Genomic DNA, 260,683 nt, shown 5'->3' with positions numbered 1-260,683 from the left:
TGTTTGAATGAAATATTAGGCAGGCTTTATTTTTTATGTCGTGAAAAGAAGTCTGTAGGCACTTTTTTTTTTTTTCCTTCTTTCTTCTCTGAACATACCTGAGATACCTGGGGGCTTCACCGATATCGTAGGCAAACAACTGTTTGACTCAAGTGCGCTCTGTAGCTGATGAGTGAGGGGTTTCTGTTTGTGTCCCAGATGCTCAGCTTTTCGGGGCTGAGCTGAAAGGCTCATGAAGAAATATTCAAAGACCTGGTAATGGCTGAGAGTTTCCTTCTCACTTTCCTTCCAGAGAGAGAGGGATACCCACCCTTCCTGCCATTAGCCTCTTCCAGTTTCTCAAGGGCAGTAGGCCATAGGTAGTGATATTTCTTAAAAAAACTAACCCACAAGCCCAACGCTACCGATAACACCATGTGGGGAGTTGAGCAGCAGTGCTGACGTAAGGAGTTACGAAGGTGCAGCTGCTTGTGGGACTGGCAACCAGATCAGGGAATTAAACTGGCTTTAAAAGGCGGGGGGTGGTGGGGAGAAAAGGGGGGGCTCTTTGTTTTGAAGCTAGATCAGTTCCCTGATCTGGCTCACGTCGCAGCTGGGTGGTGCACTGCGGCACTGGGGAGGAAGCAAAAGGCTGGGAACGGGATGGGAGACGTGAGGGAACTCCTGCTGCTTGTATCGCTGCTTACAGTAATATCTGTAAGATGGTGTCTACGTTTGAGAATTACTATGGTTCTGAGTCTGCTCTTAAGAAAAACTATGGTTTTTGGGACCTACATCTGCCAGTAAGCTTCATCACAGCTTCTCCTGTGGAGAAGATCATTTTTAACACCATTTTACAGATGTGGCAGCAAAGGTTAACTGACTTTTTCAGAAGGGATTTGCTTTAGGAACAAAGGTAAAATGTGAAAGTTGTGAGTTCCCTGTCCATGTGGTCTCTGTTGGTGGCTTTCCTGTACCATCTTGTGGCCAGAGTCTGTGCTGTGGCGGATCTGGAGCAGTGGTCAACAGCGCTTGGCCAGGAAGAAGTTGACCTAAGTGGAACCACTCACATTTTGTGATTTTCTTTGCAAAGAAACCCCCTCAGAGATTTTGAGGTTTGTCAACAAAGATCACCACCACCCAGCCCCGGTCAGTAGTAAGAGAAACACTAGTTCATCTGTGTGCCTTTTAGCAAAACACGAAGAAACCGGTTCAGATTGGTTTTAAGGTAACCTTCAAAATAATATTCAGTAAACTTACCTTCTGACAGAAGTCCTCATGTGGCTTCTGTTTTAGCTAGAAGGATTTTCTCCACTATGAAGATCTTTCAATGTACTTCCTTTCCCTCTGATGCCATGGAGCTATGGCGATGAAGAAGACTTTTTAAGCTGCTTGAACGCTTTTATTTAATGAACTTGAGTAAAAGATTAAGTTGTGCTTCTTCTAGTCTGAGCATGATCAGAAACACTGCATGGCGGTATGTTACGTTTGGAAAGCTTATGCTGCATCTTAGCATGAGCTGCAAATCTTTTGAAGACAGATTTAGTTATTTTCTCCAGTTGCGAAAAATATTCAAAATTTCATTTAAATTCCATTAGACCTATGTTGCTGTTTTCAGGAGGTAACAGCTGATTAGGTTCTCAGTTACTTTTCTTTCAATTCCTGGAAGGAAATCTATTCTGTGGCTTACGTGGTAAAGTGACGGAAGAGTTTAAGTGCATATAGACAAAGCTGTCCCTGTTGAGGAAAAAGTAAGGTTAAAGGAATATTATGAAAAAGTGAAAGGTGAAATGCTTTTTCAGCATGTGGGCTGCACAGGACACAGTAAATCTACCCGAAAAATGGTCTCATGTGTGAGATTCTTTCAAAGGTAGATCTCGTTCCTTTAGAGACTCATGCTTGCGGCAGATTTATGCTACCTGAGTGGTACGCCTGGAGGATGAGATGTATTAAATGCTAGCAGAGCAGAAGGAAAAAAACTTGTCAAAATTTGTGGTTTATTAAAATGGTGCCAGCATTTGATCAGAGCCAGCTATAATAGACTTGTAATGGATTCTCTGAACTGAGTTTACGGGAAAGTTTTGTTTTTCTATTAAAAAGTAGAACAGGATGAACTTTTCAGCCTAGGAGGTAAAGAGCTGGTTTCCATGGGCCTAACTCTGTCAGCAAAACAAATGTGTGTTAAGAAAGAACAGGCAAACTCCTAAGACACGGAATTAGCAGAGGTGTTTTCTCACAGCAAAAGCCAGACGACTGAAATCAGAAACTTTCTGGTCTTCTAAGTCCCCTCTTAGACATTGAACTAGACATCTGATTTGGAAGATAGGAAAAGGGGAGATAAGAACTTCTATGGTACTTATTCGTATCTGCAAACCCAATTTTGAAACCTCTATGAAAAGTGGTTTTTTTGCAGGGGAGAAAGAATCGTCAATTATAAAATGAAAGTCGGAGCAAGAGCTCTAAGACCTTTTCCCATATGTCACACAGCGAAAGCTGTCCACTCCCCATACCCAGATAGCTGCATGGGTCTCCGTAAGTGTGCTGCAGTATAAAGTGACATATCATTTTTACCTAAGGATTGTGAATCATGTTCCATTTGTAAAAGGTCTTAGGCCCCATTGAGACTTATTTAAAAAAAACCCAAACCACACTTCTCAACTTTATATTTACTTAGCAGAGGCAGTTTTATGGCAGATTTGTTGGAGAGGTTTGTCTGAAATCTGATTCTATTCTTACCCAAGTCACAGTCCAACCTTCAAGAAGAACAAGTTTTGAATGCTCACAATTTTTTATTTATCGTAGGGCAGTAATACCCAGGTTCCTCTGCGAAGGATCCCAGAACCCTGTTGTGCTAGGCGTAGTAGAAAACAGAGTGTAAGGAAAAAGTCCTCACCAAGGCATTGAAGCAGTGCATGGCTCTCCAGAGACTGAGCATGGCTTTCCTGTATTGTAGTCACTTCTCCTTGAAAAACAAATAACAATGTGCCTTAAGATCTTATCCTTCAAGGGCTCCTGTTTACTTGCAATCACACGTTGGCAGAAGAGTGTTGAACACAGCCTGCCCTGGAGAACCTTGTTTCTTATTGCTGCTGAGTAAAGTTCAGGGGAAACCCTTAATGAGAACAAGCATTCCTGTTTCTTTGTTTGGAAAACCATTATCCCTCTTTTGTATTTTGTGCTTGCCTAGAAGTACTTGTGTGATTGAAGTGGTTTGTTGTGTTAGATTGATAGTTCAGATGTGGGATTGCTGTATCCAGCTGCATCAGAATTGCTGCCTCCAGCTTCCATGGACAAGAAAATCTACGTGGGCTCACTGCTGCTCTACCTTCTTGCTGAGGGAGAGATATTAGTGGGAACACTAAGGATTAGCAGTTGTATGAATAAAGGTATCTACAAGATGACTATTGTGACATGAACCTGCCTTTTCCAGATGAACACACTGGTGTTTCATGGTCAGTCTATGATGAGGAGTGAACTGTTAGGAAAACGGAATTTCTGGGAATTGCAACATTTGCAAACCTTGTGTTGTTCCAAATCAGAATGAAAAGACAAAGCTTCCCATTGAATGAAAACTCCAGGGATGGGAGAAAGTTGATTTGTGACCATGGAAGCACTTCACACCTTTGTATTCAGTCTAACATGCTGATAATGCAAACATTGACAGTAACATTTTGTAAGGTGAAGAAAAATAAATTCAGTTAATTGGAATCACGTTGCTTTACTTGGACATTTTTACTTCTACCCATTTCAGATTTTCACCCATGTCACAACACCAAAAGAACAACCACGCCCAATTCACATCAGGAGTTCTTTTCATTGAGAGGACATGATGTAGAGGGTGACTTTTCCAAAAGTAAGACTCATCCCTTATGTGCTGGATGGGTTGTCCGTGCAATTTCCCCAAGCACGGGAAAATAAACTGCAGCATCTGTGGTAGCAGGGAACTGTGCTTGTGCTTCACCCTGGAAGTTTAAAACGAGTATAACTGTCCTTTTCCAGGTGCTTTGGGAAAGAGAACTTGGGAATGAGAACAGGGAGAAGCTCAGCAGAGCTTTATTTCAATATCTCTCACATTGTTTCCCAGTATAAGGATACCTGCGGTTTATAAAGTTCTTGAGCTGGAGGTAATCTCCAGTTTGTTGTGTCTTGTTATTACTGCATCTTTCTCTGGTGACTCTTCCTATTGGTTTGTTAAGGTATCGTTTTGGCATCTTAAATGCTTTGTATTGATTAGTTCCATAATTCAGTTTTGTTGAGTGAAATAGTAATTATTGGGTTAAACTTGAGGCCTGATATTCTTGGATCTCCCTTAGGTGTTTCATTTCAGAGCTGCAGCTAAACATTTCCCTTCACCTGTTTCATGCCAGTCATGATTTTACAGGCCTCAGTTTCCTTACTGATTTTTTTCATGGGATGAAGAGTCCTGATCAATTTAAATGCTTTTCACGTAGAAACGGCGTCATATTGCAAATTTGTCCTCTTTGCACTTTTTCTAGTTCTGTTATATTCTTTCTGAGAACAGAATTGTAGGTAGTATCAAAGGTATTGTTGCATGACTAATTCTGATGTGGGCAAGACTTTCTTTTCGATTTTCTCTTCTTAGTAGTGATTAATGTTCTTTGTGCCTGTTAGATACGATTGCTTAGGGAGCTATTGCTGCCAGAGAAGGAACCAAAATAAGTCCAATACCTCTCTTCTCTAATGAACTTTCTAATGATAATACCATGCTGGAGACCATTACTTTGTGTACCTAGAGAAGGGTTTTTTCACATTTATTTTTCTCAGTATTGAATTTAACCTGCTATTTCGCTTCCCAGTTACTGGCTATATTCCAATTCTTCCACAGCTTGAAGTTTGATAACACAATGATATGACAAAGCTTGCTGGTGATGTTGAATGTTGGATAAGTCGGTGTTGTAAAGGTGAGTGCCCCCTGTAAAGATATCCAAAAGACTCTTCTGTGAAGGCCATTTTAATGCCAGTCAAATTAATTTCAGTGTTGGTATGTGCAAGTGATGAACAAAGCTGACACTAGCTTAAAAAAAAAGATGCGTTCTGAGCTATCCATGAGTATTTGGGAATGAGACCTTGTGATTATATTAGAGGGTGAAAAAGTCACTCTGATACAGTCGAAAAACCAAATCAAATGTTAAGAATTAGCATGGGAGGAGGAAAATTAAATAGAGTATGGACATTTGCTGTTGTATAAATTCAAAGTGTGCCCATACCCTGCCTGCTGTGCACAGTTCAGCTATCCCTGTCCCCCACCTCGAAAAGAGCTATAACAGATCTAATTTTAGAGATTTGGATAGACTAGAAAGCTGGGCAATTGCCAACCGCATGAAATTTGGCAGGAGCAAGTGCTGAATTATTTTCCACCTGGGATGGGGTAATCCTGGTTATATGTACGAATTGGGGGACAAGAGGCTGGAGAGCAGCACAATGGAAAGATCTGGGGCTTTGGGTTGATGGCAAGTTGAGTACGAGTCCACAGTGTGCCCTGGCAACCAAAAGGGCCAACCATGTCCTGGGGTGCATCAAGCACAGCATAGCTGGCTAGTCAAAGGAGGTGACTGTCCCACTCTACACTGCACTGGTGTGGCCCCACCTTGAGTACTGTGTGCAGATTTGGGCACCTCAATACAAGAAGGACATCAGACTATTGGAGTGTGTCCAGAGGAGAGTGACCAAGATGGTGAAAGGCCTCAAGGGCAAGACTTAGGATAAGCTGCTGAAATCACTTAGCTTGTTCACCTTGGAGAAGAGAAGGCTGAGGGGTGACCTCATTGTAGCCTACAGCTTCCTCAAGGCAGGCAGCAGAGGAGGAGGTGCTGACCTCCTCTCTCTGGGGAACCAGCAATAGGACACGAGGAAATGGAATGAAGCTGCTTCAGGGGAAGTTCAGAATGTACATCAGCAAAAGGTTCTTCACTGAGAAGGTGATCGGTCACTGGAATAGGCTCCCCAGGGAAGTGGTCATGGCATCAAGCCTGTCAGAGTTCAAGGAGTGTCTGGATGAACCTTTTAATCATACAGTTTAGTTTTAGGCGGTCCTGTGAGGAGTAGGGAGTTGGGCTTGGTGATCCTTATGGGTCATTTTCAACTTGACATATTCTATCATTCTATGATTCTAGTTCAAAGGAGGGCAAAGGTGATCAAAAGATATGGAATGGCTTCTATAAGAGGAACGACTGAATCAGCTTTTCTTCCTGGGAAAGATATAACTGAAAGGGAATACAGCAAAGATACGTGAATTCATGGATGATATGAAGACGGGTAATAGAAAAAGGCTGTTCTTATATAGGAAGAGGCAGTTAATTTGGGACTATCCAATGAGGCTTACAGGAAATAGGTGGTGCACAGAAGGATGCTTTTTTTTTTTCATACATAGATACATTCATACATAGCAGTTAAGCTATGGAACTCCTACTAGAAAATACCAGGTGATAGAACAAGTTCATTTATCACAATTCCACTAAGGTCAGGGAATACTAAGAGGAAGCTACTGCTTTACTTCTTTACCAACCACCTGTGCAGTGGGATGCTCTGCACCTTCATGAAGCTCATGTATGACACTGAATTGGAGAAAGCAGTCAATCTGCTGGAGAGCAGGTAGTATCGTTCCTCCAGCTTAGCAAGTTCCTTATGAATGGCAAACAAAAACCTTGTGGACTTCAATAAAGGTAAATGCAAAATCCTGCACCTGGGATGTCATAACCCCATGAACCAGTGCAGGCTGGGATACATAGCTGAGAAGACTAAGAGGGGCCTCTAATTCCTGTTTTCTACCACCTAATGGGTAGTTATCAGAGAAGAAGTATGCAAATAAACCTACCCTGCATCTGTGTTTCACAAGATTTGTCATGCCTTTCTGCCTCCTGTGCCTTACCCAGGTTGGCTTTAGAGAGGTGGAGTTGTTCTGAGCAGGCAGAGCAGCTGGGGCAGATGTGAGGGCCTGCACTGAGGACTGGGGGCAAGCGGTATGCCCTGTGGGCTGGGGCGCCTTGGGGGAGGAAGGTTGGGGATGGGGTGGAGTGTGAAAGTAGGGGAAAAGGTGGAATTCATGGGAAGAAAGAGAAATTAGGGAAGGCTGGGGGAAAAGATGGAGAAGGTTGGGTGTTCTGAATTGAAACGATGAGGAGAAATTGTTAGACACTGAGAGTTGGGGGGGTTGCAAAATGAGTTTCGAGGCAGAAGGGCTTGGGAGATAAGTCACAGCTGGGAAAAAGCAGATAAGAAGAGAGAGGCAGGGGATGATCATGCTGTGCTACACAGGATTTGGAGGGAGAATGGGCAGATATTACCGTGGTGCCTCCCTGCTGCCTTTAACCAGCTCTGATCTAGAGACAGAAATTTGCAGAGACCTGGCCTTCCTCTCCCAGCAGCAAGGGTTTCGTTTCCTGTACATTCTCTTTTTGTCACTCAAAAGTATAAAATGTAAAGTTTAATTTCCAGATGAGAAGTTAACAATAATTTTGCTGGCTATCTATTTTTAAATCAACACCTCAACAAACCATAGGAATGTCATGGATCCCCCAAACTCATCTCCTCCTCTACAGTTTTTCTCCTCCTTTTCCAGCGTGAAACAGGGAAGTATCCGCACACGTCTGTCCCAGTGTGCAGACTCAGCTGCCAGTTGCACTGTCCCGCTCCCACATTGCACTGTCTCCTTCGCTCAAATCCATTTCCAAATTTAGCCAGATGAAGAAATAAATTATAGACAAAGACCATTCCCGGCTTGGCCGGCAGATGGCAATTACTGCTCTTCAAGAGATCCGTAGGCGGCCTTTAAAGAGTACAGAAACAGGAGTTTGCAGTAGAAGAGTCTCCATAATATTATATTGTGTGTAAAAACACCTCTGGAAATTGAGTTCAGCTTCCCTGTCATCTACATCTACTAACAGATCAGATATTGGAGCTTCTCAGTCTGTGAAATAAGTACTGTTATACGTTAAGGAGAAAAGCACTTAATGCTGTTCTGACTTGTTCACCCAGCACTTAACTCTCTGTTATGCTGGTGTAACATATGGTACAGGAGCTTTTTGTCCCTTTTTAATGGTATTGTAAAATCTATGTTGTTTCTGGGGTGCTTCCTGTCACATCAAAGGGTCCGATCAACGTGGGGAGTTGAAGTTAAAGAAAAATTTAATGTGTGTGTGTGTTTCCTATTGTTGTCACAGATGTAGGGGAAATGAGGTGTTTAATTTCAGAAAGAAAAAAAAAAAGCAGAGCATGCAAGTAAGGATAATATATGTCATAAATGGCAAACTTCTGGAACAGGTTAGCAGAGAAAGCTGCTGCAGGAAAATAATGTAAACTCGGGTTAGGTTCTTTGCTGAATAAGGAGAATGTTTCAGGGATGATGTAAAAAGACAGCGAGACAGCAAGTTGAAACTATGGTTAATGGACAAATATACCGACATTATCCTTTTCCTTGCCTGAATTCCTCTTCCATTTTCACAGTGAAATGGCTCTGTACAGCTGACTGCAATGGGGTGTTTAAGGAATGCTGTGAGCTTCTATGGCTCAGGAGTGGTAACTCACTGTGGGGAGGAGAAAGGGTTAAGAAGGAGGTCCAATGTTTCTTAAATCATTCTGGTGACCTTTTTACATCGAGACACATAAATAGGGTACAAAACAAGGAAGCTTTGCATGGCTTAAAGTTTAGTTGCCCTGATGTGAGACTGAGGATTGAAGGCAGCAAACAAGGAAAATGGGTGGGAAGAGGAACCCAGGTCCTGCCAAAAAGGCTGGTTTACTTTAAACACTTAATATTTCAGACTGACTGAAATACTATGTTTTACTTTCCAGTCATGCTGATACGATCAAACTATAATGAGAGAATGAATTCCTAGACTGAGAGTGTGATTAACAGTTTTTAACTCAAGGTCCGTTCCCAAGCTACTGCAGACAGATGAGAAGCATACGATGTCTGCCCTTGCATTTCTATCGTTAGTGGCCAGTGCTCTGTGAAACCCTGAATTAGAAGCCCTCTCATTGTCAAAAAAGAAAGTGCTTCCTTGAGTTAGACAGAGTCTGTAGCACCAGAAACAAGCCAGTCCAAGCGGAAGTCTGGAGGGGCTGTCTGGCCTTGGGCTTCAAAGGAAGCCCAGGATTTGCTGGTGGGTGAATAGTTTAAGCAGGCCGCAGGGACTATGTTCAAAAGTTTGTTTAAAAACAAACAAACCCGTAACTCTTACATGTTCACGGGTAAGAAATTCCTGTACTAAGCCTGTGCCCCTTGCTTTAGCACCAACACTTGTTTCTGAAAACTGTTGTTAGGAAACCATGTTGTTGGGAAACAGCAAGGTAGACTCAGAAGGAATTTATCCAAGTAATTCAGAGGGTTGGTTTGGGGGTAAGAGACAGAAGAGTCTCATGGTGGTGAGAATGGGATCTGTACCTGGCAATTTTCTCGAGAAATACAATCAGGAACACTGGGCCTGTGTGTGCCAGCAAGTCTTTGAAACTCAAGAAGTTGAGGTTGGACACAATCACAACAAATCGATGTCTAACCAGAGAACAGAAGTCAAGCTGCCTGTAACAACTGGTGCTTCCAGTTCATACCTCATACATATATTGCTCCCCAAAATAGCTTGACATCTCATCTTTATAAGAAGCACACATCTTGCCTAGAAAAAATCAGAAGCCTAGCTGTCTCACATTGCTCCTGCATACCAGGAAAAGCAAAATGAGAAAAAAATTAGCAGAGAGATCCCCTTGTAGGTTACCCTGAAGTAACAGTGCTACTCGAAAGCTGAAGTCAGACTCAAGGTTGGGGTTTTATGTTTGTGTCTTTAATTCCTGGCTACGATCTGATTCATTGCACAACCAGAAAACTGCTTTTCTCAACTGATAGCCTTGCAAAGTCATACTGGAAACAGAAAATAGTGTGTACTTTGGCTGAGTTATTACCAGCCATAAAGATCTGGCAACTGCAGCTTGCGTAACAATTTCACTAATTATATTTAAATTGGAGTGAATCAACCCTTCTAACACTGAATAAAGAACAACTTTATTTTTCCCAAGGAGAAAAGCAGATAGGAGGCTGGCTGTATTCAGGTGAGAAGGTTTTTAATAAGTGTTTCCACACAAAGATTTAATACCACTTTAACTATACCCATTCGTTAGGCTGGTGCAAGTTATTACACTGCGTAAAGTCAAAGAATATCTGAAGTTAAAGCTCTGTAGTTACTCCACAATGTTTCATCTGTGAACTGAAGTTAAAGCTCTGTAGCTATTCCACAACAGTTCCTATGAGACCAGTCTTATATCGGAATAATTTTTTTCCTTCTTGTTCAACTTTTTGCACATGTCCATGATACATTAAAACAATTCATGAAAAAATAAACCCTCTTCTATATGCGGATATACATCAGTATGTACAAGAATGGGCCAGTAGTCCTTTAGCTTCTGCTTTTCTACTGGCCGGTGGCAGTACCTCAGGTGTCCTGCAGAAGTACAATTAGCAAAATGCTTTAAGATCAAAGGAACTACAGAATTACAATGTCTGGGAACAAAGTGGGTCATAAAAGGTCAGAAAACATTATTTCTGTAAAAATAAGGGTCCCGGTTTATTTTTAAGATCACCTCCTTACGTCAGTGGTGACTTAGTGAGAGTACTAGGCATGTTTGTCTGGTGACATAGAAATTTGAGATGACTTAATGATTAACAATGCTGTTCTCCATAGCAAATTTACCTCAAATTGCAGAATTGTACATAATTTACTCCACAGTTTTCATGCCCGGTCAGTAGCAGTATAGGTCTTATTAACTGTGAAATCCTGTTAGTACACATCAGTATCCTGCAGTAAATTCCAGCAAAGTGAATTTTGAAACTATAATACTGCTGCTTGCGTATGGTTATACATCAGATTCCTACGTGTTTAGGAATCATTCATGTGGTTTAAGTGGTTTGGGTTTATATCGTCTTATTGCTTATCTGGCCCAATTTGAGCACAGGATCTTTCCCTTAAAGGGTGGTACTCTGAGTACTGTATTATTCAAACAGTTGGCAGCTTCTTAAAGGTTTAGAGGATGCTGCTTGGAGAGCTTAGAAGAGTTGAAGGCTTCTAGTAAAATATGTTAGGTGGAGTGTTATTTAATTTTAAATATTACTGGCTCAGGGAGAATTAACTCTTAAATAAGATGACCTTGATTTCACCCTGGTGAGAGAAGGAAGGAAGACTCACCTTCTTCTTTGAAGTGTTTGTAACTAAAATATAAAACACAGACAGCCACCTAGAGAGGTATATATTTTGTATATGGAATAATTCTGCCTGAAAACTGCATCTGTTGTGTCACATGCTGCTGTAATGCAGAATCTTGTCATAGTCTTTCTTTTAAATAATTGGGAGGATCATCATGATATTAAAGCAAATTCATTATTAATTTTATCCATCCTGGGGAATGCAAACTAGGTTTCCCAGAGAGGAATCTTAGCCTGTTTTTGCATCCCTTGAGTTACCAGAGCTGCTGTTTCAGAGGGAGTGCCATTAGCACTTGGGAGCTACTGAATCTGGACAGTACACTTTTGGCTTTCGAGTAAATGCTGCACTATGAATGACCAGCTCTTCAGTAACCTGGTAGCCCTGGTGAGTGAGGCTTATGAGGGATAGCACATCGTCTTTCTCAACCTAAGCAATACGGGAGGCAATAGTAGTTAAATTCAGGATTCCCTTATGAAACTGACTTATGTGAATATATGCTATACTATAGACCCTTTTTTTCTGTATTAATTTATTTTATTTATGTATCTAAAGCAAAGTTTATCCCTTTTATCTGGTAGGGATGGGTTTTTACTGGAGTATAAATTGAAAGTGTAGGGCCTGTGTGTGTGCTTACTTTTGAGCACATGGTATATTTTCACTTAGCCACTAAATAAATATATATTTAGAGGAAGGGCATTGATATGGGAATCATTTAACTTAAAAAAAATCCCTCTCAATTCAAGGATTAACTTAGTTCTGCTTTAGAGAGAGAGGAGATATTTAATGGTACTAACAAGAATTGTTATGTTTATTTCACAAAATACAGTTATTGCAAACTAAATGAATAATTTCCGTATGCCTTTTTTTGAAATCTGTTTTACCCATATGACCAGATATGGGCTGAATTGTGGGTTAAATAATCTATCTTCTGGAGAAAACTGAATGAGAGAGAGTATGTAAATTTTGTTCTGAACCGATCTGCAACAGGCTGCGTTTTTTGCTGTGGGACACCCAACTTCAGATTCGGCATTTGAGATAATAAATTAAGAAATAGATGTAGACCTAGCATAATAATTAAAAAAAAAAAAAGGAAGAAAGATTGCCTTTCTGTTACTCTTTCATATATTAAAGCAACTGTTTGTGAGTAGAAAAGTAGAATGAAAAGAAGCTCTTCTGTGCCAGCTCCAAGGTAATATGTTGTATGAAGTAGTTTATCATATGTTTAGTATGTCCTATATAGTTTAAGTATTTCAAAACAAGTAGGTACAACCTGAAAATATTCCTTAATATATTTATTATCCTTATACTACTCTCAAAATATCAGATTTTTTTTTAATGTTTGTATTTCTCAGCACAAATCTGTTCAACTTGCAAAGGCAAGTAGGCTTTCTACATGGAAGACTTACTTTGCTAACAGTTTTCATATGCCTTAATATTTGAATTGACTCGCTTAGATACACAGTTTTGCTTATCTAGTAAGTAAAATGCTGACAGTGTTGTAAATCATATCTTGAAATGGGGCCACTAACACCTGCTAACCCTTGTTATAGCCTTTAATACAGAAGCACTTTTAAAGGGACAAAAAGAAAATGGTGATAAACAAAGTTAATTTAAACTGAATAGAAATTAGAATTCTTAAAAAGCAAGCAAGCAAGATTAGTGTCACTTCTATTCCTGGTGGTTTGTTGCTGAGGTAGTATCGGCAGAGATAGTAGCTCTTTGCTTTTCGGACTTTTCGCGACCTGAAAAGTCAATTGAGTAGCAACTGAGCAGGCAACCAAAATCTGCCTTTAGACAACAACCGGACTGGGTTTATTTGATGAAACATTTGCTTCTCTGATGCTCCGAACTTTTGTTGAAAACAAAATTGAGTTCTTGAGATTGCAAAGGTGCTCTGGAAGATATTACATCTATGTAAACAAAGGGAGGAACTTTGAGGTGCTTAGATCCTATGGTAATGGGTGCAATATAAAATACTTGATTTGGATAGTGGTATCAAACCAAGCCTGAAAACAGCCTAAAAGAGTGGCTCGAAGCAGTTCCTGCTCATTTGAAAAAGTTAACTTTGAAGCTGAAAGAGAACGTTGCCAACAGAGTTAGTTATTTCACTGCCAGGAAAGAGGCGAATGATCACTCTAGGACAATGTATTTTTCATGCTTCCTCATTTAGCAATGGGATCAAAACAAATCTCATGTTTGGTGTCTGAATAAAAATTATCTTAAGATGTTCTTCAATCCAAGGGTGGGATTAATTTAACCAAATTTTAGGTGCCGAGAGTTCTCATATCTACATCTAAGCTACTCATCTGGGCTCTTTTAATATCACTCATCTCATCATAAATATTAATGTTTCAAGTGATTTGTCCCCTGGAATTCCCTATTCCCTTCTACCAACACCATGCAGATGACCAGCTCTGACCAGATGTTCACAGCAGAGACAGCGAGAAGGTAGGCTAGAGGAATCCTACACCAAAGTCTGCCATCAAAACCTTAGCTTTGTGCAACTGGAGGTTTGCAGGGGGCAGAGGGCTTTTACAGTTAATAACTATCACTTTGTTTCACTTGCCTACCTTTAATAATAGTAGTTACATGTTAACTGTGTCCCAGATAACAGCCTGGCGAGTTCCACGTACTCTTCATTGAATAAAAAACTAAAACCAATTTTAATTTGTAAAGGAGACAGACCTGAGCCATAACCCCTGCTTTAGGTGAACCTAAAACAGGAAAATGTTAAGTCTGGAACTGTTGTTTTAAATAAACATAGAAGTGGGAATCGGACCTATTGCTTACCCTCAGCTTTATCAGTTAGACATTTAGGCTACTCTCTTTCCCTCTCTCATTCTGCTCGCTCTTTCTCTTTCAAATGGACAAAAAAGAAAATTCTCTAGCTATTGGTGAGGTAGGAGGGAAACTATATTTTGACAAATAATAGCACTTTAGGAAACTTTTAGTGTAGGTATTATGAAACGCTAAAACTAAGGATAGACACTCACAATGGTCCCCACAGTAAACAAGTAAAATCTGTGCTTTTTATCTTTGAAAATCTGACTCATGTGCTTCGGCAGTGAGATGCAGCCCCTGTACTTCACACTGCTCAGCTGGAGCCCAGTCTGAAACATCAGTAGAACATCCTGTCTGGCTGCGAGATGCATAAACACTGCTTACTGAATGGGATTTAATCTAATGTTGATCTTCACGCAGTTGGTGATACCATATGTTTTTGTGTCTTAATGGTTATCCTGTTTATCTCATCTTTCTGACTTAAGGCCAAATCCTTCTGTTGAATAGGTGCATTATTAATACTAGCTGAAAATTAAACAACAAAAAGGCTTAATCGTTAGGAGCGTGCATTAGTCTAAGTGGTCACATAATTTTGTGTTAGGCTCATGTTCCCTTTGTATAGTGCCTTCCTGCCTTGGGTTTGCCTCTGTCATGCTGCTTGTTGCAAATTTGTGATGAAGTTAGCCATTTAACTGAATAACATTTTTTTCCTGGATGATGTAGGCATACCCTTTTCACTGATTACTGTATAAATTCTAATCAGATCAACAGAATGAAGGAAGAATTAGACTCTCTGAACATGTACTCTTCAGGCTTGCCATCCTGTTCGATTTACCTTTGCAGAATACTACATAATTTTGAAATGCTCCACAAATAAAATGATTTATTGAAAAAGCTGCCTTGGCCTCTCACTAATGGCATATGTCAATTATATAGGTAATTTTTTTTTAAGTAGTCGGCAGTTGAAACATTCCTTATGCTCAAAGAAAACGCCGTATGTGAGAGCCGATGAAGTATTGTTTTCAATAGCTTGTGAGAACGGGGGTGAATGTTTAATGGGGAGCTGGCCAGGATTTCAGATAGGGTTGCAGGAGATATAATTTCCCAGCCTGTGGCTTTTAAGAGTCCACAAATGACAGGGCAAATTCCTCCTTTGGCACTGACATTTTATATAATGATCCTAGAATAGGCATAACCTAAGTACCACCAGAGCAAATCTCTGTCACGAGCATTGTGTCTTTTGGGGCGCAGTTGCTGCTTGTTTGTTTCATCTGCTGTAAGGTACTAATAAACCATGTAAAATAAGTAAATCACTACCAACAGGAACAAATCTGAGACAAAACCAAGGTGTTTCTCACATCATGTTTCTCAGCTTATCCATTGTCCGTTGATTTTTTCACTTTCCTCTCTCTTTTGATGTTGGTTTTATGGTTTTTTTTTCCTTTCTTGTAACAACAATTTAGCTGAAGTCGATACAGCTTCCTGTATACAAGTCTGTAACCGCTTTATTTTCACTGTTTTTATGGCAATTGTCTCATGCCCGTCTTTCTTCTTTTTACCCTTCTTTTTAAACTATTTTTCTTGTGACCATGCATCAAATAACAAAGCCACAAGGGTGGCTTTCCTTTTACATATCTTTCCAGAGTTAGTTTTTTTAAAATGTCAAATAGTCTTTTTTTTTTTTTAATTCTTTGATATCAAGAATTTAAAAGGCAATGCTTTTATTGTGAATTACTGGGGTTATAAAAACTTTAGAAATCAAACTGAAGTCAAACATGCCCATATTCTGTTTGCAAAGTACATTATCTATGGAAGGTGGGGATTGAAAATTATCTGACTGTGAAGAGTGAGCCTTTATTGTTCTTGTTCTTGGGAACTGCTGGGGAAGTAGATCTCAAGAGAGCTCTGTCAAAAGGGAAGAGACTTAGTTCTTGACAGGAGCAGAGTGTACCAAAGAGCAGAGAGGTACAAAGTTTCCCTAAATATATGCTTAAGGTGTCTAGAAAGAGCCTGTGCAGGAAGGCCCCATATGCCCTGATTTTTTGATAATATAACCCCCCACCTCTTTTTTTTTTTAAGTTTAGATAAATAGCAATAGGGCAATAGGATACAGAATACTGAAGGAACATGCAGAATGGTTATAGCCATCAAATTTATTAAAAATTGTATGTGCTGGAGAGTCAGATTTTGTGACTCTCCATTCCCAACAATGTGAGGAGAAAGGGAAAATAGTTATTTCATACTAATCAGGGGAAAAGAAACACTTAACAACTGGAAAAACTGGAAAATAGAATCTATTTTTAAAAAATGTCCAGAAGTTGCACACAATATGTTCACAATTTTTTTTTAAAACCACATCCTTTATCGTAAAAAAGACGGGGGGAGGTCATTGACAGTGTTTATGGGGAACAGGGAGATGAAACTGCAGTACATAAATATTGTACTGAAAAACATGCGGAGAAGGAATTGGTCTTGTGCTTAAGTGAACCCTGTCCAAAACAGAACAAACATATGGTTCTTCCCTCAAGCTGATTTGACTATCTGTCATACAGTTCACAGCCCCCCATACAGGAAGGCAGTCAAAGTAATCTGAGGAGTCAAGCTAAGAGCCAGAAACACATGTAAGCGCTTGCAGAACCGGGACCCTTGTGATCAGTCATATTAAGGTCCAATCTTGGATTTTGCCCTTGTTTATTCTAGTACAACAGAAAGTTTAATTAAGTTAATCATTGCTGGCAGATGTAATGAAGATTGAATCTGGTTCCAGAAAAGGTTCGCTCTGTCATAACTGTTAAAAAATGTTATATTGTGGTGGGCAAAGCTTGATCTATTTTAAGAAAGCTCAATAGATTTGGACAAAAGGCCTCCGGACAAAGACTTGCTGGAGATCATGAAGTGTTAACTTTTGCATGTCAAATAGCTTACGAAATATTCTGAGCATATTTAAGCTTATGATAGGCTTGGGGTTTTTCATAAGTGTTAAAACTTGTTCCTTGGGGGGAACAGATGTGTTTTTCAATGGTCGTCCAAAAGTTCTCTCTTTGCTTTGACAATTATTATGTATTTCATGCAGCTAGATTGTGTTTTCATATGGGCTTTTATTTTTTCTAGCGCTGTTGTTATGTGTATGTGTAATGCTTTTATCTTTAACTTAGATAGGCATGGTTAACAAGGCAAAGGGAGCACACAGCAAGATTACTGCATCTATAAAATGCACTTCGTTATCATCATAAATGTATTTGTAAACTTTTTGTTTTAGTTAGCTTATAAAACAAATTGGAGGACACTAAACATGCAAAATTAAAAATCCAAAGGTCAATTAATTCCAAAAGCCAGGCATTCTTAAAGCTAACCCCCATTCAACATGCATTATTACACAGGCTTTCATTACATTGTTACATGGTTTTCTTTCTTTAGTTACTACTTTTCACGTGAAGAGTGACTGAGTAATTTCTGCTGAACAAGGGACGGTCTTAAGAATCTGTGCTTTGTTTTGGACTAAGTTTTGTTTCCCCCTGTGGCCACTGGTAGGTAGGCGGGAGAAGGTGATTCAGGGTCAAAAAAGGAGGAAGAGGCTTTAACAGGCAGGCACGGGAGTTGGATGGTGTGACAAATATAGCAGTAGCAGCCCAGGCTCTGACAGAGGAAATGGGGATGGTGAACAAATGCAAGAGGCTGCTTTGAGCCCCTCCAGGTCTCGTGGGGAAGGCTGAAGTATCCAGATTTAAACTGCTGATGTTCTTTTAAGATGCTCCTCTTCCTCATCAGGCCCAAACTTCTTAAAGTGTAAGTAGCTGCCAAACCCATAAACAGATGTGCGGTTGAGAGTTTGGAAGAAGGATCACGGGTCAAAAAGCTTGTCACTTAACACTCATGACCTCAGCTTTCCCTATCGTCTCACTTTGCTGGCTGTGGGGAGGAAAGGTCAAGAGTTGATGGCCCTGTGCAAGTGGGAAACACTTCATGAGGTGTGCGAGTACAGTATTTTCTTTTCCTTTGTAAAAAAAGAAAAAAAAAACCCCAAACCCCAATAACATAGAGAGAAGGCAACCGGGGAGAAACTGTTGTGCCAGGGTGACCCCCGGCAGGGTGCTGAGGGTGGCCGGGGGGCGCCGGAGATCTGTCCCGGCGGGCTGCTCCCGGAGGGCGGCAGACGTCCCCAGGGCCCCGGAGCGGGGCGGTTTGGGGCGGTTTTTCTGTACTCGCTTGTCGCTCGCATACCGCCGGGGAGGGGGCTTCAGGGACTTCAGGGCTTCAGGAGGGGCCTCAGGGGACTCCCCTGAGGTCACGGCTACCCCGACGGGCAGCGGGACACCGCTGGGCGTAACGGCGCTGCCTCACGGGGAGCTAACTCGGGGCTCTGGGAGCGGGGCCGCGGGCTTGTTTAACGGCTCTCCCCACCGCGGGCAGCGCGCGGTACCTGTGTGTGGAGGCTCGAGGCGCCCGCCTCCCGCCCAGCGCCGGCCGCTCACGCCGACTCCCAGCCTCCCACCGCCCCGCTTCCCTCCCCTCTCTTCCCCGAGCAGCGGCGGCGGCGGCCAGGGGCCGGGACACGATCACTTATCGCCGCCGGCGACACGCCACGGCCCGGCCCGGCCCCGCCCCGCCCCCTCGGCTACCGCGGCGGGGAGCGGAGGGCGGGGGGGGGGGAGTGGAGGGTGGAGAGGAGCGTGGCTTCGCGTGGCTTCACCTCCCCCCCCTCCCCCCCGCCTCCCTTCCCTCAGCCAATCGGCGCGAGGGAAAGCCCTCGTGCCGCTGACGCCCCCACGGGAGCCCCCCTTTTAAAATAAAGCGGCGGCGGCAGGTCACCCTTCGGGCGCGCGGCGCGGCGCGGCGGGAAGCGGGGGTGAGCGCGCGTCTGTGGGGCGGCCTCGCTCGCGGACAGGCAGACGCAGAGCCGCAGGATGCCCGTAGCTCCCGCGGCGAGGGGCTGAGGCGGGTGGGGGCCGAGAGGTCGCGGCGAGGAGGAGGAAGGCGGGAGAGGCGCGGGGAGGGTCTCGCGCCCGCGGCGCGGCTGAGGATGGCGCCGGTGAGCGAGCAGCTGGCGCCGCAGGGCGCGGGGGGCCCCGCCGCCGCCGCCCCCCTCAACGGCCCGGCGGTGGAGGAGCAGCCGCGGCGGGAGAACGGCGGCGAGTGGTGCCCGGGGAACGGCAGCCCTGCCGCGGCCAGCGGCGAGAGCGGGGCCCAGCCCGGGGCGGCGAGGGAGGCCGGCGGGAGCGCGGCGTGCCCCGGGAGCGCGGGGCCCGAGCCCCCCGAGGGCGGCTGGGGCTGGGTGGTGATGCTGGCCGCCATGTGGTGCAACGGCGCCGTCTTCGGCATCCAGAACTCGTGCGGGGTCCTCTTCGTCTCCATGCTCCAGCTCTTCGGTGGCGGCGCCGCGGACGAGCAGCTGGCGTTCAAAACAGGTGAGGGGCGGCGAGGGAAGGGGCCGGGTTGGCTCCCGGGCCTTCCCCGCCCCCAGCCCGGGCGGAGAGGGTGTCCCGGCCGGGAGCTCTCAGTGCCGGCGGTGCAGCCGCTCGGACTGTGGGTGTCCGCGCCCCGCGGGGCTGTCGGGGCCGGCCCGCGGCGTGGCCGGGCAGCCTCTCCGCCCGCGGGCAGCGAGACTCCTCGGGGCGGGCGGGGATCCGGGCCGGCGGGGGGAGGGGGCCTCGGAAACGCCGGCCTTATCGAGGCGAAGAGAAGCCTCTCGCTCCTCCGTGCGCTGCCAGCCGTGCCCCGGAGGCAGGGCTCGGGGCTGCAGGCTCCTGGGACGTCGCGGGAGAAGCTGCGGGGAGAGAAGCAGGTGTGCTCTGGTTCCTTCCTCAGCGGTGTTTGCAGGCATCTGTCATCGTGCATTGTGGGAAACATGCGTGCTCTTGGTCCCAGCATGTGTGGCTCTCTGGCCCCTGTTAGCCTAACGGTCAGGCTAAATGACTGATTAACAGTGGGGTATAGTGGCACTGAAAATAGGTCAAGAATGGGCTTAACAGTTACAAAAACCGGCATTTTGATGAGTAGGTTTACTGTTGTAGCCGACATCCTATCCCAGTAGAGTTAACAACGTTTAAGCTCTGAAGAGGTAACAGTACTATCACAATCAAATTTCCCTTCTGCTTTTACTAGTCTAAATCATTCTAGGCAATCTAAGTATCAATTAAGTCACAGGCTTCTATTTTACTTCATGTAAGTTCTCTTTGAAAAGTGTCTTGTGCTTTGACTTTGTAAGTGGAGGAAATGCAGGTTTTGGCTCTCATAATAATAACAACAAATTCATAATTATAAAAGTTTATTATAGTAAATAAAGTTGGCTTATTTGAAAGGTAGCTTATGTCTTAAAATGAAATATTAAAAAACCCAAAACATTCTTTTATGTTTTTATTCCTTACTCAGAAAAGGTGTTCTAGCTATGTAGCCCTGCAGAGGTATAAGCCTTCTAAGAAACTTTCTCAGTTACAGATCTTTAGAAGAGTTTTGAAATTTATGGCTTCCTTAATAGCAGGATAAGTGGGTCTAAAGTTGTGATGTAGGAGATGAAGCTAATTTCCTCCACTGATTTAATAACAATATTTTTGTCTTAAGTAGAAAACCAGGGCAGGTGTTTAGACTGAAGAAAGCTGTGGTGGCGTGTTAAGAGATGCTCTCCAGCGTTTGATCTATTTGTGGGGATGTACAAGGCACATTGCTCAGTGGCCTGGAGCTAGAAGGACAGGAAGCTGTTTGTCCACACATCAGGTGTGGCAGCGCATGCTTCACAGAAGGGAAATGCATATCCAGAGGTAGGTGCCCAGGCTCCTTAGCCTGTACAGGAGAAGAATGAGATTGTTCAGAGGAGGTGCTGTCAGTGTTTGCATTCTGACCTGGGAGCCACTGGCCAGTCAGAAATGGCAGGAACACGAGTGGTTGATACTCTGTATGCTCATGGTACACAGGTGTAACTGCTAGTAACAATCTCGCAAAAGAGTTGTCTTGTAGTTGAAAAAAAAAAGACTTTTAGGTAATAGTACAGTAGTCAAAATAACCAACAAGAGGACTGAAATTATTATCTCTTACTTTCCAGAAGAGCAATTGCACCACTGGTGTCTGAGGTTGCAGTGTGCTCCACCCATGTTTTTGAAAATTTGCCCAACTGCAGAAAAGTGTGGGGGGAAAAGTGGAACTTGGCTTTAGAGCCTAGTTGTTTTGTATCCTGCTTAGAAGAGAAGGAAGAGTTCTGAGTCCTGGATGCAGCCAGCACCTCCTGGATCACTTTTTCTCTCTTATTAAAAAAATAAGGCTACAGCTGCCTTTTGATTTGCTCTGTCAGATGTGCTTTTGTTTGGTTGATGCAGAGGACACTAATTTTGCTTTTTTACATCCAAATGGGTTTAAGTTGGGGGAAATAAGGCAGCTAGCTCATGCTATCTAGATGTCTTGTGCACATGTGAGGGAGGAGGACTGCAAATACAAAAGTGCCTCCTGTAAACAGCAGATAAAAAGGTGTCCTTCCTATTAATACCTGAAAGTACCCTAATGAGTCTGGGCACCATAAGGGGTAGGCAGCAGCTGTCAAATAGGACTTTTTCCTTGATGTTGAACTTCATCGCCTAGAAATTGTTTGCCTGCTATTTTTATCTTGTTGAAGGTAGGACCAAGAGTACACTGAACTATACTGATTCTGGTACAATATTTAGGTTGCCATAAAGGGGAGCTGTGATCAGAAATGGCAAACTGCACTTAGTGTAGCTCTTACTGAGCACTGATGGATTAGCTGGCATGCTGTGGAAAGAAAAAGAATGAGTAATGGGATAAAGCCAGTATGATTTTAGTGTTAGAGAGAACCCTAGTCTGATCATTGCCGTGGTATTGATTATAATACTTAATCTAGTTAGTCCCTTGTGTTCAGACTAATTGTGACTCAAAACTTGCAGTGGAAACCAAATTTGAGTCAGGCTTAATGGATTTGAAAACTGATTTGTAATGGAAGCTTTCTTGCTGTGTAGTTATGCTTTGGAGTACTAAGTTTAATATTCTAATCCTTCTGAAAAATATTACTGCTTTAAGATCTGAAATGCTGATTTTTGAGAGCCATGAGTATTCCAGATAATCTCTCCTGGGATCCCAGGTTTCTGTGGAATCTTGCAGTTGATCCAGGGTACTGTAGATTTCAACTTTTTAACTACAACATTATTTAGCTGTTGCCAGAGATTTTTGTGTGCCTGCTCTTTTGGGAGTAGCCAGTAGTTGTCTCTTCCCTGGTGCTTTCCTCTAAAAGAAGAATTAGGTAGACTATAGTACATGCTATTTTTGTTATTTCTCAATAACTTTGTAATCTCTTAATAATGGATGCCTATCTCTATGTAAGACAAAACTGGAGGGAATTAAGTAATCATAGTATGTGCTACTTTCGTTACTTTTAGTAGATGGATGGATATTTATCAGTATGAAAGGCAAAATGGGAGGATTGTTGTGAAGAAGTAACTCTGCCTTGCAGATAAGGAGATAAGGAGTAGAAGGACCTAAAAGAACAGGCAAGGCAGTGAGGCTTTCTCCAGAATGCAGCATCAGCACTGGATAAACAAGATGAATAACTATGATTAACTGTTGCAGGGATTAGGAGTGCTAATGGAAAACTTGTGTTGTGGGTTACAGAGGGTTCACAAATTTCTTCAAGGGGCATCTGATTATAATTAATATTTTTAATAAATTTTGACTATAACTAGTACACAATATTGCAGTATTCATATTAGTAAAAAGCTTGTTTCTTTGCTTATGTAGAACACTACATAAGCATTTCCATTGTTTCCTTGTACAGCTATTTTTTTGTCCAAAAGCTAGTTGATGCGTAACTACAGAAGACAAAAAGCCCCCAGTGTGACTATAACATTACTAGAAAGATGTGCCTGAAGTGTCAGGAAACTACTCTATTCATTGCTTATAGCTCATGGTGTTTCAGGAACAGATTGGGTGGAAAAACAAAATGGCAATGAAATATGGGAGGCTCTTAGTCCTTGGAAATCAGGCAGACCTAGTGGGCCTCTAGCATTCAAATGCATCTGTAGTCTGATAGTCCTTGGAGGGAAATGATCTAGCTTGAGGCTGGTTCGGATTCTGGCAGGAAGAGCCTTTGGGTCCTCTCCCTGTGGATGTTGGCAGAGGGATGTGGAGCACCAAGCCAGCTCCTGTGTTATCTTTGTTAGAGATCTGGCATGTGAGTGAGCCCCATCTAGTCCTGTGTTGTGCTCTCTTGATAGATCCCTCTGCCTTAAAAAAGTAGATAAAAATACTAGTTCTACTAGTTTAATGACTCCTTTTCTTATGATTTACAATGCTGGTTCTGTAGTGCCACTGGGTTATGTTTGCTCATCTTCACTTGTACAAATAACCCTGCACAGTGAATATATACTGTTGTTACTGTTCTGTATCCTCATGTTTGTTCTGTGTTAGCAAGTGTTATTAGAAGACAGTGCATCAGCTGGCCTGAACTGGTCATCCATATGCTTGCATGTATCTACCTTGGCTTGACTTTGTAAGGTGCAGTCTTTGATGTATCTAGTTATCAGAATGATTGGTGATTCATTGAGCTGGCTTAACACCATCTTGAAGCTGGATTGCTGTGGGTCCAATAGGTCAGGGAGAATTCTGCCTTTGCTGTTGTATTCAGGCCATAACTCAGATACTGTGAAAGTGATGTTGGATGACTAGAGATCTGCAAGTGCTGAGAGCAAGTGAACCATGACCATATATGGTAACTTAATTTTGCTGAGCAGGGCTGGCTTTTTAATTTAACAGGACAGTTTGAAGTTGAGTTTTTCTTTTACTCTTTCCATGAATCCCTTTATCTTACTGAGCTTTGCTTCAGAGATGAAAAACACCATCAGTGGTGGTGTTTTCATTCAAGACCTTGCTCCATAATTCTCCTTCACAACCACAGTTTCATCTCTAATTCTATGGGATGTGGTTCCCAGAAATTGGGAAGCTTGGCAAGCTGGAACTGCCACATGGCTTACAAGGGAGCAGTTGACTTCTTTTTCTCTCTATTTTTGAGAAGAAATGAACCAAATTTGGAACACAGAAGTTATCAGAGCACACAACTCTTGTGAGGTACAAGAAAGCACACTACTATGTACCAGTTTGGTCAATAAAGATTACATTGCAATGAAGGATGTAGTTACAAAAAAACTTGGACTGATGGATCCATTGGTGCTGCTGTAGTCTGCCTTCCTTCCCATGTTTGTGTGGCTATTGAAACCAGTGCAGGGAACCAGCAACTGGAGCAGATTGTCTGAAAACTAACCTGATGTAAAAGTAACGATTTGTTTTATTCAGCTGCAGTACTTTTTTGACTTGGCTTTGCTGTTATAAATATCTATGTAAATGAAGGCTCTGGAGTAGTTGAAATTATTGCTGGGTTAAATTGGAAAGTTGAAGACAGTTTCTTTAGTATGCTGTCTCTTTAGGACAGAATAGTTAATACCACTGCTGTTTATGCATACACACATGTACATGTATCTTTATGCCTCCAGCTCTGGAGCATTTCTCTTGTACTCTTGACAACTAGTTTGCAGACTGATTAGTCTTGTGCTTGCTAGTTAGGTTGGGCTTTTTGTGTTTTATCTTGTGTTGGATTTCACAGTGGTTAGATCTTTTTCTGTTCCAACTACAGATTTAACTTGCAATAAGTTGCTTAATTAGGGAGAATAATCTTCCTAGCATGCCTGAAAGCTAGTTACCAGGTTATTTTTGTGTGCTTCTTTAGGGGCAGTACTTTAATTCCACAGGGATGAAACATCCCTATACAGTTCTAAAGATGGCTGGCTGCTGCCACCGCTCTGCATTAAATGTGTGTGCCTCAAGTTACGAGCTTTTGCATGCTGCCTTTCAGAGAAAACTGTATCCTCTAGGTGGGTTTGGTTGAAGGAGATTTTTTAAATACTAAGTTTTTACTGTACTGAAAAGTGAAAAGTTGGATGAAAGCAAAATGCTATGAATGTCCTGCAGAGTAATTTGCTGTTAGTGTAACCTTGTCAGCAAAGAAGTTCTCTTAAAGCTGTTACATTGTTACAATGCTAAAAAGCTAAATGTAGTCAGTACCTGCCTGTAGCTATGCTAATCTAGTTACATGCACCAAAGTAATGAAAGAGCTCTTAAAAATGAGGTTAAAATAGTTTAAAACACCTTCAGAAAATTAAGTGAAAATGTTAATGAAACTTAATTTTCTTGCATTTTTCCTGTGAATTAAAAAAAAGCCTTGCTCTTCAGGTAGTGTTAAACTGTTTCCCGGTCTCATCTGTAAATGGCAAATTCTAAAGGGTGTATGTAAAGTCTTTTTACTGAGTGCTTTCATTTCTAATTGTGGTTAGGCTGTTCTGCAGATGGATGAAGGCTCAAACTTGGTTTGACTTCCAAGTAGCAGAAGAAACTTTTTTTGTCCTTCATTTTGAAGATGCTTTATGTAGATGTCTTGCTGGTCTGTCAACTGCCATTTTGCTTTTAGACAAAGTGGCCTGGGACTGGTGTGTGTGTGTGTACATGTATATTCTCATGCATGTGTCTCCTTATGTCTTTTCCTTGGATAAATCTTTCAAGTCTTAACAGTTTTGTTCCGTGTGGAACATTTCTCATACTCTGGTATTTCTTTGTCATCCTCTCTGATGCTTCCGTAATACGGAGAAGGTACTGTGTGCTATATTCCAAATGAGGCTCTGCTGTTTTATGGTATGACATGATGTACTGTGATGATATTGTGCAACCTAATTTGCATTATTTACATAACCTAATGTTTTTCGTGCTATTTTTATTAATATCTGCATTCAGTGGAGTTTATCTGACTTGAAGTTTTCCAGTGTGCATTGCTCCTTACTCTTTAGCTTTTGTTTTACTTGATCCCTGTAGTCCATTCACTGTTGTCTTATTCATCAATTTTGGCTACCATTCTTTGAGGTTCCTCAAATTCCTTCCTGACTTTTGAGTTAGCCTAAATAACTGCTGTCTAAAGAGGAAGTTAGCAGATTGTATATGTTTATTAATAGACCCTCTTCTTGGGCTTAGCAAGATGTACCAATATTTAGTGCTGTTTGCCTATTCATAAAGATGATTTCATCTTAACTTAGACTGCTTTGCCTCCAGATGCTTTAAATTTCCTGATAATACTGTCTTTTTTTCTCATCATTTGATTTCTCTAGGCTCTTGAGCTGTGTTGTTAAAGGCCAACTTGAAGCTTAAGTGTTATTAGTATCTCTTCCTTTTTTCAGCTACTAGTCCTGCAGGAGGAAAGGTAGTGGACTGTTCTCACTGGTATAGCATAATTTGTCTATTTACTCTTTCAGCTAGTTTGAGTTAATTCAGGAATTACATATAACAAAATAGTTAAGGTTGTAGCCTCTCTGCTTGGAGCAACGTCTACTAGAGTAGGCTGCTGAGGACCTTGCCCAGTTGGGTTTTCTCCATCTCCAAGGATGGAGACCCCACAGCCCTTGTGGGTGACCTGTGCCAGTGTTCAACCACCCTCACAGTAAAAGACTTTTACACTTAAATGGTATTTCCTGTATTTCCATTTGGCCCCATTGCTTCTTGTCCTTTTCCCTGAATACCACTGAGAAGCATTTTGCTCATTTTTTTTTTTTACTTCCTCTCCTTGGGTATTTATGCACACTTACAAAATTCTCCCCTGAGCCTTTTCTTCTTAAGCCTAACCAACCAGACCATTCTAAGCTTCTCATATTATATCGGATGCTCCAATTCCGTGATCATCTTTGCAGCCCTTTGCTGGATTCTCAGTAATAAGCAGACTACCTGCTCCTCCTTCAGCATAGTTGAGGGTCCAGACTATTGAAGCTCCAGAGTCTCAGAGAAGATAAAGTCAATCGTTCTTAGCATCATCAGTGCTGTGCAGTGTGTGGGAATGACCACTTTTCCTTCACTTGGTAACATACATACCTGCTCAGACGCACCCTCCCTCAGGAGCACAATCTGGGTCAGCACCTATGGTGTGACAGGGACAGCTGCTCCACTGGTTCCTGGGGACTGTGCCCTGTGGCACCACCACTGCTCAGCAAGTGTTTGGTGTTCCGAGAAGAGCTGCTGGTGCTCTTTGGTATGCCCTGCTGTTGGCAAACTGCTATGTCTAGCTGCTTGTGCTGTGCTCTCGTAGCTGTGTTCTCGGCCAGCCCCTTTCATAATGTGAGCGTTCAGTAGTCACAAGAAATTTAGTATTTAATGTTTTCTAAACTTTATGTAGATATCATTCTCTATTTGAAGAGCTATATGCAGGTAATCTTAACTGAGGAACTGAGTGGCAGTTCAGGTTTAGCTTAGAATTGTTATATTCTTGGAAACTATCCTAATAGGTATTTTAAATACCACATTTCTAGATTTATGGATTAGTTTAATACTTACACCAATTCCCAAATATTTTAAAAGCATTTTATAAGTCACATGACAGCACCTTTACTTCACTAAATGCTAAGAAAACTTTGTAATTGGAACTTTTGACATTTTCCAACATTTCACTTTTAAATGAAACGTGTTTTTAAAAAAATCTTCAGTTTAGTTTTCAGAAATACCTATATAAATCTTAGTCTCGATTTTTAGGACAAGTTTTTCCAAATCTTTACATAATGTAACATCATAGGGAACTGTTTGTTGGACTGAATTAGGAACAAAAACTTAATAGAATCCTACACCTCAAAGATCATGATTTGAAATGAGAGGAATATTCATAAATCTAACTTACACTACTGTGTTGCTAAGGAAAATAAGAATTTTAAATAAACATTGACCTATAATGCTTAACAAGTAATTACCCAGTTAGAAATTGCTTCTGCTACAAGGAAGGGGTTGTAGTGTTTACTTGCATCCAAGCTAATGTAGCACTGATAATATAATACCCATTGTGGCAAAAGAAATAATATAAGCTCCTTCATATACCTTCCACAATTTTTCTTAATCTTTTGCTTTTTGAACACACAGAGTTAATACAGCTGTAGTCTACTGCAGTTTAACCTTCCACAAATATGTACAGAAAGAAGAATTCTGAGAAAACATTCCCTTGTGATCTTACATTATCTATTACTTCCAGAAATCTAATTTACTACAATAATAGCCACTCTGTTTTATATCTTGCCATTAATTTTACTGGGTAGGAATGACTTGATCTATTAGCCAAGTTAGAGTAGCAGCCCTTTAGCAAGGATAGGACCAATTTAAAAATCATCAGTGTTAGTTCCCACACACAGGAAGGGATTACTGGGATGTTGAGCCCAGCCTCTCACTGTTATCAGCAGCATGTCTGCAATCCCGTGGAACATGGTCTCCTTTAGGTGGTAGGGTTGTATTTGGACTGCAAGTCTTTGGTTATGTATCTTCTGTGGTGTACTGTGTTCAGTAGAGCTGTACTTTATATGTTCAAGGTATCTCAGAACAGTTTTCTTTTCTGCATTTAAGAACTATATATATGAGAAATAAGTAATTTAAACCATGTTAGCTATTAATTTAATTCCCTTAATCTCTGTCATTCTCTTGAAAATGACAGTAAGGATTGCCTTCTGGCTCATGATCTGGGTTTTGTAACCTGGGTGAGGTTACAAATAGAAAATGCATTGGATAAGTACACAGGAAACTTCCTAGTTTATTGTAATGAAATACATTGATACCAGGGTTGACAGATATTTAAAATACATAATAATTTTAACTTTTTTTGAATGCTGTAACTCTGAGCAAGGATAAAACACTCCGGTAGTATGTCCAAAATGTGATCTTTAAGCTTTCTGCTTCTGCAGTCTAGAAGGAAGGAACAGTCCGTTGTTTTGGAACAAAACACAGCTTTGATAACTGCAGATTCATTATATGACCAGGAACAGCATTTTTGTGTACAAGGTAAGAAAGTGGCTCTTTTTTTGTGGGGGGGTGGGGCAGTCTAAACTACAACACCAAAAAATGATTCTTCTAATTAGAGAAGTCTTAGTTTGGGCTCTTACTGCATTGCATTGAATGCTTAAGGGCCAAATAATTTAAGACAAAAAGAGAATGTTAGTATTAATTAAAAAGTGATCCTTAGTGAATGCTGAGATGGGCCTTATCTTTGGAGGCGTTTGTGCTGTCCCTGGTATTGGCACTCCAGAACCCCTTGTCCTTGGACTAACTATTGTGATGGTCCTGCTTACTTCCTATATCCAGGCACATACTATCCACATGTCTCTTAAGAAACTGCTTAATTTGCTCTAGACTAGAGTCTGGATGGCAGCTTAGCAGTATACAGAATGAACAGCTGATGAGCATGGACACTGGTATAAAACAGAAGCCAATTTGGTTTGCCCAAGGAGGCCTGTACCTCCTATCAAAAGAACCAGAAGTACTGAGTGTTTTTGGGCCACACAGTCAGGGCTTACTTGGACAGTAACCTGATCCTGTGTTATAATTAAACATGCTGGAGAACATGCTGGGATTGAAATTATCTCAATGGGTTACATAGGTTAGACTGAAAGCCTACTTACTGTCAGTTTGCTCTTTAGCATGTACTATAGTAATTTTAGAGTGGTTTGAACTGGCTGATGACATCAGCTGCTTTAATGCTGCTTATTTTTTTGAGGGAAGGTGTGCTAATGGTGCTTTACCTAAAGATGCTATTAACCTCAAAGCATGTGAAAATGAAATTGAAAACCTGGGCTATAGTGCATATTTTGGATGTGTCAGTGGTATGTGTTATGGTTCAGAGTAACAACCTTGTCAAGGAAGTTGATGTAGTGTTGCTAGATAACTTTTTTCAAACCTTGAGTGTACAATTTATGACTTCTGGGTTCTCCTTCAATTAATTGGGAAAAACACTGCCTGCAGCCCCTTGAGTTCATTGGTTTAAGTTGCCGTGTGTGTGACAAAACCAAAGGTATAAATTTCAAAGAAAGGCTTTATGGTTTTGGCACACAAGAGCGAATTTGCCCTTCATTCTTTATACATTCAAGTCATTTCCTACCTTTGAAATATTTATGTAGCTTAGGTTCTTCAAAACCCAGCTTTGGAATATAAAGTTGAAAGAAATTAGAACTCTCAACTATAAATTTCTGACACTGCTTGGTGCAGGCAGTGGTCTAGAAAATTAAATCAACACTAGGAAGTTTTCTGGAAGCTTAAATAAAATGTGCAACCATGAGATGTATTTTCTAATCCTATCACAGTAACCCTATTTTTACAAATTGAAGCATGGAGCATTAACAGCTTTTTACACCTCTGTACACATCAAAGTATTTTGTTCATAGTGCAGCAGTTTAATGGACATTTAGTTTCATGCAGTGAGATCACTGACCCTTGAAGGTGTGTTTGGGAGGACAGAACTGGGTAGCTGAAGTGGGAAGGCTGGAGTAGAAGTGCACAAAACCAGTATGGACAACGTTGGTCTTGTATGCACAGTCAGAAGTTTAGTCAGCATGACCCAGCTCTGGTGTTCTGGATTTTTTTATTGCCTTTTCTAATATTAGGCAAAAAAATAGTCTGTTGCATGCACTTCATGCTACCTCAGAGTTGTAAAACTGATTTGCCTATGTAAATACTATCAAGAAAAGTGATGAAATGCTTTTGTAAACTTCTAATTTCTAGTCGTGTTAATCCTGAAATTAACATTGTTCAGTGCATTTGTTTTTCAGACAGTGTTAGTTTTGTACATGTGGTATAATACATTTAATTTACTATTAATGTATTGTATGATACAAGTTCAGTATGATACATCAAGGATTTTGACAAATCAACTGTATAATGTATTAATAAATTTTTTAGCTGAGCATGTATTTCAGCAACTGGTCAAAATATTTAAGTATTTTGTAAATCTAACTGTATATATTAAGAAAAATTGTATTGGGAAAACACAGGTAGGGACAGGCAGATACCCTACAAACTCCTGTGCTGCTTGTTTTTTGGGGTATGGTCATGGCTGTGTCTGAGCAACTGGGATTTCTTTCGTGTTTTATGAGGTATCCCACCTACCAGTCTCCCAGGTGCATATTTTCCTGATCAGGGTAGGTAAGTGTGGTGCTATAAACAGTAAATTTGAAAGCCAGGTGAAAAATTGTCATGCCTTTAAGACTGTTTACAACTGGACCTATGTGGTTGTTCTGGAGTTTCAAACAAAAAGGATGTAGATTCTCAATGTGAGAGCATTCCTCTAGGTTTCAAATTAAGCATCAGAATGAAAAGGATTAAAAACTTAATTTCAAGACAAAAATTTCAAGTTTTACATTGCTTTCTGAAGGTGATAAATCTTAGCATTTCTCACACCTTTTTATTTAAGCACTGTGAATTCTGTGGAAACTTTAGGTGATAGTTCTTTGGGATGGGAACACAGCTTGAAGTTGCTGGTCAGTGTTTACTGGGCAGAAGATGTTGGTACTACAAACAGTGTTCTTAGAATGGAAAGGCTTTTATTGTTTTTATTAAGGCCTTACTTGAAAAACAAGGTTAGAGCTCTGCTATTTCTTGAGCTTTTGCAGATCTCTGTAGGGAGCTACATGAACTGTTCTGTAATTTCTCTTCAAGATATGTATTTCTGTTTTTCTAGAAGAGAACAATTTCTGTGGCTGAGGTACCACAGCTTGGGCATAGTGGCTTAACACAAAAGAAAAACACTGACTGTGTTTTAAAACTAAAATCTGAAATAGAGGAGGCCCCATGGCCTTTAACAGATAATTAAGAGTGGTCATATTTAATGGCTTAGAAATGGCTAGTAACAATAATGTGAACAAAGTGACTAGCTTGTGAATTCCTGGCTTGTGTGATTGTAGCTGATTGGTAGATCTACTGGATCTTCTCAGAAATTGAATAAACAGTGCTTTTTTTCCCTTTTAAGACATTAAATGCTAGATTTTGTCCAAACAGTTTTTAGCACTGTTTCCTGTGTTATAAACCAGTGATGATTCTGATCAAATACATTATTAATACACTCAAGAATCAGTCCTGATAATATTTCCTGTTCTGGAGCATGATACATCTTTGACTTTTGCTCTGCACCCTGCTTAATAGATATGTATAAAATCAACAGCATGTTATTTATATGACCCATATGACATAAATAAAAGCCCATAAACCCTTCAACCAGAGGAAGGGGAGAGGTTGCCCTCTAACAGCATTATATCATGTATATGTCTGATCTGTTTCCTAACAGGTTGTAGACCCTCACTGCCTACTCTTTGCAGGGCCCTCAGTTTTGCAAGCTCTGTCTTTTCTTAATTTTAAATTTCCTGATAGAAGTATCATGGAGGCCATAAACTAATTCTTTCTCTCAGGCTCCCCATGCCATTTCCCCTGGCTTTGTGCACAACTTGGAGCTTGGGACTGTGATCAATTAACTTTAAGGTAATCTTGCTTCTAAGTGTGAAACTGCATAATTAAAATCCTTCATCTTCTTGAATAAGTGCCTGTAGCGGCCAACCTTTTAGTGAAGTGTTGAGTGTAGCTTTGTATAACACAAAGACATTGAGGAATGGGATTAAGGGTTTGATTGGGGGAACGCATGGATGTTTAGTAGGAATTTAAGATGTAGTTAGATCTTTATGCAAAGATAGTTGAAATGAGGGGAGTTTGGGGCTACTGTAAATCCGGAGGAAGAAGGCGGAGCCTCCACCAATTGTTAGGGCTGGTGAAGAAGAGATCAAGGGTAAACTCAATCTCCTTATTTTAAAGGTAGATAGGACATGTCTTGTTAAGCCACCCTGTAGTAAGAATGCTGCATCCACACAGATTTATTTATTTATTATTTATACAAGCTCTTATCTTCCAAATTGACTTGTACTGCTTCTGACTACAGCTATGCTTTGTTGGCATTATAATTTCTTTTAGCAGCTACTTTTTTCTTTAGTTGCTCTCATTTTTTAAAGTCATTTCATAACTGTAAAGCCTTTTTCTATGTGAAATTGGTTTAGTCTAGACAGGCACAGGTGCTTTGAAATTCCATAAGCAATGAATTTGAGTTTAGTAAAACAAGGATATGACAAATATTTTGTGATAGGAAAGAGTACCATAGGATTTTAGAGCTAGTCTGTTCGTACACTTGTCTCCAATTTAAGGAGTATCAGTCTGGAAGTATTACAGTTGCATTTTTGCCCTCAGTAGTTATTTCTGGCATGTGCTAAAATCAAATAGGTAAACTATATATAGTTGTTCCCTTCCTTGCCTTTCTTTTTCCTGTTTTTATCTGGGTCACTATGGGACTGTTGAAGCAAAGGTGATGCATGGAGAGTTTTGTTGTGTTCTGAAAGGTGTCCTATGTACTGAGGTGCAATGCAGCCCTCCTAAATGGCAGTGGTGCCAATCATTCGGCGATGCTTGGCATCACAATGGACCAGTAATGTGCATTCTTGCTTTTATTGGTGTTCATTTACCTTGCTCTGCCTGCCTATTTTGCTGTACTGGAATGTTGGGTGACACAGGCGTTTTCAGCCAGTGATGTGAAATATGCAAGAACGATGTCACACCAGGAGAGAATTGGCAAGGTATGGGATTCAACTTGCAGATTATAGTTGATGGAGATCTGGTCCATGCATTCAGTGGCATCTGGAGAGTTACTCAGGTGGGCAGATGCAGGCTTCGACTTTAGGGTGGATTGAAACTCTGCAGTTTACCCTAGCTGTGCTGACGTGATCTCCACTGATTCTAGTGGGAGCTTTGACTCCCAGACATCTACACTTGGGTGCCTTAACATGGAAGTTGAATCCAACTCAGGTGTCCTGTGTTGACCCTGAGTGTTTAATTCTTTTTGTTGGTGGGCACAACAAAAAGTACTGTCATACACTTGTGAGTATGTGCTACATCTCTACTGTCTTCGCTCTGACTAAGTGTCCACTCTGACATGCACACCTGGTGCCTGCTTGTTAGAGATCACATTTACAAATCCAATTAGTTGGATCTTTAGGGATTTTGTTGTCAAAGTTATCTTCCCTTTTGAAGGTATATCAGAGCCTGATAAGATGGGTACAGAAAACAATGCCTCATAGAACTGTATGATCCTCTGATGTATGTTGCTACTAATTTAGCTGTAATCGCTGAACTGTCTTCAACCTCTAATTGCTCTAGAACTTAGCTCATGTGAATATGGAAAACAGGCTGATACCTAGTTTCTGTAGCCAAGAATTTTGTTATTATGTTCCTCAAAGGTAAAAGTAAATTCCTCTTGTAGTTGGAATGTTTAAATTTGTTTATATAGTTCCCAACAGTTAGACTGTAATTGTAGGTGCTGCATTATCTTCAGCCATTTACAAATATGAGGCAGTCACAGGCAGCTTTTCCAGGCATGATTGTGGCCAGTGGTTTGTTGATGTGCAAGTTTAATCTATGCAGAAGAGAAAAATCCATGTGAATACATCAAGAAAGATGAAGTAGTTTACCAGAAAACATTTGTAGACTTCTAAAGCATGTTCTCAGAGGGAAGATATAGCTGCTCAGTGTGATTTTTTTTCTTTTTCTTCCCCTCCATAACCTTTCTGTTTCCAGTTTTGATCTTGGCAGGATTACAGAGCCTCTGGCATACATAGAGGCCAGACAGTGCCAGTCAGTTAAGTCCCATCTCCGGGAGAGGGAATTCATGCTGAGCCCTACATTTGGTAGGAGCTGGAAACTGAAAATTGCTTCCCCTCTGAAGCAGTGTGTTATGGCAGGGCATAATGCTTTGCCAAAGTATCTGGGAGATGCCAGTTGGTACCTGCCAGTCAACTATTTTTTTTAATTTTAAAGTGTTGGCTGGGCTAACGTGTTATTTGAGACTTTTGGTCATGTGTTAATTATATCTTATGAAGATGACCAAATACTTTTAAATGAAGTTTGGAGGTTTTTTAGGAGGAAACTAAGTAAACTAGCTGGCTAGGATTTAGCTGGATATAAGCAAATAGAAATGGAAACATTCTGGTAATGTTTTCTTACTCTAAGGGAAACACTTAAGAAAACATTGCAGTAAATACATCCTGAAAGCATACAGCTATTACCTGGAATTTGTAGATACTTCTGGGTTGCGTTGGTATTACAAGTTAGAACAACAATTGAAAACCAGAATCTGAAAGCCTAAACATTATGTATGCTGATGTCTTGATGTAAAATGTCCTGATTATTCATATTGATACTAGCTTTTACATCTGCTGAATATACATTATATATTGCAATGTTTCTCTCGTTTTTATCATTTATTTAACTTGAGCATTTTACTTTTCCTGTAATGCTTTCAGTTTCTCTGAAAATAGACCAGTTGCTATGAAAACAGACTGCTGGAATAGCATGCTGCCTGGTTTTGGCTTAAACAGGTGTAGGCAACCAGTGACACTCCCAAGGTTCTGCATGCAAATGAAGGGCCACTTTGTTCTTTTCTTGACATTTATTTTCTGTATATAGGCAGCATCTGGAAAGGTCAGTGCTGCCCTATTAGAAAATGGCTTGAAGGGTATTTTAGGTTTTTAACTCTGAAATTGTTCCATCTTCCCCTTAAGAATGTTATCTAGACAATTAATCTCAAGATTTTGTTTTGTTGTTGATCTTCAGCAGCAAGATGTAAGGTCTCTGACTTCCTGTATGTATCAGCTCTCAATACTGATGCAAATTGCCACTATGAAGCACTGGCTTGTACAGTTTCTGTAGCCGAGTTGTTTGCAACTGTTTGCTTTTCTGAGCTCTCAAACCAGAGAAGAAATGCAGGAAAATGGAATTACTCCTTTGTTATTTTACTAGTTTTACTATTATGACATTTACTTCTGCATTCCTCATATTAAATGAGGTAAAATGCTCTCCATTTTCAATCAGAGAGGGAAAGGTAAAAGTAACACTTAATCCAATTAATGTATTTTCCTTGTCTGATTCATTGTGATGACTTTGAGCATCTGGTAGTAACTGAGCATGAGCTGCTTAAAGTCACAGAAACCCAATCCCCATTATTTCTGCTCATTGAAGGGAATAAATGAATTACCAGACACTAATCTTTGGATAATTGCTTGCTGAGCAGGAGATCTTGGCTCCTAAAGAAATTAGTTTTGTAAGTTAATAGAACTGTCAGAACTAGTGAACTATTTAAAAAGGTTAACCACAAATGAACAGAAGCTGAGCTTTCAGTTTTTAATTCATAACAATTGCGGTTGAACCTTGCAGGATACATAGAATGTGGAGATAGCTATCTTTCCCCTTATGATTTTTAGTATAACTTGTCAACCAAAGTTTAAGCTGGAGACTGAAATTTATGTCAATATTTCTGGCAGTACAGTGTTTTTTCCAGTTTCCACGGTATATGTGGAATAAGAAACAGTATGTATTGTGGTTTTGAATGACCAAACCATTTTGGGTTTGAAGTAAGTCTTTCTCATTTTGGGTTGGTCTTCTAATGTGGATATAGAGGAAGGTGTATGCTTTTTAGCTCTGGACAGTCTACCTTGTGGCATTACATCATACATGTAACTTTTCCCATTCTCCTTTATTTGACATAACTTAGGCAGGTTAGCTTTCAAAATCCATTTAGTTCTTGGTAACTGGGTGGACTTGTGACTTATGCCATTAGGGTATTAGTATTTTAAAGTCATGGTCCTTGTCACTGGTGGTCATCACTCTTTGCCTTTGGAGAGCAGCCTGAAAGAAGGTGTTAGGGGTCATTATCATAGCTCCTACTCAGTAGCCGTTGGCCACCCTTAACTGCTTTGACCTCACTGAAGTCTTCCTTTGTCTAGGAGCAGACTTCCTCCCACACACGTACACTTGGACACTTTCAGGGTCCCAAAATAATTAGATAAGCAAGCCTCAAATCCACCTGAAAATGTACTCTATGAGAATACAGTGCCTGTTTACTTGTATTTGCAGGATAACTAAGGAGTACTTCAAATGGTTCCTGGATCTTTCTGACCTGATGGGTATTTTCTGTTTCTGTAGATCATTGCTATGAGCAGTTTATGCCCTTTTTTGGGGGGGGTGGGTGGGGTGGTGCCTATCAAAATTCTTGCCTTTGTCAAATTCCTGTTCTGCACCTGGTCTTTACAAATTCCAGGAATCCATCTCATTCTCTTACACTGTATATTACAATGTTTATTACGTTGCATCTTTGATCAAAATTCCACAGGGATTCTGGCAAAGGGATAACAATACCCTGGTTAACTCAGATTAAATACTCTGAAAGTAATTGTTCCATGCAGTATATTTCTGCCTGTCAATGAGAACTGAACTTCTTTCCTGTAAGACAGTCTTTTCATTGTGGAATCTCTGCTTGAAATTTCCTCAATTTAAAGTAGACTTTATTTAATGTCCTTCCATTTATTTTAATTACTGTCAAAATCTGAGGATATAGCAGACTTGTCATATAAGGAAACTTATTAATATTCTTTAAGGACAAAGTGATCTCTAAGTCAAGAATGACTTATATTTAAGAATGACTTATATTTAGAGCTGTCACAGAATTTCATGTTAATACTGCTGTAAATTTGTTCTCAGAGTGCTGTTCTAAATGACAGGGAAAAAATATAGTGAATCATCACAGGTGTCTGGTTAAATTTGTGTATCAAGAAGCCAGCTGCTTCTATACCCCTAAGGACTACGGCGACATCATTCACAATCTTAAATACATTTTAGTTACAGATGTATTGTTAGTGCTGGAGGAAGGCGTAGCTGTTCTTTTGAAACCACCTTTACTTAGACCTGGCCGTAGTCAGACTCTCAGTTGAGTGGATTGGTTTTACAGCTTTTTTAGGACGCTAAGAAGGGTGTGTGTGTATATGCATATTTCTCTCCAGAGACTTTATAGCAAGCACTTGTAGTCCCCCCACCCTGGGAGGAAAGGGTGTTGGGGGCTCCATGTAACTCCCAAAGGCTACTGAGAATGCTGGCAGGAGGAGAGTGGGCTTGGAGCACTCCTCAACAGTCAGTGGTCAGACATCCAACACAGGCACGGTTGGTAACAGTAGGGGTGTGAAAGGTATGTGGTGTCACAGATACTTGCTGCAAATACATAATGTTTTATTCTTAACACACAAACAGAAAATGGCATCTCCTTTTGCACACAGGAACTTCTGTATCTGAATGCACACATACATAGTATATACAAAGTATAGTATATACAAAGTATAAAAGCAGGATAAAACACAGCCTGCCATTTTCAGATTTGTTTCTGCTGACACAGCTCCAGTGTTTAAAACCTGTACTCAGTGGAAATATGTTCATTAGGGGAAAGAAGTCAATATTACATATATTGGTCATTATAGATTTGAATTTTGATAGTAACATTGATTTTTGAATAAATTTATTTTTTACTCTACTTATTCGAATAGGCTGATAAAAAAATGCAGAGGTATGTGATTTCAAACTTCTGGGTCTCCTGTACCATGCACATGCAGTTGTCATGTGCAAGCCAGAAAATGGCTTATTCTTGGCATTTTTCAGTCGTTACAGGTGTTGCACTGTGTGCAGCTTAGCAGAAACAGAGCAAATTGGAACTGAGTTACTTTTTTCCCCCCAAATGTTGTCCCTGAGTTTAAGTACTTTAATTAGTGTTTTGCTTTCCTGGACTACTGCTAATAGAAACTTGATTTGGTATTTCCTGATGTCTTTTTAGTGCTAATTTGGAGTTCATTAGAATTGTTTTATACCTTTCCTGACCACTTGAAAGTTGGATCTAAACCCAGATGGCTCAACTTTTGAGTTTTACAAAGGAGTTAGTGTATGCAAAAGAATCTATACATATATATATATAATTTAAGCATTTGGCATTTAATAATTTTGCAGTTAAAATGCTTGTGTGGTAGACAGAGCATTTGTTCAGTATCGTAGTATAAATGTAGACGTAGTATAAATGTAGACATAGGTCCTGAAACTGTAAATTGTGATATAAACCAGCTACTTACATTGTCAGATTGCACAAAGGTTTCCAAATGAGACTGCAAATGTGATGTGCAGTATAAATGACTGCTATTCTTGCTGATGCTTGGCTTCGCTTTCCAAGTTCTTGTTCTAGCTAGTAAGGTAAAGTTTTATTGGGTCCACATACTCTTTGATGCACAGTTTGTTTTGGTTTGTCTTTACTATGCTTTTCTTAACTTTACAGTGGTGTATCTGATGTATGTTTTGTTTTGGCTATTAACATGTCCTAAATTTTTTCCTGCATAGCTTTAGGGATAAGGAATTCCTTTAAATTTAAATAAAAATCTTTATATAGCTGTTAATGTTGTTAATAAATCAACGCTGATTCTAGAACTGTCCTGAATTACTGTGCAAGACAGAAGTGAGATTCCTTAGAGGTTCCATTCACGTACTCTCAGGCTTCCAAGTCCTTAGCTGTCAAAATGCTTGAGACAAAATTTGTTCTCATCCAGACTAACTTTTGAATGCAAACTGAGAACATGACATCAGAAGCAGCAGTCATAGGTTTTTTGGACATAAACGGTTGCATACATCCCTGACCATGTGATTTACAGCTTTTAAAATGAGATTTGAATTGTGACTTATGAGCGGTTAAACTGTGTCAATGTGCTCAGTGGCATGACCATGAGAAAACAATTCTGGTGTCAAACCTGATCATAAAACTCTTTGAACAATTGAGGTATTTTTGAACTAGTGTCTTTAGTGGCATAACTCTTCCAAAGAGAATCAGGACCTGCTGACAGAAATATGTAAATCAAGTCTAATTTTCTGGCAGAAATCTGATAAAAATTGATGTTCTATTTATAGTTATCAGCTTGAGCCACTTGGGAAGAAACCTCTAGGGTAAACTAAGAAATGTTTCATTTAACTGTTTTGGTTTTTTGGTATTTCAGTTGTATCTTATTTGTATTTGGTAGCTATGGAGAAGAGAATCTCATTGCACAAAAACATTCCAAAACCTCAATTAATAATGCTGTGCTTACATGGACCATCCTGTTATTTGCAAGAAAGATCTATGACCTTTCAAGTGTTCTGGCAGTAGATTTTAGAGGAAATAGCCCCGCTTGCGAAACTTCTAGTTATGGTGTCTGTATTCACAGAATCATAGAATAATTAAGGCTGATAGGATCTCTGGAGACCATCTTGTTCAACCCTCTGTTCAGAGCAAGTTCAATCAGATCAGATTACTTGGGTCCAGCTGAGTTTGTATAGAGAGCCTACTATTACTCTGAGAAACACCCCAATGTTTGACTACCTTCATCGTGAAAAATCCCATGTTCCATTTTGTCATCTGCCTCTTGGGCTAGAGCTGTGCACATTTGAGCAGTGTGGTTCTGTATTCTCTGTCTTTTAGGTAGTTGTAGACAGCAATAAGATCTGCACTGCTCCTGCCTCCTAAGCCTTTTTTTAAGGCTGAACAACCCAATTCTTAGTCTTTCCTCCTATATTAGGTGCCCCAGCCCTCAGTTGCCTTGGTGGCCTTCTCCTGCACTCTCAAATATGTCAGTATCTGTCTCTGGGGAGCAGAAAACTCCCCACAACTCCAGACACAACCTTATGAAAATTGAATGCCCGTGTCCCTCAGCCTGCTGGCAATGCTCCCACTAATGCAACCTGGAATGCTGTCAGTTTGTTGCTGAAGGGGCGCACTGCTGTCTCAGCTTCAGCTTGTTTGTGAGTTCTCCCATGTACCCTTCTGCAAATCTGCTTTTCAATTGCTTATGATTGACCTGCAGCCTGTGTTGCTTTTTTTTTTCATCCCAGGTGCAGGACTTTACATCTGCCTCTGAATTCATTCTGGTTTTTGTTGGCCCATTTCTCAGCATGTTGAGGTCCTCGCACATAGCAGCCCTGCCCTTCAGCATATCAATCACTCCTTCCAATGTGATATTATCAAGACTTGGTGCATGTGAAGTCTTAGTGGAAAATTACATTTTCTGTGGGATAGCCTTTCTTTTCAGCCATATTATCTCTTGTAAAACAAGCTGTATGGCTCTAAGGCTTAATAAGACTGTAACACTACATATTTCATGACTGTATCATGCATGAACAAATACAATTACATAAAAAAAGGTCACACTTCAAATTGATCTAAGCCAGTGTTCTGTATCCAGTACTAGTAACTGGTGCTTACAAAGCTTAAAAAATAGTCCTTCCTGCCATATACCTGCTTCCCTTTGGCCAGTCAGTGGTTTTTGGACTTGGAAAGACAGAGAAGGCTACACTCAATCAATTGCTTTTTTTCAAAGTCACAATACCTGTGGACTTCAGAACACTCAGTTGTAGAGGATGTGCAGTTGAATGTATTTTCTTAGCATAATTCACACTTCCATGTGTCCTAAATGTGCTTTCTGATAACTTTGGGTGTCCCATCCCATTTTTATGTTTTACAAGAATTAAAAAAAGTCACCCTTTTAAATCATCCATATATATTCTACCTAAAAACAAACAAAACACCCCCCAACCCAAATGAACCCTCAAACCCAGCCAAACAAAAACCAACCCTTCAGCTGCAGTTATTTGAGTTCTGTTTTAAGATGAGGCATTTTGTCTCTTCAGCCCTTCTCCCTTTTCCAGGTGACTTGTGAATATTGCCAAACAGCAAGGGGGCTCAACATGGATTCTTTCTGGATGTTGCTGGTAACTGTTCTCTGTATGCTAATTTGACCTCTTGTTTCTTTTAGCCAGTTTATTCATACCTCGGGGACTTTTCCTCTCATCCAATGGAATATTTGTTTTTCTAAGAATCTTTTGTGATGGATGAACCCTTTGAAAGCTGTAAGAAGTTCTAAGCAATTAACATTAGACTTATTTTGAATGGCATGTTACTTTTAGCATATCTAGACAATTCAACAAGTGATTCTATCTAAACAGTGTTTTAAAAAAATATTTTTTTTTCAAAAGATGTTTAATCACATGATTCATGATTGCTTAATGAAGATAAGCATTTAAAGATGCTTTTAGATGTATTAAAGCTCATGATATTCAGCCACTTTGAAGAGGCCTGGCATCAGAGGAGATGACCTCCTCAATACGGTGAAGAAATGCTTCTGTTTTGTTTTATTGCTTTCTAGAATAAAATTTAGATTAGGGAGAAGAGAATCCTTAAAGTATTGTAAAAGAATAAGAGAACTTTTACTTTTTCATGTAAGCTTTATTCTAGTTTCTTTACAAAATGCAGAAAACAAATATAATTTTTCAAATAATTTACTGGAGTGCCTTTGTTCTTTCAGAGGATTATTTTTTAAAACAATTTCTAGTTGTACCGCTGCCATACGAAAGTGCTGGTGGTGTTTTGGTTTTGTTCCCCCTCGAGAACAAAAAGCTTTTTTCCTATCCTCATCTTTTGGGTTTTTTTAGTAATCCTTTTGTTGTGTCTGGCTATATTAAAGCTAGGAAAAGGATAAGTGTTCTTCATGAAGCTCCTACAACCCTGCACCTGAAGGATATTTAGTTCTGACTGTCAGAAAAAACCATTATTTATGGTCACTAATATTGAAGTGTATAGTGTCATCTATTTGCCTTGGCAGGATTATGTGAAAATATTATTTGACTGGGGATGAGGGGAAAGGGAGAAGGATACTCTCATGTCTTCCTTGCAGGCTTTTTGAGAGCAGGAATGACCCTGGTTGCAAGTAGCCATCTTGAGTATGAGTAACTGTAATGAATTTGTCCTCTGTCTTCCAAGGGGCTATCCTGAGTTGCATCTACCAAAGGAAGATGATAATACTCATAAACATTGCTGTTTTGAGTCTTTTTATTTTCAGACTTCTGTAATTTCTCATAGGAAGTCTGTAATATTCTTAAGAGTAAACTGGTTGTAGAACTACCAGAATCCTTTGTTTTCATTATTGGACATGATAGTAAGTGGTTTTTAAAAACTGAGTCACTTCAGAGCTCTTGAAAGTAAAAGCATTGCCTTAAGCTAAGCATGGTGTTGGCAGGAGCTGTGCAAACTTCTTTTAGTAGCGTTTGCCAAAGAACCTCATTCTTGACCTGAAATATCCCTGCTGTTTCCAGCTGTGAGCTTCATGAACAAACACTATGAATTTTGACAAGCTGATCATTATTCATGCAGAATAATTTATTAGATCAGATTCTTGTCCTAATTAGTTTCCCTTTGTTTTTTTAACAAGCTTTACTTTGCTTTTGTTTTCACTTGTTTTTCTTAACAAGTCTTACTTTTTGCCAATTTTATTGGGTTGAGTAGGTAATCCTAAGAAATGAATGAAGGATGCAAGTGACACGATGTTGCATTGTCTGCCTTAAATGGAAAGTGCCATGTGTAAGTTACTGTCTCAGAAAGTATTAAAAAACAGCAGCATTGTATTGGTGTATGGAATTGTCTAAATTGGTCTTTAAATTGTGAGGTCATAAGCCAGGAATACCTAGGGAGAGAATTAATTAAATTGGAGCTTTAAGAGTGTTGATTTTGGAGTGGTTTGGCATTTAAATTGCTGTATCAGGTTTTTTCCACAATAAACTAGTGTTATATGCTATTTAGGAAAGCAGGGATTTCTTCTGCAACCAAATCTTCATCCCAGTCAAATGGTGGGAAATGTTGAGTCAGGTATAAAATAATCTGTACTAAGTCCTTAATGCCTGGATTATATGTGGATGGATGTTACGGACTCTTTCCTTTGCTATAGTATGATTTTTTTTTTCCCCTCTTACCTGTCCCATTCATCCCCCTCCATTTGCATGATGAATAACATAGCAAAGTTCATTGTGAGCCCTTAGAGGATGGGGAGGTGATTTTTAATTAAAACAAACCAAACATCTCCCCCATTTTCACACAGTTATGCAGTCATACTCATATACTCATGAGCACGGAGACACATGTATCAAAGTAGTCTGTCAAGCAACCAGTCCACCAAGATGAATGTATCAAGGTGGTCTTGCTAGAAATCCTCCCAATGAAATGAGTGATGGGAGATTCCTGCTATCAGATACTCATGCCTTCTGGGTGGTTCTTAGGTCAGCAGCTGTGTGCTTGCTGCATTTAGATGTCACTTTTGTACCCTATAGGAGCTGACAGCGGTGAGGATCTCTTTGTCCTATTCCACCTCTGAGTCATTAGGATTTACTTGGTCTTTTGTCTCCCTATCTAGGCTGTTTTACAGTTTCAATCGTGTTTTATCTTCCCACCTTTATCTCTTAATGACTAAGTATAGTTTGCTTCTTGTTTTAGGGTAAATGTAATCCTTGTTTTACTGACTTGGGCATTTTGAGGAGCTGATATGTGGTTGTAGTGTGATCTTTGATCTGCTTATCTAGGTGTCATCAACACATGCTGTTGCTAAAGGCCTTCTGCCATTCTTTCTGGTGTTTCCACACCAAGGCATTCCTAGTCATTGTCCAGTTAATGTTTCCCTTGCAAAATGTCTCTACATTTGTACAAAAAGGGGAGAACACCTGCCTCTGTTTCATGCTAGCAGCTCTTAATCTGTTACTACCCCTTAAAATACAAAAAAATGTCGATCAGACCTATTGTCCAAATTGTCATTAAAATTATAACTTTTTGTTTATTAATGTTACTTTAGCTACTCATTCTTGTATGGGGCTCCAGTCTGCTAGAATATTTTTGTTCCTATCCTGTCATCCAAGAAATCTCTCTAGCCTTCCTTTCCTCCTTTTTCTTGCTTTTCTACCTTGCTGGTGCTAGAGGAAATGTAGGACTGTGCTGTTACACCAGCTCTAGCTGTTGGGGCTTATCAGCTTAATCCTTTCCTTGTTCTTGGTTTTGCAGGCTCCTAGCTTGTTCATACATGCAGGTTTACCCATCCTCAAATCCTATTAACCTGCTCAATACTCTGCAATTTCTGTTTCTTAGGCTCCTGATCCTTTTCCTCTCATGCCCTGAGTATCCATTCTTTCCACAGTGAACCTTCTCTTGTTTTCATCAAAGAAACTCTCTGAAGAGCAACCACCTTCTTCTGGAGATGGATTCCTAGAGGACTGGTGGGGTAGTTGTTACCTGTTGCTACAGCCTGAGAGAAGTGAGGCTGCTGCAGCTTTGTGTCCCCAGTACTGTCTAACCTGTAGTGAGGCTGAAAATGTGTTTCTGGTAGGCACACTCACACGGTGCATGTGCACACCACACATATATGCATACGTGGCTAGCCACAAAGATGAACTGACAGACACTCACAAGGGACACTCAGTGAACAAAGCACTACTGGCCCCATCCTGGTCCCCTCCTGCTGAGCAGAATGGAGGACTGCTAGTGACAATACATGTGTGTGTATATCTATAATACATGATTGCCATTGCAAACATGTATATCCTTCAGGTGCTGGGCTCAGACACTCCAATATGCACACAGAGGGAAAGTCCCTTGCTCAGGAAAGGAATTTAGCAAGAAAAGACAGGACAGGCTGCACTGATCAGGTGCAGAGCATGACCAGACAACTGCACTGACCAGCTAACTGTTTACATGTGACTAACCCTATTTATCCTCTTATCCCTTTTATTTTCCCACACTTGCTTTTCCCAGGATCACCTAAATTCCTCCCTGGTTCCTCCCCTGAACATCCCATAATAAGTTCTGTGCGATCCTGAAATGCTTTTCCCCAGCATGCCCCAATGTGTCCCATGCCACAAGGCAGTAACCCCCCTCTGTCCCAGAAGCACCCTGGCATTGACTCACCCTGCTGGGTGCCACACCTGGACAGGGGGCTGAGGCCCTCCTGGGACAGCCCAGGGAGGGCAGGGCAGGGTGGCCCCTCCTCTGAGCCTGCAGCTTGGTTTCTCACCTGCCTTTGCCCCTGTGTTCCTCTGAGCATAGAGAGAGGAGGGGCTGCTGCTATCTGGACTGACGGCTCATGCTCTGGGCCTGAGAGGAGCAAGGGCAGGATGTTATTTGGGCTCCCCTTCTTGCCATTGCCTCTCTGTTCCCCTTTGTGGGTGTGCAGATCTTTTATTGTATAACCTAATGCTGTGCAAATGAAGCTTGATCAGATATAGTCTGATACCTGTTAAGGTCAGTAGTGATGCCTGCAGCAGGCCTTTGACCAAGCTCAATGGTCATGAGTAATGGAACTCAAAGACTTTGTTCAGGATCTTGCATGCAACACATGTAATAGCAATTTTCCTTGTTTTTCTTCTGAGAGAAGAAAATGCCTTTTCTGGATTTTTTTTTCTCAGGAGTTGTGATTTTTTGTCCGTGGAAATAGCCTTATGTCTTAAGCTTCTTATATTGTTATAAGAGCTAGAAGCTTTTTTATTTTCTAGACAACCAAAAGTCCCTGTATGTGTAATATGGCTGTTTTCTGTGAAGTGTGGATATACATTTTAGTAGTAGTGTTAGTATTACAATTATTATTCACATATTATCTAGTAACAGTTACTGTTTATGATGTAATAGCATTTTTGTTAGGTTTAATATTATTTTTAGCCTTTCTCTTCTTTCCCCTTAAAATTAGAAATAGGGAATAATAGCTCACTTATTCATTTGGATTTAAGATCTGACTGCAAAGATGGCAAATTGTTGGGGTCACTGCTCTCAGAATAGCATTAAACACGGTTGTGGAAGAGCTAGTAGTCAAGCTATTTGGTGCTTAAATTGCAAGCTGATAAAATAAAAACACATTTAAAATGCTGATTGATCCTTCATAAAGACTTGAGTGCTTTTCTTTTTTGATAACAACTGTTATTCTATAATGTGCTATTACACAATATATACGCTAGCTCTTGCCATTGGCACAACAAAAATGGCGGAGTCTCTGCAGGAAAGTGTTACAGATTTGTGCAGCCTAAGACTATTGCAGTTGCTAGGCAGAGTGGTGAATTTAGACTTCTTTTCAAGAAACATAAAGCTTCTAGTGAATGATTAAGGACTGAGGTATTGAAATTCTAAGGTCTTCCAACCTTCATCAGATATTTGAAGGAGATGACTGGTTCCAGCAGTTTTCTTGACTAAATACTACAATTTCTCTTAAAAGAAGAAAAGACTTTCAAACCTTAAGGAAGTAATAAACAGTGTTTTAATCTGGGACTTCAGAGAAAAATATTATACTAGATAGTGTATGCCTGTGTCTGTTTGCTCATGGTGGGTACAAAGAATCTTTTTAATACAGCCATCCAGAACCTTGAAGAGCTAAAGGCATTGGTGAAAAATGGGGGAGGAAATAAACCAGCAGTATGATTGGCTCAGCGTTTTGTGCTGTTGTAGAAACTTATTTTATAAAAAAGGGCTTTGGACTTCTGATTTTGCAGAATGCAGCAAAATATTCAGTCAAACCATTGATTTTGTTTTTAAGATAATGGGATCTTTATCAAGCAAAACCAGTCTGTCTTTAAAAGAATATTCAGAGACCTCTATCTAACTGCATTTCAATGTTTGCTTTTTTGGGAGCGGGTATCATAGTTTTGGTAAAGGATCACTAATAAGTGGACGCAAAATAGAAGAATAAGTAATATAGTAGGAATATTATTGGAATAGGAAGACGTTTTTCTGGAACTAGACAACAAATTTGTTCCAAATATCATTGTTTATATATGCTTTGTATTTTCTATATGTGATATATATGCTTTACTACTCCATTATCTTTTTTACTAGATTTTACCTATATAAAACTGGAAAAAATTAAATTTCTTTAACAGTATTCTCAGTAGTTTGAGAACTGATTGGATGTCTTAAGCATAACAAAATAATTTTTGCAGGGTAATACTGTATGATAAAGGAGGCCACCTGTAATGCTAAAGAGTACCTATGTGTGACAAATAGGGCACAAATTTTATTCTGCAACAGCTCAAGTAAATAGAATTTTAGCTCAAAATAAATATTGTAGTTTTAAAATGATAAAACAATGCTCAAGTAGCCCAATTACTCGCCCATTTGTTTGTATCTTAAAATGAAATTACTGTATTTTGCTGTGGAGGTACCTGGTGCTGAGCGTGAAATATGGAAGTTGTGTGAAAATGGCCATGAAGTGAGTTTAAATTGTTTTTTTTTTAATAAACTCAGTAAAATATTTCAGCTGTAGAACATGAATTTAAAAGAAATATGGTGCTCCTTTAAAGTAGTTTTGAGGAAGTGTTTGCTTTCATGTTTGACTCAGTAGCAAAAAAACCCAGAAACTAGTGGCTGGGAGAGGGTGCCTGTGATTCAACAGCTCAATAGGGAGCTTTCTGTTTAAAAATTTTTTGTGCTTTACTAACTGTAAAAATAATCTAAATTATAACTGTTACCAGTGGTAAATATTTGCAGTGTCTAGACTAGTCAAAATCCTGTTGGTATTATGAATAAAAACATGTATAACCTCATGCTTTTGATTTTTCACAAACTGGATATTAGACTAGGTGGGACAGATGTGAACTCCAAATCTGCTAAGTACTTCAAGCTGTAGTTCATAAGTCCTGTATCCGTCAGTCTGATTTATCGCAGTTTTTATTTCAATATGTGAAATATTACATATGCAGCAAGTCACATTCATGAGGGTATGTCAGCCTTACATCTAAGATAAAATTACTTTGTGTGTGCAAAGTAGTAATTTGTTCAGGTTTTCTAGATGCGTGGCAACCTGGGCATTTGGATTGCTAGAAATCAGATAGATGAGGTAACTACCTGAGTAGCTGGGTACTAAACTTGCCCCAGGAAGTGATATTGGCAGACTTAAAAATTTTGGGTGGAGATGAGGCAGAAGAACAAGGTCAAGAGGTACAGTGGCTGGTTAACTTAGTTACAAGGGTTACACAGTACACAAGCTGAGTCATGAGCGCATGTAACTGATATAAAGGGCACATGCTGACACAGAGAATTACCCTGTCAGATATGCTTTTTTTACATTTGCTCTTATCAAGCTTTCCATGCAAATGATTTTCTCTTCCTACTAATCCTCTGAAAGGGACAACATTTTATTCCAATTTTCTGCGTAAAAACTTAGAGTACCCCTGTTATTTTACGATGTTTTTGGTATTTGAAGGGAAGAGAATGGGAGAGATGGGTGAAACAAAATGTGCTGCATGTACATCCCCTTTTTTCCTCAGACTGTGAAAACAACATTTAATTCTTAGTCTCACTTAAAAATAGCCCAGTTTTGGACTTATGTTTCCATTTGGCAGTGTATTTGTGATGAAATTGGTAAGTTTGTATGTAAATATTGGGGGGAAAGTATTCTTTATGAAAGATAGGCAAACTGAGCTTCTTGTTTGTCACCTCACTTTACCTTAAGATTGCTTCTTTTAAAGTCACATGTAGCTTTCTGCATAACTTATAGCACAAAATAATATTAGTGTTGCAAAGACAGAATTTTGTGGCATAGTCCAATGTTTGTACTTGTAATACTAAATGCAGGCACATGCCTCTGACCACTTGTCTGTTTTTCGGATTGAAACATTCTATTTCAAAATAGACATTTTTATTTCTGTATAAATGCAGATCCTTCCCCTCTGAAGCAGATACTAGTTCAACAATCAGACTGTAGCATGAGAAATATTTACCTGTTACAGCAGGTAATGCATAAAGCATTTCTTCATGGTAATTAGGCTGTCCCTTGCTGAAAATGGGGAGTTGTTTGCCTAGAAAGCCCAAAATGTGATGCTCTTGATGACTGTTTTGGGGTGGATAGTGTGGAATGGTAGTTTGTAACATTAGATCTTTTAGGTAACAGTTGAGCCTTCAGGATATGGATTTAAGACCTAAATTAAGTTTGATTATTCTGTATGGACCTACAGAACGTAAGGGGAATATACCTTGATGTAATCAGAGAATACATGCTGTTGTCTGTCCTGAGGATGCTGACAAAGTTACTGAGATGTGATGGGGTCTTTTAGCCAGTTCTAATGGATTCAGAAGGTTCTTTTCATGTGAAAAGTTAAGGTTAGTTTGTGAGGTGCTTGATGGCAAACTATGCTCCTGAACTTCAAAAAGTGTATCAAACTGACATGTGAGGTCAGATTTATTTATCTTGTCTGTCTTTATCTTCATGGTCTCACAAGAACCGATGCTGTAGAAATAAAATGTATGCTGGTGCCATTTAAAAGGCAACCTTTATTTGCAGGTCTTGCCCCAATCTAAGTGAGGTGTGGGAAAGGAAGAATAGAAGCTCCATTAAGAACTTTGGAATTTGAGTTTTGAGGTCTAATCTATGCTATCGCTCTAAAACACAAGACTATTGCAGGACATGATTGGTTGCGGATACATTTGGAATATGTGTGTAACTGCTCATTGTGAGAGCAGTTAGGATTAAACCTTTCTGGCAAATCAGGCTGTCATCTTTCAAGTTAGTACTTTCTTACACAGAATGTTACTGATCCTAACACAAAACAAATGATCTTTGGTATTCAACTGTCTGGTATTAAAAAAAGAATGAAGAAACCAGGGCTAATTTGGAGGGAGGGGTAAGGGAGGGAAAGATAAAAATGTGCCTGGAAATCAGTTATGGAATTCTTTTTTTTAACCATTAGTTAAAAATGTTGATTACGTTGTGCTTTGAAAGCCATCTCAGTCAGTAGAAAACATTTTCGTATTGCGTCTAAAAGGAAAAACAAGTGGTTACGGCATTTCTTATCGATTTGTTCCTTGTTTATTCTTCCTACCACAGCATTTTCAGACTATAAGTGTCAAGGGTCAAGCTCAGTTTGCCATGAAATCCAAATGCACGTGTTTTTCTGTTAATGATTGACTTCAGCCTTCTTTTAAAGGTTCCTGGAGGCTTAATACTTATCTCTACCAGCAATATTTTGCCTAACAGTGCACTTCTTACTTTCTGAGCTGTTGTTTTAGCTTTTACTAACTTAAGCATTTGTTTGTTTTCCTCTAACTTTTTAAACTATGTAGAACTGTAGTCCATCTAGTAGTAAGTTGTTTGCATATAAGAATGTTTCTGTCAACTGTTTCAGGTGCCTATTTTGTGACTTATAGTTTGAAGACAATGTTATGATCTATTTCCCGTAATACTTGCTTTGGAATCACCATTACAATCTGTTTTGTTTTGTTAAAGGGGGAACCCACAAGCAAAAAAGCCCCAAAACTCTGCCTAAGCTTGTGTTGTTATAGTAAGTGTGAACAAGATGATAGTTAAGTAATCAGCTAGTTGCAGTGAAACCCATTTTTCTGACTCTTCTGTTTTCCTGCTGCTTATGCTCACAAGGACTTTATCTCAGTATAAATTCACATCTTATGTTGTCATTACTTAAGAAGGCAGGGGGTGAAACTAGTCTTGTCCTGTTTGTGTAAATCGCAAGCTTGGGAGGGTCACTGTACTAAGGATATACGTAAATCTCTTCTGGAACTTGGTTTCTCATCTGTCCCACATCATGTCAGAGAACACTTATGATGTATAAAGCCTTGGAAGAAATCAGTGTATGTTCTGACTTGATATAATCTTTGGTTTTGTTTCTTATTCCTACTGAGTTTTTTTTCTGTTAATTCTGTTAATTTTACAACATATTGGCAAGTTCATGCTTCAATCCTGCTGCATCAAGATAAAATGGCACATACAAACCCAAAGTAGTATTTTGAACTGTCACAACATGTATACTGAAAAGATGCCATGCATAAGCACAGGAAAACTTACAGCTATTTGTAAAATCTGAGATCAATCTTCTCAATCAGAATAAACTGTCTGATGATGACTTAATGTCTGCCGAAAACAGATTATGCTTTCATTCTTGTGATATGGAAACAGGGTGTCTTCAAAGATCTTTTTATTGGGATCCAGTGGGTCATATATAGTTCTTGGTTTCAGGCTCATTATAGCTACTAGTAACTTTCAGTAATAAAGTTATTGAATAAAAGACTTGTTCCTTAGCGACAATTAAAAAAAGAGAGTGTGTGTGAAAAACAGTGTCTTGTGTTCCTGTTGGATATTTCCGCTAGTCCCCGGTTCATAAATCTTTGTGTATTGGCTGTGATCTCTGAGTGTGTTGTAGAAAACTGATTAGATACTTTATAGGCAATTTGGATTCTTAAAACTTGTTCAAGATATCTCTTTTGGACACTAAAGCTGGTATTTCCTTGCGCTAAATTCTTTGCCCAAAATATTTTAGAATTTTTATTTATATTGGCATTTAATTTTTTTGGTGGATAGTATTGCTTTAAGGGAGAGCCTAGCTTAGACATCTGCAAACTATATACCTGAAAATAAGCAAACTGAAAGCTGTAGTCATGTAACATGAGTTCAGAGTATAGGATACTTTCTGTAGCAGCATTATGTAATAAATTTATTTTTAGTCCTTTCTCTAATGGGATCAGCAGATCTCTTTTCAATAGAACATGCAGTGCACTTTTTTGACAGTAGAAATTCTAAATGTGTCAATACATACATTTCAAGATCCGCTTCCCTTTTCTACGGACATAGTGTTCTGTGACCTGTGGGTTGCTCAGTAATGGGAACAGCTATGTAGAAATTCAGTTGGTCTCCCTTTTGTAGCCAAAACTAATGAAATTCCATAGAATTAATGAGAAGCTATTAAGCAGTCTCTGAAACAATTTTCACAGGTGTGTGTAAGCAAAGCATGTAGTATAAGGCATTTCATGTCATCTTTGGGTAGTGATAGGTTGGATAAAAATAGGGTTGGCAATTTCCAGGAGGCTGACCTAAAGAGGCTGTCTGTGGACATGGGAGGATATTCTGATACTTGCTGGGTCGAATGGTCTGTTGCTCTGTTGGCTACCTAATGTCTGTTGAACAATTCCCTCTTTTTGGAAATTACTAGCTTTTCCCTGGAGAAAGAGAAAATTGATAATGGATAAAAGAGGATGCAGCCAGATGGCCTTAGGCAAAGGGTAACCCTGTGCATCTGGGCACAGGCAACAAGAATAAAATAATATTGCTGGGAAAAGTGCATCAGTAGGTGGGACATACAGTAGTTCTGAGCAATGAAGCTTAATCTATAATGCTAACAACAGGTTTCATGAGGTCTACTTGTACGGATCTATTTGGCTTAGAATTCAAGGATACCCTCAACCCCTCCTCATTTCCTAAGGGAAGGAAAAAAAGGGTTTTATTTTAATCTTATGGCTTAGTTCTATTTTTCCTTACCTGAAGGAGGTTTTACATCTTCCTAAGATTCATAAACAAGGGATTGGCAGTTGGCCTAATATTACCAACCTGGTTTTTTTTCCTGAAGAACTGCTAACGTTTACCATGATCTTCAGAATCCCATTTTTCAAGAAGCAGGGGTTTAGAACAATATTCTTCTGTATATTAGTTTATTATAATAACTTGAGCTGGGAAGAGACTCTGGTTATCTGGTCTGACACCCTTCACTCAAAGCAGGGCCAAGTTAAAAATACATGTAACTTCTGAGTTACATCAGGTTGTTCACGGCCTTGCCCAGTCAAGTTTTTAATATATCCAAGGATGGAAATTCCACAGCTTTCTTGCACCACATATTCTGGCGTTTGACTACCTTCACAGTGAAAAATTGTTTCATAACATCCAATCAGAATATTTGTTATTGTAGCTTCAGGTTTTTTGTCCTGTCACTGTGCACCACTGAAAAGAGACTAACTCTATATTCTGTAATAATCACCTGTTAGATATCTGGAGGCACTAATTAGATTCTTTTTGAGCTGCTGGTCTTCTCATCTGCAGGCTGATCAAATTCAAACTTTGTAGCCTGTCCTCATACGCGACCATGTTGGTAGCTGACTGTTCAGCTTGCTGAGTTCTTGTGTTGCTAAACTGCTAATATGGCAGGTTAAGTTCAGTGTACATATGTGTCTCATGGGGAGAAATATAATCTAAATACAGGCTGAAAAAAAGGCCTCTACATCAGTCATTACTATTAGTGGGAAAATAAGATCATGGATATTCTTCCAAACATCTTTACTCTGATGCAGTTGCAATATTTAACAAAAAAAGGTAATTAGGAGATAGAGAATGAAAAAAGCTATGCTAGCACAGAAACTTATTGCTTATCCCATATTAAATACTGTATGCAGTTCTGACTACCCTGTCTCAGAAACAATATAATACAATTAGACTCAATATAAAGAGGGGAGAGGGAAAAGTATATCTTTTCTACTTTGTCTTTGTATAAAAGATGCTTCATTTGGGAGAAGACACTTGTATGAACAGATCTGATAAAGGCATATAAAATCATAAGCTGCAAGAGGAAGTTTAGCAGGGATGATTTAGTTCATATTTCTTACAGCAGAGGAATTAAAGTATAAGCAGGTTCAAAGCAAGGGGAGTTTATTTTTTAATGTAGTGCTGGTGCCTGAGCATGTTCTGTAACTGATTACAACAAAATGCAGTGAAGCCAAAGTAATATTGATGTAACTAAATGTTCTTGAAAAATGGTTAGAATCAGCTTTCAGCTTAGGAGGTTTCTAAGCTGCTTATTGCTGGATGTTGGGAGGACATAGCCAGGGGAAAAAGTATCACAGGATGCTAACTAGCTAGATTTTTCAGATGTTTTGCCTAAGTATTTTGTGGTGGTCAAACAGGATACTGGACTAAAGCAGTCTTTGATGTACACAGTACTGCAATTCTTTTGTCCTTAAAAATAAATGCCATGTAAATGTGATTTTGCAGGCAAGGAATTATTAATACTAGCTGGAGACAAGTAAACTATCTCCAGAAATAACTATGAACAACCACTTCGGTTTAATCCAAAACAGGATCTCTCAAATTCCTGAGTTACACTTATAATCTTCACATGGAAGGCAATCATCTGCTTTGCCAAAGATAATATCCTTGTATGTAAATGGCCATAATAGAAGTGGAGGTCCTTCACACAGTCCATAGTTGAGTTATGGAGTAGTTTGCTGGAAGATGTTATGGATGCTGAAAATGTAAAAGTGTTCCAGGAGAGGATGGCAGCTCATGGAAGAGAAATCGCCAGAATATTGATAAATGCACGGGGGGTGGGGGTGGGGTGTGTCTGTGAAGAGTATTTTCTGAATTTGTTTAGTAGGGAAAAAACCAAAACTGGCTTAGGAGGTCCCTCAGCTGTAGTGTTTTGAGACTGGGGGGGAGAGTACATACAGGTTTCCTTATTCTTGCATAAATCATAACTAATAACTTAATGGATGCACGAAGATTTTCATATTGTAAATATTGCCTGTCCCCTTTCTCCAAGTATTTTTATAATACCAGTAAAGCCCTCCTAAATATTAAAGTTGAGCTTTCAGAAGTTACTAAATGCCACTATTGAAGCAGTTATATTAACTCTGCATTATGATTTTATTGAAATAGGCTGCTTTTGCACAAACTTTTTCAGTGTGAGACAATGAAACATTGTTAAACATCTGCCATTAATCTAACTTGTCCTATATTGTTGACTTTATACAATCATCTTAGAAATATACTTTGTAGAGTGCTTTCTGAAAAACAAGAATTTTACACGCTTTCAGTATGAGAAGTATTATTTCTGTCTTATAAACATTGACTTCGAAGCAGTTTGTCTCTGATTATGTACTTTCTGCTCATTATGAGTTAGCGCAAGAACTTCTCATTATCCAGCATCATTATAGTTTGTACTTCAAAGTATTAGCAGTGTCATATGGCCTGAACTACTGTACTGGTTACATAATGAGATGGTGAGAGGACTGACTTTTAGGAAGGATGTCTGACACCTACCAGAAGTACTGGTTTAGTGGATGGTTGGCCAGTCTATTTCGCAAGTGCTTAAAAACAGTGTAGCTATAGGTCTTTGCACATGAGAATCTGTTCTAGTAAATGTTAGAAAATTTACTCTCATTTTCCACAGTATGTGCTTCTGTCTTAGTATGTGTAGTGCCAAATGGCATTATTCTGCAAGCTATCTAGTGAACTGTAATTTTACTGCTACCTTGGTTTGCTGCATGAGCTACAGAAACACACATATCTGATTTTTTAATGTTGGAAAACAATATTTTTGAGTTGATTTTGAATCCTCAATTTAAATTCTTCTCTTAATTTGTCTTCCAGACAGTAGCTTTCTGTTCCCTGTCTCAACCAGAAAAAAAACCCAGGGGAAGATATTACAAAAACTCTTGAAGTTCCTTAAAGAATTAAGGGTGTTATTACTGTTTAACCACCAACCTGAAAGACACTTGTGAGGATAAAACTGCTGAAAAATTCTTCTGTGCATTACAATAAGAAATCTTTTGTAAGGAAGAATGCTATGGATTGAGTAGCTATTGTTTAAATTTATGCATGATAAATCATTCCAATGCAATATGGTATTAATGCTTTCTTTTCTGTTGTCTAAGTCCTAGTGCTTGAGTTTAAAGAATGAATTAAAACATTTAACTGCTAGGTTCATAGTTTGGTAGATAAATATGTTTTATGTAATCTAGGTGTGACAATAGGAATGATTTTGTGAATGCTCAGATATTAGATACTATATTTATAGCTGAAGATAACAGACATTATTTAAAATGAGGCTGACTTAAACTGATGGTAAAACAGCAGCATATTTGTGGAGTATGTGGTAAGTTTAATTGCTATAAACTTTTGAACAGAGAAATAACTAAAATATGAGAACTTATACTCAAATTATAGCTGAACTATGTTATTTGTAGTGAACTGATAGGAACATGTAGCTGTGACTTTCCATTTTAGAATAACTTCAGTTACAAAAACTGGGTTTTCTGTAATCTATTGTGTTTCAGTGGCAAAGAAACAGACTTCTCAGTATTGATGCTACCAATATGTTCTCTGGTCTAGTATCTTCAGGGTAACTTCTGTTACATCTTCTAGGGAAGCTTGGGAAATGGCTATCATATGTTTTTGAGGAGCTAATTCTTAAACCTTTCTTAAGGCACTGGAAGTTAATTCTTCTATCAAAATCAAAATGTTTTGTGTATGAATATGAATGCAATTATATGTAGCAATTAGGTGCATAGCACTTAATTCCCTAGTAGCTGAATTAGCAGCCCTGGCATATAGCCAGCTTGTGGCCAGGAAGGCAGCCAATAGCCTGGGGGAGAAATTTTTAATTAATGGGTAATAATGGCTCTAGAGAGCTCTCATTCTGGCAAGCTGCATCTGTAATGTTACTTATTTGGGACAGTTGTAATTGCTATTTACACATTTTTAGGTACAAGTAATTGTACCTTTTTCATACTGAGTGGGAAAAGCGTAAATGCTTGAAAACTTGAGGGAAGTGAAATTGAAAATTACTTGGATCTATTGAATATATTTTATAGCCATCAATTTCTTAATAGGATCAAGATATTGCAGGAAGAATTATTTGTCTTAAAGAAACTAACTACACATGTACTGTTTCATATCTTAATTCTATTTGGTGCTAGGTTTCTTCATAAAGGACAAAGTAAACTTTCTTGAAGTATGTGTATGTGTGAAGTTTAACTTCAATAACATTCTTTTCATTAAATATAGAGCCGTTCATATAAGCCATGCTAACAACATATCTTTAAGTTACATTTCTGTAGGATCTAAGAGCCTTGTATTAACTTAAAGTTGTAATTTAAATGGCTCCAATTTCCATTAAGTAGGTAGGTGGTAAAGCATGGGCTGGCACTTCTGCAGTTTAATTGCAGTGCTGTTTTGAAATGCCTTCAGATAAGGCCATTGTCCTTTTAACTATCTGTTGTGTCAAAAATCAGTGGGAACCTTTCTTCTCTTCTAGGCTTTGCCTGTCACTGCTGTAACAAGAAGAGAGAACCAAGTGATAATAAAGGGATATTTCTCTCATTAGTACCTGGAAGCATAAAGAGACAAAGTCAGCATGTTGTTAACTGAATGTAATTTGAGTTGAATGTTTTCACTTCAGGCTTTTATATTCCAATTACTTTATTAGCTCTATAAGCCACTAAAAAGTACTGTAAACAACTTGATTTCACTAAGGAAAAGGCTAATTGAATCATAGCCTGTGCTAACTGGAAATTAGGACTGCTGGCCTTGTATCTATGGCTCTGAAATTATTTAGTCTGTAACTTTATGCAAGCTACTTATACTCTGTTTCAGGTGCCCAGTTTCTTTACCTGTTTGTCTCCATGAATGAGGGGTATATACCCGTCCATGTGAGATTGCATTCTCATAACCAGTAATCTCGGGGCTTGTGCCACAGTTGCCTTTGTGTCTTCTCATACCTAGGCAGGAAGGCTGGCAGGAGGTTCAGCCATTCCTTGGCACCTTCATAACGTCATGAATCTCATGACAGTGTCTTGTAATGTCCACTTCTCAAGATTTATCTGCCTTTTCTCTTGGCCTTGCAGATACCCCAGGTGTCACAGGTACACAGTGATTCTTAGTGCTGCTCTGCAAGTTATGCAGAGATGCTGAGGACAGTTCATGGTGTAGAGCTACCATTTATTTGGGGTGGGTGACAGTAAGCCATGGACACTCTATCTCCTAGTGTTCCCAGTTTCCTTTGAACAGTAGAACTACAGGCTCTCTACAGCTCACGCTGGGAAAGATAAGTAAGAAGATGAGGAGTATTGTAGAAGTTGGACTTCTTAAAAGCTATGTCACTGGCTGGTCTTCAGGCTGTATGAGAGCACTTACTCTCTCTGACTCCTGCTTACAAATTGTAGTTGGCATAATGTTGTCTTGCAACATCAGGAGCCATCTGGGCTGCAAAATGGGACAGATCTCTAAATCATCTCTTGCCATGCCCAAGGTACATTTGAGCCTTCCTTGGCTGCAGAGGAAGATGAAGTACAGACCTTTCATAAATATTTGGTCTTTGCCTTTCAGTCCATGTCACAAGGGCCTTGCTCTTCCTAGACTTTTGTGCTCTCCCTTCATGTAGCTCGTGTTTCTGCTACAGAGGTGCAAGGCCGGCAAGGCTGTCTTGTCTTGGATAGTCATACCTAGGGAATGCAGGAAATACCCATAAAAGTACTTCACTCTTCAGATTGTGCCTTGAAACTCCATTATATTTATCACATGCTCAGAAAACCTCAGTAACATCCCCCCTGCCTCAAACAGTTAGGTCATGGTTCATTGAGATCATTGTTTGCCTAAAATAAAGGTTTTATTTCTTGTACTCTCATTTCTGTTTTTCTCTAGCCATCTGTTCTCTTTTGTCTTTCATTTACATTGTAAACTCTTTGAAGAAACAGGATTTTTGTTTGCTGCTTTGTCTTGCTCTGTTTTCTTTAGTGCCTTGCACAATGGGGTCTTCATCAATGTGTAGGGCTCATCTGGGCTTTAACAACAGTACTTCTAAGTATGGGTATCAACAGATATACTTGCAAATATTTATTAGGTTTCTTGGTTATATTTTGTACCAGAAAATTTTATTTGCCTTTATCACTGAATCACAATTGTTTATCTAACCGTGTCTTTAGGAAAGACATTCTAAACAAAACTCCAGTTACACAGATTTAAATCCATTCTGGGTTGAAAGAGTTCTTTTGTCTTCCATAGAATTCAAAAGAAGTTAAAATACTTTTTCCAGTGCATCTTGCATGAGCAGCTTTTTCCACTACCCATTTAGATCTCTTTTTTCCCCCCCCAATAGATAGGGATATTTACCTACCTGAATATATTTGTTGTAACTATTGTGCTACAGTGGCTTGATTTACCTTTATGCCCTGAGAGAACTGTTGGGTGTAACATCAGTAACACATGTTTGAAAGAATGATTAGATGATAGCAGGTAAATGATAATGATGTGCTTCTGAATACCTGTATGAAGTGAAGCAGAAAGTTGACTTTTAACTTAGAATGAATCAAATTCTCTTCTACCTAAGTTATTTGAAGATATATTTTTGGTACACTTGGAATAAAAAAAACCACGCTTGTTGCTGAAACTTCAGTGTACTCATCTGAACTGATCTTAATGATCTAAAGACTCATTTATAAACAAAGTACAGTTTTAACAATGTCTGTAAAGCAGGAGCAGTATAAGATGCAGTGACTGTTTCCCATCATATATGGAAATGGTTGTACTAGCTAAAGTTCTTTTAGTTTAAAATCATATTCCTAATGTGTATGTTACAGTATAAAAGCCTATTGTTGTTCATTTACTCATTAATATCCAGTATGATATAGATCTGTGTAATTAAGTTAAATTAATTTTTTTCATCAAACATAGCTGTTTAAAGTTAGTCTAGAAGTAAACCAAGTGAAATGGGCTAATTGATGTCAGAATGGATATGGAGCCTCAAAGGTATCTTTAATGGCCTAGCCATCAGCTTGAATGCTAGGTTAGTTACAAAAAAAGATGTAAAAGTAATAACTTCTGTGGCTAATTTGCATTTCTTGAGCCTATAATGTCTATATTAGTTCATTATGTAAATTGGTCAGGCTTTTAATACCATATAAGGAAATATATTTTAAAATGTATTTAAATATTTTAAAAATAATTACCCAATTGTTACCCAACTTTTAAGTTATTATGTTGCTGAACTAAAACAAATACTAGCTGAAAGCTTAAATCACTTGGTCTTCTAAAATGCTGTTTGTCTTCTATTTTGCAGCATGGGTGAACTCTCTCTCTATGGGGATGGTCTTCTTCTGTTCTCCAATAGTCAGCATATTCACAGACCTGTTTGGCTGTCGGAAAGTAGCTGTTATTGGAGCTGCAGTAGGGTTTGCTGGACTCCTTTCAAGTTCTTTTGTAAGGTAAAAAAAAAATATTTTCTTTACATTCAAAGGATCAGCATCATCTCTGCAGTGTAAAATTGATAAAATACTATCAACAGAATATGAAGGAGTAAGCAATGCTACTTTATATTATCTGTTAGAGTAGAAACTTCATTTTACTTGTTTTTGGTTATGTCTTTAACTATGGCTTGTGAAAACTCCAAGTGGTACTTTCAACTTCAAAAGTAAGTTTAAAAATAGTACATAACCTCGTAACAGCATTCCCTATTTAACAGGAACCACTATGTACCACTGTATCAACAGCAAGACTAATGCTATAAGATCAACAGCATTGTCCTGGATAAACTTGTATGTTTCCTTGATGTATGCTGTGTTTTAGCAGGTAGATAAGCATTGTTTGTCTTCCACCCATACCACCCTGTCCCCTCAATTTGCTTTCGAAACATGGTTTTGATGTTGATAAACATGCAGTAGAGCAGGAAGGTGTTGATGTTCTACTAAAATTTGATGTTTTTCTTCTATTCTTACTGGTCCAATTGCCAAACATAGAGATAACAAAAAAACTTTGATATAATGACAATACTTAGGGCTTATTGGCTGTATTAAGAAAATCTCAGTCCTTTTTTGTGTTATTGAGAACTTGAACAGTAGTTGAGTGTTTGGTTTTTCCCTCCAGCCTACGCTTCACTTTGTATATTTCTGTAACTTCTGCAGAATAAACCCTAAGAAGTTCAAGAGTGGCTGATTGGTTGGATGTGTCCAGTAGAAGATGAGGAAACAGGAAACTTACTCATTCTAGTCATCAGCAGAAATTGGTTAGTGAAGATAGGGTAAGAAGTAGCAGGAGAAAAAGCCACAGTTACCTCTAGCCCTCAGTCTGCTTTTTTCCCCTACCCCTAGCAGAATAAGTACAGGAACAATCAAAAGCAGGATTCAGAAGTTTCCTATGTAAATGGAAATGTATCCATGCAGACAGGCTTGTGAAAATGTGTTTTCTATGCCTGTACTCTGAACCAGATAGGTGTGAGCTGGCTGTGATCTGAATGGATTAATATCCATGCTGTGTGGCACTATGCCTGAGTTAATATGTCTAGTTTGAGCATATGTCCCCTAATGTGAAAACATATCCACAAATTTACAGGAAGAGAAGACCAGTAGTTCTGTCTTGGGTATTGAAACTAGTGTTTATATTTATTCTTGGAATAATTTATATTTATGGGAAAAAGAAACCTTTGTTTTCTTGTTACATGGTTAATCCAAGTGCAAATATTTTGTTTCATTTTATTAAAGCAAACAAACAAAAAACCCACTTCCTGATTGTTTTAAAAGGCTTGTTACCACAGGTGAGGTAAAAACTAAAAGAATGCGTCTTGAAAAAGTCTTTCTTCCTCCCTGCTTCTCAGTAGTGTGTTAAGTGATGAATGCTAAAACAGTCTCATTATTACAAATTAACCTCATAATAAAGGAAAGTTTTCCTCCTTTGAACAAAATGCTGTCATCCTTGTGTTTTCCTGATATCCAATGGAACAAAGGCAAAGGGCATGCAAAAGGAAATTATTTTGTAAAGGTTTAAAAAATATTTTAGCTTATTTAAATTGTTTTAGAACTTGAGGAGCACTTTCAGAGGAGAGGTGAATTCTTGTTAAAGTACATGCCGTGTTAATGTGCATTCTTGGTGTTTCACTGTTACTTACATCAAAATGATTTATGCCTATGATGTTATCAGTTAGTTGAGGGAGTGTAGTTCAGATACAGAAGTCAATGTTCTAAGAGTAAAATATTGTACAGTAGACAAACGTAAATACGATTTACTGCTGTTGATACACACTGATTTCTTAACATAAAATTTATCTCTTAAAGCTGAGATGTAGGAGTATTTGTAGAGCAGGAAAATACTATGTATGTCATGCTGCAAGCTTTGAATGAATCTACAGACAGTAGTTCTCTGTCCTTACTGTGTTACGTTCCTACTCTCATTTTATAACTTATATTGTTTTACATCGATAAAGGTAATTGGTCCCCCCCTTATGTTGTTTCTGCTGGTTTACCTTGTGTATAATTAGCTTTAGAAATTGATAGTTTATGTTAGAAAGGAAAAATATTATGCTACACAAATATTTTTTCACAATAATACACAAACCCAGAGTTCCTGCTGTCAGACCTTTGTTAGTAAAATATTTTTTAAGAATTTCTGTAATTGTATGGGAAGCTGGTGGGGTATTTTGGTATAGAGGGATTCTGGCAGATAACATTCCATGATCAAAAGCACTACATAAAGCATTCATACCCCTTAAAAAACAAAATTAATATGTTGAGTTAATATATTGGCTAATAGGTTAAATGGTTTTCTATACCTGCTTTAAGAGTGGGTGTTAGCTGATAGAAAAGAGCCCTTGGTTCATTGAAAACGTAGTTATAAAAAAATTAAATCATCACGTGGCACCTCAAATCTTACATAAAAACATTTCTCACACATTGCCTGCTTCATCCAAATGTAAAAAATATTTGCTTTGACTTATTAATACTATAATACTAGTTTAATTATACTAACACTGTTACTCCATACTGCTAACTTTCTTGCACAAATACCTTTTAAGGTCACATGTCTGCCTGTGATCTAATACAATGGCTCTGCTTCATTTCAGTTGTATAGTAGATGGTAATGGTGGAGAACCTTGCAATGAAGATACGCCTTAGTATGAGCTGAAATGTTTCATGCTTTATTAACTCTTTTCCTATTTCTTTCTCAGCATATCTAATATCTGGATAAAACCACTGAATTTAGAATATTTAATAAAAAGGGGATTATTTGTGTAAAAAAATTCATACCTGAAGTCTATAATTTGCTGATGTTTTATATTACTGAAACAATAATACACTGAAACAATATTTTTTAGTTTTCATTATTAATGAAGTTTACTACTTTTTGCTATTGCATGTTCATACCAAACTATGTAAATACTTGATTTTTCTGGGTTCATGAGGAGTGTTCGGTATTATGTTTGAACTGCTAGCACAGTGAAGAAATGTGTAACTTTCTTTGGAAAAGAAAAAAAAACAAAACCCAGCAATGGTAGAACTTATATTTGGCTAATTCACCCTGACAATGATTTTAAACTCTTTAGTCAGACTATTCGGTGTAATTATACTTAAATATAGTTTTGCTTTTTATACCTGTTCAGCAAAGTCAATGAAATTTTCAGTCAAAGAAAATAGAATAATTGCTGAATTAAGCTGGTGCAGTGTATCTCAACTAAAAGTACATACAAATTCATAACTCTGTAAATATGTCCATTCATTGAAAAATTGTCTTGCATATGGTAGGTGAATGTGAGCATAGTGTTGTACAAAACACTAATGATTTTTTCTTTTCGTACAGCACCATTGAACCTCTATATTTCACCTATGGAATCTTATTTGCCTGTGGCTGCTCATTTGCATACCAGCCATCCTTGGTCATTCTCGGGCACTATTTCAAGAAACGCCTTGGACTAGTGAATGGCATTGTCACTGCAGGGAGCAGCTTGTTCACTGTGTCACTGCCCTTCCTCTTGAGAGTTTTGATTGATTCCGTTGGCCTATACAACACCCTGCGGGTCCTGTGCATCCTTTTGTTTGTTCTGTTCCTGGCTGGCTTTACATACAAACCCCTTGTTTCCAACACCAAAGACAAGGAGGGAGGAAAGAAGGGAAAGTTCAGATTTCCTCCTGAAAAAAAGATTTGCAATTTCTCAGTTTTCAAAGTTCTCAGTTACCGAATCTGGGCTTTTGGGATCCCAGCTGCACTTTTTGGATATTTTGTGCCTTATGTTCACTTGGTAAGTGCATGTTTCTTCCTACCTATGATATATTTAAAACTACAGCTATTTCCTTTTGTTTAATGGACTAAGAAAATGACTGGTGAGAGGAAGAAATATTTAAAGTGCAAGTTGTTTGGGGAAAAACATTAAATCGATTTTGATGTTGTCTCATTAAGAAGGCTGTAATCAAACTATTAGTTCAGACAGTTAGTTTTAGTTCCTTGTTCTCAATCTAAGGTTTAAAACACTTTAACCATGAAAAGAGACACTTAAAGTATTCCGTACCATTCCAAAGAGTATTCTTTTATTTTGGTACTCAGCTGCATATATTGCCAATGATACTTGTGCATTTCAGGAGAAAAATGGAAGGAGTAAATAACAGAAAACGGGTAAAACTTCTAATTTTTGTTCCTTTAAATTGAAGTATGTTTGTTAAAATATGTATTTTTTTATTGACCAATTTCCAGGTTTATTAAAGGCAAAGTGCTTGGAATCTTCTGTCTCTCAAACTTTAGCTTTGCAGTTTACCACTAGAGCTCTAGTATAACTGATCCTGTAATCTGGTGCTTCTAGCTGCCAGTTCAGCTGGTTTTTATTGATGTCTACAGTAACTGATAGAGCTTTAGCTTCTGATGATGGGGAAGCTGTCAATCAGCCATTTCTTATACATGTACTAAAGTTAATTTTTCTCGTTATCAGATTTTTTTTCTGTAGTGCGCTGTTAATCTAAGAAATATTGATGCAACTGCAAGATGCATTACACGAAATGTATCTGGCTGGCACTCATTGCACTACTTAAACGATGAATTGTTTTTGAATGATTTCCCGGTGGTGCTGTCTAAACTGAAGTGATGCAAACAAAAAGGCTTAAAAGGGAAAAGGGGTGGGGATGGGGGAGGGGAAGCCCACAACCTGCAAAGGAATGCTCTACTTAGACCATTACACATCCTCATATTCAAAAGTATTTGAAAAAGAGCATGGACTAGTAGAACTAGTACCCACTATGACAACAGAAGTATCATATTAATTTTTTTCATCTATGATAACACAGTAAGATTAATGATAATAAACATCTTAAATTTTGTCAAAAATCTTCAACTCCTTAAATGCCCATGGGTTTGTATGTAATATAACAAGTGGTGTCACTGCTTTCTGGTAATACATTGGTTAGATTACTGACTCTGCATCAGATATTTATTTTAAAAGGTGGGGGCTGGTTTGTTTTTGAGCAGCCATAAACTGACTTTTGTTCATGGCTAGTTCTTGTTACTTAGTTTTAATTGTGTGGAACTTACTCTATATCACTTAAACTATTTCAAAGGACTCTACAATCGGATGACTAAGATATTGTGACATCTTATGCTATTTCCTCATAAGTTTTGTAGAGATGTTTTGAAATAAAACTGTTCAGATGAGTAGAAGGGAAGTGTTATGGAGAAAGCTATTGCATAGATTGTAAATGATCATTAACACTTTCGGAAAACTGAAGAACAAGGCTGTGCTATATAAGCAGCCACATAGAACCTCTGAAATACATTTATTTAACAAAAAGCTTGTCATTTTTTTACCAAGATGCCTGTACGAGTGCCTCATATTTCTAGATTGGATAAAAGATGCTGATTGACTTGTAGAGGACAAAACCCTTTATCTTTTTTATATAATATAATTTTTCTTTCATAATATGCTCTCACTCTTGTTGAATGCTTTTTTCCTGCTGCACCAGATTGGCGCAAATTCTGGCAACCAGTTGCAAAATGCATCTCCAGTACAGGAAAACACTAGATCAAGGCTGTTTCTAATATAGTTTTTGATAACACTATAAAACTATTCCAAAGCACAATTAGAATCTAACGTTTTAAAGATTACTTCAAAATTATACTGAGAATTAAATGCCAGGTGTGTCTTGCTTAGTGTTTCAGAGGAACAGTGAAACTTAATTATTTATAACATAAAACCTTCAATGGTAGTCAGTTTACTTTGTATGCTACTTTTAAGCTTCACCAGCTCTTAGGAACTCTCCGCTGGTAAGTTTTGTTATCAAAACCTGATCCTGAAACCCATAAGCTTGTGTTTTAATTTACTTGTCTCTAAATATTCAATTTTACTGCATAATTCTCTGGCTCTCCTGTAAACCAGAGAGGAAAATTTTCTTAAACTATGTATAGTAAGCTCCTACTACTTGTAAATAAAACTGTTCTAAACAAGATGCTTAGCTTGCTTTCTTTGCTTTGCAGATAGCATTACTAAATAGAAAATAGCGTGATTCTTTTTTTCCTTTAATCTTTTAAAACACTGGTTATTTTTGATTCAGATTTCTAGTGAAAACTTAATTCAGGTACCTTTTCAGTATACACAAAGAATCCATGAAGGACTGAGGTACTACTTGTGTTATGTACCCAACACTCTTGTCCATACTCAGAAATATTTAAAGCCTAACCTAACTTTGATCAGTGAGTATGATAAGGACAGTAAGAAACAGTATGAATGCAATAAAATTTCATGTTTTTATACTGATAAACTATGTAGGTACCATCAATGTCAGATTTCTGTTTGCTTATGTATATGGTCCATTAGGTACTATGTAAGTGCTCACTGATCTTTCAGGAAGCTTGACATACAGAGAGTTCAATAAAATAATCCCTAGCTTTACTGATGTTGAAATGGAAAATTAAAACTTTAATTTCATAAACAGCAGTATTTCCACTTCCAGAATAAATAAGACTTTTTTTATCCAGTACTGAAGGTGACATGATCAGGATGAAAAGAGTTTAATACCTGCAGGTCATATAATTAAGCTTATTTTATAATTTTGTATGTGATTATCAAGGTGGATGTTATGTCAGTAGCAGAAATCTTTGACAGAAAGCAGGAGTTTGAATCACTGTTGGAGGATGTAGTCGTAGGGCTAACGATAAACTTGCTTGGGGCTTAAAGAATGAAGTGTTCTCACAGTGAAACGTACCACTTCTGTAATTATTTCTACATAAACTTCATCAAGAATTTAGGTCTGCTTTTAGAACTAAGCAAACACTCATCCCTCTAACTCAAATTTAATAACTTTTAGAAGGTTTTTTTTTAATTGAAAGAGATATTTTTAGGAAAAAGTGAAGAACCATAGCATTTATTGCTGGTGGGCAGTGATGTATGCTGGGGATACTATTTAAAACCTTAGGAAGTCTCTGTGGCTCTATATTTGAGAAAGCTAATAGATCTGTGTTTATGAAAGGACAGAATGGATTCTGCCCTTCAACACAGATACCTCAACTCCACTAGATATTTCTAGACTCTTTTATCCTAGTTTTGTCTGCTTTTGATTAAAAAACCCCACATTTTATGTACTTCCAGAAGTACATAAAAGTAAATATTTCAAGGTAAGTCAAAGGCTATAAGAAAGAATAACTTTGGTACATCTACCAAACTACATACCTCTTTCCTCAGCTTTTGAAAATGAAAGTTACTATTCCCTTGTTTACTGCATTTTCAAAATTATAGCAATACTGGAAAAGGGATCTGATACTTGGACAAGTGACAACTTTTGTTATGCTAAAACTCTTGAAATTTTCCCACTGTTATGGTTGGCCAACAGCCGGACTGCTCAAATGGGATGCTGGTTGCAAGTGCCCTAAGAAAAACGACTTCCACATGGAGTCTCATGTCTACAACTCTTCCCTTAGCCCTCACACTCATTTCTGTCATTACCCAGTCCCATTTTTCCCCACCTGGAAAGGCAGTTTCTGCCAGTGTTGGGTGCTCTTGACTAGGAAAACACAGGTGCTACAGGCCCTATGGTTAGGGTCGTGTGTCACCACTTGGGTCCATGGTAACTGGAGGCTGCAGACTTGGGATGCTCTACTCACTGCACATCAGCCGCTGTCTGCCAGCTTGGCACAGCAGAGGAGCTGCTAAGGTCCCAGGGAGGGTCTCTGAGTGCTTCTGAGGCCAGCCCCGATTTCTGTCTCTTGTGTTTTCTGAAGTATATTGGAAAAGAGGATGCATGTTGTGAAACTTTTAGTAAGAAAGAAATTAAAGCTCTTTTTGGGCTTTGGAGTAATAGAATTAGCCAGGTCAGGTCTTAGCAATTTCAACCAGCTGCACCATGTTTGCTAGATAAAGTAAAAGCTCTTAAAACCAGAGAAAATAACCTGCTCATGAACTAGGCTTTAACTAAAATTAAACAAATAAACAAAATTAATTATACGGCATGCTAGATAAGATTCCTATAAAGGAGCTGGCAAGAATTACCAGTCCCTGACTGGCAGATATCAGTTGTATGCAAAATGAGTGTCATATTCTTCTTGGCCCTTGTAGGGGAGAATGAAAAAGGGAGAGCTTTTCTTATCCCAGTTTAATTGGAGTCAAATTCCACCAGTAGGTGTTCCGTTCCATGTGATTTCTGGGGAGTTGGCTTGGGAGAAATACTGTAAATAGGTTTTGACTTAATTTTGCTGTATAGTCTTAGCATTAATTCAGATTGAATAGCAAATTGATAAGTCATAGGATTCCTAAATCCAACGGTTGTATTCCTCTCAATTTTAAATCTGTCTAAACTGTAGTGATTGACTGTTTTCTTTTGATATGTCTCTAAAATAGGTTATTGACTAAATAAAAAAATAGCGTAGTCCATTCAGGTTTAAATTGTGAATCCACAACAGAAATATGTCAGATTAATGCAAAACACTTTCAAAGTCATTTTTAATAAAGACTATTTGACAAGGAAATGATTAAGTATATTTGAATATTAAGTGTATTTGAAAGTATACTTAGTCTCTGTGCCACTTCTTGTCCTGTGCTTGTTCTGCTAATAAACAGAACTTCTGCTTTTCAGGAATCAGTTTAATGTTAAATTAAGCTTTTAGTGCTGTCTTAGAACACTATATGGTAAAGTCTTGCCCTTTAAAAAAAATTATATACTTAATCAGGATCATATATGCCTAATTCTTTTGAGCTTGTTAGGTCAATTCTGTTAACATGTGTCCTTATATCAGATTTTAGATAGCTTAAAAGACATGCTGTTGCTTTTTGTGCTTCATTTAGCAGGGTGAAAAGAAATATTGCTTAAAATGGATGTTGTCACTGCTTACTCTTTTCTAATAGGTGACTAAGGTCACTCCTAAGGTTCCACAGTAATTTGTCTTGGGACATGGTTTGGTTTAGCAGTTACTTTCAATAAATGCCTCTTGTTAATGATAGGTCCTGTCTTATAGCATTTGGCACCTTGCAGGATGAAAAACTGAACAACTGAATAGTTAAACAAAATGTTGCAAATATTTATTACATGTTTTACTTTGAAGAAAGCAACTGGATGGTAGACAATGCAATAAAAATGTGTCTTGATAAAGTTTACCTTTCTACATCTAAATCTCTTTTTATAAAGAAAATACATATTCTTAAAGAATGGCTAGATCTATCTGAAAACTAATCTTATTGTTTAAATATGGTTATAGGCCTGTATATAAAGTTACCCATTAATAAGCAATGTGAAAGTTACCATAACACTGACTATACTCTTAAAACTTCGGAATAGCTCAGGAAAAACACACTTCAATATTTCTTACCCTGCTTTACTGTCTGTTTCTTAATTTACTGTGTAAATCTGACTTTTCGTTTTGATGCTTATCCATGTGCATATTCCATGATGGGTACATACTTGCACATGTAGAGATTTTTGGTTGCAGTAGCTATGTGGAGTGTGTTCTGTGTCTGAGTGCTTCATGTTTAAGATATGAAAAAAATGGTGTGTGCCTGGCCATTTTTTCCAACAACTTCCTTGGGCGAATCTGCCTTGGGAGACCGATTTAAATACTAGATTTATTCTCCTCCATAGATACTGAAGATTTGGTGTCTCATTTCTGCTCTATATCTGCATGTGCCAGGAATAGGTTTAGCCAGACCTCCAAGGAGCAGGGATATGAGACTGCAGACTTAATGCTTGATAAAAATAGGCAGATACTGCCTCAGATTTTAGAAACTGCCACTGAGAAACAAAGCATCACCTTGGACTGTGCTCTAAGATTTTCATCAGCTGTATTGGACAAGAAAATGCATCTCACAATGAAAAGTAAAGAGGCTTCCAAGCAGCTGGCCAGCTAAAAGGTATTCCAAAAAGAGCAGCCCCAGGACCATTGTTGGGTACAGACTCCCAGGCTCTGCTGGCATCTTAATTGAAAATGAGATTTGCTGGCTATGCTGGTAAACTGTCTTTTTAGTTTTTTGGGGAAACTTTGTAACAATGAAGTGAGGGTTCAGCCTTTAAATAAGCTTGGCTGCCAGCAGTGGACACTAGTTGTTTTTCCCTAGGAAACAAAAATATACCCTAGTGTGTATGCCCTCTGTGGTGCTGTGCTTTGCTGTACAAAACTGGGGAATATACTATGTTTGGGAGAGTTCAGAGGAGATTCCTTGCTTCCCATGATATTACATGTTGCGTGAAGGTAAGCAGTTTAGCCGCTTTCTCTTTTTATAGACCTTAGGTATGGCTGGGAAGATGTGCTAGTGATGAGAAGCATTCTTACCAGGCCAGTAATCCCCTGCTCTGCTCAGTCCATGAAGAGCTGTGACAGATTGAATACCTTGCTGTGTTATCCTTTGGAGACCACTTGGCCTGCTTGAAGTATTTGAGCCAGCATTACCCAGTGTGCCTAGTCATCTTGGGCTCTCTTTCATCTGGACTATCCTTCCAGTTCAGTTTTTTCCTATTCATTACCTCCCATGGTCTTTCAGCTGTCCTTCCAATGGTGTCTTTTACAATAAGAAGTTTCCTGGGAAACAGGAAATTACTAACTTCCATCTCCAAAGAAAGAATAGGTTTGGGGAAATCTGTTCACCTGCAAACTGAAGTTAAATGTAATTGAGGCTGGTTCCTATGTCTGAACTTTCAGAAATCAACATTTCTATTACATTACCACATGTGTGAAGTTCCTTAGCATATGTTAGGTCAAAGCCATTAACAATACCAGAGCCCTTGGCATTTGAATTATTGACAGCTTTGAGGTTTTTAACCCAGGTCTTTGAGGTAGCAGACTAAGACAGATCTTCTCTATAGAAAATATTTAGTGGTGAAATACCTGATCAAGGAGCTCAACAGTAACTTAAGTCAAACCTTTTCCCTTGGCATAATGAAGGTTATGGTGGCCTCTGTGGCTTCCGCGTTTGCAAGGGTGTACCTCTCTTGGAGTAAGTTCTAGAGCCTGTTCAGGCTTGCAGATCAAAGCACAACAGTGAAAATGTATGTTGTGCCACATGCCAGGCTACATCTGTGATAACATATGGGCTGTTGAAGGTTGGCCTGTTCTACAGGTAGGTATTTCTTATATATATGCTTCTGCCTTATTGAAATTCTAGAATGGTGTAGTAAGTGCCTGAGGGACCTTCTTTTGACACCCAGGGCAACTAGTTCACTGGGGGAAGCTCACTGGCTTTAGTGACAGATAAAGTACCCTCAAAATGTAAAATGTCTTTCAGAACTCATGAATCTGTTCTCTAGACAATCTCTGGGATTAAAGATAGCTATGGGCAATACTGCTATTGTATTTTCTGTTATCAGAGAGAAAGGTCATGGTCCTTCTGTTGTATAGGGAAGCTTTAAAACAATGTATTTCAGATATATCTTATCAGAACAGATGATGGGTGCTTCAAGACTAAATCATTTAGGCAGTCTGCTTCTCAGATGGAAGCTAAAATGTGTTCAAAATCTTGACCATCCTAACAAGGCACACCTTTTTACTTCTGGAAGGGGCATGGAGATAGTTAATCTCTGTAAAGTACTTTTAGTCGGGACTTTTTAATGCATATAAACAAACTAATTTTCTAGGCTGCATCACAAAAACACACAGCTTGGATAAATACTAGTCTGTTCTCTGTGTGGCTTAGTCTGTCTCCAGATCTTCTGTGTTTGCTACTTTGAAGTTGCAGGGTCTAGTGCTGTGCCTACATAGTCTGTCCTTGGACAAAAAGATAGAGCTGTCTACTGGTCTGTACTTCCTATCTCTTGCTGGAACATCCATGAGAAGTTGTAACTTTTTTCAATTTCGAAACAACATAGTGAACAGGACTTGCTGATATGATGCACATTTTTGTTGCCAGATTTGATTCCACCCCTTTCCCCTCTGTAGTGCAAGATCCTTGCCTTCATGTGACTTAACTATTCTATAACTGCTTTATCACCTTGGACTGCTGCCTTAAATTAAACCAGGATGATTTGTCCTTCAGCTCTGTTCTTTACCAGCCAGCTATTTTGACTTGTCTCCACACAATTCTCACTGTGTATCAGTGATATGCCTTGTTTTTGTTAATAAGAGGTCAGATTCTGCTGTGCAAATTCAATGTTCGCACCTTTGGCCCCTAGAATATGAGCCATTAAAAACTGTCTTCCTGTGTAAACAACTTGGAGAAATGAAGAGCTGAGCTCTCATGAGTTCTTCTGTATCCACAGTTTTTCTAGGAACTTGTTTGAAATTCTTGCTTTGTACTTTGAAAACTGCATTCACTTGTGTATACTCAGTTTCTGAAAGGCCTTATTCAGGACAAAACAGTCTATATTAGGCCCATTCAGAAAAATAGCTGTTTTTTACTTGTTAACTGCATCTTCCCCAAGCAAAACCTTTGGGTCATTACGAATTATTATACTGGAAAATATGAAGGTTATAGAAACCACTGAAAAATCTTCAAGCAGATCTGAGCTGCTGTATCTGGACAAGCTATAGGATAGTCAGGATGAACCTCACTGCAGCAGTCAACGTTCTGCCCAACAAGCCCCTAGTCATGATCTATACCATTGCTTACAAATACCTTTGTAACTCTTCAAGCCCTGCATACTGATGTTGTTCCCTAAATGTTGTCAGGTGTGACATCTCTAGATTGAGACCTCATTTGAGAAACCAGTGTTTCAGCTGCTGACATTGTGAGAGTGGTTTTCTCCACATAGATGGTGGCAGTTGCTTTGTGTTCTCTGCAGTGGGACATGCATCTGCTCAAGGATCCATAGCAGAAAGGACTTACATAACTTGCAATAAGTGAAGCTCTTCAGGTCGTGCATTTTGTGTGCACAGTCCTAATCCTGCATGTCTCTCCTTCCTTGAAGTCCTATGCCCCTGGATTCCACAGTGGAGACAAATGGAAGCACAGATATAAATGCTGTCCTTCTATATCTGAGTGCAAAGCATGATAAAAAGTATGATGTATACTGCATGGACTCTAGTAACCAAAAATCTCTAAACTTAAACATATAAAACACATGCATATCCACAGTAAAATGCATACACATAGGACATCTTGAAGAAATTAAGTTCTTATAAGGTAAGTACTGTCTCTGTTCTGTGAACCACTTGTATTATGTCATAAACTTGCTACTTTCAAAATGTTGTGTAAAATAATGTTTAACCTCTGATTGGTATGTCTGGATTTTTTTTACTCAAACTGGAAAAAATATCAGCTTCCATCACTACATTCACTTACTTTTATGGTCTTCTGTTCAAGAAACCTGTTCATTTCTTCTGATCTCCTACATCAGTCATTTGTCTACTACATCTTATTTCTCAGAATCTGCTGTTAACCTGTGCTGTAATGATAGGATAGTATCTTTTGAATTATGTCCAGTACTAACAGATAACTGTGTGTCAAACATTTCTCTATACTGTAGATAATCTAAAAAGTTAAAACTGTAGGTATAGCTGTCAGTTTTAGCACTATTACCTTTCTCATCCACTTAATCTACCATATTTCTGTCTTCAACAGAAGACTAACAAGGCTCTGGCTTTTGTAAAGGTCCAATGTAATTGTTAAGCAGATATCTCTGAGACACCAAATCTTCAGTGGCTCCCCATGCTTTACTTGCTTTTCTAATCTTTGCATTTATCTCCCTTCAGATCTCAACATCTGCTGCAGTTTGACTGCCCAGGTTAGTGAAATTTTCCCCCTTTATCCACTCCTGTAATTATCCTGTGCACCCACTTCTTTCCTGGTATTCCTCAATGTTGATCTGGCAGTATTTAAGCTTAGCCAGATTGTCCACATTTGACCTTGCGGGTGGTGGTGGTGGTGGGAAAAGAAATATTTCCTACTTCATACTTGTAACTGCTATGAAAGCACATTTCAGCTGTTTTCCAAAAAAGTACTGGAGAAGAATAAAAATTATCAGTGCAGAAAGAACAGAAACTAGAAAGAACACAACAAATGTTTTCTCGGTTTTTTTAGAAGCAAAAGTAAATGCAAGTTTAAAAAAAATATTTTAGGTAGCAGGTATACTCAGGTACAAGCTACACAGTGATGTTGAAGGATAAGAGCAAAGCAGTCCCTCAGGTCTATGCAATACTAGCAGTTTGAAAGGCCTGAATTACATTATGATTTCCTTTGTGTCAGTCTCTAACAGCACACTAGCTAATGTAATCTTGCACAATACAAACTATTCTAACAGCAAACAGAGCATATAATTTGAAGCCAGATTAAACTGTAATTTTTTTGTGGGGCTGTTTTTGTGTTGAGATATTTCTTGGAGTTTGGGAAGCGCTATTTTAATAGTAAACTCGGCATCCTGTCTTTGGATGCTCAAAGCATCTTGACCTGAACTAAACTCTTCAAGCTCCACAAGTGCCCAGAAGCCTGAGATCACAGTTGACATTTTTTCCTGCTGTCCTCATACAGAGTAAGAAAACTAATTGCCAAAATTGTGAAGAACCTTCCTTCACTCGTACACAGACCAGGTTTTTTTGTGTCCAGTTTCTACTGCAAGAAGAGCTGCATAGAAAAACCCTCTTTGCTTTTTAAATCCTGTTCAGTCTTGTGATTTTTCTTTCCCTGTATTCTGAATTTTCCTTTTGAGGAAATCCTGGAACCTACCTCTTTCCATTTGATTGCTAGTAGTTGTCAAGCTGTTGAGATATTTTTGTGGTTCTGTTCTGACAATTGAGTTAAAATTTGTCATCTCTGAGCAGAATATTTCCTAGGAAAAGGGAGAGGTCACTTTGGATTGCTCCAGCCAGGAAAGTAAAACTGAACATAAATGTGTATCCTCAGTAAGGGCTATCTCTCTGTATGAGGAGGAGAGACTATCATTATAATTTGTTTTAAATGAAAATATGACTACTTGATTCAGTTTCTCTGGGCCCTGATCTGGTAGATATTTGCCTGTGTATTTGGACTTCCATCTAGAATTGAGACTCTTGTGAGAGCTTTCGTCTCTTTCCCGGTGGAAAGAGATGGGCGCTTCACTCTGTGAAGTGAAAGCTGAGGTGATTAGGACCATGTCGACAAGTAGATCTCTAATATTGAAATGTTGTGGACGCCCTCAGAATTACGTGGCAGTTGAATAAAGGTTTGAGAATCTGTTCTGATTTTACTCACTTAAGTCCTGCGGTTTAAGGAGTCTAGTCCTGAGAGACTTGATAAAAGTAGCACAAATTCTTTAAGGCAAGCCAGCCTCTCTTGGAAGATGACAGTAGTGTTGTATTGTGTTGGTGGATGAACAAATCACGATTTTTACTAACCAGCTTAACTCCAAGTTAGTTGCTTATTGTGTTGTTCTTCAAGTTAGGTGAGAAATACAATCTTTATGTTCATAAATTTTAGAAGGGGCTACTGTAATAAGCTGCTTCTTTTCACACAGATGAGTTGTCCAATCTTGTCTAGTAATCTTATTCCTAATTCTACTGGTGAGTTGAAAAATTTATTCCAGGTAACATCATTGTTTTCCAGGTAACATAATCATCATTTGTGAAATGGAAACCCATCCTTTTGTAAGAGTTTTTTGTTCCTGGCTAATTACTTTCACTGATGCAAATAAACACTTATTTTCATTCTGATCTTAGTCCAACTTCCAGCGTTTCTTCTTGCCTTTGTCACCTTCCTGTATGAATAGTTACAGAACATGAGCTCTCTCCTGATAAATTTTTCAGTATGGTAGATTCCAGAGACCTGGAATCAGTCTTGTAGAGATGTCTTTCAAAATGTTTTTCAAGCTGAGGGGTACTCACCTCACTTAAAGACCTTTAGTTTGACTGACTAGTCCTTAGGGTCCAAAGAATAAGAAGCTTTTCCAGAGAGCAATCTGGAGCATCAGGATCAGGCTTCTGAATGGCCTCTCAGAGAATTGGGTTTTTTTTGGGGGGTGTGTGGTTTGGTTTTTCTTTAATCAGTTAGGAAGACTAACTAGCTAAGGCAGACATCATAAGTTCAGCAGTGAGAAGACATCCTTTTGTCCTATGTAAATGCTGTAGCTAACACAATATTCTAATAAAGGTCTGTCTTGTTATATTATACTGGTGTTAGCACTTCCCTTTTTTTCTACTTCATTTAATTGGTTAATACACAGTTAGTCCCACTTGTCCTCCCATATAGTCAACTGCAAGCTTACCTTCAGCTTTGAACTGAATTGTCAGAAGCTAAATATACGCTTTTGATAAAATCTATGTAATATTTCCAGCAATGTCTAATTTAAGCAAAAACAAGGAAGGAAACTGGATATTTAACTGAAGTAACTATAACTACTAACAGTTCTTAGTTACGCAAACAAAAGTGATATTTTTTTTCTTTGCACTTATTCCTGTACAAATAGCATACATTGTTACATTTCTCTTCTCAGTATTCTTTTATGATTTTTATTTTTGAGCTGGGCTAATGAAGTTTGACCTTATTTGTTTGGGAGTCAAAGTCAAGGCATTATCATCACTGGACAGAATAGTTCAATAGATGTACTTTTTTTAAAGTTGAGGAAGACTAAACTGGATGTGTAGTCACAGACTTATATTAAAATTTTATTTAAGTATGCTGAATAAAAAATAATCCATACTATAAGCTTTTAATTTAATATTGTAAAGAGGATGAATTGACTACCTTAGGTTTTAGTTGCTTCACTTCTATTAGCTGCTTTGAGAATCCATCTTAAATTGTGTTTACAACAATTAGCCGAAGTGTTTTTTAATAAGTCCTGTGCATACAATGTTAATCATCAGTGGTTAGTGAAGTATTTTCTTGTTACTTTGGGTATTTGTATAGGTTATCTTAATCCATTGTTTTGATATTCCATAATTTCTTAATCATAGCACACCATATAATGTGCTCAATTTTAATTACATAAGTTATAATCCGATAACATTTTATCGCGTTAGTAAACGTCACAATGATTTGAAAAGAATTACTTATATTGCACTTCTAAAATTTAAAAAATTGCTTCCTTCAGTCATAAGGTTACTCTTAATCAAATGTGCAGCAGAATTTTACCAAGCTAGAGCTAAAAAAGAGTTTTCAAGTTATAACACTAAGTACATATTTGTGACTATACTAAGGCGTCCATGAAATTGCTTCATGAATCCTAGAAAAATAAGGCTAGAGGTATCCTAGTACTTAATAAAATTTACCCAGTTTTCTGAGTACAGACTTACTTTAGTAAAGGAACTTTTAAAATATTTTCTTGTTTTTTTTAGTCTTTTCCCTAAGTCATGCTTATCAAATTTCTGCTTATTGCCAGATCTTTCTTTTAGATTCTGTACACATGGTCCATGTCTTTAGAAATGAGTAATGACCAAAACAGGACATAGTAATTCAGCTGAGGCCTTACTGGTACTGAGCGGTATGTAAAGGTCACATCGTGTCATGAATCTGTATGTTCTATTACTTTTACAATATGATGACATTATTAGAACATGCTGAAGTTTAATCTGCTCAACCTTCAGCTCCCTTTCGAAAGAGCTGTTCCCAGATCATTCTTCCATCTTGTATTCATGCATCTTATTTTTACCTCATGTAGTGTTTTTAATATTGTTTACCTCATAATGTTTTTATGGAAACTAATCATATTTATTTCACGCTATTGACTGAGATGCCAGGTCACTGAGATAATTTTGAACTCCAGCCTTTTTTACAGTGCCTGCAATATTAATCATTTGATGTAATTTGCAAATTTAATAAATATATTCTCTATTTCATGATCCATATCATTAATGAAAATGTTAAATAGTATAGATTTGGGCAGGTTTTCACAGAGCCTTCTTTGGCATATTCAATTTTATAATGAATCACTAATTAAAAATTGCATTTCCAAACACTTGAACATCCATTTCTATGGTTGTTCTATTTAAGTCATGTATTCCAAACTGGCTCCTACAAATTCTTACGTTTGAGAGAATTCTGAAATGCTGGCCAAGGTCAACATTTGTTATGTCTGTCCTTCCCCCTGTTGTCAGGGCTTGCTACCTACTGTGTTAGAGAAAAATTAGTGGTTGTTTTTATCACAAATCTATGTTGATCCTTAGCTTATGATGTTACCTGTTAGATGTTTATGAATAGTTCTGGTTTTGTTAGCTTTTCTGCTGTTCTGGAAATTCAAATTAATGTGATTGACCTGTAACCCTCTAGGACTTGCTGATGGTAGCTGATTTTGGGTATAGTGGTTAGTTGAGTTCTGACAGTAAGATAGGCCCAGGAAATACTGCTTTAGGACCACAAGGGATGGGTAGAACTAAGACAGTTAAGTTGTGGGTTGCAGTCACAAATAAGAATTTAAAATGCTTAAAAAGCGTAAGTTATTTTACAATCTAACTCTCAGTCCTCATGTGTTTGTAATTCTTCAGTTCTTAAATATCCCTGGCTTTATTCCTCATCCTTGTTCTCAGTCACTGTGTTTCCCCAGGCACATGCGTGCCTTACCTGTCTTACTGCTGCCACCCAAGCCACACCAATCCACCAGTATACTTGTACCCACTTGTTTATGCTGCCTCTTGTGGCTTTAATGGGATCCAATCTATCTTGGCATCTCCAGGAGCTACTAGTGAAGGATAGGACCTGGAAATATCCTGAGATGAAGTGGAGTGGAAGAGGGAAAGAGCAGAAGTCGTGGTCTGTCTGTGCTGCAGCGTAGGGGTTGTCCCCCATGCTTCAGGCTATTCTTGGTCCTCAGCATGCTTTCCAGCACCATTCCCTGAACACCTCTCAGGCCTGCCGACTGGCATTCACTCTCTCATGACCCGAGAGCTTGTTTAATTGCTCTAAAAATTATCATTTGTGACTCTTAGAAAAACTGTTTATTGGTGAACAACCGTTGTCTTGATTTGTACAATTTAATTTTTCTGCTGTTGGTTGCCTATTTTGATCTCTGGGTTCATACTCATCCTCTACACGCTGTTAAAGATTACATTAACAGCGCTGAGATTCTTTTTATTAATTTATTTATTTAGGGCAAATTTCTTCAGGACTAGTTATTCTGAGGGGAAAAGCCAAACAAACAACTTTAACGCTGTAATTGTCAACCTGTATTTCTTAATCTTATCTGAATTCTTAATCTTTATGTTAAATAGGCTTACCAGTTAAACTGAACATAACAGTTAATAGGTTTACTTAAGAAATTCAGATCATACATGTTCTGAATCTTCATGATGTATGGATTATTCTGTTGAATCTGCTTTGTTTAGTGGAATAATAGAAAATTTTCTGATTGCCATGCAAAAATTACCTTGTTTATTTAATTCTCTCCTTGTTCATTATGTAGATTAAATTGACCAGAGATAGAAAGAGGAAGTATCGCTGTTGTGGCAAGTATGTAAACAGGAATTATCTTGAAGATGTATATATGCATATTTTTGTCATGTGAAGACCACTTCTATAAAATGCTACTGTGTCCATCTCAGGATGATGGCACTCCCTTAAAAATGGATGTGCATTAGGCATTAGTAATACTATTATGTCTCTTTACTGAAACAATGTTCTTCCTGTTGATGTTCAGGAGTCAGGAGTTGCTGTTTTTTATGCTAGGTTTTGGCTCATCAGTTAAAATTTCTTTGGAGTCTGGACCAGAAATGCATTTGTACTACATGATCTTCCCTGTGCCTAGTATCGTACAGTTCTCTGGCAACAAAGTTTCTTTCTCTGATCCTGCCCCCCTCCTTGTTTTTGTGGTGAGTCCTTATGTTAGAGAATAAAGAGTGATTTGTCCAGAGTTACTTTATGCTGTTTTTCAGCACATCCTGAAACTTTCAACCTTCCAGGACAATTCATTGTTAAGTTCTTAATATATTTTTATCTAAGGCAACAGTTAATATTTTTCTCTAGGACCTTGAAGGTGTCAGCTTGTTCAGGCATGTGGTTGACTTGTTCACTGAAGGAAGGCTGCTGTGTGATGGCACTAACAGCACAGAAAGATCTGTACATTGTTGTGGCTGCTGTTTTTTTCAGATGTGTGTGAAATAAACATAACTTCTTAGTTTCCTGAAATCTTTGAAGATTTAATTGTAGTCTTGAAGATGAGCACCAGTATACTTTTTCTACATATACCCACTCCATTTGTGTTCTGTCAGTTGCTAATACCCTTACTTGGACATGCACTTAGCTTATTTTTGTCTTTTGCCTTTCTTGCGCTTATGGATTGGAAAAAAAAATTTGGGGTGATGGAATGGCAAGGCTGTGATGTCTTCTAATAATACTGAATGGGTATTTGAAGGCCATGGTAGTAATTATCAAATCAATAGATTAGGGAGGTATTGCTGTGCCTAGATTGATGGCTAAGTCTCATACATTATACAAGTCTAGAATTATTTTGAGTGCCTGGATCTAAAATTGTTGCATGGCTAAGAGGGTGAATTAGTACTGAAAAAAAATTATTAAAGCAGTTCTGGAGATTACAAGTGCTTGTGCCTCATGGCAGATTCCATACCGTGAGCCCTATGATTGATTCAGTCTCTGATCATAGTTTTTGCCCATAATGTTATGCTTTAGACTCATCTGACACTGTGTGCAAAGCTTAATCTTCATACTTACAGGCATGGCTTGCCACTTTGCATTTCAAGGAAGCACAGTTTTGCCTGGTTTTCTATAGAACTTGTGTATTTCTGGAAAGCATGTATGAAAAGTTTGTGTAGGCTATCCTTTTCCTGTCTGGGAAAGAAAAATCAAAAGAACTCCCCTCAGCTCTTTCAGAAAACTGTTAATTTGGAGCAGATAGGAATAGTCTCTCCAATTTACAAATGGTACCAGCAGTACTCTGTAAATATTTCCCTTTTTTCATTCAGAACCAGTGTAAGGATAGTTTCAGCATCAGGACTTGAAGAAAATGCTGGGTTTTATGTGCTGGAACTTTTCTAGGTTATATATTGCTGTTGGCCATCTTTTTAGGTGAGAAAGATTGCATTGCATTTAGCCTACTAAAGCTTTACTTGATTGGGAATTCCCAAAATGGAATATACACAGGAGGAAAGCAGTTGACAGAAAGAATTAGTTCTTACTAGTTCATTACCACTTTATTCAGGTTCTTTGTGCTTGGAAAAAGGAACTGGAGCTATGCTTAGATTGCTCTCTCTATCTTTGATTCAGTACATGAATGTAGCAGAAATGTGTGTGCATTGAATGGAAGATCTTGCAAAATCTGAGTCTTGGTTGGATGGAGAGAGGTTAGCCAAGACAGTATATCGGAAAGCATTCCAGCCACTACCAAGTGGCTAATCTTTCTTCTAGTCTCATCCTAACAGTAATGAGAACGTGGACAATGAGGTCTGTGTCTGCATGCATTACCCTGGTAATAGACAGCAAGGGTATCAGTTAAAATGCTGGTGCCAGGGATGCATTCAATTATATCGTCCACTGCCTATGTCTTGATTTGGAAAATTGGATTGTACAAAGAACTTATTTTAAGAAGCTGTGCTAGTCTGGAAAATCTTGTACTGGCTGGCTTAGGCAAAATTACAGGCCTTCTCTACATTTGGAAAAATCAGGCCTGCAATTCAGCATGCACACAGCTCTAATGAAAGTGAAGAGCTAGCTATGTCAATGAGAACAGGCAAAACCCACAGGGAAATGCTTTGGTCTTCAGTGTGTCTGCTGTGTGCCTGGGTCCCCATTTGACTGCTGTAGATAATGCCTGAAGAGTCATATAATTAGCCTGTAGAGTTCTGCAGTGACAGAAGAGTTAATGCATGAGATGCTGCCTGAGAAGGTTCGCAAGTAATTGCCCATCGTGGGATTTGAGTAGTTCTATCCGTTAAAAATCTGTGGAAATCTGAATTTCATTTAAGCTACTTCATCATAAATAAATGTATTTAACCTATAGTTACAAGAAATGTCTCTAAGACCATAATGAGTTAGCACTTACAGTACTGAATCCTGAATTGCTGTATTTTCAGATAGTCAGTTAATAATACTGCTGTTATGTACAGCTAGCTTAGTGACTACATCACTGAAGATTGAATATGCTGCTAAAGATCCAGAGGGTCAGCTCTGAGATCAGACCCAGCTGCTCGGGGCTTGGTGCACTCTGGTCTGGAAAACCTCCAAGGAAGGAGACTGAACAAGCTCTCTGGGCAGCCTGTGCCACTACCTGCTGCCCTCCTGGGCAAGAAGTTTCTTCTTACATCTAGTTGGAAGTTCTCTTTAAGGTTATGATGTGCTTAAGAGGAGTGAAAGCTTAAAAAAAAGAAAGAAAAAAACCCCAACAAAACAAAAACCCCAAAACCCCAACCCAAAAACCCCAACCCACAAAAAACCCCAAACCCCAATCTAACTTAGATTTTTGAGCATGAGATGAGTAATGGTTATTTTCCTACTTAAGTAGTTCATTGAATACAATTTTTCCCCACTGATCTAAGAGGACAGCAATTTTCCCTTGGGAGTACTGCTTTGAGAAATCCAGTTACTCTGCAGATGCAGGGTTAATAGTTATCTAGATGTAGAGCTTTTCAAGAGGTAAAATAAAGCCTCTGGGGGGCGGATGAACTGGGTGTGCTAATTAAACAAGCTAGAGGCTGCAGAAACATGGAAGTGGAACAGGTGACAAGAATGGCAAAGTACCTTGGCTCCTCTTGCTGGCTGGGCCAGCAGGTGTTGACAGGCACATAAAGGTAGGGGTGGGAAAACTGTCAGCTTTTCCTCTTCTCACCTTTGACAGAAACGGAATAAATAGAACAACTTATCTTTTATGTTTAAATATCATAACAGAAAAAAGTTTCATCGGATCCTGTTCCAAAATGGGTCCTAAAAAGCAGAGGAAAAAAACACCAAAAACCCAACTGAAAAATAGAAAGAGCAAGCATCTGTCTTCAATTGAAGGTAGAAGTTATTCTTTAAAAAAAAAAAGCAAAACCACTAACCCTTATTTCCTTTCTGACAACATCAATTATATTGGACAAATTAATATTAGATTTAGTAGACTTTCTGTGACATGTAAACAAAACTCAACTGATTTTATACTCAAGAAAATCACCATTGCTCAGCAAATCTTATTTATGTTGGGGAAAAAGACTCTGCTTGTGTATTAATGCTCTGGCCAGGAAAGAATCTTGACTGTTTTGCTTGAAGTATTTACTACAACTGAACTTTTCCATTTTATACATAGGAGAATAAGGGTTCTCTAGTTTGAAGTGATATATCATAAACCCAAATCAATAACAAAAATCGGCGTACTGCTTTTGCTATCCAGGTCTGCCAGCCTCTGGTCACCCTATCTCAAAAGTTTTTACTACAACTTTCCTTAAAATCAGTTTCTTTCCTTGGCTTCTTCACACCTCTGTGTCTTTAGAGTTTCTTGTTTGGAACTAGTTATATATACACAGAGAATGCAGGACTATGCAAATGATTTCTTCATCTTCTAATGCCCACTTTGGCATACTTGGTATTGCCAAGTGTGTTTCAAAAAGTGATTGTGCAAAAAATCTTTCTTATGGGTAATTTCTGGTCTTTATGGCTGATTTTAAAACTCCCACAAACAAAAACATCTGTGGAACCAGACAGGATATATGTATTAAAAAAAATAAAATCCAAATCCATCAAGCCAGTCTTATTACTTTCTGTTTTTAAAGTTACTTGAAAGGTTAGAATTACTGATGGTGGTAGTTCATCACACTGCAGCTGATGTTCTAGGGTTGGGACCATTGGTCAGCTGCTCTAGTTCTTTAGGTTCAAGTGGCTGATAAACCATTCTTCTGGTTTGCCTTATTCATTGCTGCTGTAGCTGCACTGTCTCCTGGAAGTGCTTGCTGTTGTGTTTGGCACTGCAGGTGGTTCCTGCTCCTCTTCCTCCTTGCCCCTGGATGCCATGGTGATCACGGATGTCAGGATGAGGCAGTTGGGAGGGCCCCTCTTACTCGCACTGTCTGGCCTCCAACTCTCTGCCCCTCTGCTTCTTGCTCCCGCCCTGAGCTATGTTATAAGTTGTGTAGCTTGTGTCTCTGTCTCAATGCACAGAACTGCGGTGATACTCGTTAATCATTCAGTACCTTCAGACCTGAGAGCGTGCCCGGCCAGTGAAGTAACCCTTCCCTGAAGAAGCCCTTGTGGATTCTGCGTTATGTTAAATCTATGACATGTGGTTGGGGAGAACATTTATAGGTTCTCTTCAATTTTCTTGGTATTAGATGCAGCCTTGTTGTTTTCTTGAATTAGGAACTTAATTGTGAATAAAGCAATAACATGTTTCAGATGGTTTTTATTGCATTGCACTTAATACTAATAAGCCAGTGCAAAACTTACTCTACTTTTGCAGATTTTGAGAGTTAGCCGACCATTTATGGCCATATTTGTAAGTCTGAGACTCACAGATTACTTTTTAACTCAAGTTTTCTAAGGTTTATACTCCTTTTAATTCTAAAGCCAGTTTCTTTTCTCAACCCTCTTTTTAAACAGATGAAGCATGTAAAAGACAGATTTGGTGACAGCGTGCCAGAAGAAGTGCTTCTGTTGTGTCTGGGCATTACTTCAGGAGTTGGCAGATTGATCTTCGGCAGAGTAGCAGATTATATTCCTGGTGCAAAAAAAGTTTATTTACAGGTATGTCTTCATGCTGTTCTGAAGGAATATACAAACAATATTCTGAAGGCTTTGGTTGCAGATACAGTTAAGTAAGCACAATTAACTGATTGGAGATTAAAATTTGAGACATTTTAAAACTCTAGGAAACTCAGTGTATGACTCTTGATACTAGGAGCCTTTGGGGCCAAGTTCATGAATCTCTGATTTTTATTCTCTCCTTAATGGAAAGGAAACATGTTTACAACCTGCTGGCTGCTTTCAGCTGGGAATGAAATAAATTACTAATCATTAGCATGTGAGTGTGAGTGAGAAATCATTTGAGGATTCTCTAGATTCTGCTTTCCCTGTTTTATCCTATGATTTTATAATGGTTGCAGAAAGATCGATGTGTTGTTTCCCCCCCCCCCCCGGATGGACAGGAACGTCTGTTAAGGATTTTGGATCTCTTCTTGATCTTTGATAGGTGATAACTGGGTGTCAAGTGCGTTCTGTGCATAGTGCACACTGGTAAAGCCATGGGACTATAAGAAGTGCTTAGTTGATGAGATTTTGCTGAATGAAGGAGGTTACTTGCAGAAAGAGTCACTGCTTCCAGAAATGCTGAAGCTTGGGGATGAAGGACGGTGAAAGAGTCACTGCTTCCAGAAATGCTGAAGCTTGGGGATGAAGGACGGTATACACTTTTCTCCCTCCACACTTATAATTTATATTCTTTTTTTTTTTTCTTTTTAAAGAAAGTAGTGGTGTTAATGTAGGTTTTCAGAAAAGCTTTAGTTAATAGCTTGCCTGTTACCAACCACTGGGTGGTCTTGTTGTTTTACAATGAACGACAAGGGAGACATCTAATGGCTATTATCTGTACTACATTATTGAAAACAATTCTTAGGAAAGAACCATCTTTCTGAAGATGGAGTACTTGTTGCCATAGTTACACAAATTCAGATTCCCTGATGAGAGACTAGGGCTGTATCTCATTCATTTGCAGTGATTTAATACCTATTGTTACACTTCCATGAAACGACAACATTAAGATAAAAAGTGAAAAGGCAACATTGAGATGTTACCCATGATTTACAAAGCACAGATATCAAGCTTACAGTAAAACAACAAGCCTTTTTATTCTTTTCCTTGAATAGCTAGAACTGAAAACCATGGACTTTTGTTTAGGGCATGACCTAGGATGTTTCTGAGTACAGTTGGTTTCACCTCATTTTAAGCAGGAAAACCACATTCACTTTTGCTAAGCCAAGCCCCAGCATCTTCAGCTCTCCTGTGTCAAATGAACATTTCTGAGGGAAGGTGAATATTCACCTCAACTATTATTCTGGGCTGTCCAATGGTTCATACTATCTTCTTATCTATACAAAAATTATTTGAGTTAGTTTTGACTAATGCAAATCTTTTTTCTCTTAGAGCTTTACTGTCTCATAGTTGAACAACTCACAAGAGTTAAGCCTTCATCTCTCTGTTTCTGCATTCTTCTTTATGGCGTTTCTTTTTGCAGGAGTTTGCTTTATAAATTCTATATTTAGCAACAGAATGATGGATTCTATCTCTTCTGGATACAAAGATATCTGGTCAATGATATCTTTTTTAGAGTTTGTTTACAGATAACCACTTAGATACAAATATTATTTGAAATTAGTTTATATTTTCTGTATCAATACACAGAATAGAGAATTTCTTCACCTCTATCCTTAAGTTCTTATAAGAAGCCTCGTTCTTCAGTGTTTTTATCTCTATAAAAACTTCAGATGCTTCACAGCAGTTTTTCTTTAGTATGCTAAAAAAGTACATTATCTAAAAAATTGTTAATGCTGTTCTGAAAACTCAGTTTCATCTAGCTGTCTGCTTAAAGCCTCTTCCTGATGCATTATTTGATGTCACTTATCTGTCAGATTGTCTAGTAATTTTTAAGTGACCTTGTTTTAGTTTAATGGTCTACAAGTGACCAATGCATAATGCACGTCTTGTTTGGAAAATGTGTTCGTGCAGTTCGGTGGGATGTTGTTTCCTATGCAGACATATGGATGGTGCATAAGCAAAACTCCTACCTTCGATGTTCTTCTTCATTCCGCTTCATTTTGTGGAAAGACAGAGTTTTATTCTTTTAATTTATATTACAAACAAACAACAATAATAATCTTAATCTAAGATTATAATAAAATCTTTGTAAGTATGCATGGCTACAGGAATACAGCAAAATGCCGTTATGTGGAAAAATTGAAATGAGTCTTTCAAATACCACCTCTGAATATAAGCACCCTGAAGTAATCACTCACAATACTGATGCTTTTACTTAAATTACAACAGTGAGGAGTCTAATTATAGTGTTTCAGCTATATTAAATTTTTTATATTTTCATGGCTTTCATTTGTGAGAAGAGCAGAGAGTAACTTTTCAAAAAATGTCGGTGCATGAGAAATGACTTCAACTATTCTGCAGTGATTAGGTAATGACAAATGTGTGTTGAAAACTTGTGAAATGGGTAGTGGAATTTCTTTGATTGCATGTCATGATGGTTATATATGTTGGGTTTATCTTAGTATGTAACTTCTGATGGTGGTAATCCATGGAGACTGATTTTATTTATTTTAAAGTAAATATAGGCAGACAATTTAATTCACTACAAATGCAAGAAAACTCACTTGTTCCCTTTGTCTCTGCTGATTTGATGCAATGCCTTTGTATTTTTCTTCCTTGGTTGTGTTTAGGTGGCCTCATTCTTCTTTATCGGCCTGATGTCTATGATGATTCCACTGTGCCATGCCTTTGGCAGTCTCATTGCTGTCTGTCTCTTCATGGGCCTGTTTGATGGGTGCTTCATTTGCATTATGGCTCCTATTGCCTTTGAGCTTGTTGGGGCTCAGGATGTCTCCCAGGCCATAGGATTTCTACTAGGACTCATGTCAATACCTATGACAGTTGGTCCACCCATTGCAGGTAAGTATAGACGTGGTCTGTTGCTTTAAATATGTTTCTATGGTTGCATGACTTCTTGGTCTATTTTCAGTTCCTACATCATATGCAGCACACTTACACTGGAAGTTTTCTCGCTACATGCTCCAAAACACATGGTGAATACATCATGGGTTATTAATTCACTGTACTCTCTAAAGTTTGCTTCAGTCATTAAGTTATGCAGAGGTAAAACATTCCTCAAAAGGAAGACAGGTTTCCACTTGGATCAAGGACCTGACATTTTCCATGCTGTTGAGGTGACAGCCTATAGGTTGACTGTGTTACAGAGGACTCCAAATTAGAATCTGAAAATTAATTTGACTCTGACTTGCTTATGCAAAAGCAATTGCGAGGATAAAAACTTCAGTCACTTTAATTGCTTCTTGTAAGTAGGAACGTTGGGGGTGTTTTCATTCTTTGATGGGAGACTGTTTGACAAAGTACACGTTTTAAAGACAAAAAAATGGAAGTACTTCGGGAGGTGGAAATACTTTACGCTGTAATCTTTACCACTGATGATTTTTCAATCAGAATTTACCTGACGGTCTTGTGAGTGCTACTGAAAGATACTTAGTAAGATGTTACTGAACTATGCAGCATTATAAATAACAAAATCTTAAAGCTACAACAGCATAGACTAGGTGCTTCCTGATTTGGATATACCATCACAGCTATTAATACTTAAACTGAATTTTATTAATGGGAAGTGTTTTGAGAGAGGAAGTAGAGTGAATTGTTGGAAACCACACTTTCTAATAAGAGGCTACCAGGAATGCAATATGTAGAGTATACCTAGAATCAGATTAAGAGGCACCTTGAAGAAAGGCAGCTGTTGCCAAAAGAGAGAGAATTTCCTCAGATCATAGCAAGATTCAAGTGCTGGAGAAGCTGAAATGACCAACTTTCAAATAGGAAATATGGTATGTGGTTTTACTCATGGGTGGTAATTAAGCAGTCGAATGGTGACATACTGAGTTATTCGTGAGTCTTTAAATCAACTCTGGAATACATTTCTACCTATATATATCTATATTTGGCCACCAGGTAGCCAGATTAGTGGTTATAATAATCTGTGCCAATGTCCTAGTTTCAGCTAGGATAGCGTTGCCTTCCTAGTAGTGGGTGTAGTGCTGTGTTTTGGGTTTAGCATGAGAGTAATGTTGGTAACACACTGTTTCAGTTGCTGTCGAGCAGTGCTTATACTAAATCAAGGGCTTTCCAGCTTCCCACGCTGTGCCAGCGAGGAGGTGCACAAGAAGCCGGGAGGGGGCACAGCCAGGACAGCTGACCCAAACTGGCCACAGGGATATTACATACCATGTGATGTCATACTCAGTATATAAACTAGGGGGGAGTTGGCCGGGAGGCAGTGATCTCTGCTTGGGGACGGGATTGGGCATCAGTCAGTGGGTGGTGGATAGTTAAACCACAACAGTCAGCTTTCAAGTTTCTGAATCCAAACCAAAAATATGGGTTTTTGTAGATTCCTGAGGTCCTGTTTATTTATCAGTGATAACATTCTGTCTTTCCAGGTTTGCTGTATGATCACCTCGGCACCTATGATGTCGCATTCTACCTGGCTGGTGTTCCTCCCATTGTTGGTGGAGTTATATTATGTTTCATCCCCTGGGTCCATGAACGGCAGAAATTAAAAGAAAGAGCGCAACCTGTTGATGGAGAAACTACTGAGAAAATGCTGGAAAATGAACGCACTTTGGTGTCGGACACTACAGAAAAGTCAGTCAAAGAAATGGAATCTGGTTTTTGATACTTTTCCTGTACCAGCCTGACCTTCCTCAACCGAAGCTAAATTTGTACTTCTTGACTGAAGATACTACATGATACTGAAGAAGCTTTGAACTATTGCTCAAATTTCAGAACTGCTATATGAATCTTTTATACCATTAAACTTTTGTCTGATGAGTCAGAGTTTGATTTCAAGCCACGTTTTCAAAGTATTTGAAGTTTTGTAGCATTGGTGTGTAGGTGCGTAGCGATTCTGTGTGAAGAGAATATTTTTCTAATTCATCAGAACCAGTTTCTGGAAGTGTGACAGCTGGTTTTGGTTCACTGACCCAGGACTCTTCAAGAACTCTTATGGCCCATCCAACGCAGGCACACCCGTGGGTGTCTATACTGGAAAATGTAGTAGCTCTTATGACTTGATTTGGTTTTTGAAGTTTCTCATGCTGTTTTAGTCTTCTATAATTCTGCGTCAGGAACGTGAATATGCATCTTTTTGAGTACCTTAACTCTTGCTGAAATAATTTTGCATTAGAAAGCTAAATTATTAAACATCTGTTTTATTTTCTCTAAATACCCAGCCTGCTCGGTTTGCTTAAACACCCAACTAGTTTTGCATTCACCTTTTCACAGTAGCCCAAACAAAGTACACGAAGGATGAAATTTTTCATGGACCCAGGTTTTGAATATGCACAAACTAAGCTCCGAGTGCAAACACATTCAGAAGTAAAGCTGCTGAATGATAATTTTTTTATTTGGTGAAGGCAATACTATTAATGTATACGTGTATAGTTTTTTCGGCTAAACCTCAGAGTAGCTGGTAGTTTTGAGATTGTACTGACAGTAATACTTTGGAGAGGTATTGTGAATTAGACTAAATTTCACATTATTCTGTTGTACTTGTTAGGTTTGTTCTTTAGTCTTAAAAACAAGACAGCTTTAAAGGATACATTCCAAGTGCAATAATAAGTTGTTTTTAATGTGGAAATATGCACGAGCTATTACAATGACATTCGACTATTAAAGATTTTTGCACTAAGTGACCATGCAGGTGGTTTATAGGTCTGTATGGCTGTGTTCAATTGGGTGTAGGGAATAGCTCCATATTTTATTCAAATATAAAGAAATGTCTTTGCATGTCCCACTTCTTGCTTAAAATGCTGAACAAGTGGCCCTATGACTTCTGTGTTCTTAGGCATTATGCGCTGTTTGTCAAGTAGGTATTACTGAAAACCTTTCTCTGAAAAATATGTGAAAGTATAATCCTTAGAGATGAAAACACTGCTTTTCAGTTTATCATAAAACACTTCCAAGTACATTTTTTATTTGTGGGTATGGGTCAGCAATGCAATGGAATACTTAATAATTCTTTACTTCAGGTCCTTTCAATACCAATTTTTGTTTTCTTGTTTAGAAGCGTCATAGCAAAGAGTAAACTAAATGTGATCTGAAGACAAAATGCACATTGAAGTGGATTTACTTAATTAGTAACAATACCTGTTTTTACATAAACTGTGGAGGCATACCACTTCAAAATTATAACCTTTATTCTTTTCTATTTTTATTATTTTTTTCTCCAGAGTTACAGTAAATTGCTCAAAGCCCATGTGCATTTGTGATATAAAGCATTATATTGGCAATACTATTACATAGAAAGTTTGCATCTATCAACTCAGTCCTTTAAATATAATCATGCAAAGCATCCTAATTATTGGAGACCAAAGCTCATACCTTTTTTATGCTGCAGAATTTCAATCCTGCTGTACACGAGCAAGGTTTAAAAGAATTGAATCTTAAAATGTTAGAGGTGGAAGAAAAAAACAAACCCAGACTCATCTGTAAGACAGAGGCCATTCAGGATCACAAGGACTTGTGCTTCTGCACTTCATAAGTACTTCTAAAATTGTCATGAAAGCATTCGTAGTATTGCTAATTAAAATGACTGCAAAATGCTGCATTCATTACAAAAACATTGTTAACGGCTTATGCTGTTCTCGTCTGGAGTATTTCTGTAGAACAGGTTGTTCAGTATTATCTTTTATGTGGGCAACGCAAAAGGTGTTAAGTGTGATAAAAGCCTCATTTCCTATTGCTTTGTTATGAAAAATTAATATCCATCACAGATCTTGCACTTCATGTGCTCTAGCTTTGAGCTTTTAACCAAAAACAAGGCTGCTTTTTAGCACTGTGCAATTTGAAATCATTGTGACCAGACATCTTGATGTAATTGTGGCATCTTCTGGACTTGCTGCTTTCTATCTGTATCAATTATCTGGGAGAGAATACAAAATAAGTTTTAAAAATGATACAGAAATAGTATAACAATAGTATGGATTAACTATTGCCAGACCCTTTAAAAATGTATCTGCACATAAAAATCCAAACTCTTGTATTTGAGTAACTAAAACTGTAAATTATGCTCACAAATATGAAGGACAATGTTAAAAAACCCACAAACCCCCGAGACTCCAGGAAGAGGGGTATGGTGAGTGTATAAGTGGAGTGATTACTGTGCTAAGAACAGCTGTTGAACGGGACGGCAGGCAAGAGGGAAGCAGACTTAGGGGTTAGGAAGCTACAGTGCCTTGATGTTGGAACAATGAACCTATGTCTGCTGCCAGTGCTTGTTTTACAACAATGCTCAAATTGGAAAGGCTTCAGGAAAAAAATGACTTTTTAGAAAAGGTTAAAAAAAGTAAATTAATGCATGAGACTCCTGTTAGCGCCTTGACTGCTAGCTTGTGTCTATGGCGGAAATGTCCAATAGAAAATGCTCTGTATTGGAGAAAAGCATAAGCAGATTGTGTCCTAAGGCTAGATAAGATGTAGTTAAGATGAAAAATGAAGTTCAGGTTGTCACCGCTGAGGCAGGCTAAACCCTGAGAAACGGACTTCGGCAGATACTGGATTCTGTATGCCCTGAGGCTTTAAAAGTGAGGTTAGCTGTCTCCCTTTAAAAAACAGCCCCAAACAATAAAAACAACCCCAAAACAAAAAACCACAAACCAAAACACAAAAAGCTCAATGCAAATAGCAACTCTTCAACACATTTATGAAAAAAGGATTGAATAATGTAGAAATTATTGCTATTCTGAAAACTAGGAGAGAAAATCACCAAGTAGTCTATGTTGGCTGAGTAAATGTACATAAATTTTTGTAACAAAATTTAATTTTAGGTGTGAAAACCTGTTCATGGGAAACCTGCTGAACCCATATCTTGAAGACCTAATTCATGCCAGATTTAATCTTGTTGGGGGTAGATTAAAATTAAAATACTAGCTTGGTTCAAGGAAACCTTTAAATCATTCAGATGTGTCCCTCCCCCTAGAAGAGTTCATAGCGTACCTGTCAGACTTTGCTCTCCCATCCTATCAACAGAGTAATTTTTTCCACTAAATGTTCTCAGGGTAAGCCTCAGAAGAAACTGGGTAGGAACAGCTTCACTTAAAATGACTATGAAATTTCCAGTCCTACTTGATGCTGTAATTTACTACACCAGATCTTGAAACCAAGACTGATTTTGAGCAAGGGGTTGGTTTTATGTATGGCTGGTACTTACTACTTTTCAGTAGGTATGAAATCCTCATAAATCTTAATATACCTGTTCAAAGAGTCTGAAATAATGAAAACCCTTCAGGTTCTTATTTACATATAAGCTATGCAACAATATACCATGTATAATTAATAAAAAGTATTGTTGGATTTTTTTTGGCTACGTGTTAAAGGACCTGCCCAAGTCTCAAACCAAGACTCAAGATTAACATACTCTTAGTTAGAATTACTTTCATCCAGATCTTTGTCTGTTCAGCATTAACATTTAAAATTAATTTCAAGTTTTACTTTCAGCCACCGTTTATGGACATTCCTAAAGGGCTTACTGGAGTCAAGGACAGCACAGCCATTCTGCGGCCATCTTTCAGGGTATATTCAGTACCAGATGAGGTAGACAACTGACCGTTTTTTCTCCTTTGGCTCTTCACGTATGATGTCTGGGCATATATATTTACCCCTTCTCTTTGGAGACGCTGGATTGGCAAAGCTGATGCACCCCACATTGCACACAGAGAGTACTTTTCAGCTTTCCTTTTTCAAACTTCTTCCCTGTGTTAAGCCTTTGAATAGCCATTGCCTGATGGGTGGCTAGGCAAGGTTGTGTCAAGTGGGAGATGGGAGGGTGGATCAACTCCCAAGAGCCCTGGACGTAGTTCTCACACATACTAGGTGAAAGCTTTGATCACATGCTTATTGTGTAAAAAAACGGACACAGGCATTTCAAAGCAAAAATGCCCTGCTTGTTTTTTTTGTATGGGCTAGTATGTGCCAAAGGGAGGGGAGATGCTTCCTTGCAGCCCCAAAGGAAGTGTCTAAGGATGGCAGCGTTGGTTCCTGTCCTTAGGATCATCCTTATGGGTTAGCTTGGGCAGCGGGGTTCTCGCGGTGCTGGCCTGGGGCAGCTGCTGCTTTGCCGCTCGCTGGCTGGAAGCCCCTGGGGCGGAGGGGCTCGGCCCTCCTCTGAGCAGGGACCAGAGGTGCGGCCTTGCTCTGGGCCAAATCCCCTCCAGGGAGCCACAGGCGTTACAGAAGCTCACTTTTAGGCATTTTACTTATGTTGAAACTGACCCTCCAATACTAAAAGAGTGCGTGTGTACATATGTATAAAAATACAATGTATTTTGACCAGGGCGTGCACTGGAGTGTGGGAGGCAGCTGAGGAAGAAGGAATTACCTTTGTGTGTCTCACTGTTGACAAGCGCAGCACCGTTACAGTTCCAGCCAGCCAGTTTCTAGTCAGTAAACTTTGGCATATTTTCAGTATGCCTTTTAGTCTTATATATATACACACATAGTATCAACATTTTTAGTGTTTCGGAACTGCGTATGCTAAGAGTAGAGTGATTTTATACTAAAATGTTCGCTAATATTAATAACACTAACATGTTTAAGTACCTTTTTAGACATCATCTTTTGTATGTTGTTTTTGATACTAAAGGACATATGTTTTTGCTAGCCTTAAGTCCATTCTTTAAAGTTCTGCTTCGTTAGAAGGGTAAGAAATGAATGTCTGATGTTTTTCATGGTGCTAAAGTAACTGTGATCAGTCTCAAATTATTCAGAATAAAGACGGTAGTTCTCAAGCGCCCCATTCGTTACTGCATGCATCATTTTTAGCCTTGTTCTCCAGTAAAACTTGTTCTCTTTAAAAAGTAATTGTGTTATATTCTGGTAATTATTGAATCTCATGTGCAGACTTCAAGTCTTTACAGCTTTTATTACCACCGTGTTGTGACTGGAATGTCCCCATTACTTTTGCTCCTAAATTAATGTACGGTGAAACCCGTTTCATTCCGATGGCACCGACGATCCGTTTTGACCAATGGTTTGTAAACCTAAACTACTGCCTTCCAGAGCTGCGTGCTTCTGCAGACTTCATCTACTCTATTTTCCAGTCTGGGGTTTAGCATCAAACTGACAGAACAGTTGCATCCACAAAAGGCAGAAGTAAAATTGAGGAAAGGAGGGGAAACTGTCGGCATAAACTTCAGTAGCATTTTAAAAGAATTCTGTATGATTTGCTTTATGAGCTGCCAGTGTAATTCAGTGGACCTTTGATCATTTACTGGCCTATGGCCAATTTCACCTTGACTTACCTTGGCAGTATGAAGCGTTTCCTCAGTGACAGCTTCAGTAAATCCCAGGGTTCATTCACTTTTCCTTTCTAGTAGGGCCAAATCTTTATTTTGCTTTCATGAACGTAACCGATGATAAGGAGGAAACATTCCCATTCCACTGGGGATTATTCTGTAGACCGCTTGTGTTTTGGGCATCTTTTTCAAATTTTAATTTGAAACCTTTATAAGAGCCTGAGTGCTGTTGCCATTTGTGCCCTCTCAAGGTACAAAACCTCTCTGTAAGTGTGTTAAAAAAAAAAAAAAAAGAGAAGCCTTCAGAATATATTTCCGATACTTTTGTACCTTTTTCAGGAAGCTATTTTTATACTGGTATTTATCATGAAAGCTAATTAACAAGGCAAAATACTAACATCTAGAAATGCTATTTGACTTGTATATGAATTTCAGAAAGTACTGTTGTTTTCTGCTTGAAATTATTTTATTTGAAATACTCCCTACCACCTATGGACCTATGAACAGAAGCTCAGCAGCGTGCTGCAGCTATCTGATAGCAAGACTTCGCACTTGCTGCAAAGATATTAAAGTGGCTATGAACAATCAGATATAAATGTTATCTTGCACAGTTATTTGTTGTAGCTACATTTTCTTTTTTTCTTTTTTTTTTTTTAAATGCGTACCTATATTCCCTCAGGTTACCCTGAAGTGGAGCTGTACCTGCAATGTGCTAACCAGTGCCAGGAGAAACAGGGTGAGGTGGCTGCAATCTACATACAGCGGCTGTTATATTCTGGCATGTATTTCTGGTCCGAACAACTCGGAAAACAAAACAAGTTTAAAAAAAAAATCCAACTTGGCATTGCCCTTGAGTTGCTTGTCAGGCTTAAAAATAACAAGTACTCAGAAAGGTAAACCTTTCTTACAGTGAGTAGCGTTCTCCGTGCTGAACAGCAATAATGAAACGAAACACTTTGAAAAGCCTGTGAGCTACTTTTGGCAAGTGGTAGAAATTTATATAACAGTGTTTCAATATAAGCTAAGAGGAGCCCCAACAACTCTGTGTATCTTGGCAGGCTTTATAAGCATGATGTGATGCGTGCAATGTAGAAGACCGAGACCTTGTATGCTAAGTTGTCTGAAAGGTCCGGCACAGTTTAAGTTATGAGATAACAAAGGTTGGGAGAGGATAAAAAATAAAAACCCCAAAGCACCTGCTGCCTGCCTCATCCAGGGGCTACAAGGGACGCAGTGGGAGCAAACTGACTAAACGTTAGGGAGATTCTGTCAAGAAATATAAAAAATGACTTGGAAAAAAATCAGCTGCAGTTTTCACTGCGTGCTGCTCATACCATCCATGCAAAGAGAAACTAAGCCAAGCTTTGATGAAGCGGTGCTGCAGCGGAGCGTGCAAGCTGAGGGCGGGCAAGTGCGAGCGCTGGGGCTTCCCCGGGCTCCCTTGTCACGCTGGGCACCAGGGCTGGCTTAGGGCTGGCCTAGGCCAGGCTTTGCCATGCCGGCTTGACTTCGTTTCCCTTGAGGATGGGCTTTAGCCCTCCTCAGGCTCCCTTTTCCGACCTTACTTCTGTGAGGTAGGCTACCTATTTTAAAAAAGTATTACTTGTAAAAGGGGATCCTAAATAACTGGAATTCTTTAGATACGTTTCAAAACTGGGTTGTTACAGTTTGGTTCAGTGAGGCCTACCCGTAAACATCCCCCCACCCCCACTTCTGGTTTTGTAAGGGCGCTTCAAATTCGTCGGCTCCCCGACGTGACGAAAGCAGCACGCCATAAGCCGCTGGCTGCTGGCAGTGCGCGAGCCCGGCGGCTCAGCTGCCCTGTTAACACCCGCCCTAACCACCCGCCGCAAAACTGGTCAAACGGCCACCCCAAAGGTAAGAGCGGGGCCGCGAGGGGCGGGGCCGCCGCCGCCTTCCCCGCCGCGGGGAGGGGCGGGGCCGGCGCGGCGCGGAGCACGCCGGGAGCTGTAGTCGCCGCCGCGGGCCGCCGTGCGCGGGGGCGGGGCGGGCGGTCCCGCGGGCCGCAGCGGCCGTGGGTGCCGCGCCGCGGGGCAGGGAGCCATGGCCGGCGCCGGGCGCAAGAAGCACGTCCGGTTCGCCTCCCCGGGGGAGGCGGCGGCGGGAGCAGCGACGGCGGGGACGCGCCTCCCCGCCGCCTCATACGCGGAGGTGGCCCCGGCCGGCGGCGGTGTCCGGCGGGGCGTGCGGGGCGCGGAGGGAGCGGCGCTGCGGTGGTGCATCTCCGGGGCGCTGTGCGCGGCCTTCCTGGGGCTGGTGAGCGGCGGGGGCGGCGGGGCGGGCGGCTCACGGCACCTGCGGCCCCTTTCCCCCCTTCCCCTCCCGCAGCTGCCCGGCCCGGCCCGGCGGGGGCGAAGGGGGGGGCGGGCGCGAGGTCCCCCCTCCCCCCCCCCGCCCCCCAACACCCCCTCCTTTGCAATGCCTTGCAGGGAATGAGCATCGCGGTGCTGGGACCCACCTTCCAAAACCTGGCAGCCAACGTCCGCAAGAACGTCAGCGACATCTATTACATCTTCGTGGGCCGGTCGCTGGGCTACCTGGGCGGGTCGGTGCTCGGGGGGGTGCTCTTCGACTGGATGAACGCCCACCTCCTTCTGGGTGAGTGCCGGGGGTGCGGGGGGCTCCCCCAGGGACACCCACCCCCCCCACCCTCCGTGTTCCATCATATCCCGCCACCTCACTTCGCCTCACGCGCCCCGCCGGGGCGACGCCTCGTGCTGGCGGCATGGCGGCGCGGAAGCGGGGGCCTGGGGCACGCGGCGCTGCTCCCCGCCCTGCGCCGCCCTCCGGCTGCGCCGCGCGCTGCCACCCTAGTGCGCTCGCTGTCGCGACAGCCCGCCTCGGCCACCTTCTGACACCGCGGGCGGGCGTTGCAGCCGCGGGGCGTAACGTCCGGGCGGTTGGGCTCACTGGGCACGGAAGCAGCGGCGGTTGGGTTTGAACTGACCAAACCTGTTTGAAGTGACCAAAAGGTGCCTTTGGTTCAGGCAAAAAAAAGTACAAGAGGTTTTTTTTTGTTTTTCCTTTGTATCGAGCAGTGCGCTTAGCGTAGATCCTCTTGGAACGTACGGGCTTCGATAACGTCACCATATGAAACAGAACAGCGGAAGCTGTGTTTTGGCTTTCATTTGCGCCCAGGGGAAACCCCCAGCAGCCATGCTGAGGGTGCGCTTCTGTGGGGAGAGCGTCGTAAAACCTCCCCCTTCCTAAAGCTGCGCAGAAGCGATCGTCTTCGTGTGCCGGGCAAAAGTACTGAGATTTTGACTGGAGGGCCTCAATCGAATCAGAACTTACTGAAAGTGGAAAAACACTAAATACCACCTGTGAGGGTGGAAGCTGGCTGCTCGGTTGCTGCCTAGCTAGGAAAATGTTTATAGGAACCACGGTTTATGATCTTAACAGTTTTCTGGGCACATGGAAACTCTCTGCTGTAGGAGCACAGGACTGGCTTCGTCCTGGCAGAGCGGGGCTGCTGGGCTGTCACGTCACCGAGGGCCACGCTCAGCATCCAGAAACGAGGTGCTCCTCTCAAGGACCCGTTAGTGTCTCATTCAGGTGGAGTTTCTTGGAGCGCACCCAAAACAGTGGAAGCCCTGTCTTTTTTTTGTGTTTTCTTTCAAGCGCAGCAGCAGCAGTACCTGCTGTGAGTTGGGGACTAAAGCAGATCCTGGGGCTCACTCTTTTCCTTCCCCTTCCCGTACTTTTACCTGGGGAGATTCAAACAGAGCTGTGCCTCCCCTGAGGTCTGTGCTGTAGTCACAGGGGCAGTTTAGAAGATCCATTTTCCATTGCTAGTGTTTGAACTAAGTCTCTTCTTATCCCCTTGCGTGCTTGTCTCCTGCTGTCGGGAGTAGTCATGTCACACGACGTCTGTCTGTCTCTTCTCTCTTTTTCCCCCTCTCTTCATCTTCCTGATGAGTTCTTCTTACTTCTCTTCTTCTAAGATGTCTTTATTTGGTCTCCTCCCTATTCTTTATTCCTCTCACCCAGGATGCCTGTACGGTGGGTTTCCTTTAGCCTCCTTGTACATCTGACAAGGTCGGAGCTGTCCGTGTCTGACATTTGAGACCTCACCTTCCATAATGGAATTAATACACCCGTGGAAGTGAGCGTTACCTTGAAATAGTTTAGTATTTGCTTCTTTTCCTGAAGTACCAGATGAGATAGCTGTCTGTCAACAATGCTTGGAAAATGATTCATCTCCTAATCCTTTCCAATTTGGTAGTGCTTATGGCAAGAGCACAACTTGAACTTCTGAACCTTCTCTCGTTTCTATCACCTGAAGGCTGCCTGTAGGAGATTTTGGTTCGTGTAGTTGTACCTTCTATCTTTCAACTGCTGAAACTCTGCAACTGTACCAAGTTAAAACGAAGACATGATCTGGCTTTGTCAGGGAGGCTTTTAAGTATCAGTCTTCAGGGGAAGAGCTGAAACGGACAACTGAGAGCTTGTCGAGAAGTTACTTTTCAGCTCTGAGTGGGGCATCTGAGAAGCTGTACGTCGTACACCCCAGCTTTGGCTTTTTCTCTGTGCAGCTCAGCGTGCTGGCCTTCAAAAATGTTTTGAGGCGTGTATTCCAGGTAACTTGCGAGGACTCTAGGGTTCTGGATATTTATGTTTTCATTTGTTGTTGTTTTTATTTGGAATTAACCTAAGTTCTTAATTACCTCAGTCCCCATTGATCCTTAAGCATCTGCCCCACCGCTGATCAAGCACTGATTTGAAAAATAATAGAGACGTCTTAACTGGTACAGGCTTTCTAAAAACCCGACGCTGTACATTCAAGATATTAATAGCAGATTATTTTATTATGAAGGTGATTATATGCTTAGAACTTAACTGCTGAACTTCCTCCTAGATGGTAATAAAAATAATTTCCTTCTGCTAAAAAAGACTTTTTTTGAAATGGCATGTTGTAAGCGGGGTTAATAAGAGCCAAACTAATACAGTTAATAAATTGCTGCTAGATTTATGATGAGAAGTTTTGCAGTTCAGTCTCTTTAAGACTCCAGAAATCCCTTGGAACACATGCCTCATGTGAGAACAGAACATACATGAAAGAGCTTTTTTGATACGGAGGTTGCTCGTTGGCCGAGGTGCAATCACTTTATAGGATTTTAAGAGTTTAGTGATTTGGGTTCTTTTAAAATGGAGCCAAATGTAATGCTCGGTAGTTCTCAGAGGGAAAACTGCGTACTGTTGAAAAACACGTTTTACTTTTTCCCTGGCAAAGTAACCTTTCCAGACCAGGAGTTTGCAGCAGATACTGGAAGAGCGCTTCTAAATCAAAAGTTTGCAGAAGAAGCCTTCGTGGTGTTCCAGCAGCAGATGCTACTCCCTTTGCAAACAAAGCTTTAGCGAAACAGGTTTTTTCCCGCAGTGTTTATATTCCGACGAGTATGTTCCTTTTTTCCAAGTGAAAAATGGTTCTGTTGAACATTCTAGCTGCTTCTGCTAACCATGAATTGAGGTAGTTAGGTTACATCGCCTGTTAGGATTGCCTGTAACTGTAATAATGATGAATGTATTTGTATTTCTTGGTCTTCTGGATGTTTTGTAGTTTAAATGGAAACTGCAGTATATGGTGTTTTTTGTTTTGTTTTTAACCTTTCCAGCATTATCCATGTTTGGAACAACGGTTGGTCTTTATGGGATACCCTGGTGTAAGAAATCCCTGCTGTTAACTGTCTTGATGTCAGTTATTGGAGCGTCCATGGGAATTCTAGACACAGGTAAGGGGCCGCGGGGTCTGATAGTTTCTTCACTGAACTCGTCGGAAACTTCAAGCTCACCAAAACTGTTGCTGGTATTTCATTTGACGCATCTTGAATTGAAAGAGGGGAGCTGTTCTGCCTGGCCGGGATTCTTGGATTATTCTGGTCCTGAGACTCCCAGGGTTGTGCCTCTGTAGCAGGCCTTCCTTCAGGCCCCTGTGGAGCTGGGTAGTTCTTGCTTCCTGGAGAACATAAATATGCGTTTCAGTGGGCAATTACCAGGTGTAAAGAAAGTGCCACGTGCTCTGTAAGCAGCGTTTTGTGTAGAAAATTACTTACCTACAGGAAGCTAGTCGGCTTGCAGTTCATTAGCATTAGTTGGAGCTAAGTTAGTCCTGAGCAAGACCTGGTGTTTGAGAGATTGATTCTCGCAGTTGCCATGTTGGAGAGTTGGCCACCTAAAGCCGGCCAGGTGGTGTTCGGGGACTCGCGGCAGGCATTTACTGGTATAGCTCACTTACCTACAGCACTGTGTTGTCCATCTCCCTGGATTAAGGGATATTTGCTGCCCTTGGCCAGCTTCGCTTAGGTGTCTGGGAATACAGATCTATTCTGTACACCAAACTGTAAGCCTGTGGCACGTGCATACTGCAAACGGCCTGGAAAAAAACCCCACTTTTGCTGGAAATCTGTTGAAAACCAGTTCCTTAGTAGAGGCTCCTTATTGGCGGAAGATGTACCGATGTAGTTGCAGAACAAATTTCTACAGGTGTGGTTGGAAAGGTCAGTTATAGCAGAGGTATGAAAAAGAAACTCCCACAGAAATTAGTTCATTGGACATGGCCTAGAAAGGACGCGTTAAGAGGGAGCTGGCTGTAGCAGGCAGCTCGGAGCAGGAGGTGAGGCCACGGCAAGAGGCCTAAGCGCACTTAGAGGTGGGCGGGTAACGCTGGCATACGTGCAGAGGGGGATCAGGAAACAACCAGAAACACGTCAGCTGTGGAGCATTCTGGCATTGCTGTAGAAGGTGGCGGTGAAGCCGCAACAGGCGGCCACTCACCTGGCACCTCTCCAGTGGTGTGCCAGCAGTGTGCCGACTTCCCTGCCTTACCGAGGGAGCCTGCGGCTATTTACCAGCCAGCAGGGTACCACTGGATCCGGTCAACCAGAGTCAGGCAGGCTTATTTCTGAGAAGGAGCTGGCTAATGAATTAGCCTTGCTATCCAAACAGCTCTGGAAGCATCCCGGCCAGGGCCTGGTGTCGGTGGCGTGGCTGGTAGGCAACACAGAGGAGCGACGTGATGGCTGCACGTGTGAACTGCCCGCCCGAATTCTGCAGAGCTCGAGGGAGCTCTGTGAACACTGAAGAGAGCGCGATGCAGGATCCGGTAGTGAAAAAGATGGTTTTGCGTGGCACGGGTTATGCTAAACAACCTGAGCGCAGAGGTGCATTTGTTGCCTCTGGTAGGATCATTATACATGGCTCTTGGTTTAAAAATTCTTCATATGGGAAAATCCTGTTGGCTTATTGTAAAAATGCTGTCAGCGGGTGGGTGTGCAGCTTGGAAGTCAGCTTTTGGAGGCAGGGAGACTTACCAGCAGGAGAAACTAAGAGCAAGGCAGTAGAGTGTGACCGAATTAATTTGGAAGAGTATTAGTGCTGCGTGACAAGGGTTGCTGTACTGTAGCACTGGAATTTAGTTACTGTTCTTATTTTCTGGCATTCTTCTTGGGGACTGCTTAAAAACGGCTCTCTGAGATCTTATTTTCTAGCATTATTGTTGATCCGAGGGTGTCGTAGCTTGGTCTCTGCAGTGGTATTATTGTAAACCTTTCCGCTTGTGGAAAGTCATTTGGACGCAGTTGGGGTCGTCCCAGCCCATCAAAAGCAAGCGATTCTTGATGTTTCCTGGGATGTTGTTTAATGAGGCCTCTGATTCTTAGCGTCCTTTATTGTTGCTTTTAAACAGAAATGAGAAGCAGTTAAATTTGCTCTTTTGAAAAAAAGGCTGAAAAATGCTGCAAATTGTCAAGCGGGGTAATTAAGTACAGCCATTGTTGCCGGATTAAGCCGGTGTGTGGCTCTTGGTTTTGACTGCTGTGAATACCCTCCTAAAGCTCAAGTAATCACGTGGGTTTAAGGTGCTTACAGGCAGAATTTCAGTGAACTGCAATTCTGCACATTGTATTTGCTAAACCTGGTATTACTGCAAATTGAGTTAATAATACAGGCTGCGGTTTGGTTTGGTTTGTCTGAATCCTCCTCTCTCCGGTCTGCAGGTGGCAATGTTCTGGCACTGAATACCTGGGGAGCAGAGGCTGGGCCACACATGCAGGCTTTACACTTCAGTTTTGCTGTCGGTGCGTTTGTGGCTCCGATCCTGGCTAAAATGGCCTTGGGCGGCTCCGAATCTAAAGACCTTCCCCTAGCTGAAAAGGCAAACCAGTCTGTCCCGAGGCCTGTGCCAACAGCATCAGCTGCATCAGCTGCGTCAGCACTGAAACACCATCTTGGTGCAGATTTTTTGTGGTCCTATGTTGTCATAGGGACCTATCTTCTGTTTGTTTCTTTCTTCTTTTTTATTTTGTATTCAAAGGGCAGCTCGGCTCGAGACAAATCAAAGGCTTCTTTGCAGAAATGCATGTTTGCCAAACACCATTATGCCCTTATTTTTCTCCTGTTCATCTTCTTCTTCTGCTATGTGGGAGCAGAGGTCACCTACGGCTCTTACCTATTTACTTACGCAAAGGTCTTTGCCGAGATGAAAGAAAACGAAGCAGCCGCTTTGAATTCTGTCTTCTGGGGCGCGTTTGCCGCTTGCAGAGGAGTGGCAATATTTTGTGCTGCTTGCTTGTACCCTGGCACCATGATCCTGCTGAGTATCACAGGCTCTGCCATCTCCTCTTTGTGCTTGGCCTTCTTTGCGAGGTACCCGGCCCTGCTGTGGGTGGGAACCGCCATGTACGGAGCGTCCTTGGCCACCATCTTTCCCAGCGGCATTTCCTGGATAGAACAGTACACGGTCGTGCAAGGAAAGTCGGCTTCTCTCTTTGTGATCGGTGCCGCGCTGGGCGAGATGTGCGTTCCTGCCGTGGTGGGGTATCTTCAAGGAAGGTTCCACCACGTTCCCGTGGTTATGTACACCGCCTTGGTGACTTCTGCCATGACAGTTCTGCTCTTCCCTCTGATGTACAAATTGGCCAACTCGGCCGGTGAGAGCGACCTGAAAGAAATGGGTGAGAGCGAGGACCGGAAAGCTTTGTTGTCAAACTCGGGGCTTCATGAGGATGAAGAGGACGAGGAGGATGCGGAAGACTGGAATGAAGCAGACTTTGAGGTAATAGAAATGAACGACACGCTGAGAAACTCTGTGATAGAGACCTCCCGTAAGATACCTGGGGGCTCTCCTGCCAAGGGCTCTCTTCAGCCCCGGCTGGACGATGTATCGCGCGATTCTGCAGTGGTTGCTGGTGGGTCCCCTGGGAGAAAAAATGTGAATGTTGACCGGGAGAAGAATGATTGAAGTAAAAAGCTGACTTTTTTTTTAAAAAAAAGGGAAATGCAATTGACTTGTGGAAGTAGTTTGAGAATGCCTTTATAGTGGTGCAGAGCTCAGCGTGTCTATTTCTGTGTTTGTCCGGCCTTTCTCCTCTTCCATATGCAGGCTGCAGCGATCTCTCTCTCGGAGTGGGAGAGTCCACTGCGGTGTGACTGGGGTAACGTGAGAAAATGTATAAACTATACCAAAAAATGTTAAAACATAAGAGATGTTTTATAAATGTGAGGCATGCTTTGAAGTGATACGTACTGTAATAAGAACCAACTGGGGAAGAAGGGGACTGCTCAGCCCGCTCAGTTTTTTGGGGGTGGGCAGAGGGTGCAGTTCCGAGGCGCTCGGTCACAGAATGTTTCCATTGAGAGAGGAGAGAAATCTGTTATCAGTGATGCTGAGCTGCTTATCTCGTGAAAGAAGAATGTTTCCACTGCACTGGAAGTTTGCGTGTGACAGAAACCAGATGATCAAGTCAAATTTCACGTGATGCCCAGTGGCTGTGGATCAGATAGCCTGGTGGCAAGCTATACAATTTTCTGGTTCTGTCACTAAGACAAGAAAAAAAAAATTAAACTTTTAGGAGTGGAACCACAGCTTTGGGCGATTTAAGAGTGGTGTATGGGAAGGGGGACAAAATGGGTCATGTTAATCTGCTCTAATGCTTGACTCTGATCTACTAGTTAAACAGTGGTGGCAAAACTAAATAGTCTGAAGTACTTGTGATTGTACTCGTGAGTTTGATTGTTGCACTACCGCGGAAATCAAGAAATGTATGAAGAAGATGATAAAATGATATGTAAACAGATTACTTAATCTATGGTATTGACGTAGGGCTGGGGTATTTTTAAGCCAGTCATTTAAATTAAGGTTGTAGCAACTTTTCTGGCTTCCTGTGCCAAGACTCGAACACGGCGATGTGTTAAAATGAAAACTGGAGCACGAGAGGGACTTTCGGATGCGCCTGCCCTTTCAGGCTGTGCTGTGCGCTCACTTGCCCCGTGCCCGTTGGGTTGGTGCCATTTGGGCTCTGTTTCTTTGGGCGATGACTTCCAGGCAGGCTCTTCCTAGCAGAGCAGCAGTGGTTTGTGTTTGTAGGTTCATTGCTAAGCACGAAGACCCTGGAGGGAGCAGTTGTGCCAGTGAGCCCTCCCCAGTAAGAGCAAAAAAAAGGAGCAGCAGCTAATGGCAGAAATCTGACTCTGAGACAGAAGTCTTGCAGTTTGTCTACTTGAAACTCCAAATTCATAGGTTAAGTGGGTTTTTTTTTTTTATGGCTGTGTGATCAGAATGTGCTCGTGTTTGGGTTCTCTCTTTTTTTTTTACTTTGCACTGAGTATTTTTCTTCCTAAGACGTTTAATTTACTAACAAAGGAGCTCTAGCTGTAGCATAGCACAGACCCTTAGATGTACAATGTATTTCAGGTCTATTTTTGTTCCCTCTCTCGTCCTCTGCGTGTGCAACCTACAACCATGTGGCTTTTTCTTCTGAGACGTTAGTAAGAAGCAGGAACCAACTTGTAGTGAAAATGCATAATTTTTTTGCACCTTGCATGGTGGAGGGCCTCCCTCTGCTGGCAGCACTTAAATGCTGTTGTGTTTTTGCCTGCTTCCTTTTTCTTCCCTTGTGTGCACGCACCCTTCTGTGGCATCTTTTCCAGTGCAATGCATGAACCTGCCCTTTAAAATATGGCCTTGTTTCACTTGCTACACAAGGGATGCTCATCTTTGCTTAAAGTAAGGGCAAATGCTTTTAAATGCCAGGCCATGTTCTAGGTACATGTGACAGCATTTGTTCAACAGGAGTAAGTCTGTAAAGCAGTGTGTTTAGTGTTGTATGGTAACAGTGGAGGTGGTGGCTTAAATGAATGCAGCTGAAGCCTGCGTTACTGCAACTTGCCTTTTCCTCCTGCATGCTGCAGTAACGGCTTTGGGTGTGCAGAAATTTGGGGGTGTCAGCTGCCACTAAGGAGAAATCCCACTGGTGGGTGGGGAGAGAGGAATGATAACTGCTGCTGCTCAGCTTTTGGGGAAGTCCCTGCCCCACCCCAGGAGGTCACAGGGTTCCTTTGGCAGAAACTGGGTTTGGTGCAGGAGAAATGACAAAAGATTTGGAAATGGTTCTGTGGCAGCCCTGGCCGCAACTGCAGCCCATCGGCTTTACCTTGCATCAACAGCGATTTAAACGTTTCCCTGTACCTGAGGTCATGCTGCCACAAGAAAATTAGTTTAAGAAACACACCTGGCAACAGGAAGATTTTAAACAATCCCCAAGTTATATGCCAATTTTTGGAATGAAATTCCAAATTGGAATGTCCTGCACACAAGATTGTTCTCAGGGATAGTTTACACATCTTGCATAATCAAGTACTAAAAAACCCAGAAAATGAAATGAAAGCCACATCGGGAAATGTGCTGTAACTGCTTTGAGCCTTAGCTACTTATTGCTCATATATACACAGTTAGTTGTGTTTCTGACCACTGTCTTCTCAACAAATGTAAAAATACTGTGCTTTTTTTAACTGGCTGTATTAATTCCTGCATGAGTTCCTTGAATTCATCCCCCTTTTTCCCCTTAGAGCAGGGGCCCCGAGTTGTAGGAATGCAGCAACAGCCTGGACTGCCACAGTAAGAGCAGCCTTTTACAGGAGGTGGAGAATGCAAAAAGCAGCGGCAGGACAACAGAGCAGGACTCCCACAGTTACCTTGAGCAGTACCATGGCAAACCACGGCCGACTGATACGTAGAGGCCTCCGCCTGGCCAACGTCTAACTTTTGAGTCATCCTAGTGAGCACATAGAGCCTTCAGTGGTGTAGCTCTGGCCTCAAACTTGAAATGAAATAGGCTTCCAGAACTTGTTCTCCTTATCTCCCAACTGCATGCTTCTAATAGCAGTGGCTGCCCTTGAATAAAAATGAAACGTTTAAAGCAATTTAAGGTTAAAGCAGATCTAGGACATTTCCACAATGAATCCAGCTCACGGCAGTTTCAGACTTCTTGGTGTTCAAGGCTGTAGCTTTCCTAGTTGTTGGATTTTGCTGTTCTGCTAGGCTTGGTTTTTTAGACAATGAATGTTAAGTTTTTACGTGTTTAAATTTCCTTCCAAAGTAAATTGCTTCCTGGCATACACAGTTAAAAGTGAGGATCTATTTATAGTGCCTTTTAAGTTACAGGTCCTCCAGAAAGCTTCAACACTTACATGTTATGGGTTGGAACTACTTGGAGTAAGCTGTATTGCTTTACCATTGCCTTGCTTATGCTAGAAAAGTCATTGCTGTATGGAGGACAAGGCCTGTGGTCCATGGATTAGATATCTGAATTTATTAATAATCATATTTTTGTCTGTAAAGCCAGGACTGAGGTGAAGATGAGCACTTACCCATTTACTCCAGGGTTAAAGGCAACCTCTTGCACTTAAGCATCATTTAAATATATTTATTTGCCCAATGCTGGATGGTGCCACAAGCACCAACACCTTAGTCCTGGCCTTTGCACCTTTATTCTGTCAGTGACCAATGCTGGAACGCAAGAGTAGGTGAAGGTTGGTGCCTTGACCTTTTTTTTTTCTTAGTTACTTTGCATAAAAGCGCATCACAATCTGAGGATGTTCTATTATAGATTTAGTAAGTTTTTATTCTGCTTGGTGTGGGTTTACATTGTACTGTATAATGTGAAATTTAATTGACTTGTATCTTGAATGTAATAAATCCTGAACTGGAAAAGGCACTCAGGTTCCTTGATGTAAATAAAATTTTGTTCTATTTTTCAAAGCTACTCTGGACTTCTAAATTTACAACTTACTCCTGTTTTGAGTAATGGAAAACTGGAGACATTTCTCTTCTGGTTTGGGGGAGGCCTCCAAGAATTGAATCCGAGGTTTGAGATCCCAAAGCTGAAGCTGGAAAGAGGGTTGTGGATTCTAAACTTTTATTGGAGCCGCCTTGCTGCATTACTGTTTGTGCGCCAAAGGAGGGAAACAAAGGTGTCTGCAACCGAGAGTAAATATAAAAAAGAGAAAAACCCACAATTTTTACCATATCATTTTATTCAACTTTAATATGGTTTCCATTATTAACTTCTAAAACAAAATGATTTCCAGTTTAGAAAACAATGCACTGACCACATAATTCCTTTTCCATTTTATACAGTTATACAAATATTCTAAATACACATTTTGTCAAGATGGTGGCAAATAAGATTTAACTGTACAGTACGTAAGGAAAGAAAATATTTTAAGCATATTTAGAAGCAATAGAAATGTCTATACAAAACAAGCAAAAATGGAATAAAATTTTATATTTAAAGTATTGCAACAGTCCCACAGGTTTGTAACAAAAATGTCTTTGCACAGTTCCTCACAATGCCCCATTAATAGCTAAAGCAAGACAGCAATTTTTAGAAAATAATGTTTCAAAATGCTACACATGGTACTACTGCTTGCACAGTCTGATCAAAATAACAATCTACTTGGAATCAAGCAAAACTTAGGAGGAGATATACCAACCAACTTTAAAATTATCTGTATAAAAGTCATTGCACGTTATTTTACTCAGTTGTTTGAAAAGTAAAAAAGTGTATTTACAAAATATTTCGCAGACAAAATTATAAAGTGAATGGATAATATATAAGTAACACGTCTTGATACTGACAGTTCAAGAACACACACTAATGGTTTTATCGTTTCGCGAGGTTTTCAGTGCTCCTTCCTCCAGGAAGTAAACTTGACTTCTACTTTGAAATGGATTTACAAGATGTCACACATAGCTATTTCAACATCAGCATTATAAAACAGTATGTTAGAAACATGAAAGAAAGAAGAAATTTGTACATCTTAAAAAGTGAGCTATTCATAGATCAACAAATGTAGTTTGTTTTTTTTTAATTTAGTTAGGATAAGCGTTCATTATTCTTCAGATAATAAACCCAACACTTAAAATGGAAATCCTGGACTAGATGAGAATTGAAAAAGCACCATGCACAATAGTCTTAGTGTGGTAAACACTGAAGAAAAAAAAAATAGCACCTGGAATCCTGTAACACAGATCACTTAAAACTGGTCAAGTAGCTGGCGAAGATACGGTGCCTTGGACAGTTCTCTGCTTACTCTGGAGAGCTTGAAAAGTACGGGACAGTTGAGGGAAACGCACTGGATCTGTCGATCAGAGCAGCCTGTGCAGTTCTTGCAGATCTAGATTCCAAGTTAAAAAAGCAAACCAGATTATTTTGGGCTTAACACAAGCAAGGCATCAATCACTTGGGACTACCAAGTCCTCAACACTGTATCCGCGGAACAGGCACAGCGCTGCCAGCACCAAGCTCTTCCCCAGCACAGAGGCACCCCAAGCAGCTCCATTCCCTGCGGCAGCCCCTCACTGCCGGTGCCGGGCCAGCAGGCATCACCCACCCGCAGCTGGGCAGAGATCAACAGCTTGGCTGTACAGCTTGGGTTTCAATCCTGCTAATTAAGTTCTAATTGTATGTTGTGATGCTTGGAAAAGTAAGGCAAATGAGTGGATTTAAGTGGGGCAGTGTGTTACATTCATGATAAACTTACCCTGTATAAAAGTTTCCTAGTGAAAAAAGCCAAAACTGTTACTCTACGGTTGTTCTCTATGCAGGAAAGGGGCTTAATAAACTACTCCTGTTTCAGGATAAGCTTCAAGTAGAGCTTAACTTTCCAAGTTAATCAATCCCACAATAGAAATACACAGGGCACGCAGGTTCCACTGCTCTCCTTGTTCATGGAACTACTCCTTAATGTAGTTAACGCTGCTTGAAAGTACTTTTAACATGAGATGCCTGATGGAATAAAATAGCGGCAGGCACAGTTTTTCCAAAGGTAGCTGAAAACTAAAGGCCCCTGCTTTGCTATTTTACTTTTAATCCTTTCCAGTATCTGCCACCTCCAATGGTTTTTCCAAAAACTCAGAAATCTGCTTCCAACCACACTTGTTTTGTAACATCCAAACGTTACACAATGTCACCCTGCCGTTCGCATAGTTTGAAGAACAAATCAAAATCATATCCTTTGCTTTTAAAATGAGTTATTTTCCTTCCTTCCATGTTAAAATTATTTGGGCACAAGTGACCCTCTCTGTCAGACCTGTATCTGCACTGAATCCCTGCAGAGCAGAAACTCAAAACGACAGTAGCTGGCGAGGAACGGCCCCACGCGGTGCCTCAGAGGATCCAGTCCTCTGACCTGCAACCGTGACCAAAAGGAACAGGATTTGAATGGTTTGTTCCAGGTTTGTAACCACTAGAACCACCTCAGAAATGAGTCTGCCCTTGTTCTTTTGAAAGAGGCTGTGGCTGGTTTGAACGCAAGGCACCAGACGAAATGGTACTTGAGACACTTTCTAAGTTCAGTTTGTGTAGAGGGGAGAAATCGATGGCCTTGATCGAAGGCACGTGATTTTACAATGTGTTTTAAAATAACATACGATTCAGTGTTATATCAGTTTTCTGCTGACTCTGGCATGTTTATAACCCAGGAGGGCCTAGAATTCAAGCTGTGCAGGATACATACATCTTCATATTAAAGTAAGACAGATGCTTTTCCAGAAAGGTTGAGTCATCAAACACTGACTAGAACAGGATCCCAGGCCTTGCTGACCTGCTGCATGTTGCAGGGACAAGGGAATGTTTGGATCAAACCCACTGATCCTTCTGTGGGGCTGGACGAATCCGCCAAGTTCTGATTTATCCCAGAACAAAAGCCATGTAAAAGGTTCAGAGTACTGCAGGAAAACTGCAGAACACGCACCACCTTCCTTTACTGCCATTTACAACGCACATCAGGCCGAATATTACAAAATCCAGCAAGAAATGGAAGTCCACACCTTAGTAATGCAGTATTTATGAGTAGTGAATTATAATGGTTTTCTAGCAACAGAGCCCCACGGGAACCTATCAAATCAATGCCTAGACTACAGGAACATTTATATCCCTGCAGTTCAGACAAGTCTTTAAAATGGTTCATGTGCTAGCTCTAAAAATCAATTTTAACAAAAATATTTATTATACGACAGTATGAAAATTAGGTGAGGACATGCATATGTTTCTGCAAGGGGAGGATTGTGCTCTGCTGTAACATATTCGCGAGCACAGTCAGCTACTCTCTTAATTGACTTCTAGCTCAAGGGAAGGGAAAAAAAAAAAGAAACCAGCTTGGAAAATTCCTATGGAGAGGAAAGGTAACAAGAAAACCACTGAGCTAAAACACGTCCATGTTATACATATAAGTAAATAAATTTTCTGGGACAAATATTTTTGTTACCAGAACATCACTGGTTATTTTAATGCAAAAAAGGTGAATCTTTCATACTTTCACAACTCTCCATCACTGTCATTAAAAAAGGCCCCTCCAAACCATGTAAGACACACACAAAAGAAAAAAAAAAAAAGGAGAAAAGCACCTTCTGTTCTAATCCCTCCCTTTGTCTTCAGTTTTACACAAAGCTAAGGAGAGTAACAGCTGCTACGCTGCCTTCAACAGCAACAGGAAAAGCAAACAAGCTGTAACGCGTTTAACACCCAGACTGTACTTCCCATTTCTGTTGTGGGCATTCAGTAACGTGCTGCTTTGAAATTTCAGCCCTTGTCTTTGGCTGACAGACATCTGACAATGCTTTAATCGTACCTTGACCAGCTGTTCTTGCTTACGCTCCAACTCTCGGATTTCTTGGTTGAGAATCACTGCCACATGCTGTGGCTGGCTTCTGCATTTATTACAGATCCCATACTGGGTCAGTTCGTCACACACGGGACAGTGTAAGGTCGTGAAATACTGGGAGATTGTGCCTTTGCGTCCTTCTAGCTCACTGCGGGCAGTCGAGGCAGCTTTCTGAATCTGTTAAAAAAAAAGATAATGAAATTTAAAGAAAGCAGCTCACCTTACTCTAGATTATATAGCCTATTTTTTTTTTTTGGAGGAGTATGAAAGTGCAACACAGCCTGCAGGGTGTGGGTTCATACACAAATTATTAACGTGGATCGCATCACTCTGAAGAGCGTAGCCCTTGCCCTGAAGTGATACAATGAACAGAACCCACCCACACTTACTTCACAGGAATCTCACCAGAAAAGAGGCAACATTACCAAAGAAATCCTCAGTCACATGCTAAATTCCTGATCTCATCTCAAACTCTGCCTCCTGCAGTTGCTCCTTTGCAGGTGCTGATCTGCTTCACATCCAAAGGTGCCCTGGCTGGAGCCCCAGCAGCTGCTTTCCAAATCCTGCCTCCCCTCGAGCTTCGGTGCCGGTGCAGTCCTGGCCACAGAGCTGCCACCGTCCTTTGGGCTGTGGCTCCAGGTCATGCTCCGATTATCCCTGGACAAAGCTCTACCACTGCCCCCTCGCCCAGGGAAGCTGGTTCTCTGTGCTTGTTTCTTGTGCTGCATGGCTTATGCTCTGTGCTGTCCTCCACCCTCCTGCTTCAAACACCCAGCTGCTCTGCTCCCTGTGACCTCCTTGGCGCTCCCCAGCCTTGCAGAAAGACAGGGCTCTTTTTGCCTTTTTAGAGCAGCTTGTTGGAGATACTTAAAGTGAATGACACAGCGTCAAGGGAAAGGTAGAGGAAAGAAGCAGAACTGAAGTCAATCAAGACTATATTAAAAACCTGCAGTGGGAAACATGATGTGCTACTATGCTGCTGACATCTACACCAAGCAGAGTAACAAAACTACACAGACACAGATGCACTGTCTTTCACCATCCCTTTTGTCGGGGGAATCACCAACTAAAATCCAGCTATCTAACACTTCTCTCCCTGCATCCCAATGATTTCTTTAAGTTTTAGGGAAGTCAGGTTTGGGTATAATTAGTTTCAGGTTTCTGGTGATAAAGATTTTTTAAAAAGTGTTCCTGCTGCTGGGGCACTACCACATTTTCTATAAAGAGGAAAGACCTTCATAACATCTTGGAAAAACAGGAGTTCCAACATTTACTATAGAGAGATTTAAAAGGCGGTACAGCCAAATAGGTGCATATACAGGTACTCCTAAAAATATAATTATGGCAAAATAGCCTTTTAAACCAGAAAACAGCAGATGACAGTGTGATCAACCCTGCACAGAAGGGCTGGCTGAAAAAACTGATTTACTAAGTGAAAAGAAACCACACAGAAGGACCAAGAATCAGGTCTTGGTTTGGGCATCAAACACTGTCTTGTAAATAACCTTTGCTGTTGCCTCATGTGAGCTTCCTCCCATTAAAAATCATGATAAAACCAGACAGTATACAGATGCACTGCGTTTGCAATCTGTTTTCAAACACTTACCCGTGGCAACTCATGGTACCAGCTGAAGACATCTATGCCAATAAGTGAGAACACCCTAGCCAGCGGGGGCAGAATTTGTTTGGTAATATAGTAGGTAGCGTTCAGCCTCAGGTTGGGATCCTGCAGGACTTCAATGGGCCGCCTCACCAGCTGTATCAGGGGCAGTCCGGGCATGCCGTACACGATGACGTAGGGCACTCGCTCCCCAACTCGTGGTTCAGAGCGACGGTCGTAGGCGAGCATTCTCCTGTTTAAAAATAGCCTTTATAATGCATCCAGGGACAAATCTGTAGTTCTTTCATTTGCTTGTAAACTTCTCCCATCTGATTACATTAGCATCTCTCCAGACGACTGAGGTAAGTGTCTATTTTAAAGCACAGAACCAAGTTGTTTCATTTTTGATTTGTCTCATGATCAGGTCCAAATTTTAGACCTTGGAACATGAGCCCTAAAGATACGTCCTGTTTCAGGTCACCTGGATTTGCATGCAGGTCGCTTTCTAGCTACCCCTTCTTTAAAGAAATATTTTAATAAAGAGCATCCAGGGGACTAGAAAGAGCTCAAGTACCCAGAAAGCAAAGGACAATTCAATTTGAAGCAGGTATCAATCCAGGACTTGAGTTTTATTTTATTTTAAAAGCATGGCTTAATTTGAAGACTTTTTATATTAAACAAGGTGGCAAAATGTGACAGCTCACATTATCTATTACTGATAAACAATATCAACAGGATGAAATATTAACTTTAAAGTAAGGTACTTCTAAAAACATGAAAAATTATGAATGGTAACGTATTTCACAGCACTGAGAGACATCACTACTACAATTTTTAACATGGCTAATATCTCTAAGTGATGGGCAATCTTGGAGAGTCAAGCCCTTGTACAAAACCCAAAGCATAGTAACAGCAGTGAACACACCATTACAGCGTCCCAACAAGAGACTTGACTCTTCAACAGGTGCGGCTCTTCCCAGGACCCTGACATGGCTTTCTAGGATTATCTGATGCCTGATCTCTCTTCACATACAGAAGAAAGTCAGAGCCAACTGCTACAACAGTACCCGAAGGAGCCATCTCACTGCTACCCCTAACTTGGCAGTACAAAGGTCAAGAGAAAAAATACCTACGATTAACACTACTTAATCTCATTACCTGGTGATTTCCAGGGCTGGTACACAGGATCCAGGTTTGTAAGCTGAGCTCCCTCTGTACTCTTTTGCAAAGATGAAGTCTTGCATGCTGGCTTTTCCTTCCAGTAGCTTCATGCATTGATTCTGAACATACTGTTTGATCTGACTTATATCCCGTGTTTCAAATAGCAGCTTGATAGAACACTCAAGTATCTTTACAACCAAAGGAGAAAGGTGAGAGAAACATATGTTTAAATAAAAAATAATTAAGTCTAAATAACTCAGTAAATTCTATGGAAATAATACCCTGCTTTGAAAAAGTATCAGTTGTCATATTAGCATTCTAATTTGCAACAGGTTGCATTGTCTTCCACTCAACAGACATTCATAAACACCTCACTGGACAACTTTTTCTTCAGCTTGACACATCTTTCATGACATTATCTGGCAGCCAAGAGGGCCAACCGTGCCCTGGGGTGCATCAAGCCCTGCATTGCAGCCGGTCGAGGGAGGCGATTGTCCCGCCCTGCTCTGCGCTGGTGCGGCCTCACCTTGAGTGCTGTGTGCAGTTTTGGGCGCCACAGAACATTAAGGATATAAAGCTACTAGAGAGTGTCCAGAGGAGGGCCACGAAGTTGGTGAAGGGTTTAGAGGGGGAGCTGGTATGAGGAGTGGCTGAAGTCACTTGGTTTGTTCAGCCTGGAGAAGAGGAGGCTGAGGGCAGACCTCATCAGGGTCTGCAGCTGCCTCACAGGGGGAAGAGGAGGGGCAGGCGCTGATCTCTCCTCTCTGGTGACCAATGACAGGACCGGAGGGAATGGCAGGAAGACGTGCCAGGGAAGGTTTAGGCTGGATATTAGGAAAAGGTTCTTCACCCAGAGGGAGGTGGAGCACTGGAACAGGCTCCCCAGGGAGGCAGTCACGGCACCGAGCCTGACCCTGTTCAAGAAGCACTTGGACAATGCCCTCAGAGACATGGTGTGAATTTGGGGTTGTCCCGTGCAGGGCCAGGAGTTGGACTTGATGAGCCTCATGGGTCCCTTCCAGCTCTACGATATGATTCTATGATCATCCATACTCCAGCACTGTTTCAACAATTACAGAGGTTTTCCAGAGTAGGAGAAATGTTTTTTTCCCCCCTGTCATCTAAAATATTTTGCCATGACTTTCTGACCACCTCAGCAAGCAAAAGAATTGGGATTAAAAAGAAAAAGGGAAATAAATCCTCCTAAGTGGTTGCCCTTCTTACTCACATAAATTTGTTCTGACTTGATTAAGAACAGGAGCCTTTTCTTTTTAACCCCCCAATAGACAGCTTAAAATAAACAGGCAAGAAAGTTTATTTTAAATTAATTCTTAGCTGAACTAGATTTATGTAAGCGATCTATTCAGCAGACACATCAGTATGCCTCACTCACCCTGGACTAATACTTACTTCCAAGTTGAAGTGAACTGGATCAAGAATGGTTTTCCGAAGAACTTAAATGGGGCTGAGGGCTTTTTACTGTGTTTTTAGGGGCTGAAAGACACTAGTTAAGATGCAAAGTGGAAGTCCTTCTAGTGCTGTGCAAGACCTTCAATTTACTTTTCAAATGGCTCGTACCAGAAAAACAGTGAAGTCTCAGACAACGCACAAGGACTAGAAACTCATAGAAAGGACAAATATACAGTGAAATAACAGAATACTACAATTTCATTCAGGAAGAAATGCATGAGTATTTTACCTTGGAAACAGCAGGACAGGAGTCCCTTCGGACTGTCTCTATGCCTTTTGCGTCAAATACTGGGTCCTTCTGGTCCAGTGTTTCATACATGTAACCCACGTACCTCTTTTTAGTTTGCAGGACACATGGCAAGTAGACCTGGAATGTTTAAAAAGAAGATAGGCCAATCTGGCATGTGTTGGGAACATAAGGTGGCTCTGAACATAGAGCGTTTCCTAAGGAATACTTTGCTTTGGTGGTGGGTTTTTTTTTGTTGTTGTTGTTTTTAATCATTAAAACCAATAAACTAGATCAAAGGACTGTTAAAGGATGGCTGAGGAAGTTGGGATTCAGTGGTGTTCTATTCTTAAATCACTTTATATTTCATCTAGCTGTAAAGGCTAAGCAACCTGAAGCTCAGAAGAAGAGTGACACAGTATAATTTGTTTCAAGTACCCTTACTTTTCTGGATTGCATCTGTCAGCATTTTTAATGTAACTGTATTATCTCTTTCTTAAAAGGACAACTTCATTTTAACATCAGAGAAGAAAAATTTCCCAGCAAAAGTAGTGGCTTTGAACTTCCTATTTTTCTAATTACGAGGTGCCTAAAATCAGTTAGTATCTTGACTTGGGGAAAGAATGCTTTTTAAACGCTACTCTTGGAGAACGGTTTCCTCATGAATGGATTTTTAGGGTCATAGTCTCTTTTGCTTGTTTTTTCGAATCTCTTGTTTCATTCTTGATCGTGTCAGTATTCCTTGACCAGTTTGAAAAGAACGAAGGGGGAACAATTTCTTCCCAGTATTACTAGGATAACCTCACATCTTCCTGGCTCTCATGGAAGAGGGAGCAGCGAGTTTAGGTTGCCTCAGGTTGAAGAAGGTCCTGCACGTAGACATCCCACTTTGTGAACAGATGCTCCAGCTTTGGAGCATTTTCCTCTTCCCGTGCTAGGAAGCTACTCCAGAACTAGAGTACTCAATATTTTGACCTACGGGTGAATAAGGGCACTGGAAGTGAAGCACTCAGACATCTTCTCAAGTATATCCTTGCACCCAGTATTTTTTCGTGGCTAATTACTCCTTCAGCTTAATGACACAGAAATGCCTCAAGGTGGGAAGAGTGCCTGTACATTAGTCAGTGAGGAAAAGTTGCTGTGCCTTCCACAGGTATCCCAACTCTTCTTGCTATTATTTTTCTACTGTTTTTTCTGTGAAAAACGGTCATTTGCTTACAAGTTCTGATTGAACCTGTTGAGTCAGGTATGTGCTTTGAAAATACGTAGAGCACCTGAACTGATTACTAATGACTTTCCAATGATAACCTTCCACCAAAATGAGTATCACACTGCCTTGCTCTTCTACAAAGAGCTTATTGCCATTAATACTTCTTCCCCAAAGGCTACTGAATGGATTTTTATAATTCTTTTGTTTTATATGGGTCACTCATATCCTGAAGTGTGCTAAGGTTGGCTGAAGAATAAATATCAGGCTTGTTATTAATGCACTGGAATCACTTTAAGGGATGGCGTACATTTGCTCTACCAAGTTGCATACATTGGTTTGATTGTATGTGTATAATATAAAACCGAGGGAGACACTTCCAAAAATTGATGAGACAGGAATTTCAAATTGCCTGACGCTGCCAGCGCAGCAGGCCACCAGGCATCCTGATGGGAAAGCAGGAATACTTATTTTTGTTGTTCATGCTGCAGCTCTTCTCTGACAAAGTCCCTGAGGCATTAAGGAGCTTGCAATATACCCGCAGAAACAGTAGAACACACGACTGTTGTATATCCTTAAGCTACATTAGTGTCCAGAAAGATCTTTTATCTTCTTTTCTTTTTTTTAAAGGTTAACAATGTTTTCACCTGACACACTTGGAGCAAAATATTTTCCTTTTACCTTTTCAAACTTCAGTTTAACAGGTTTGGGGTTTGTTGCTGTTACAGCTTCAGCAATTTCTTGACCAATCTTAAAAGACTGCTCCTTTGTGGCTCCTTTCAAGAGTACAAACATGCTAAGAGAAATCAGACATAGGAAATAAGCACAAATCTGTTCAACATAGTTCCTGAAACTTATAAGCTAGGCAGGGATGTTGTTATCAATTCTGTTCCCTTCCTTCAGCTAGAAAAGCCAAAAACCTGAGAAGCTTCAGGTTCATATTGAGATCTGGAGTGCCAAAGGCATGATAAGCGCTGTGACTCTCTGGTAAGGTATGAACTGTGACTGCTCCCAGGCACTGAAAAACTTTAGTTCCCAGGAAAGAACTGTAAATAGCTCTGGGTGTGCCCTTTATTTCCACTACGGGCAGCAATAAGATTTTACTTCCTTTCTCCAAAAATTTTTTTTGTGAAGCTACTCTGAATTTAGTATCTCTGACATTTCAAGTCTTTCACCAAACCTGGCTGAAATCAGTCAGTGGATTCACAAGTTATTAAGGAAGGACAGCCAGACAAGCTTTGTTTCTCATGGCTGAAAAATTATCCAAGGCTGGCACCAGAGATGGATACGCCTAGAGCATGGCTATTATTTAGATGAAAGACTGACTGGGAAATGGGAGGTATTCTTATGATGTATTTCAGTCAGTCTAATCATATCTTTGCATGCTCTAATGGCTGCTTCTGAACTGTATCCACATTTGTAGCTTAAAAGAGTGCCTTTCCTCTAAGTATCAACATGCAAAGCCTACTACATTATAAATACTCTGTTTTCCAAAATAAAAATGCATCAGGAACAGGCACAAAAATACTCATTCAGTAAATGAACTATTAATTCGCACCTGAAATTTTTTTTCCCCTCTTTCTGTTCTACTAATATTCAAAAGAAAGGAGACCCTCAAAGTGTGTTCTAAGAGTCCTAAAAGAAACTCCAAGAAAATAAATATTATTTAGTTTGCATATTCTGCAAGACAGTAAGCAACATCCCAAAGAGGGTCCACGTACTCTTTCCAGTACCATAAATTCCCCTTCCTGAGACCAAAGAAAAACACATCTATGGAGAACTACTAGGATTTTAGAACATTGTAAGTAGCAGACCACTAATTACCTGTCAGTATCACCATACACAACGTGAGCACCCCATTTTTTTGTATCGTTCACCAGTTTTATAGCACGCTCCAATGTTTCTCTGGCTTTGTGGACGATGCTGTCCCCAACCTGCAAAGTTAAATTGAAAATCTTTTCTTTATTCTGCTGCTAAACCGAATATTAGCTCTTGGTAAACACATCCTAACTTTGCTTCATGTGTCTATGAAAATTACTATATTGAGACAATATATTTCATGCTTTAAATGCATGTAATAAATAAAAAGGTTGCTTATATTACATCAAAATACCAAGAATTAAATGAAGAACAATAAAAAATTTATTAAGCATTATAATAAAGGAAAATTTGGTTTAAACTTCTTTAAAAGTATTAAAAGTGTAAGGAGCAAGACAAGATCACTTAGGATCATTTTCTCCAGTTATTGGATTCTGATGGTTCTTCCTTTTATGAAAACTGTGAAAGAGCTACAATGTTTTATTTTATTTCCACTATTAGAACAGTAATCTAATCTACCTTTGGAGACAGTTCTACAGAAACGCCAACTCCAGATGCTCTTTTATGGGAATAAGAAAAAGATGACTTTTTTTTTTTTTAAAGGATCACAAATAAAATCCCAAGTTGCTTATTTTCAGTACTACAAATAAAACCCACTTTTACGAAGGCATTCAGATTAAATATGCTTCAAATAATAATAATAGTTTTTCTGCATTTTTATCTACGACCCTTACCTCAGAGCATGGCATTCTTCCAGAAAAATTAGCAGCAGTATAACCAAATGTAAAATTAGCTATATATTTAAGACCCAACTGACGAGCTTCCAGCATTCGAGTTATAGCCTTGTCATGCTTATAAGCCTTCATTGACTGTTTCACCATTATCCTAGTCTTCAAGATTTCTTCTAGCATTCTTGGCAGCACACCCTTTCTTACTGAAGGCTGCCATGAAGGGAACAAAGAAAAAAATTATGTTAAAAAGCCCAACCTAAACAGTTAGGAGTAAAAGCAAAATCCAGAACTGCTAGATAATCACTGTTACGAGACAAATTAATTAGCAAGATGCCCTAGGCACCAACAGTTTGGCTCTTCCCACAAACATTACAAGCAACGTAGAATACAGGCAAAGCTCTTAAGGGCAGGGTAAATAGCTTTTTGTTCTTTGTTTTCATCAGCCTTGCTAATGCAATGTTTAGATAACCTTATTAACTAAAATGGGACTTGAATATTTAACTGTTAATTCTCAAAATGCTAAATGCTAAAGGAATATTATATTTTAAAAATTCTGCAAATATTCTTTAAGTTTTTGTTTTACATTAAATATATGTATGCTGGTGATTGGCTAATTATTTGTATGAGCTCCAGGCCATATTTATTAATTTGTTACAAATCAGCCAGCAGTACACATACCATTAAATGAGAACAATAGAAAGCAAGTCAGGGATTTTCATCTCCCAAACCACGACTCTTTTTCTAGGAAAGCATTCTGCTATACAGGCAGGCAGAAGAGTGAAGTGTTACACACAGATAATTACTGTTTGATCCCCAACTGTACAAGTAAAATACAGTTTAATTATAGATGAAATAAGCCTTCAGTATAAATGAAAGCATAAAGATGACATTTTATTTCCTGAACTGCCAGAAGTTCAGCACTCTGACAAATATCAAAAAACACTGGGAAATGAGAGACTGAACCTTCCCCCTTCTGTCTGCTCTTAATGCAGCAAAATACAAACTACAATATCAACTTGATCTTAAGCTAGTCAGCCGAGAGGAAGCGAAAATGCCTGTCACAGAGCTCTAATACCATTACCTTAACAAAAGCTACTCCACTGGGTGACACTGTGATATCATGCCTAATCTGGTAAAGTAAGTCAGGAGGTACTCTGAGAGATGTACAGCCAAATTTGAATGCATCATATCTAATAAAGAGAAAAATTAAATATGAAGACAATTAATTCACTTACAGCCCAATCAAGCAAAAGCATCAACTCACATTAAAATGCTGATAATGCCAGCAAGGATAGAATCGCAACTGTAATCTCAAGTATAAACAAACATACCGTCGTTTAAAATTTCTTACCTACATGCAAAAGAGACTGGGAATAAAAGTAGTAATAAATGGCTAAATTCCAACACACGTGTAATTTATCAATTCTGTTCTGCATTAATGCATTATATTCAAACGCTGAATTAGTGGAGGCACGTACTCATACTATAATCCCCTATGGAAACCATGCATTTTTACCATGTAACATATTGCACGTATTTTCTTCCTACAAATCCAGAATTTCAGACCAGAAACTTGAACACCTAATGGTGACATGCAGCAAGCACCTTCCCATTCTTTCAAATGTTGTTTTATAGAGGTAATTATAATGAGCAATGATTTTTTTCCCCAATTAATAGAATTAATGTTAAGCTCTGTTAAGTATCTTTTCATTTTGAATAGTTAAGACCAGAGTAAACTACAACTGTTAGAAAGAGAACAATAACGATTTATTAACATAGAGCGGAATAATACTAGTCCAGTTCTGAGAATAGGTAGTGGATTTATGTAACATTTTAACTTATTCTGAAGCGATATTAAAAGCTAGCATCACCACAATAATGGAACAGGTGTACACACATGCACATAGAGATATCGTTTTGCGTTTTTTTTTTTTTTTCTTTTTTAAGCAGAACTGAGCCCAAGTCTGTATTTAATTAAAAATACATATCAATGTGAGTATCTGTGTGTGTACACACATGCTCACCCCCCACACGGTAGATCTTTATAATCTCTATTGTGTAACAGAAAATGGTACTATTCATACATGCCCATTGTTTTCAATGACAACCAAGGGTTTTCAGTACCTTAGAAAAGATGCTAAATTCTCTACAGAATCAAAGTTTGTGAGAAGAGAGTAACAACTTACTTTCCTAAGTTTTCAACGTGTCCCAGGCAGGTTGAAAAACAGTAGTTGTATGCTATCACAATGGAAGGATATAATGACTGGAAATCTAATACAAGAACAGCATTGCTGTAGAAGCGGGATTCTGGTTCCATTATTAAGGGAACACATTGCAGGGCTTTCATTTGAGCTCGCTGCTGGATACTGGGTGTCACAGGAATATAATTCATTGGCTTTGCAACACGCAGCATCATAGACTCCACACGATACTGCAAAACAGTTTGGATGTAATCATTATAATTGCAATTTTTAAAAATGCAGAATAAACATAGGTGTATTAAAACTGTGGAAATATGCACTTATATTTCCTGAATTTGAAGTACAGACAACTGGTTTTCCAAAATAAATAGCCATATTCTTACTTTTAATGTGTGTTTTCTATCACATATAGCGGAACTTTTCCATGTGTTTCCTCATCATTTAGCCCTAATCATTAAAAATCAAGTACTTATCTACGGAAAAAATATGCGGATGGCCATGCTACAGTCAGTGTTAAACTGTTTTTGTTAAGACTTGCAGGACTTTGAAGAAAACAAAGTATAATATGCAGTTGATGACCATTTCCATAGGAACCTGAAGACTGATTTTATTTCAACACTTGGGAAAACAGAGAAATGACATGCAAGTCATATAAGTTGATAATTGTGTCTCCAAGCTTTTGACCATCAGAAGTAAAACTAGAATGTACTTGACAGCAAGAGAACCAAGGGAAGAATCTACGTCAGCCCATTTCAAAATGCTGCTTTGCACTGGGTATCATGCTTTCTCCCTGATGATGCCACAAGAAGTACAGGAAGCATAAAATAACAAAAAGTTTCAGAACTTTCAAGACATCACAATGTCATATATCGAGATAGAAACATGAGAAAAAAACAGTCGTATTTATTAAGGTATTATTCAATGCTTTAGTAAGCTTAAAAATCACTAATAGCCAGGTATTCACTGTGTTCATTCACAATAAAAAACGAAATAGCTGAAAATTATATACATGGGTGTCAAAGGACTGAAAACCCCAAAATATCAAAGAACAATCCTCTATAATCCTAAGATCCTGTGCTTTGTAAGCAATAAAATCACTATTCGAAAGCTCTTTGCCTGACGCACTACATAGTCAATGATTGTAGTGACCAGGTTAGGTATAATTTCTTTAACTTTGACATTATAAATGAACTTACAGAACGAACAGTTTTATTGAGACCCTGCCACCTTACAAATAGATTGGGGTTTGAAAGTGTAGTTTTGCAGCAGCATAAGGGGCTGCTGCCTTGCACTAATTTGTGTCTAGCGATGAGCTCAGATGTGTAATGAGGGGGTCAGGGACTGGGAAGAGCTAGGGGTTTGGTGTGTCCATCCCCCCACCCCCCAGTTTTCAGCAAGTTCTTCAATCATCTGACTAATCATCTATGACCATCTCCTGTTAGATTTGTTTACTCTACTATGGAATATTCAAGATAGCTTAATAAAAAGAAAAAATAACCTTTAAAAAAGGTCTTGTAAAACTTAGAGATACACAAATATATGGAAAAAAAATCTGAAATCTGTTCTTAGTACTGTTCCATTTTAACATCTTTTTCAGCTAAGGAGAAAAGGAATATCTTCATAAAAGGTAGTGATGATTCTTCAGAGTGAAAAAAATTATTTGAGGTGACTGGGAATTGTTGCAACTGCCATTTTCGTGATCTAGAAAGTTTAAATGGAAACAAAACATACATGCACAGGAGGAAAGAGAAAAGAACAGTCAGGATAGAAAATGCAGCATGTTTCTGTTGCTCACTCCCACTCACAGCCACTTGAGAAAATGACAGGCAGAACAGTCTTTGCAGGCTGCAATCATGACAGTTTAAGCATATCTACATTGGCAGTATGCCAGTTCCACCCTTCCTGTCCCTGACTGTACATTCCTCTTCCCTTGCCCCAACACTGGTACTTTTCTGATAACATGGTAAACCATACCGGGAGATGTCAGTGCCCGTGTGCGCCTCCCGCCTACCCCCCCCCCCCCCCCCCCCAAAAAAACCCAAACAACAACAAACCCCAAACCAAACCAAACCCAAAAACAGAGGGCAAGTACCAGCAAGACCAAAAAGAACCTGCACTGACACAGGCAACTGCAGTCAAAGGAAAAAAGGTAGCAATGTTTTTAAATTGGGTTGAATCGTTAAGGGACTGCAGCTTCAGACACTGGTTTCTGGCTGGCTTAAGACAATGCTGCTCTGCTTTGGACATTGTCTTTTTGTCCACGGAAACTGGCAAAATATCAATCCTGCTCAGCTCAGCTTCACGTCCATTAAAAGAGACAGCAAAAAGATGGTAAGAAAGAAGAATTATGGTAGGAAAGAATAGGACAGCAGAAGGGCAGACACGTGAGTGAGAGTAGATGCTCTTGTTTCAGGTGCTGTTCAGGGCCTCATGTGAAGCCATGAACAGAGTCTAGTTAGTCTAGTCACTCAGAACCTGGGCAAGGAAAGCCTTTGGTATTACTGGAGACTGCTGAGGTCTCAAAGAAAGAGAAGTGTCTGTCCAGTTCCCTTTCCCTCTGATGCTACTATCAAAATAAAGAGAACACAGACATCTCACATGACACACCTACTTAATAAAGACAGAGCCCTTGTCTTACCAACAAATCTTACCCAGAGGTTTCTTCACAGGAAATATCACTTAGAACATATTTGATGCAGCTTTGTCTGCCCTGGAAGAAAATCACCTCATCTTTCTATAACATGCTCAATTTTATTTCTTAATATTTTAAAAAGCATTCATTTTCAGACCAAAGTGTGAAAAATATCAACTCAAAGGGAAAACTTAGTGCTCCCAGTCAGTAGAAGAGACTCACTGGCATGATTACATTTGGGGCACTGTATTTTTAACAGCTGTTTTTAGTGTCTGAGACAAACCATTCAATCATTACTGCTTTTGGATTGCCTTTCTTTACGTTTTGATTTCATGTTATGCAAAAGTCTTCTGTGACCTTATGAAAATACATATACTGACTGGAAAGATATTGAACTACTAAAACATTTCATAAAGACTATTTTGCTTTTGTGAAGTGTAAGGAAAACTAAATCTTACCTGGGAGCCTCTTGTTAATACATGTAAGAACTGAATGCCAAAAAGTCTCGCCATTTCACTCGTTCTGTCAATCAAATCCAGTTTGTCTAACAACTGCAGATTCCCACGGACCCGGCTGACATAATGATCAACCATTTTCCATCTGTGAAAGTGAACACCTCATTACAAACAATCAGGAGAGTGCTGCCCCTTCTACCAAGAAGAACATATTTTGATGATAGCTTGTTACAAACCAGCAAATAAAGCTTTCCCTAGGACATTTTCACACCGCTTTTTCAAAAATGTAGTGCACAAAACCATTCATTTATATATTCTAAAGATATACACAGATTATATTACAGCAAACTACTGTTAAGGCATATCTCAGTGACATACTATATCCTGTTTTCCTTACTGCCCTATAGGATTACTAAAACAGAAACTCAAATTTCTCTTCAACTGTTTACCATCTTCATGGTTTTTTTAACCAAGTGGACTTTTGTGGAAAAATCCTTCTGTATTTACAATACCTATCTCAGTTGAATATAAAATTTTAATTTCAACACTAAACCAAGTTTCCGCCTAGCTGAGAAGTATTTAACTTTTACAAAAATTATATGTATGTCATAAATGACATTCAGATCCATACTCAGTTTTATGAATTGTTCATATGACAATACCAAATCACTCCAAGGAAGAGTGAAGCCCAGTGTGATACGTGTCATATAAAGGTATTTTTAAGCAGCTATAGTTACTGTCTTAACATTTTGCACACCGTTTTGTACTATTTTTAAGTCTAGCTTGGTTGACATACACTGTGAAGTAAACCAGAAACCTGACAGTTCATTAAAAGTCCATCTGATTAATAGTATATACAAAACTTACAGAACTTCAAAATAGTGCACCTATTCAGATATGTGGAAATCGTAACTAAAAATTTGTTTTGTTTTTGCGTAAACAGAAAAATACACAAAGGTGAAATGTTGAGGGTATAACTACACAATGGAACACAGCAGAACAGCAGAGTAAATAAGCTCATGTTGCTGCATATAGACTGTTCTAGTACCTGAGCTAAACTGATTATTTCTTCCTATGCTGACTTTAGCTTATACCTATCCAATGATAAGAACCTGGCCTTATAATAACAAAATGGATTAACAGATCATTCATTACCTGTAGACATCTGCCTTATTATCAAACCAATCAGACAGAACTCGGAAAGTAAATAAAGGAAAACGTTGATGAAGAACATGAAAGCCCACATTTTCAAAAGTGTAATTCGTTAGATTCACCTAGGAAGACAGAGAGGATGTGTTACCATGCATGATGTCTTTCAAAGTCAAAGAAATCTCTACTTTTTAAAAACAGTAACAAATAAATTTATTCACTTTCTATTTGTATTCTTTGTTAGAAAGGTAAAGATTTCTACTTGGAAGTCCCTAACTATTTAGAAGTCAGGAACGAATATCCCTCATCAATTGAAAAGAATACGCAGAATTAAGTAGGTCGCAAAGATCAGGTCTGAATTCGGTCAGAACAAGATTTGCAAAGACTGAACCATTTCAGTATTAAATGTAAGGTCATAAACAACAAAACAATGAGTAATTCTGACAGCTTAAAATAAGTTCAAGTATTTAGTTTAGTAAAAGCACCATATGAGACAAATCGCTAAAACAGGTAAGTTGTTCTCAAAACCCACAAAGAGTGGAAACAGAATACCATAAAGAAACATCACTGAAAGATAAGGGCTTCAGTATTTTACATTTTAGTGAGATGCAAAATCCATTCTCAAAGTAGCAAACTGCTCTACTTGAAAAGGTGTACAAAGAACAAAAAGTTACGTAAGTTACATGAAATTTTCAACCTAGTCAACAATAATTGAAAAAACCCAGTAAGTCAAATACATTAACCTTGTAAAAACTTTACCTCATTTCTCATCATTCTCCAAATATTTAAGATAATTCGCCCAACAATATGTATTTCACTCATTGTTTCTGATCCATATTCATCCAGCTCAGCTGCAAATCTGTTCTCCTTCTTTTCGTCTAAAGACATTAAAAGAGAATATATTTAGACAAGTTACAGAACAGTCAAGACCAGATCAAGCTATCCCCTCTTCCAATTTGAGCTCTCTAGAAAAGTAAGAATTCATAAAGACTGTTACCAATTGCATGAGGTTATTTATTTACCAGTCTTCTACATGATCTCTAAAGAAAACTCCCCTAGGTTTTTCTGCCCTTACACATCCCTCTGAAGATAACTCTTACTTTGGTTTAGTTGAAATGGTGTCCGTGACAATATATTCTCCATAGCGAATATATTGGTTAAGCAATGCTGAATGTTACCTGAGAGCTAGCTGCATGGCACGGTAATGCACAAAAATAATAAAAAAAGTAATTTCTGCCCTAAAGAGTTTATAACTCAAGGCTTTACTTGCCATAATCTTATACAGTTGGAACCAGGTCATGGGAGAGAAAACTCCGTGCTTTTCATACAGTAAAAGCAAACCCACAGCAGTGGGAGCAGCAGAGATGAGTTCTCGATAGCACAAATGCAAAGAGAAGGAAATAGGAAGAAACAAATGCAGAGGCAGAAGTAGCACTCTGTATCCTTCTGTAAGAGAGCGGTGACTACAGTACAGGAAAGATATCCTCTTTTGCCATCCTTGGGTTTTTTTTTCATGCTTTGAAATACTACAACACAAGAGAAGACAGCCTATTTGGTAAATGTTTCTTGAAACTGTCTTTTTTTCAGTCAAGCTAAGGCTACTGATTTTGTATTCTTTCCTGAGTTTACGCAGATGGTTTTAAAAATGTACAATACAGGTTAAAATTCAATATGAAAGCACACTGTATTATTTGATCCTCCAATCTTGTTCCTTCTTACTATAATGGAAGAGAAAGAACTTTTGAGGCATTTTTGCCAGAATTCTAAATCCATACCCATTTTTAAACTGTTGTCTGTGTACTCTGCTGCTACTCATTTATCAGATACCCCTACTAATAAAAAGCAGAAAATTTTGGACAGTATGTACAGAAATCTGGATACACAATGCTTTGCAATAATGATCAGAACTGAGCAATTACTTCCTCAGAGAGCCATGAAGCACGTTTACCCTTGAAGACAGAAGTAAAAATTGCCTGAAATTCTGCAGAACTGCTGTGAAACAAGATAATACAGACTAACTTCGTATGTTGATCTTTCAAATGTATATTGCATCAATCAAAATATGGTTAAGAAGAAAACCTATTTGTCATTTACTGACCTTATCAATAGATCATAGAGCCTTGACAAAATTTAGCAGACCTTCCATACGCTCTATCAAAATCACACTATCTTTTCAACCTCCTTATCGTTTCAGATTTTTAAGGAGGAAAAATAGCAATTTCTCTTTTCATGTTTGGATGGAAAAGAAAAGCCCCACAAGCAGCAACATTTTTCCTTCTGCTTTTCTTAATTTCTACAGGCTGGATCTCCTGTGAAAGTGAGGAGCTTGCATTTCCCCCCTCACCCTCTTTTTTTTTTAATTGGAAGCAGAAACTATCAGTTAGTTCTGCTTTCTGCAGTGTCATCCTAGTTCTCCTTTGACTTGTTTAGGAGATTCCCTGTGTTTCTTAAGTTTGCTTCACATCTTGCTGGTAAAGATGGGCAACGAAGTATACTGCAGTCACAAAAGAGACCCACTACCCTAACGAACAAGAGACTCTGCATGCGATGAGCATCGCAAAATTACAAAAACCTGCAGTGCTCTACAACTGGGGTGGGGAATATACCACCAGAACCACGTGACCCTCTTTAGAAACAAAGTTGTTAAGAAGCAGAACTGGACATTATTCCTATCTTTCTAGTGTGTGAGATGAAATAAAAGGAAGTCTCCTCTCATCCTCTGTTACCCACACCCTAACTTTGAACTGTGATGCAAAGGAGGAAACAGGAGGCCACAGTGCACACACAAAATGCCACTACGCACAGGCACAGTACTCACTTCTCTTGTGGTGTGTCCTAATGACTTATGAATAGTTCACTTGTAAATGGCAGAGGCAGCACCAGACTCAGCCAATAAAGCAAAACCAGAGAGAAGTCCAGCTTTCTTTTTGTTAAGTTGAAATCACAGGAAAGGGAAGGAAAAGTACCTTCCATCTTTATTTCAATAGGAGGAAAGAGGAGCATACTGCTTGAAGGAGCACTTCCTGTTCTGAAAATACAGCATGTGAAGAAGGGAGGGAAATATGAAGCATAGGGGTTGGAAAAGCAAGAGGAACATAGATGGGGTCAAAACCATGGACAAGGAGGCCACAAAGCAACAGAGAACACAACACTTGTACGTTTGTGGTCATGCATGCAAGCCCACACTTATGGCATGACATTTTTGGGAGGAGCTCATTAGTGCGAACATCTTATCTTTCTCCTGCAGTTCAGTCAAAAAAGAATAATTACTTACCTTGCAATAACACTAGTTCTCAGAAACATTTTAAGTGTTATGTATTCCACTTCTGGGTGTGCAATCTATCACCTGGCACAAGAACATCTGTATTACGAATACCAGTGCTGTGGAAATCGTGCCTGTCCTGCATGCCTACCCTAATTTTATGTCCAAAGATGTTAAGGGCTACAACCCTCGTTTCCTTCACTGGAACTGAACCCATGTTGGTGGGATATCATAGCTGTAGGGAAGGAAGCCCGACTGTGAAATACAGAAGGACATCACCATTAAGAACCATACAGTTCCCAGAGGAGTAACCTTCCTTCTTTGAGGAACTCTACACATGTATCTCAATTCCAGCAACTTGAACCATAGCTTATGTCATGAAGACGGGTACTACCGAGAGCTTTCCTAATGTAACTGTTGATTCTGCATAAACTACCGTGCAGACATAGCTGATGTGCAAGACAAGAGGTGTGACTCAGCCTTTGAGAACAAAAGCAGAGACACATTAGTTACCTGTCTCAAACTGACGACATTGTTCAGCCATACTTCTACAGCAGAGCAGTAAACCTTTGGGATCTTTGGAGATTGTAACACTTACCATTCCTCTTAAAGACATTGCAAATCTTGAAGTGTAAGGGGTTAAAAGTTTTTCTGAACATCCTTCAGTACCTCTGAAGACTGTATCCAGAAGCATTATTATTGCAATCAGCGTATAATTTCAATTTGAGTCATCAGATGAATTTAACAACAAGGTTCATGCAATCGATTATTCCTAAAGAACAATTTCAGACCTTTGGGCTGAAGAAGGAAACTTGTGACTTTTGATGGCCAATTCATATTTAAACTGTCATTTTTTCCTGTTTTCATATATGAAGTATTTAAAAATTCACCGAGGACCAGTTGCCAACAACTTTCAACTGAAGATGCAAATTTGTTCTTATGTTTTCTTGTCTTTGGGAGGTCTCTATAACTCAGACCTTTTCTAAACAGGTCACAGGTTATGAAAAGCACCAAAAGATTCTGAAGGCATCAGAAGAGTACACAAATATTCAAACCTCAAGGAAGGAGCGTGTGAACACAGCTCTTCTAAAACCTCATGTTCTCCTGGCTGGGCACACTGGGTGCCAACATAAAAGATGCTATTGCTGTACTGGGTAAGCCCAAAGATGCAGCTAGTGCAGTAGTGTGTTCTATCAAGTACCCAAAAGCAGATGCTTCAAGAGCAGGGGAAGCAGCGATTGATAATGTCTCTAGAACTCTCCTATCTTATAACCTTTTGCAGCTTCCTGTGCCAGACATTATTTTCACATATATAATAGTTGCCAATGGATTTTTCTTCCAAGAATTGATCTCCTCTTAAATCAACATACTCTTTAAGCATTTGTACTACCTTGTGGCAAGGAACTCAGCAGTTCAAAAACCCAGGGGTGAAAATCGACCCCTATTCTGTAGCTGCTATTCGCTAGCTTCATTTGATGATTTCTGGTTCTCGCACTGGAAAAGACCATGAACAACCAAATCCATATTTCCCTTTATATCCTTCAAGATTTCATAGTTTTTTACCTTCCTTACCCAGTTTTGCCTCTTCTGGAATCCTAACTTACTGAATTACTAGGCACATTTGGATTACCCTTCTCATCTTTACCAATTCTCCTATATCCATTTTGATGGGGGAAAGTTTATGAAGAGGCTAGAACAGCAGTATCTGAGGTGCAAGCACACTACAGATTTTTACATTTACATTAATTATTTTATAGTTTCCTTGCTCTGTAATTCCTAACATTTCATTTGCTTTTTCAACCATTACAGAGTAACAGGATCAAGTTTTTAATAGGGCAATCGCAAAAAAGCACTTCTTATTTCATGGCTATTTAGTCTCTGTACAGATCTTTGGCAAGAGTCCTGACAAAAGCAGCTTTTTCAATCATTTTGATTTTTAAAATCGTATCTCCCTCATCCACATCTTCTCAATGACTGCAAAGACCTACAACAAATTTTTTGAGACAGTTTTTAATTTTACAAAGTCATCTTGACTCTTCGCAGGTGCAACACAGTTATTTAGCTGTTCACTAAGTGCATGCTTCAGAACGATAGCTTCTATTGATTGGCTAAGTATAGGCACTCTCCTGGATAACTTTCCCCAGGTTTTCAAGAAAAAACCCAAACCGATCTTCTTCTGACTGTTGGAGGAAAGCATCAGCACTTGGGCCAGTAAAATTTGTCCACAGTACAAGAATGGCTATTGAAAGTAAGGATCTTATTACAGAGCTACTGACCAGCACTGCTCAGGAACATCTTTATGCCCTCGTATCCCAGCCAGAGAAACCACGAATAATGATTATGACAGGTACCCTGAATGACATCTACATATGACTGAAGCCAAGGAGAAGCGAGAGAAGGTTTGGTAGCAGAAGAACCTCCAGTAACTGAAAACTTAACGCACACAACTACTGAAAATGAGTCTAGGTTCATGGATACAAGACACACCCAGAAGTGGAATACACAAGGAATTAAAAAATTCAGAGAACACTGAAAACCAGAATCTCATTAGTATTTCAGATCTTTTTTGGTGTATGGTTATACCTATAACAACACAATAGCAACAATGAAAAAAAAGGTCCATCTGAAGAAATACTCAGCATTTATTTTTTAAAATTTATTAATAATCTCTGTTCCAATAGTTTCTATTGGAACTGAACTGAAACCCTATAAAATAACTTACCTGGCACACGAGAAATCATCTGGCATAAATCAACATTTAATGCAGCAGCCCTCTGTAAGAGATAACCCCAGGAATGCATCTGGACTTCATAGCCTAACAAAATGTCTGGGTCATATCTAAAGAGGGGGGTGAAAAGGAAAGTGAGCTTCATATTATTTAAGAAAATATTTTCTATGAACAGAGTATAAACAGGATTTCATTCAAATCACGTTGAGTTTAAAAAAGAAGCAGCCACAATGGGTTTCTATGAAGGCAGCATCTGGACGAGGAGACAATATTTAAAACAATCTTTTAGGATTTTCAGCAACATTCAACAGAAAAATAGTTATTCTAAAAATTTTTCATTTGGGAATATTTTTTTACATACTTCTATTATTTCAGTCTTTACAAATAAAGAACAAAATCTAGGTCTAATCAGGTTTTATCAGTGGAATCAGGCTGTATTGAGCATAAATGGAAACCTAGCTACCAGCACAAGACAGATGTGCCATGAAATATTGTCCTGTCCTCAAGTTTGTTGTACTATTTTCCTTTATGAAATCTAACAGAATTTGCTATTAGACTACTTGAATGTTTTGCAAATAACAATGTGTCATGCATATGAGATATAGAGAGATATATATTATGTAGCATATAAACTTATAATAATCAGAGGACACTTCTCATCCTAAATGGTGAAAGTTGGGAAAGTTACAATTTGCAGTTAAGTGAGAGCGGTCAAAACTGACACGTGGAGAAAAGAGACCATATCTACCATCTCCACTTAAATACCTCTTCCTTTAACCTTCTTTCTATAAGATACACAAGAAAAAAATTTGGTTTATGCTGTATCTCATGCCAGGTGGAAAATTTGAGTGGCTCAGGTGTGACAAAAAGGAAAGTCAGAATTGTCTTCTGACACAGTCACTTCTAGTTAGGCTCAGAGAAAAGCTGACTAGACAGAAGGACAAACAAGGTGGCTTCAAAGTCAAAGCACAGGTAGGAGTTAGCTTGGAGGAGCCTGTATCACCTACCTTTTGAGTAGGCACTATTAAAACCAGAAGTCATGATCTGGTCACTTGCTGAAGAGACTAAGAATGATTTTCTTGGGCTGGGCAGAATGAGACTGGCCAAAGTAACATCAGATATCTGTTATTTTTATAGTGTTATTTATTTTCTGTTTTTTTAAAAGAGAAGCTTCACTGGGAAGAATAGCTGCTTCTTTCAATGCAGCTCAGGCAAGGGGTTTTGAGTTCCAGCAGGCAGCATTCAATACAACTGAATGACAAAAGGGCAGCTGTCAGGAAATAGAGGACTGGGCAACAGGCTGAGGGTCCTGTACCACCATCTATGCCTAACCCCACAACAGGATGCAGGCTTGTAGACCTTACTTTATGGGAGAAGTAGGCAGGGGCCTTGGCTTATGAAGAGGATCTCCGTACTTTTTGCATCCTTAAACACAAAGAATGCCAACACTTCCTGACTGTTGGATGTAGGAGAATACCCCTTCCCTAAATCCTAAGTTAAAGTTGCATCACAGACATTACAAATGAAGCTTCAGACTTCATCGTGAAAGCATCTTCTTTCCTTGTGCATCCCAGCCAGAGGCAGATGACAACTCATTTTCAAGTAACTAACTACTCTGAGAACAGCTCCAGAAAAGAGCTTCTCCACACTTCTGCCACGGACACTCACTTTCGGTGAAAAATAAAGGGAAAAGTATTTGAATCTTCCTACTCAGCATGGCTATCTCAATTTGGGCTTTTGCACCAGCCAGCAGGAGCTGCAAAAATCCCTTTTACCACCTACTTCTCCTGTGAAGGAATGGTTTGGATACAATTTTTGGCTAAAGCAGAAGATTCTAAAGTAAGCTTTATTTTCTAGCATTCTAGAGAAAGTAGAAGAACTAGCACTTTGTATTTGGGGGGTATTTTGCCATCTGCTGTTAATGCCAAATGAATGATTATTTGGTTTTGGAGACAGGAAATTATCAGCAGTGGAAGCAGTAAATTTACTAATTTTGGAAGCCTATTCTACCAGCAGTACAAACCCAGAGCCTACTTGGAACAATCTATGGACAAAGGAATGAAGCTAGCCTGCAGTTCCCTCCAGCAGCAGAATCAGTGTCAAAAAGGAGTTATGACCCCTTGCTGCTCTGCACAACATACAATTGCCAACTGAGGCTCCAAAATTATGAATAGCTCCATCTATGCTTTGAAATAAAGAGGAATTATGGAATGGTTTATACAATCATGGAAGTGTAAAAAATACGTTAAAAATTTAACATATTTTCACATTAATACTTGCAGCTAAACTATCCTGGTCCTAGCATACTTCAAAACACTACTGATTATTTAAAATTAAGGAAGTAGTAATTTATGCTCATATTTGAAAACTGGTTTCACATAATTCAAAATGGAAAATACGTGTAGATGTTATGCAGGGCAAGACGTTATGCAGATGGGTTCCGTGACAGATGCAAACACGAATGAGAAGCTTCTGAAGAACTGCTATGTGGTACATAAAACAGTATTCATTATGCCAGCAATTGCTTGTTTTGAACAGAAACAAGCATACAGTTTGGAAGCAGCAAGTTGCCATAACTATGTGAGCAGCTACCACCTGTGATGAAGGACAGTTGCTTTGGGTTTTTCCTTGCCCAGGTAGTGTATTACCTCCCTCACTTCCTACTTAACCAAATTTCAGTGGGCTATTACATCACTACTGCAAATACCCCCATTTGCATTGCAGCTGAATACATTTCATCAATTCTTCAGCTAATCTTACTATTCTCTTTTAAGCTAATGAATAAAATGACCTCTGTAAACCATCTGTATATAATCTCAAGAATTGTCTCTCTAGTATCCTGCAGATAGGAAGATGTTTTATATGACAAGACATAAAACCACCTTGACTTATGTTTTCAGATACATGCATTTTCATATATAAATAAATAATATCTAAAAATATTATATGTTTTAATGGATTTTTATTTAAATTCACATGTAGATTGGAAAGTTTATTACTCTAAAGATTAGAAAAAAACTCAGTATGCTAGTTTTGAACTCAAGTCTTGCTTGTACAGGCCATTAGGGATTGGCTATAATGGCACATTACTGAGTCACAGGGTATCACTTTACAGTGCATTACTTACTCTACTTTTCCTATCCAACTAGACACTGCACATACTTTAAGGGGAGGGTCTCATTTAAATTAATTTTGGCATCTCAAGTTTTCTAAGCTGGTCTCTCTATTGTCACACACTGGGCCTCTTTGTGTGAACTATTCCTTGTATTTTAGCCACCTCCTGCAGAATGAGATCCTGTTCTTTCCATTTAACATACATAGTGATGACAGTAGCTACTTAGACATTGACAATGAAATATATATGTCTAAGTTTCAGTCAGATGACTCTCATACAAAGCTATCTACATGGAAAAATCAAGGCAGAGTAGCTAGTAAATGGTGAATTCAAACCCTACTATAAATTCCCTGTAAACACAGTCCCTTAGTCTCAGTTTCCCATATTGAAAACTTGGATCCAGGCGGTATGCTTCTGAAAGCATGAGAAGTGATAAACATACTACCAACAATTGAGTGGTGCAGATACGGCAGTAAATTACACAAATTTGATTTGTATGTATATCTGTATGCATTCACAATGTATATGCACAAACGACTGTAATTAGTATTAACAAATTTGTGGATGCTTAGGTATTGCCTCAACTTTACAATAAAAATAATTTTTGGTTAAGTGTATGTCTGTATTATCTCTGAAGAAAAAACACAGTTATATTAAATTCAAGTAGAACTCTTTTCTACTGAACAACACTTGGGACCCCAAACTCCTACACTACAGTATGCATAAGGTCTACCTTACACAACAGGTTTAACAGACCTATCAGATTTCTTGCACCTAACACGAGGTGCTGCTGTTTCTTGCTACTTATTTCCTTGCTGATCAACTCCATTCTCCATTTATGCAGCAGAATTGCCCTCTCCTGCAGCCCAGTCCCACGTACCAGCTGTACCGATGGACCAGTGTGTCATTTGTTGAGACCTCCTGTGGTGTTCTTTTTGCTATTAGAGAAGAAGAGATGCCTGGAGCTAAAAGAGGACATTATTCCAAATGGGAAAATGAACAGGTAAACCCAAGGTTTAGCTGATGTGAGCTCAAAAGTCTGTCTCTCTCTCGCTTACTCTCTCCCCTTTTCATGTGGTAACACAGAGACGACAGGCTGTGAGCTAAGGAGAGGACAAGCTTTAAATTTTTCATCCTCCCTTCTCACAGTTTTTACAGTATACTATCCAGTTGGTCTTCATCATCAGTTTAAGCTGTTTTATTAAAAGAAATTGTAATGAAACCAGCTTTTACACCTGCAAGAAACTAGGAAGTCATAATACTGATATTTGAAAGCTGCTCCCTAGGACTAACACGACAGGAATAAGAGGTGTGCCTGCCAACACAGTGCTCTTTTGTTAAAAGGATGGGCACTGATACTGCTTTGCATGCTGTAGCCAGTCTCTCTGCAAGGATGAAAAGCAGCATTTATACTGGCAGGATTTAAGGACGACAGCATTAGCATTCAACTCATACATGCTGCAGAGAGAAGAAATGCGATTATTTTCCTTTCTAGCTAAGTCGTATGTACTGTTATGCCATCTCTTCCTCTTTCTCATTCGACAATTTCATGAATGAACACTAAAGCTCCCAGTTACGCCTTCCCTTCTGTCATGTGTCTGGTTTTCCTGACTGCTATTTTTCTTCCAGCTAAAATTAAGAGAAAAAAAGGGGGGAAAAAATTAGGCCAGACCTATGATACAGACAGAAGCAGTAACTGTGCATGGCAGCAGAATACTTGGTGACTCAAATACATAACTCCAATCTCTGAAAACATTTTTCCAGTTTGCTTTGGACAATAAAAATCCATCAAGTTGATACAGGACATTAAAGATTTCTACAGGAAAATGCCACAGAAGATGATACTGGCCTGGGAAAAGAACGTTAGATTAACACATCTCTATTTTAAAAAGAAAACATTGCTAGAGCATTTATGGAAGAATACATCATACCTATACAAAAGATTAACGTCATACTTTACAAGAAAAACTACAGAACATCTTTAAACGTTAACAACTGATTAATTTACAGATGTTTTATCCCCAAATTTTTAAAGAAAAATCCTACAACTTTATACTCTGTTTTTGTACTTTTATCAGAAACTACTTCCATTGGGACAAAGAGCTGTGGGTGGCTGGTGAGTCTCAAGTAGCAGTGAATCTACTACTTTCAAGTCTGCCTGTTTCCACATCCTCCGCACATCACAGAGACAGGGACTGTGCATTCCCACACAAATTACCCAATTTTTGCTCCTCTCATGGCTGCGGGACCAGCTCTTTTCTGCTATCTGGTAGTATCTGCATTCACATAAGAGTGACACAATTTGCCTGAAAACTGTAGGAGAGGCCCAGACATTTAATTTCTCTTTCATGGGAATCCACTGCTCCATCAGGCTTGGATATCTCTAGTTCTCCAGTGTTTTTCAAATCTCCAAGACAAACATTCTTGTAGTGTTCCCTTCCTCCTCCTCAAACAGCCGGCTTTCCTGTGTTTTGTACTGACTGGTTTATGAAGCTATGTCAATGTGTTTACTCTTTTTTTTTATGCCTTTAGGTTGAGATAGAGAGGTGGCCCTGTTTTTCTTTTTCAAGCAGACATTCTTCCAATTTTCCTCCCAAATCATTGCAGCTGACACCTTACGATAAAGAGAGAGTCTATTCAAGAAGGCTGTTCAGGCAGCATGACAGAATCCTTTAGGACAGCAATACAGATACAGGCTCCATCTCAAGAAAAAAGTTTAATTTCCGCTATGACAACTCCAAAGAGCCTACAACTTGACTCTCTGTGCTTGTAGATTATCCACACTGGCTGCACAGGATGGGAAGGAGGTTGTTTCTCAGTTGCTTTATGCCAGTTTTGAGCTGAAGTTTTATTTTTTTGTTTACAGCCAGAGGACAGATTACCAAGGAAAGGAGAATTGGACCTATGTAGGTGAAGCTTCCTCTGAAATTCTGAGACAGCTGTCAGGGTACCAAGAGCCACTTCAATTATGCTTTTCTTTGTTGCAAATCCATGTTGTTTATTCTTCCCTGCCTCCTCCAAACTCACATCTATGGCTCTTCCCTTCAAACTGTTTCCTGCCTCTCAACCCTCAAGCAGCTCAGTATTTCAGTACCTTTTAAAGAGAATTCTCAAATTCCCTTTACAATGATGTGTTGTCCTTTAGCTATCTCTATGTAGATTTTGATACTCACACTTGTAAGTACTCCCATTCCACAGCTGAATCACTCTCACTAATAATCTCCTAGAAATAAAGGTGCTTATTCCCCTCAATATTTGGGCAAATCTGCTAGTTTTCAGCTTAGATGAAACCACAAATCACAATTCTAGGCAAACAACCAGGTCTTCTTCTGGTCTACAGACCTCAAGATGACTTATCTTCATTTGCCAACTGCTTCGAGTTAATCAGAGACATCTACTGATTTCACAGAAGAACATTTAACCTGGTATTCACTTTATGGATGCCCAGTGGAAACATACATTACTCCTACTGTGCTCATTCAAATCTAGCACATGCTGAACAACTTCACTGTGAAGGTATAACTGAATCCAACTTCAGCTCATCAATTCCAGTGAACTTTCTGGAGCAATACTTATCTTCAGTGAAGATGAACCAGAGCAACTTTAGCTCTGCTATAAAAAGTTAGATTTGAGAAACACTCTTCAGTGACAAAAAGCTAGTGGTGCAGCCCAAGAATAAAACAACAGCAAGTATTAAAATCTCACTAATTCATCACTCTCTGCTTCAGCACATGTGTCCCTCAATATCAACCAGGACATTATAAAGACTATTTGTGTAGATACTCTAGGTCATTTGTTCTAAGACAAAACACTTGCAGATTTATCATGGAAAAAGAGACTGATGAGCTAAGAGTATTGCAGGAAGTGATACATTTCCCAGGAATCACTTTTCCTTCATCTGTATGCTGGGAACAGTGCTCAAGAATTCTCTGTTGTGCTCTTCCAGAGTTTACATCGACTGACAAGAAGTGACAGAATCAACTGTTTCTTATATTCAATAACCAGAATAGAATAAAACCAAAAGGCCTAAAAACAGAGAAGTAGAAGGCTGGGACTTGAAACAAATGAGTATGTTCCACAACGTCACATATATGAAATAAGAGCAAGAATTAGGCCAACTACAAGAATGACTAGAAATGGGAACAAGAATTCTTCAGTTGGACTGCATAAGACAATTCTTCCTACAGCTGAGGTACCCACTGTTCAGTGCACCAACAAATTGATGAAGTCTGCTCCTGGTATTGACACTCAAGACTGAATATATATTCTGTCATTCACTATGCCAGGAATCTGGCATTTCATTCTTCTACCCTTCCCTCCAACACCCAAAGAGGCCAAGAACATGAACCAAAAGCAAGCTGCAGTCATGCTGGGCATGCTATATGGTCACAAGAACCTATCATCCTCTAGCATGATGCATACGTCAGTAAGATACTGATATGGTCCTCTGCTGATGAATTAAGGTGGTTTTCAGTTTTGCTCCATGAACCCCAAGTGGTAACGCTTCTTAAACATGACCTGATTGTTTTCTTTCTCTAACCTACCAGACCTACTATTAGATGCACCTACCAGAACAACTAGAGTACCCAGCTTGTGCTGGAAAAAATAACATTAAAAACAGCAACAGAAGATTATTTTAAAAATAATTTTTGATGCTGAAAGTTTTCATTAAAGCTGCTTGCCTGTTCACTTCCCATTGAGGAAGATTTTTGCAGTCCACTACTTTTTAATCAAGAAGCTCTACCATACTTCTTCCTTCAGTTAAAGCTACTCTGGGCCTAGACACTTGTTTTGTGCTTATAGAAAACATTTACTCCAGCAAAATTTCCTATTCCCTTTCACCTAGGCTACAGAAAATAAAGGGGAAAAAGAGCTGCGATCTGTAGATGTGGTCCAAGTTTTAAAAACATACTTCTTGAGAGTTCAGCATAAGTCTGATTCCTTAGGAGGGAAGCAGACTAAGATGACAAGAGCAGTCTGCCCCTCCATTAATAGATCTAATCTTTTATCTTCCAGGAATACAAGTTAACTAACTCAATCTTTGAAGATAAAGTTGTTGAGTCAAAAAGGCATGCTAGCACAGTGTTGAAAGAGATTTTTCTTAAGAAGAAATTTCTCAGCCAGCAACCAGGTGACTGGTACATTCCATCTTGAAGTACTACAAAAATGGCATGCTTTTTTCATTCTGTAATGCCTTCAATATGTACAGATGTAGATGACTTCTGTTCTTCAGCAATAAATATATATGTTATAACTGCTGAGTTCTCTCTCTCGTACTCTTTATGTACTGTCACTTTTTAAACTTTCACACAACTGGTGGAGAATTCGTCATTTATTGGCAGCTTCTCATTCTCAGTAATTTTCCTAAGTTTGATGGAGCACTAGATTTCCAAGAAAGAGAAAAATAAAATTATGTTCCTTACCTGAATTTTGTCTTCTCTGAACAGGGATCTGCTGCTCTGCCAGGACCCACCCTGTGTTGGTTGCATTCAGCAACTCTTTTTGTATTCTGGCTTCATGGGCTTGGTCAATGTCTTTCTCATCAGAGGTTTTCTGGTTGGAGAGAGAAAGAATTGCAAATGTACTCTGCCTAGTACACATTTTTTTTCTTGTGCCTCTATTCCAGCAGGGTGACTCATAGTTCAAATGTGTTTATTTTTCCTTGCAATTTTACAGCTTTGCACCTCTGTCAGTAGGGCCTGGAGAGACATCTGCAGTTCTACCTACTCACCAGCTGAGAGGGCTGCCAAACAGGCTTCCCAGCCTTGGTGCAGATGAGGAAAACCAGCACTTTTCCAAGTCTGATGGAGCAGGGGATTTCCATTCAGAGAAGACAAAACTAATGAAGGAAACTGATTTTTTCAATTACCGGTTATTTTAACCTGTCCATAGGAGTTTCAGTGCCATGTATGTTTTTTAATGTCGTGCCTCAGAGCCCCTAGAAAAATTCTCCCATCTGAAGGGTTTTCTATAGCTCTCAGCACTGTTAATATCTACTATTTTGAGAGTTTCAGAGAGAGATGTGTAATGAATTCTAGGATTAACAGGACAGGTTGTATGTTAAAAGACAATTATTTATACGATTGATAGGTTTCAAGACTGTAACTCAGCTGCTTAAGAGGATCTGAATGTTCTTGCTGTCAGAAAAAGAGGAAAAGCAAAAAGTATTTTTATTCAAAAGACCACCATGCTTGTCCACTCTAGAAATAAGCCTTTGAGGGAAGCAACAATAAAAAAACATCAGTATTTGAGAGACTGGCAAGGGTTGAAGGAACTAAATCTGCTGTACCAAGCCTGAAAAATAAAAGCAGAACGTACAGATATGCTACCTTTTTACAATATTCACTACTTCCTGGAAAAGAGTTCTTTCATCAGTAGCGTAACTGACTTCTAGTCCTGTAACTCCAGATCTTGTGAGCAAGGGGGCTTGGTCTCTGCTCCCTAGAAAATAAAGTAAAAAAAAAAATAAATCATTACAATTTAGAAGGAATTCCATTACTTCAGTCAACAACATTGCTTTAGAATAAAACATACAACTGAGAAGTAGTATAGAATACAGACCAGGTTTATCTTTAACACTAATTATTATCGCAACTAATTCCACAGACTTGAATCTTTTCCACCCAAGAGGAAAAAAAATTTCTTTTCATCTTGTAAAATTCTACTATAGTGGTAATCTTGCACAAATTGTCAGATAGAAATAAATGGATTCAAGAGAAATGTCACCATTTTACATGGAAAAGAGTCCAAGTATTAGAAAATTATTTTTGAATAAGAAATATTAAAGGACCATATGACAGCTCACGCAGTGTTTTAATGCAAAATATGTATTTTAATTGCTAGCTTAGAGTAGCGCTTTGCAAAATGCTTTGATGAAAGAAAATGCTACGTAACCTAGTAGAGTTCTTTTTTCAGTACACTTAAAAAATACTGCTAAGTTATTAATAGAAATGGAAAACCACAAGCAACTGCTCACTTAGTGCACATTAAGAGTGTCTGCATAGATAACGTGTCAATAAGAGCTAAATTCATATGCAGGCAGGAACTCAGCATTTGCCTTCTGTATAAAAAACCCTCCATAAATGAATAATATGCAACACATACTCTGTCTTTTCATTTTTTCTGTATAATAGGTATTACTATCTCTGATTAAGGCAACAACCTGGAGTTTTTAAAAGGCATTCTACTTTGACACATTCTTAAGATCTTGAGAACTAAAAGAAGTGTCCTTTCAGAAATAAATGTTAAAATGACTACTGTAACTTACACAGCAATAAAAGTACAAAAAGGGATAAAAAAGGTATATCTCAATGTCAAGTCATTCCACAGGGAACTCAAAAGTTCTAACCAAGAAAATATTGACAACACACATCAATTAGAGCAAGAAATGTCAAAATAGCATTTAAACATATAATTTTATTTCACTACCTAGAACAGATCAGAACCTTTGGTTTATCAAAATGTTAATGGACCTCTTTACAGAGAGCTTTTTCTGGATAATGTATCAGTAGCACACACCTATGGAGCCATAGCGGCTCTGCTGTGGAAAAATCTCACTTAGTAAGGTAATCGAGATTATTTTTTTTTTTAAAGATAGTAACAAGCATATAATACCAGAACAAACTTCACTGAGAATAATAAGAACTTAGCTTAACATGATACAATATCTACAATACTTTGAAAAATAAACTGGTAAAAAAAGGAGCTGTTGCCTTAATGCTAAATTTATTTTTGGTAGGTTTTTGTCCACACTTAAAGTTTAGACAGTATTTTGTGGTTTAATAAACATTCACAATGCCAAAGAAACCCTAAAAGAAAGAGGACTTTTTTTGTTTGTTTGGGTTTTTTTGTTTGTTTGGGTTTGTTGTTTTTTTTTTTCTAGCCTAAACCAGTGGTACTCAACCTTTAACAGCTGGAGAGCCACTTCTTTATTAAATGGAGTTGTAGAGCACCATAAAAATCAAGTATCAACAGTGTGAATTTTTTTTTTCCCATCATGACACTTCAATGTGTGATGATGCTGCCTCAACATCATCACATATTGATACATCACGACATGACACATCAGCATCCTCTCTCCCAGCAGCACTCTGTCTTCAACCCCTTCTGGCTGCTAGGAAGGAGTGGGGTGGAGGGGTGGAAGGGGCAAAAGGGCAAGTTTTTCCCCATTCTGCCCCACGGCTGCTGGGTGGGAGGTGATCTCTACTCTTACCTGTGGGGGGATCCCAGCAGCTCCTTTTCTTTCCCCCTATGGGAGGGGGAACTTCAGCGACTCCCACACTGCTGGTCCATTTGCTCAGTGCTCCCCGCGCTGCCTGATAGAGTGGAGCGCCGATCAGACGCCTACATTGCGAGAGCCGCCTGTAGGGCCATGAAGAGCCACATCCGGCTCTAGAGCCACAGGTTGAGTATCACTGGTCTAAACAAAGCCAAAAAGGTACAATAGAATAAGGGCCCCTGTTTAGATCCTAAATGGATCAGATAAAACCACAAAAATAACCCTTAAGTAAAATATAAAACATACTGTCTTGCTTTTAACATTTTCTACTTGTAGCTATCCAGCAACTTGAGTAGGAAACTAAAGGCACGTTTTCCTCTTTATACTTTTAGAACACTGCAGGAGCTTGTCCACAAGTATGCAAACATAGATATTTTGCACATGTGTGTGTTATTTGTGGTTTACAGCCCATGCAATAGTTCTTTGGAAGATATAAGCAGGAAAACTCTCTCTATTAATATGGCCATTCATCCAACAGTCAACAAGACAAAATTAAATGAGCTAAATAGTAATATAGATACTCGATTATATTTTGCTTGCTACTGTTTGATTACTATGAAATAAGCATTTTTGTAAAATAGGTTAAGAAAAAAGAAATAGGAACCTTGGCTTGAGAGTGTCCTGTCTCTATCAATCACTATAGCACCAGTGATTTCTTTTTTATCAGTATTTGGCAGTGCTGTGTCCGATGAGATGCAATAGAATAAAGCACAGATCGGATCAAACTCTGGGTCTGGTTCCAAATCTCGTCTGGTTCGAGCATGTAACTCCATACTGATGAGGGTAAGGTGTTGGACCTACCAACAAATAAATACAGTAAGTTAGTATGTTTTGGAGATTTCTTAAAAAAATTTAAAAGGAGATTATTAGTGCAAATGAACTCATTGCAGACATTTATATGATCATATGTTGTAACTAAGAGGTCACACGTGAAAATTAACAGAAGTAATTAAACATGCATCTCTGGATCTCACTTTTTTGCATAAAGCATTACCTTACAAAAAAGGATTAGTCACTTAATACATATTTATACTCAATTATTAGAATTCAGTATTTGTTTCTGAGTATTATCTTCTGCTATCAAAACCAGAAAATACAAACAAACAGAAATGTTCAACTTCAGCAACTGTAAATTCCTGTAATGTTTTCAAACAGCTTTGCATATTGAGCCAAATTAAGTTTTCGGACTGACCCAGAGCAAAGAATCACTTAATAATCTATATCTTACTTTACCTCTCTCACCCAAGACATGCAAACAAGAATGAACACTAAGTCGCTTACAGGAAGATATGGAGAATACCTAACCTTCCCTTCACTTGCATTAATGAACTTCCACACCATGTTACTACAGCTTTTTGTAGAATGGTTTGCATTAAGAAAATGCTAATCCCAATATATTGTACAGTTTTTACTCCACAATAAATATTGTACTTCTGAACACTGTTTCAGTGCTATGTTGTTACTCTGTTGTTGCTCTGTTATCTTGCATAATATAGTTGATAATGTGGACTAATAGGCAAGTTGGAGGAATTACAAGGAAGAAGTTACAAATATCTCTGAGTACATAAACTGCCCTGGGGGCAGCCTGATTTCCTCTAGATTTGCAGCCTAAATCACTACAGCCATCACTGAAATGAAATTTTACTCTCAAGCTCCATCTCCATTTCCTGCAAAATCGTTAGTTTATTGTGGCTTCCCCTATGTCATTTACTCAGCGCATAAAACTTCTGTCTCCCCATCTCATCTGTAAATTAATCAACAGCTAATTCTAAGCCATGGATGTGGTGTCTGTCTGGGAGCACACACATGCTGGCTGGCCAGTTAGCAGCCAAACACAGCAGTACTGTATTCACATTGCATCCCTTTCTCCAGCACCAATTTTGATCTCTCTTCCCAGACCAACCACTGATCTACACGAAATACTGAGACACACTCTTTGAGATGTGCACCACTTTGTTAAAAGTAGTAGAAACTGGCCAACAGTTTCAGAAGGTAACACGCAGAGATACCAGGAGGGCCTGACTAAGTGATGCCAGATGCCTTGTTTCTTAAGGAAATGATCCATGACAGTTATAGTTGACTAGTTTCAGTAGTGTTTTTATACAAAAACATTACTAAGTTTTGTATAAAACTTAATATTTTTTCTTTCTGATCTTTCCCTTATTTTTATTTTTTAAAGGAAGGTTTACTACCTTCTCAACAAGAAAACTGTGAAATTTAGTTCAATACCATTAAATAAAGGCACTTGGAGATCAAGCTGAAACTAGCAGAGCAACTACTTAAAGCTGCAGACATCACCTACTGATTAATTTTAAGTCAGGCAGGCAGGGACCAAGGAGGAAGAGATTTTTAAATTCCACCATTAAAAAACTGGTCTGATAAATTATCATTTTATAAAATAACATGTAACAGTAAGTTACCTCATGTAAAGATTTTGCTTCCTGCAGGTTTTCCACACTGACTTTAAAACCATAGGTGTTGTTTAAAGATGGTCCTTCAATCTGAGAAGTCTCTTTCTTTGGAGCGCCAAGGGCTGCAAATTGATTCTTATTGGGGGGAAAAGAAAAAAAAGCACTGTCTGATATTGAAAAAAATACAGGTTTCTAAATTCATATGCAATATTAAATACAAATTTATCAATGAAAATGCAAACGCTACACTATGATTACCAAAAAAAGCTTTCACTATCTCCTCACGTCATTTTTCAACATGGAAACAACAATTTTATCTTTCTGCCTTTTAGGAATAATTTTAATGAAACCTCATACTAAAGCAAGAGGCAGTTTGAAATACTTAAAAAAACCAAACAAAACAGCCAACAAAAAAAAAAAGAAACCAAACAAACCAAAACCACTACAATGCCCCAAAACATCCACACATAAAAAAACCCCAAAACCCGCACATATTTTCTTTCTTAGAAGCCTGAGGACAGGGGAACCAGCAAGTCTCTGTTCTCTCTTGAGCAACAATTCATCAAAAACCTCTGTTTCAGTCACCACTTTTTCAGGCACCAAATTAAGGATACACTTAAGTACCTACTTGAGCTGGGTGAGTACCAGTATGTTAAGGTAAGAAGTAATGGGGTCATTTCTGTAATGCAGCTAGGCCACCAGCATGCCAGTGCCTTTCACTGCCTACATTGTTTTCAGAAAATGCCTAGAAAGCTGTCTGAAAACTAATACACACTCACACAGATACATAAATATACAGGTCTTTATACACACACTTACATATATCACAATAGAACTTAAAAAGAGCATTTTGCTCTTTTAGCTACAACATCCTTACACAGTGTCTCTTGAGTGTTTCATTAGTGTCTCACTACCCAAAAACATAGAACATACTCTCAATATCCAACTTTTTCCCCCCTGCAAATTAAACTGATTTCTTCTTCCTAACGTTGAGCATACACTGATTATACAGCAATTGTACCCTACTATTTTAAATGCATTTTCAAGATCTTAAAAGCAAAAGAAAAAAACACGACACAGAAGAAAGAGACTGGAAAAGTGTACGTGGCGTAATAAAAATACATCTGTACATAAAATCCTAATTTACCTTCATTTGTGTGGTTAGAAGTACTCTTCGAAGACCATCAGTAGTATTTCCTCTCCTGTGGCTCAGCTTCTGGGCTTTTGGTTCTGTAAACATACATGAATTCAAAACTGCTTAGCCTCAATGATATTGTCTAGACATTAAGCAACATGCTGGAAACAACCAGAGGCATTTGGTTAACTTTATAAGCAACTGTTATATATAAACAAATGCAACTTTATTCTCTGTCCAATCCAAAGCACGATTAGCATCTGCTATTTATGGACATTTAGGAAAGTAGAGGACAAGGCCAGTAAGTTACCAAACCTCACACGATTATCCTCTTCAACACTGCAATGCTATTCACACTCTACACTGAGATTATGCTTGGAAAAATACAAGCAATATAATGAATAGTATTTCAAAACCCCCCAAATAAGCTATACTTTTAAACTGAGTTTTTAACCAGGACTTCAGAGTCCAGATACTAGAGGCCATCAGAAAGCAAAAAGGTGTTCCACTTCTACACCTTTTTCATAATTCAATAATTACTTTAACAATAATGCACAGACCTTTTCCTTTCCAAAACTAGTTTTCAATATGTTTTTGTGAAGATGTAATTATTTTCTCATTATGTCAAAAGAAATATAGTATCATATTCAGAACATTTTACTGTGCATCATTAGAATCATGTAATGAATTTACCTGTGGATAAAGGAGTAAACCCCAAAACTTCAGGTACTCCATCTTGATTTTTCCTTTGCACAATGGGTGTACTATGTAGGCAAATGGATTCAGAATTTCCAGGATCTTCATTAAGTGGAAATGGAGACGTGTCAAAGGATATCCTAACGTCCTCTTGGGTGGATAGAGAGTTTTGTGCACTCCCAACAGGTACTACATCATTTCCTTCGACAGAAGACAAAATAATATCCTGACTTTTCCATTCTGTGTCTTCTAAATTGGACTGCCTAGGATCTGGAGATGCTACTTGCTGCCAAGGAGGAAGTACTGGAGAATCTGGTGAACTGTAATTGACATAGTAATCTTCCTCATCCTCCTCCTTGTCATGTTCTAGTGTTGAAGTAGTAAGTGTCTTACTTTCAGATGGAGATTTATTAGAGTCTATGTCATTTTTAGTATTTAGAGAAGTTCCTGTAGTGCTTATAGACTTATCACAAGTTTCCTTTGTTTGTGTTTTTGTAGTTTCTGCCACTGAAGCAGGAGAATTCTTTGTAGGCACAATAGGTCTTTCATCTTCCAGGCTAGATAAATTTAAATCTTTAGCTGCTTTTACTACTTCTATAGATTTCTCTTCAGACAATACCACAGAGCTGAAATTCTCAGCTGCCTTTTCCAGCTCAGCAGGATGATTCTTAGGCAATTTCTTGAAATGTTCATACTCTTCTTTGGCATGAAGCCATATCTGAACTTGTTGTTGGCTTGGAGCACACTTGCATGGCATTATGACTATTTTTTTGTCTTCGCTAGTTTTATGGCTATTACTTTCTCTTTTATTAACAGTAGAGTGACCATAACGGGGAGGAGATCCTGGTCTAGGACTTTCTGTCATTGCTGAAAACGCAGTCTTCCAGAGTCGTAGACCTTCTAATGAGAAATCCCCCTCAAACTCAAGCAGGTCATTTGGAAGTCTAGTTTCCACTGTGAGAAGCCGTCCTCCAATCTCCCTGTGAAGAAGAGAGTTTGAATTACTGCTTCGCTCTAAACTGGATTGCAGGCAGTCCTCAATATACAAGCAGAGTCCTGCTAACTAGTTTTCTCACTATGCAATTCCTGTGGGCAGTGTCTTTCTTTTACAAACCACGCAGGCACGTTCCCACTTACTACAATAATATCAAGCAATAAAGAACCAAAGTATCATGAATGAAAACAGGTATTTGTACTGGAAGTACAGTAATTTTCAACTTCAAATGTATGTATATCAGATGGTATCTTTCATGCATCTGTGCCACATTGCAGTATAAAAGTGTTTACAGGAATAAATTACATTTAATGTAATCACAAGCATCTGTAGACAGAAATGCATTTAACACAGTACCTTGGCTTTTCTGGAGCATCTGAAGGATTGCTGCAAAATGGTTCCTGATAAATCGTTTCTGCGAGATCATGATCTAGCAAAGTTGCCATGATTTCTTCACGACTAGGTGGGGACATGAGAGGCTTAAGAATGTGAGCAGTACGAGGTGTAAAACTTCCATTCTTTGATTGTGAGGGAGAACTAGTTGATCTTGGTGAACTATCTGGAGTTGGAGTTAATGCCTCATTGTTTCTTGAAACATATAATTCTAAATCTTCAGAAGCTACATCTATAAGTTCACCATCAGGAGAAGACAATATGGGTGTAAAAGAGGTATTAACTGAATCAAGTGGTTGACAGGGTTCAAAAGTGGTTTCTTTTCTAATGTGGCTTTGAATCCAGTCTGAGCTGGTTGGCTGAGGAAGGTTAAGAAATCTCTCTTTATTTACTGTATTCCTACTCAATTTGAATTTGTCATTTAAACAGACCTCAGTCTCCTGCATACAAGAGGTATCGATAGAACTAGATCTAGAAGTTGAAGGATGAACATTTTTCCTCCATTGGCTATGGCAGTGGTTCTCATTATTATCCAGTGAGGTTTTCTCAAAAAGCTCCGGGCTCAGGGAACCAGACCGTATCCATTTACTTGTGCTTGAAGAATGCTGCTTTTCTTCCTCAGATTTTTGGTCATTATGACATAGGAAATCATTTTCTGTTGTTTGCCCACATACAATATCTTGAACTGCATCACTCAAGAATTTCTGGGGCAAATGTTGATCTGCTGGGACAAACTGGCTTGCGGAATAAAAACTACAAAATCCGGTTTGCCCTATAGTATTAATATCAAAGTTGTAATTGTGGTCTGGAGACAAGCTGTCTTCAAGCGAGTAGCAGCTTTCAAAACCAGGGTCTGAAAAAAAAATGGGGCTGTCATCAGACACAGAGTGATCAATGCGACTACTGATCTGCTGGCTTAAAGACTCCATTTTTGAAAGTTTTGGTGCCTTTTCTTTAGGTTTTGTATTCCTGGGAGCACGAGATTTTCTTGGTGATGTGACTGACCGTGATCTCTTGATTGCTTTATTCTGTTCAAGAGGGCATGGTATGTTCCTGCTCAGCTGTGTTTTAGCTGGTAACGGTTCCTGTGTAACATTTGCATTCTGAGCTTTCTGCTGTCTCTTCTGGAGCAATTCTTTCAAAACAGCTAGGCCAGACTGTCCTTCACTGAATGCTGATGGGGCTACTATAGTCCTGTTTTTATATTGGGAGATGGGTTTTGGTTGCATGGTTGTTTCCGACAGAGACCTTTGTTTTACTGTTTCGGGTTTAAAGTGTGACATATCCAAAATAAATCCTCTCTGGTTTTGATCCCAACTTAACTGTTTAACTGGACTCTTCAAAGATGTAACAAAACAGTTCTTAGGCAACTGAAGTGGCCCAGGGCTTTCCTCAGATGACTTAAGAATAGAAGAACAAGGATCAGAATGCTTGGATGCCTCTGGTAAACAAAAAATCTGCTGTTGATTACTGTCTTTACAATGCAAATAGTTACTGGCATGTAACTGATCCATCTTTGCTGTGTCCAATGGGTCACGAGCCTCATTTAATTTCCCAGCTGGTGGCAAATACCTGTTTTGCAAATTTTTTACCTCTTCTACTTTTGCAGAAGTCTTATCTTTAGAGATGTGCGAATTCTGTGTTACCTGAATTGAGTGATTAGATGCATCAAATATGTTTTGAATGAGAGCGGAATCCTTCATTCTAAATACAGCACTTTGAGTCCTGGGCCTTTGAGAGCTCATTTTTGGTACTTCCCTTCCAGATGCCACAGGAGTAGATGTGAGAGATGAATGAGGGTCTTCTCGTGAAGTAGGTAAACACTGTGGATCTACAGGCTTATCAACTTCCATCAATAAATGAAAACCTGATGAATTACCTTGCGTATCAGCTGCTGAATGGAGCTGTGCTGATGGTAAATATGCTGCTGCATAGCCAGGAAGAAGACTGTCTTTCCGGTTATGAAGTGGCTGCGAGTTGACAGAGTTGTAAGAAATCTCAGGCAGATCTTGACGTTTCAGCACGAACTTCACTTCTGCAGTAGAGTGTGAATTTCCTTTTTCATCTTTAAATACAACGCGCTTTCTTGAGGAAGCTTTTTCAGCTGATTTTTGTCTTTGTTTTGTTCTAGGTTTCTTCTTTCCATCATCTGCTGTTTTATCAGCCTGATTAATTTTTTTCTTTTTCTTGGTAGGTACAGTGGGGCTAGCAAATTTCTTTTTGCATTTCTTAACCTGAGTTTTCGCTCGACTATTTTTTCCAACAGTAGAATTAACAGTCTTGCTGTTGTACATATTAGGCCCCCTACTAAATAAAGCTTCTCTGTCTAGGTTGGTCAAAATTTCTTCTGCTTTTGGATCAGTGGGAGACCAGCAGCGAGGTGGAGATGTGTTTACTGGGCTTGTGCTTCTCTCAGAAAGAAAACCTAACTTAGACATAACATCACTATAGTTATAATCACAGTCTTCAGCTTCAGCATTGTAGGATGGCGAAGGAGGAGAAAGAATTGTGTGAGTCCTTTTTCTGAAAGATAAAGTTCTTTTAATATTTTTGCTACCTGTTTTTTGTGGTTTTCCAGCTTTTTTCTTGGTTGACTTATGTTTTGCTTTCCTTTTGTGACTTTTCTTTGGTGTTAGTGGATAAATAGGATATTTGGTTGCAGGAGAGTCAGGAACTTTTGGCCAAAAGTCCTTTAAAGGTGCAAGCTTTTTATATAAGTTCATCTTTTCCTCTGTGAGTACTACTCTTTCCTCACTGGAATCTACTTTCCCTAGTTTAACAAGCATATTTTTTCTCCCTCTAAATCTATTGATGATAATATATTTAATAATAACAGGTGGCAACTTTTTAGAAAGTTTTCTACGCTTTCGAGACTTCTGAGACCCATCCAAACTTTCAACACTTTCTATCGGTTGAGGTAGATTAATTTTTGAGTTGTGTGCGACAAAGCTTGATTCACTGTCTTCAGTCTCATAATTTACCTTCCGCTTTGTTCGGAGTGTATATTTATTCCCACATAATCCAAATGACTGCTCCGTTTCGAGAGATCCATCTGCAAACTGGCAGTCAGTATAATTAGCAGTACTTGTAGGCATTTTGTTTTCAAAAGCCTCAAGAGGAATTTGAACTAAGTCACTAGGTAAAGCACTATCCTTATCAGGAATGTTACTACAAACATTACCTTGTGTATAGCAGCTTTCCTTCACTGATGCAACATCATTTACAATTGCAGGCTCCTGATGAGTGATAAAACTATGTTTCTTTTTACTCAGCTTCAACCTGGATTGTTTGTTGCCTTGCTGTAATTTATAAGTCACAGGAGCTAACTTCTGTGGTCTACTGAGACAATTAGAAAGAACAACGCTAGGAAAGAACATATAATGTGCTGCTTGTTGACTGAGGCTTGGCTTTTCTGCCTTATGCTCCTGAAAGTCTTCATACCTAATTTTAAGCTTATTAAGGCCCCCTTCATCAGTGTTATTTTCAAGTGGATGTACCACAGTTCGACTGCCTCCTGAACAAGATACCAATTCACAACTTTCTGTAACTGTTGCTGGAAAAAAACTACTTATATTTGTACTGCTGGATTTTTCATTTACTTCAGAGGACATTTTACCTTTGGAGTGGCTCAAATCGGAAAAATTAAATAAGTTTTTATTCAACATGCTGTCACCAATGTGGCGGCCCACATGCATAAAAGAGACATCCTTTTCAGCCTTTCTGATGCTAGTATACTTCCTGCTAGGTATCTGTCTGCTCACTGATGAAATATCATCTTCATACTCAAAAATATTATTTTCACATGAAGGAACTGGGAGAGTATCTTTTTTATTACTCTCTTTGTGAGCGTTTTCTGCATGGGTACTATTGCTGAATGGAGTTGGGTACTTTGCTGAGTAAGTGCTTTCTTTTGTAAGAGCATGGACTGAAAGTTCAGGTCTTGTTTCTGTGTTTGGTTGCGAGAGGTCTTCTACTAAATCTTCGTTATTCAAAACATGGTTAGAAAGGGCACTTGTGTGTTTACACTGAAAAGTAATTTTAGCAGAAGATGGGGGTTCTAGTGTAGCAGCATCTTTGTGAAAGATTGAGGTCTTTACAGACATTTTGCTTGTTGCAATGACGGAGGAGTGAGTTCGAGAGCTTTCATTATTCAAAGGATTGTCTGAAATGGAAGACAAGCAATTTTACTCTAGTTTTCCTGTAAAAAAAAATAACCTAAGGCATTATCCATTTTAATTACATTTTCCTGAAATCCCTCCCATCCAAACAAGAAACATAACTCTTCTAAATCACATTGCATTTACAATGATGGCATCTACAGACCCTGAGAACAGGAGTTGCTTTATCAAAATCACATCGTCAGTACATTTGTGTCTCAGCTGTTCACTCAGTTACTCCTAAATGGTAGGCTTGCAAATAATTGCCAAAGATTTCATGCTGGTTTTCTGAAAGAAGGCTTCTAAAATCACTTTAGGGTAACTAAGTACAAACAGATTGTCTGCGACCAGTATGTGCTGCAGTAACTGTTCTGTGCTGACTCATCACATGATACCTAGGATGATTTCTCTCTTTCACCGACACTTTCACTACATTTACTACAGGGGAAGTGTGGACAGGCAGGTGGTAACAAATTAACAACTGGTTTGCAGTAACTGTGTCCTTGCTCATAATGACAATGAACACAAAGTAATTTGAAGAAGTTTTTTCAGCTGCACAGAGGCAGTTACCACAGAGCTCCTGGCACACAGCAATTTGTTTGTGTGTACACGTCTTTAGCTGAAATGTTGAAGGGGGATAAGAGTTATGAAGCATGCTGTATGACCTGAAAACAGGTGCTGCACACTGTCGTATTAGATGGGGATCCTTCGGGCCCTTACTTACTCCCCAAATTCGTTGAGACTTATCTTAGACTCATGCTACCTTCATCTTAGCAATTTATTTGTTGCCAAGTGAGAAAAATAAAAGGAAGTCTCAATCTGTTTCTAATAACATTTTCTAATGCATAGAGTCCCTGAGCTGTGAAACACAGCTTGGAGATGCTGCCTGTGATTCTTTGAGGGTAGGAGTCCACACAAAGAATGAGGATTATTACCTGAAAACTGAGAAAATGGGAGTTTAGTGAAGCGTCAATGAACACTTGGAAGATACCTGACTGTTCACACATAAAAAATGCAAAATATTTGCTGGTCAGGTTTTGTGGACACAGATTCATGTGTGGATAAGCATTTTCTAATTCAGAGGAACTAGACTGAGATCTGTTTTGAATTTACTAAGTCTCCTATTATAAGAAGTTGATGTGAAAGTTCACAGTAATAAACTCCTCCTAAGCTGACACTCTTCTTCTGCAAGTGATGTTTTATATACTTAACATATTCTAAAATTTAAACAATCACTTAAGATACCGTCTCATTAGCCAGAAGCATCCTTTTTCCCTTTTTACCTTAAATTACAAGGTACTGCAAATAAGGAAATTGCAATTATATATTTTGCAACACACCAGATCATATTATGAGTACATCAAGTCACGTATTAACCCCACCATTATACCTATAAAAGCAAAGGAAAAAGCAAACTAAACTATGCTTTAAACAGTAATACAAAAGAATACTTGCGGTTCTCTATGTAATAAGATCATATAGATCACTTTCTCTAATACAGACTTACTAATAGATATATCAAGACATGTGTTTTATATACTAACATATGATGTTCATTATTTTTGTCAAATAGCTTCAAGAGACACAAGCTACTACAGAAATTTTGTAAAGGATTACATTCCTGCCCTGAAGAGCAAATGCAATAATAGGAAATTAGGTACATGCATGAGCACAAACAAGATTTTACATTAACCAGTTGGTACTATGGATTAAGAAAGAATCTTGTGTACAAAGTGACATTAACCACAAATTTCAAATTTTAAAGGCAATGAAGTATGACTAACACGACACTTCTAAACAAAGAACAATTACTGTTGATTAGACCAAGAACAAAAGTGAATCCCCCAAGATCCACACATTTTACATTGTTTTGCTCAACAGGATTTTATAAATGTGAAAATATGTCAATTGTCTAATGAAACAAATAATGACACTTATATATTTGCCTAATCTTAAAGTGTGCGTTCTATTAACTAAGGTTATTTTGATCAACAACAGCAGGTTATAAAGAGATGGCAAGAGGTACCTATACAGCTTAATATACTTTTTTATAGATTTTGAAAGGCAAAATAGGCAAAATCTAGAGTTTCTTCTGCATCAGCTTTGTCACGGCATAGTTTTAAGTCATGCAATCCCAAGATGTGACCATGCAATCTGCTGAATGAAACACAGGCTTAAACAAAGGTTCACTGTATTTTAGTACATGTGGCAAATACTTGCAAAGCAAAGAAAGATGTAAATTCATACAATAATACACTTACTATTTACAATTAAATCCTAGCAGGGTAAATGATCCTACAGAATCATTAATCTTAACACCATATTTGCATAACAAATAGTAACAGAAATATATCACTTGCAACAAGGTAACTATCTTTTCCATAAAACTAATTTAAATATGTCCTGTTTTGGATCATTCATATAATAGGAAAAGCAGATTCTGGTAATTCGTAGAGGGCACTGAGATTAAAATATTGTTCGTTTATAAGGGATATGTTAAGGACCTGCTTCTGCAATCCATTGAGAACATTTCCTTCCAATTGAAACAAGAATTGAAAGTGGTTAGCACTTTTGAGAATTAGCAAATTGATCTGAAAACGATCTATGACCCAGGTAATAATTCAACTTCCAAAGCTGTTTTCCTATTTACTTACCACCATTTTCATCTGCAGTCCCATCTAACTGAGGTATAGAGAGATTAGTTAGGAGCATGTTGTTACCACTCCACTCCATTTCTTCCTCTGAAGATGAATCCTCTTCTGTTGAACTTCGATGCATATTTTTGCCAGCTGACCTAGAGAAAATGAAGGAACTAATTAGTGCACAATAATTCTCTTAGCAAATACCAGTAACCACAGGGAACCTCAAAATCAAAGGGGTGTGGTGCTATATGGTTGTGTAATATGGGGGAGCAAAGGGGAAAAAACAATTTGTAATGTTTCTCACTGAGAAACTCAAAATATTATTCAATGTTACTGTTTTAAGAGGCAACAGTGGCAACCAACCATTTAAAAACTACAGCAAAATAGCAGGATTCACTAGCTTAAGAAGTTAGAAGGCATTTAGATGCTTAATTTTATTTCAGTTTTACTGAATTTTAATATTGCTTAAAAGTGCTTGAAATTTGAAGACTAAACCAACTATGCAAAATTATTTCAGTTTAGCTCTTAGCAAACAGCTGTTTACTTTTTTTTTAAAGGAATCTTTACTGTATTATAACAATTCTGTCTCTTGGCAAGCTAAACTAAAGCACAGCCACAAAAACAATGTTTACTTCCATCCATTCTTTAACATTCTGAAGCTGCTGTTGGTAAAGGCAATTTAAGTATTAGTAAGTTAATTGATTTACATTGCCATTTTTACAGCCATAAATCTGCTGGGGGAAAAAAAAAGGTAGAAGATCCATAAAGAAGGTTCCATGATTTTTTTCAGGTTTTTAAGGTGGCATGGCTTTATATGGGGACAAAAAAAAATAATAGCAAAACAAAACCCCCAAACCAAACCCTCTAGTATATAACAACCCCAGAAGCACTTAGGAATTTGGTTTCTCAATGGCTTTATATGGGAACTGAAGTTTGGTGGTGCTTTTTCTTTTTTTGGTGCTTGCTTTTTAAATAATAACAATAAAAATAATAAAGGTAGCTTGATATATCAAAACATTATTGTGTAGTACCTTAAAAGGTATAAATACAACTGTTTTGATGTTGCAGGAAGGAAAATCCACAATAACCTAAATACAGTCTATGAACTTTGACCAGAGCCTGAATTATATGTATCACAAAAACAAGGACATCTGAATGTGCTCAGCACTGAGCCAACTTAGATCAAGCCATCTTTATTAGTTCAGGAACAACAGACTCAAATATGGCTACATAATTTCCAGACTAACTCAAGTCTGGAAGCAGCGCGACTTGGAAGAGAGACCTAACTAACAAGCACAGCTAGGTACACAGTGGCCATGACCTAACTGAGCTTAGTTCTCCCTCTTCTATGTTCCCCAAACATGGAAAAGTTCAGTGCAAAGACATTCAGCTCTATATGCAAAAGAATATCAAACTGGGGAGAGGAGTCAATACTCTGGAAAGCAGGGCTGCTATTCTGAGGGATATCAATACGCTGGTGAATGAGCTGACAGGAACCTCATGGACTTCAAAAAAGACAAATCCAAATGTCCCACAAATGGGATGAAATAACTCCACGCACTGCTAAGGCAGGGAGAGAGCTGGCTAAGAAGTGGCTTTGTGGAAAAAGATACAAAAGCCCTGGCGGACAATGAGCTGAACCCGAGAGTGTGCAGTGCGCCTTTGTAGCAAAGAAGGGCAGTTGCATCTTGGGCTATGACTGCAAGATGTAGCCAATTTCAGTAGGTGTGAGGCTGTATCTGGAGTATTGTGCTCAGTTTTGGGAATCCCACTACAAGACAGACACTGACAAACTGGAGTAAATCCAGCTGAGGAGCACCAGGGTGACTAGGGGCTCGAACATGTGATGTATAAGGGGAAGCTAAGGGAATGGGATTTATTCAGCCGTGAAAAAAAAACTAAGAGGAGATCTTGTTGCATTTGTCAAGTATCCAATGAGTGGATATAAAGAAGATGAAACCAGATTCAAAGGTGCTTGGTGATATGAAGAGGGCAATGGGCACAGAGCCGCCTCAGGATGCTAGGTACCAGGATAACATTCTTCATTATGAGGATGTTCAAACATTCCAGCGTGGGAACAGTTGCCCATATAGGCTCTGCAATCTCTGTCTTTGGAGATGTTCAAACCTTGATCAGATAAGGCCCTGGGCAACTGATCTATCCAAAGCTGCGTTGACCAGGGCACTGGACTACCTAGCATTTAGATATTTCTTCCAACCTGAATTATGCTATAATCCCGTGCGTGAAGCAAATATTTGTCAACTTTAGTAAGCCCAGTCAGGCTGGAGACAGCTTCTGCAGGTAACTTGGATCTCTCCACATACCAGCCCACCAGTTCAGATTCCAGGAAAATTTGCGTAATGCAGCATGAGACCGCCATACGCGAACCAGTCCAGGTCTTGATGGGCTTTTTGCTCCAGTTCAGGATAAATCAAACCCAAGCCATTTAACTCAGTCAGTAGGGTGTTGCTACTCCTCATCATCTCAATATATTTTGAGATAATGGAGGATTGGTGAACACCCAACAAAAGAAAAGTATTAATATGGATATGGTCGGATGCATTAGGAAGCAGTACAGACAGAATGAGCCTGAGCAGAATAAGGTTGGATCCATCATTAGACTCAAACTGGCTCTTTCTGCATGAGCAGAATAATGCAGGGGGCAGAGATACCCATGCTCTCTTCTGAAGTCAGTCCAAATTCTGCAGAGATCACAGTGAAGCAAAGCTTGTAATTCCCTCTGAACATGAGCTGGCTCCCTATGGAGGCACCTGGTATGTACCTTCTCCCTAGTACTTTCTGTCTGGGATTAAGGTGTAGGCATATCTGAGTTATTTGTGAGCCAGCTCATCAAGTCTTATGAGTTTATAAATAGGATTCTTTATTGCATTGAAGTAGTTAATTGCTTCAGAATCTTACCTGTCTCTACTGCACTCATGCCCATACAGAGCTGTGCCTGAGCTAATAAATTCTGCAAGGTATAGCTTTTACACAGAAACTACTACTACACTGAAAATTAACATTAAGTGTTTTAGATGGAAATTCCAACTTCTCAGACTACTGTGAGGGGAAAAAACCAAAGAAAAATCAAAGGTCAGATAGGAAAAGTAGCTTTAGAGATTAATTTCTCTAGAACTAGGAGACTAATGATCTAACTTCTGATTCTGTTACAACTTTTCTGTATGTCTTCAGGAAAGAAAAGACATTTCCATGCCTCTCTTGCTCTCTGAATCCTACTATAATTATTATTTCTGACGTTAAAAAAAACCCAAAACATTACGTCTGCGAAGTCTCTCATCTTTCAAATAGAATTATAAATACTAGAAGGTCTGCCCAAAGCAGGGGTGAAGAAAAACTGGATATAGCTTCTCTCAATGCCTGTCAGTGCAGACTATACAAAAGGTCATTACAACCTGAGAAGGTGTTCCAAGAATTTTGGCCTCAAAAATATTCAAGCTGCTGACCTTTAGCAGTCCAGCAGAGTGAGCAACATTTATGTTTTGATTTAAGCTTTGAGCATGGAAACAAATGAGTGTTTTTCTCAGGCTTCTGGGTCAGTCTTCACAGGAATACTTCTTGAATATTCATTTCAGTAAAAGTTACAGGCACGTGAGATGTACAAGATACACCTTAACATTTGTACTACATCCAAGGTTTGACCTTAAAAAGGAGGTTGCAACTGAAGTTTTTTTGTATTTGGACTTGTAGGACAAAAGAACCTACTCAATTTTTCCTCAAACAGCAAACTAGCAGCTTAGGTCTAGCCAAACCTAAACATTTAATCTTAATATAAAACTGATGATTCACAGCATCATCTAAATAACTCCATATTATCCCAAGATCTGCACAGATTTTTTCCAACACTGCCAACAGAGTCCTCTCTACAGCTCACTGGGCTCATAACACACTTCAAAACAGCATGGGAGGGAAGAAGGATCTGGCAGAAAAGAACATATTAAGAAAAGAAAACCACATATGTACCTTCTTTTTGGCCCAGGCTCTTCAGTGCTACTGTCCCACCTTTGGGACATTAACAAGCTAAGTTCCATTTCTTCTTTCTCGCACTGTGGCTCATTTTCTTCATCATCACTGTTCTGAGAATTTCGACAGCTTCCAAGAGAACGATGGTGAGAGAGTGTTTTGTGATGTCCCATCCGATATCCATCATTCTCCAATCCAGCCAACAGATCAATCATGGCCTCATCAGCACTACTGTCCACTGCAGAAAAAGCCCATACAAGTAGAATCTGTATTTTGTTCTACTTGTAAATGATTAGTTACAGTCTACCAGTAAAAAACAAAACCAAACAAAACCAAAGAACCCCTCAACATTTTAAAATCTACTAGTTTGTTATTGTCTAAAGCAAGGCAGGCTACAGAAACAAAGCTCTCTTCAGATCTTATTTTTTCAAGTTTTGTGACTGGTTATCTTTTCTAGCTCTTCACCTAGAATCTTGACCACCTTATTTTCTATTTCTGCTCTCCTCTTCTGATTATAGTAGATTTAGTGGAAACACTCCTCTCTCTCCCCCTTCCTCCCATTACCTCCTCATATTCAGTAAAGCCCCACTCTCCCTTTTTATTTCAGCATGAGTGATGGCTTCTGAAGCATCACTGCCTTCTCTTGCTCTCACCATTTCAATGGCTGCATTAACTTTGTCGGGCACTTCTCTCTGTATCACTTGGAAGACTTTCAACCACTGCATCTCATGGAAGGTGATGCTGATTTTGACCAATTAGTTCTTCTTTCCTTCTGTCCTTTACTATAATGCTTAACTTCATCTCCCTTTTCACTGTAACTTATTCTCTTATTAGGTTCCTCTAAACACAAAGTTTCTCTGATTTCACTCCTCCCTTAAAACTTATTTTTTAGTTTCTTCTACTTGATCCAGCTTGCACTTACTCATGCATTTGCCTTCTCATTCTTTATTTTTATTTCTTAAACATCCTTCCAAGTCAAAAGTTTTTTTTACTCTCCTCCTGCTTACCTTTCATCTGACCTCATAACCAATTTATGATCTCCAGTCTACCAGGCATCTTTGTTACTTCTCTCTCCTCCTCTGGCTGAAGAACTACAATCTCTACTTTCCTTCCTCAGGAAATATCATATGATTTACAATGATCCTGAGAATCATATAAAATAGGTCTCAACATCGATGAGGAAGGCATTTTCCTTATTTTACAAAGGCTTCACAAGACACCATGCAACCATTTAAAATGGGAACCATTCCCTTTGCCAGAGTTCTGAATTAACCCACTTTGAATTGTACTTTCTGTTCTTGGTTCCTTTGCCCTCTCTGTGAGGTCCATCATTAAACTCCAACCTTTACTTCCCATTAATATAAACCTTGTTGTGTACTTCACAGCAGCAGCAGTACAAGTAGTGCACTTCACAGCCCCTGTGACACTACGACTCCACAGAGACATAGAAGAGACTAGTCCATGTTATCAAAGAGCGTAAGAGACCCAAAGATGTAGCACGTTACTCATGGTCACACAGGACACCAGCAATTAGTACCCCATGATAAGACAAAGGGGGGGGGGGGGGGGGGGGGAACCACAACAACCACCCACAAGCAACGAAAGAAAGAAAGAAAATGTCATAAATCTTCATTTGATTCCCTAGCCACTGGAAAAAACCACACCCTTTCAACACTCCTATTTGGTTGAGCAATTCACACACATAGTCATAAGATGTACCCTATATATTAACCTAGCCACTTCTCATCCTCTCAGCACAGTCTTCTCATTCAAAAAACCCTAGATAAATCAATGCTTATGTTTGCCAGCTCCCACATAACTTCTTTACTTATAGTTCTCTCCATAAATCCAAATCCTTGCCCACAAAACTTCCATAACCAAAATCTTGCCTACTTCCTGCAAAATAAAACAGCACTGAAAAATACTCTTAATCTCACTTCGTCCACTCCTTTCTTTGCATGAAAAGATTTTATATTATTATATACTGTATTACCCATACACATATATTGTTGCCCATATTGGATCTTGTTGCCTATGCATATATGCACATCGTATATGTATCAAAAGCACTGGAGGCTACCGGTTTTCGATATTTTCCCCCCTTTGCAACTTGTAGTATCAACTTTAGTGCATATTAACATTATACCTTATATTTACATAAGGATGCATATAGAGATAGCATGAACTATGTGCATTATCTCCTCTAGAGTATTTGAGCTACTTCTGCCTGAAGCAGCTTTTCATACAAGTACCTTTGTTGTGTTGTTTTATTGTTGTTTCCCCCCTCATGCCATCCACATTTGTTTGCTGTCATGGTTTTCTTCCCCCTCTTTAATATTTTACTTCTTGTTTCTTTGCCTTCAACCATTCTTTTGTATCCATAAATTTTGGGAAATTCTCTGCTGCAACTTGCTGCTCATTATCAGCCTACTATCCTCACCAGTATCTTCAGACAGCTGAGCTTCCAAAGGTAGCCCATGAGCATGTTCTCTACCATAACTGTAAGAAATATGCAGTAACTGCAAGAATATAATGGATAGACAACCAAAATCCTCTTTATTCTGATAGTTTTAGTCTTATAACCCTATGAGCATAGGGAAGAGCAACACCCGTAAGAGACTGCATTGAGCTGACCTGGCAAGAGGACAGGCTTAGTGAACCAGTGAAGCACAGCAGCCTCTACAAATACACTACCCTGGTGACATGTTTAGAAAATATAAGGTGGTGGTGGTTTTTTTTTTGTTGCGGTGATAGGATGTGTATGCGTGTGTGAACTCTCAATCATCTTGATAAACTCCCTGAGGTAAACTACTTACTTTCTTTCGTGACTGGTAACATAAGTGAACACGAAGACTGTGGAACAATAAAATAGCCTGGAAGAAAATACATTCCAGGCATACTCACTGAAAACTGTAGTCTGACTCAGTCTTTGAGACAAAGGCTGAAAGCTCTGACTATTCTCCACAATGTTTAAAATTGCTTCTTCATTAATAAGTGCTTCCTCTTCTTTATCAGTATGCATCCTACTGGATTCTTAAAAGAAAAACAAAAAGTAAATGGATAAAACTTCAGAGTCACAGACATCAATACATTGCGAAAGTAAGCCACTTTAAACTGGATTTTACTACTCAAGTATGTGTCCATTATTTGCTGTGGCAATTTTAAAAAGGCTTACTCTAACAACGATGAAAATAAAAGCAAAACTACTCTTCAGTTTTACATAACTGACAATCAGATCTTCCTTGACTTCTGCTAATAGTATAAACAGCCAAAGCATAACATAGATTTATGCCTAAACAATTATGCTATTGAAAATACTCACCTTTTTTCATCTTTTTATCTTTATGCACTTCTACCATATTAGCTGGCGTACACTGAAAGGCTTCAGGAGAAAGTACCTCAGAATGTAGTGTTAGCTCAGCAGAGAACTCCTCTGATCCATTACTGTAGTCCACTGATCCTGACAACGTTCTAGTTAATTGAAAACCAATTTTTAAATGCATATTTAAGGTTTGCATTGAATACTATACTTTATGGCAAATGGATAAACACTTACACAGAGAAGTCATTTTGCTTGAGGATTTCTTTAAGTCTTTTCTGAAAAAATTTTTCACTCTCTGTTGCTGGCACAAATCCACGGTCTTCAAAATAATAAAAAAAATTTGTTACTCAGTCTTACTTCAACATCTCAACACAAAGAGCAGCTAAAATTACTAATTCTATTAGGAAATGGCTCAAAGTTGAAGTGCCCGCTTATTTTAAGTGCCAAATTGGAGGGCTGATTTTTCAACTGTATTTCAACAGTTGAAAATACTTTGTGCACTCCCATTGATCTCATTCGCAACTGTATCAACAGCATTTACAAATCATGTTGCAATTACACCAAGGTGAGCATCCAGAAAAAAAACAAAACCCAATCAGTGAACAATTTTGAAAAGTCTGGTTTATGCAGCCTGAATAACATTACACAGAAACGCAGGGGGAAAAAAAAAAACCCACAGTCAGAAAGCAGTCTACCTTAGCCAGGAACCTGCCTCTTTCCTTCTTGCAATCCTCTGGCTTACTTTCCAAATATTGTTCATATTTTAAAAGAAACACAGCCTAGGTTCTACAGAAAATAGCTCTCTTTATTATGCAATTAATTTGCAGAGCGGAGTCTTCTCTATGCAATGAATTTTATAGAAAAATACAGGAATTTGTCCATCCTTTTAAAATTTTCATCTAACATCACCTTAGCTATAATTCCACAGAAGTTCAAAGGAGCTGCCCTTATGCATAAACTACCATGGAAAGGTTCACAATAAGAAATGTAAGTTTGCCAGTATTTAAACATTTAAATGCTTTCCATCATAAAGTGTGCAATCTTAACCGTCATTATCTTCGTTCTGCCTAGGATGCTTTGCAGCTAGCTGAATCAAGATGTTTTTAAGCAAGGTTATGTATCTTGCTTTTAAAATTGGAATACACACACTGGGCAACAGCAAGCTTGGAACTGAAACAACAGTACATCTAAAAAGCCCTCAAAGTTGATATACTGATTTAAATTCTACCTCCTGCTTGCTTCTCATTTGCAGTTTTTTGAAAAACAGATGCTTTTTTTTTTTTTTTTTTTACCTTGTGACTCAGGTGGCTTAATCTGAGAAGATTCACATTTCTGCCTCCGTCGCTGCTTTTCATCTTCCCATATAGCTTGCAAACCAGGGTTCCTCCCAATCTGGGCTGAAATACACAATAATACATGAAGGAAAGTCTGTCAATGTGATGAAGAGCATTCTTCCCCCCCAAATTTGGTTCTGACACACTTTTGTCATTCTAACCTGTTATTTTTTTAATTGCATTTCTTGCCTACACTAGGATTTGGTGTAATTTAAAAGTTAAGATGTAACTATTTGTCTTCTAGATCTCCTATTTGTTTTCTAGTTCTTTTGGCGTATGTATGTACATACACACCAATAGTTGATGTTGATATTTCACTTACTCTCCTTATTGGTCTGAAACCTTTTTTTAAGCATTAACAAAATTATCTTTCTATTGCTCTTTTCTTCCAGAGTTTTGGGTGGGTTTTTTTGGTTTTGTTTTGTTTTTTTTTTTAATTTTATAAATATGTAGATCACCAATTCACTGACACTGAAATCTGGGTTGTGGCTTAACTATGCTGAGCCTTAAAAAAAGATGACAGTAGTTCCTGTCCTAAAACATTTTTCATGGAAAATTATTAACACTTCACCTTCAATATCCAGTTGATTTAAAATGTCAGCAGCTACTGCATCCACCTCCAATTCACAGGTACTTTGTGGCTCAACACCTTTCAACATTAGAGAGCTGTGAAAACATAAATACCACAGGTTTACTTTATCAATATGTTGCTTTTGAAACATGCATCACCACTGTTCTCTAGCTGGACCAACATCCAAAATATTTCTGGGGGAATGGGGCTGAGTACCTGAATACAGAATTACCAGTTCTCATCCTCACCTGCAATTCCTTAAATTAATGGTCATATCCAAATCTAATTAGATGAGAAATTTTATCTCCAACTTAAAGGGATTAGCTTTTTCTTTGGTAGAAAAAAAGAGAAAGAAGAGGTAAACAACTCTAAATACTACAGCAAGTACAATAATGTTCTCCTCCTCAAATACAAATTGAAGTGTTCCACAGAATTCTTAGCCAATAGGACCATCTGCGTTTGCATGATCTTACACCCAGAGAACACAGCAAGAATTTTTCTCTCATTCACAGTTCAGAGCAATGCAAGACAGTTTAACCTTTCTAGCTAAGGGAAGTGAAGCAAAAAATGTTTTATTTTTCAGATTGTATTTATTTAGGGGACTTAGGAATAGCCTGGTGAATGTAAACAGGGTATTCACATCCCAAACACAAGCAGAACTAAGGGTAACTGGCTTGGTAAAGACTAGAAATGGATTCAAGCTTGTTGTATAATGATCTGATCATCTTCCCACTATGCGTTTTCAGATCTGCTAAGGTCAGTGGCCTTCCATCTGTTTCTGTCAGCGAACTAATTTTAAGGAGTCCATGGAGGAAACTAAGAAAGAGAAACCTTCTCCCAGGTTTATGTGCAAGCCTGTTTACCGTTTCAAAAATTTTTAGGGAAACACAGAAAATCCTCTCAAAGCTCCCCATCATTAAAATATGCTATTCTTCAGCTAAAATATGCTATCGCTTAGGAGTCTTTGTCTAGGTTAATTAACTGGTGACTTACAACATCTACTTGTATTCCTACATTCCCTGACATGCACAGAGCCTCAAAAATATCAGCATGGAATATAAGATATAATTAATTAATATTTTCAGTGCTCTCTATAAGCTTTGAATAGAAGTCACTATAGCACAAGGAGACAGTAGATAATGTAATTAAAAGCTGGATATCCCCAACACCTTCTCTGAAAGTTAAGTATTAAATCCTAAAAAAAATAAAGTAAAATTAGACTGCTTTGCTTATGTTGTAAAAGCAAAAATCTAATGACTTCTCAGGAAACAGCAGAGAACTCAACCAAAAAAATATTTTGAATTTCTAAAAGGCTACAAGGCATCATCTTTATTATCAAGAGATAAGATAGCACACCAAGAAAAAAAAAACCACCCACAAAACTGACCCCTTCATCATATTCCCAACCTGTAATATTTGGGAGAGAAAAACATTTACTTCTAATCTTCCTTTTGTAGAGGTCTATGGTACATACCATAAGCAAACTATAGATTACATGAAGCTAGTTCAGACGTGCTCTTCCTTAAGAGGGTTATCCATGGGCAAAAGCATGTAGACTTGCACAGAAGAAAGCTAATTAAAACTTCTAGGATGTCTCCTGCAAGGAAGCTCTAAACTATTTGTCCTGACTTTGAAGCAGCAGAGACCAAGAGGTTCTCTCAAATGCACTGCAGATGTTAAACTGGCTTAAACAACCCAACCCCAAACAGAAGGTAAAGGGCCGCTTTCAAGGCAGCTTCGGTGGTCGACTGCTTTACCATCACACCAGAACTCCTGAGATACTCAGCCCATGCAAAGAGTCCAAGCTCCAAGTGAAGTACAGAACAAAGGAGTACTTATAAACAGGTGCAACATTTCTCCTGTCTCACTTCCTCCTGGCCCTCAGCTTTCTTTGCTTCCTGCAAAAGATCAACCCTTTCCTCCACAAACTGAGGCCCTACTGCCTGAAGGGCAAAGGCTGAGATATCACCTTATAAAGAAGAAAGGACACCCCCCCACCCCCCCAACAAATTAAGCAGGCTACTTATCTGAAGGGATAACATAATGTGAGCTTTTATTGACTGCTGTCCAGTTCTGCCAGCAGAATGGAGATCTAACATTTCTGAAATGTATCAGTGTACCATATGGCTTAGTTTAAAATAGCAAACCCATTCATTTGTCTTTACAAAAGCAAGAATTATTTATTAGATCCACAATAGCTTATGAACTTCATAAAGATTAAGAAAGGCACTGGAAAACAAATACTTTACTGTGTAAGACTGTTAGGTGACAGTATCATGCACAGAGAAAAACAAGGTAGTTACAGACATAATGAGATTGTTAGGCTGTATTTATTTGTCCACCTATGAAGAAACAACATCAGTCGATTGCAATACCAACTGCGTTTTGCATAACGCAGAAATAGCTTCCTGCATTGTTAGGGAGAACACCGAGACCTTACAAGGAAATCAGAAAATTATTTTTAACCATAAAAGAGTGAAGTTCTGAAAAAGTCCACTTTTTTAAAAAAAAAAACAAAACTGCAGGGGAGATTAAAAAGCCCAGTAAACTCATAGCTTAACTCTTTAGGCAAACAACTGGACAAGACAGAAATAAACAGTGTTAGAAATGTAAGCAGAAATTAAGGCAGTTCTAGAATATCTATTTACTGGCACTTATAAGGAAAAAGGGAGGACTGAAAGGAGATCTAGGTTATTTGGTCATTGACTCTTTGTATATATCGCAGTAATACAGAGTTTGATTTGTATTAATAGTTCAATTGCTCAGCTGATGCTTAACTTGACTTCTAGGCTAAGAAAGAAATATTCCGCAATGTAAGGCTGATAGGGTTTAGTGTGATAACCTCAACCTCTGTACAGCAGATTTGGCTTTCAAGAATCATCTTTGCTCTCTTCCTGTATCACATTATAATAGTGGAACTTTTTTGGAAAGCAAAATCCTGTGTTATACATAATATGAAACTAAGAAACAAACCAGAGATCTCAGCAATCTGATTTCTAATGGAGTGAGGGATAATTAAAAAAGGAATAGGCATCCTGAAAGCCAATTTTAGAAATTGCCTGAAACCTAACATTTTGAAACCATACAGTTTAAAAGCAGAGAAAAAGTTTCTGGAATAATTTCTTCCCAGTCATACTTCTAAAATTTGTCACATCACATTTTATGGCTGCATTAGTACAGTAAATGTATTTTTTCACTATGTAAATGTATGTTTCACTCGGTTATAGCAAAAGAAGGCAGAGCAGGATATTTCTTTATTCTTAACATCCAAAAGTAGTCTGGCAGAAGTAGTGAAGCACTTACCACATAGAATTCATTAACAACTGTAAGATGCTATGCATTAATATATGATTACTAATCCCTCCAAGTCAGCTGTACTGTTTCAGAGTTATTGTGAGAATTAGGAGAGCAGATCACAGAACTCCTACACCAAAGCAGCTCAAAGCAGCATACCCTAATGCACATTTTAAGGACAATCCATTGCCATCACTCCCCTCCCTTCGCAGTCATGCCATCAGCTGAGAAACAAGTCCATAATATAATCAAAATGCACACTTTTCACATCACGCACTTTGGGTGCTTGTATTCATCAAAGCATTCAAACAGAGCCTGCCTGCATGGCAGGCGACATGAACTGCAAGCAAGCCAAAACTTGCATTTTGATCACAGAATAAGAAAGAACTGCAAGATCACTGGGAAACAAGAACAAGGGAGGAGGCCGCAAAAATTCTGTCCGCTCCTTTCACGAAATCAAAGTGTTGCTGGGAACAAGTGAACAGGGATCGCAACATACAGCAGTCACTGCCATCAGAGGAGTTCCTGATTTTAATACTTTCCTTTGCTAAATGACATGTGTAAATGACCAGAAGTCTGGTCAAGATCTGTCTTTAACTTGTTTGACAGACACAACAGCAAAGCTTTGAGCTTTCTACTTTCACTAATTTCCTCTTTAGAAAGAGTCAAATTAAAAAAAAAAAAAAAAAAAGAGAGGAAAAAAAAGGAGGGGGGAAGGGAGAAAGAAAAGCTCTTGAAAAGTTCAAGAAAAAGTATATTTAATGTTAGTGACCTATTTCTGAAGACAGCTTGATGACTAAAACTAGTAACCAAAACATTTACCTTTCCTCTGACAAAAAGACAGCTTTCTATTCTTTTCGCTTTAACTAGTTACAACATTTTGTCAAAAAAACATGTCTTGCTTTTCCACATCCCTATCAAGAGTGTGACCAGTGATTTGTCTTGAAAACTGATCAATATCACAGACAGAATTGGCCAAGAGCTCTCCAAGTAATCAGATTTCTTATTTATTTGGAGATTCTAATATGGATTTAGCCTATAAAAATGACACTAAATTAAACACTGCTGCATTCAAAACAAACTGGTAGTTGTCACTATAACTTAAGTCTTTTTCCATAATATTAATCTGAAGCATGTTCTTTGTCTGCAACTCACCAAGATTCAAATGATTTGGGCAATTAGAAGCAGAAAAGCTCATTTTGCCCAAGCTCTAAATCAAACAGATAAAAGGAGTCTTTCTGTCAAAAACTACAGTATTCCAATTAACATGGCATATTATTCAAATTAAAAACACTGAGCTAACAAGAGCCTTTTTTTGAGATAGATTTAGGTTTTACCATCATAGTGTTTTCAGGATTAAGGCAGGGCTGGCAGTCAAAAGTGCACACTCTGAAGACTGATGTGGAGGCTAAGAAAGGCAACTGACACACGCAGTAAGATTTTTGTAAGACTTTTGTCTTCTCAGTACAACTGGGTCATTAACTTGGCATTTAACATCCTTGTCAAGGTGAGTCACTAGACACTTGTGCTAACAGAAGTCAGGGCAGTAGCACCACAAGCTTTTGCAACATCCAGGTAAGCCACAAAGGCCAAGGAGCCATTTGTTCCCACTTCAGGAAAAACCTCAAAGGGCATATGAAAGCAGAGCAGCTTCAACTGCCCCTTCTAACATTTTAATTTACTCTGAACGAAACAAAAAAGTCAGAGGGAGGAGTACAAACTGTTCTGAAGTACAGTTCTTTAATATGATTACATGCTTCGAGAACTATTTGATCTGAGTACTATCAATAGCTGTTAGGTTTGCTAGTTTTGCTCACCTAAAACAACCATGCACAACACACCAGGAAAATACACAAGCAACTGTATCTCCCACTCTCCTAGATCAGGCCACGTTTCCTGAGCAGCTACAGTGCTGCAGGTGAAAAAACCGCATGAAGAAGTCAGAACACATCCAGTCTCCTTGCTGTAGTTGTCTAAAAATATGAACTACTTCAGGTCATTAGTAGTTTTTAGGCTTCGGAAGATACTCAGAAGTGGTCTGTTTGACACAGACTGCCCTATGCAAGAACCACCTGCCTCACATCACATGCATCAGTTTTGCAAAGAAAAACGTGGTTTTATGTAAAGTCAAAACCATGATTTGAGAATATCTATATTAGAACAAGGTTACAAAAGAAGACTTAGCAAGTCACAGACAAAGCTTTTCATAACATCTAGGTTTACATTCTCTTTTGCAAAATGAGATAGAATTGTTCACATGGTACAACTTGTAATACAGATATATGAAAGGCAGGGTTAAGTAAGGTGGCATAGGAATTGAAGCAACCCAGCTGCAAGAGAACAGAAGTTTACTCTCCTAAGCAGCATAATAAATGAGGGTTGCACAACACTGGGCTGCCATGGCTAGGCTACTTGGGATACTCAAATTCATTCAAAACTACATTTTACACCTGCACACTATGCTGAAAAACTGCAATACAAATCCATCATACCTTTGTATAAAAAAGCTCCAATAAATTATTTTGAGGACAGAGAGAATGGGCTTTATTTCTGAACAAAGTAAAAGTTTGTTGGCACTGTCCACTGGCATAATAATAATGATAATGTAGGATGAAACCTGTTCTCAAAGGAAGTACCAAGGTTTGGTTCCTCAGATGCTGAGGCAATGAATTAAAGCAACAGTGGACACACAATTTAAAGAATGCCCACTACATCAAAGCCCTCAAAAACCTTGAAGAATGGAAATCAAAGTCAGTGTCTTAATTGGTGAATTAATGACAACATTAATGACAGCCTAGGGAAACAAGTTCTGTGATGATCACTTCTCAGGTATTTATAATGTTAAGCTGAGAGGAGTATATAAGAAAATATCCCCACCGAGAATCTTAAAGGTGTCACTCAACTACACTGATGAGGACTGTAAACCTTGACATAATAATTTTCCATATTTGGTTCATGGAAGAAAAAAAATGTCTTTGCAGGATATTCCAGTGAGTTGAATAATGCCCATATTTTATTAATAAGAATCAAATGGCTAAATAAAATCATGTACGTCCTGACAAATGAGAAAAGCAATTGTGACAGCCACAAATCTTGTAGATATCTTCAACATTACATAACTGCCAGACTGTGCAATAGTGTTATTTGTCAGATCTCTCAATTTCCATACAATCTAGCATTCAATAGCAAATCTATGATTTAAAAAAAGAAAGTGATTCTCAAAAGCATTCTACCAATCACTCTGCTTTTAACACATCATGTCCAAGTGATAGACTTGACTGGCAGATTACTCCAAGCCTGATGTTTACCAGGAAGTTTTCTCACTGGCACTCATGGAAGTGTTTCATCATTTATTATCAGCTACCTGAGGGATAACATAAATGTGTCTCATGTGACGAACTCCTCTTGTCAAAACTGTTGGGATAGCACTGCCAGGCTCAGGTGACTACTGCCTATTTTAAGGTGGCTTTGTAGGTTCCAGTCTGATAACACTGGCAAGTATCATACCTAAAAGCCTTACACCACCAGGGATTACAGCACACTAGTGACTTCGGACATTTGTCTACTTCATAGCAGAATCACTCTAGAATTAGATTAAAAAAAGAACTGTCCCTGGCTTAATACAGTATACTAATCATAGCGGCAAGTTAGTAATTCAGAGATTTGCCAGAAGCAATACAGGACATGGCTGGGTTAAATACTGTTCCGGAGAAGCAGCAAGGTAGCAGGGTGCTATCTAGTACTGAAGCATGAGTTCAGTCACCAAGACACTTTGGCAGAGTTCTCAAATGTTTATTGAAATAAGGAACCACCACTGGCATTTACTCATGCAAAATGGCACTAATGTTACATATGTAATTTTTGAATGACACTTTGCAGGCAAGGACTTGGCAGGTGCACGTTGGACTATCTCTAAAATTTATCCTCAATGTACATAAAACCAAGGACAGTGAGTCTAAACAGACATCCCAATCACTAAGACGCAAGACAGCCCTAGAAATTTTGCAGTCTCAAACAACATTTGACTGTTTCTCCCCTTTTGCTTTTTCTTGAAAGGAAAACTAACAACATATGTGTACAGGTGAAGGGTAGGGAAAAATTTGAGATCTTCAAATCTGATACAAAGGACAAGCAAAGACTTAGAATTCAGTACTGACACACAGAAGAAATTCCAAACACTGCTGGAAACAGCAGTCAAATGGTGAAATACAGTAAGTAAATTTTTTTTCCTGAATAATTCAGTTAAACATCTTGACCTGAACTCAAGAAGACTGGATGATGAAGTGAGGGGGACTGTGCTGGTATTGCACATGAAACTAGAAATCAATATAGCTGTTGATATAGCTATACACAGAAACCAAATGTTTGGAATACTTTAATAAAGGAAAGACAGAAATAAAGGAAGAAGGGCAGCTTTACAGATACCAATTAATGCTGCAGATCACAAGAATAAAAACAGTATAGAAAAAAAATCAGAGTCACAATCATTTTAGGGAACAGTTACAAGGGTTTCCTTGGATAGATCTCATATGCTGTCTGGGTCAGATTTACCTTCAGCAAGGGTGATCATGACAAACAGAGGTCTATCAAACCAACCTAGATGGAAATTTTCAGAATTTTAAAGGAAATAAAAGTAGGAAAATAATCCAAAAGTAGGACAACCTGCAATATGGGTTTGACTACAAGAACAATGTTTCAAGTAGGTGGCTCCCATAAATAATCCAGGAGAAATAAAACCAGGCAATTAATTTTGTGTAGATAAAGAACAGAGTAAAAAAACAAATGGAAAAGAGTTTTAGGTTTGTAACTTTGCAATGGCATGTACATCCTACAGCATGTGGAAGACAGTCACACTAAAACACTTTAATAAATCATTTTTAGACAGAGAATGTTTCACACAGTATCAAATGGGAAACAGTTTCAGTTGAAGGAGACAAAAATTAGTTCCTAAATTATTAAAGCACTTTAAGAGCTGGCTAAAGGTGAAATTCCTATTGGTTATATAAAAATACTGAGGGTTGATACAAAATTCGTAGAACTGAATATAGACCAGTTTCTGGGACTGAGTTTACTTCATCTCATTAATATTGTTGGCAGGAAATGTAGGAGTGTACTAATGAAATATGCTGATAAGGCAAGCTGGTGGACATACTGGATACATAACTAGATCATAGTCTCATAAAATGAAAGCAGGATAACTTAGAATAACAGAAACAAGACGAAATTTAAAAACTGGATGCAAGACCCTATATGAACTTATAAGGGATTCCAAATAGAAGATTGTCACTTGGAAAAAAAGGAAGAGGAGAAACGTCTTGTACTAATACATCCTAAAATGCTTATAAGCCAAAGCGACATCGTAAATGAGACTAAGTCATCAGGGAGAGAACTACGAGTACCATTGCAGATAGTGCTAGAGAGAATTTGTTTGGTATACTGCGTAGTACTCAGGCTTTACATTTCAAGGAAGAAATTCCTACTGGTGAAAGTACAGAGAATGAATGCTAGGGAAATGGTCAGGCTTGGATCTGCCCCATAACTGCTAACATCCTACTGCTGGAACACATGTGAGAGCTGGAGAAGGATTAGTACAAGTGAGGTGTTGCACCTCTGGCTGTATATGCAAAAGTGTAGAAGGAGGAGTAAAGAAGGCTTGTGGATACAGTCATGCAAATGAATGCCTGCAGAGAGGACACCCTTGGCTCCTGCTACACTGGGCTCATCCCTCTCTGGGTTTGGCAGTCAGGAAGTGCTACTTCTCTTTCCTTTCATCGGCCTTCCCCACATCTGTGTAGAATAACACCAGAGAATCCTGGTCTAATTTATGAACCAGCCCCCAAAAGGTTAAGTACCTTGGCTTACAAAACTGAGTCAAATAAAGGCTGAAATGGACTATGAACAAAGTATGCAGCCAAAAAGGAGAAGAAATAGCCCAAGAACAACTGGATATGAATTGACCACAAGTAAAATCAGAAGACAACCTCAAAAGAATGTTTCCAAACCTCCTTAAAGTAGGAGTAGTAGAATCAGAAAAACAGATGCTACCTTACACAAGCTCAAGTTTTTGCACACTAGAAAAATCTGAAGTATAGTTTAAGTCACTTACTGTCTACTGGGGAAGTGAATGCTCCTGGTACATAAGGTTAGCAAGCTGTGTGGCGTATTGAGCCTGCTAAGCTATTCAGAGAAGAATGACAGGAACTACCCGAAGAGTGAGAAGACTACTAGATGACAGAGTACTTTTAGGACCTGTCAAACATTAGGAAGTACCTTAAAGAATGAACTTGCTATGGGTAAACTACAAAACAAGGTAGCACAAAGTACTGTCTGTTTCTCTCCCACCCCTGGCACCAAAACCCCCAACACCCCAGACATACTCCTTTTCTTACAGAAGTAAACCCATTACAAATTACAAGCTGTAGACTAGGAAATGTCTAGGGAAAAGGAAGAGCATGGGAGACAGACATGAAAATTCTAAGCTCATATTCTTACATAGCTATTTGAACTGAAAAAATTGGAATACTCTGACAGCACACTATTCATGTTAGTCAAGGGTGATTACAAAAACAGAATCTGTGAACTGATGTGTAAGTATTCTCTGTAACTATTAAACACGCTTAGCTTTTCATCAGAAGTCATTAGCTGGAAACATATCTTCCAAAACCCAGGAAGTTGAATGTGCCACATGTATTGTTATCTCCCAGTTAGATTTTTACAACCATATGCCAGAAATTGTCAGATGACCAAAACTATACAAAGAAACTATGTAAGGATCATCTGTGTCACATTAGTGCTTTTTTTTGAACATGTAAAACATGAAAGTGTCCTTTAAATGAGAGACTGGAACCCTGTAGTATACACAAGTTGAGGTATATAAAAAAATACAGCATATATTAAATATTTTGGCATGCTGACCTTGGTATTTCATCTTCTTCCCATTCAGTGAAAGATACACTGTTTGAATTTTCTGGTAAATGACTTCTATGATGTTTACTTACACCTGATGTATCATCTAGAAAGAAAAACAGAATGAGAAATGAATTCATTTATGCGGCAATATTTTTTATACATAAAATTATATAAATGCATTTATTATTTAATACTACCAGTCCAAATCTCCTAAAGAATAAATAGCACTGCATGATCTCATCTTCAAAACGTAACTATGCTATCATTTAAATGATTCAACTTTCTAACATGTAGGTACATATAAAAAGAAAAATATATTCTCAACACACTGACGTTGTTAGAATTACATTTGCTGTGTTCTAGTCATATCTTAACCTAAATTCAATTTTTTCCTATTTGCATGATTTTCAAAGTAAATCATGCAGGGTCTGATGTAAACTTCAGAATTCCCAAGTGTCTGGGTCCTGAGGTCAGATCCCAATGGAAATTAGAAGCCAAAGAAAACACTAAACTCTACTTCACACTTTTCCTGTTTCTCATCTGTGAGCTGAAAGAGGATACACAATATATTCCAGATGCAGTGGCAGTAGCAGTAAATGGAAACCTGCAATGAAGGCAGATGATGTCTGACCTACGAATAAAGAAAACACCGTGTAAGTTTGCTCGGAGGTCTCAGGGTAAGGAAGTGTGCTCCAAAGTCATGCTGGAGAAGTCCCCTCTGAAGATTTACTACCTCCCTTGTGATCTCCTCCTGAACCTTCGCTCTTTGGAGGAAGGAAAGACAATACACACAGGATGTAGCACAAGGAAGAAAAAAGCCCAGAAATTGAGTTGGAGGGAGGCAGAACGGGAAAAGACCTTGAAAATTACTTAGTCTCCAACTTCTATGTGAAAGACCAGCTTGAACCTTGAATTTTCTCAGCTATGTTGGTGTCACACACCAGCAGGTTTTTTTAAATTAAATTTACCTTTCAGCAATAGCAAACACTTTTGCATTTGTTAAAGAAACACTAATTCAACAATTCAATTGTCAGATACTTTCAGTAAATAAACATTTGTTAGAATATTTATTTTTATTCTATAATTTTGAAGTAAATTTCATAACAGAGACTTGCCAATGTGAATTCCACTGCTTGGAATAGCAGGGATAGGGATATCTCATGTAGCAAAAAGCCCTGAATAATGTAGTTATTACAGAAGCAACTGTGGAAACACCATGCCAAAAGTGATTAGAAGCTTGAAATAGAAGCAACTGAGATCCAGCAGGCTTAATTAAATATGTTCTAGACCAAACCTACTGCACCCAGACTAGTTCCTGCAAACCCTGCCCCTATATCAGACTGCTAAGTGCACTGATGTGGCACACAGACACTAAACTCACACTGGAAATGTGGCACTCAACTGTGGTGAAAAGACATGCTTGTATTTATGCAGGAGCTAGCTCACATTCAGCCACTTGTGTGCTAAGATCGTCATGCACTGTGATGCCTAAGCAGGTGATTCCAGAAAGACAACACAAAATATCTCAGGCTGTTCGCACAGACCCAGCTCAAACCTAGTGTAACTTAGTATCTGTGCTATTTTAAAGTAAGGACTTGCCCCTAGGCAGAGCTCGTCGGGAAGAAACACAGCCGTGTTGTTACTGTGTGGCACATCAGCTAATTCTCCATATTAAAATACAAGCTGACTAGGCCTGGAAACATCTCTTGTTTTTCACCTGCAACTTGATTATATTAAAATATATACTATTATTTTTAAAAATCATATATATTTCAAATACTACAACAGAGCAGTTTCAATGCATTACCCCCTTTCTTATTCCCTATGAACTCTACTTTCAAATACTTCTACAAATTGAGGCTCAAATTCCTGTATTAGTTTGTTTCTTCAGTAAAGTTATTCATAAGAATAGAGATTTAAGGACACTCAATATTCCCCTTTTCTTGACATAAAGACCTTTAAAGACAGTAGCAGTGACACATCAAGGTCTTTCAGAGTTATATTACAGAAGAAGATTCAACTACTGAACATAAAAGCTTTGTAATAGTTTAGTGACTTGTGGTGCACAAATGAATTTGCAGTCTTCTTCCTCACTATCCATAAAGACAAGAGCTTGAAGAAAAGAACTCCTGCATCTTCTGGATACAGGCTGATGAAGGCAGAGTATTCCTGCTACTACAAATTTGCCTGCTGACCTCTCTCAGCCTTCAAAACAGCATACGTTTCTCAATGAGAAAAATACCCCTGGAAACAGGCTCCTGAGGCTGCTTACTTACATTTAGGAACAGATGTATTAATGAATTTTCTATTCCTTGCCAGACCAATTTTTATATCATCATCTTCAAGGGAAGAAAAGTGTTTGCTTCACATCTCTAGGCAAAGGCTTTTACTACCATCTAAGAAACATGTTCAGCCTGGCCTGCACAGCACAAACTATACTTGACTAAAATGAATGCACACCCCCAAGACACAGAAGCTATGGAACAGGCAGGTAAGTGTGTCAGTCCTAAGCAGAAGTTGTGACTTCTACACTACTCCATCAGGTCTGAGCTTAGAAAAGATGGTGCTTCTCAGGGCTGCTGTGCAAGGACTGGCCTCAAGAGCATTGCCTCTATAAGGTTGTACCAGGGACAAACCATCTGTCACTCAGCTGCTGTGCTAGGAGTAGTTGATAGTGAACCTGTACCTAGGGACTGCAACAGACTAAGGCAGGCTACTTATATGTGTGTGATGCAGAGCCACTCACAGTGGTGTGACACTTGCTAGGAGCACTGCTGCCATTATCTGATCAAGCCAGGACAAGGTAGTCTGTCATTTCCTTGCTTTTATCCTGTCGGATTCTCCCCTACCAGAATAAAGTCCAGTCGTCTCAGCCCACACTCCTCTTTCACTCTCTTCTTCCCATTCAAGACCTAGGTCTCTCACCCTTAAATAACTTATGAAGGAGAATATAAATAGCTTTTGTCTTTCATCTATCATCTGAAAGAGAGGGGAAAAGAGCTATGGAAAAAGAATGGGAGCAACTATTCAATACAATCACATTGCATGTCTCCATAAGGCTGCTTGGGACATTTGGAAGGATGGAAGTACCTGACTATACTTCTCTCAGGATTAAAGGGCCTGAAGATGTTCTGTCCTTGGCTGAGATTTTGCCTTCCTACAGTATTGCCACCAGCAAAACGTGTGGCCTGTTGCTGAGTGTGAAAAGAGTATTTTTCTTTGGATGAGAATCAGTTGTGAAAACTAACCTATTGCTGTCTGAATATATACGCATAAAATTGATGGGAAAAAAGGGAAGTTGACACTATTCTTACTTGCTGTTTTTACACAAAGATACTTTACCATTCTCTTCAACTCTTGCCTTAGCTGTAGGATAAATTATGATTTAAGTAAACAATACTTATTTTTCTAAATGTTAAGTACCAAAGACATTATAGTTTTCCTACTGTTATCTCCTATTTACACTGAAGCATTTAGATGACATTATGGGTCTTCTTGCCAAATTTAATTTTTATGCAAGTGTGTACACTCAAAATGCCAAACTGATCTTTTGAAGTGAAAAATTAAAATACCCCATTGCTCAGATATTTATATTTCAAATTTCACCCTACCGGAAATGACCTTAGTACAAACACAAGCATTTTTATTAAAAACATTATTTGTCAGCAGAGCATAATGATTAGCTGTAACTTTGTAAAGACACTACCACAGCTAAAAAAATGAATTATAATTGATACAGGGATCAATAATAAATGTCAAAAATTTAAAGCAACAGTATTAGTATGCTATCTTTCATGTAAATTCTTCAACTAAATATCAACTATTTTTAATCTTGAGAAGAGGTGCAATCGTCTGTGAAAATGGTCACAGCCGCGCTGCTGACAGAACATGTTTTTCTTGATATATAGCATCTCATTTCAGGAAACAGACTCTTCCTCAATCCCAATACACAGGAACAAAAAGGAAACATGACAGAAAGCTACACATGGACCTTGTTTTGACAAAGAAAAACTACAGGGAAACAACACATGATACCCATTCAGCCACAAAATATAGCAAAAGTGTGACAGCTAGTGACATTTTGCTCAAAATGGTAATTTTCAGCCTTCAAAACTATTATTCAGTCTTAAGAAATAAACATCTTACTTTTTCTCCTTGCCTTTCTGAATTTGACAGCAGCCAGGTTTATTAAATTCATTCCATATAAGTTGTAGTCTATAAAGAGTTGAAGGAGGTAGGGAATATGGGCTTCATGAGGCTGGTAAGATTTGTTCATTATGGCTCCACCTTGCAGAAGCTCACATACTCTAAAATTAAAGAAAATTAGGACATAGACAAAAAATTATTCCAGTACAACAATATTGATATTTGATTTTATCAAAATATAAAATCCTTAGACTTCTTAAATTTTGCCTTAGTGTATTTTTAACTTGAGAATTTTTTCTTCACAATAACAGATGCACAAAAATGATCTCTGCTAATAATGACTGAATATTTGGGTGTTAATTACAAACGAGCTGTGAGTCCTCCAGCTTAAACAAAACAAAAAAACCCCAATCCCCAAAATAAACAAACAGAACACCTCTGAAAAAAAACATCATACCGTGTACTATTCCTGGAACTGATCCAAAGCCACTATAGTCCATAGAAATCTTTCTACAGAATAACTGTGGCAGCTGTATGCCTACACACCAGTAATAACTTTGAAAGTCTCTCTGTTTCTCTTTGACGTATACACGAAGATTCCCTGTATGGTTATAATGTTACATACTGTATACACAGAAGCAGTATTTTAACAACTTCCTAGAAGCATGACAAACCTGCTCTTTTAAACATCTATGCATTAAAAAATAACTGCAGGTATTTGGATAATTACAAATTGGTGTGATAAATTTATCCCAAAGTAACAGGATATATCTATAAATTGAAGAAAAGCACTAAGCATTTCTAAATGCAAAAAAGTGGATTAAAAAATAAAGTTTTATGCAGAAAAATTAAAAGCAAAATTTAAGTGCAGTGTCTGTCCTTATTGGGATACAAGTAGTTCAAACACGAGATGCTCCAAAGGCCAAAAAACCTGTCACGTCATATGTGAATATAGATTACATTGAGACAGGAAATTAACATAATGCAAAATTTTAGTAGTCTAGAATCAAAACCAGACAATCTTATCTTATCATTACATATTGGATCTTTACAAAAAAACCCAGTTACGATAGGTAGTACTACACACTCAAGGGATTTCGGTTTATGCTTAAGAAATAATTCTTCCTTATTTATTCCTGAATTTACTGCAACTACTGTGACAGTAAGATTGAGATCAACTGTCCTTTCATTTAAAAGAACACTACTGAAAAACAGCAAAACTGTCTAATAACAAAAAGTATTCAGTTTTCTGAGTGTATTTTAAATTTAATAATGGGTGCTAGAATTTAAAACTACCAAAATCCACTCCATAGTGTACAAGAGAGTACCACGTTGTTCTCCTTAAGAGAGATAGGAGAAGTAACCTGATCCAAATTTGTTCAAGTGTTCAAGAATTATAGTTAATACAAGACAACTAAAGGCAAATATATTCTGGGCTTGCTTTCCTAACATGTTACTGCTTTAAGAAGAATATTGGTATGCTTAAAATTAGCAATTTTCTCATGTGTTTTGAAAAATTTGCACAATCATTTTGTTGGTTTTATTTTGTTAAGATGTAGGTGAAAGTTGCTTCAAAATTGGACTTTTTAATACAAGATATAAGGAAATAGCCAAAACTTCATATCACCACACCCTTACCTTTTTACCATTGCAGGATTGTAAAGATAAATCTTCATAAACTGTCTCTCCTTTTCATGGTAACCATAAAAAGGCCTGGAGAGGAAGTAGTAAAAGCAAGAAGCTAGGAATATATTCAATCACATTTTACCATAAAGAATATCAAAATACTGGGGGGGGAAATCAGAAGATAAGCTGCATAGGCAGGAGAATTAACATTCCCATGTGTCAGGCCAAAGGGGAGCACTACATTACTATAAAAATGTTAAAGATAAAAAGAATAGGCTCCATGCACCTTAAAGTAGCTTAAAAAAATTAAAAAGCACTTCTGGCTTAACATTGTTACATTATTTCTCATTTTCCCCACATGTAAACACACTGATGCCACACCATCGTAATAGCACTTGTAAGAAATTTATTAGTGCTGGACTGCTTAAAAACCAGTGTTCAGCCTTTCTGATAAATGCTGTAACAAAGTCCTTAAGGACATTAATTCTGCAGATCAGGTGTAAATGAGTAAATACCGGCTGTGTAATATATAATATAAACAACTGAATGAGAACAGCTTAAAAGAGTGAATAGCTGCCCCTTTTCAGTGATTACTAATCATCTCGTGCGCTAAATGAGGCATGAATCCTGAAGAAAATAGGATTTGAGAATGCAATTAAAGAATACATAGCATAATGAATATGTCAAGACTAAACTGAGGTTGAACAGGCAGCATTATTTCTGGTATTACTTAACTAAATTACTGACTTTTCAACATCTAGAATTTTAATCTAATCTAACATGCTTGTAAAACAGCACGTTAAGGAAACAGGCCATAATTCAACACATTGGGTGTATGCAAGAAGTCTACAGTTTGCAGTAATCAAACCAAAGTCAACAAAAAATTCAGGAAAGCATATATTTGAACGTTACTTCTACAAAATAAAATAAAACCTCTTTATAAAAAAAAAAAATGCAACTGGGATGCTTACCTGTTAAGTCTAAAAAATGAAGTTTAGTAGTAAGGGATTTCACTCCTAAGTTAAATGCAGACTCAGCAGAACTGCACAACTACTGCATTTGTTAATATGGTTGAACATGTACACATTTAATCTCTGGAAGCTAAACTGAACAGTTTAAAAATGGTTATGGTGTTAAAACTGAGCTAAATTGAAACAACGAAAACTTAAAGCTGTTAAGCTGAAAAGGAAGAGATCAGATAATTTATAATAAATCAATCTCTTTCTTACAGAGATAATGTAAACCTAATGAGAGGTTATATATACTGAGTTATAATGACTTAATGTGCTGCAGGCATGAAAATTCAAAGCTACTTAAAAAAAGTCAGCACTTGCATGGCAAGTGAACCATACCCACATTAATATGGCAGCAAGGGAGAGCAAGGTCTACAACACTTCCACGGTTAGCTACAAACACCTACTTTAACCTCTCAATGCGCAAGGACAGCATATTTCGCCTCTTTTTTATTCCTGGACCTCCACTATATTTTAAAGTTAATGCAACAAAAATCTCACATTAAACTTACAAAGGTTTAGCAAACACCTTTATTACATAGCAATTTTCCTGCTAATGCAGAAGAGAAGGGATAAGATAATCTCTCCAACATTTAAAGAATAATATAAGTTTCTCACCACAGAGACACTATAATACCTATGAGCAGAATCTGACTCAGGTCAGAACAGAAGAAAACAAATAGATTTGTGTTACTACATAAGCATGTCTATCTACCCAGGTAAAAGATGAAGAAATTGTATTACATCTTAGGTGCTTCCCCCATTAACCTCTTAGAAAAGCAAACAAAACACATGAAACCCTTTCCTATGCTTCTTTGAGGCAATGAGCATCTGACTTTCAGTAATGACTGCTTTGAAGCTGTAAGGGAATGGAGTTGAACAGAGAGGCATGTTCCCCTAATCTCTGTTGTTTTCTAACTGATTCGAGGAAAGATAGTGTTCGGCAGTTTACTCTGCCGAGCTTTCGCTGTTGGGGTGAACAGCTATACTACAATTCACAGTTCCCACAAAAAGAACAGAAGTAAGAAATCTGGTGGGTTACCTTCTTTTTCATTGCAAAAACATGTCAGAAAGTTCTGATTAAAAATGAAAAGAAGTTATTGTAGCCACTTTACTAGCAATATCTAGAAGGTACCACTAAAACTGCATAGGAACAGAAGATTATCTTCCTAAACTTAACAGTTCAAATGAACATATTTCAAAAGTGTATGGAAAAAGAGAAGTAAAAGATAGTGCTGCACAGTACTAAAAATTAGCATTTACATTGTTTTGAAGATGAAAAATTCAATGTATGTACAGACTAACTCTGTTCCTCCAGGACAGCTTCCTATTATTCAGTATAATTTGACATATTTTTCAGTCCTTGGCTATGCCAGTTAAATAAAAATTAAGAAAATCTTTAAAATGTTAACTTGCAATAATAGCATATACTTCCAGCAGTAGTAGAAAGCTACACCAAATAAAACACAATGGTCAGTTTGACAGAGAAGTAAATGAATGTTTAAGAGTCTCCACTTCACGCCCCGTGCTGCTGGGAGAATGAGATGAATTAACATGACCTGACAGTCTTCGTGATGGCCCCTTTAGGAAGCACATCTTAGGAGACCTAGAGTCAGGCTCCTGCAAGACACGCCAGGTCACAGGGAACCTAGAATAACCCAGACAGGTAAAAATGCTGGGTGGAAAGTACTATTGTAGTAGCAGAGGCAGAAAAACCTAAAAGGAACAGATTTGAAAAAAATTATAGACACTAGGATCCAAGTTTAGGAAAAAATGGTTGTGTCAAGCACTTAGGAGAAAGCCTGTTGATTATGTTAAAATAAAAGCAAGTGGAAAAGAGGTAGTTAGTAGTTGTACTGGCCTGTATGAAGACACATAGGGGAAAAGAAAAAGGAAAAGCACTGCAGTCATCCACATCCATAGTATTTGCTTCTATGTAGTACAACAGCAAAAACATTTCAAAACTAATAATCAGAAAAACCAACAGGTCATACTTACATTCCAGATACTAATGACACTTTGAAAACGTGTTGAATAGTAGAAGACGGATTGCCTAAAGCCACATTAAGTGCTCTGTCAATGCTGAATGCCACTTGACGAAGATAGTATTCTGGATGCTGTCCAAAACCATCATATGGTACATAGAGGTAAGGAAAGATACCATGTAAGTGGAGACAAGTCTTCTGACCTAAAAAGAAAAGGTAAGTATTTATTTTCTAATGACTACATCTTTTTATTCTTTTAAGTAGTCCCTAAGTGAGCTTTTTCAGGTTATTTTCACGTTCTGCAGACAGGACAAATTTCTGAAGCAAGTTCAGGTGTATTTCAAACCAAAAGTACCAATTTAGAGCATTCTCACATTTGAATCATTGACAAAAGCAATACAGAACAGATGGGGGTTACATGACATACACAGTGGCAAATTCTGCTGTTATACAAACATAATCCAAATTATTTTCTTTGTAGTAATAACACAACACCTCTCAGAGTAATTTTGTATACTGAGTCAGTGTTGGATGGTTAAGGGTTCCTCAGCCTTTGTGAAAATTTTGCCACATCAAAATTTTTCCCACTCCTCACTGGGATAAGCATACAACCTCTCAGAAATTAAAAAGAATGTCCAGAGCATCTACAAGGCCATTCAAGATTCTAGCTAAGGCATAAGTTAGGATATGGAAAAAGAACCAGGTGATTTCAAACTTTTAAAATCTGTGGATCCCTGAGAAGTCTCTACTGCATCTGCAGATCTCTAGCTTCCTAACAACACACTTCTCAGCATTAACTTTCACAAATCTGCAGTAACAGCAGAATGAAAGAACACACCATAAAAACCGTTGTACTAGACCACTGTTTGAGCTTCTCTTCAGACAAGGCATTACAGTAATGTGGACTGGGATTTACCAAACCTACCACATCTTTTGGGAGGGCTAGTCTCAGCTGTAATGCATGTTCTCTGCTCTTTCCTCACCACAATACAACAGAGCATGCATTCACTGCTCAAACTAACATCAGATCCTGCTCGCCACCCTTCCAGCCCCAGAAATCACTCATGACTTCTCACTGGTCAATGAAAAAGTTTCACAGAAAAAAACCTATAAGCACATGTTGATTAACCCCACCACACAGTAATGATAGGCCAAGTATATCATCTTGCATTTTGTGTGGATAAACTCCCTGCATAAAGATAACAGAACAGTATCTAAAGGCAGTGCTTTCATCATCCAGGAGATAAACATTACAAAGAAGCAGCACAATTTCATTGGTCCTTGTGGACCAATGAAAAGGCTTCTAAAAATCCAGTATTTTAAACCGAGATTATTTCTCAGCAGGTGGACCTTGCATGGATTATTTACACTCATTCAGACCCACATTAGTGCACCATTTGCCAGCCAGTGCCAAGACAGCTGTAAATCCATTCAAGCACAGAAAGAACTGAGCTTCAGAATCAGGACTGCTTGCAAATTATTACACCTGTGAAATGCATGCCTCCAAATACCATAAACAGCACAGCGTATTTTTTTTTTTTACTGGGGGTCAGATAAATATTTGAAGAATGAACAATACCTCACATCTTCACATAATGGCTAGAAGTGAAAGAAATTGCTAAGGATGGTAGTTCAAGTCCACTTTCAAAGGTGATTTTTATTCTTCCTGTAAGCTATCCCCATCAAGTGTCTTCAGCAATGTTTAAATACAACCTATATATGCATAATGTTGAGATCACCACCTATGATGAATTCTGCTTATGCTTTTAATTTATTTCAGGAGAAGAAATTTCTTATTTATGTATTATGTACTTCAAATAATAATACACTAAGGAAAAGAGGAAACTAAAGAAAGATAAAACTATGAATTAGAGGGGGTTTTTTTAATGGCAAAATACAAGGACAGTATCATCTTTATACGGCACGAAAACCTCTGCCCCCCTAGCATGGGAGATGCCATTTATTAGTAGCACACTAACTAAGAGCATATTGATCTGTGCAGTGGTAGTCGACCATTTGTTTTCTGCCCTGAGTCACTAACAAATCTGAGCTTTTACTCATGGTTGTACTTAAGACTGACTTTTAAATAAAGGATCTCCCCTCTCGCCCTGATAAAATTAACAGAAAATTAATAGCTGTTTAAACCTCTACAGTTTCAGTTTCTCTATTCAATTTTTTTGTTGTTGTTGGGTTGGGGGAGGGAGTTAGGGGTGGTTTTGTGTTTGGTTCTTTTTTATTTATTTTTTTTTTAAAAACGTATGCCAGGATCATGTTCAGGGAGAAATTCAAATGAATTCATACATATTATTTGTCTGAATGCCTACAGAAGCTTTTTTTTTTTTAAAAAAAAAAAAAAAAAAAGGTGAACGAACGAACCCACCCCAAACTAAATTTCCCTTGGAGCTACAAACTAAGAATTTCTGGCAAATATATAGGTCTATCCCCCTATGATCTTATAAAAATCAGGTCTTTGCTATCTACAACTTGTCAGTCAAAATCAGTTCTGCACTTTTCATTTTATATTAATAGCTATGAACTCTTCTTCTTTTTGATAACACTTTAAAAAAATACCTTTGCTTTAATGGTTGCCCAACTATTCTGAGTTATAGTCAATTTATGTTTCCCCATAAAACAAAATTACAAAGCACCAGAATAAATAGAACTGGGAGACAGTCTAAACTTACTGTACTTAACTTGAAAGGCACCTGAATTTATGCAAGACAATTAATAATGCTTTTATACCTAGCACCCGATTACTCAAGTTAATTAAATTTTAAAAACCCAATATATCCATTTCTACTGAAGCTATTTAACAGTTCTTGCTGAACTGAAATGCCATTTTATTGTTGAATAAAAAAAGACAACACATACGAAGAAAGCTTCCTTCTATTTTCTTCTGTCCCCTTTCCCTGCACTCCCCTTTATGTGCAGAAAACCCATGAAAAACACTATAGCTTTCAAGTGACCAAAAAGTCAACTTACCACCTAACTCCAGGGAAAGCTTATAAAACATACACCCTGAGCTGCTTTTCATTTTTGATTCTGCCAAGAAAGCAAACAAGCCGCTGCTGATCTAAGATTCCTATTAGGCCAGCAGCTGTCTACATGCATTTATACAGCTACTCACTTTGATCCTTCCTAGTACTGACTCATTTACCACGATATTTAGTTATACCGCTATTTTTATTTACAATCCACGTTACTACAAGTCTTACTCTGCTAGTGTTAAGAACAGAGTCATTTGCTTCCACCATTTAAGTAAAGGCATCAAATTGCACCAAATGTCATGGTGTTGAGTCTGAAGCCCAGACTCCAGTAATAGCAACCATGGTTTGCACTAAGCCATTACAAATGCTAGTGGATTCTTTCCAATAAAGCCACAAGGAGAAAACAGATCTACCCCCAAGGATCTCAGGCCACACAGGCTTATCAATTAACATAAATTAAAAGCTTGGCTTGGGATAAGGTTAAGAAGTCCTATGCTTTGAATGTGTCAATCTTGTTTCTTTTCAGAGATGCAGACAGAAGCAAATTGGTACCACTAGAACAGCAGCAACCGCTACAGCAACCACTTACAATGACCAGCAGATGTTATTTTTACATCTATTCATCAGTTTTTCCTTACATTTGCAGAATAAATGGGGAAGGTGCTCCACAGCACATTCTGCAGAAAAGCCACATGGTTTACATGATCGCTCCCCTCAGAATTTCCTGATGCAAAACTGGACACCTGGAAGCGATTCCCAGAGTTTTCAATGGGACAGGCCACGAAAACATTTCATGCTGTGCCCTCATCATGGGCCTACTGTGCACATGCATCACAACCATTCTGTACACAAGCAGTACATATGATGTCTCTACTACCAAATGAGCGTAATGTGTATTTAAATGCTAGGACTGGTGGTGATAATGGTTTATCAGCCAGGAGAAGGCTGCTGCCCAAACAATTTCTCTGGCCCACACTCTCTTAAAGAATGGAATCTGCACTGGTTGAACTACCTGCAGGTCACAGACCAAGCATCCCAGCTTATGACAAGGGGGCTGCTGAGTAAACATACAGAGATCTAGAAGTAAAGCTGAGGCTTATTCACAAGTCTTTTTCAGGCACTGAATGAAGTCATGAATGAAGGAACTCAAAAAGTGCTGCTGTAACATAGAAAAGAAGCAATACACAAAACCTGCAGATATTATGAGATACTTAGCTAGAAAACTGGCTATTTTCTCTGAAAAGAAGAAACTGCAAACTGAATGTCAATATAGGTGAGTAGCCAGAATAATAATTAATCAATACTTCAAAAATATTATAAATGCAGTATTTTCATACAGTAAAGAGAGCCCACCCCCCAAACCATACTTATAGAAGTGGCATAAATGTTACTTAAGTATTAAACAGTAATATAGCATTTTGCATACTTGAAACCCACAACAGAGATTAACAAAGCCAGCCTACTATCTTTTTGAATGTGGTTGTCATCTGCATTGCTATTAGGTACACATAACAAGCATAATCCTTGAGCTACTGTATCATTTGAAATATTAGAAGAAAAATCAGTAGCAACTCTAAGACAGAAAACTTCAATATAATTAGAAGAAAACTGAAACCAGTATGATAAAGGAATGCAAAGCTGCTCAACAGCTACTCAAGAAGATGCAAGAACTGATGTCTTCTGACCACCAGAATGCTCAGCCATACAGGACAATCTGGTATGGATAAAACTGAGATGCAGTCTGTACAGAATCACAGAATGGCTGAGGTTGGAAGGGACCTCTGGAGGTCATCTGGTCCAGTCCCCCTGTGCCCAAGCATATGAACACCTAATTTCACATTACAAGGAGCTAGACAACATGACAATTAATATTTAAGTGTCCTCAGAGAAGGGTTTTTTCACTATTTGAAAAAACTGATTTTGCTTTAAACTTCTAAAAATTTATTTCTGCTGAGATGAAATTGGATAAATTTCTGTACAAAAGAAAAACATGAAAATTATTAATAGGGGACCTTACTGTATCGTTCAGTTCAGGAATAAAGTTTGTGAACAAGTCAGAGAAGGAGCACCTAAGGATTCAACACAACTAGCATGTGAAAATCTGTGTATACATTTGAGGAGGAGAAGACAGAAGTCCATCTGCTCTGGCTGTAATTCCACACATACATGACTACCTGCTGGCTCACATTCCAGGAAGGGGAGAGCTCATGCAGATAGTGCCTCCAGTTATCTCCTCCAGAAGGCTTGCACTCTCATGGGAGGATCATCTGAACAGAGCATGTAGATGATCCTAAACCAGTGTGGTTTATAGCCTAGAATATTAAAGTACACTGGAATCTACTGAGCCTACAAGTCAACCCTGAGGTCAAGGCACCTCAAAGAAACCACACACTACGTTGTATGATCCGTTCTACCTACGAATAGCCAAACACAACATTTTCACATTAGACTGACTTAATCACAAGGCTACAGGCAAAGCTCTACAGATGTGAATTTGTACCACCACAGAAAGGAATGCAAGATTTCTACAGTAAGGATAGGAGCCTGACTCGGGCGTTTCAGCCTCAGTATTATTTATGCATTAGATAGGATGGTTCTGAAATACAAAATCCCTGCATCTGAAATTTGTAATAATGAATGACAGCATGCCATACAGTTGTGATACAGTGTTACTAATTTTTTATAGATTATATTAAAAGCCATTTAGCTCCTGTTCTGTAATTCTTAATTTAGGAACTAACTATAGAACCCTCACAAACTGAAGTCAATACTGGAAACATTTTGAATAGACATAATTTCATTTAAAATTTTGAAAACTAAACCTATATAAATGTTTTCCTTCAGAAAACAGTTCAATGCTGATCTACATGCAAACGTATTTTGCTGCGATATTTCTGCTACAGAACGGCTGTTCCCATTCTGAGAAATTAAGCAGAGCTGTGGGGAACAACTACACGGAATCCACTCCTATATCACAGAATCATAGAATACCAGGTTGGAAGGGACCTCTCAAGGATCATCTGGTCCAACCCTTTCTCAGCAAAAGCATGGTCTAGACAAGATGGCCTAGCACACCGTCCAGCTGAATCTTAAGTGTCCAATGTTGGGGAACCCACAATTTCCCTGGGAAGATTAGTCCAATGGCTGATTGTTCTCACTGTTAAAAGTTTTTCTCTTGTGTCCAATTGGAATCCCCCCAGGAGTAACTTGTACTGATTACCCCTTGTCTTTTCCACATGACTCCTTGTAAAAAGGGAGTCTCCATCCTCATTGTAGCCACCCTTTAAATACTAGAACATGGTAATAAGGTCTCCCCTAAGCCTCCTTCTCAAGGCTGAACAAACCCAGTTCTCTCAGCCTTTTCTCACATGGCAGGCTTCCCAGTCCTTTGATCATCTTGGTGACCCTTCTGGAGCCTCTCCAGCCTGTCCACATCTTTTTTGCACAGCTGGGACCAAAACCAAACACAGTATTCCAGGTGTGGCCTGAGTAGAGTGGGACAATGACTTTATCTCTGCTGGTGATGCCCTTGTCAATGAAACTCAACATCCTGTTGGTTTTCTTTGCCACAGCAGCACACTGTTCATTCATATTGGGCTTGTTGTCCACCAGAACCCCCAGGTCCCTTTCCCCAGAGCTGCTCCTCAGCCTGGTAGACTCCAACCTGTGCTACACTCCTGGATTTTGTTTTCCCAGGTGCAAGACCGTACACTTGTCCTTGTAGAACTTCCTAAGGTTCTTGTTAGCCCACTCTTCCAGCCTATCCAGGTCTTCCTACAGGGTAGCCCTCCTTTCCAAAGTGTCCACTTCCCCACTTAGTTTGGTATCACCAGCAAACATCATCTGGATAATGGGATCAAGTGTACCCTGATCACTTAAGATGATACAGAACAGTGTTGGGCCCAACATCAGTCCCAGCTCTGCCTATTTCCCTTACCTTTAAAAGGGGATGAACTGTTTTTGTGCTTCCAGGAGAGTGTTCTTGAAAAACTCCCAGCACTCGCTAGCTCCTTTATCCTCCACAGAAGCTTCCCACGGAATCCCTCCCAACTGAGCTCTGAGCAAGCTGAAGTTTGCTCTTCTAAAATCTAAAACCTTTGTCTTAGTACTAACCTTCAGCATGTTCAGCCGGATCCCAAACTCTACAATATTGTGATCACCGCAGACAAGGCTAATGCTAACCAAGATACTACAAAGCAGGTTTTCTTGGTTTGTGAGTAGCAAGTCCAGCAGTGTCTCATTCCTGGTTGGTACATCTAACATTTGTATTAAGGAATTCATGTCACTTGTGCCCACATGAAAGAATACTAATGGATAGTAGTCTGTGCTCTTGACCAAGTTGTGGCACCCTCTCAGACCTTAGCTCCCAGAAGACAGTATACCTCTCATGACTCCCTGTCAGGCTGGAGATGGGTGCCCCAGTGCCCCTTAACAGAGAGTCACCCCCTACAAGTACTCCTCATTTCTTTTTGCGGTATCCACTGCATGCTGCTTGTTCAATTTCTCCTTGCAAACCTTGCTCATGGGCATCTACAGCTGTTAAAGCTTCATACCTGGTTTTGGTTGTAATGCTGGACGATGCAGAGCAAAGCAGAGTCCTGCCTTCATGCATCTCCAGGGTCCAAGGTGCCTCATTGCATTGATGTGGTGTCTGCCATGGGAGCATGGTTTTGAAACCCTGTCTCAGCCCCTCTAATATTGCACACCCTCTTAACTGTTTCCTACAACTCGGCCACTTGATGTAACCTGTGCACATCTTTTGCATGTACCTACCTTTTCTCCAGGAGAAGGGTCAGGGCTTGCATTGCAACCTACCACCTGTACTGAAGTCTCATTCCTTACCATATGTAAGGGAACAACCAGTTTTGTTGAAACTCTGCCTAAAACTGTTATTTTAATTGCTGAACTATGATCCATTTCCCCCAGACCACTGTGAAATACAATGGGGTGGGAGTAAAAAGGAGAATGCAGCAGCACTTAAATACATGGCAAAATCCCAAGATTTTAGGAAAATTCTGACTGGAGATTAAAAAAAAAGTTGCAGAAGATGGAAGACAAAGGGCTTTTTATACACTTGCCATCTATTAGAAGTACTTTAAGTGCAGTTTTGTGAAGTGGCAGGACTAATTAAACAGTATTAGCAGAAGAATGCACATGAACACATCAAGCCCGTCACTGCAAAATGCAAAAAAGGCTAGACAGTCGTAAGGGACTTCCTTCCTTTAACAGCAATAGTAAAGCAAAGTCATTAGAAACCAAAAGATATGACACTATCATCTTTAAAAGATTAATAGGTATTTTCAAATAACTGTTGAAGCATCTCAAAAAAATTCAAAAAACAAACTGTGAACAATGACATCTACAGAGAGTGGAAGTAGTAAGTCACATTGGAAAAACAATTCTAAAAATTAAAATTTGTAAATGGGATAAATATTAGAACCCAGTTTCAAAGTAGTTTCTTTCCCACAGTAAAAGCTATCATACCATAGGCAATCTCACACTTTCTCCAGGAATGGGCTTCAGAGAACAAAATCAATTTGTCACAGGAATACTTACTCTACCCTGCTAGGCAGGCACAACGTGAGCATCTTCTGCACAGTTTAGATGGTGTTTCAAATTTAAGCTATGTCACTCACTGGAGTGGGCTTGTCAAGACACTGATCACTGAATATGGATATTGAATACGGAAATTAAAGCTACCATTCTTTACCTCTCACAAAAAGTACATAAGGTAATACTTTGATGAAGACAAATCCCTTCTCTAGCAAAACTTGGGAGATTTTCCCCCTTAAAACGTTTGCTATGTCATTCAAAAACCTAAGAGTTTAATCTTTTAATGGCAGAGAATTCTTTAGTAGTATACCACACTAATGTAACTTCTTCAGTGATTAAGTGAACCTCTCAACCTTTTCTCAGAGTCCTGAATCAAGTCAGCTTTTTTCCAAGTGATGAAAAGAAAGGGAGGACTACACACATTGTAGTCTTAAATACTGATACTAGAGAAACAATAAAATAAGGTCTTGCAGCAGCAAGATATCCTCAAAACAAAATAAAGAACAGTGCCCAAAGACCATATTTTTGTATATAATATTACATATTTGTGTCAAGGCTTTCAGTTTTTCCCTCGCATGTGAGAAAACACTTAAGTAACAGTTGTAAACAGGAGATAAAAAATATTTTTCCATTACATTTGTTTGAATCCAAATGGAGTGTTTGATAACCTATAATTCTTTAGTCAGTAACTGTTCCTTGTAACATGTAATACCTCTACTCTTGTGAATAGAAAAAAAAAAAAGAAAGCTTATCCACTAGGAAAATGAGGGCCTATGACTCATTACAACTAGATTATTCCTCACCCTTGATGTAGAGATCCTTAGAGGGGGAGACAGGCTGGGTTTTCCATCTGTAATTTAAAGTTAGAAATCTCTATAACTAGGCGCATATTGAAGTAATACCTAGCCCATCCAGGGAGACTTCATGCGTGGCCTTGAGCAAGTTACTTACCATGGATGATGTACCTTCTTGTTGTGAAATGGATGTAACAGTACTTTCATATCTGAAAAAAATCTGTTGAAGGGATAAATATACAAAACAAATACTCTGAGGCAAAAAAAAAAAAAAAAAGATGGGTTCTAGAAGTACACAATGGCTAGGAAGATGTAGGACAGTAGAACAAAGTGTTCAAAGGAGCAGCAGTATCCTAATCAGGATATCGCCATGTCTGTCTCAGCAAGCCTTCAAGAAAGGAAAGCAAACATGTAAGCCCCAAAAGCAAGGCTGCTACCTTTGTCTTACTGAGACTTTTTAGCTTGTACTTTTTTTTCCAATATGCAAAACCGGCTCTGTTATTCCCTTTCACATAAATAACGAGCAAACCCCAAGAAAAGCTTAAAATTTGAGACAGGATATTTAAGACATCAACTCAGCGAAAATGTTCAGATGACCTCCATAAAACTACCTCCTCCTGCCTTGAATTGATTAGGACCTTTCTTGAATTCCTGCTGTAACATTAGAAAACAATCTGGTCTCCAACTGCAAAACTACTACTGACAAACCTAACCGACTTCATAGGTCAGTCAAACCTCCACTCAGTGATGATTGTAGGAAAAATATAACCCATGAAATTTACTGTTATGCAGTCAAACTGGAACCAGGAAAGTCCAGAGATGCAGAAGATAATTTAAAAGTACAAGTCTCCAGAAATAATGGAGACCAAGGAAGGCAAGCACCTCTGAGACCAAGGATGAGCTATGTACAAAACATTCTTCCTAAGTTTGATTTTGAGTTATGAGAAATGGCAATAGTATTTCTTTCTTAGCAGAAACGAGCTGTGCTGGTTTTGGCTGGGGCAGGGTTAATTTTCTTCATAGTAGCTAGTATAAGGATATGTTTGGGATTTGTGCTGAAAACAGTGTTGATAATCTCTGCATTATTTCATTACTGCTGAGCAGTGCTTGCACAGAGTCAAGGCCTTTTCTGCCTCTCACCCCACCCTACAAGCGAGCAAGGCTGGAGGTGCACCAAGAAGTTGGGAGGGGACATGGCTGGGACAGCTGACCCCAACTGACCAAAGGGATATCCCACACCATGTGATGTCATGCTCAGCATATAAAGCTGGGGGAAGAAGGAGGAAGGGGGAATGTTCGGAGCGATGGCGTTTGTCTTCCCAAGTAACTGTTATGCGTGATGGAGCCCTGCTTTCCTGGAGATGGCTGAACACCTGCCTGCCCATGCGAAGTAGTGAATGAATTCCTTGTTTTGCTTTGCTTGTGTGCGCAGCTTTTACTTTACCTATTAAACTGTCTTTATCTCAACCCACGAGTTTCCTCACTTTTACCTTTCCAATTCTCTTCCCCCAACATCCCACTGCAAGGGGTGTGAGTGAATGACTGTGTGGTGCTTGGTTGGCAGTGGGGGTTAAACCACGACAACAGCAGACATACAAGGCAAGGTTAGGTATTTGCTTAAATATCCATCTACAAATGAGCCACATACAAAATTTTATTATTGCTTCCTCTATTGACAGATTACTCAAGTAAGCAGCTGGACAACATCAGTAAAATTTCTAGAATGAGTGTCAAAAATCACTAGGATGCCAGCTAAAGTGAACTAGAACACACAAAGGAAGAAAACATAGCTGGCCCCAGCTACAGATTCTAGCTATCACACTGGGCTCTTGGCACGCACAGGCTGGCAACACAGGCCAAGCTGCTATTCCAGTAAGAAAAGCAGCCACATGAATCCAACAGAGGCAGACTATATTAGACCACGCTGACCAAAGCATAGCTGAATAGAAAAGAGCTATTTACTAGTCCCAGATAAACTAATGGTGCGTACTTTACTGCACCCTTTAAAAGATGAAAAAATAAGTCAGTAGTAAAAAGAGGAGCAGAGTAGTCACACAGCCTTTTGCTTCCATTTCCTTCAACTAGCTTTCCTTAAAGACTGTTACTGCTACACAAGCTCTCTTAGCTATCCTACTAGTCTTTCTTGGTGAAGGTGAGACAAGCCACATGTAAACGGAAATTGGTGCATATATTTATTCAAAGGAGAAAAAGTTTTGCTAGTTGGTAACTGAACTTGAACTTTCACCTCCACATGAGGCTCATCTGCCTATTAAACACTGTCATGAACGTGCACCATTCCAGTCATGATTCCCCTTTTTCCTGTGTCAGACAAAACCAGTTGCAACATTTTTGTTCAGTTGGAAGAAAACAGGTATTTTTGTCAGCTAGATAGCTAGTTAGAAAAAAAGCACCATAAATATTGCCAAAGACTATTTCTTACTGTAAACTGCAGGCAAACCCCCTGAAATTAATTGTGATACAGTTAACAGTGTTTTAATCAGTCTTATGTTCCATAGACACTTTTCAGAAATGTTGACTATTTATAAATTCCTGAACAACATGAAGCTTGTGTAATCTCAGAGAAATGATACACTGTAAGAGCATACACGCTCTCATGAGTCAGATTAGTTTACGTTAACAAGTGACACCACATTCTGTTTGTTTCCTCTTCCTTTATTCTTCAGTGCTAACTAATTCTACGAATGTTTCTTGGCATTTTCTTTTCTTTTGTATATCCATTAAGGTCTCCCACTTGCATGTAACTTTCATGTAAACCTACTCCTCTAGCTGATGGAAGCTAGATGACATGCTCCACAAAAAACAAGCACTATTCTTAGGATACCAAATAGGGAGTATCAAGCATCACATATTTGCTTATCACACATACCTTCCCCCCCCTTAAAGAAGTTCTTGACATCTTTTGTATGTTCTAAGCTTATCATTTTTGGTCAAGCAACAACTTAAGGAGTATTTCCTTTCTTTAGACACCTTTTAAATTCCTCTACAAGCTTTTGAAAGGGCTACATGGTGTGTGACAGTAATAGCAGGGAACAGAACACCACCACCCAGAAAATAAACTGTGTTCTTAATACCTTACTAACTCTGGGTGCAGGGTTTATGTGGCAAGCTCTTGGCAGAGGGGGCTGCAAGGGGTGGCTGCTGTGGGAAGAGGCCAGGGGCTGCCCTATGCAGGACACGGCCGGCTCCAACAGACCTACCACAGAGCACAGCTGAGCTCCTCAGCCAAGCTGGGGGCACCTTGGGGAAAACATGTTTAAGAAACAGAACATCAAAGTCAGAGAAATGAGGAGGAGGAACAGCTCCATGGCAGAGCAGATATGCCCTGCAGCTCATGGAGGACCCCAGTGGAGCACAATGGTATTCCTGAAGGAACTGCAGCCTGTGGAAAGCCCATACCAGAGCAGAGGAAAGATATGAGGAGGAAGGAGCAGCAGAGAGATACCACTATGTACTGACTGCAACCCCCCTGCCACCCTCCACATGAGCTTGCAGGTCAGGTGGAGTATGGGGAGTCTACAGTCAGGGAATGAAGCTGAGCCTGGGAGAGGAAAGTGTGCTGTTTTAATGACTAGATTTGTTTCTCACTACCCAAATCAATTTTAATTGGCAATAAATTAGTTAATTTGCCCCAAGTAGATTCTGTTTTGCCCACAGTGGTAATTGGCAAGCAATTTCCCTGTTGTTATCTCAACCTATTGCTTTACTGGTTCTGTTTTTCCTATTTTATCCCCCTCCTTACCAGAGTGGGGGAAGAGTGGCACAAGCAAGCAGCTGGGTGGGAATTTGGCTGCTACCCAAAGACTAACCCAGCACACATGGGTTAGCAGAAATGATCCCACAGATGTCAACTTCTAGAGCCTACAAACTGTTTCAGAAGGTTTGGAAAAAGGTAACAAAGTAAAGCAAGTGTTAGTAGAATTATATCTGCTGCCTTGTGATCTATAACTTCACCAGAAGCTTTCAGAGGGTGATACAGCTGAAAGCCTCTGCTTTAAACCTTTGCTCAGTGTAGAAGTTTCAGCCTACCCATATTAACTTAATAAAAAAACAACATATGGCCCCAATCCCCAAAGTAATAACCTTTCAATGCAATGTTAATATATTTAACCACAAACTTTCCATAAATTAGTCATATTACCGTAATTTACATTAAATAACGCAATGGTTAAACACTGTCCATTTGCTGTATTAATATAATTATTACACAACATGGGAGAAAGTATGTTTTTAAATAGGTTTGTTATAAAGGGCAATGTTAGTGAAGGATATGCCTGTTCATGAGCCTTCCAAGAAAGTCTACACATGAAGGTGCAGAATGTTCAAGACATTTCCAAGTGGGGGGGGGGAAAGCTACAGCAAGCAGATAGGATGATAAAACACTCTAATTCATTGAAGCTTTTAAAAAAGGTGCTATAAATTGAGACTGCACATGCCTCAAATCCTTATTTCAAGTTTTCCTTAAGGATTCTCATGACAGGGCCCTTCAACCAGCTACACACAGGAAGTGATTTTCAGCTGATATAGCAGCCTTTGATTTGCTATGAACCAATCCCCAGCCAAATTCAGTTCTCTAGAGGTGTTACAGAGAAGGCAGCTCCACAGAAAATTTACAGCTGTATTCTTGAAAGCTGGTAGTCTGAGTCCTGATTCGTCTAACAGAATTGTAAATCCTGAGCAATTCTATAGTTTGTATCACAGAGGCATTAAAAAAAAAAATCTTACCATCCCCTTTTCCTTCAGATCATTTTTAACCTCTTCACTCCAGTTTAACAGTTGTTCAATAATTACTATACTTCAATAGCTATTCAGGGTTAACTTGAGAGGTACTGTGCAAGTGCAAAAATAACTGTTGTAACCAGTAGAAAAAATAGCAGCATTAGAAAAATCAAAATCAGATTACAGTATTTTTCAGGTTTCTTTGGTTGGTGGTTGTGGGTTCTCCTCCCCCCTGCCCCCATGAAAGATGTTCTCCTCCTTTACACTATAATAGCATGGTATACATAAATCATGCTACTGTAATGTTATTTCTCTATTTTTATTTTGCTTGCCAAAACATTAGATAGCCTGCTTGCTTGTCAAAACACATGGGAGGGTAAGAGTCTTATATAAGAAAAAAAGTCCTTGAAACCAGAAGTAAATTAAACTTGTTCTTTTTAGACTTATTCTTTTCCCACAGATTTAGCCACAGTATTTCAAAGAATCTCTGTTTTAGCTTTTTGTTTTGTACTGTAAATATAGTCCTCATATCTCTGCCACACCCTCAGCTGTGCTTACCAAACAGGGTTTTCTTTTCCCCCCACTCCGGGTAAACAAAGACCTTACATCCACTAAAGTCAATAGATACTAAATGCAGGCACAGCATCTGTCACTCTTCAAATATGATCTTTTAATGCCTTTTTCTGTTCTTTCATATATTACAAAATATGTAAATGAATGCTCTTTCAGTAATACAGCTGGTGTTACTATTTTATTCTACACATTTTGCAATACTATTAAGTATCTTACTTCCTATTTCAGCTTCTTTTGTGAAATGCTACTTCACTTCTTCATCTTGAATTAGGCATCCACCCCCCTCTTTACATCTTCTGTAAAGTCTGCTGTCTCTTGGCAGCACTTGAAGGGTTTCATGGCTTTTTGCCTGCTCTAGCCTTTCTTTCTGCAAAGAATGCCCAGTCTTTGTAGGACTCTTATCTTAGGCTTGTTACAGTCATTAATTGGTAACATACACACTGTTCTAGTTTTTCACATAATTAGAACTGCAAGATCTTTTTCTGTCTCAGTGCTACAGCAAAAAAATTTAAACATTTGAGCACTTTACAGAAAGCATGTATCCAAAGAGCGCTTGCCTTGTACAGATCATTTCACGTGGTTGTCTTGTATTTACTCAATAACCTTCAGAGTGGCTGTAAAGACTGTGTAGACTGGATGTTTCACTTGCCAAGACAAGGTATTTATAGCAATGTCTGCATTCTTTAAGAAATGTTTGAAGTGTCACTCAGAAGTATCTGTCGCTGGTGTAGAATCACCCAGTCAACATATTCCTATTTCACACGGTCATCTCACTGGCTGTTAAATTTTAAATTGTTGAAATTCTGTGCACAGCACAACTCTAACTATTGACTACCTTTCTACCTTGAAAACAAAAGCTCTCCCTCACATGTAATTAAAAAGAACAAGGGGGAAAAAAAACCAGACAGCAATCTAGCTTCACATTTTAAGCTAATCCAACAAATTCTCAGAGGGAGTACTTAGTACTAGTTGCTCCATTGCTGTGTTCAGATCTGAATCCTCTCTGCCCCCACTTATCCCTTTTTCCAAACCAATGACAGCAGTGATGCATGGGCTGTATGTTTTAACACTTTTTAGCCAGCCTTCCCAAAAATTTATTCCTCACATTTGACCTTCAAATTTTAAGATCAAGACTAGAACATTATCAAAAGTGACAGAAATATGACAAACTCCTTCCAGCACTGATGCGTTGTCAAAAAGGATGTTCAATTTTCACTACCAGTCCACAGCTTTTCTAAAATGTAGTTTTCTGTTAATGCTTTAAGAGATTTCCTGTTCTTTTAAGAGTCAGGATACCATGCTTTAGTAACTCCCTTCATCCTGTGTTTTGAATGGCCTACGGCAGACTGAAATCACAGAGGCGAAGATAAGAGTATACATACATTGGGTATAATCAGCATTGTTCATGTTCTTGAAAGGTCACTGTAGAATGAACTCACTACTCGGGCACCTCGCTGGGAATTATCCTGGAATCTTAATAGCACAGATGCATCCTACACCTACTGGAAGATTCTTATTATTGCTATTGTAATTGACAATTTAATGGACTGTGTATCCACATATTTACAACAACAACTATGTGGATGATCATGGTACTTTTAAGCAGTGCTATACATTGAATCTGTTCAGGTATTTCATTTTTCTTTAATGTAGCACCTTGTTCAGGGAAAAATTAACAGGAAAAAGCCGGAATAACTGTAGGACCAACTAGAAGAAAAGACAGTATAATACTTTGTGACTAAGTGATATATTACACACTACAAGTTTTCCTTTAAAAATAAAACTAAAATCTGAACAATAATGGCGATTTCTTCTTCTAAGAGCATTAATAAAGCACGCAGCAAGAGCAGAATAAAGCACGCAGCAAGAGCAGAATAAAGCACGCAGCAAGAGCAGAATAACTGCAATCAAACACAAAGACTCCCCCTCCCTACGTTCTCAGCAGTCCTACTGCTGGTATCTATCAAGCACAGAAAGAAAAACCAACAAACAAACCAACCAATCCAAAACACCAAACCACGCATGGAGAGGGGGAGCAAGAAGATGAACAGAGAGATAAAGAAACACTGGGAGAAAACAGGAAGCTGGAGTCTGAGAATGACAGGAAAACCAGACAGAGTAGTCTGGCAGATGAAAACCACTGGTAACAACCTGAATTCAACTTGCAACTCAAACAGCCAATCTATTGACAAAAATCTTAGTAAGTGCCAGAATTAAGTGCTACTAGTTAAGCCTTTGGCTCCTCAGGTACATGTATTAAATGAAAGTTTAACTGTGCAACTGACAGCAATTCTCTCACAGAACCTTAGCTTCACCTGATACACTGGAATCTTCAAGTAAGTCAGAACTACATGCTGACTGAGTTACTTGCATAATGCATACCTCATTTGTCACAGGAGTTAGAAATTTATGCCAATAAAGCAGGCACCAACACATACAGAAAGATTCATCACTGAGGCAGATGAATATCATTCTAGAAAAGAGATACCATTCCCACCTTTCTCTTGGAATTTTTACTGTGATGCTAAGCCATACATAAAAGAAGGACCTTTTTTTTTTTTTTCACTGAGAAAGCAAAAAATGGTTTAGAAAACTGCTAGGTATCTCTATGCTTAATTAAATCATTAAGCACTGTAAGGTTATAAAACTTAAACCCTAATACTTTCAGGTTGAGACCCCACAAAAGTTGAAAAAAATTAAATATAGTATCTTCATTTTGGAATCTCAGTTCTTCATGTTCAAGATAGTATCATTTCTTCAGCTATGACTTGCAGATAACTTCACAAAAAATTATAAATACACTGATATTATGGGAAAAAAACCTTTCAAAATGAATGTTTTACTTGGGTTAAGTTTTTGACTGTGGATGATAAATAAGATTATGCCTACCAGCTGAGTAATTGGATAAAAAGTCACTAAGCACCATGTGCTAATTGCTAGAGAGAATGTGGAAAAATAGCATTTGATCACATTATTGAAAATCATCCTAATGCTTTCACACAGGGGAAAAAGATTTCTGGCATACCTTCACACTTTTTAGTGACTGCAACCATGGTATTCTTTTAACAAATAATTTATATTCAACACTGATAAAACAGGGACCGCAGAACTCCTACAGAAGGCGAGGAAAAGATGAGACGGGAAGGGAAGTGAACTAGTTAAAGTTTGGCGACTCTGAAGGTTGAAGATGTCCTGCTCACTGAACAGGGGCTGAACTAGATGATCTTTCAAAGTCCATTCCAACCCAGATGTCCTTGTTTCAGCTGGGACAGAGTTAGTCTTCTTCCTAGTAGCTGATATAGTGCTGTGTTTTGGATTTAGGATGAGAATAATGTTGAGAACACACTGATGTTTTAGTTGTTGCCAAGTAGTGCTTACACTAGTCAAGGACTTTTCAGCTTCTCATGTCTTTCCAGCGAGAAGCTGGGAGGGGACACAGCCAGTACAGCTGACCCAAACTGGCCACAGGGATATTCCACACCATGTGACATCATGCTCAGTATGTAAGCTGGGGGAGTTGGCTGGGGGGCAGCAACTGCAGCTCAGGAACAGGCTCGGCATTGGTCAGCAGGCAGCGAGCCATTGCCTTGTGCATCACTTATTTTGTACATTCTTTTACCATTATTATGATCTTCTCTTCAATTTCTATATTAAACTGTCTTTATCTCAACCCACAAATTTTACTTTTTCTTCCCCGATTCTCTCCCCCATCCCACAGCAGGGGGCTGGGGTGGAGGGTGGGGTGTTGAGCGAACAGCTGTGTGGTGTTTAGCTGCCTACTGGGTTAAACCACACCACCAAATGCTTCTATGATTCTATGAAGGTGAAAAATTTTGAATTGGCCAGCAGATCCCATTTGTCAGACATTGCTGAGCTAGATCAAGAACTAAAGTAATTTGCTCCTTCCCTCAGGACACAGAAGGACAAATAGTCTTTATTATCAAAGTTTCTGTTGGTATTTCCAGGGGTCCATAAACCTGTAGTTCTCCTTCGTTGCCTAGGTGTAGCTGGTATTTCAGGTTATGCCTCTGGTGATTTACTACATTTTAATAAACAGTATAAAGAAGCAAGCCAGTAAGATAATGAATAATGGAAGAGTTTGAGACAGGAAAAAAGCTAGATGCGTTCAAGCTGAAAGCATCACTTTATTGAAGTTCAAGGTCGCTGGTAGGTCATAGAATTCCTATACGAAACAGCCAGATATTACCAGAACACACAGAACTAAGCAACCATGAATGGTACGTGTATGCTTTGCTAGTGTAAGAATGACATCAAGTCTTACATATAATTTCTGAGAACAACTATCTACCAAACACAATTGACCGCCATTAAGTTCAACCTAAGTGCAACTGAGTGTAAGGGACTAGAAACTTGTCTCAGCATTGTCGGCAGAATGACTTGACTAACAAGGCTTCACCACAACGGCAACTGAGGAAGTTCTACCCAGCAGGAACATATATATCTATATCTTGTTGTCTCAGAGCACATAGGCCCAGTCCTCTGCACATGCGCCTGGCCCCAGATTCATCTTACAACATATGGGAGGGGGCTTGAACCCCCTGGAATCCTCTGGAACCGTCGAGCACTCTCTAGTGACAATACTGCGCATGCGCCCCACTGCCAAGTGGGAGGTGTGACTATGCAAACAGCTCATTGACTACGCAACAGGACAATGCTATAAAAGGCGGAACCAGCGGAGACCAGTTGGAACGTTTCCCCACTGGACTGGAGATACATCGGACTGACGGGACGCCGCAGATCCCGTGGTGGTAGCTATTGTAACCCTGTCTCTTTTTCCTTTTTTTTTTTCTTCCCTCTTTCTTTCCTTTTCTCTTGTGTACTTGTTGGCAGCCAAATAAAGTGACTTGGCACTTGACTCCGTTTTGAGTCTTAATTCTGTTCCCGAGAATACAACAAACCTGGTCACGATAACACATCCAATTGAACATCACTCCGAAGTTAAGCCCAGCTGCCCCTAGCCACCCAGAATTATCTGAGGTTGGTTAGAAAGCAAGGGGGCTCAACTTCTGCCAAATTGTGCAACCCAACAGTGGATCGTGACACTGAGGTCTATCACTATTTAATCTACTCAATCAAGACCAGGCCAGTCCAAAAAGAAGGAACCTGGTACAACAGAAACCGCATTTGGTTCAGCTATTTCTGTATGCTGTCCTTTATTGTCAATCTATACCTTCTCATACAATTCCAGCCCTAAAAGACAACATAACAGAACAAGTCACCTTGTGGCTGGAATGAATAATGTACTAGATTCCTTATGAACTTTAATGTAAACAGTTTTATGACAGTACTACATGTTTAGCATCTGCACACATCAACTGCAGCAAGCATATCAAAAGGTGAAACAATCAAAGCAGTTGGCTGCAAATAGTATAGCTGAATTGCTAAAGATTTACTTCTCATACCAGCACATCAGAAGCTACAGTGTAAAGGTATATAAATTCATTTGCGTTAAAGTACTTGCCTACTGGTTGTTTTTCCAAATTAAAATGTCAAATTTATTTAAATATGACCTATGACTTATTGCTGAAATATAAGCATGTTTTAAGTTATTACATTTTAAAGTAATTTTTTAAGAGATTTATTAAAGCATCATTTGAACCTAGCATTAGCAAACTGTCCATTTAGATCTTTGAGTTTTCAGATTATGGTGAACTGAATGGAAAACACCTCAATGCTCAAGATACTACCCCCTTCCCCCAACCACTCAACATTAAGTCCACTTAGGAAGGAGTCAAGTAACACCCAGCTGTACAAAACCAAAATATTAAACCTGCTATATATACCCCTCAGTTTTTAAATTTTTGCTCTTCACTCCTTTAGAAAAGGCAAGAGAAAGGAAGAAGGAAAGGAAAAAAACCAACCCCCAAATCAACTTTGTGCTCCAAGCGTTTCAATACAAAAAATATCATCCAGGTGTTTATACAGAGAGAAGGCATTACAAAGAAAGATTATTCTTTAGAAAAAGCAATTCAGCTATACAGTAGAGACAAAATCAGATTAAAACTAAGCTACCTAGGTCACCTCCTTTTGCTCCTGTTCTCCATTTCTCTTTTGAGACTGTACAAGACTTTGGACATCCATACTAGGAACTGAGCTGGAACACTGATCTGGCTAAAAATTAATCCTGCAAAAAAAGAATACCCTTTTAACATATATCAGTTCCCCAAGTTCACCATAACCGCACAGCTTATTGCGCCAGAACACACAGAGGCAAAGCTGCACAGGGCAGCTGTGTGCAGTTCTTTCTTCATACGGTATCAATGTCAACTAATAGTATAGGCAGCATTCAAAACCTTAACCTAAACATTAACTACTTTGAAAGCAAAGGAAAACAATCCTGTACTGCCACACAGAAGTGTGAGGGAACAGTTAGACAGTATGTACAGCTATGCAGCTTTTACATCGTGCCCCCTTCATGATTTTACTGGAGATAAAAACCAGTATTTTCCACAAATACAAGGAAATACTAGAATGCCAGTTAACTGCCATAAAATATTTGGGCAAACAGTCTTTTTTGAGGTCAGCCTTTCATGAGCTATTGACAGAATAAAAAGTATTTTAAGTGGTTTTAAAATCAATAACGATCTCTAGATGTTCAGTATTTTACAATAATTTTGGCAAACTAGATTGACAAAGCAAGTAACTTCCTAAGACTAATAAAACAGAAGGGGATTTGTTCTACATTTTTAAGACACAAATCCTATTATTCTTATCACTTGTAAGCAACATAAGACAACTTTAGTTTTTTTCCATGTGAAACTCATTAATCCAGAGTATAAAGCAAATTAAGTGTTTCTAAAAGCAGAGCAATTATACCAATGGTAATATAACTGGATCAGAGTTTGGACAGTGAATGGGGAAACCTGCATTTCTGTCCATCCCCCCCCCCCCTTTTTTTTTTTTAATTCTTTTAAAAAGGGGGTTTGTTCATAATCAAGAAATATACCAGTAAAACTTTATATACTTTGCAGTTATTTGTTGGACAACATAAACAGACAGAATAAATAACCAATGTGAAACCACATGTTCACTCTTTAAGGGCATGGGATCTCAATACATCAGAAATGAACAAAACCAGTAGAGTTCCAAGTGCACTGCTTTAAGACAGATTCACTGAACACCTACTGGTCAGAAAACAGCCATGACTCCCAAACCTATTAAAAAGAATGCAAACATTGCAAAACTGTGATAAGCAAGAATTTGTGGGGGGCGGGGCACCAAAGTGAACAAATACCAGTTTTGGAAACATCCTTTACAAATAAAGAACTCTACAATGAAAACAAAAAAGAAATCACAGCACAGGAAACTGGCTCAGCGTTGGAGATTCAAATATATCTGCACAAACAAAGCAATGCTTCCTCAGTGATAGTACAGAACACTTTTTAGTTACTGTGTCAGAATTATGATTTATCAGATCACTTTAAAAAAAGTGAAAGAAAAGCAATCTAATTTTAATACCCCCAACCGAGGACTCAAGACACACCCACCACAATTTGTAGCTAGGCATGCAAAAGAATGCCAATTTACTTAAACATGCAGAAAGTAGTAAGACTATTGTTAGGAAAACTTTTAAGAATTACTGATGATAGAAATCAGCATTGTGGCCTGCCATGTGACCAGGCTTACATTTTTGCTCCAGAGAAATTTGAGGTTAACCAACTAATAATTAACATCTGCACTCGACTGGAAGACATACAGCTCTAGGGATGTGTACTACAAAACATGCTATTTCCTAAAGTCTCTTTATTCTAGTTTAAAAAAAATGCTTCACAGTCTCATTTGCAGCTCATTTCTTATAAAAAAACATTGTGCAGACAAGCCCCCAGTGTACATGATAAACACACATAAATATAACTTTCCTTTTTCTAATAGAAACACATCTAATAAAGGATTGTCTAACTTCAAATAGAGCTTATACAAAGTAATTTTAAAAACTTTCCTAGTCCCAAGTTAATTATTTCAGCAAAAGTAGAGTCATTGCAAAAATATGTAGCCACAATATACTGATAAAATTACTCTTCATGTAATTATCACACCAAGTTAAATAACATGATCTGTCTAGCTACCTGCCTGCACTTCTAGAGCCCGAGCATCCTGTCTACATGTGTGAGGCTCTTTGTTTTCAATTCCCTATCTTGGCTCATTTCACTATGTGTACTTGAATCCAAAACTTGTATCACATACTTCGTGCTACTGTTCACTCTATGAAGATGTTTCTGTACATTCATTTTCATGTGTCTAATTGTCAACAGACCTGTATTGTTTACATGAACCTAAAAGAGGAACAAGCCTAAGGACTCCTACCACTGAAGTCTGACCTACAAGGAAAATTGAAAACTGAAGTATTGAGAAAGAATGATGAAAAAAAAAATAAATAGTAGGAACAGCACCACCAACTCTACCAAGTTGTATATTATACATACCTACTATGAGTCGATGGAAATTTTTTTTGGTCCAGAGGCCAACCTTTTCTTTTAAGCACAAGGTTCATCCAGTCTAATAAGTTAAGCATTATGCTGCTTCTAAGTCGAAGAGGAGTAGGTGCAGACAATCCTACCTTAAGACAGCGGTTGTACAGCCAACACCTCTCAGTGTTTCAGGGGCACAACAGCTACATACAGAAACAGCTAGAAAGCAGAATAGCAATAGAAGGTGGAAACATGATTCCCCGCCATGTAAATTGGGAACTACATTTTACAGGCATGTTACATGCATAAAGATTGGGAAGAGCTGGGGAAATTTTAGATTCTCACCACCAGATGCATATTTTAACAAACTTCCAATACTTTCCACCATGTTCTAAAGTTGCCTTACTTTTCACCTCTGTGTTATAGTTACCAGATGATACTAAACCCGGTTGCTTCCTACTACCATCCAAGCTAAAACTTTACACCAATATATTACATGAAATAGAAACTGAGCACCACTTTTTGTCATTCTATCATTTCCCTTTGAAGTTGAGGTGGGGGGAAAAAGACCTCCAAAATGATGTTTCATAAGCACGAAGAGAATCACTTCTTCAGGATATTTGGGAAATTTTAAATTAAGAGTTTCACTGCGTTCCTTAAGCAGAAGAATGGTCAACGCTCATCACCTCCTTAAAGTCTTAGGATCGCATTCTGCTTAAAGAAGCAAAGCCACAGCAATGTTTAATCAGAAACATCAAATGTAACTTACATTGCCAAGGAAACCAAAGTGATTCTATGCTATGAAGCTTTATGAAGATACAATGAAGAGTGTTCAATAGCTTGACACCAAAGCATATAAAGTCATCTCAGCTAAGCCCAGTTTTTAGACTTCTCTTTTGCCCCTCAAGAAGGAAGATCTAGCATAGCTCTGTAGCTTAGGAGTTGCTGTGAGTTGCCTGAACCCTCAAACTGACAGATGAAGACTGATGACAGAAGGGGAACAATAGGCAAATTGTTGATAGCTGGACTGGCAAGAAATCAGTGACCTTCTGGCAAATCGCTTCTTCCTTTATTAGTTTCTCCCCTTTAAGAATTGGGTTTCAACCAGGAACAATGCTCAGTCAAGCTGGAGTGTATACTCCATGAAGGGCATAAATGAGTAATACTGAATTCAGTGGATATCCGCTGAAGGACATCTAGGTTTGGAGAAAACAAATGAAGCCAGTTGTCTAGCTCAGATCTCCCGTGATTGATTGGTGTGGGTATTGGAGTAAACACGATGATGTCCACCGCTCCTTATATAACCACAATTATGTCTCCATTCCACTTGAGATTTCTCCAACTATTCATTCCGACTTGTATTTCACCAACATGGGTTGTGTAAAGTACAACTGAGCAAGAAATCTCTGAAAGCAAGGGGTGAGCTTCTTTCAGTAGATGGGCCTGACTATTTGGAAACATTTGTTTCCAAAACAATAATGACTGGTATTTTGCAATGACCTCTCACACTCTCAGAAAGAGGCAAGGGCAACAATAGTGCCAGGAAGGTCTCTGAGTGCCATAAATCAGAAAAATACCAGTGAAATACTTGTACTGCCATAAATAAATAAATCTGTCTAGAAATAAAGGCAACTGTTTCAGAGAATACTGTGATGCTGTATTTAGCATTTAGCATTAGTACGCTTGGTGCTGAAGTGCTCAACACTGACAGAAACAAACATACATTGGCTTTAGAAAAGAACAACAGAGGCTTTCCATTTCTATTTTATGCAGTACAGAATCAAACCAGGTCTGGCCTGATGCTGTGCTCTCCTGAAGCTGCTTTTTACAGTGTTACTTTCAATATAAATAAAGAGGTTTGAATAAAAATAGACTGGGTATACTAAACTGCATTTCTGTTTACTACAATACTGGCTTTATTATGCTGACATGCTTGCCTGATCTTCCTGTAGATCTAACCAGATCAAACACTCCCTGAAAAGGTATCTCATATGTCTTTTACATCCTTTTGGAGAAGGGTTTCCTCACACAAATGAAACAAGGAAATAGCATCTGCCAAAATGCAATAAGCATCAGAAATATTTAGCAATAATGGATACATAATAAAGCCCTATGATTTGACCCAAATATTTATGGCTTTGTACCTAGCTGAAACGCTACTATACATAAAGAAACACCGCTTGTCTTATCTGAAAGGAAGAAAGAATCAAGGGGTAAGGAAATTCTATCCACATCACATCTATTTCATAAGCCAAGAACTGAATTAGTTACTAAGAGGAAGGTATGCATTCATCACAGGATTCTCTCTCATAACCAGAAAGAATAGACAGCCCGTTGAAGCCAATTGTCCTTTATGCCCTGAGCTACACCGTGTGAGAGAACTCAGGATTGGCATCTTCTCTTAGGTCACAAGCAGTCAGGAGAATGCAAGCCTGCACATGCTGAATTATTAATCAGATGCATTTCTAAGGACAAGCCAATCTCCAATATCGGTTTAGCAAGCTAAAGTTTACCCAAACAGTGCACTTAGATGCTTTTGGAAGACCATACAAGCTTCCCTGCTCTATGACACTTAACCTCTCTCCCCTGTAGTAAGATGTCAGAGGGACACCCTAATTACCCAAGGACACATTTAATAGAAAAGTTACATTTAGCTTCAAATTCTGACTCCACTGTGACAGTGCCACCAGGTAAAGACACTACAACTGACTGCTCAAATGCTTTGAAAGTACAGGCATGATGTTTTGCCTGTCACCCCTGGAAGCATGAGCACATGCAGAAGTTAGAGCAGGTTGAACTAGCACATAAATTTACAACATATCAGCTGCTCCTGCCATGACAGTTTGCATAGCTGTTACTACAGAGTAACACCATTAGAGTAGTGCTGCAAAGCTAGTGAGCTCTCTCATGAGCTCCAAGATACAGAAAGCACAATCCTACCCACAGATTTTATCTAAAACCCCAATATTTGGGGTCAGCTGTTTACATACCACTCAGATCAGCACAAGTCAGTAAGCTTTGAGATAACACAAGGAGCCTAATGGGGACCTGGAACTCAAACCTTCCTAATTCACAATCCTATGGTTAGTACTCCACATTGCTGAGACTGAACTAGAAGCAGTACTGCCCATTCAGATGCACCCCTGCACTGATACAGCATTAAATCCTATTGATGCAGTGGACTGATATTTTTTAAGTTATGGGGGAAGAATTGATCAGTTTATCTGACTTCCAGCATATTACAGACCTAGAAGTTACCCTGGTTGCCCAGCAGCTCACATGACAAAATCTGTCATTCTAGAAAGATCCATGGCTAGCTTTAGGAGAAGAGAAAGCTACAGCCTTCCTTTAACAGGCAGTTCAAAATCCCTTAAACTCCCCTCTCAAACTCTTATTTGCCTAAATATTTGTTTGAATCTGACTATCTAAACTTCAGATATTTGTTCTTTCCCTGGTTTTCTCCACTAGACTAGAACTTCTCATCACTTCTTCACAAGCTCCTGACACAATCTAACAAAAATACAACTTAATATCCCCTAGAGGAAGAAAAACCCTATTCAAGCTCTCTTCTGAGCCTTCTGTATCTTTTCAAAATAATTTAAAATACATTGGCAGAGCAGTTGGACACACAGCTTCTCACATCTGTTTCACAAATACTACCTTCAACCTCCTCAGCATTTTCCTGTTATTAATGTAACCAAAAATTACATTAGCTCTTTCAGCATCACACTGATATTCATGCAGCTGCTTGTCTGCAATGACCCAAAATTCTTTTCACAGTCACTGTTTTCTATACCACGGACACGGATTACATTCTTTGTTCTTACATACAACATCCCACTCTGTATGAATACCCACACTCTATCAAGTGATTTACATAACTATATATTACTGTTGCACTATTTAACTTTCTGCAATTCTTCACCTTCCTTCACTCTATCAACAGTATACATTATTGATACAAACTATACAGTAAACCTGCACTAAAATAGTTTACTAGTAATAATTATACCAGTAGCTTCTCATGTGAAATATTTATGCTCCTCAAGGTGATGAAAACCCTCAAGTTAAACTTTTCTAAAAAATCATACTCCAGTTCTTACTCTGCCACCACATATTATAACACAAAGCAAATGAAAGCATATAGTATCCGGTGACATGCTCTGAATTATCAGTAAATTTCTACCTTGAATTCTGTACATTGCAGTGAGTATTTAAATTTAAAAAAAAATAAATAAAAAAATCACCAAGCAGCTCTTCTGTGTCCTCCACTCTCAATAAATTACCTTCAGCAGTTTTATTACAGTTAGAATGAATGTTGTTGTTCACCAGGCCAGAAAGAGCCAGTATGCTTATACTTCATGGCACATGGTTAAAGAACAATAAAGCTGCAATAAAACAAACAGTAGAAGAATAAAAACATTAAAATGCATCAATAACAATACCAAAAAACACATGTGCAAACACATGCAAGAATTAATAATTTTATGATAGAACTCAAAACCAGTAGAATTGAACACAAGATACATTGTATATTGAAAAACATAACATTTCTAACTATGTACATTTTACCTATATGTATGGTAGTTAGAGCACGCGGGTGTCTTCATTCAAATAAAAAGCACTCCAGTTGAAATGTCTGCATTCTAAAATTTTACTTGCAGGACTGAAAAAAGAGCACTATCAAACTCAGATTTTTTTCTTTTTCTCGTCACTTGTGTTGAAGTATTCGTAGTTTAAAATTCTTTGGGACTCACTGCAATCACCATAACTGACAAATGCAAATGCATGCTAAGCAAGCTGATAAAAGCCAACAATCGAATGTAACTTAGTCTGAACTATGCAAATTTTACTAAGTGTTGGCTGTTTGCCTTTGTTCCATGATTGAAAATTTAATCACTTACTGACTTAATAATAAGTCTCTCCTCAAACTCAGATAGTTCTTAGAAGTCTGTAATGCTTGAGTGCAACAGCTGCAGAACGTCAGCATGAGCAACTAGGGAGCATCTCTGTTATCAGTACTAAATATCTCCCTTAATTTCACCTGGTTAAAATCGTGGTCCTTCATCCAAATAGTTAGCTGTCACCCTTATATTTTCAGGGAGTCACAAATTATGTGTCAGTGCTATTCATTAATCACATTTCTGAAAAGGCCGATTAATATAAACTAACATATAATCAATGCAGCCCTGCGCCTTAAATCACCGAAATAAGTGGTGGGCAGTACCTTTTGACTCTCACAAAATGGATACCAAATAACCTTCAGCAACTAAATACCACAGAACTATTAAAACTTTTTGATAGGGTGATATTAGGAGAAGACAGCCATAAACCCAACTTGTTTCCATTTAAGTAACTTTCAAACAAACCCTCTCCTTTTAACGCAAACCTTTTAAGGATTAAGTTTAACAGCCTATACTGAGGTTTATGTTTGCTGTAATCCATTAACATAATTTCAATTAAATGCTTTTAAAATTTAAGGAAGCCATGTCCAATGCAAACATTTTAAAATGAAAACCAACCTATGAAAACAGAAAAGAAGTGGCCCAGAATTACAGAGTTCGTCTAAATCCAGTTTATGACAGAGACCATCTCTCTCAAGCAGGTGCAGAACAAGTACCTTCAGTTTTGTCAAACAGACCAATAATATTCATTTAAAAACTGAGAAAGAGCTGAAAACTTGGTGGTTTTTTTTTTTAGTTTCAATTCTATACAACATAGAAATTACTTATGCATTTAGGTATTCCATCTCTTAATTGAAGACAAAAGAATGAGTTAAAATATTTCAGCAAAACAAAGAACAAAATCTGAAATACAGACTAGCTGGATGAACCTACTCTAATTCAGGTATATTAAATGCAGTTCTTCTGTCACATAACAGATTGACAGAACAGGTAAGGTTGGAAAGAACCTCTGAAGATCATCTAGTCCAGCCTCCCTGCTCAAAGCAGGGTCACCTAAAGCAGGCTGCCTCTGACCTTGTCTAGTATTTTAGTAGGGTTTTTTTAACTTGACTCCAGTTTCTACACAAATGTGTTTTGACAAATGCTTAAGCCATCCAATCAGAGTTAGCCTTAAGCCAAACAAAGAGAAACAAAAGAAAAAGCAGTGAAAATATTTATTTCCTTGAAGAAAAACTCTCATTAAACTTCACCAATGAACATGTGTGTGCCCTACAACTGAAGCATCCTGAATTGACAGTAATTATATCAGTAAGTCTGAAGTTTTACAATACTTATTTCAGAAAGGCAATTCCTAAGAGTTTGCTCTGTTTAGTTTAATATCCATGCACGTATGTTCTCATTTTATTGACTCCATCAGGTCTGCATTTCTCAGAATGCAAATAAGGTGCATACATATAGTACTACTTTCTAGAGCTCAATGAATAGCGAAACAGTAAAGTACTTGACATTCTAGAACATCACTGTTGGCACTCAAATTGGCATAGTTTTAAGAACGGGTTAGTTCATACCTCAGAGCTATTGTTTCAAGCTCTTTGACAGCTCAAGCAGACAGAATTTTATTAGATTGACTTGGTTTTGGTGTTGAGTGTTTCCTTGCAACTACAACTACAGAACTGGTTCTCATTTGAAAAGAAAGTTAGGATGACAAATCAAAGAACACAGGTCTATCTGTGCTCTCAAGGCGCTTTCTTTTATGTCCCCTGGGATTGCTGCTATTACTCGAAGAAGTTTGGCTTTACACAAAATCCTGCTTGAATTGAAGATGGCAAGGAAGAGCATATATTATACAAACCTGCACAGAGTTCCACTAACTGAACTTTATTGAGTCAGGTTTTGAAAATTTATGTCTACTGATAACAATGTTTAGAAAAAGGAATCAAATATCTATACAAGTTTAATATTTCAAAGCTTAATGTATTAAGATTTTGAGCTGAATGGATCACCAAAAGCAACAGGAATGCTTAAAAATTGCAAGAGAACCTGCATTTCCAATGCACTGAGAAAATAATCATCGTCTAGTTGGATCAAAGTAAATCCTCAACTTTTATCTGTAATCTGTTTAAAAGCTATGTATTTTAGTAATAGGATGGAGGACACCCCACATTTAAGATACCAACAGGACTTCATTAAGCTCCTTAATACAACCTCATAACTGAAATAACATCCAAACAAAATACAAACATCTCACTGCATTAATCAATTGATCCAAAAAACCCAAAACAAAGAGCACACTGGAGAGTTTTAGGACTAAATATTAGCGAAAAGAGGGAGCAATGGGGAGGAGACAAAACTAAAGAAAATATAACCTATTTAACTCCCAGGACACTGTACCCTTAAGTAAACAGGATGAAGTCTCCTTATCACTTGGGGATAACATTATAGATTAGCTATGAGAGGTAATTTTATGCATTTTGAATGTGACTTTTGATGAAACTATTACAAAGTAAACATTTTGAATTAGTTTATTCCATACTAGTTGGTTTTCTGCAGTGGCTTTATTGCTTTTTACCCAGGGGCTTACAGACACAAGCATTTATTAGGTCTTTTTTCAGCTGATGGTAGAATACACATATGGTAATCTTCCCAAACCATTGTTTCCCCATGCTACAACTACTGGAATAGTAGAAGCTAGCCCTAAAAGAAAACAAAGAGGACTAGAAGCTACTGAACATAATTTTCTTTCCATTGTCAGAAGTGATTGTCTCCATCTCTTTGAGAATAGCTTTTGCTTTATTCCACGTGTGTTCGGATATCTTTGCAGCTGGTTACCGCATGGAGAACGGAAAGATTAGCGACCAAATCTGAAGACCTAGGCTAACCTTGTAAAACACTGTTCAGTGATTCTTAATCTTCAATACTTTTTTGTTCATCCATGTACCTCTAGTGGTATATTCTACTTTTCATGCTGAGATCCTATAAAAGCTTTTACCACCAACACATTACATCAGCTTACATGCCCTTCAAGAACAACTGCAGCAAGAGAACTGGAGGACTACAGGCCCTCAAATAATTTTACCTGCATTATCATGGCAAGCTTGAGTAAGAAGTGTGCTTGAATTCCAACCTGTGACTTTCCCTAAAGTCAGTAAACTTGACCAAATCTGAAAGCACATGCAGGTTATTAATGTTAATGGTATGACAGGCCTTTGGGCAAGAACCCAAAAGCACTACTGCTAATTGCTTAGTGAAGACACACCTTAAAGAGCACTCAGAGTCTTCCTCAGAAGCAATTATTTACATTTCCAAGAGTTAAAAAGAAAGGCTGTCTTCCTGAAGCCACACAACAGCTTCATGCTAATCATCCACTGTCAGGAGACAGATGAAGTAGTTTATACAAGTTCGGAAGTACACTGACAAATCACACCTCCAATTTTTTTGTCCCTGAGGACTGTTGGACAGTTATTGCTGCAGTTAGTTTTGGGGTGTTTAAGTACAAAGTCGCCATCATTTAAAAAAAAAAAAAAAAGACAAGAAAAAATTTTCAGGATGCACCCAGTTTTGTAAAGCAATAAGAGTACTACTTAACTAGGGGCCCTAATTCAAGCTTAGAAAAATCTATGAGAACACCAGGATCACAGAACAAAAATACTCCCATTCTTGTGTTACAGATTTGGAAGTATTTGTATTTTATTTCCGGTATTAATGGTATCACTTTTATTCTGGACAATGAAATCTATTCTACTGTGACAGCTCCCAGTCCTTCCGAGAGAAAGGTTTAATTCAATCCTTTGAAAAATAATGATGAGATTATTAACAATGAGTTTAAGAAGCAGCTGACACCCTTGAACTTGTCCAGGCATCCAGAACAAGCTATTATGAAGTATTTATTGACAGCAAATTTCAAACAGTAAAGGATATATTTTTTTATTTGCAATTAGACCAAAAGGTGAAAATAGGATAATGTAGCGCCAAATTATTTAGGTCAAGTTACCAGTGCAGCGCCCTGCCAACTTATAAATTTTTCTAGATATTAGAAGCATTTCCCAAAGCCTCACAGGAAGTTGATGGAAAAACAAAAGCTGAACTCTAACACACTAACTGTCAGGCTGGCTCTTCAACACTTACTCTTCCAGTGGATGTTCAAACACTTGCACAACTGGAGGAAACAGACCATAACCAGGAATAAAAATCTGTGTTAAAAAGTATTTTGCATAGTTAAGACCAACGCTTAATTGATTCTTTCAAACCCTAGTCAATTAACTCAAATATATCAAAATTGAAGTAAATACAAAGTGTATTGAGAGCAAAACACAGACCAAGAAGAACTCACACAGGTGACAGCTACATCACAGTATTAATAGTGATGGCTGTGGACTGGGAAAACAACCTGTACACCTTGTATTGAGAGAAAGTAAGTCTTGTGCAACTCTAAAGAGAAGCTCACTGTTAAAACCTCTGGGGCTCTAGCCCTTTAAGAGACAAAGAATTACTTCATTTCTAGGAAAAGCAGAAGAGAATTACCATCAAACCCACCAAAAGACCTTGAGATCTAAAAACACAGGTAAGGCTATTTACTTTTTGTCTTGGCTTTGGTCACAAAATCATCCATCAGTGTCACCAGGGTGTTCCTGTTCCAAAATTTATGTGCCAGCAAATTTTAAATTATTTTGTTACTACATATTATTAATTTCTCGAGGAAAAAAATTTAAGAGAAAAAACCCCAATGTTTCTAACTCATTGATGACAAAGGCAGACTTCCAAATAAGAATCATTTCAACCCTGTGCCTGCAGAAAAATTGCTCCTCTGCCTCTACTGTTGCTATTCGTAGATCTCTAAGCAGCTACTAGTCCAGACCAGATGACTGTAACAAATTCAAACGCTTCTGGCAGAGGCATGTTTATTATTTTCCAATATGACTGTCTGCCAAGTTTCCCTGTCCAGGATTTTTTTTTTTTTTTTTTTGTTAAAGAAAGGAACTGTGTGAGCCAAACTATGTCAGGGACTATCCTTCAAACAATTCTTTCAGAAAGTAGAAGTGCACCAGCACATATGCAGACTTGTATTTGAATATGGTTCAAAAACATTAATCTTCAGAAAACAAAACGCTATGCTGTGAGTCTTTGAAGTCATTTCATTACAGAATACTCAACATCTTTCTTAACATGTGATGAAAGAGCATGAACTTTAATGAAATAAGCTGAAATTAATCAACACAGCCATCTTTAGTTACCCTCAAAATACCACCTTTTAGTCACACCTTGTTTTGTTATTTTTCACTACATATTCTACAATATCCATTTCCAGTCTATTGTTCATTAGTTTAGCTGTACAAATCTGCACACAATATTATGGCATATAGACACATATCTTGTGAGGAATTCTTAGAAGCACTGGTGCACATCATTATCTTAAATGACGGTCTTGTGATTAAGACACCTAAGGGTCAGAAAAGGATGAATTCCACTTCAAGCTCCTCATGACCTGTACAAGTCATTCAATCCCTCAGTCTTGATTCTACATCTATAATACGAAATTAAGAATTACTGCAGTATTTTAAAGCACAAAATCATTTGCTAACTGCATATGTGACATTCAGACAGAAATGCAGACGTGCAGGCTATATATGTGATAAACAAAAAATCTTTGCAGGATTAGAATTTAAAAAAAAAAATAAATATCAAACGTCTTTGCAAAGGTTCTGCATGTGATTCTTCGCTTTCAATCCGAAACTTATCTTGAAAGGCCAACTTGAATAAATTGCTCTCTTGCAAAACTTCAATCCAATTTCAAATAACTCTAATTAGTAAAATACAAAGTAATGACCAAGCAACAGAAGATATTGCTTAAAAGGGTGGTGGTTTGATATGGCAAGTCTTTTGATTTATCTTGCTATTATCAAGTTTTCAGGTCGTGATGTATAAAATTATGTTTAGGACATGAACTGGAGAGTTGTGGGGGAGACAAAAACCTCAAGTTATGACTACATGAAAAATAGCAATCACTTAAAAATTACAGTCATAAAGAACTAAAAACTTAACTTCATACGCTAATCCCAAATGAGACTGTGGGTCCTGCTTATTCTCTCCTACAAATAACTAACTACTCTTGACAATTATGAATTAGAAAAAACACAGGACTCCAATTATTGTTTCTAAATAAAAACATTTGTAGCACATCTCTACTTAAAAAAAAAAAAGAGACTGTAAGGGTGGAACTCCTGGAGGTAGCTAGATACATTGATTTTATAGGAATTGTGAATATTACATACTTCTGAAAAATAAAGTCTTGAAAAATAAAGTCTTGATGCCAGATCAGCTACTGAAACTTCCTTGCACCCAGCTGAATAATTGTCTCTTGAAATTTTATTAATGCCTCAAATATTAAAAACTGTTCTAAAACAAAGAAAGATCTAACACATGATTTCCTACAACAATGGCGACGTAACAAAAAAAAAATCTTTAAATGTGACATTTTTCACACATTAATCCCATTATTGTGGCTGCCACTGTCCAATAGCCAGGGATCAAGATCTCTCTTAACAGACAATTACAGAACATAAATATTTGTCTCCACATTGAAAAAGTACAACCCATTTCTAAATAAATATCAATCATCATGATCTACTGCATTTCTTACTTTTTTCACCTTTCAGTTAATGGAAATTATGAGTTTTAACTGCATCCACAATTCCTTTTGTATCAGTTTATTTCTCACTTTGGAAAAGATCACTCCATTTCTATCACATTCTTTCCTAACAGTAGAAAAAGTCTGATTTATTTTTTTTTTTAAAACCAGATTTCTTAACTGCTTGAGCAAATTCCAATACAAGACTACAACAATTCCAGCCACTACAAACCCTCTTTGGAGTAAAGCCTTTTGTCTGTGATTGGGCCTATGTAAAAATACCACTAACCCTCATGAGAGATGATTTTTAGAAGCCTTTTTAAAGCTAAATAGTTCAACATATGGCTTGGCAGTGAGAGACAATGATGTCCAGTTGCAACTGAGCTCATTTTAAAGTGTGACCGAAGTTCCTGAATGGAAAAAGAGCTCTTGACCTCACAGTGCAACTACAAAAACAGTCAAAGAGCAACTGTTTTCACTACAGATGTGACCTATGCTTCATGAATTCAGAGCTAAACTTCAGCTAACTCACAAAAGCAGAAACTACCTCAGATCAGATTTACTTCTGAGTTAGGGATGAGTGTACACAGAAGCTATTTGCCAGAAAAACAACGTTTCATGCAGTTGGCGCCTTATCCTCTTACATGGCTAGCCTCCAATATCAACTTGGAGGTTTCCTTGTTCTAAATGCTGGCAGCTACTAGAACACAGGTTGATGAAAAAACACTTTTCTCCTTGTAAAATATGTAATGTATCATGGTGAATAATTCTGTTGGTCAACTAAAAACTAATCAAAAAATAGAAGAAATCCCAACTCAACACGTTAAAAAAGACTGCTTCCTTACATACAAAAAACTCGTATCTGTTCCTTTCAATTCCGATCCTAGCTTGCAAACAATAATATCAGAGAACATAAAGTTCCTTTAGATTATGTATTAATAATCACAATACATTAAACACTTGAATTAGAGACTGCTTAAAACACAGAACTTTGGAAAAAATAATCATTGCAATCAGATGCTGTAAAATAGCTGCTGTACTTTGGAGTATGTAATCTTGTTTTCTTTCATAAAGTTTTTTTTTACGGCATTACATTGAACTACATTTAGTGTCACATTACTTTTGAAATGGAGAGAATACAAGCACTACAAGAAGGAAAGAAAAATTGGACTTTTCAAAATGATTAGTATTCTAACAGTAATCACAACTAAGATTTCATCGTTTACTCCTCAGCTGAAACACTGGAAAGAATTTTTGGAGTTACAATTAAGGTCCAGTTCACTACCACTATGACAACCACATCAAGACATCCTTTTCAGTAACACTGTAAATTTCATAGAATAATCTACCCAAGAAGTATCAAAGCAACACAGATATTTCAGCTGGCACCAGTGACAATAACCTATTTTAAAGAATATTTAGAAAAACACACACAAAAAAAACCCCAAAGCAAAACAAAACCAACCTGGCATCAGTTGTGTAGTAGTTTACCAGAAGTCATTCCATTTATATAGATGACACTATCCCCTTAACTAAACGTTTAATCTTTAAGCTGATTTTTAAACAATATTTTCCCAAACACTTTAATTTTCCCTAACAAACCCACACCAACAAATGAAACATACACTTCAAAGTATAATCACAAGAGACTGCACTCATACCCAATCACTCTGGTATTGACAGAGCCAAAGATTTAGCGGATAGCTCTCTACCACATATTCCCCCTCTCATAAAAACTGCAAGAAAATAAAGGACATCAATACAACAGTTGCAGAATTTTCCAATTATAACTTAATTGCAAAAAAAAAAGGTGAAAAGTTAGTGTTATATTAAATTTTAATGTCCAAAATTTTGTTGAAAACTATATTACAAGATTTGTAACTGCTATACTAGGTTCTATTTTGTCAAAAAGGCTATGGTTCTGGGTATGTATTTAAATACAGAATCTAGAGATATTGAAAAGCCAGGCTAGTATTCAGAAGAGCAGAGTATATCTAACTCCATCACGTCTGGTTACATTAAGGAATGGCTAGTATCTGTAACAGATTGCTACATATTTGAAGAAATTAAGAAACCATTTTAGTAAGTTTTAGAAGGAAAAAGTTGAGGCTCCTTCATGAATATAGATGGAATGGGCTTGTAATCCCCCAACTTTATTTTTGCCTCTTCTTCTCTTCATATATGTCTCTTCCTGTAGTCCTCACATGAATATACTACTTCTAGCACTAGCAGTATACTGTTTTAATGAACTGAAACAGCAGAACTTCTGTGGAACTTCAGTGTGTGCAATATTTCAGAACATGCAACTGGTAGAAAATTTTCTACGCTTCTTTAGTTACCCATTACAGCATTAATAAGCAGCTCACAAAATACTCTGAAACAGTGTTATTTTCTGCTCTGGAACAGTTGAAACCTCAATTACACTCTGCTAACAAAGCACTCAATTATTTGAGGACAACAGACTGAGTCTACCTCCAAAAAACCCCAAAACAAACAAAAAAACCCAAAACGAAACCCACAGTTCCCCCAAGCCAAGATGCAATGTATTTGCTGATCAGCCTTTCCCCTCCTCTTTCCCCTTCCCTGCAATTCTGACTTACTCGTGTAACAGCACTAACAAATAACCACACAGTGCATTTGTCCAAACATAAGCCGAATAAAATTGGATGCCTTCAGAAAGCAACACTTATGCAAAGTGATGGTTACTGCATCAAACTCTTGGACTAAGAAACTCTTGTTCAATACCACAACACCAAAAAACATTTTAAATCATCAACTAAATATAGAAGAAAAAAATGCAAGCTACTGGATTTGAAAACTCAATCTTAGAGGCATGTGCAGAGAGATTCAACTCTGATCAAGCTTTAAGTTTCAACTGATGGCAGCTGTAAAAACAGCCCAAGTTTTGTACTACTCAGTTTTAAACCTTACTTGTGCTTCTCCTGACCCTTATATACCAAATTATATATCTTTTTCAGACAATAAAAGCATTACACTGCAGTCTTAGTCACAAGGTTTCTTCCTTAAGCAACTTCTTACTAAAGGTTCTCTGGCCAACTCCATTCTGACCTACTGTTACTTCTTCATCACCATTTTATCTCCACAACTTTATTGTCAAATGCACAAGCTTCAGCCTCTCACAATCAATATTCCACCATCAAAATACAAAGCCCCTGTGGTCACGAGGGTACAAATACACTCACTTGTCTTTTAAACACTATAGAATTCAAACATTCAGTGACATTAAATGGTTTACTGTGAGTCAGATGGCTACAGAAGCCAAATTATTAATGAAATTAAAACACTATTGCTAGTGGTTTCCATAACAAAATGACATTCTGAAAAGCCAAAGACTACTTGGAAAGAATAAGACGTTGCTAAGGTTTTCTTTCAACAAATCAAGCTTACACAAAACAAGTAAGATTTTTATGGAAGCAACTGAAGAACATGACATATGAACAGGCTACAGAAAGCCCATCTGCACTACAGAAGAGATGACCAGTTGAAGAACTGACCTGCTTCTCATTGTGTTTGTTTTTTGTTCTGTTTTTTAAATCTGCCACATATGCACCTACATTATACAGGCCCACCTAATTTTCTCTGCCAGCAAAAGATGTATTTTCTTGTGCATGCATCACACTAGAGAGCCAAGCTTGAAATCTGGCTGGTTTTAGTTTGTTTCTACTGATACACTGGGAAGATGAACACCAGATATTTAGAATTCATTTTATTCCCATTTTCACATCCCTTACCCTAAAAATAATAATACATATTTTCATGAAAAGGAGGCAACACAAAATGTGCTCACAAACTGCACGGTACTCTTGAGAATACTGTAGTTCTCTGCTATGTTCTACACCTCTTGGACAGTTCTCAGTCAGAGGGACTTTATTTTTTTTCTCTTCTCCCACTGCAGAGAGCAATAAACCTCACATAACACCTCATCTACTTCCAGTCACAAGTCTGGAGATAAGAAATTCCAGGGGATGAATCAGCCCCATGAGGCAAAGCAAGTGAAACCAAGAGGACTGCTTTACATAGCTGGTCCCTGTTGTTGCAACTCCAGTGTCAATATTTTCCGCCGTCCTGGCTCTCAGTACTCTCCTTCCTCCAGCCCCCCCTCCCCAGCTCACCTCACATGCTCCACATATTCCTTTCCGTTCCCAGCCTTCCTTTCAACACATCTTCCCCTCCTCCTGTTTTTCCATTCAGGCAATCCCTCCTACAAAATTCCACCTCAAAATAATGACTAATAATATTGCCATGCCATCTGTTTTCATAACGTATCACTCTTTCTACACCTTTTAACGCTCCATTTATACAGAACGTAATTTTTTTTTGAGTGAGGACTATCCAGCATAATCAGCACACCACCTAAAACAACTGGTTTCTGTTCTTAAGTCTTTCATCTTTAATATAGCAGTCGTTAAATACGACTATTTATTTCCTTGATTAGGTTTCTAACTGCTGGTGTAAGAACACAAACTCACCGAAACCTGACATACTGGCACAATCTGTAAATGCTTAGCAGAACTTTATTCTGTTCTTCCCAGCTATCCTAAGGCACAGGGGGGGATGTTGGTGGTGGGCTTTTTTTAATGCATCAAACTCAAAACAGGAATTTAGACTGTAAAGATACTAAATTAATCTCCACATGGGAACTGCAGGTTTAGAAACGTACACATGAATGCACAAATTCCTTAAGAACCATACATAAAGACGCAATGAAGACAGACCTGAATTACCACGGCAAGTTAAATTTCTTTATGCACATGTCACTTTTCTGAAGGAAAACTCACAATAATTTAAAACTGTATTTCTGATACAGAACATCTATTTAGTCACATGATGACTTATATTCAGTTATTTTATGTCATTCATATGTTTTTCTGTTCAGGCAAAACATACACTCAAAAACCAAAACATATAGGTCCAGGATTTATTACTTTTACATAGTCATACCGTACCTGAGATATCTACATAAAAGTTTTATAAATGCTACAAGACAAACATTGCTGTACTCAGAAACAAGATGAAGTGCACCTCAGAGGATGGCATTTTAAAAAAAGGAAGAGGTAACAGTAAAATACACATTAGAGAGCTCTAGAACAGACTTGACTGTAGGCAGCAGGGAGAGAAATTAAACTTAAGTGAGGAGAAGCAGCCTTGTAATAATGGAGCACAGAGGCCAATCATTCGTGGTGTACTCTAGAAGTCAATACTGAGGCCAATATTGTTTAACATCTTCATTAATGACCTGGACATTGAACAGGTGCACCCTCAGCAAGTTTGCAGATGGTAAAAGTTGGAGGAGTGCCTTATACACCAGAGGGTTATGCTGACATTCAGCAGGACCTTGACAGGCTGGAGAAATGGGCAGAGAGGAATCTCATGAAGCCCTACAAGGGGAGATACGAAGTCCTACAAAGGGGAGGAATAAATCCATACATCACCATGGGCTGGAGGCGGACTGTCTGGAAAGCAGCTTTGCAGAAAAGGACCCAGGGGTCCTGGATGAACACGAGCCAGCAATGTGCCTCAGCCACAAAGGCAGCCAACAGCATCCTGGGCTGCATTACGAAGAACACCACCAGCAGGTTGAGGGGCATGACCCTTCCCCTCTACTCAGCACTGGTGAGATGCATCTGGAGTGCTGCGTCCAGGTGTGGGTTTCCCAGTACTAGACAGACATGGACATACTGGAGCCAGGCCATGAAGACGATTAAGGACACAAGAACCAGGATTTTGTAGCCTCTTGAAGAGGAGAATTGGGGGATCTTATCGATGTATATAAATACCCGATAGGAAGCACTAAAGAAGAGTGTGCCTGACTTTCCTCAGTGGTGCCCAGTGAATGGACAAGAGGCAACGAGCATAAGTTGGAGCACAAGAGTGGGTTTGGGGTTTTTTTTTCTCCTTTTGCTTTGTTTTACTGTGAGGGTGGTCAAAAAGCGGAACTTACCCAAACAGGCTGAGGCATTTCCATACTTGGAGCCGGTCTAGGCAACCCTACTTTGAACAGGGTGTTTGGACTAACTAGGCAATCTCTAGAGGTCCCTTCCAACCTCAACATTAATCTGAGGGTAAAAACACACTTCTATTGTAGGAAACAGACAAACAGATAATATTCACAGCAGAACTAGGTTGTTTTTACTGCTACTATTTAGGTCTATCAATAACGACGGTTAAGTCTCAGATCTACAAAGCTAATTCAAACAGCTCAAAATTTAAAATATTTTAAACCAAATATTTATAGATTCATTTTACCTCAGCACAAGAACATGCCTGTAATCTCTTCTAATTTCCTGCAGACAGTAAAATAGGTTTCACTGCTTACAAGTGTGAATGTCACAAAACCATTTGCTTAAGGGTCAATGGATAGAAACACACAAGAACTTGAAGAAAGTTTCATCTGCAAGGAAATTCTTTTGAAACATTTTAGCTAGGTTAAATAGGTAACTTTTTAAAAGGAAATATAAAAGCTGCTACACTGAGAACTCCAGAAAATAACCTCCTCAACTGGATAATAAATATAATAGGGGTGGCAGCAATAAAAATTTGTTCATTGCTGATCTGAGGCAGTACCCACAGAAGTGAAAGCTGAATCAGTTTCCAATTTGCACTACTTAATAAGATTTGTGCTATACAGAAACCCACCTAGGTAGTTTCAAACACAAAATGAAAGACTCATTATACAAAACTCAGAAAACTTGTATTGTAAACCTCTCCTGAGGAGTAAAGCCAAGTATTGTGGATTAGGTGCAACATTCCACAGCCCTTTCAATATTCTCACCGAGTACCGCATGTTGATATTGTGCCTAAAATAGGACATAAAGCCTTGCTGTAGTAAACACTGGTTTAGTCAGCAAACAGAACAGAGGCACAACTTGAATGTAAATAAGCAGTGGCTGCTCCTACTTGCTCTGTAATTCCCTCTGACAGGGAAAGAACCTGTCACTGAGGGACAAACCCAACCTAGCAATAGTCTCTTCAGTGATTATTCTCTTCCCTCCTTCTTTCCAAATCTAAATCAGTTTTCACTAACACCACCAGAACCTTCCAGTAACTTTTATAGATGCAGAGTAATCAACTTAAAGACAGCTACCTGGCAACTTTTCCACACCATTTGGATGCAACTGTTTACCTGGACTCAAGAACAGGCTGTACAGAGCACCTGGATACTCGCTGCTGACAAGAGTAATCCCAATGATCACAGAATGGTTGAGGTTGGCGAGGACCTCTGGAGGTCACCTGGTCCAACCCCCCTGCTCAAGCAGGGCCACCTAGAGCCAGCTCCCCAGGACCATGTCAAGACGGCTTCTGAATATCTCCAAGGACGATGACTCCACAACCTGAAAATCTGAGAAGGCATGCACACGTAAACCAAGGCGACATAACATGAACTCAAACGTGCAGTCAACATGACAGACTGCATATATATGTGTGGGGGAAGAAGTTATCTGAAATGGCCGACTGCACACTGATCACAGAAAGGGTGGAGCATACAGGCATCAAATGGTTCCCTAATATGCCATATGGCCCACCCCAGCCAGCAAGTGTGAAGTTTTATTTAAACGCTCTGCCAAAAAAACCCACAAACTTCTACACACCATATAACTCCTCTGTAATAAAAAGCAGCTCTTGAAAGAAAAGAGCCTTAACAAACCTGCATGAATGAAGCTGGTGCAGGCACTGGCATTTCAGACAGTCTGTATATCTAGTGCAAACTTTCCTGGTATTTATTTAGGTTCTTGTATATTTTGGGCTCTATCCTCAGTCTTAAAGCAACTGTATCACAGGCGAAAGAATACTGCCTGCTAGCAAGCTCAAATACTTGATTATTCCCCTGCACTCCTCAAAATTTTTGGTTTTACCAAAATATATATAGGTATCATGAATAACAGTGCAATTACAGCCTAACTATACAGATTTCACAGCATATCTTTGCCACCAATCCCTGGATCTTGTTAATTAAGTAACAAGTATAACGCTGAGGCCTAGACAACTACAGCTTTGGTCAGCATAAAAACAAACATTATTTTATTGTTTACATTAATTCATTACTGGGCAGGGTAGTAGTACAAAATAACACTGCTTGCAGACAGTAGCTTCTTTGTTGCACTATCAGTTCTGCTACTGATTTGATGTGGGACCCTAAGCAAATCCTTTCTTTTCTTTACACAGGTATACCTTGCTGTTTGTCAAGAGCATGTTCCTGAAATGTGAGATGGCAATTCAACAGACAGTGAAAGAATTTTTCCCCATAGAATAAATGTAATATAGAGGAGACTCATGCAAGAACTTAAAAAATGTGCACAACTGTAACACACAGGGACAGTACATATGACATGGCAGAGAGGAAGCAGCAAGTTCATAAGTTGTCAGCTAAACATACAAAGATGACAGACGAGGAAGGTGACATGCTGGCTTTTCAGAAGCTGGCTTTGCAATAGCTGGAGATACAGAATGCTTAACTAAAAAAAAAGCTAATTGTTCTGAGATTTTTATCAGTAGATCTCCCTTAATGCAAGACTGAATCTCCAGTGGCCCCGTCCAATTGTTCTGAAAGATTTCAGCTGCTTCATCTGTGAGACCAAACATCCACTGTAAATCTTCTGGTGTGAGTGTTCATGCTGCCTCCTTCCAAATGGTTACATTTTCATTGTCATCATCTTTCTCAGAGGCCCACTGCACACGGAGGCCAATCAAGTGTAAAGGACAAAAACAGGGTAATGACAACAGTTAGCAGAACAGGGTATTAAATTATCAATACTGGAACTCTGAAACAAGAGATTGAGAAGAAACATAGCATGGTGTTACCACAACTGTTTCCTTCTTCCAGAGAGTTATCTTGTCTATTCAGACTGCAAAATTTACTAAGCAGGAGCTGTTTCTCGCTGAGTGTTTACACATTGTCTAATCCTGCCAACCTCTGTTGCGATACGCCTGTGCTACTCTGGTAAAAATGAGAGACAACTATTTTCAGGCCAGTCTGTTATTTTGAGGAGGTTCATTTTACATACTGAAAAAGATGATATTTCAACAAGCAGCCAAAAAGCACCCTTAAGCAGTATGTAACAGAACTGGAAGTTGTAGCTGAGACAGACAAGTTGTTAGTCTACTTCCAGGGGCACTGAACATAAAAATGAGTCCCAAATTATATATTAGACCCAATACAGATGCAGCTACTTTGTGAAACACTTTGAAGTCTGCAGCTGATGGGAGTTCTAAGCACGTAGTGTCAATTATACATTTTTTTTTTTATTTCATTACAAAAGCACAAATATATTCAGTGACTTGACCAAGAGGTACTCTACAGTAGCAAACAGAAGAATGGTTATGAAACCAGTATCTGGATTCTAGTTAGATATCAATTTTGTCACAGTATTTTAAGGCTTATTTACAAAACAAAATTAAAGCAAGCCATATACACACAGGTACTAAATTTGCCACTTAAAGAGTTTCACACCAGCAGAGCAGAATGTCAGTTTATTCAGGCAGCCTCTCATTGCTCAAACAACTCAGCCGGCAACCTATACAAAGTATGTAACAAATGCCTCAAAAAAAGAAGGTTCTTAAGAACAAAAAAACCCAAAACAAAACCAAACAAAAAAACAACCCCACAACACACTAGAAAACACACCCTTTTAAGAACCAGGCAAGTTACAGACTAATGACCTCCAACCACATCATTGACAAGACTCAAACATTGAAAACAGTCTCAGAATAAATACGTTATCTAAAATTCCTCATCCCTGCTCCAGCCCTGTTCACATCTCACAGAATCTATAAGCCTCTGGAGAAAAGTGAAACAAATGGACATGAGGCTATTTTTCAAATAGCTCTTTAGAAGTACAAGAAGCCTGCCAGTTCAAGACGCAGAAGTGGTATGCTGGAAGTGGAGCTACGTTGTACGATGCTGAAAATATTCTTGGCCACACTGCGGTCCACAGAGTTGTGTGCTGGTATATTTTGGGAGAGGGTATGAAAAGGTACGCAGCATAGGATACAGCCATTGTGGTGAGGCTTATTTTGCATCTTCATACCCTCACTACAAAGTCACAGAAGGGACTGGAAAACTGTTAACAAGAAGCACCCACTTCTGAGAAGTAGCAGCAACTGGAACGATGCTCAGCTGTGAATGTTGGGATAACAAACTGGAGAGGCTACAGGGAATGACCATTGCGGGACAAAGTGTCTGAAATGGTAGCGAAAATGAGGGTAGAAAAAAGTTAATCGCGAGCTGAGCATAGAAAGCAGCAAGTTCTCGCAGTGAGCTCATTCCTCCTCAAGCGAGCAGCAACAGAAGAGAGAAGGATGCTGGGATGGGATCAGATATACAGCTTAGCCAGGTCAGTGAAGGGGGAAAGGGGAGGGAAGAACAGAAGAAAGAAGATAAGCAGGCTCCCTCACTGAGTCATACCAGAGCTACTGCTGCTGGAAGGGTTCCAGATTTGAGCTGGAGCATTTGCCTCTGGTTTCCCCCCACCTCAGAAAACCAAGAAGTAGTGAAACCACCAGACTTAAGACGCCTACCTAAAATGCATTCAGGTTTTGCTGACTGTAAACCCCTACTCTGAATTACACCTAGCCTCAAAAAAACTTGGCATGAAAAGCATGCAAGAGCAACTTAAAAACATCCTCCTCTTTGGCTGAGTTTTTGCGCTGCCCTTAAGTAAGATTCATTCTTGGATCAGTGATTTCATAATGTAATATACAAAACCCTTCAAAAAAGGACTAATATACAAAGTGGCAGTTGAGGACAGCGGAGTTATATTATTCCTCAAATCACCCATTGCTTTTTCTTCGGAAAGTTCCTAATCTGCCTTTTCCAAAGGCCCTCCTGTCAACTGAACACACAATTCTCATCCTAACACCCTTCAAAAGCAATTTTAAAGTGTGCACCTATTTCTGTAAAATTTATCACATATATCAGCCTCAAATCACGCCCAAATCAGAATTCTGATTTTTAAAAGTATTTCAACTGTTTTACAATACTCATTATCATACACCAACAGGTATCTTGTATGCAGTTTACAATTCGTGTCCTCACCTACTTGCACTAAGTCTTGATAAGTGAGGCGATAATTTAGCAGCCTCATTTGTAAGCATCTCTCCTAACATGACATCTAGTCTCACCCTGATTTCTTTATAGACAGATTTACAGTTTGGTTCTGTCTTTCTGCAGTTGAATAAGCACCTGACAGAAACACCCAACTGAGCATTCACATACTTATTTTGAAGTGGTCAGGGAAATCTTGAGGGAAGACTCCAAGAGCTTGAAAGGGCCAAAACCTAGCAGGAAATAAATCAAAACTTTGATAGCTCCATACATCACAACTCAGCAGCAAGAATGACAATCCAAGAATAACCAATTAAACAAAAGACTATGCATAAACAGAAAAACCTCAATTTTCATTACGATTGCCAGGCCTGTTTATTAGAGACCAATTTCTCAAAGGTTCTTCTTCTTTAAAAAAAAAAAAAAAAAGAATTTACAAAAATTGCTAGCTAGCAGAAAATATTGCCTCAGAAGATAATAAGATTTTGTTTCATAGTTGAGCATTACCTAGTGAATTAAAATCTATTGTTTTTAAATCTAAGCAGCAATATTATGAGACTCTTTTAGAGATACAGAGACTACTATATCAAATAACATCTACGACCTTACACAACAAAGCATGGCTTTAACACTGCTTTCATTGTATTACTGCCATGGCAGTGTTGTCACATTTCTGAAATTATAGTGTTGTCCAACTCACTATGTCATCAGACACGCCAGCCTGCTTCAAGCACCAAATGGCTAAAATGGAATGAAATGGCTCAACCAGCTAAAGTGCATTGAAACATAAATTCTAGTAGCGCTTCATTTCACCTTTTACTATTGCAGTCAGAATTTTACTCTCTATCTTTCACAGAGCAACAGAAAATGATAGGTAGATCTTTGGGCTTAATCAAAATTTTGATTCCTTGCCTTTCAAGCTCTTAATACGCAAAGACACAGGACATCAAGAGATGACTCGCATAGCCTTGCCAAATACAGTGAGATTTCTCCTTCAAAAGGCCAAAAAAAGTTGTCAAACGTTATTGCCCACACAGTCCATTCCAAGAGTTCATCCTTCCATTATTTTTAATTAAAGTCTGTTTCTTTACCTCCCCCAACCACCATGCCACAAACCACTTTAAATTAATAGATTGTGCCAGCAAACCTTTACGAATCAGTTGTTGAGCGCAGGATTACATAAAATCCCTCAGAGATAAGAACACTGGCAACCCTTGTCATTCAAATACCTCACTGAGCACAATACCTCCAGAAGAAGCAGCAGAAGGAGTAGGTAGGTGCTGTCAGAACCAACGCCCATGGCTGCTACTAGACACAAGGCACAGCGCTGCTGGACATTTGACTTTCTGAACGTCTGCATAAGCCACTTCCACCTACGAATCAATCTCCCTTCCTTCACTCAGCAGGTGGAATTTGGAGTCTGTCCTGAACCTGACTCCCAATTAGCTGCACAGCATGGACACACAGCTTTAAACATACTAAGAGTCGTGCAGAGCTAATCATGCCGGAGGTGAAGCAGCCTATACGGACATAGTGGTTTGCTGTCATGTAGGCAGCATGGCAACCGAGCACCTCTCCCGCAGGCAAAGACATACATGTTAAACCCAATGAGAAAGGGTTATTCTTATCCAGATCAACTCAAGTGAAGACAAGCATCACACTGCCTGTAAGCCAAAAAATAAGTACACCCTGTTATCTCAGATGGCATATTGAAGCTGTTTTTAGGATTTCTTTTTCCTCAAAGAAAATGTCAATGCAGATGTGATTTTACTTAATTTCATTCTATATTTTGACTCTCAAGTAAATAATTGGATAGCCCTCTCTCTGAAGTCACATACATTGCCTCTGACAACGACTGCTTAGGTCCGTCACCTCTGAAGAGTCAGAATTACACGTCTCCTTTTTTAAAAGGGAAAATAATAATGCAGAGATGTAATAAGACGTTCTTGAAGCTTATTAGCAAGTATGACTAAAGGTACAGAAAGGGAGAAAAAGCCATTAAAAAGTTTAACGAGAAAATAAATAGAAGATAGCCAAGTCACACTTCCTTTGCAGACTGTAGTGAAGTACCTCCTCTAACCAAGACGAATTAGAAACACTTCTATTATGCAAACTAGTATTAAAGTTTACAGTTTGTGAAGCCAGGGATTTCCTACTGGGTTCCTAATAGCTGGACAACTAAACTACTTCACTGTTTACTTTATGATGCCACATTCATGATATGGCATAGCCTAAACATTTTCTCAAAATAAAATAAGCCTTAATGAGTTAACCACATGCACACACAGAAAGCCGTGCTACCTGCCAGACAACCTCAGGCTCTACATTTTTTAATAATGAAATAGTTGCTCATGCCATTACATAAATATTGTTACATAATATCTCCTTTGTACACAAAATTAGGACTACAATAAAATAGGTCCCACTATTTCAATATTATATCTATTAATCCCACTCATCCACTTAATAATTTGGAGCTGAGATGCACCAGATCACAACAGCTTTTATATCTCACACTCCTCTGTGCCTAAGCAGAGAACAGACAGATACTTCTAAATTAAAAAACAAAAAACACCAAACCAAAAACCAACAAACCAACCACCCAAACCAGCAAAAAATCTGCTCTACTATAACAGGTTGAAGGGAAAGATACCATTACCACACTTCTTTATTGCATGTTTTTTGTTCTGCCTAACATTTAATGTACATACCAATACCTCGTTTCCAACACGTAAGGCAATAAAATATGCAGAAATACCTTAATTCCCAAGGTCAGCATTACACAACCTAAGTATAAAGGGATCACAAGCAACGATGCTTAACGTGTCTAACATCTCAAAGAACCGGGGCGGGGAGGGGGTTCCAACTTAATATTAACGTATGGGTAAATGACAATGAATATTAAATTCGTTTTCCTAAATATTAAATTTGTTAGAAATTTGTTCTGACGGTCAGAAACATACTTGAGATGCGGGAAGCCTGCAGCCACAAGTCCACAGAGAAGAGGCAACGGAGAAGCGGGATGTGACATTAGCAAGTCTCAGGGGGCAACATGTGGCCAGCGGTTAGGACGTTCCCTTCTGCAGTGCAGCACCGACGCCGATCTTTTCACGCGATTCGTACCACGCTAGCGTAAGGCCGGCATAAACCCCCCACTTTGTAAGTGCTGCAGAAGTCTCACTTGTGGCCGCGCTCAGAGCCTCCCCCTCGCACGCTCACCCCGCCGCGATCCGCCCCGCAGCAGCGCGCCTCCCGCTGCGCCCCTTCGCCCCCCGTCACCCTGCCCGGGGGGGGGCACGCGGCTACCCCCGGTGTTTGCACAGCTGCCGACGCTCGCTCCGGGCAGCCCCACGCCACGCCGCGCACAAAGCCCCGGCGGCCGCGGGCCCTCCGCCCCAGCCCGCACCTGCGGCCCCGCGGATCCCCGCCGCCACCGGCCGAGGAGGGGGGGAGCGGGACACCGCGCCACACAACACGACACGGCACCTCCGCCCGCGGCGGCTGCCGGGCTCCCCTGCGGGGACAGCCGGGGCCAGTACCTCCTCGCCGGCCGCGGCGCGGCGCCGGCTGGGCCCGGCGCGCTCCCTCGCAGCCGCCGCTGGCAGGTGAGACGCGCCGCAGCGGCGGGTGGGGAGGGAGAGGAGGGGGGGCGCGACCCAGCCACAAAGAGCAGGAGCTGCCGCTGCCTCCGCCGCGGGGGGGCCGGCGGCGGGCCCGGCGCCAGCCGGACACACGCCGCAGCGGAGCCGTCCCCGCCCGGCGGCGGCGCGGGGTGGGGGGCAGGGAGGACACACACACACACACAACGGGCGGCGGCGGGGGGTGTCCCCTACCTGCAGGGGTGGCGCCGAAGACTCTGACGACGGGCACCCGCCTGGTCGGGGCCTCTCGGAAGTGCGACTGGCAGGGGTCCAGGCCGGGCAGCGGGCTGCCCATGTAGTAGTCGGCAGTCACGATCCGCACTGAGAACATGTTGTTCGCCGCCGCCGCCGCCGAGGCACGCACTGAGGGAGGGTGGGTGGGAGGGAGGGGAGGGAGGGAGCGCGGAGCCCGCACGGCTCCCCCCGCCGCAGCGAGCGAGCGCAGCCCCCCGCCTGCCTCTCCTCGCCCGCCCGCCCGCGCGCACGCCCCGCCGGCGCGCGCACAGCCTCACACACAGGCGCGCGCCTTCTCTGTCTGTCGCCGTTCACTCGCGCTCTCCCCCCGCCCCGCCGCCTCCGCCTCCTCCTCCTCCTCCTCCTCCTGCCGCTGCTACTGCTGCTGCTGCTGCTGCCGCCGCTCCTCCGGGCGCGTGCGCGGCGGCGCGCGCCGGGCCGGGTGGCCCCGCGGGCTCTTAAAGCCCGGCCGGCCGCGAGCGGCTGAGGGGCAGCGCGAGCCCGTCCCCTCGCAGCACCACGGACGCCCCGGCGGCGGCGGGTCCCCGGCTCCGGACTGCAGCTGTTGTTGCCATGATGATGATGTCACGGACGCAACCATTGGGGGAACGGGGAGGTGGACGGGCCGGGTGGTGCTTCGGGGAGGGGGCAACGAGCGGGGGAGGCGTCACTCCTCGGCACACACACCCGCCCTCCTCCCCCTCCCGGCTTTCGGGTGGGCTTGGCAGGCGGGGCGCGAGCGCGCGTGGAAGTGGGGGAAAGCTTTCCAACGCTCGCTCTCCTCCCCTCGGTGGAGGCGGGGGGGGTGGGGCTCGGCGATTCGGCGATCGGCCGCGCGGGTCTGGGGTGAGGCTCCGGAATCCCGAGCCGCGGATGGGAGGGGTTGGGGCGCGATGGGGTTAAGCTGGGTCGGCCGCCATTTTGGGTGCCGAGCCGCCCTGCTGGGGAAGGTGAGGCTCCGCACGCCGCCGGGGGGTGGTGGAAATAAAACATGAAGATAATGAAGGGGTGAGGAGGGAGGTGGGGAAACTTCCTGCCGCCGTTACTCGCGGTAGCGGGGGATGTGTGTCTGTGTGTGTAAAGCAGGGGCGTAGCGCACCGCTCAGGTAGCGCTTCCGCCGAATCCGGCGCCCCCTTTGGTTGTAACGGTCCCTGCGCGCGGCTTGCTGGCGGTGGGGGGAGGAGGCGAGGCTTGTAGAAAGGCGGCGGCGGTTGGTGCCGTTGCCGAACGCGCGGGTGGCGGTGGGGCGGGGCCGGGCGCGCTGCGGCGGAGCGGCGGGGGCTGGGCCGCGACCAGTGGGCAGCCTCCCCGCCGGGCGGCTTAGCTCCGCGTCACCCGCCGCCGCCTTCTTATTCTTCGCAGCGTGCTCCAGCATGGCGCTCCTCCCCTGTCGCTCTGCCGTTTCTTTCTCCCCCGCCCCACTCTCCGTGGTCGCCCGTTAATTTCCTGTGACCCGGGAGTAAAGGTCGGGCAGGAGCCGCCGGGGTGAGGGAGCGGCCTCCTGCCTCTCGCGCCGCGGTACCGAGGCCGCCTCGGGCCTTCTGCGGCTGCGGAGGGGCGCCCTGAGGCTGGGGTCAGGCACCCGGCTTCTTGAACCCCGGCAGAGGCGGGCGACACGGCCCCTCGGAGACCTGCCTTAGTCGGGAGGAATCGAGTCTTCACACCTAAGTGCCTCCCTGCTTTTAACTTGGGTAAAATCTACGAAGATTTGGTTTTCTATTATTTGGTCCCTGGGCCTTCAGGAGAGCTTATTTTTCGTTTTCCAACTCACGTGCACGTTATTACTCAAAACGATAACAAAAACCTTGAATTGGGGTTCCTGTTGCAGTCTTTTTGTCTCGGAGCTGAGGGTTTGGGAGAAAAAAAAACAACACCAAGTGTCAAAAGAGTTGGCAGTGTGGAAGATCAGCCTATAAAAAAGGCCAAATATTCTTACACACACTTAGAATGAAATTGTTACATATGCGTGCAAGCCTGGATGATATGAGACAAATGTACAAATCTATAAAATCTGACAAAACTCCAATATGTAAAACATATGTTTCACATTTTGCTTACATATGTTTTGGTTTTAGATTTGAACAAAAGACAGGTCAGGCAGTTGCTACCCTTCATTTTTTCATTGTAATGAACAGGAAGCTTGCCTGTCTACCCAAGGGTAACTGGTTTCCTACTCTTTCTTTGTAAGCTGTTTATTTTCTCTAGCTCACTTCTGTTTTCCTCCTTAAACTCATTTTTATGCAAACAGAAAAAAAGACAAACTACCCAGTCATTAAGAAAGCTTGCATTGCAGAAGTAGTTGAAATAGGGTTGAAACCCAAACTATTTTCATTTTATCTGAAGAATAACTGAGCTACAACTATAATTTTTTACATATATTTACATTTGCAAAGCTAATATTTGGAAAACCTTTGGAACTGCAAGAATGTTTTTATGAATACTTACATTTCACAAAGGCTAATGAGTCACTAGGAGGTTACTGGTGAAGCATGTTAACAAATAACATCTCTAACTCTTCTTATTTGAATACATTTTTTACTGCTGTTTAACTAAATACATTTCCCTCATTTTCTGTAGGACTGGTAGGAACACTACTCTGTTCTGGTGTTACTCCATTACATGCTCTGCAGTCTTTCTGTTCACATGATTGTCGTCACTTCCTGAGCATTGTAGCTTCCCACCATTTATTTCACCAATGGCTTAATGTGCTCTGGTGCCCCTTCCTGCATGAGTTTAAGGTACTACAACATCTGCAGTCCACTTCTGTGCTAGGGGATACCAGTCCACCGCTATATTCTGTTATCATACCCACGGGCAGCAGAACATGATGTGTATCTGCACCTCAGCTGGGTTGGTGTATAATCCAAGACATTTAATCTACTGGAGGGTTCTGGCCTCCCTAAAGGAGTGTGGTGTGTGAGGTGTAGGCACAAGTTCATACCTGGTAGTCTTGCTGGAGGGAGAGCAATTACCCACAATAGAATAGTATAGATAGCTGGAATAACTAACTTTTTAGAAGCATAAAGCAGGATTCTCTAAAACATGTCATTCAGAGTCTTCTGTTTCATTACAAAATCATAATGTATATTAAATCAGAACAACAGTGCTTTGAATTAGGAGGAACTGTTGCAGACAGAAGGCAGCAGCACTGAGGCAAGAACAGTTGATACCTAACCTAGAGCCAATTTCCCATTCATGTGAGGTATTTATTTGATTTCCGAAAATGTTGAATGTTACTGTCAGAAAATGAATTAACTGACTTTCCTTTTTAATGTAAACCGCTTGATCCAAGCAGTAGTCTTAGAGTCATGCAGACATTTATATGGAACTCACATGCCTTCTGAACTGAAACCTTTTCGGTTTCCCTTCATTTCTTAGAACCCACTTCTGCTTTCTTATTCTTCTTGCAGTCAAGTCAGTAAGTTAGTCTGCAGGGTCACACCAAGGTAAGAATATATTTTCAGAAATGGTTTGAGTCAGCACTGTCACGGGAGGTCCCCTGCCGCCCTCCTCCTGTCAGTGCAAGCATTTGAATAGCTGCGTAACAAACTGGATTCTGAAACCGATCCAGGTAAAAGTGATCCAGCCTAAAAATAGGTGTTAGTTTTAATCTAGATCAGGTCCCTGATCTGCCTCATTATATAGGTGTGTGAAAGCCTGTGCTTGCGCAGAGGAAGAGGCAGGGCAGGGGCTGAGTCTAAGCAGAAGGAAGAAAACGAGAACACTTCTTCCAGCAGTCTTGGCTTGTGGTAGCTTAAGTTGATGGCTAGTTTAAGTCTAGCTGAAGTCTAAAAGTCACTTTAACCCTTACAATATATGACAGAGACAAAGCCTGTTCTGGATTTCCTGCATTTCAGCTTGTGTATCAGGGTTTGTCGTTAGGACTTGTTTTATTTGTTGTTCATGCACACTTGTACGCATCTACTGTATATAAGTTTTTCTTGTAGTTTATCCTTTATTACCTGAAACTGCTGCCATCCTAGGATGGCAACAATTGCAAAAGGAAATGTCATGGTTAGAGAGCGCTACCACCTGTTTTCCCTGGCATCTCCAAACTCTCTATGTACTCTCTCGAAGGTTTCATCCAGTTTTCTGTTACGAAGCAAGTCACCCCCTTTCTCTGTTCCTCCAGTTGCTAAGCAGCAGCTGTTCTCCCCATTAGCCAGCCATGTATTTGCATGAAAATAATCAAGCTTGAATATATAACCACTTCTAATCATGCACAGTTAAACAGCTGCTCAATAAATATTTGAGTATTAATATTAGTTATCACCATAACTGATGACTGTCTTAAAAGTTAGAATTTCCCTATAGAGTAAAATAAATATAGTTTTGCCTTTTTTTTACAAAAGGCACACCATTTTTTTCTTTCTCTTAATCCTTGCTATGTATCTAATTAAAAAAACAAAATTGGTCACAAAATTATATCTGCAGTTCACAAAAAAATTATAAATGTAAATATGAGCAGGCACAGAATCATCTAGCAACTAAACATCATGGGGGCCAGGGAAAAGCCACATGTTTCAAATATCTAATAGTAGCAGAATGCAACAGAATTGAATGGTAAAAGTTTAGATTATAACGCAAAGGTAAAATTTTGAACAGTACGTCTTAACTTCAAAACTGACTTATGTATTTGTGTTTGAGTTCCTGTTGATTTCCAGGGTGTTCAGTATTTCTGAGGTGTGTGGTCTGAAATCCTGAAGTGCTCTCTTGGTCTGAGGATACCCTGGATTTATCCAAACTATATTTCAGAATGAGGGCTGAGCATGGCCTACATGTTCTCAGATGTTGATTTGTCAGGTGACAGAAACATGGATTCAGCAGGGAGAAAAATTGGGCACGCGTCAGGAGTAATATGTAGTCCACCCAGCTGGTATTCTGATCTAGACAGTCAGATCATCTACATTACACAGGAAGGTTATTTCCCAGTGTGCTCCACAGACTAAGCGAATGAAAAAGGTCTGAATCTTCATACTAAAATATTTGGTGCTACACTGTGTAATTTTGGACTGCCAAACCTGTACATACTTTGCCAAAAACAAGAAACCATGTCTCATGCTAGGCTCTAAGGCTCCCTTAATCACGCAGTGCAAGAAGTCCTCTTAGTCCGCAAAAGTGTGTACACTGCATGAGAAGCTGTCTAGAAATGCTGAGGAATTATAAACTGAATATTCCCCTGCCTGAAGGAGTAAGGCTGAAGTCTTCTCTCAGGATCCTCAGGTGGGAGTCCTCTCCTAGAATCAGATACCTAAGCAAGTAGAACCATTATTGTATTTGGGAGATAAAAGAACAGGGAAAGATAGCTCGCTCTTCCAAGTCAAGCAGATCTGGATTTGAAAACAGATCTGCATTTCACACGAGTGCCTTAACATGTTGTAGGTTAATGGATGAACTAATGCACCTGTGCAAAATATTAGGAAAGATGAATTTCTGGTGGTCTTTCATGTTTTAAGAATGCTTACTAGACCGGACATTGTAGGCAAGGTACACAGGAGGATTCCCTATATGAGAGTCCTGACAAGCCTTGCTTATACTGCAGGTAGCTAGGAGCACTTATGCCAGAATTTGAGGCAACATTGTGCATGCCCATCATACCAGTGGAAAGTCAAGTACTGAAGTACTGTCAGGATCTTATCAGATAAAAATCTAAGGACAGCATGTGAACGGCAAGGAATTGAGCAACTTGTGGGATACCAAACTGGCTTGAAGTGCCGCTTAGGCTGCTGAGTTCACTTGGGGAGATAGCTGTGCTTTGGAAATAATGCTTAAGATCCTAATTCATGAGATTTTTTTTTTTCCAATTCTCAGTGAATAGGTACAGGCTAGACAGTAGGCTCTGAAGAGTAATGCAGTCAGGTTCTGTCAGAACCAGGGCAGTCATGCATTTAATCAATGGCCTTACACCAACAATGTCTTGCCATTTGAAACCTGATGGGAAAACTAACCTAGGTCTCAATTATGAAAACTTTAGAAGTATCAAAGCAGTCTTTTAGCAGAAATTCTTAATAAACCTATCAGGGCAAGAATGGTGCCGTGTGATTGGAGAGTAACAAATGTGTTTGAATGAGAGCCCAAGGAAGTGTTATGTGCAACTCTTGCAGTATGTGGGACATAGGAAACAGAACATAGCACAAGCAAAAGCATATAAGTAAAAAAAATAATCTCTGGTATAGTAAAGGTAGATTTTGTTGGGGTAAGTGGCTATTTTTTTGATAAAATGACTTATTGACAAAGGAAATTAAGTAGATTTAATCTGTACTTCATAAAAAGATTTGGTATGGTACCATATGAGAAATTAAGTAGGATGCCTAACATAAAGAATTGCTAATGAAAATGACAGTGGATTTTGTTGAAAGAAGGAGTATAAAACTGGAAGTTGGCTACAGGTAGAGTCCGCTTATTTAATATCTTTAGCGTAGTCCTATGTAGTGTATAAATAAAACTTGCTGGTAACCTTAAGTTTGGAGGAGAACAGGCATATCATGTAGGAAGAATTGTGTGATTTGGATTGGAATACTAGAAACATAACATCTTGCACATGAAAGGGAAGATTTTGCACTTTAAAATTGCTAAGAATTTTCTGCTCTGAACTAGAATGTCAGAAATGACAGAAGAAAAGGTCTGGGAGTCAGAGTAGTATGAATCTACCCCCATGATGGGGTCTAAAAGATAAGTACAATTCTAAACTGCATGAAGTGAGTTATTTCTATCAGAGCAAGTGATACATTGATATGATTATCTAAAATCTTGGCCATAGCTTATTTGGACTATTTTTTAAGTTGTCAAGAGGAATTTAAACTAGAAGAGGTACAAAGTGGTGTTCTGAAAATGATCATAGACATGAAAAGCCTGCTTTATCAAGAAGATAAAAATCAGTTGGCTTCATCTAGAAAAACAAGAGATGAGCACATATAAGTGAACTCTGTAAGTATATCCATAACTTTGGAGTAAACAAGAAGAAAAAATATTTAAGCCAAAGAACACTGGTGATGTAGAATGGTTAGATATAAACTGGAAGTTAACTGACCATGAAAGAAGGTTTCTAACCAATGGAGGAATGATTTCTTCTCTCTGTGAGAGTAGCAGGGCAGAGCATTTTAGTAAGTTTTAATACGGAGGTTGATGAGATCATGAAAAGGGTTATATGATGTTTGCTGGGTATCGCACATGACTGCACCTGATGATCAACTTTCTAGTAGTTCACCAAATATTTCAATAGTGAGTTCCTCTAATCGATGCAGACAATTTAGCCATTAGGATAAATGAGTTTTCATCATCATTATACAAAATACATTGCATACCATGGATATGGTATAGCTTTCTGTTTCAGAAAACCTTGGCTATAGCACAAAATGCAACCCTGTACATCATGTATTGTGTTCTTATGTATGCGTTCATATTGGTAAATGAGTTGTGCGTACGAACTCCCGTACATAATGTTTGTATGAAAATGCAAAGCCACCTTTGACCATTTTTGTTTCCTGGGTTGTATTTGCGTTTAGCAACTTATATCTCAAATAGAAGTTTTGATTGAAAGTTGTTCGGTTTTTTGTGTGCTTTGATAGTAACAACTTTTTTCCAACATTTTCAGGTCTTGCCATTGCCTCATATCAGAAAAACCTGCCAGCCAACGTGTGTACAGGAAAATGCATAAGTATTCAAGAAAATTATATAAACAGAAATGTAAAAATGAATAAAGAATTACATGTGTAACAATGTAGAACTACACCACTTTTGTTTAAAAAATGAGAAAGTGAATTAAATCAAGAAGCAGCATATGCATAATGTAAGAAAATGGTTAGTAAACACATTCTAAAGATGAAATTCCTGATGTGTTCTGTGCTGACAATTCTATATGTCAAGAAGGGATTGAGGTTCCCTGCCATGCTTGGAGAATGACCTATTGTCAAGAGCAAAATACTTACATGATTGCATAAGGAATTAAGTTTAGTATAACAATTACACACATGTTGTTGGGAAATAGTTAACAGTATAGTAGTAAGTGAAGTTTAGTGGCTGGATGTATGACAATGAGAATTTAGCAGATGAAATTCGATTAAGATAAACTAATTTGAGTCTTTGATATTTGAGGAGTAGTGCTAGAGCTGTTTTTGAGCTCTAGCATTTTGAGCTCTAGCTAGGCATTGCTGATTCAGCATAATTTAAAAACCTGCTGACTAGTGCTTGGATCTAATGGCTGTAAAAGTTGGGTAGGGACTTAAAAGAGAAAAATGTGTGCAATGACATACTACATTTGAACATCAGTACTGTTTGTGGGGAGGTATGTTCAACAGTGAGAGTTACTGGCAAGTAGTGGAGTATAAAGGGAAAAGTGGTTGAATGTTTGAATAGCTTTTGTTGTAAAAATAAAAGTAATTGGTTTATTTTTACAACAGAGCTGCCAGTTGAGGCTGCATGTGGTTGATCCTTCCATTGTCTTCCCAGGAGGAAGCATATATGACTGGGTGGGGTTTATTAACTTTAAAAGTGTATTTAATTTATATATACACATATGTACATATGTACATATCCCAACCAAACTCTGAAATTTTTAATCCATACAATGCAGCTGAGGTAAGTGGTTGTAAAAATTGTTTTTAAACAGGCAAGCAAAACATAATTTTTCATATTCTAGCCCTGATAAATAGCTGAAGCATTTAGTTGAAACTCTCCATTGAGAAATATGTCTGGTGTGAAGACAGTTAGCCCAAATGGTTCAAATAGTAATTAAAAAGATTTCATAATGGAAAATTTTCAAGTACTAGAACTGCCAAAAGCCCTATCAGTCTCCTGTAACTTATGTAGCCAAATATACTTGAGTATGTGGTTATTATTTGAATTTTTGTTTTAGAATGTGAAATGTATTTTTGTGAATGAATCACAGAAGTGGATCTGAATGGTGAGTGGTGAAATCAATTTAATTTTAGATGCTATAATTTTTTCTGCCATGTAGTCTGTCTTTGGGAGGCATTCCTCATTCGCGCATCGGACAAAGTGAAAGAAGCCTGAGTCCAATATGCAGATCACAAACAGCCATCTGTTATAAAAAAAAAAAAAAGAGTGAACTGTCACCATAAGAGTAAACTTAAAATGTTTTAAGAGTAGATTAGAGGTGGTAGAGCTCCAACAAATGCTTTGTCCATCTCTGTCAGTATTGGTCCCTGTAATATATGAATGTATACATTTGCTGCAGTTTCAGGTGCCTACTGTTTTTTTCTACTAGGACAATTACCAATAGTTTAGAACTCAGTATATGTTTCCTGTATTGTCTAAATCTTTCTGTTCCTAATTAAGTATGTATATATAACCTTTTATCACCTCAATTATTTTTCCACCTTGGGGTTTGTTCCTTTGAGATAATTTTCCAGAACAAACTGAATGTTAAGAAAAAAGCATTTTGAACTTACTTGCTTACCTTGAGCAAGTAAGGTAACATCTGTTTAAGTTTGTGACATTGCCTTTTTCGAGTCTTTCCAGGTCCCAAAGAATTTCTGTTATTTTTATGTGAATTCCATCCAATTTGCAGAGATCTTTCTCGTAATATGCCTAGAACTCATTGGTGAATTCCAGGCGTGGTTGTAAAGAGCATGGATGAAGAATTTATGGTTATGTCCAGATAGTGTTTTTACTTTGTTTCAGGCATCGATATGACCTCCACGTGTAGGGCAGAATTACTTGAGGGTATTAATATTTGGTCCACCAAGAGACACGAAGGGCTTTGTTGGTTGTCCACAAATAAAATGTTCTACAGTCTGCCCTACAGCTCTATACAGAGAAGCTATACAGAGAAGCTGTTACCTTCCTGCTCCAGGATAACAGTGCTTCCAAGTATGCAAGTCAAATCTAAATCAGTCTCTTTGCTGATACTCTGTTACAAATCTATTTGTAGTTTCTGCTTGCTTGTTATCCTTAGATCCTTTACAAATATTATGCCTTCTGGGTATTTCTACCCTACTGAATATATTCCAGAATCTGTTACAGTATATTTCTCTCAGTCTTTTCCATAGCAGTAGCTTGCTTTTTCTTGTACTCGATTACATTTTACTGTTTTCTGACTACATTTTAGCCACACTAAGTTACTTTGAGGTATTTCAGTGTCCTCAAAGTTGTCCATATCATGGCCTCAGGGGTTAATGAAGATGTCAAATACAGAAAGGCCTCACAACAGTTTATGTGGCACCACACATATAGATAGGCTGCTACTGGTCCTTTATACTAGGATTCTTTTATTTGCTGTCAGTTTTCACAGTTATACTGGAGCCCTATGATATTCACCCTTTCCCTTAAGCTTCAGAGTTTTTACACAGTCCTTGTGTCTTTGTACCTCTTCTTCAGTATTGTAATCTATCCAACATATTCTGAGAGATTTTTGAGGTTTCATGAGAGCACCAAATGCTTTCCTAAAATTGAGTTAGGTAATATGTAAAGATTTCCTTTGGACTGTGTAATCTGTTCTGGCTTTTGGGGAAAGTGTTGGTTTTTTTATTGTAAGCTAAATATTGCCTAGTATTTTGTTGTCCTTTAAGGCTAACATTTTCAACCTTGCTTGACCTGAAATTAAGTTCAGTATACTTCAGAATTTCAGAGGTAGCGCTCTTATCTAGATGTTTAAAAAAATTAATTTTATGACTACTGAAACCTAGTTTCAAAAAAGTTCACTTACTGAGCCCCTTTTGCTAGTGTTCTTTTTTGCTCAGTGCTCACATTGAAGGGAGTTTTCAAGTTTATTGAGGGTTTGCTTCCTCCTATGCCAGTCTTAATGGGAATATACAAATGGGGGGCGGGGAATGATAGAATGGTGTGCATACATTCAAATGTGCCTTCATAAAATGAAGGAAGCCACAGAATACCAGAATACCATGGAACTATTTAGTAGGCATATGATATTTAGCCAGGAATTACTAACATTTTATTTTAGTGTGACATCCATCAGTTAAACGCAGTTGCACTTCTTATTCTTTCCAAAATCAAAGCACACCTATATTTAAAGATGAAAATACTCCTATTTATGCTAATTAATAATACTGTATTTGTGTAAGTTCACTTTACAGAGTCTCAAAGTACTGCACAAAGATGACATTGCTAGGCATATGACATGTAAAAAAGGCAGTGCAAACAGTGGTATACAGGTAATCCCAAAAAGAGATCACTGGAGCTGAAGTTCATCTAGAATATGATCTTTCTAGATATATATTCCCTTTATAAATACTCCTCTGTATGCCCGAGATATTATCATGATTATTATTATTAACCAATTTTAGTATTATCTACTAAAGGATGACACTGAAAATGCAGGCCCCATTAGCACACAGATCTACCTCAATAAATTTGGAGTCTTGCAAATAAAATTAATTTTCTTACCCGTATATTGATCATTTCGTATCTCAAAGCATGAGATAGGTACAAACTTGGGATGGAAACAAATTTATCGAGTAGATCTGCTACTCTAATGTGGTATGTTAATTGAAGGTGGGAAAGACTGAAACGAAAGACGCCATCATTCTGTTTCAAGATTCTTGGGAGGAAAATTGTGTGTGTTCCTTATGGACTCCTTCCTAGTCAAGTAGAGAAACTGGACGAATTCTCTGTGAAAGCTGTGCAGTTAAGTGACTGAGACTGGATTCTGTTATAATATGGTGAGTGTTTCCTGCTGTCTCTTGAGTAATCTTGCAGCTGCTTTAGTTAGAAAATCAGTGATATTGTTTTCCTCCGAAAGCAGGAACTTGGTGGCCTGGCTAATAAGATTAAACAACACTGCCCCCAATCTGTAAAGTATTAAGTACTGTGGCATATTCCAGTCTCCCCACCCACTGCACCTCCACCTTTTTTTTCCTATGCTACTTTTTAAGCTATTTTGTGGAGACAGTACTTTGTGTAGCTGTTTTTCTGAGGACAGGACTTAGGCTATTGACTTACTTCATTTTTTTTCTCTAAGAACTAAGTGACGTGTTTGCGTTAGGACCATGCTTTTTTCAAAGAAAATTATTGTTGAGTGAAAGTACTAATATGCAGGGAAAAATAGGAAATTATTATGCTGTAAAAATAACTTGGAAAGAGTCTCAGATTGTTCAGAGAGGGAAGAGAGCCTTCCAAGAAGTGATCACATTCTCACACTCTCACACTGAGCTTTAAACACATTCTTTATCTTTAAAAGGAAACAGAAGAGAATCAGTAAATCAAATGTAGTTATGGGCTTGTCTGCAAAACTATATCATTCTGAAATAAGGCGTTGGGACTGGACATTTGAAACAAGAATTGTCAGTGCCAAGACCTCTTGTCCCTTGAGAAAAGTGGGTATGTCTTTTATTAGACAATACCTTTCCTGCATCCCCTGATTGTTTTTCTTCATCATTGTCTAAAGATAGCAGTTATGGTGGCTGCTCTGGGTGAATCTTTAGGTACACATTAAAAACCAGACTACATTTTTGTACTGAAATGAATAAGCTTCTAAAATCCTTAAGGTTTGGGTTTTGTTTTTTACTATCTATTTGTTTGAAAAGGAAATAGAATTTCTTACCAAAAAATCTCCACCTTTTTGTTTGTTTTTTTTTTTTCGGGGGGGGGGGGGGGGGGAGTGTTTAAAAACCACATGTTCTAGCTGCAACTTTCTAAATTTGTTTTGTGATAAAGATTTCACTGCCAGTAACCTGAGTTTCTCTATTGCTCCAGCATGAGATTACTAGGCAGTTCTGTAATTACTTCTTTTCCTGACTGGCACAGAATTCCTGTCTGTCTGGAGTACTTCAGAAATTGCTTATTTTAGAGAAAAGAAATCAACAGCATCCGTGGTTTTCAAGTTTATCCAGAGTAGCTTTATCTTTTATCACATTTTGAAAGATTAGTATTTTTTAAATTAAATAGTTCTGTTTAGAAGTAAATTTTGCTCAGATAAAAAGAAAATACAGCGTTAGTTGCTAAAAACAGATAAAGTGTACCACCTGGAAGCATATCCTTTATTTCTTATGTTCTGACAGAAAAGGAGATAAATGAGTATGTTAGAGGCACAATGTTTCTGTAAATATTGTATTGTTGTTAGCATAATTTACTTCTGTATCCCTAATAAAAACAAAACTTTTAAAGCTTATTTTAACTTAATCATATATAAAATGGTAACACTGCTACTTCAAAGGCTTAAAAATTCTAAATGATTTGGCATGAACTGTACTGTGACAGTAACTTTGTGATTTCCTTGTTGGCTTCTTTGTAATGTTCCTTGCCATATATGACATCTGTCTTGTGAAACAAAAAAGGGCTAGAGAGACCGTAGCGTCCCTCTGCCTCCAAATACTGTCCCCCTGCGCAGTGTGGGAGCATTGTTTCAGATGGTACTAGTTGCTACGGGCCTAAGCTGCCACATGGCATGCTAGCAGCTCAGCAGCATGGGTGATGAGCACCCTGGTGCTTGAGCTTATACCTTGGTACCATTTGACTAAACAGGATAGGCAGAGCAGCAGTACCTCGGATAAGGTTTTTTAAATGGGCCCATTTGCCAAATTCAGAACAAGACTTTTAGGGGTATTCAGTTCCACCAATTTCTTTCTTTTCTGAGTGCTTCAAATACATGAAATAAATGAGTAATAAAAGCATTTGCTTAGGAGTCTTTAGTCCCCACATTCAGTACTATGTATGCAAGCTATGTAATTACTGTTTAATGAAAAAACATGAGCAGGCCTAGGAGATTAAAGCCTCCTTTTTCTTTTTGGCCTCTAAGTCTTGCTTTCCTCAGGACTGATTGGCAAAAACCCAAGCTGAAGGTAAGAGATTCTTCACATGCTGATAGGGGCGCTCTCCTAGGAGATGGGAGAAGCTGATTTGGTGTCATTCAAGCAATGAAAGGCCTAGAATCCAATCTACTGTTTCCTCTTCAGCTGCTATTGAATAATGCAGTGTCGTAACCACTGCTGCTGCATAACAGTGTGTAGCAAAGGTATGTGTCCCAAAGGAGGGGGAGATATCCTTAACCTCTGCCAAAACTTAGTTCTAGAAAAGCTCTTAGGCAGCAGATGTAAATTTGTGCCTGACCTAAGTCTCACCAAGGAGGGAGACAGGCTGAACAGCAATAAATGGCCTTCTGTAACCTGCTGTCTGAGCTATCATAAGTATGCCTCTGGTTAAAACTGTTAAGAATGTGCGAGCTCCGGTGCATTTTTGTTGCTAGGTACTGCTGTTGGAGGGCTAAACTGTGTAGCTCCATACATTCACCCATCTTTGTTGGTTGGGTAGAGCACTACTTAGTGAGAATAGCAGTGTTTTGTATGCTGTTCGCGTGGGCATAAATGGCTACACAGAGGACAAAGTTCTAAAGAATTAGGTCGGTAGGGTTTATATCTAATTAGGCCTCTAATCCTACAAACCACTTATGGTTTTGCATTATTATATGTTCATTGTGTCTTAAATGGGACTGCTCATTTGAGTGAAGTTTTGGGTGTAATTGCATGCAGGATCAGATCTGGGCAATCACATTTTAGCTTACTATTCACACTGTAGCACTGTTACAAATCAGATGTCTCTGATGTTACCCCTTGCCCAGACAGGGTGAAGGGGTATCTGAAACTGAATCTGTGTGATGGCTTGCACTCCATTTCCATGGCTGTCCAAACCAAGCACTTACTCAAAGGCATGTCAGAGAGAGTATTTTAACTGTTAAGAGAGTCGTAAGGCATAGATTTTCAATGTAGAAGGTCATGAGGCTGCAGTTTTGCTGGGTTATGTGCTGTATTTGCATAGACAGATATTCAGCCAGTTAATGGTAGTGCAGAATGCTTTAATGATTTTCATTTGCATCAAGCTGTTCTCACCTCGTAGGAACATAATGGATAAATAAAAGAGGCCCTTTGTTTGCTCTTCATGAAAGTTACCAGTGATTAAGTGGTGCTGAGGGAACAGACTCATGCTCTCATTTGAAAAAAAAAATAAAACCAACAACAAAACTGTCCATCAAAGCTGACTTCAAAGTGACCTACTTCATTTTGATTTAAAATGGCACTTGAATAATTTTATTTTAATGTTATGCACATTTTCTAACTCAAAACACAGAACTGGTCACTCCTAACTGAAAATACAGAAATGGTTATTACATCAGACAAAAAATACTCATCGTTTGTTAGGGTGCTCTTTATAGTGTTGAATTACAAGCAAAGCTCTATACGCTTAGATCAGTATTTCTTCCAAATTTATTCAGCAGTCACTTCTGTTATTAAAAATTACGTCCAGAATGTAGTTGTGGGCAAATTAATACTTTTTGCACTCTACTATGATGTTTCATAAGAAAGTGCGTGCCAGGGACTTGCTAGAGAAAATTTTGTCATGATTCCTTAAGGTGTTCCCTCTAAGATTTATTCTTATATAGAGAGTCTCCCTGTGGAAGATTTCTCCAAACCTTCCTGGAACACGGCATATTCTCGCAAAGGTATAGAGACTTCCACACTATGCCTTGACCCCTGGTAGCCCAGCCTCAGCTTCTTGGCCTCCTCTGCCATGCATGAGTTCAAAAGCCCTTTCTTGAAAAGGGCTCAAAGGAAGTTAGCATAGTCTTGGGCTATGTTATATTTTTAGGCGTTTTCTGAAGGATTTCATTTGCAGTTCAGCCTTTTTCAGGGTAATCCTGAAAAAAAATCTGAGTGGCCTTCACAGCTCTTTGAGAATAAAGCTCTCAAATACCTGTGTGTCAGAACAGTCATGCTTAAATTTTTGTTCCTAATTTATAGGCACATCATGATTCCATTGCCTGGATTTCAGCATTGGCACCTTGGTGCCAGTGTTTTTTTATTACATTTTTCTAAATATGTTAAGAGTTTCAACTTTGTGTCACATTGAGACGCATGGCCAAGACACTACATCCCAAATACCCAAATTTTCAGTAGTCTCCATTTAGGGTACAAGGGTACTACTCTGTTCCTGATAGCAGATAGGATGGACAGGCTTTCAAGTACTTGGGTCTTTTGTTTTCAGTTAATAACTTCCAGTCCTTTCAGTTTCTAACCTCCTGCCTTGGAGATAGTGATCACGAGTACTTCTTGTGGCATTCAACTTCTCTCTCTCAACCCTGTGTCATTTAAATCAAGATACAGAACTTGGACTTCATTTTCACAGAATTAATAGGATATTTGGGGAACACAGAATATGCAAATTCAGATCTGCTGAATACATAATTTTATGGCCCTTCTGTTTTGCATTGGCTTTTTAATTTGTCCAGTGTTTGACTGAGGGCTAATTAAATTACTGAATTTACAATGAGAATATATTAGACTTATATTAATCCTTCCCTTCACTGATTTTAATTTTTTACTCCTCCAGTTAATTTTCTTTTAAATCTGCCTTTGTGTTCTCAGTGTGGCATAAAAGGACTAGTCAACAGCCTGAATACAGAGGCAGCTGAGGAAAATTTCTGTCTGCAATCAATCTCCCCACTGCAGGAAGAGTGCTGGATATCCTTACATGTACAATAAAGATGGCTGAATTCAGCAATCACTGCCTGACCAGCATAACAATTCCTTAGTGATTTATGGCAGGTTGGGAGAGCAAGAGTTTAGGATTACATCTAAGAAGAGATCTGTGCATGTGAGGATATGACTCTCTGTTTTGAGTTAGGTATAAAAAACCTATTTGGAGATACATGTGATTTCAGTTTATAGCAAGGTGCAAAGTGTCTTCGCACATGGAAATAAGATCCTTTACTGACAATGTACGTCAGTACATATAGATAAAAATGTATTTTACATGTATTATCAATGTAGGTTTTTTACATCTTGTGGGTTTACAGCCTCACAATGGCCTTGATCATCTTAATCTAGGTTTTTAGTCATGCACTTATGTGCAACATATGGAAATATAACTTACAAAGTATATGACTAAGGAGATATTACAGAAATCCTAGAAGTGAAGGTGAAGCATTGTAGCTGATTCTGACAGAATTACAGACACTCCTTGCTGTAGTAGGAAAACTTTGTTCAAAACCAAAAATGTTCTTATGGTTTTAATTGAGTGGCAGAAAATTACTTCTGTGTGGTCATCCCTGCTAAGAGATTCTTTAAAACCAACATTTTCCATTTTCCCTTGTTTATTTCTTTTTTGGCTAGTAGTTGCCTCCATGAATGGGATTTATAAACTGTAAATCTAAGGAGGATAAAATGTTTTCTGGAGAATTTGATCCAGATGTATATTACTGTTTCAATAAGTATCTTTTAAGTATTTAGGGTAAAGAAGGTTTTTTGGTAGATTTTAGGGGGTTTGGGTTTTGGTGTTTTTTTTGTTTTGTTTTGTATGTTTGTTTGTTTTTAATATCCTGGTTAACTTTAAGCAGCCAAATTCTTGCTGAATAAAACTCCATGAAAGTCAATAGTATTTCAGCAGGGATTCATGTGGCCTTTGGGTTTTGGACTGTATCATATTGCAAGCTCCTAAAATAAGACGGTTTGGAAAGCTACAGGCTTCCCATCTTTTTTGTCTGGAAAAGTTATAAAATGGAACAGGCAAGCTTTTCACTGAGCTGCTGAGAATGCAGTTCTGGCTATGCAATCAGGACTAAATAAGGAGCAAGATCTGCACTAAAAATAGAAATGGAGGCTGATCCAACTGCAGCATCAGTTATAATCCTCACACAGCAAAGGGCTGGTAGGTTCAACTAAGGACACTCAGTTACAGAGAATCAGATAAACTTTATCCTGCTCCTAAAAAGCCATCAGATCCTAGCTGCTCTAACCGGATTTTTACCAGTCAGCAGAACTATTACTCACTCCTGCAAATTATTTAACATTATTTCAGATTCAGATTTTTTTTAAGGGAGAGGATTATATTTGCCACATAGTAAGAGGAAAATGGGGGTTGGGTTTATGTAAATATGTTTGAAGACTGTGGGGGGAAATGACACAGAGAGATTTACTGCACTTTCCTCGCAGCTGGATAAATACATTCTTATCACTCCTCTGTGCATTGAGCTAACGTGCCTGCTGACATTACGTGACTCCAAGTGGGCATGCTGAGCTGATTAGGGTATCTGGCCAAGCCTGGTACCTTGTCACGGACTGTGCTGTTCACAGTGTGTGCTTCAAGGGAAGTTAACTCTGCTTGTTTCAAGAACAAAGTACAGAACAACGTAGGTCATTCCTGCCCTTTCCCCTCCCCTTTGTTGGTAAAATAATTCAGAAAATGTTTATCTTTTTATTTGTGTATTTCCTTTGAACTATCACATGCCTCATGAGCTTAAGCCAAAACTTGCCTAGGGAGTTCAAATATATCCTTTGATACAGAATAGATTATTATTGCTTATTTATTGTTAGGAACATTTGGCTATTAAATATTTGGATTACATGAGCACAGCCAGCCACAGCTATGTTCTGCTTGCTTTCTTTGCCTTGTTCCTGTGTCTCTTCAGGCAGGGACACAGCAAGCATGAATAAATTTTCTGTACTCCAGTCTTAAAAATTAGAGATTCTGTAACAGACTTCAGTAATTCATCATATAATTTCAATTTCTTTAAATAGAATTACATATGAAAATTAACAAAATTATTAGACACCAAATCAATCTCTTCTACTTAATATTAAAAATGTTTTTATTAATTTTTAGTTTTCAGTGAGCTGCAGAATTTGTTAGTGAAATACACACTGTTCATGTACCTTTTGCCTGTTAATCACAGGAGTAGCTCAGTCAAATGGGAAGACAGCAGAACAGAAACATTTGGGTCATTTGACATATGGGAAAGCTTAGACAGCAGTGGGAGTATGTGGAAGAATAACAAAAGACGGAGATCATCAAACTTACACAGGCCAAGAACAAGGCAAATAAAATATACAGTGTCTGTGAGTCACAAATTTATTGTTTGGCTGCATTTTCCTTCCTTACCTCCCTCCCCACCGTAATATGAACTACAGTATTCCCTGTTTCCATACTCCTGTCCCCGCACCTCTGTCTCCTCTCTTGCACGTCCCATACTGACCACGCAACTTAGCAGAAGCTGCAAGCAGCTGCCTCGTAGAAAGGCAAGCTGCTCGACACCATCTTGTTGATGGGGAGGCACTAGCCTCCATCGCCAGCTGAGTTCAGAGGCCTTTTTTGTTTGTTTTTGTTGTATTCTCATTATTTGTGCTCTTATTTGAAGATCTGTATTTTCGGGGGAAAAAAGGAGTGCGTGCAGTCCAGGAGGCATAGAGAGGGGATGGTAATTGATAATAGCTGTGAGTGCTGAACCTGGAAATACATGTGTCATTATGTTTTGGTCACATTCAACACTTATACTGATTAATTATTTCATTTACTGACTTAAATCTTTATAAGACTATATAGGACTTTGCATTAGTTTAACTATGGGCTACACACACCCAGTCTTTGTACACCATTAGCTTTTTGGAACAAATCATTTGGTGTAATAAAAGCAACATAAGCCTGCAGTGCAGATAGAGTAATTTTAGTGAATTCATTAAAATAAGCTAAATGCTTATATCAGCTTAATGATTACACTTTAAAAATGGCACCCAGTCCAACAAAGAATTGTTAAAATTATATACGGAAAGAGACAAATAATTTTAATAACATATTTTAGGTAACCAAAGGTTGTACAAAGAGGAAATGGCATTACTTGAACTCACAGTTTCAGCCCGGGTAGAGGCTGACATGAGCGTCATATCAGTTTACAATGAGTCTGGTTCTAGATTAGAAAACAGTTGTGGTGACCTATGCAGTATAACTGAAATGTTAAGAGAGAACTCCAAAACTGAATATGAGCAGGTGTGCAATTCTACCTTAACTGCCTTTTCGCTATTGATTTTGAATGGAGTGAAAATGTGGAATAATTCTGTGGGTCCTTAAACATGCAGAATGAATTAATTCAAATTAAGAATGTTTTTCTTAAAGAGGATTTGCTTGTTTTTTGTCAGAGCCCTTTCAAAGTACAAGGGGAGGTCACAACTGTTCTTTTCATTGACATATAGTCTAATAAAATAAACAACATATGTAGGTGGCATAAGAGTTTAGCACATAGAACATAGGGATTTGTATATGACCTTGAAAACTGTAAATAACAAATTATGCTTAACCTTTATCCTGCCACCCATCAACCTGATTTGTTAGTAAAGATTTCTGTTGGAACTGAGGTTTTCGTGTGTTACAGAGTTCAGAAAAATAAAACTTCTCTCAGCAAATGCAAGATCCACATTTAAATTCTCAGCCTTAATTCCAATTGTCCTGTCTTCTAGATTTACATAATTACTACATTTACATAGTCACTTAAGACCTTGATCTGGAGTCCAATGAAAGCAGACCTGAAACCTTGCTGAAAATCACACTTAATCCAGATTTCACACTGCAGGCATACAGCACTGACTTCAGATAAGGGCATATCGCCTGTTCTTCAGAGCCTGTTGGCATCTGGGTACCTGACTGAGTTTGGTGGGTTAGTGCACTAGCATGCTAATGCTCACAAGCAATCTGCTGGTGGTCCTTGCTGCCGTAATGTATCTGGAGTAGATAGGGCCTGGGGAGAGGGAGTGCACGTTAAACCATGCTTACTTCTGGTCTAAAGGACTTTTTGTTCCGTTACAGTGTAGACATAGCTGTGGTGGTCTTGTTTACCCTTAGAGGTGGAGTTTCCAAATACTCAAGATTGAAAAACAAACCCAAAACGCATCACCCAGTTTCTTACGAGTCAAATGGGAAAATTAGCTGAATATTTCACAAATACAAATCAATTCATTCCTCAGGTTGTTTTTTTTTTCTTGTTGGAGACAGTGAGCTCAGAAACCCATCAACTTGCACATTGTCACAAGGAAATTTGCGTTTGAATCAGACATTGAATTTCCCTTTGACTTCCTCAAACCACAGAACCCTTACCTCTCATTTCACCCTAAAATACTGTCAATTCAGGGGAATTATGCTTGCTGGACTGAAACACTAGAAAGCAGACAGATATTTCAGTGCAGAATAGGTGGTTGCTGTTCTATTATATGATAGTACAAAGATGAATTTCCTGTAGGAAATGGGTAGCTCAAAGGATATAGGTTAGATCTTGACACCACACAAGTCATGACAGAAAGTTATTGTCATCTGATAGTTTTTGGATGTCCTCTTTACTGTGAAGTCAGACCCTTAAACCAGTTTCCAGTGGACAAATATCTAGAACAGAAAAGCCATCATGATTGTTAGTGATCTTATATGGCTTCATGTCAATAGTGTGAGAATGTGGCATTACTCTCTGTGCCAGGCAGAAATTAAATTATCGCAACTGCATAAAATCTTTTTTTGTGTTGTGCTTAGTCTGCAGAATAGCTGGGTAAAAGATTTCAGCAGATGCTCCTCTTCAAAACATAGACAGGAAATCAAAAACATTTGAAGGTGTCTTCTCAAAATAGAGTTGTCCTGAATGGACATCTTCACAGCACAAGTCAACAAGACAATGATTTCCGTGTTCCAGGGATAGCCGTTTCTTTTATACACACCTGTCAGTCCTCTAATTCCCAGATTACTTGGCAAAGTCAAGTAAGACTCAGCAAAATTAAGCTTTTTAATATCTACTTGCCAAAAGAGTCCTGGTTTCCAGATATCCTGAATAAAAGTATCTGTGGAACTTACAGACTTCCTGCATTTGGAGCCACTGAACCAAGGAGTGGTTTGATATCTGTACTTAAAGTTATTCCCTCTCTTAGCCGGCATGCTGGATGGCTGTTAAGAATAGGAAGTGCTGCTTTTCACCCAGTCTTGATCAATGGTAAGAAGACCTCTTTGAGGCAAATGTAATTGGCAAAGGAAATGAGATTTTCCTCCTAGAGCGATGAAATATCATGAGTACATTTGAGGGGTAACTACATGATGGTTTAAGCTATCTTCTGGCTTTAGAGCAGTGGCCAGTCCCGACAGGTTGAAGTAAGTTGAACTTGCAGAGTCTATGTTCAGTGGCTTCTCTCACCTCACTGAACTGTGGTTCTTAAAGGGTCCAGCCAAGGTGAATATGCTAGTTCTCCCATCTCAGACTGGAACCTGTGTCTGGACCCATCAGCTCCTGGGAATCCCTGTCCTTGACAAAAATTTTTTACCCTTGATGACTTTCACCAGCCTCCTGGAGGCCTCCTGGAGGGCATCACTTAAGTGACAAGAGTGAGGGAAAAGTACAGCTGCTCCCTCTCCTGTAAATGGATGCAGAGCACTTAGTGGCATCCTCCAGTGTCTGCCAATGATGGTTATGGAGCTCCAACAGAACTAGAAAATTTGTTTTTCTGTAGTCTTCCCTCGAACCACATGATCCTGGAGACAGAGTCATCTCTCCACACTTGGGATGTAACAGGTACTTGTTAATTACAAAAGGTGAGGTATTTTAAGATATTCACTTGACTTTTCCTACCTAGTTACATTCCAGACTGCAAGTCTGTTTTTAAAATTGTTACAGCAATTCCAGGTAAACCATTAGATCATACTCTGTTAGAGCAGCATCCATGCTGGCAATTTCACCAAGAAAATTATTTATCTATCTTGGACATGTACAGAGCATCAGCCTGATGCTCTGTCTTCCCAATTCAACAGATGTTACATAGAGTATATTAGCAACTCTTGATGGGATACAACATAAAGCATTGTTCCAACTGCAGCCTCCCAAGAATCTGCCATGGAAGAAACTAATGATTGTTCTTGAGTACACTGGTGGAAATACAGGTATATATTGCATACAGATCACTGCTAGGAGGAGAACAGAAAATGAGTTACCCATCAGTAACTGATAAGTGCTAGACGTGTGCGTATCCCACACAGCCCCCATTCTCTTCTCATTATACTCCTGCACACTTGGGATTCTCGACATGCAAGGCGCACTGACTGTGCTATTGCCCAAATTAAAATCTCAAGGAGCCTCAAGGCTTACATGTGCTCTATAGGTATATCAGGCCTCACAGTCCCATCAGCAAATGTGCAACTCCAGCAGATATGCATATATACCTCTCATTGAACTCTTGGTGCTATATCATAAGTAACTTTTCATTCCATCAGAGGCATGAAAAGCTTTCCGACAGGTTCTTTGTGCAGTGAAAGTAGCTGTAACTGATAGCATAAGCATGTTCAATCACACAAAGGATAAAGCGATTTTACAACCCACACACAAAGCAACAGTAAGAGTACCTGAACAAAACACATTTGGAATAGTGTAAGTTACTAGTTTTAAGGTATTATGCTTAAACTCCAAGTTTTAAAACTTTCTAATTAAATGTGACATCAATAAATAGCTTGTTTTAAAGCTATATCTGCACAGCAAGCATGCAATTCTGTCAGGTAACTATTTAAGAACCCAAGCAAAATTACCAACAAACATCACCAGGCAAAGAGTTGTAAGACAACAGTAAGCCTTCATTCCTAAAGCAAAAACAGGACTAATCCACAATGAAATAAATATTGGCAAGAACATAGCACATTTGCTCTTGAAGAATTCTGTGCATTTCCAAAGTACAGCCAAGGAAAGACAGGTAGACATCTGTCTACAATCTGCATAGTTGCAGGATGTCTCTTCTGCCAATTCATCCCTTAATGAGCATTTCTCTGCAATCATACTGTTGTCATACCTTATATACAGTCGCTTGAACTTTTCAATGTCTCATAAATAACAGCACTAAACAAAACTGGGGACTAGACAGTGCAAAGCCTGATAGGAAGATAAGGATTCAGGAGACTATATTAAAAAGTAGAGAAGACTGGGAAAATGAGAGCAGTGCAGAAGGGGAGCAAAAGAATAAGCTCTGAGGAAAGAGTCCATGCCAGTAAATGTACTGTCCTACTCTCAAGAAAAAAAAAAAGAGTAAAGCACAGATGGAAACATAAGGGCATGTTCATCCAAACCCATTACAGGAAGGCAAGACCATTGTTTGTCTTCCATTCTTCACTGTGTTTTAATGCTACTTGTGTATAGAGTTGTGCATTGCGACTGTTGAGGGAAAGGTATACCTAGAATTTAGATAGACTCTTAAAAGCAAGCAGATGCCATAGAAAGAGTCATGAGCCACAAAGATGGGAAATAAATGATGGTGGTCATTTGTAGAGAATGCACAGGCCTTTTGAAAGCCCCAATTTAGTTAAATAAGCTACAACTGTTACCAGCAGGTTTGTTTTCTTGTGAGTTTAACTCCAGTCTTACCTTTGCCCTTTTGTTTCGGTGAAAGACCAGCATGTACATAGGAACACAGAATTATGTTATTTTCCGTAATGATCAAACCCAAATGTTATTTTACCTTTGCCAGCTTTGTGTAGGGTGAAGTGCCATCTTGCATATTTATTTTCCTGGAGAGATTCCCAGAAGCATGCTATGCTTTTTCTTGCTCATGTCTCACTAGCTTTATTTATGAGTTGTGTACACCAGGTTTTCAGTCCCTGGGGACAGGCCTACACAGGAAATCTGTGGACAATTTTGTCATGGTTTAGCCCCAGTCAGAACCAAGCACCACGCAGCCGCTCGCTCACTCCCCCATGGTGAGATGGGGGAGAGAATTGGAAGAGTAAAAGTGAGGCAACTCATGGTTTGAGATAAAGACAGTTTAATAGGTAAAGCAAAAGCTGTGCGTGGAAGCAAAGCAAAACAAGGAATTCATTCACTCCTTCCAATCAGCAGGCAGGTGTTCAACCATCTCCAGGAAAGCAGGGCTCCATCACACATAACAGTTACTTGGGAAGACAAACGCCATTGCTCCAAACGTCCCTCCCTTCCTTCTTCTTCCCACAGCTTTATATACCAAGCATGACATCATATAGTATGGGATACCCCTTTGGTCAGTTGGGGTCAGCTGTCCCAGCTGTGTCCCCTCCCAGCTTCTTGTGCACCCGGCAGAGCACGGGCAGCTGAAAAAGTCCTTGACCAGTGTAAGTGCTACTTAGCAACAACTAAAACATCTCCATATTATCACCGCTGTTTCCAGCAAAAATCCAAAACACAGCCCCATACTAGCTACTATGAAGAAATTTAACTCTGTCCCAGCTGAAACCAGGACAATATTTAATACATATGTCGTGGTTTAGCGGCAGCTCAGCCCCACACAGCCGCTCGCTTGCTCCCCCACCAGTAGATGGGGGAGAGAATCAGCAGGGTAACGCTCGTGGGTTGGGATAAGAACAGTTTAATAATTAAAATTAAAAGAAACAACAGTAGAAATGCAATGTAAAGGAGAACAACGAGAGGCGCAAAGCCCCGGGGGAGGGGGAAGGGAGGGGAGAGGGGGAATGAACCGCTGAAACAAACCGCACGCGCCGCAGCCGCTCGCCGCCCAACGCCCCGACGCCGCGCCGCCTCCGCGCTGCCACTGCCCCCCCTCCATATATTGGTCATGGTGTCACATGGTATGGAATGAACCTGCCATTGGCCAGTCGGGGTCAGCCACCCCTACCATGGCCCTGCCCCTCCCAGCCCCCCCCGCCACGCGGCAGAGCGCGGGAAGCTGGAAAGGTAGCCGACCCCCACAGTGAGGAGAATTAACCCCTTCTCAGCCAAAACCAGCACAACGTATGAGACTAGTAAAAAAGCAGCTACAGAATGGTATTCCAAATTGATCTAATTCAAAATTTGAGACTAGATCATGGATAGGTTAGCATCCACAGTTTAAGCCACAAACACCTTTATCTGTTTTGTCACATAGAAGGAAGAGACATGGTAAAGATTAGTAAGTTGGAAAGAAATGTTACTTAACATTTCGGGACATGACATGGTGGTGTTGGGGTGATGGTTGGACTTGATCTTAGAGGTCTTTTCCAACCTATATGATTCTGTGATAAACTCTCTCTGATGCTCTCTGGCTGCTAAATATTTAAATATTAAAGTATCACAATAGACCTTTGTAAGAGGATTATGGGGTGCTAGATGAGTGAAAAATGAAGTACTGTAGCCTTATATTTGGAATACCTAGCTTCAGTACACCTCATGTTTTCGAAAGTCTCCTTTATTGGGGAATTTGAGGGGTTCAGTTTCTTAAAACTGGGCACATGGAGCTTGGGACACACAGATTTAACATAAAAACCATACTGGCATTTTTCCTTTTTAGTTGCTTCCTAGAATTAAATTATTTTTACCTGAATTGTCTCAAGTTTGAGGTGGGAGAGAAAAATCCTTTCATGTCCAACATCCAAACCTAATCTGACGCACCAGACTTGCAAGTAGAATTGAAGGGAATGCTTTGGGGGAGTATATTCTGTTCAAAATATCAAAATGTGATTAAGGACAATGAGCCAACATTTCCAGGAGTTTTCTTTGTCAAGTGGAAAGAAAATAATTTAAAGAGCAAATTTTCACTTCGTTTACAGAATTAAAAATTTTGTTGTTCTCTGATGACTGAGTCTAATAGCAGTATTGTTATTGTTACTGTTACTGATTCTTACTGATTGCATGGAAAGTATGCTTTAGAGGTACCTTTTTTCCTCACTATTAGATGCATGAATTCACTTTGGTTGTAAAATAAATCAAGATGAGGCCCTTTTTCTGACATGCT

At 39.2% G+C, this 260,683-nt stretch overlaps 3 protein-coding genes across 3 annotated transcripts; 2 read left to right on the top strand and 1 right to left on the bottom strand.

Moving 5' to 3' along the window:
* The first annotated feature begins 18,754 nt into the window (after positions 1–18,754).
* Positions 18,755–94,595, top strand: SLC16A10 (solute carrier family 16 member 10). The gene is made up of 6 exons (XM_064447458.1): positions 18,755–19,375; positions 60,108–60,252; positions 63,614–64,052; positions 84,627–84,770; positions 87,467–87,695; positions 89,246–94,595. The coding sequence occupies exons 1-6, from the start codon at positions 18,991–18,993 to the stop codon at positions 89,479–89,481; spliced, it is 1,578 nt and encodes a 525-aa protein (XP_064303528.1). The 5' UTR covers positions 18,755–18,990; the 3' UTR covers positions 89,482–94,595.
* Positions 94,596–97,071: 2,476 nt separating this feature from the next.
* Positions 97,072–108,159, top strand: MFSD4B (major facilitator superfamily domain containing 4B). The gene is made up of 4 exons (XM_064447456.1): positions 97,072–97,375; positions 97,549–97,717; positions 100,735–100,851; positions 103,114–108,159. Exons 1-4 carry the CDS (start codon positions 97,163–97,165, stop codon positions 104,355–104,357), a joined length of 1,743 nt encoding a protein of 580 aa, XP_064303526.1. The 5' UTR covers positions 97,072–97,162; the 3' UTR covers positions 104,358–108,159.
* Positions 108,160–108,412: 253 nt separating this feature from the next.
* REV3L (REV3 like, DNA directed polymerase zeta catalytic subunit) lies at positions 108,413–234,556 on the bottom strand. Its single transcript, XM_064447455.1, has 32 exons — positions 234,200–234,556; positions 184,716–184,905; positions 181,717–181,791; positions 180,079–180,239; positions 175,939–176,035; positions 165,730–165,824; positions 165,117–165,221; positions 164,059–164,143; positions 163,825–163,973; positions 163,407–163,535; positions 160,503–160,740; positions 156,534–156,673; positions 149,687–153,884; positions 148,333–149,315; positions 147,652–147,734; positions 146,514–146,639; positions 144,698–144,890; positions 142,145–142,256; positions 132,695–132,810; positions 127,470–127,588; positions 126,717–126,835; positions 125,565–125,706; positions 122,460–122,704; positions 121,355–121,463; positions 120,277–120,483; positions 119,549–119,658; positions 118,406–118,520; positions 116,521–116,658; positions 114,819–115,009; positions 113,667–113,913; positions 112,028–112,237; positions 108,413–109,573 (listed from the first exon to the last, which is right to left on the bottom strand). Exons 1-32 carry the CDS (start codon positions 234,336–234,338, stop codon positions 109,433–109,435), a joined length of 9,507 nt encoding a protein of 3,168 aa, XP_064303525.1. The 5' UTR covers positions 234,339–234,556; the 3' UTR covers positions 108,413–109,432.
* Between the last annotated feature and the right edge of the window lie 26,127 nt (positions 234,557–260,683).

Source organism: Phalacrocorax carbo, chromosome 3 (assembly GCF_963921805.1).
Source record: "Phalacrocorax carbo chromosome 3, bPhaCar2.1, whole genome shotgun sequence".
NCBI lineage: Eukaryota > Metazoa > Chordata > Aves > Suliformes > Phalacrocoracidae > Phalacrocorax > Phalacrocorax carbo.
This window is presented reverse-complemented; position numbering and strand designations above follow the sequence as displayed.

What these genes read in the sequence shown, in the direction of transcription:
- SLC16A10 (XM_064447458.1), top strand. Translation starts at nt 18,991, where the DNA reads ATGGCGCCGGTGAGCGAGCAGCTGGCGCCGCAGGGCGCGGGGGGCCCC. An exon ending in CTTTCAAGTTCTTTTGTAAG is followed by an intron (nt 60,253 to 63,613) that starts GTAAAAAAAAAA and finishes CTTTTCGTACAG; the next exon opens with CACCATTGAACCTCTATATT. An exon ending in TTGTGCCTTATGTTCACTTG is followed by an intron (nt 64,053 to 84,626) that starts GTAAGTGCATGT and finishes CTTTTTAAACAG; the next exon opens with ATGAAGCATGTAAAAGACAG.
- MFSD4B (XM_064447456.1), top strand. Translation starts at nt 97,163, where the DNA reads ATGGCCGGCGCCGGGCGCAAGAAGCACGTCCGGTTCGCCTCCCCGGGG. An exon ending in GAACGCCCACCTCCTTCTGG is followed by an intron (nt 97,718 to 100,734) that starts GTGAGTGCCGGG and finishes TAACCTTTCCAG; the next exon opens with CATTATCCATGTTTGGAACA. An exon ending in CATGGGAATTCTAGACACAG is followed by an intron (nt 100,852 to 103,113) that starts GTAAGGGGCCGC and finishes TCCGGTCTGCAG; the next exon opens with GTGGCAATGTTCTGGCACTG.
- REV3L (XM_064447455.1), bottom strand. Translation starts at nt 234,338, where the DNA reads ATGTTCTCAGTGCGGATCGTGACTGCCGACTACTACATGGGCAGCCCG. An exon ending in AATAAGGCAGATGTCTACAG is followed by an intron (nt 125,707 to 126,716) that starts GTAATGAATGAT and finishes TCACTTTCACAG; the next exon opens with ATGGAAAATGGTTGATCATT. An exon ending in TATTAACAAGAGGCTCCCAG is followed by an intron (nt 122,705 to 125,564) that starts GTAAGATTTAGT and finishes ACTGTTTTGCAG; the next exon opens with TATCGTGTGGAGTCTATGAT.